This window comes from Mya arenaria, chromosome 7 (genome assembly GCF_026914265.1).
Source record: "Mya arenaria isolate MELC-2E11 chromosome 7, ASM2691426v1".
Classification (NCBI taxonomy): domain Eukaryota; kingdom Metazoa; phylum Mollusca; class Bivalvia; order Myida; family Myidae; genus Mya; species Mya arenaria.
This window is the reverse complement of record NC_069128.1, coordinates 57262440-57550797: the sequence shown is the minus strand read 5'-3', so window position 1 is coordinate 57550797 and position 288358 is coordinate 57262440. Positions and strand designations below refer to the sequence as shown.

The 288358-nt window shown below is 33.8% G+C and overlaps 8 protein-coding genes and 1 long non-coding RNA gene across 16 annotated transcripts; 5 read left to right on the top strand and 4 right to left on the bottom strand.

The window, feature by feature from the left end:
• The first annotated feature begins 5507 nt into the window (after nucleotides 1–5507).
• LOC128241512 (putative keratin-associated protein 4-16) lies at nucleotides 5508–9059 on the top strand. The gene is made up of 4 exons (XM_052958474.1): nucleotides 5508–5583; nucleotides 6112–6187; nucleotides 7073–7160; nucleotides 8323–9059. The coding sequence occupies exons 1-4, from the start codon at nucleotides 5575–5577 to the stop codon at nucleotides 8621–8623; spliced, it is 474 nt and encodes a 157-aa protein (XP_052814434.1). The 5' UTR covers nucleotides 5508–5574; the 3' UTR covers nucleotides 8624–9059.
• Nucleotides 9060–17560: 8501 nt separating this feature from the next.
• On the top strand, nucleotides 17561–35342 carry LOC128240201 (heat shock 70 kDa protein 12A-like). Of its 3 annotated transcripts, none has more exons than XM_052956717.1 (10): nucleotides 17561–17621; nucleotides 23744–23844; nucleotides 24693–24794; nucleotides 25340–25441; nucleotides 26121–26339; nucleotides 27255–27402; nucleotides 28408–28523; nucleotides 32143–32587; nucleotides 32791–32853; nucleotides 33980–35342. In XM_052956717.1, the coding sequence occupies exons 1-10, from the start codon at nucleotides 17582–17584 to the stop codon at nucleotides 34402–34404; spliced, it is 1761 nt and encodes a 586-aa protein (XP_052812677.1). In that variant the 5' UTR covers nucleotides 17561–17581; the 3' UTR covers nucleotides 34405–35342. The 3 variants fall into 3 exon arrangements, with proteins under 3 accessions (XP_052812677.1, XP_052812679.1, XP_052812678.1); XM_052956719.1 differs by lacking the exon at nucleotides 17561–17621 and adding an exon at nucleotides 23288–23465 and having other exon boundaries at nucleotides 23747–23844; nucleotides 33980–35339; XM_052956718.1 differs by lacking the exon at nucleotides 17561–17621 and adding an exon at nucleotides 23288–23465 and having other exon boundaries at nucleotides 33980–35334.
• A 13092-nt stretch (nucleotides 35343–48434) lies between these two features.
• LOC128240066 (uncharacterized) lies at nucleotides 48435–57669 on the top strand. 2 transcript variants are annotated; one of them, XR_008262036.1, is made up of 3 exons: nucleotides 48435–48507; nucleotides 57257–57337; nucleotides 57571–57669. It is a non-coding gene; the product is annotated as an uncharacterized LOC128240066 (long non-coding RNA). The 2 variants fall into 2 exon arrangements; XR_008262035.1 differs by lacking the exon at nucleotides 48435–48507 and adding an exon at nucleotides 56785–56964.
• A 10167-nt stretch (nucleotides 57670–67836) lies between these two features.
• LOC128240079 (heat shock 70 kDa protein 12B-like) lies at nucleotides 67837–76945 on the bottom strand. Its single transcript, XM_052956573.1, has 8 exons — nucleotides 76566–76945; nucleotides 74447–74551; nucleotides 72746–72835; nucleotides 71982–72200; nucleotides 71261–71414; nucleotides 70407–70997; nucleotides 70031–70093; nucleotides 67837–69225 (listed from the first exon to the last, which is right to left on the bottom strand). Exons 1-8 carry the CDS (start codon nucleotides 76668–76670, stop codon nucleotides 68810–68812), a joined length of 1743 nt encoding a protein of 580 aa, XP_052812533.1. The 5' UTR covers nucleotides 76671–76945; the 3' UTR covers nucleotides 67837–68809.
• A 6187-nt stretch (nucleotides 76946–83132) lies between these two features.
• On the top strand, nucleotides 83133–99040 carry LOC128241625 (uncharacterized). Of its 2 annotated transcripts, XR_008262415.1 has the most exons (15): nucleotides 83133–84274; nucleotides 84558–84620; nucleotides 84724–84786; nucleotides 84881–84943; nucleotides 85038–85100; nucleotides 86153–86214; nucleotides 87612–87674; nucleotides 87775–87837; nucleotides 87932–87994; nucleotides 90163–90225; nucleotides 90436–90487; nucleotides 90850–90962; nucleotides 92856–93052; nucleotides 96757–96881; nucleotides 97345–99040. XR_008262415.1 is itself a non-coding variant. In XM_052958640.1 (13 exons), exons 7-13 carry the CDS (start codon nucleotides 87624–87626, stop codon nucleotides 92997–92999), a joined length of 549 nt encoding a protein of 182 aa, XP_052814600.1. In that variant the 5' UTR covers nucleotides 83133–84274; nucleotides 84558–84620; nucleotides 84724–84786; nucleotides 84881–84943; nucleotides 85038–85100; nucleotides 86153–86214; nucleotides 87612–87623; the 3' UTR covers nucleotides 93000–93116. The 2 variants fall into 2 exon arrangements, 1 of the variants encoding a protein (XP_052814600.1); XM_052958640.1 differs by lacking the exons at nucleotides 96757–96881; nucleotides 97345–99040 and having other exon boundaries at nucleotides 92856–93116.
• Nucleotides 99041–125234: 26194 nt separating this feature from the next.
• On the bottom strand, nucleotides 125235–192443 carry LOC128241442 (myosin-16-like). 3 transcript variants are annotated; one of them, XM_052958370.1, is made up of 27 exons: nucleotides 192264–192443; nucleotides 190548–190588; nucleotides 176011–176100; nucleotides 175414–175509; nucleotides 174107–174223; nucleotides 173760–173801; nucleotides 166256–166381; nucleotides 165909–165950; nucleotides 164600–164722; nucleotides 162190–162252; nucleotides 161814–161909; nucleotides 155950–156081; nucleotides 154939–155070; nucleotides 153937–154071; nucleotides 151505–151567; nucleotides 151128–151223; nucleotides 145267–145398; nucleotides 144265–144399; nucleotides 141828–141890; nucleotides 141452–141547; nucleotides 134869–134910; nucleotides 134528–134569; nucleotides 134189–134233; nucleotides 129412–129453; nucleotides 127766–127807; nucleotides 126635–126676; nucleotides 125235–126218 (listed from the first exon to the last, which is right to left on the bottom strand). In XM_052958370.1, the coding sequence occupies exons 4-27, from the start codon at nucleotides 175455–175457 to the stop codon at nucleotides 125828–125830; spliced, it is 2283 nt and encodes a 760-aa protein (XP_052814330.1). In that variant the 5' UTR covers nucleotides 175458–175509; nucleotides 176011–176100; nucleotides 190548–190588; nucleotides 192264–192443; the 3' UTR covers nucleotides 125235–125827. The 3 variants fall into 3 exon arrangements, with proteins under 3 accessions (XP_052814330.1, XP_052814331.1, XP_052814332.1); XM_052958371.1 differs by having other exon boundaries at nucleotides 166256–166372; XM_052958372.1 differs by lacking the exon at nucleotides 127766–127807.
• Nucleotides 192444–197243: 4800 nt separating this feature from the next.
• Nucleotides 197244–244892, bottom strand: LOC128239962 (uncharacterized). The gene is made up of 10 exons (XM_052956428.1): nucleotides 244773–244892; nucleotides 210586–210696; nucleotides 207955–207999; nucleotides 207134–207178; nucleotides 206694–206732; nucleotides 205626–205670; nucleotides 204689–204727; nucleotides 199657–199798; nucleotides 197887–197927; nucleotides 197244–197369 (listed from the first exon to the last, which is right to left on the bottom strand). Exons 2-10 carry the CDS (start codon nucleotides 210624–210626, stop codon nucleotides 197327–197329), a joined length of 480 nt encoding a protein of 159 aa, XP_052812388.1. The 5' UTR covers nucleotides 210627–210696; nucleotides 244773–244892; the 3' UTR covers nucleotides 197244–197326.
• Nucleotides 244893–250259: 5367 nt separating this feature from the next.
• On the bottom strand, nucleotides 250260–270762 carry LOC128240216 (heat shock 70 kDa protein 12A-like). 2 transcript variants are annotated; one of them, XM_052956732.1, is made up of 10 exons: nucleotides 270628–270762; nucleotides 270242–270342; nucleotides 269619–269720; nucleotides 268782–268883; nucleotides 260008–260229; nucleotides 259215–259362; nucleotides 258265–258380; nucleotides 254169–254613; nucleotides 253898–253960; nucleotides 250260–252933 (listed from the first exon to the last, which is right to left on the bottom strand). In XM_052956732.1, exons 2-10 carry the CDS (start codon nucleotides 270329–270331, stop codon nucleotides 252506–252508), a joined length of 1716 nt encoding a protein of 571 aa, XP_052812692.1. In that variant the 5' UTR covers nucleotides 270332–270342; nucleotides 270628–270762; the 3' UTR covers nucleotides 250260–252505. The 2 variants fall into 2 exon arrangements, with proteins under 2 accessions (XP_052812692.1, XP_052812691.1); XM_052956731.1 differs by lacking the exon at nucleotides 270628–270762 and having other exon boundaries at nucleotides 270242–270441.
• A 7355-nt stretch (nucleotides 270763–278117) lies between these two features.
• On the top strand, nucleotides 278118–280325 carry LOC128241286 (heat shock 70 kDa protein 12A-like). Its single transcript, XM_052958227.1, has 5 exons — nucleotides 278118–278243; nucleotides 278376–278529; nucleotides 278796–279122; nucleotides 279670–279732; nucleotides 280102–280325. Exons 1-5 carry the CDS (start codon nucleotides 278118–278120, stop codon nucleotides 280323–280325), a joined length of 894 nt encoding a protein of 297 aa, XP_052814187.1.
• The last annotated feature ends 8033 nt before the right edge of the window (nucleotides 280326–288358 follow it).

The window sequence follows — 288358 nt, the reverse complement described above, 5'->3', positions numbered from 1 at the left end:
CACTTAACGTACAAAAGATGCACCCCTCTTCTAAAAGAATGTAAAGTATACTCAGAGGCTCCATATACAGACTTGAGTTTCATGATGCATTTAAAATTTCTGTCAAGCTTACTTGCATCAAGCAGAACTAAAGAATGGGACAATTCGACACTAAACCGAGGATCTAATGAGTTTGCTTGATTAGATTATTCATATTACTATATGCGACAACTGGACATAGCGGAGATGTGTCATTCTTATACATCGGTAAAACAACATTATTGTCTCCAAATTGATTTGTCTAAGCGTATTTAAGGTTAACAAAACTAAAATCGGACACGGTCACATCATTACGATATAAATATTTAGTGTCATAAGAAAAAAATCGTAAGAGGCACAATAGTCGATTTTCTACATATCATATAAAAAGCAAATACAAGAACACACCAAACAATGGCGTTAAAAGGAATGTCTATATCAATAACGTCTCTGATATTTAGCAATATACCAGGCGTAATCGGAGGTTCCTGGTGAGAAGAATGACACAAAAACCTTAGCTAGACCTCTAAAAGTCATCTGTAAAGAAATATTAGACATTTCGGGAAAAACAAATCCCTTGAAAATGTGATATAAACGTACACCATTGATATAATTATTAATAGATTGAACGGACTTCATACTTCTGATTAAAAACTAAGCGTACAAACACAATGTTTCTTCAGATACAGTACAGTCTTTTTGGTCGTAATATTCACAAAACAATAAAAAGGAACGAATTTGCGTCTCAAGATTTTTGTAAGTAACAAGAGCAAAAGCTGATTTCTGAGTAAATTATAACTGACGACGGAGACAATAAAGACCACTAGAATCTTCGTTAGCAACATCTCATAATGAAAAGAAAACACACAAAAATACTTTTAATGAAACTGTGTGGTATTCACACGGAATAAAATAAAACAAACAAATTAGTTAAATATACGAAGAAAACTAGAAGCTAGATAAGAATTAAGTCTTTCAAATGAAATGTAGCTGATTTTGACAAATATAAGTTTTCAAATAAAAATAAGCATAACGGATAATGTAAACAGACTAAAATCCATAGTTGCCTCAAACACCTGTACAAGTGAAAAGTGTCTAAAGATGCAATACGCGCATCACCATCTATTCTAAATTATGAACAATGATTCATCCACGTTAATCTCCTGTGTATTCAATGTTGAAGTTTCTTTAAGAAACTGACTCTTATAGTGTGCATCACTGTGCCAACGGGTTAGTTGATCCGCGAGTCTGTTGTCCGTGAAAGTCAAGTGGATGGCGCGAATCTTGAACTCTCGAGTACACGCGGGAAAAACCACCTCTCGCAAACTTTGAAGTAACACTACCTCTTTGGTTTTAGCAGAAGTTAGCAAACAACACACTGTTTCATTATCACAAAAGATAGAAATCTTTCTACCTATCAATTTACTCGACCACAATTTTAAAGCAATTTACCCAACACACTATTTCCTTTTTGAATTCCGAATTTAATCTCTCTTTATGAGTTTTCAAGTTGAGACCACGTAAAAGCATAAGTATGCGTGAAATAAACACACGACTAGGCTTAACACATTTACCGACGAATTGCAATTTCCCTAACAAAGATTGCATTTGGCACTTGGAGGCGTATTTCAGATGCATCCGAACCGGAAGTAGGTTGCGGATCTCGTATAACCTTTCCTTGGTGTTGCAAAGCTCCATGAGCTCAGAATCCAGCAGGATTCCAAGAAATACCATGATTGTGGAAGGGAAACATGCCTTCTTGATGTTCTCCTGGGCGCCGACGCGTTCCAATGTCTCGGACAAATCATCAAATGACCGAGCGGCACGTTTAGGAGTATCAGCGCCACCGAAATCGTCCAGATAGTTGACCGTAGTGACTTGCTGTAACGTCAAGATGTAACGTATCATGTTGGTTACACGTTGTCAAATATACGCTGCCGAACGCAATCCAAAAGGTAATGCACAGTCAATATATATCTTATCACGCCAATGTACTGCTAGAAAATAAATATCTCCAGGGTCAACAAATATTTGCCTATATGCACGAGATAAGTCTGACTTGAACATAAGAGCACCGCGTCCACAATCTTGCACAATGTTAGCGAATCCACAGTCGGGTACGTTAACGTAACCTCTTCACCGAGATAAAAGTCTTTAAAAATTCCACTATTGACAGATGTCAATTCTGGCCAGCTTAAGTCCACAATAACTCTTCTAGAAAGTTCATCTTTCTCCACAGTGTTAAGAGGAGAAACGCACAGATCACAGCACAATGGATTCTCCTTAAATGGTCCTATCATAGGCCCATGCTGCATTTCCGTGAAAATATGTTTATCGACGTGATCAGAAAAACGAAACGCACCTTTATGATTGATAGGGTCAGAAACCGTTAGATCAGTTTTGCAATAGCCAATAGGGAATCGTATTCCAGCAAATAACATATTTCATAATTAGTCATACTCAAATAAAACTTCACGTCAATCAGCAATATTCCAACCAGTTTTTAAAGAAATCCTTGCACCTTTAAAATTTGGCACACCTGATATGTACACTATGTCATGTATTTGCACGATCTTTAATGCCTTAGCATCACATGTGAACGACGTGACATCACACAAGGTAGAATCCTCCGATTCAGGACAACGATCAACGGAATCAGAGACGTCAAAAGTCTTGGATACACTGTTTTCCATGATATTTACTACAGCCGACTTCTTAAAACGATGAAAAAGTTCGGCGACGAACTAGAGACCTTGGAATGGTAAACATAAGACGCTAGCAAATGATTAATAGACGAATCAGACGAAAATGCACTGGAAAACTCAGACGTAAGACACAAGTTATCTAGTCAGTCCTGCTTGTGCGGACAGCAACTGGAACATTCCGGGTGTTCCCGCAGTTCACGATCCTTCATGTAGCAAATAGCACACACATGTTTTACCGTTCGTAAATCCGACCCAATACGAGCTGCGTGAGGTGAATATTTCTTGCACTCACCCTTCTGATACAAGGAGCAGAACCACGATCGCTTTCCTGACGATCCAAGTGACGAACCAGACTGACCGGAGGCGCGCGTCGCGGGAACAGAAGGTCCCCGGTCAAGTAGCAGATTCAGGCTTTCAACATCTGCAAAACTATCCTGCCATGTACGATTGCCTCTTTCAATGTCCAGCAATATTTCTTGATGAATGTTTAAAATGCACTTCCATTGATAAACATGTGCAAAATGCAAAGCACATCATAGATCGTAAGTGTGTAATCCTGCGGTCTATTTCATCCAAAGAAATCCTCGAGCCTTCATGAAATAAATGGATTTAAATTGAACAATACCCCGCAATAAATTGAGTCATGGATAAGTCATTGTACTCAATCTCGGACTGGCTATGTACAAATGCGTGAGGCCACAATTGGGGTCGTTTAACTTGTATATCAGTACATTTCGAAGATTTTCCTGATTTAATTTTCTTTGGTTTAACATTACCTTCCACACTGTTCAATACCTCAAGCGGCATGTTTGAATCCACCTTGCGGTTGAACGATTCTGAAGCACGCAGCAGCTGAATATTTTCTGCAACTCTATGTCTAAACATGGGACGGGATGGGGAGATGGCGTCATGTATATCTGAAATTTCCAACACTGAAAGTTGACCTTTTAGTTCTTCAATGTCACGCCTTAATCGCCGGGCCTCAGAAGATTTACGACGCTCCTCAACCAAACGTTGGAGGGTAGCCCTTTCTTCCTTCAGAGCTTCAACGTCCTGCGGAATAGGCTTCTGTCTGGGGCTCAACAATACCAAGTCTCTTTTTAAAATATCCTCCCTACGTTCCAACTCCGAAATGTGTTCGACGATGGCCTCTTCGGACGCGAAGTAAGATAGATAATCAATTAGACGAAAATATTCGACGACCGTCCCCGCAACTTAAATTCTAACAATGAAATTGAGCGCCAAATGAAGGAAATCAAGCGAAAAATTATCGAAAAGGAATTAAAGGTAGTTGAGGTACAAGAGTTATCTTCCTTATAATTAAGATTTTTGAAGCAAAAATTGCATATTATAACTGCTGGTAAAAGAAGATTAGGAAACTAGGTAATGTAAATACTTGAAATGTTCCATGATTTGTTCCGTTAATTTTTAAGCAATGAAAAGGAAAGAAATCATGTATAATTCAGTTTGATTTAAAGTATTAGATATTATTGATTGTTCAATGTATGACATTGTCTTATACGTTAACGAACAGCTATTTAATAGATAGATAGGCCCCAAGAATAATTGTTATTATGTCAAGAATTAACGAAGTAACTTTAATGTATTACTCAGAGTTAAAAACTTATAACGCTTGAATTACCAATACGTGTATATGAAAAACAGCACTACCGTCTTAAGGCCACTGGTTTAATAGCATAATGATTTGTTTTAGTCTTTAATTCCATTCAAAACCTTTCCAAAACGACGAATTGATAATGCGTTTCAACATGTAATGTTTTGGATTTTGAATACGTTTAAACGCATTTACAAATTGTTATGTGCATCTGTTTGTTCTAGAGAATGAGGTGCTGTAAGTACCTAAACTAGGAAGAGGAGGAGAAGAAGAAGAAGAAAATTTTAAGTGCACTTTTCACTAAACTTCACAATTACTTTCCGATTAACTAGTTTAAAATCGGAAGTGAAAGTACGTTCAAACAGTATCTTTATAATACCCGAATACTAATATTTCACTTAGTAGCTAAGTGAAAAAACCGCATTGTATTTGATTTAAACACATGATTAATTCAAACGACATCTAAGCAATTGATATTGAGAATCTATCGTGTAGATGTTATTAGCCTAACTTACCGCCATTAGAATATGTACGTGTTTTGAAATACAAGTCGAATCAGGTTTACGTCTCAAATGTTAAACGAGGTTAATACAATTGGTTGTGTCAACATAAATCATAAATACAGTTGAAAGCTAGTTTAAACACTCTCTTAATTTTACAAGTTTTCAACAATCATGGCTAAAACTAAATACAGATTTATATAGGGATGAAATCCCATTATTTTAGTCTTATCAATGCAAACAGTCTCCTAACTGACTATTATATATTATGAGTATACTTTTATATTATTGTAAGGTAAACGAGTCATTTTTTCATTTATCAGCAACATATTTCAGTTATATGTATGACTCAGTTGTACCAAGTTTAGGTTGATAGAAAACAGTGTTTTTCTTCCATTAATTTAAGTGGTATACAGCGAAACGTTTGGTTATATGCTTAACTGAACTACTGATATAATTAAATCACGCAATATAATTAACATAGGTAATCAAGCTTAAACGCATCATGTGTACTTTAAAATGTTTTGTTTTGTTAATTAGAGGAGTGATTAGTATTGTATGTGGGGAAGTTTTGGTTATTTTTCTTAGAAGAATAGAATGTAAATAGGATTTCAAAACATTTCAAATGCGTCATACATTCACGCTATATAAATAAAATGAAATGATAATTTATCTTATTAATTTAATCAAACTATAGCTTGTGTTGGTGATAACAGCCTTGGTATTTAATATAGATATGGATAAGGTATTACACAATTTATCATACGTTGTATTTAATTGATATGCATTCTCTACGTTTAAATGATTTTGGTTTTAAACTGGGGTTACATGAGTTCTAAAGCGTCTAACTTTAGATAATTACACAGTTGTAAACGTTTGTTTTTTTGCGTGGAAATTTGCATTTAAAAATATAAATTACCTTGAAATGAATGTAAATGACTGGAAACCATTTCAAAAAGGGTCTTAGCTTCTTTACCTTGTTTTACGCATAAAAAACAACAAAAACACCGAAACTGAAAATGTTTTATTTTATTTTATAGTCACTTTTTAATAATGCTCACTTTCAATCTACTTCAGCTACTATTGTGTGTTCATGATTTACACTGTAGAACCAAGCATTTGGTGATACAATGTTTTGTTTCCTGTTTAGTTGTATTAACATTTAACATTTATACCAACGTGGGATAAATTTGTCCAAGTAGGGGCAAATCTCATCATCTCTCAGTAAGCATATTCTAATACTATCAGCTTTGTCGTTATATTTTATCTTTAGGTACAGTTGGCCGGGTTGATCGTTGTAGCATGTTTCACATTCGGATCTTTTGCGCAACGGAACATATTCCAGACTTGTAAGTAATTTAAACTAAAGAACTAATTAATCATTTATCTAAAGATATACGATACAATATTAGTTAAAGGCGGGTATATGTTAACAAGAAACATTAGCTCAATGAGCTATTTTCCGACATGAAACAAACAAAACACATGTTTGAAAGAAATTAATGTTTGCTATTCGAAAAACATTTCAATCTAATATTTTATAATCAATGGACATGGCTTAAACTCCTTGAAACTGTTGTCTGATACTTTGTTATTATAATCTAAAAAATTGCAGATATAGAAAAAATGAACAAATTCCAAGTATACAATTAACGAATAGAATATATTTTACCCACAAGAAAACTCGGAAGAGTTGATTAAGTAAAGAGGGCGGAGAAAATATAAAAGTGGTATATATTAAAAGAAATGTTAACCGCCAATTCAGACCTCCAAGCATTATACAACAAAGATTGAACGGAACGAAGACTTCTGAATTAATATGTATGCATTCCTTTCTGTATTACTGTGTGACTGAGATAATACTGGTTTCTTTCAATACTGGGATGTTCCATTAGTATGTCCTCCGTATCTGATTATGGCTATCCCGAACTATTTAGAGACGACCTTGGAAAGAGATACTTCTAATGTTGTTAGCTTAGAGGTATATACTTGTACCACAATTGCATCATACAGACCTCACTCTATGAACAATAATTCCATTACCATATTTCTCTAATGTCATAATAATTCATATTTATCATTAACCACAGTTTGTTTGATTTATGTTCCTAATCTCCATACAATCATCGACAGAATGCCAAATCGATTGTCTGCCAATCAGTGTGTTAATATTTAAAGTTAATAAGCATGTTCGAATATCGGTACATATATGCTTTGATACCTTTCCTTTCCAGCATGTCCCATGGGATGCCTGTCGAGTACATGTTACATATCGACGGGATGCACCGGAAGTTGCATGGCTGGATGGTGCAAATTTTATGGGTATGGGTCGGCTTATTATATATAACGCTTGTCTAAGAAATTGAATTCTTATCGTTAACCAATTAATGAGTTTAAGACAACGGTCAATGTTTGTTTGTTTAAAACTACTGTAACTATATCTTTTATGACTAATAGTTTCAAATATATGTTTTTTTAATTTTTTTATGCGATTTGATAGATTCATAAAAAAAACATGTGAAAACCCTTTTTACCACTACTTATATTACATTATTGATAGTGTAAAATACAAGTTTACACAGTGATTTCCTTTGGTATACCACAAAACAGAACAAACGCACTTGATTATTTCAAAGAGCGCACCATTAAACTCCACTCTCACCTCCAACCCCTCATTATGATGTTTCCCCAACCCCGATTATCACCCCCTCTCCATCTCTTTTTCTCTCTCGCACTCTCTATTCTATTGTATGTGTTACATTTAGCTTATTTGAAATTATTTCTATTATTACTAATTATATTACAAGTCCTGTAAAATTTTAAGTTGGTTAGAAACCATTAATCTCATAGCTATAGAACACGTTATACTCACTTCTTTGCATATGCTTAAATGATATATGGCATTTGTTCTCATAGCTCATTAAGCTTGTTATGAAAAAGAATTTACTTACGTGAACTTAAACGATGTTACATCGCACTGTTTATGTCTTTCTGTTGTTGTTTTATTATAATTGACTGTAAATGTAACGTTATCCAAATATATCAAATACATTAAAGCTATCTTAAAATGTCTTACGGGTTAGAGTTTAAGTATTATATTTCGCTTAAACTTAAACATGTTTCATCATGATTATCTTTGAGATATGTTATAAGGTCTTTACAATTGTTTTTATTTTTAAAAGGATAGTATTAATTTGTCATATGGAATTAATCACATAGTCAATATAATAGTTTCAAATTTAGTATATCTAGTTTGTTTATTATTGGTATATACGAGTGAGACCCTTTAAACCAAGGTTACATTATTCCATTAAATATTTGGCAATAACACCATTGCTACCAAAGCAAAAACAGTAAGCTAAGATTAATCCTGTTACAAGGGTCAATATATAATAATTGAGAGAAATTTCGGTCTAATTAATTAAATGTATGTAATCTGCCATACATGCGTTACATTAATGCAAAAGCCATTTTCTTATTCTAGTGGTAGAAACGTGGGTATGGTTTGTACTCCACGCTGTAGCAGAGGACAGATCTGCCAGAACGGCTTCTGTACGCGGGATAGAACGTCTACGTGTACACCACGGTGTAGGATAGGACAGGTCTGCAAGAACGGCATCTGTACACGGGACAAAACGTCAACATGTATACCACGATGTAGGATAGGGCAGGTCTGCAAACACGGCATCTGTACGCGGGACAGAACGACATGTTTTCCACGCTGCAGAAGTTGGCAGGTCTGCCAGAGAGGATTTTGCCGGAGCGCCACCAGGACAAGATCGTAAAACTCCATTTCTCGCAGTTGAAACTCGATATTCGCCAAAATCACGATCAACGGTTTCACGAAATCACAAATTTAAACCCGGGACATTCGACTAAACTGGAAACGGATGTGTCTTTTCATTTTGATAATGGCAATACAATTCACCGTTCACGTTTTGTTATTCGATTTTCATATCTAGTCACTTTAGAAACTTACATAATCTATAGAATCTTAAAACAAAAACTAATACAAATGGTAACGTAACGAAAGGCATCTGCTTCTGTAGATCGTGAACAAATGAGATCTTAGGCTACATTTGTAGATATGAAAATCGTCACATTATATGTACAGTCTTATGTCCACTGTTTTAATTACATTATGCTTTATTTATAGGTAGTCCATTCCATACAATTTGGATTGGAGTATAGGTAATGAATCTAATAAACAAATACAATATGCGATCGTTTGTTTTTCTTTCTAACAGTTTATAAAGGTCTACCCGCGCCTGTTGGTTGCAATGTATTGGCCCCGTCGTAAAGTTATCACAACTTAAATTGCTTTTAGTGCAATGCAAATGAAATGTGATAATGAATTCAGCGAAGTTAAAACCTCCTTTTTCACTCCAAATCTTACCGACCTGTAATTGAAATCGCTGGACGCTCTCCGAGCACAATGTCGTCTTGCCAATCAAATGCTGGCAGTAAATCATGTTTACAGCGCCCCCCAAATACAACTGTAAACACTGTGTCACGGACGTTTGAAAGTGTGTTATAACGCCTATAAATGCATTGAGTAGTGGTTGTAGAAATCGATTTAAAGCAGAATTAGGGTTGACATTTCATCGACTTCCGTGTAGAGATTTATACCTTTGCAACGAATGGCTGTTACGTAATGGATTGTCAGAAAACGTAGTATAACATTTGACGTTAAAACAATGTCGAGGAAGGCGAACTTAATGCACATTTTGAGAGAAAAAGAACTTCATCTACATGGCTTATCCAAACCGGCCATTTCGAAATAAGCTTGATTTGTATTCGAAATTCGTTTAACGTGAGTGTACATGCCATCACTAATGACCAGTGAAATATTAAGATAGGACCTTTCTATGTTTATGTATTTGTATGTTAATCAATAGTTTAATAATCACGAATATTGTGTTCATTTAAAAAGAAATTCACATTTTAAATTACGTTTACATCATATGAAGATATCAAAGGTATGAATTGATGAACATATATAACCTCTAAAAGTGTTTATCATATTGAATCCTAAACCAACTTGAAAATATTGCAAAGTATGTCTATTGTAAAAAGTCGCACGTTAAATTTGTTGAAGACAGCGCCTTCTTAAATTAAAGAGCATGACCGTTCTTAGACAGACACTTACAGAGATATACCAAAACATGTATTACTTCATTTTTTAAAGAAACCGGATTGTGTACATGCTACTTTGTGGCATTTATCGCCATAAGCTGGATTTTCCGCAGCAATTTTGGGTTTGCTCTCGTCTGGATGTGTGTGGGCAAGCTATTCATGCCTCTTACATGGTTAACTTAGTATAAAAGAGCGTTGTTAATTTTTTATGTCGACAATGCTGAAACAGTGTTCATTTTAATATGCAAAGTAAAAAACAAAACAAGCGCCTTTCTGATTTATATGCAATACTTTATCCTAAAAAGGCGTCATAGTTTATTGTGTAACAGTAACATCTATCACGACGTATATACTTTTTAACATTGCACACTAAAGGGTCGTTTACAGCCATAAAGATACAGTTTCAACTGAACCACCTCTGTTCCAAACTCTTTAGCATTAAATTTAATCCTCGTACCACCAAAACACATCAGGACGATTACCGTAGCTTTCTTGTCATTTTGTTTATGATTTAGGTTAGGAGTGCATATTATTTTACAGTCTAAAGTGTACGCGACACTTATTCCGGGTTTCATATCTTGTTGACTTTTGAATATGTCAACTGCCTGCCACATGTTCCATTCCTGGCAATGGGGAGTAGGGGGTTTGCCTTAATATTTGGCAACTGTGTTACTCGATGAAGTTTTCACTATATAATTAGAATGTATATGATCTTAAATGTTATCGGTTTACCATTCAAAACACATGGAGCTGCCGCTGTAGACCTATACGGGAAGTATCCAGGAAAACGTACCTGTAACCACCAACTAGAATCAATGTCTTTACTTCCTTCAATTCTGTCCGTGAAAGTTCCCTTAGTACATGAGCTGTTATTTTTTTGATACCGAATCACAGTATGCGTCCTCGGGCAATTCGTTTAGGATCTCAAAACATCATTTCATTTTTTTCTGAAAAGACACATTAATATGTTCTTCTCAACAAACATATGAAATAAAGATGATGGCCATTTCACTTTCATAAATCCTAACTCAGAAGGTCGAATAGCTCTTTTCTTATGTTCAATAGCACGATTCAAATCGAATTTTACACATATCGTCTAGAGTGTGACCTTAGCCGTAGCTGCCATTCTTTTGTTTTGTAAACGTATGAAATAAATAAATCAAAGGAAGGTTGATGTACGAATTTAGTTCATAATAGGTATGAAGGTTAGCATATGTATTATCTCCTAAGTCTATGATCATAAATTTTGATCCTGAAACAAAAACACAGCTAGAAAGTTGTACACGCAAACTGGCAATGGAAAACCAGAAAGAATAACATATAGTATTACTTTATCCAGGTATGTGTATAATTTACGAGTTTAAAATATAAAGCATCTAGATAACGTAGAGGACGCATTTGGTATTTACGACATACGGCGTTTTGGCTAGACTAATCATATTGACCAATTATAACAACTGTAATGCAGATTGCCACCTTTCGTCTTCTGTCAAACGTGCTTCATGTGAATAGCCAGTTAGACCTAATGTATTCAAGATACCCCCGAAATGAATTTCTATCCTTGATCAACTAGTTCGGGTAGCTACTCGTACTAAAATGAGTTAGGATTTTAATTTGAAATTTTGATAATCACTGATGTTTAAACGATTTACAACTTTGAGATGTGATGTACTAAATATATTTTGTCCAGCCATTGCGATGAATGTCTTGGTGTTGTCATCCCAAATGGCTGGAACAGTTAACACCCAAATAATGTTTCCCAAAGTAATTTCCGTTATTAACTGCACTGTAGTCGAAAGTTTAATCATAAACCCCGTTTAATGGCCCAGGGTAAACGCCAAAGAAATTTAACACAACAGCAATTGTTTCCAAAACGGCTCGTACAAGTGCACCGATATATTCAAGGTTTTCATTGAACTAAGGAAAGAAATTCAACCCAATTTGGAGTCCGCAGAGCATGAGTTTCGTGCTCCAAATTCAGAAGAAATTTTTATAGAACTTTATAAGTCAGATAGAGATGATCCCGTGATTTAAGACATTTGAACTTGCATTTGCATTTATTATTTTATTGGGTGTTTCTTACAAATGACATTCCAAGAAGTAACACTGAAAATAACATGACAATATCTCTAATGTTGCATAAGATAGGTATTTACAAGTTAGTCCATGCAATGCGCATTTTTATGCTTAATTTGACTTTCCACACTTTAGTTCATACAATAGGTAGTACCTTTTTAAAATACACGCATACTTAACGTTATCAATATTCCAACTAGCTTATGATTTAAGTTTGTATCCTAACAAAAGTCCTTTACGGAATATGAATAAAGATGATTCCTTTTCGAATTTGTAAACAATCGGGCCGCATGAAATGCTGTCGTAATACGTTGAGACAAAATAAGTAGTTGCTTTGAAAATATGATCATTTGAAGTATTTTTCATTATTGGTACAGACAAAAATACGCAAAGGACAATCCTTTTAAAAAAGAAGTTCGGAAGAAAACATTTATTATAATTGACAGTTTTATTAAAGACATAATGATTATTTCCGAATGTCAAACTCGAGTGGTGCAGCGTGTTTACCAAAGAGCGTTCACGATTAACCGATAATCTCGTTGTTAGAGTTGTCATGTGTACAGAAGCCGTTCATGCAGATTTGTCCCTTGCCGCACTGCATGGTACAAAATACTCCATAGTTCAAACCACTGAAAAAAGATAACAATCATGTCCTCTATATAATGGTCACATTTGCATTTCAAATGAGTCTAAATATTTAAAATTGTTTCCTTTAAATGTCATGTACACATTTTGTTAAAAGGTTAAACGAAGAGTATACGTTAAGCGTAAAAGCATTTACTACTTTAAAATTGGTTTATCTATTAATTGAGATTATTGTATTATGTTGATTATTATATAGTTTATGTTTTGTTACCCTAGGTCCAAATGAACTTTGAATATAAAGTGTAAAAATGACCAAAATCATTACGCGTAGGACTTGCACCATCCAGGCATGCAACTTCCGGTGCATCCTAACGACGCATAACACACGCTGTCTTGACACCCCATGGGACATGCTGGAAAGGGAGATAAAAAAGCATAATTATGTTTGTAATTTATTGCTCACCGGATAGGCATTTACAATAAAATTGGTCGGGCAAGAAAATTCGATCTGGCAAGCACATATCATGTGCTTTTCGGTAAAATTTATATAATGCGTACAAATGTGTGAACAAATGTATGCAAGAAAAATATCAATGATGTGTTTAGGGTCCGGATCGAAACATTTTAACCCCATGTGGACACATTCAGGACCGGAAACACATAACTCAATATGTTATTTTAATTAACATTTTACACAGTAACATAAGAATCTTGTGTCAGAGATGCATGTATACTGTCTCAGATTCTTTCACAACCTTGTTTACGAAACAAATATTTCAAACTTTTATGCTAAACTATTTTTGGCGAATTTAGATACAATTTCAACTTTCTTAGAAGAGTTATTGCTATACAATTGTGTGATGAAAAACAACAGAAACAAGTCTTTTAGTCGAAAGTTTAAACATAAACCCACTCAATGGCACAGAGTCAACGCTAATTGACACAGAACAGACAAAAACAAACATTCACAAACCAGAAACATGGAACAACAACAAAAAACTCTACAAACAACACACATTTATAATATATAAAACTTCTGAATCCGATGATCATTAAGGATTGTAAGGTACCGTCTAGGAACGGTCAGTAAGATGAAATTTTTCTAGGGGGGTTAAACTAGTGTGTGTGTGTGTGTGTGTGTGTGCGCGCGCGTGCGTGTGTGCGTGCGTGCGTGCGTGCGTGTGTGTATATGTACAACCTCACATCCTAACGATCCAAAATAAAGTAAAAACGTTAATGGTAAATGTAATCAAAGTTTGCAGTAACTTAAGTAAATTTAAGAAAAAAAAAATAATAATAACGAAACAAAAGTCCCAGGTAAATCAGCAGTCGAAGAAATCTATTTCAGATTACCTAATTTACAAAAGATTTCAAAGATTTGATGCAGTTATTGTTTGAAACTTTACAAATCCAATACCGTCTGCCTAAGAAAATATATATTAAAAGGTTTAAAAATGTGTGATCATAGAGATTCATAATGAAAAGCATCACTTTGCTAACACTAAGAATACAGTCCGAAAACATAATAAAATTTAAAATTACAATATGATATATTTGCTAAATTGATAAACCTAAGTATCTGTATCTAAGTATCTAAGTATCTAGTATCTAAGTATCATTGTGTCTGTCCAACCTGCTGATAGAATCACGTTCATTTTACGAATCTTTTCTTTTAAAAATCGCCATAAAATCGAGATGAGCTATACTGTTAGCAATTAGCGATTTAAGACTACTATTGTACTTAGATAAAACATTACCATAACCAATTATACATTTTGTACATAGAGTATTTTCATTAAATTATGGTATCTGAAACCCTGTCTTAGTAGTTATCCGCCATAAAATTACTACGAGAGCTATTTGTTTTACATATGTGCATTATTCTAGCGAATCTTATCAAATTTGCAATAAAAACACCATATGGACGAGGAGTGGTGTGCTATAATTATACTGACTGGCCAGGTACAAATGTTGACTCTTTCGGCCATTTTATGTTCTCGACTTTTTGCAACACAATGGCAAAAATGCTAAAACCCTCGTGTCAAAAATGCAAAAATGCGCAGGACCTGCTTTACCGAGGAGCGTGTTTTGTTTGTGTAACTGCAATTTCAGCGCTAAAATGACGAACCACAAAATGGCAGATACCAGCTAAATTACGAACGGGCATTATTTTCAGACATTTTCTGGCGGAAGGTACATTAACACATCAAGTCAAGCCAAGTCAATATTTGATTATTGTCGGATATAATGTAACATCATGTCAGGTTTAAAAACATAACCTGCAACGAATACTTATAAATAAGTAATTAACAAAAAGTTACGAAGAATTTACTTTGGGTATTTGGATGCTTGGAATTATGATAAAGAGTTATTCGTCTGGTTATATAATAAACAAAGACACCGTTTAATGACACTTACACACAGTTAATTGCCCAAAGGATCCCAGTGTGCAGCATCCAATAACGACCAAAACAACCAACTGTACCTGAGGACAGAAATGATGGTAAAGAAATGTCCAAAATGACTTAATATTGCATCGATAAATTGTAGAAGCAGCAGCGGCAGCAACACTTATAACAATACCAATTAGGCTTCCTGTTTTAAAGGGTCTGTTTAGAAACATTTTTCTAAGTGGCCTAAATCAAATACAAGCTATTGAATTGAAGGAATGCATCAATTGTTTAGTACTCTGTGAATGTTTCAGAAATGTGTTTCATCTGTATGAAACAACAATAAACAGTTTAGGTCTCAAATTACTTGAAGCTCTTTCATCTAATCAGAAAATGAAAGTCACCCTCAATAAATTGTGGTGTAAAAACATGGTTCATTATTTTGCAGTCTATTTTGAGCTTACTTTCTACTTTCAATAATTATGCTGTATGCTGATTGACGAAATAAGTAAGTATTTCCCATTTATCTTGTTATGTTAACTATTCGGCCAAAATGCATGTGCTATGCATATTCAAGAATAGAACATTCTGTTTCTCTCTGTTGGTTATATCAGCACTGATGAATATGTTGTAGTACATGTTATGTATCATTCCGAATAATGAATACCATTTCAAATGATCCAATACCTACCTTGTCCATTATTCAACTTTATCCAAAACAATTTTGTTTTAAATCACAGTAGAAAAATTTAAAATGAATTCGGTAGCGAACCGATTTATAAGTGATACGAAACGTTTTGAAATTGTAACCGCCTACTTTGCTTCTTCAAAAAATAACCGAAATCCTTTATCACTATCATAAGCAAGAATTTATCATTTACAAAACAAAACGAATTAAAGGGTGCATTAGGTATGAAACATTCATAGATGTTTTGAAAAAAACTAAACGATAGGATGGTTAGACATGGAAATAAATGCATGAATATTCAAATACAATTTGCGACCAAAAATATAAAAAAAATCATGATATAATCGAATTCGGGTCCTTTAGGCAACGGGATATGATCCATCGCGCAACAAGCGGAAGATTTACGTAATGTGGTTTCATGCATTTACACATAATTCATTATTGCGGCACTGAAATGATAGTTGTAAACGTTTAAAATAGGTGAGTCGAACCTACTAAAAGCATACTTTTGGGTCGATACTGTTCACTAGAAGGTAGAATCGTATAGGCATAAATTTATTGATCATTTCTTCCCTTATGTATGATATAAGCAATAATTTTGCTCAACAGAGACCGTCCCTTTAAATTACGCGTACTAAGATAGGGCTCGATTACATGTGTTAACAACTTCAGTAGTGCAGTTAAAAACATGTTGTATTTGTCTTCCCTTTACCTTCGAAGCAAAGTATTTAATATCAACCTTCATTTTATAAACTTGAATAACGCGGAGCATCTTGAATATTTGAATCCGATTATTTACATGTCTTACAGTGAAATATAACTCTGCTTTAAGCCTTTTTGGTGACGCTTAATCAATTATTTCACCTTTATTACAAATCGTAAATTAAACTGGGACAAAGGGGGAAGTGAACTACAATTTCGATAAAGACATCTGGTCCATCAATAGATAAGCACATTTATCGGTACAATCCAACCCATGTTTCATAAGACAATATTAGACGAAGAATTCAAAAGGTGAATACCAGAATCTCCAACATCACATTTGAACTTGTTGATCACAATTGTATAAAAACAAAGTCATGTTAAGATACATTTTCCTTGTTTACCATAACGAGCATTATTAAACATAAATTTCCTGCATAATATATGGATTGATTAACTAAATATCCTCATTTTCTGTGTATTTTAGCGCAACAATAATGATGTAATTGAATGGATTATGGTTCTTTAACCTCTTCATCACTTCCAAAACATGTATATCTCACAAAAAAACATGACAAATGCGGTGACATTGTGAACAAAAGAACATTACCTTTGAAACATTCAGTTGGTCCGGTTGGTTGAGCGGGCGATCTGCTGAAAAAGAAATATTTAGAGATAAAAGTGCACAGTTTTAGAAGGATTGATCTGAAAATGAGGAAATGTCCCATATTGTTTGAATACAAGCATGTTTGTTAAAATTGACGCATACGTACCGATTAGGGATGGTTCATTAATATAGAAAAACTACAAAAACAAGTCCGGCAGTCGAAAGCTTACCCATAAACCCCGTTTAAATGCACACGACTAAAGTCAGAAGTGCAGAACAACAACACAAACAAACAACACAGGTCTAATAGAATAAATTAAACAAGGGGTGAATATCAGGGAATGTAAGGTACCGCCTTGGAACGGTCTGCTAGACATTAATTTAATATGGGTTTAAACTAGTGCATGTGATCAACCTCACACATATTTTAAAATAATATGGCCCGTTAAACTTACAAAAAAAAGTTTCCCTTTTAAGTTCATGGCTTTCTCAATAAACATCAAGTATTTCCTTTTTAGTGGATATTGCATCTCGACTTCCGCCGAGGGACCTCAGAAGCATGGATGAAACCAAAAGTAGTCATCGCCGCGATAAGAAGGGTAAAACACTTCCCAGATACTAGTGTTTCCGTTTAAAATTTTTACACAAACTTGCAACCCGGTTTTTTTTTGTCTCATAGGTAGTTTGTGATTTATTTCTTTTTTGTGACATGTCAGAGGGATACCATCTTTGAGAGAGTATATCAATTGATTTGGATGAATAAATTACATTTAAAGTGGCCCCGTGCTCACTGTTGAGTTTAGAGTTGTAGCCATTTTAAATTTGTCTATCAACAAGACGGACTCGAGAGTGACTTGCTAATGTTTCGAAACAATCCGTCTAAAATGAATTCGTATAGACATAATAATAATTAATAATTACATAATTACTGTAAGCATCTATTCTGAGTAAGACTAAGGTAGTTAGGACAACTAGTTGTTTATAAAGACATAATATATCCTTTCATCGTAAAATGGGCAGTATATAGTGAGCAGATATCTCGTTCAATGTTTGTTTCAGCATATACATATTGAACTGAACTGATTAAACGCTCATTGAATGTTTAAGAATATCTGACTACCTGACTTGTTATCGTAGATTCAAAAGTATTATCAGGGGCGAACGTAGGCTTTAACCCTTTACCAATACCTGTATCTCCGAGTTAATACACAGTTAAAGGGACTTCAAACTTAATAAAATAGATATTAATTAACAATCTTAAAATTCAGATTAACGTAGACATTTCTTAGATTTTATCAATTCTTTATAATGTAAAAAAATATAATTGAAAAAAGACAAAAAAGGTAATTTTAACATTAAAACTTCGTTTGCTTAATAAATACAATTAATAAACCTATAATTGTTTGTTTGCTATATTATTAGGTTATTAAATGGTATGACTAGTTAGTAACTAAGGAAAAAAATAATTAGGAATGAACTTAAGATGCTTTATGAATATCAGCACAGGTTTCTTTCTTTATATATTTAGCTTTTCATTTTCTTTTTATGCGACCACCGGGACAATCATGTCGGCTTTAAAAAGGCACAATTTATATCGAGAGGATATATTTATCGATATATATTAGAGGTGCAAACGAATGGCAAAATTGATATTCGAATATTCGGTAATTCTTTCGATCGAATATTTGATTACCAAAATACGTATTTTAGAAGATGTAGTAAACTACTATTGGACTCAGGTATTGTACAACCAGAGAGGCAATATATCCTAAAATCCATTTCAAAGCACAAAATTGTATCTAAACATGAAAACAGTTTAAATCACATATATGCAACAATATTATTGTAGCACATGGCAATCAAGTCATCACATCGATTTGCGTTATGTTGCACAGTTTTTGCAGCGAAGACAACATATTTGTGTTAAAGCCGATCCCTAGCTAGTTATTGTAAAAGTAGGGGGACTTTTTATAATACCCGGCGATATGTCCCTAAATGACACATAACGCGTGCCTAGTCATCACATTCACACCTCTGGCATTAGGGGCCAATCGTTGTAAAAACAAGACAAACGTACTTTATTAACAACTACAGTGATGTAGGCAAAATGTGTTTGTATTCTCTTTGTTGATTTTTTTTCTAATATTCGAATACCGATTTTGACATTCGAATACCAAACGTTTGATCGAATATTCGAATATTCGTTTGCATGCCTGAATTATATATTTATATATACACTTGTATATTTTTATTTGTTACGTTCCGTATCAAAACGCAGTGCTAATTACCCTTTCATTGTAGTATAACTGGTTAAAGCACTTAAAATGCACATGTTTTATAATAAATACCATTTAATTGATACACTGTTTGTTTTATGGTATCATTTTAACATCGCGCAATGATAACAGTGATGTGACGTAAGCAGAATGGAAAACGGCAGTATTGCATTGGAGTAGAATACGGACAGCCGTATTTTGCGATAGGCTTTGCGTATGGATTTATGATAGGTTTCCTAATTAAACAGAAATAAGCCTGTAAAAATAATTTGTTTTAAGTATGGTGCCCCAGTTGAAAAGGCGCCAGTTGAAAAATACTATTTTATTTGTACAAACATGACATGTATTTTTCCTTTGATTATTAAAATCATTTAGCATAAACGTATAGTGTGCCGCTTTAAATCTACCTGGTGTACCTGATAAATATATACGATACCTTCCTGTGCCCCTTTAAATCTACCTGGTGTACCTGATAAAGATGTACGATACCTTCCTGTGCCCCTTTAAATCTACCTGGTGTACCTGATAAAGATGTACGATACCTTCCTGTGCCCCTTTAAATCTACCTGGTGTACCTGATAAACATATACGATACCTTTCTGTGCCCCTTTAAATCTACCTGGTGTACCTGATAAATATGAACGATACCTTCCTGTGCCCCTTTAAATATACCTGGTGTACCTGATTAATATGAACGATACCTTCCTGTGCCCCTTTAAATATACCTGGTGTACCTGATAAAGATGTACGATACCTTCCTGTGCCCCTTTAAATCTACCTGGTGTACCTGATAAATATATACGATACCTTCCTGTGCCCCTTTAAATCTACCTGGTGTACCTGATAAATATATACGATACCTTCCTGTGCCCCTTTAAATCTACCTGGTGTACCTAATAAATATATACGATACCTTCCTGTGCCCCTTTAAATCTACCTGGTGTACCTGATAAATATATACGATACCTTCCTGTGCCCCTTTAAATCTACCTGGTGTACCCAATAAAGATATACGATACCTTCCTGTGCCCCTTTAAATCTACCTGGTGTACCTAATAAATATATACGATACCTTCCTGTGCCCCTTTAAATCTACCTGGTGTACCTGATAAAGATGTACGATACCTTCCTGTGCCCCTTTAAATCTACCTGGTGTACCTAATAAATATATACGATACCTTCCTGTGCCCCTTTAAATCTACCTGGTGTACCTAATAAATATATACGATACCTTCCTGTGCCCCTTTAAATATACCTGGCGTACCTAATAAATATATACGATACCTTCCTGTGCCCCTTTAAATCTACCTGGTGTACCTAATAAAGATATACGATACCTTCCCGTGCCCCTTTAAATCTACCTGGTGGACCTAATAAAGATATACGATACCTTCCTGTGCCCCTTTAAATCTACCTGGTGTACCTGATAAAGATGTAAGATACCTTCCTGTGCCCCTTTAAATCTACCTGGTGTATCTGATAAAGATGTACGATACCTTCCTGTGCCCCTTTAAATCTACCTGGTGTACCTGATAAATATATACGATACCTTCCTGGGCCCCTTTAAATCTACCTGGTGTACCTAATAAATATATACGATACCTTCCTGTGCCCCTTTAAATCTACCTGGTGTACCTGATAAAGATGTACGATACCTCCTTCCTGTGCCCCTTTAAATCTACCTGGTGTACCTGATAAAGATGTACGATACCTTCCTGTGCCCCTTTAAATCTACCTGGTGTACCTGATAAATATATACGATACCTTCCTGGGCCCCTTTAAATCTACCTGGTGTACCTTATAAAGTTGTACGATACCTTCCTGTGCCCCTTTAATCTACCTGGTGTACCTGATAAATATATACGATACCTTCCTGTGCCCCTTTAAATCTACCTGGTGTACCTGATAAAGATGTACGATACCTCCTTCCTGTGCCCCTTTAAATCTACCTGGTGTACCTGATAAAGATGTACGATACCTTCCTGTGCCCCTTTAAATCTACCTGGTGTACCTGATAAATATATACGATACCTTCCTGGGCCCCTTTAAATCTACCTGATGTACCTGATCAATATATACGATACCTTCTTGGGCCCCTTTGAATCTACCTGGTGTACCTGATAAATATATACGATACCTTCCTGGGCCTCTTTAAATCTACCTGGTGTACCTGATAAATATATACGATACCTTCCTGGGCCCCTTTAAATCTACCTGATGTACCTGATAAATATATACGATACCTTCCTGGGCCCCTTTAAATCTACCTGATGTACCTGATAAATATATACGATACCTTCCTGGGCCCCTTTAAATCTACCTGATGTACCTGATCAATATATACGATACCTTCTTGGGCCCCTTTGAATCTACCTGGTGTACCTGATAAATATATACGATACCTTCCTGTGCCCCTTTAAATCTACCTGGTGTACCTAATAAATATATACGATACCTTCCTGGGCCCCTTTAAATCTACCTGGTGTACCTGATAAATATATACGATACCTTCCTGTGCCCCTTTAAATCTACCTGGTGTACCTGATAAATATATAAGATACCTTTCTGTGCCCCTTTAAATCTACCTGGTGTACCTAATAAATATATACGATACCTTCCTGTGCCCCTTTAAATCTACCTGGTGTACCTAATAAATATATACGATACCTTCCTGTGCCCCTTTAAATCTACCTGGTGTACCTGATAAAGATGTACGATACCTTCCTGTGCCCCTTTAAATCTACCTGGTGTACCTGATAAAGATGTACGATACCTCCTTCCTGTGCCCCTTTAAATATACCTGGTGTACCTGATAAATATATACGATACCTTCCTGTGCCCCTTTAAATCTACCTGGTGTACCTGATAAATATATACGATACCTTCCTGTGCCCCTTTAAATCTACCTGGTGTACCTAATAAATATATACGATACCTTCCTGGGCCCCTTTAAATCTACCTGGTGTACCTAATAAATATATACGATACCTTCCTGTGCCCCTTTAAATCTACCTGGTGTACCTAATAAATATATACGATACCTTCCTGGGCCCCTTTAAATCTACCTGGTGTACCTAATAAATATATACGGTACCTTCCTGGGCCCCTTTAAATCTACCTGGTGTACCTAATAAATATATACGATACCTTCCTGTGCCCCTTTAAATCTACCTGGTGTACCTGATAAATATATACGATACCTTCCTGTGCCCCTTTAAATCTACCTGGTGTACCTAATAAAGATGTACGATACCTTCCTGTGCCCCTTTAAATCTACCTGGTGTACCTAATAAATATATACGATACCTTCCTGTGCCCCTTTAAATCTACCTGGTTTACCTGATAAATATATACGATACCTTTCTGTGCCCCTTTAAATCAACCTGGTGTACCTAATAAATATATACGATACCTTCCTGTGCCCCTTTAAATCTACCTGGTGTACCTGATAAATATATACGATACCTTCCTGTGCCCCTTTAAATATACCTGGTGTACCTGATAAATATATACGATACCTTCCTGTGCCCCTTTAAATCTACCTGGTGTGCCTAATAAAGATGTACGATACCTTCCTGTGCCCCTTTAAATCTACCTGGTGTACCTAATAAATATATACGATACCTTCCTGTGCCCCTTTAAATCTACCTGGTGTACCTAATAAATATATACGATACCTTCCTGTGCCCCTTTAAATCTACCTGGTGTACCTAATAAAGATATACGATACCTTTCTGTGCCCCTTTAAATCTACCTGGTGTACCTAATAAAGATATACGATACCTTTCTGTGCCCCTTTAAATATACCTGGTGTACCTGATAAAGATATACGATACCTTTCTGTGCCCCTTTAAATCTACCTGGTGTACCTAATAAAGATATACGATACCTTTCAGTGCCCCTTTAAATCTACCTGGTGTACCTGATAAATATATACGATACATTCATGTTTATCAAATACTGGGACAGTGATTTAACTTCCTCTTTCGTTTTCATAAAAAGTTCATTTAACATGTCCATACGTCTGATAGAATATTTTCACTTATAAAGTTGTATAAGTATTATAAATAAATTAAGTTAAGAAAGATGATATAAAGTTTTTGTTTTATTGGTATTTGTGAGGATGTAGGAATACTTACAAACCATTCTATCGACGTTGTGCTCTTTGTAAGTATTTAGATCGGCTAGATTGCGATCAATAGTTTTCCTTTTGTAAATCAATGTGAATAACATTTGCGATTGTTTTATTTGCATATTCACTTTGTTTGCATGATTGAGTTACATAAAAAGTGTCTATTCTCCAGTAATGAAGTGATTGATGTCATGAAATCATTCTTATTATGTTTAGCCCATTCTACATATTTACAAGCTAAGTACGATATGCGTTAACATAAATGTGATGACATTTAATATCAATATTTTATCAGATTGTTTTATTTTCACAGCAGGAAGTGGAATGTCGCGTGACAAGCACATGGTTGTTGCAGCCATAGACTTTGGTTCAACGTATTCTGGGTACGCTTTTCAATTCCGGGGATCCGATAAGGTAAGTACGCATCAATGAAATGCATCTGGCAATGGTGAAAAAATTAAAAATATTTGAATTGCTTTTATTATTTAAAATGTAACTTTGTAGCTTTTAAATAACAGAACATTGGTTGTTTTTAGACTGAAGTTTTGAATTGTTAAGCGTTGTTTAAAATGACATTCCTATTCATAATTAATATATACACATGTATAACAAACATATGTTTTGACTGATAAACCTCCAACTACTTTAATGCATTAATCGAAAATAGTGATTACTGATATTGTAACCGTGAATTTGATAGCAGAAAGCACAAAAATATTAAATGATTGGCGAATGCTAAAATATCGTTGTCTAGTATAGTCTCATAAGATAGAATTACCGTGTTTATGCTCATTTCTTTCAAAATCAACTCCTTCATAAGAACCACTGTATTTGACATTTATTCATCATTTTGGGGATATTTAAACAATATTATTAATTGTGGTAATCTTATTTGGGAGTAATAAGCAATGTTATTTGTGAACATCAATTTCTTTTATTTAATACAGTGAATCAGTTATGCGTTTATGGATATTAGACTACTGATAACACTTTTTGGCGAATCACAATAATTATTTATGCAAAATTTACTTCATATTCAACTTTCAATGACGACTTAGACTTTATTACAACCTTTCATTCATTTATATGCAATCACCAATCCATACTAGTTGGGTTTCAGGTCCCCCCCCCTAACAACACCTGAGCACGTTCTGGCGCATCCAGAATGACAGCAATAGTTTACGTAAAGTTATTCACAGTCGATGTGAAATAATTATAGTTTAGCCTCAACGAACCCTTAAAAGCCGAAATCATAATTTCAGATATGTACAGTTTCAAATTTTCATGGGTCCACAGTTACATACAAAACCCCGACCGTCATCCTCTTTGACAAGGATAAGAACTTCAACTCATTCGGATATCAGGTAGTTATTTGTTGAGTATTATTAAAAACAAATTAGAGTTGATGTGGTTTAGTATATATTATATTTTTCCATTTTTGTTTAAATGCAATTCATTTCATTGCAATTTCATTGTTCGTGAAACAGTTCTAGTAAGAGCATTTAAATTGAATTTCATATCTTCCAAAATTGATACTTCCTGAATTCGTTTGTGTTTATAGTTTAAAAAGGCAAACGTGTGGCAAGACCATGTTGTGCCAGGAGAATCAATTCCACTAAAAGAAATACGTAATTTGAGCTTTAATGTCGCCAGTTGTGTCGTCCCTTGCCAGTAACACGCATCAACAACCTGACATTTTTAGGTTAAATGATATTGTAGCAGCGTCGAATGACATAAGCCAATTGCTTTTGAAAACATATACCTGATCCTTTTCATTTTAACTGTCTTGCAGTTACGAAGAAAAAACAACAACGCGTTATCTACATCAGCATTATGATACATACCATTTACAATATGTTGCCTTGCAGACAATGATTTCAAGCTGTTCTTGCTTATTTATGCACTATAGGCAGAAAACAAGTATGCAGAACTTGCTGAAGAGGAAAAAAACGTTGGGTGGCGAAATTTCCGTTGCTTTAAAATGGAACTGTATAGAAGTAAAGAACAGAGGGTATGTTTATGATATTAGAAAGAACATATGCCAACAAATAGATATGACGTCGCACCCGCGGTGTAATACAAATGCATTTTATCTGAACTATATCGAATGAAGCTTAAATATCGTTTAAGGATGTTGAAGTTGAATTATGGTTCACTATATACTCGTCATTACAGGGTGGTTTATCTCAATTGTACTTTTGTAAAATGCAAATATAGTGTCAGTTTATGACATTTCTACCCCTCCGAACATATTATTTGTGAATAGGAAAAGTATTGAATTAAATGATCTTCAATGTAAAATTAGAACATTCATAGTTTTGAGGTAAAACACTATTATCTATAATGGTAAGAATTTTTCCTTGAAAGGCATGTCTCTTTCATGGTAAAGTAACGCACATCAATATTGCGTGTATTATCAGAGTGTTGCTAAACCTGTCATGTACTGTTTATGTTTAAGCGGACATTAAATGTTGTTCCAAAATTGAGATATTTTTTCAGTGTTTTTGGCTATTAAATAACAAAAATTATACTTTAAAAGTTTAGCAGAGAACATTGTTAGTTTGTATTACTAATTTATGGTACTCAGTGAGATATAATGGTTACATTATTTGTAGCTAGGGCTTCACTCTCGCATGATATGAAACAAAAGGGATTCATTAGTTATATAAATATAAAATATCAACTTGCAGAAGCTGCGTGTAACATCAAAGTTGAAGGATGACCAGGGACAGACAATGGACATAATTGATGTGTTTGGAGGCGCCATCAAATTCCTAAGAGAGGAGCTTTTGAAAACTCTCAAAGCAAATGCCCCACGCTTTGAAGAAAATGACGTCAAATGGTTGATAACTGTTCCCGCAATCTGGGAAGATGCAGCGAAACAAATAATGGTACTTGCAGCTGAAAAGGTTTGTGGCCAAAGCATTTAGTTCAAAACGATACAGATAATAACACATTGCAGCATCATCACATAATCAATAAATTCAAGAAAACCTGTAAGTATGGGTGAGCAAAATATGCCTTTAAATGGTATAGTGAAATTCGGTTAAAACATATTACAAACTGAATGCGGGATAGAAAAGTCATGGCATAGGCCTTACCATTATTCTTGCTTCTTTCATAATCATTCAAAATACGTAACTGTATCAAATTGATATTAGTTAATTCTTATGTTTCTATACTGTTTCCATGTAATAATATTTAACGTGTCGGCTCTTGTGTTACATATGGAAATACATGTTGTCTTAAAAAATATATTGAACTAAAGATTGTGTCCTGTAAATATGTAACAAGTATCAATATTAAAATACATTCTTTACAATTTCTTATATCGATACCAACATTCAATGCAGTATAAACATGTCTGTATATAAAGTTTAATATATACTTAACGATAGACACTTCAAAAAAAACCACAAGCAAATCACACACGCATCAAAAAGCTCATACAATGAACGAATTACCACCTTGAAACGGTAAATGAAACACGAGTTATTGAACACGAGTTTATGCCATGCGCTATTATAATTGAGTGTTATAGTCGTTAGTAATAGTTAGATGACATAAAGTGAATTCCTAATGATCAAGAGAGACTAGTGAGCGTAGAGTTCATGTTATCTTACTGACTTAGAGTTCAACCTCATGGGCTGATAAATTGCCGACGCAAAATTGGACTCAGGGAGTGTAAATCGGATGATTCGCAGTACCTTCAAACACGCGCGAAAGTTTAAATTCTTAATGATTAAGTATTCACCTTATTGGTTGCCTATCTGCTATCTTATTACTAAAAAGTTGTATTTTAAGACATTATAAACATATTTAAGGCTGGGATAGCACGTGAACACCTTCAGCTTGTCTATGAACCAGAGGCGGCCGCTATCTTTTGCAAGAACGAGTATTCGACAGCAGTTGATTCTCGACAAAAGGACATCTTTAAACCTGGCAGCAACTTTATTCTCGTAGATCTTGGAGGTATGCTTAACTTACACAGTCAGAAGAGACCAACTGTAGAATTTAATAGTCATATTCCATTTTAAGTTATTTGCATCTGTTTAATTTGCTACATAATTTATCTGAAGCAGTCTTATTACCTTCACACAGCTGTTACTTCTTTTTCAGTTATTAAATAAAGTTAAGTAATCGAATTTTAACACAATATTGCATAAATACGTGTTTTATTAACAAGAAAAGTTCATAAAGATGAAATCCAGTTATTTTCATACGCGGCTGCCGAGATCTTCTCTGTCCGTCAAAAGAGATCACAGTGTAGACGATGGACCTATACATCGTTATTCTCTTTATTCGGTCACACATTTGATTTATTCCTGATACCATAATATGGCAGTTCGGCCATTTGTTTTTAAGTGCGTTCCATTGTAATTACAATTAACTACAGCTTTGATGAATTGATCTCGTGAGTATATGTAGATCACTGGATGCAGTTAACCGCTAGAACGCTTTATAGTAATATGCTTCCTGAAAACAACGTGTCCTTGTGACTAAAGCTTGGTGCGAGTGTCTTTTTCATTAATATGATAAACAAAAACAGTTGTTTGAATGATGACAACTTTAGCTGTACTGATGGCAAAATCCATTTTACGAGAGTTTAATGAATTTTCTATATTTCTTTATATATCGCCAATATCTGATGGTAACATCCGTCAAATTTATTGCCCGAATTTCCTGATATATCTTGAGCGTAACAGGTATAAATATTGAACTTTATTAAGCCAAATTTCTTGCGTAAGCTATTTGTTATACCATAAACATGAAATATTGTTATTTCAAAAGATTTAAAACTCTTTAAAAGGTGAAAATTACTAACTGTAAACCGAAACCAACAAAGCCACCACAGCTGGATCCTATTATAAATGGCTTTAGATTGTTGGAGTGACTCTATGATAGAAACTATATTAACTTTTAACATTTAAAAGGTTCGTAATTGTCTGACCAGTGTTTTGTTTCGTATTGCTTAAGGAGGCACAGTTGACATCACTGCACACAAGGTAAATGATGATGGGACTTTGGATGCCCTTGTTCCGCCATCAGGAGGCCCTTGGGGAGGACACAACGTCAATAAAAAGTTATTTGAGGTACAATATACCGCCCTATTCGATTTGTATATGAAGCAGTATGGCTTTCCCTGACAATTTATTTTATTCAACTGATACCGAACCTTTACATTACATGCTACCTGTTTTATTGTTAGGCTCTAGGCTGCTAGGCCTGCAGACTATTATAACCGTTTATCGGAATCTACCTTCGGCAAAGAGTCATAACATTTTAACAATTGATGAATTAATGCGCGCACGGGCGTTTCAACCCAAGCGCTGTTAGAACTGCCATGGTCAACAACTTTAGTTACATATCAATCTGCTCTTATAATTACGTAGCGCGTTTTTCATGAGTAGCCTGCTAAGGTAGCGCTATAATGAGTATATGTAATATGAAGTGTACGAATATGCTGCATAACGTAGTTACGCTGTTAAAATCATGGAAATAATTTCAGAATAGTTTCAAAATGAACGTGCACTGAATCAAAATAAATCCAATCAATAAATAATATCGGTGTTTACATTCTGAAATACTCGCGGGGATCTAAAACTATCGGTTAAAGAACAAATCTAGGTCGTCGGTTTCGGACAATTTTATTCCCCGGAAACTTATCCTGAAACTCAGAAGAAAATGGGAGGGGGGAAATTGATCGAATTGAAGATTTGAACATTTTTCAAAATTAAATCAAAGCAAAACCTTTTAAATGAAAATAAATTATTTGATTTTTTTCCAATAGTCAGGTTTTTTATGATTGCTTTACATTCATAAGTACAGTTTTACCACTTGATTTATTTGTGTAAGTAAATACTAACAATCTTTACTAAATGCAAGTTAAACTTATTTACACATTTACAATTAAAATAAAAGCACTTAAAACGTTGACGTGCTTTCAGCCTGCTACGTTATTTGAGTATATTTACACCTCAACTTCCGTTCCTTAAATGAACTGCCTTTCGGCAATTGCGTTCATCAATCGATGAACGCAATATCTTCGGATATGTTCGGATCGTAATTCATTGCATAACAATATAAATGAATGCTATTGATCTTGTTATTGGTTGTACTGTGTCTGCAGGTCCCGTAAAATATAGATCAACATTTTAAAAAGTGTTAGTTTATTACATTTATATCGGTACCAGAAGTGTTTCAATTTTACGTTTTAAAGTGATTTCAAGTGGTTGATCTTTTCCCGCGTTATTGTGACTTCATTTGAAAAAAAAGTTTCCGGTTATAGTCGGGTCGTTCTATTTACAGAATGGGTAAGAACGGATTAATGAAAGGTTTTCTTAAATGAAATGAAGTATTTTTTTAACAATTCTTGAATGAAATAATGAACTAGTGGTGTAAATATAAGGAATGAATTGCGGGGTTGATGTCATTATCGGGGATATGAACGCAATTGGGTTGGTCAAAGTACGCGTGGAGTCCTTCGAGCTCCACACACATTGACCAACCCGATTGCGTTCATACCCCGATAATGACATCAACCCCGCAATTCATTCCTTAAATAGTCATGTTATGAACAACACGAATGGAAAGTATTTGAAAATGTATGTTTGTCTCAGTAATTTCAAATCAGAGTCTTGAGCATGATGCATATGTATATTAATAAACACATGATATAAATCTGTTCATTTTGAGTGACAAAGGTTGGGAACTATATTAATATACATCATTACTTAAAGGGAATACACAGTATGTGGGTGATACTATCAAAGTAAGTTTGTGGCAGGATTCTGTCATTGTAGAAAGAGACCTTAAACAAAGACTTTATCAACATGTCAATTTGTTGGATGCACATGGTGAAGCGAGCATACCCTGGTAATAAATCAAATACGATTCATCTTTGTAGACGCTTTATCCATGGCAGTGCATTGTTTATGCAATCAAGGTTCTAGATAAGGTTTAATATTAATTTGGTTCCACTCTATACTTGTGTCATGTTTTGGGGTATTCCACAAAATTAACAGAATTTGTGAAGAATTTATGAGCACTGTCTTTAGATGTTGGTGTTAATTTGTTTTACAAACTTTATGACTATACTCACGAAATATAGCAGGCCGAAAGACTTTCAACCATTTGACATTTGATTTTATTGCTATAATTTGGATATGGCAAACTGAGTAACTTGACCTGAACGTACAGTGGTTTGCCCGTTTTGAGTATATCTTTTTATAACAATTGATGTTCTTCATCTCCTATTGATATCATTTTAAATTTTTAAATATTCATGTAAAACTTTAGAAACAAGCTCTGTAGCCGAAAGTTTAAATTAACCCCGTTTAATGGTACAGGACAAAGACATAGAACACACAAAAAACACAAACAAGAAGCATGGGGCATGTTAAAGCAGCATGGATATGTATACACTGCTTTTACATTGACCCCTGACCTTTTCGAAAGTCGTAGTATAGTTCTAATATAATGAGATTTGGTGAAGCCGAACGAGATTTGTTCTAGCCTGCACAATAACTAGTCGACTTCCGTACATAATCCAATACCTAAAACCAAAGTATGATTCAGATAATCAATATCTAAATCAGCACACGGAAATATACATTCTGAAAAAAGCAACATCACATTTAGTTGTTTTATTACATGCTATAGAATAGGTTTATCTTAAAGAGTGCATTCAAGTGCTGAGAGGCCGGTATGAACAAACGTCTTGTATGATAAATGCCATCGCTGAATAAAGTTAAACATATGACAACAACAATAAAACATAATCACAAGCACGGCTTTGTTTACCCACACAAGTCTATGGGTCTTCGGGTCCGTAAGGGATTTGGACGTTGGTCTGCGCTCACTGCTTTTGTGTCTAGAAAGAATGTAAAACACATCCAAATGGTATACCCAAAAGTTGCCGCTAGCTTGAAATACTGTAGAAATGCAATAACTCCATCTAGAAACATCCACCCTAAAACTTGTAAAACGTTTGGTTTCCTCCGGTGTGAATATAAATATTGATGTGAAAAAAAACCCAGTCCAAAACAGTTATCTTAAAAGTCCAGCAAATAATACCCAACATGGCTTTGGTATAATATCGGTCTTTACGATTTCTTATTGGTTTGCAGCAAGTCATAATATGTTTTTGTTATCAAGACTGAGGTGTTCTTTGCCCTTAGCAAACGATCTTTGACTGATAAGTAGCCAATAAAATACAATTATAGGTTATACATCGAGCCGATTATATTTTAATGTTAATATCTAGGAATCAATTATATTATAATTCTGAGTAAAAGATAAATTTGCGAATATGAATACAAGACGTTCAGGCTTCGTGCGTTTCGCTGATGATCTGAATTATATATAATGCATGCTGGCTTGAATACAGAGAATGAAGTCAAGAACATATTACAATAAAAATTGAATGCCACCTTAGATTAAAAACAAATGGAAATTGAAAGCCAACACCTTTAATTCAAATAACTATTTTAACGTTTTTTAGACCTTTAGAGGCGTGTCATGAAATACTCCTACGCTGTGGTAGTATTTATTGTTTTATAATAGCTTTGTGCTATATTTGAAAATAAACGATCCGTTTTTGTTTATTAAACGACAATCATCACTAGTGTTTTTTTATCAATTATTTTTAAATTAAATTTAAATCAATTTTATATTCGATACATTAATAATTGTGTCTGTATATTTCTTTAGCTTTTGGAAGACCTTTTTGGAGCCGATGTATTTCGGAAATTTTCTGCTGAAGAAAAGGACGAACAACTTGAGCTTGAAAGATCGTTTGAAGTAAAGAAAAGACAGGATGGTCAGTTCAGTATCAAACTACCGGCACGACTAATCGAACTAGCTGGTGAAACAAAAATGAAAGAAATCAAACATTCCCAGAAAGTCTCATTCAGAAAAGACAAACTGTTTGTCGATGCTACAGCAGTGCTGGACATATTCAAAGAAACGATTGAACACACCATTGTTCATGTTAGCGAAATATTGCAAAAGACAGATTTACAGAATGTATCAACTATTGTTTTAGTTGGGGGGTTTGCAGAGTCAAAAGTACTTCAACAGGAGGTTAAAAGTCGTTTCAATCCAAAGAAGTATTTGCTTGTGATTCCTCAGGCTCCTGAACTTGCTGTTTTAAAAGGTAGACACTTACCTAATTGTATAAGACTGATTGAAATTTGTGTCTTGTCCATTTTGAAGAAACAATACGTAATATTTCTCATTGTAAATTACACGTGTGTTTCTGGTCTATAGTCTCAAGTAGAATACATTCGTATTTATGTTTTAAAGTACTGTTTGTTGTGGTAATATTTCGAACACTCTCCATTTAAACATTATATCCAGGTGCAGCTTTGTACGGACTTGACGAGTCTCTCATCCGCTCACACAGAATGCCGTATACTGTAGGTAAGCCACTTATTTTAGTTTTACATCAGTGACAGGCTCAGCTATGTATGTGGCCATTCTAGGGATTGAGTCGGAGTCTCCTGCTTTTGAGTCCCAGTCTTTGAACTCAGGACTTCCTGATTGCCAATCCAGCTGAGTCATCCGACCTTTATAACTAACAAACTCTCTTGCCTGTGCGGGAAAGTTCATTGACCTTATCCCGCGCGCACTCAAATTCATCCTCGAAACACCAGTGCTTAGGAATGTACAATAAAAAGTGTTATTGGCACGGTCTCATTTTTAACGCCAAATATCACAGTCTCCGGTAAGTAAATTGCTAATCCGTATATTAAAACCGGGACCCAATGCTTGCAAGTCCGCTGCTATACTACTCACATACCCATTGACCTTAAGGACTAGTACCGTGATATCATAGATATTATGTTTATCAATATCGATATTCTGGTAACTATTGATATTTTGGTAATTATGTGTTAGAATTATTAATTTTCTGGCAGTTATGTATAAACTGATCGTAATTATGGCAATTCTATTGAGAACATCCGATATTCTGACAATGACATATATTCTTATCGATAATCTGGTAACTTCACATACACGTTACGGCTTCCATGTAAGGTATTTTATCAGCATTATGTATATATATATATAAGGTATTATGCAAATTCATTCGTAGCATCTGAGTAATTAAAGACCCCATTGTTTTGTAGATTAATTACCTGTATGTGCTTCAAATATACCCGCTATACCCGCTATAACATCAAGCGATATCTCATTGAATGGGCTTGTCCCTGAAGTTTGCATTGTATTATTAATGCTCAGTTGAAACCCCTATGGTAAGTAGATTGCTTGAATTGTCGCAATAATACAAAGAAAAGTAAAGCGACGAGCCAGTCAGTCAAACATTTAATCAAAATCAGGTGTCAAGGTCATAAGGCAAGGGCGCAAAAGCCATGAAACAGGGGACACATAACTCGTCATGAAAACCAGAGCATTGCGCTGCGAAATGTGAAGCATTGCCGGTCCATTAAAATTTAAATACATAATTGTTATGCGCAGAACGCTTTGCGATTATGTTAATTCTATTTTACCATAGAAGGCTTTATTTATATACTTTTACACACAGGGATCGACGCAGCTGTTGAGTTCGACGAAGGGCAACACCCTGCAAAGCTAAGGCATTTCCAAAACGGCTCCTTCAAGTGCACCGGTATATTCAAAGTCTTCATTGAAAGAGGAACACAAATTCAACCGAACACGGCGTCCGCGGAACACAAATTTCGTGCCCCAAATCCAGAAGAAGCCGTTATAGAACTCTATAAATCAGATAGGGATGATATACCTACTTACACAGAAGATTGCAGACGTCTCGGGAAAGTTAAGCTCATCTTAATCGCTCCAACACAAGCCGACCAAACTAAAAAGGATGTTAGTACAACAGAGAATCCAATGATAAATGTTCAAATGTATTTTGGTGATACGTTGGTCACTGTAAAAGCCGAAGAGGTTGGAACGAATAACTCAATTGTCGCAGAAATTAACTTTCTGTAATGAGGTAGCTACTGATGATTTGCAAATTACCATATGCAAAGAATAGAGGATTTCTAGCTTTAAATAAACGCGCTAAAGGATATGTATAGCCGTCCCGTGACCATTACTGTATATAAATGTACTTTTCATTATCATGGCACACTCGTTCGGCGGATCACACACACGCACGCACGCACGCACGCACGCACGCACGCACGCACGCACGCACGAACGCAAGCATGCACGCACGCACACACGCACGCACACACGCACACACACACACACACACACACACGCACAAACACTCATCGTAATGAATAAGATTGTTTAAAGTCGTTTGCGCTCAGAATGTTATTTGGTGTAAGAGCGGTAGAAGGAGAGATTTTAGAAAAATGTAATACTGAATGACATTATTGAGTAGCATTACAAAAAACAAAACTAAACCAGTATAACATTTGATTGCATACAGACCCGCAGGCCCTTCATTTGAATTCATTGTATCAATATTTATGCACTTTCTATTTTGTTGGACCCAAAATGTATCTGTACACATTCGGCTACAAATCCTTGTTATCACCCAATCATCTGCAAATTTGTCTATTGTTTGTTACATAACGTTAAAAAATGTTCCTTTCTTTTGTATCATTACGCCCTGTGATATCTGCTTATAATGCAAATAAACTATATAAGTATTACATAAAGCTCATCCTGTTTCCATAAAATTATGTTTGCCCTGTTTGCGTACTTGATATATCACTTTGTTAGTTGTACAATCCTTTAGAACTGTGTAACTTCACACCTTTAAGTTCAGTCATACGTTAAACTCTAAAAACTGTTATTACGAGTTTTCTAACAACATTCCTCATAGTTATCCGAAGATCACCAATATGAACATTTGACTTTATCACATTCGAGTTTTACGTTTATAAAATAACTATTCAAATATCCTGCATTAAGAATTACACTATTACAAGCTAGTAAATGAAACTATGTATATACAATATAAAGTATGTCTTATATTATATAATTCAAAAGATATATAGTTTGCATTATATAATCAGTGAAATATTTGCATTAGGACCTCATTTCATTTCATAGCATTGATAACACAACAGTGTTTTAGACAGTGTCTTTTTATGAATAAGGGATGTTGGCAGTATAATGTTCTTAATATGTGTGCTCATAACTAACATGATACTGCCAACATCCCCTATTCATAAAAAGTTAATGCCCGTTGATATATAATTTACGATTAACAACGTAAAGTATTGCCTGTTACTAAAATCTTCCAGCCAAGGTACAAACAAAACCAATCAATAAAAACATTCTCGCATTAAATGTATAACTCATTTTAAGGGGTTTCTACTCTAATCAAACTCAAGATGATTAAGAAGATGCCCACTGTTTCTGATTTGAGAAATATTTTTAAATTGGTTTGATCAGCATTTTAATTTTAACCAGGAAGTATATAGAGCACGGTGTACAAGAGCCATAACTTTATTTCAACTTATAACATAGTAATTCCCCTTTGTTACCTTTCCTTGTCCGGAGCATTACTTCAAAACTATTGGATAGAATTCAATATAAATACATACAATGATAGGAGATAACGATTGGAAAGTATTAACGCTCTCTCTTACGTTTTCTTATCAGAATCATAACTTGAAAACTACTAAATTGAATTTATCTACGCTGTGTAAAGCACGATGAGCGGAAGTGCAGAGTACAAGAATCATAAATTTATTCTCCCTTATTACACAGTCATTACCCTTTGTCACTTTTCCTTGTCCGGAACATAACTTTAAAATTTCTGGGTGGATTATAAATCATTATACTTAAATAAGGCGCAATAAGAGGAATTGTAGTGTGCAAGAACCATAACTCTATTTTAGCTTACTACAAGGTAAAAGCCCTTCGGCTCTTTTTCTTGTAGGGAACATAACTTGAAAACTACTGAATTGAATATAATCTAACTTCACATTTTCCCAGATAACAGTATTAGCCCTTTGTTACTTTCCAATGTCCGACGCATAACTTTTAAATTAAAAAAGGATGTAATTTGATTTAACTTCTTTAAAGCGCATTGAGAGGCAGTGCCATATAAGAACAATAACTCTATTTCTGCTAACTACAACATTATGGACCTTTGTTACGTTTTCTTCCTAGAAGCGTTACTTATACACACATTGGTATGATAAGTGAAAATCTAAATGAGTGTACAATAACATCAGAGTAAATGCCTGTTTTAAAGAAACTTGTCACTCCAGGGTCCAGACGGAATTCGGGGGTAATTCGTCATTCCTGTGACAACTCGAGAAACTGAAAAAAACGTATTTTTAAAAACGAAGTTCAATACAAGAGGGGGACATTCTAAATCATAAGCAAACTGCTGCAACAGACATATTATGATCCGATATCAAGTGTCACAGCTCAACGGCAGCTGCCATGGTCAAAATGGATGGTTGTAAAGAATTTGATCAGAAAACAGATTTTAATAAGTTAAACGAATTGTCATATTCCTTTAGTAAGTAATCACATGATTGTTTACTATGTTTTAATTTCATTTTTAATTCATCGCATTCTCATTAATCTTTCAGATAAAATGTTTGTAAATATTATTAAAATAGTGCTTTATATGCGTCTCACATATTCTTTGTTATGATATTATTTTTAATATATAAAATATAAGTTTACTATCATAAATATTGAACTATAGTTACAAGAGTATTCAGATGATGTGCTTGTATACATGTAATCGGCGTCAAACTCTAAAGAGTATTGCAGTTTACGTTGTTTGGATACCAATGTACAGGAATTGCCTTTTTTCCAATCTTTATTTATTTGAGATATAACCAAGATTTTCGAAAGAAATTTGGTTGGGGAAGATAAATGTGTAGGTGTGGAGCTCAAGCGGCGGTTGGAATGTCTTCAACAACTTGTGTCCGTGCAGGTTTGTAATGTGATAGTTAAACATGTTTACTTGAACTGTGCTTATGTTCCAAGTACTTGAATCGTTCGAAATTCAATTCTGTTGAAGCGAAGTTAATAAGGCAAGATTTAAGTGATCGTAGACGTTTAAACGCTTATTCCATTTACAAACAGTTGTTTGGTCTCTAAAAATAGTTGAGCATAGAACTTCTGACAGCAGGAAAACGTTTTGATTACAAAAGCTAGCGGTGGTGCGTTGGGCATGGAGGTGTTTCAAATTTTATTGAAATATGTGGGCGTACTTTCAAACCTACCCGTGGGAGAGACGTTGGCAAAACGTAGCGGTGATATTTTGTGCCCGGGAGGCCAACCACATGCTGAAGCTAACGGGGATAGGAGGATGTTTTATCTGACTTATTGAAAGTACCATATAACCTTTCGGAAACTCATGTTACATTTGAAAGCTCTCATTGATGGGCTTATACATCTGTTTTCTCAAATTTATTACAGGTATTGTAACGTCTCCCAAAAAAGTATCATGGGGAAGCTAGGTGTGATGGGAGGAGGTCTCTGGTTTAGTCGGTATCCTCAGACCTCCCCGGGGGCGAGCCGCATACGGAAGCTAGGTGTGATAAGAGGAGGCCTCAATGGTCGTGAATTGATCGATCTTCTTGGCAAAAACGATGCAAATGTCTCTCTGAAAAGAACAGACTTTTTTTATTTATGAACTTTCATCACATAAAATTTGATCTTTTGTCCTATCATTTGTCATTTTTGTAGTAAGAAATATTTTGAAATATTAGAATAAAACTCAATTATGGGCCCTTCAAATATTCTATAACGATTTAACTCATATTATGAAGATCTCCTGTGTCGCTGTAACGTATCTACCCTTCGTGCTGGAAGGACTAAAACAATCGCTATTGAAACTTTTAAGTGCTTACATGGTATTTCACCAGAATATTACATGATCTTGTTAAATTAGATAAAACACCTACATACAGTTTAACATTTGCAAACACAGTTGCCATTCCTCGGGTATGAACTTCCATGTATGGAAATGATTCATTTCGTTTTGAGGCTGCCCAGGTGTGGAACAATCTTTCAAAGGAATTTAGGCAAGTAGACAATTTGAAAGAATTCGAAAGACTTATAAGCACCTGGACATATCTAAAATGCAAGTGTTCGAGTTGTCGTGTTCAATAACACTGTTCATAGTTTTAAAACCTACTAGTGATTTACACTGATGCTAAAATTGATATCGTTTATGTTACCTGTTATAACTATATCAGTTTGAGCAATATGTATCTTCATTTTCAGTTCATTTATTTGTTTTAGACTTCTCAAAATTTGATGTTGTTTTGTTTTGGTAGTATTGTTTACTAATATGTATATATGTCTACGTTTTAACATATGCTTAAAGGTCACTTAACCCTTTGCCTCTAATCTTTGTTTTTGTAGTTTGTTTTAGCATGCTCAACATCCTATAAGTCAATACATCTCAATGCCTTCAGAGGTTTTATAAATGCTTCTAAATGTTCTAGTTTAGACGGCTCAACAAACCGAGGCTTTGGTGCAAACATGCACTGCTTTGTGGCATGATTAGCTTAGTCTATACAGGACGTACCAGGAGTGTTTTCAAATGTACGCCGATATACTTCGGTTAACTGTTAAAATATGCAACTCTTTCATAACTTTGGGCAAATAATGTCATATGAGAAAAGAGCGTGTATGGGACATGTTTAAAAAAGACACATTATATAGAAAGTATATTGAACGCCAACATTTAGTTAAAATACACCTTAACCAGTAATATGTTGATTGCATAAACACTCATAAGCCTTTGATTTAGTTTTCTGATTTCGAGATTTAGCACATGCCATTTCGTAGAAACCAAAATGAATTTGTACACCCGAGCGAACAGAAGTACGTCATGTCACGCATCATCGCGTTTCATATTTTCATTCCATCATTTGCGTGTTTTTTCTGTAATTGCTGTTTATTGCAAAAAACTACATTAATTGCGTTTGAATTGTAAACATATGTTTTATAGTGCAGGAAATTCCCCGTGATTTCCGTTTATAATGCAACTAAATAATGTAATTATTAAACATATCAACTTATTAACAAATGATCGTGTTTGCTTCCTTGGCTAAGAAAAACTTTTTTCTTACTATATCACTTTGTTAGTGGTAGTACCTTTTAGCAATATTCTACTTAAAATTTAGTTAAATACTCAAATCTTAAATCTGTTTAAACGAGTTTCTTCCTAATAACGACAATGATAGTATATCTGTATATACTCCTTAAAATAATTTAAGGACCACATAATTAAAGGGCTATAATTTGATCAATTTATTTATTACAAACAAAACAATTTATTATATGAACTACATGATATCTGTATATTTACACTTTATAACTCGATCGCATGCGAGCTTGAAGGTAGTTTGAAATGTGATATTTTGATTTTGTCAATATTCCGTATTAAGAATTTCATTATCAAAGGCTGATTTTAAAAGTATTAAGATTTAAAGAATTTGAGATTTCTATAACATGAATGTTAGCTATATCAGAAGACAAAATCGAAAAATGGAGAAAACATGAAGATCTCATACCAATTCGTTCCATTCATAACAAAACAGTGTTATCATATCAATTTTGAATACGAACGGAAATGTAATTTGAGTTGCTATATACTTTGGAACTTCTTTTTTTAGCTAACGCTTATTTTACGACGGATATTTTATACATGATCTTGCCAAGGTAACATTGATATAAAAATGTTTTTTTTCGTTGAATGAAAACTTATTATAATGAATATCAACTTACATACATGTGTAATTGGATAAGAAAATGCTCACAGTTTCCGAATTGAGAAAAATATATTAATATTTTACTCTTTGTGTTTATTTTAACCATGAAACAACTATTAGTGACATTTCCTACATATATTTTATTCGCCAGCAAGTTTTTAAAACAACACAATATATTTATTTAATGCTTGTTTTAAGTATAAGTGTGCATACCAATATAGTTAGGGTAGCTATGCGCTATTTCATTGTAAATCACACGAACGTAGATATGGTACGCTTGGCCATGTTTACATGTACATGGAATGTAAACGATTGAACAAACATATATAGACTTCTCATCTTAAGGAACTTACGACATAGTGTGACGACAATGTGTTTCATAATAACAGGACAAGCAACAGAGTGAATAACACCGTGTCTTAAATACACACTAAGAAGGGTACCTGTGACAATCTAAAAATGATGCACAACTTAAAATCTTAAGTTGAACATAATTACGTTTAAGACTATAGCAGTCCTCGCTAGTCTTTTCTGTACATGGTGCTTTAAGTAGCTTGACCCAATATAAATGAAAAAAAGTATAAAAAAGGTCAATGTATCAAAATAAATATCGCATATAAAGAACTGATGCTCTGATAAGTATCATGAAATAAGTAATTTGATTAAATTCCGCTAAGTAAAATATGCAAGTAAAAAGCATAAAAAATAGAGGACAGAGGACTGGGTAGAGGACAATAACATCGGAACCGACCACATTGGCGACCATTTTCTGCATAAGGTACCATTCAATTACCTCCAGTTTCCTCATGTGACCAACCTGTCGGGAAGGTATGAGGGTATCACAAAAACGTAAAATAAATTATGAAGCATTCCCCATCACCAGTAGCATTTGCCTGTGACTCGCCTCCCGGGGAAAAAAGGGAATAGAAAACTGAAATAATATAACAATGACTAATAATAGTTATGGAGTGTATTAATTGATCAAACAAATTTCTGTCATTGGCGTCAAATGCACTACTTACACTCGTACTTCAAAAACATTGGAAGTGGGGTTGGGTATCAATTCATTGTTAAAACCCCAAGTAAAATCCACTTTCACTTACCGAGTCAAGACGGCTACTCCAATATATTAAAGCAAAATGAGTTGATACACGTGTTTTTTGTGTCGCTGTGTGTCTCTGTTTTAGTGTCTATAACGCCTTAGCTCTGTCTATCATGGTAAATGGGGAAAACGAAAGCGTTAAAAGTGTTCATGTCCCTGTATATTAGGTTGCTTAATTAACTAATTTAACCAAGCATATTTCTTTAGGTTGCAACGATTATCAGTTAAACAGATAGCTATGTGTTTTCATCGCATTTGATCATTGAGATACACCTGTTGGCTCATTTTAAATGTACGTGATAAAGCTAGTTTACATTAACCTGTTTAAAATACACTTCTTATTTCTTTTTATTAGCAAGTCCTTTTAAACATGTATATGTTATAATGTTTTATTGAATAAATTTTGCGATATTGTGCGTTGCGTAAATATTTAGGTCGGCCCGGTTTCGATCAATATTTATTATTATCTTATAACAGGTTTTGTAAATTCATAGGAAGAACATTTGCGAGTGTGTTCTTTGCGTGTACATTAGTTTAAACTACTGACAGTGTATATTAGCCTTTAATTAAGTTACTTATCATGTTAATCTGTTTTGTTACATATTTACAATATGAATACAATATGCGTATGAATAATTGTCAGGACATCTATTGTTAGCTTGAATCTGTTTCTTTTTTGTTCTAAAAGCAGGAAGTGAAATGTCGCGTGACGAACACATGGTTGTTGCAGCCTTAGACTTTGCTTCAACGTATTCTTGGTACGCTTTTAAATTTCGACGATCCGACAAGTACGCATAAGTATCAGTTATTTAGTAACATTTCATGTTAACGTTTAAAGGTTTTAGATGTCAATCATAAGAAAGCAGAAAAAGGACGGTTTTTCGTTACTGTTTATTGTAGTTAAAAACCTGGTTTAAACCTTCATTTAGACAAAATAGAATATTCATGTTACTACTTTTTAACATTGAATCAATCGTTGTTTATACAGGCAAAGTCTAGGAAAAACATATAACACAAAAAAATGATCAAGTTTTTCTGCGAATCTAGGTTTTTAGTATAATTTACGAATGTTATTATTCTTATGTATCTCCCTTGAACGATTGATTACTTTTTACGAGCCTTTGGCAAATTTAAGTACGCCAGACAAGTCCATTTCCCTCCCAAATAACACCAGCCCACGTCCTCTCACAGCATCGCACCAGCAGAGTTACAGAGCATTAGATTACATCATGTGCTATACATTCTTGGAAAAAAATCTTTCAACGCCGCATTTATAATTTCTTTCAGATCTGTTCCTTTTCTACCTTTAGTGGGTCTACAATCACGAACAAAGCTCTGACCGTCATCCTATTTGACAAGGATGGGAATTTCAACTCATTTGGATACCAGGCATTTCATTTTCACTGTTATAACTAAACCCTACCTGCTATGGTTCGTCAACAATACATTTCATCGTTATATCAGATAGAAAGATGATTCACTAATAAGGATAGTTAGATTAATCATCTTACATGTAAAACCGTTATTGATAACGTACCAGATTTTTTGAGAACAATTTAGTTCATTACATTATGAAATATTTTTTAATTTTATGATTTTTTACAATTTCAAGGTTGAAATCCAAACCCTTTAAGAAGTCATGTTGATTAATATCTACTACGTTTACACGCATAAGATTGTAAACAATTTGGGCCATTGTAATGATATATTGGTCGCTAAAATCATTCATGGAAGAGCATTAGAAAACAGTAAGGAATTTCCACATCGAAAAATAGGGTTTGAAGGACCGAGACAAATTTTCAATTGAAATGTGCTGATATAGGTTTTATTTTCTGCAACCATACTACACTAAAAGTCTTTTTATACATGCGCGTTAGAAGCTATGCATATTTCCGATCGAAACATGTGTAAGATTATGAGCATATTTGCATTTGCATCTTATTACACTAGGAAACACTATGGATTTTGGTACTTACACGGACGTGATAATGTATAACTTTAAATGTTTTATGTCAAGAAAACATATTTCACCAAGTGTAACATTTCTTTGGGTGTAACATTGCCTTTTATGACGTCCCGTGACTAGAAATAACGTTCAGGCATCAACTACCTGACATTATAAGACAAAATGGCATTCGTTTAAGTATATGTAAATTACAGGCGGAAAAGATTTATGCAGAACTTGCGAAAGAAACCAAACACATTGGGTGGAGGTATTACCGTTGGTTTAAAATGGATCTGCATTGAGGACCGGAATAAAGGGTAGTTAAAAAAACTAGAACTCGTTTATGAAACTCCAAATTCGTCACATAAAGGTTTACATAACATCCCGGATCGTCATAAAGTAGATGTTAAAAAGTGATAAAGTTGTCTTACTACCCAGATTATAACTTGGAACTGATTATGTTATGAAACGTTGCAATAATCCTACCCTATTCATGATCAAACATCTGCTACATATCCTTTCATTTGTTTTATGCTATACAAATCAGGGAAACATATAAAATGCATTATGGGTAAACTGTATTCATTTAAGAATCGGCACGCTCTATTATTAATGTTCTACCTGTTTTTCCATATGATTGTGATAATTATAAACTGAAATTTCTTGTTAATGTATGTGAATGTGTATGTTTGTATGAAGTATATGTATGTCTTTAAACAAAAGTCTTTAAACTTGCAGAAGTTGCGTGTTACATCAACAATGAAGGATAATCAGGATCAGACAACGAATATTCAGTCGAAACACGTTATGTCGACTTTGTCGTGACCTAGGGAAAAAAGTCGAGATAACGAACATTCGACACATCCGAATTACAAAAAAAGTATCCCCAATCCCAACACCTTAGAGTTTGTTTTATGTCCGACATCCGACATATGCAATTTAACGGTCTTGTTATTATTGAAAAATAAAGTTGTAAAAAATGAATTATTTGAGTCAAATTCATTTAGTTCACGTTGACGGATTACACAAATCAGATATAAAACTATATATTGTAAGAAAACGTTAAGGCACATATGACACCAACTTTAAAAGAGCACATTTGTTATGCCCGTTTGTTTTCTACATACGGTATAGATAAATTTCTTCGTCACGTTACTTTCAATGTTGTCGAATTTTCCGATTATGTCATCGGCGATCTTAATTGTGCGTTTCAGTTTATAGCTTGTGCAATAAATGTCGCCTTTTTCAAACATAAACAAACAACTTTAATTATTCACACTTACCAATTTACCTCCAATTATGACAGTTTGTTATTCTGACACGCACGGTAATTTAGCGACTTGCCGCAAACCGTCATGAAAATTTTCGCACCTACAACTCGATCTACAGTTCGACATAAGAAACAAGGACAATGTGTGAAATTCGACCACAGGGACTGAAATAGGAGGTCGACATAACGAAAAAAACGAGATAGAAAAATCGACTCAAGCAGATTTATTTTATATAGAATAAGAAGGAATGAATTCGGGACCGCAGAAAAAAGTCGACATATCCGGAATGTCGAGATATCAGACGTCGACATAGCGAGTTTGGACTGTAATAGATGTTTTTGGAGGCACAATCAAATACCTCAAAGACGAGCTGCGGGAACTCTCTTAGGACATGCCCCACGTACTGAGGAAAATGACATTAAATGGTTGATAACTGTTCCCGCCATCTGGGATGATGCCGCGAAACAAATTATGGTCCTTGCGCTGAGAAGGTTAGTTACTTCCCAAACATCCGGTAGCCCTCAAAAAACAAAACCAATTAACTTTGAAACAAGAAACACCATAGTTTAAATAATGAAGCTAATGTTACACAGTCACATAAACTGTAGTATGCAAAATGCAACTATGGCTTCATATGGTAACGAGACAAACGTTCATCTCATGATCTTTACTAAACATATTCATAAGCAGTTGATTGTCATCGCATAATCCATGGGATTTCTTGTCGATTCTATCAAACTCATAATCAAAGTGCATTATTTTGACAAATTACTTCATTGGAATGTTCCTATATACTAAAAAATAATTGTATTCCCTGTGATAATGTTTATTATTTTTATGTTTTCTTTTGTATCATATTTTGAAATGTATGCGATCAAATTAAACCTGAATTTCGGTCAGATAATAATACATCCTGTTAGTATATCACCTTTGTTTCTTTGCCTTCTAGAAAAACGTTTTCAATATTAAAATAATATCTGAACTTGTTCAAAGATGCATGCTTTTATGCACTTTTACGTAAAATTGCTATCATAGGAAGAGTCGCAAAACATGAGACACTGGAGTTTAAATTGGCTTATGTATTTCTTATACAATTTAAACTAGAGGCTAAAGGCTAATATTCAAACAATATAAAGCTATTTAGAGGCAAAATATCAGTGACTAAACCCGAGCCTATGTCATGTGTAAATAACATTATGTTCTTACGTGTTAAGATAGCATTTAACATAGTTAAGGCTGGGATAACATTCGAACACCTTCAGCTTGTTTACGAACCAGAAGCGGCCGCTATATACTGCATGAATTCAACCGCTTATGATCCTCGACAGAAGGACATCTTTAAAACTGACAGCAACTTTATTATCATAGACCTTGGCGGTAAGATATCATTGTCAAGAGTGTATTGATAGGGTTAAATAACATGCTTTATTTCAAGTTATGCAATCTTTTGTCACTACATTGTATCTTTTTAATTTGCTATAAAAATTTGTCTGAAGCCCTCCTATTGTTAATCTCCTAAAAGCGGTTTATTCACTTTGGTGCAAAGTGAAATAGCTCTCGTGACTGATTCATAAATGCTTGTAAAAAGCTCGAAGATGACCTTTAATTTAGTTTAAACTCTGCCATTTTATACGTGGTCGCAGAGATCTTCTCTGCTCGTCAAGGCAGATAACAGCGTAGGGTATTGACCAGTGATATGTTATTCTGCTTATTTGGCAACATGTTTGTTTTATATATAACACCTCATGTCAGTTCGCTTTTCCAGACATATATCCTTATTAATTTGTTCAGTTTAATGTAATTTAATTACAGCTTTGATTGATCAGGTTATTACATGCGGACAACTAGATGCAGCAAGCTTTTAGAACGTTTCCTAAATAATTTACTACCTGCTTCATTGTTTTCATTGATATGGCTAATGAAAGGCTAACATATGTTCAAAAGTATGTTTTAATAACATTGTGACACTAAACCATAACTTGTTTCTGTGATTTTGATATAATTGCTTATACGACAGTGTAATAAATTCTTTTTGCGTAACATATACATGTGTGACTCAGAGGTAGTGGGAAGTATAGCGACAGAAATAATTAAAAAGAATAAAGGGCCCTTGAGGTATTAAGTCAATTTCGATGATTGAAAATGTCGAACTAACACGGGAGTTTTATCATTTCATCCATCTGTTGTTCTAAAAGGGGGCACCGTTGACATTACTGCACACATGGTCAATAGTGATGGATGTGTGGATGCACTAATGCCGCCGTCAGGAGGACTACGAAAATAAGAAGTTATTTCAGGTAGTAGATAATAAATAATTCGGATTCTAAATAATATTTTATGGCCGTAACCTTTTCAAACTTATATCGTTATCATTTAATGCATGTTATAACATATATATTTAGAATTGACTTAGATTACTTACTTGTAGCACATTTAACCATAATAATACATTTTGAAATTTGATGTGTTGAGGCTATATTTATTGTAGTTTTGGTTGGTATTACATCTTGTCCTAACTAAGATCTAAGAACGATGTGTGACAGGGTCATTATTTACGACATACTGGTTTACGCTAGAGGGACGACTTTCTTTACTTTCGTTTTAATATATTTATAGTTTGACCTTTATTGAACTCCAGGGCTTGGTATGCTTGCAAATGCAAGATTTGATTGGTCAGTTGTTTTAACCGCTTTCCTTTAATTTTCGTTCGTCATAAGGTTGACACAACTTTTTCACCTGTCAAACAATATAGACATATATATTTTACTATAAATAATAAAGGATCAGGGTTCTAAGGAATATAGGATTTTGGTAAGTCTTGCTGTTTTATTTGTTTGTGGTTGTCATTTCGTTGCTATTGTTGTTAAATCAGTTCGATGTGGTTTCCGATTGAAATTGGGTAATTGCTAATTGCAGTGTTGTACTCATTCTCGTTCACTAGAGCGATTAAGTAAATACTCGTTGATTTATCATTGTCAACCTCTGATAGATGAAAATGTGTTTTAATAATAACTTCTTAAATGGCAGTATTGGTTATTTCTTCTTATATATATATATGTTATCACTTTTCCATACTTCTGGGCACATGTTAATTTAACATTGCAGATACCGTTTAAACATAAACCCCACACGAGTGCTTGAGATCGAGTGTTAGAGACATATAGTGGAGCTCAGTACCACATACTGGTAAGACTGTCATAATGTTATGTCATGTATGTTTGTAATGTTGTAATTATGTTTGTAACATGTCTGTACTGTTTTATGTTGTTTACATGTATGTTATTGTGTATTCATCCATGGTCATTACTGTAATACTTATATTCATGTGATTATATTATTTTATATTATAACATGTAATTATAATATGTAACATGATTAATATTCAGATGTCATATATTTTGTATTTTGTATGCTTTCAGGGTTCACGCTCATATATTTCTATGAAGAAATAATAAACAATAAAACGAACCTATTACCTGCTTATCAAGTGATCATTTAACCCCAACGATAAGCGCCCGGTAACATTTGGCGCCCAACGAGGGACATGAGCATAAACACTATAATATACTAAATACTGTGACAATTTGGATTTTACACATTGGATTTTAATCAGCACTGGATTTTTGGAACATTACTTTTTATTCCTACATCGGATTTAATATCTACTGCGCGCATGCTGTCAGGAGGCAGTATCGGGAGGACGTTTCGACTCAGGACGCAGGAGGACGTTTCGGGATGGCAGTAACGTTTTCACCACAGGAGACGTTGGGACGTTAGGACGTGTGGACCCCAGAGGACGTTTGGAGTTCCCGGAGGAGATTTGGTGGAACATTATTTACATTGTGTCACTGGAACCACGGAATTTTAAGACATTTTTAAAAGCTTTTAACACTAGGAGGTGCTACAGTGAAGATTAGGACTTCCATATACATTGTGTTTAACCACAGAATATTATAAATATACATTTGTACAGTTATCATTGTGACTATGACACTTTTTGAGTGCTAGTGACCAAGAACATTCCATGTTGCAGTACTAATATCATTACCAGTCTACCAGTGAGTGAGTACATTTATTTTTGACTTGACAGATATTGCAGTGAAAGTTTAATATACAGTATATAAGTAATATTGTAATTTCCAGTCAAGGTTGTAATTACAATTTGCTGCAATTTTTGTTCTGTCATACAGTATACTGTGAGATATTTTGTAAAGGAGAGAAAAGAAATCACTTGCATGATTACACTTAACTTTCTGGTTTAGGGTTACTCAGTCTTTCTCTAAACTTATCTCTTTTAATATAAATCCTAACAAATTCTTTAAATATTTTGTGTCTACTGTATATCTTATTAATTAATCAAGAATAACATCATATTTCAAGGTATAATACTGCTATTTCTGAGGTTTATTTTGATTTATTTCTGATACTGCAATTAGCCTTGACCAATTTTACACTGTATTTGGATTTCACCTGATTTGTTTATATTTGTCATTTACATGTAGATTCTGATTCGAAATTGAGAAATTCAGTTGGTACTATTGTTCATTCGATTCAGCGAAATATTGCATTTATTTTGGGTTTTTCGGATTGGTTTTGGATTGATTTCCCTCCAAATTACTGTGATCTTTGTTTTGACAGTTGGGAACTATTTTCTTAGATTTGACAGGCCTGTTTACCTACGTACATGTCGTGACCTTGAATATTTTCCTACGCATCTGCTCGCCTGACATTACGGACATTTTCATTGGTTCTTGGACTAAAAACGAGATTATGCAAATTAGCTTTCTAATTTATTATTAGTTAACCTAGTTTATAAAAAAAAAACAGGGTCTAACGAGACTAAAAACGAGATTATGCAAATTAGCTTTCTAATTTATTATTAGTTAACCTAGTTTATAAAAAAAACACAGAAACCCAGTAGTTTGTTTACAAATTGTGTGTGGCATGTAAAGTAGTTTATAGATTGATCTTAGTTAAATAACTACATACACACAGGCATATTTCAGTGATTAGTAACCGTAGTTTAGATTACAGTACACCAATACTAATTTAGTTGTGCAGTTAAAATCTTATTTGTGTTTGAACACATGTAATGAACTATTGTGCACTTCATAATTAAGTGACCTCATTTCAGTTTATAGATTATGTACATGTTGATAGTACAATTCTTTGTTTACATGCACTGTTAGGATCAGCTGATTTATTTCAGTGAAATAGTTTACTGCTTTGATACTTGCATTTATTAATGTAAACCTGCCAATTATTTATTCAAAGTACAGTTTTCTGGTGATCAGCTTTATTGACTTGTTGCATTTGACATTTATTAGAAATAGTGTATTGAATATATTGTAATAATTGTAGCTGATAGTGATTGGAAATTTATTGAATGATACTTTGATTTAAAGTTGCTCTTATTCTGTCACTAGGTGATAATATTATACATACAGGCAATTATTTGATACATAGAACTGTAATAAAATCATAGTAATATATTTAAAACAATTGCCATTGGATAAGATATACTGTACACTTGGTATTTTCAATTTTACTTGGTATTCAATGTTGATAGGAGACTTGACTTGAAATATTTTTGGTTTACAATTGTGATTTGACATTGAGAATTTGATTGCGGGTTTTGATGCCGTTGAAAGTTAGGTTTTGATTTTTTGATGATGTACATGTAGTTATTGAAAATAGACTTGAAGGTTTAGAGTTTAGAATCAAGTGATTTGATTGATTATGATATTGATTGGTGTCAGTTGAAGCAAATGAGATGTTTGATGATTTAAGGATGATTGAAGTACAGTGATATATTATGTGGACAAATAGAAACTGATGAATGAGAATTACACTGGTATGGTAAGTAACTATTGTGTGTACATGAAGAAATAGACTGGTACTGTGTGTACATGAGAAACTATAAATTGACTTAGTGATATTGGAGATTGTATATGATGATCATTGAAAATTTATTTCATTGATGAACTTAAGGGTGTCACTTCTGAATTGGTTGATTTAAATTTGAATTGATATTGTATTAGTGAACATAGACATTATGGCACAGTCATTAGAGTTGTTGGAAGATGAGATGGAAGAGAAAGAGGGAAAGGAAGATGTTAGTCATATTACAAATGAGGATGAGAAGTTGTTAAAAGCCTTTCATGCATTACCGGTTCAGCCGAAGGTTGAAAATCCAGGGGATTTGATGAAGTTTATGGAAATGTGTGGTAAACTCTGTATGAAGGATGAAACTGAACATGCAATGCCGGTACATGATAATAGTCAACACTCTTACCATTTTCCAAAGTTGCCAGCATTTTTTGGGGAATCAAGTAAAGGAGATGTCACTTGGTTAGCATTTAAGTATGAAATAGATAGCCTGCTCATAGACAATAAGTTTACTGAAGATCAGATTTTATATGGGATTAGGAGAGCACTTAGGGGTAAAGCTAGTGACCATTTGAGGAGAGCGGGTACTGGTTTGACATTAGATACAGCAATCAGAAAGTTAGAAAGTGAATTTGGGAGTATTGAAACGCCTGAGAGTGTGATGGAGAAGTTTTTTTCTGTGGAACAGAAATCTAAGGAAGATGTGTCAACTTACGCAGCAAGGGTAGAAGACTTGTTTGAATTAGCAGTGAAATTAGGCAGTATTCCTCAAGGCAATAAGGACACGCTTAGAAGAGTACTATACAAGGGCTTAAATAAAGAATTAAAGCAAAGGGCTGGGTATAAATTCGATATCATTCAAGATTATGATTCTTTCAAAATAGAGCTTAGGAAGATGGAAGTAGACATTAAACCCACAGAAGCTGGTAAAGGTTGTGGTGCCACCAATGTTGAAAAGAAACCAGAGTTTAGTGAGGTGAAAGACATGTTTCAGCAGTTAAGTCAAAGAATTGAACGGTTAGAAAGACAAAAAAATGAGACAGATAGTAGTAATGGTGGTAGAAGTTATGCAACCTATAGGGGATACAGGGGAGCTTTTAGAGGTAATGGAGGATTTTCCAGAGGGTTTGATGGGAATAGAGGTAGTGTAGGTGGATTTTACAGAGGGTTTGATGGGAGTAGTGGTAGTGTAGGTGGATATTCCAGAGGGTTTGATGGGAATAGAGGTAGTAGAGGTGGATTTGATAGAAGTGTTAGAGGTAGAGGTGAATTTAGAGGCAGAGGTAGTTATGGACCAAGAGGTCCGAGGGGGATGAACAATTTCAGACCAACATGCTACAATTGTGGGGAGGAAGGACACATCCAGACTAACTGCCCAAACGCGTAAGTGCCTCTGTAGTAGGGTCAGCTGAAGGCACAAAGGGAAGAATAGACCCTAAATTGGTAGGTGAAACCACAGATGTTAGAGTAAATTTAGATAGTCATGAAACTGTAGCATTACTAGACACAGGTAGTTGTGTTAGTGTCATATGTGAGTCATACTACAACAACAACTTGAATTATAAGCAAATCAAGCCTCTTAGTGATATCATTAAAATAGAATGTGCGGATGGACAAGAACTTCCATACTTAGGGTACATGGAAGCTGAACTTGAAATTAAAAATGGACTTCCAAAGTCTTCAGTTCATACATGTCTATTTCTTATTACTCCTGATACAAAATTTTCTGAAAGCACACCTATTATTATTGGAACAAACATTCTGAATGAATTATTGATTGAATGTAAGAAGAATTTTGGAGAACAGTACTTACAAAGAGCTAGTTTACACAATCCATGGTATTTGGCATTCAGGATGTTACACATTAGGGAGAAGGAGTTACGGAAGAATAAGAATAGGATCGCTTTAGTTAAGAGTGCAGAGGCAGACAAAATCATCTTAGGTCCAAATGAAAGTAGAAATATTATGGGTCACACAGATAAGGAAATTAACTGTGCTCAAACATATGCAATTGTTCATGAAACAGAAGATTCTATTCTACCAGATTATATAGATATTACACCAACTGTCTTCACATATAAATCAGGAGAACACCCACACGTCATGGTCAATGTTTCGAATTTAACAACCAATTCTGTAGTAATTGCACCAAAGGCAATACTTTGTGAACTTCAGCCAGTTGTTATTGAAGGGAATTTAGATGAAATGATTAAAGAAGATCAAACACAAGAAGCTATGAAGAAGATACATGTAGATAGAAGTAACAAGCTGAATTTGGAACAGAAAGAACAAATTAATGAATTATTAGACACACACAAGGACATCTTTTCAGTCTCAGATATTGATATTGGACTCTGTACAAGAATAAAACATAGAGTAGATTTATTACCAGAAGGACAAGTACCATTTAAACAACCACATCGACGCATTCCCCCAGGTATGGTAGAAGAGGTTCGACAACATTTACAACAACTTTTAGATGCAGGCATTATTAGAAGATCTAGTTCACCTTGGACAAGCAACGTTGTATTAGTTACAAAGAAAACTGGAAAATTACGCATGTGCGTGGATTATAGGATGTTGAACCAACGTAGTACAAAAGATGCATACGCTTTACCTAGGATAGAGGAGATTTTTGATTGTTTAGCTGGTAGTAAATACTTTTCAACAATAGACATGAAGGCCGGGTATCACCAGATTGAAGTAGAAGACTCTCACAAGGAAAGGACTGCGTTTACAGTAGGAAATCTCGGGTTCTACGAATTTGTTCGAATGCCTTTCGGTTTATCAAATTGTCCGGCCACCTATCAGCGATTAATCGAAGATTGCTTAGGGGATTATAATATGACCATATGTGTAGCCTATTTGGATGATTTAATAATATTTGCTGATACATTTGAAGAACACTTAGAAAGATTGGACAAAGTTTTAACAAGGTTAAAGGAGAACAATTTGAAACTATCACCGGAGAAATGTTTTTTCATTGAAGAGAAATTGAGCTTCTTAGGGCATGTTGTTAGTGAGGAAGGAATAGAAACAGATCCCAGTAAAATTGAGAAAATTGAGAAATGGCCAACTCCACAGAATGCTGACGAATTAAGATCTTTTATAGCCTTTGCAGGATATTACCGACGTTTTATTAAGGACTTTTCTAAAATAACCAAACCACTGCAAGGTTTATTACCAGGACAGAGCACGAAGAAGAAGGGAAAGCAGAAGGAACAGAAGGACTGGATATGGACAGAGAATGAAGATAAGGTATTTGAGAGTTTGAAGAAGATTTTAACACAACCACCAGTTTTGAGCTATCCAGATTTTACCAGAGAGTTTGAATTGCATACAGATGTATCTGGAAAGGGTTTAGGAGCTGTTTTATATCAAGACAAGAGACCAGTCGCATTTGCCAGCAGAGCATTGTCTAAATCTGAGAAGAATTATTCAGCATTTAAATGGGAATATTTAGCATTGAAATGGGCTGTTACGGAGAAATTTAAAGATTATTTGGCATACAATCACTTCGTAGTCTATACGGACAACAATCCACTGACATATGTTTTATCATCTGCTAAATTGGATGCCACAGGACAGAGATGGGCTTCAGCTTTAGGGGAATTTGATTTCGACATATTTTACAGACAGGGATTTAAGAATACTGATGCTGATGCCATGAGTAGATACCCATTTGAGAGGATTACAGAAGAAGACAAAGATTTCATTAAGATTGAAGATAGTACTGTTAAAACCACTTGTAGAAGCATTGATGCCAATCCATATATAGAAGTAATACCTACAGCAAGCATAAAAATTGTAGAAGCTACTGAAACTCCTGGAGCACCATTAGCTCAGATAGAATATAGGGAAATCAGAAGAAAACAAAGAGAAGACCCATTGATAGAGAGATGGAGGAGGACAGTCATAGATCAGGTTTTACCAAGTAGGGAAGAATGTGACACAAAGGATGATATGACGATGAGGAGAAATTTTGACAATTTTAGGGTGATACGGGGAGTTTTGTATAGAGTGTGGAAGGAGAATGGAGATAGTAAGCAGGTCTTTCAATAAGTTTTACCAGTGGTTTATAGGAATGATGTATTGAAGGGACTTCATGATGAGATTGGACATCCCGGACGGGAGAGAACGACGTCACTGCTAAGGGAAAGATATTTTTTGCCTGGAATGACGAATGATGTTGAGAGATGGGTTCAGAAATGTAAAAGATGTATTCAGAGAAAGTCAACAACAACAACGAGATCAGAACTGGTTAACATAGTAACAACATACCCATTAGAATAAGTATCCATGGATTATTTGAGTTTAGAATCTTCAAAAGGGTTTGGGAACATTTTAGTTATCACTGATCATTTTACAAAGTATGCGTTTGCTATACCTACCAAGAATCAGACGGCAAAGACAACAGCCACAGCATTTTACGACAACTTCATAACACAGTATGGGATTCCGGACAAGATTCACACAGATCAAGGTACAAACTTTGAATCGGGGTTGATTAAAGAGTTATGTGAAACTATGGGTATGAAGAAAAGCAGGACAACACCATATCACCCGATGGGGAATGGTTGTACAGAAAGATGGAATAGAACTTTACTAGGTATGCTTGGAACACTACAGCCAGATCAGAAGCCAAACTGGAAGGATTATATTAAGCCTTTAGTTTATGCTTACAACTGTACAAAACATGAAAGTACTAAATTGTCACCATTTGAACTTATGTTCGGCAGGACACCGAAGTTACCTATAGATTCTGTATTTGAAGAAGTAAGAGTGGAAACAGAAAGGACAACTCAATCTGATTACATAAGAGATCTGAAACAGAGAATGAAAGAAGCACAGGAAATAGCACAAAGACATAATGAGAAAGCTAGACTGAAACAGAAAGCAGTTTATGATAAGAAAGCTAAAGCTTCAAAGGTGTCAGTAGGAGATACTGTGTTGGTAAAAATACTTTCACATGGGGAAGGTAAACACAAATTAGCAGACAAGTATGAATTCAATGTTTACACAGTGATTGAACAGAAGAGACCAGAAATACCGGTGTTTAAAGTAAGATCAGAAACAGGAGTTGAAAAGACGATACATAGGAACCATCTGTTGCCAATAGAATCGGGTGTTGAAGAGACGGAAAAGAAGTTGGACAAGCCGATACCGAAACCCAGACTTCGGAAAAGAGGACACGTACCAACAGAAGATACAGTCTTAGAAAACAACAAAACGGTAGAGAGAAGTGAAGAAATTAGACAGACAATAGAAGATGAAGAATCAGATGATGATTGTGTAGCATGTACACATGGACTCGGGGACGCCCGCAGGTGATCTGAAAAGACTACAGAAGTAGTAGAAGAAAAGAATAAAAATGCGCATAAGAGTAAAGAGAATACAGAGAATATTGAGAAAGTAGAGACAGAAGTTAAAGGTACTCAGGAAGAGAACCAGACTGATTTTGAAGTGGAGAATGATGAGGGAGCTGAAGTCGGTGAAGAAGTAGCCGAGATAAATATTCAGCAAGAAACTCACAAAGAGGTAGTAGAATTACCGAGAGCAACAGATGTGAATGGCAGGGAAGAAACACAGATAGAACAGAATGAGAGAAACATTGGACCAAAACCTATTCAGAGAAGATCAACGAGACAGAAGAAACCGCCAGATAAATACGGTGATTACCACATGTACCAGATGGTAACAAGACCAAGAGATACGAAAGTAGATGCATAAAATACATTGATGTCGTCTGGAGTATTCAGCCAACTAGATAGTGAGGTTGTTCATAAGATTATTTAGACTATAATGAAATAAAGTGATTAAGGTGAGCAATCACAAGAGTATGTTTTATTTTTTGTCATGTATTAAAAATGTGTATGTTATAGTATGTAATTGACAAGACATGATTTAACACATTTTTATTTGTGAATTATTGTGATAATTGTATAATATTGTTTAGTATAGTATGGAAAGGAGAGTATTTAATATATTGAGTATTCGAGCTAAAGAAGTGGGATTAATGTTGAGTTTATTGTATTACTGTGTACAATTTTGAAATACTTGATATGCACGGTTTTGTATTTTATTGTATTTTTTTTTAAATATTCATTTTTTTTTTTGTTTGATTGTGAGGGCACAATATTTTCAAAGTAGGGGAGTAGTAGTCAGGTTATAGTCAGTAAAAGTAGCTATGTGTTAAGAGATGCATAGAGGTAGAAAGTATTTAAAGCTGATAAGCGTGTAGGCTTTTCATGATAGTTTTGTATTGTTAAGTACATATGTATTAGTAGAGAAATATATACAACTATATATATTGACAGACGATGACGAGACGTCATTTCTCAAAGTGGCGGAGTATGTGACAGGGTCATTATTTACGACATACTGGTTTACGCTAGAGGGACTACTTTCTTTACTTTCGTTTTAATATATTTATAGTTTGACCTTTATTGAACTCCAGGGCTTGGTATGCTTGCAAATGCAAGATTTGATTGGTCAGTTGTTTTAACCGCTTTCCTTTAATTTTCGTTCGTCATAAGGTTGACACAACTTTTTCACCTGTCAAACAATATAGACATATATATTTTACTATAAATAATAAAGGATCAGGGTTCTAAGGAATATAGGATTTTGGTAAGTCTTGTTGTTTTATTTGTTTGTGGTTGTCATTTCGTTGCTATTGTTTCTAAATCAGTTCGATGTGGTTTCCGATTGAAATTGGGTAATTGCTAATTGCAGTGTTGTACTCATTCTCGTTCACTAGAGCGATTAAGTAAATACTCGTTGATTTATCATTGTCAACCTCTGATAGATGAAAATGTGTTTTAATAATAACTTCTTAAATGGCAGTATTGGTTATTTCTTCTTATATATATATGTTATCACTTTTCCATACTTCTGGGCACATGTTAATTTAACATTGCAGATACCGTTTAAACATAAACCCCACACGAGTGCTTGAGATCGAGTGTTAGAGACATATAGTGGAGCTCAGTACCACATACTGGTAAGACTGTCATAATGTTATGTCATGTATGTTTGTAATGTTGTAATTATGTTTGTAACATGTCTGTACTGTTTTATGTTGTTTACATGTATGTTATTGTGTATTCATCCATGGTCATTACTGTAATACTTATATTCATGTGATTATATTATATTATATTATAACATGTAATTATAATATGTAACATGATTAATATTCAGATGTCATATATTTTGTATTTTGTATGCTTTCAGGGCTCACGCTCATATATTTCTATGAAGAAATAATAAACAATAAAACGAACCTATTACCTGCTTATCAAGTGATCATTTAACCCCAACGATAAGCGCCCGGTAACAGATGTAGGCAGTATTAAAACTAGGCTTTAAAATTGGATTTTCCCAAGCCAGCATGGATTTATCGGTCCCATATAAAATAAATTTTGCCATAAATATCGACCCGATATCTGTTAAAAATATGTTTGATATCGGTCCGCGTTAATTTGCAATATTGCGCGACATAAGTCAAGCATGGGTAAACAACATCAACAGGTCATCAACATCAGTTGGACCGAAAACCTTTATCGGTATATCTGCAACAACTAATGAATAACCCTATCAATATCGGTCCAACATCGGACGGAACATCAACCGGTCATCAACATAAATTGGAGCGACATGAGTTATCTATATCCGTTCGATATCATGTCAGGCATAAATCTTTTACTATATCGGTTATATCTATTGAAGTTTATAGCTCTTTCAAAACCGGTTTTAATATGACTCTCTGTTTGGCTTGCTTTTGTAAGAAATTTCCCGAAGTGTCAATAAACGCACATCAGTATCCAAATCAGTTAAAACACACAATTGATTTAGGCATATGCATTCTAAATTATTGGAAGTGAGATATATGATCATAGACATGATTACACACGATGACCATAAGAACGTTCTCATTGTTACCAGATTGTAACCTTTATAATTTATTACATTTTAAAATGTTGTATAAATCTGCCGCCTAAAACGTGCTGCTGCAAATATACGTAAATCAGTTTGATCGCTTAATGTATTGCATGCTTCAAGAAAGTCATTCTCGCAGTAAATAAGTATCTACCACCAAAACGCAATATAAAAAGATAAGACTCTCAGAAAAGTTTTTATACTACTTTTTGCAAACTCACATTGCAAAGTCTACTCGTCAATTATAGAATAAAGATCAAGCACCATTAAATGTTTTGATATAGTTTGCGGTGCATGTAAAGCTTTGGACTTAGCTTGTGTATGAACCCACCCTGAAGTTGTAAGTTCCACGTTTATACTCAAAAGAATACTCTCAATTGCTGATTGTGGTGGTCCGCTTTTTTCATTTGTGAGGTTGTTTAACCGGCTATAGATGATGCATTTGGCGTATATGGGCGGAGCCAGAGGCATGAGTATTCAGTGATCCAAAACCTCCAAACATCATATAAGGGATAACTAAACGAACATGAATTATTTATGGCAACATACATGTAATTGTCTGTCTGTGGTGTTTGTACCGCTGTGTCGCTAGTTCAGTGACGTTTTGGCCCTTACTGTGTGCTTCTTAACATGTGTGTATGTGCTTTGTTACCACGGGGCTTGTACCATTAGTTTCCTTTGTTTTTTATGCTATTCAAACGTATTTGGATAATATGTGACCGAAATACTTTCAATATTGGTTATATTATTGATCCTTTTTTTTTTAATGTAAAGCTCTAGACACTGTTTGTTCACGAATCACTTGCATTTTGCTGAGTAACAGATGAAATACATTGATGCAAAAAATGTAGTTGACATCAATTAACTTGTACCGATATTTTGCATTGTAACTGACGTCAGCCCAATATTGATATTATTAGTGGAATACAGTAGGTCAATAACGTATGGCTTTTAAAATGATTTAAGTTGCATATCGAATTCCATCCTAGATTAAGAAATGTAAGTTAATACGCTATCATCTACATTAAAGAAACAACTACTTAAACGTTTCGCAAGGACTTGAACCTTTGTATTGTAAAAGGTTTATCTTTAAATACTCGCTACTCTATCGAAGTCTCTGAAGTTTCCATTAAATTATGGTAGCTTAAGACTGCTATATTTTGACTTACACCAAGTCAATTTTGTTTTAGAGGTAATTAATCTTAAGGCTTATAAAAGTTTGAAGGTATCTTTATTCTCGATAATACTTTTGTTTTTACATTTCTATAGCTTTTGGATGAGTTTTTTGGAGCACAAGTGCTGGGGACGTTTTCCACCGAAGAAATTGACGAACAACTTGAGCTTGAAAGATCGTTTGAAGTAAAGAAGAGAGATGATGATCATTTCAGTATAAAACTACCGTCAAAGCTCATTGAACTAGCTGGTGTAACACAAATCGAAGAAAACCAACATGCTTCTAAAGTATCATATATAAGAGAGAAACTGTTTATCAATGCTAAACATTTGTTAGACATCTTTAATGAAACAATTGAACATACCATTGTTCATGAAAGCAAACTATTGCAAATGGCACATTTACAGAACGTATCAACTGTAGTATTAGTTGGGAGTTTTGCAGAGTCAACAATACTTCAATTGAAGATGAGAAGACATTTCGATCAAAATAGATATATTCTTGTTATTCTACTGGCTCCTGAACTCGCTGTTTTAAAGGTAATAAATAATTATAAATAAAGATTGTACCTACGTTTGAAAGGAAACAAATTATTATGAAATTATTTTATATAAAAAATAATAATTGCCTAACGAGAACGAATACAGAAATGAGACGAAATAAAACCGTGTTCATTCTAAAAAATATCAACACTTGCATTCGTATTCTGTTTTAGAGAATAGTATGGTGTGGTAAAATGTCTCATATTTAATATGCCAGCCCCTTATTCAGGTGCAGATTTATACGGAATGGACGATTCACTAATCCGCTCACGCAGAATGCGGTAACCCGTAGCTACGTGTCTTATTTTGTGTTTTTATTCTGTCACAAGCTCAGAAATTTATGTCGCCATTCCGAAGATTGAACCTGAGATCCCCTACTTGCAACTCAGGCGCTTTGCCGGCAAAACAAATTGGCCTCGAATTACAGCGCACCAGAGCTGGGGTTACACAGTTATTGACTGTGTGAGCGTCACACCATGGGCGCAAAATATCACATTCTTAGCAAGGTATATGGCTAGTCCGGGGATTAAAACCGGGAAGCCCTACTTGCAGGTCAGGTGTTGTACCAGCTAAATTAGCCGGCCCGGATTACTCATATGCTCTCATATCGATATGTTAACACATATGTTTAAATAAATATTTATGTCCTGATAAATATGTATTGATTGATCGAATTATATATATACCTAGTAGTATATATAGACGTTATAATAATAAGGCAAATATATATTGTCTGACTGATATTGTAACATTATATATATAGACTTGATATTCTGACAAAAATTTATTACGTCTATCTTATATAGATTTATCAATCTAAATTGTTAATATGATATCTGCATAATGAATCAGTAAATAAAATTCAGCAATCTTTCATGAGTAGCGGAGCAAACAATAACAATTTAAGATGGTGTGCTTGAATATATAGTATGTATGTACTGTGCTTTTTTTGAATTTTGTGCTGTTCTTCCATGTTCTTGTTTGTGTATTTTTTTGTTTGTGTGTTTTGTATGTCTTTGGCGTTCACGAGTGTCATTAAACCTAGTTTATGTTGATCGGAATCAATTAGCCAGGTGTTGAATGAAGCAAATTCTGTTTTATACGAGGAGATTAGCGTACCAATCAGCAACTTATTCGAACCTCTTAATCATTTGTGTGACAAAGCCCAGGAAAATATGGAAGACCATTCGGGCAACAATAGCTTAGGACCAACGAACTCTGATATTATAGCAATGTTGGGGAGAATGGATTTAAAATTGAGTGATATAGATATAAGGCTTAAGACACTTGACGGGCTTGACAAAAAGGTGGATAATTTCGACAGAGATTTAAAAAAGTTATGGCTATACATATACAATTTTACGAAGAAAAACAGTGCGAAACTTGATCGAGTTGAAAACAAGGTTGACTCCGTGGATGTTGAGTTGGAGGGGGCCAGGAGAAGGATCGCGGATCTGGAACGTGACAAAGATAAGTTGAAGGAGGATATGAACTATGTACAATCTCAGAGCATGAGGAACAACTTAATCTTTGGAAATATTCCGGAAGAAACAGGCGAGACCCCAGCGAGGTCTGAACGGATTGTGAGGGAGTTTATCATCGATAAGTTAAAATTAGCTAAAGAGGTAGTAGATAGTATGCGTTTCGAGAGGGTGCACAGGATGGGCCAGAAGCAGAGCCAGCCGGACGGAAGGGGAGCCACGGGAAACGGAAACGATAGGAAACACCGCAGCATCGTCGGCAAATTTTGTTTTTACGGTGAACGCGAACAAGTGCGCAGTAACAGTAGGAATTTGAGAGGCACTGACTTTTACGTCTCAGAGCAATTCCCACCGGAAGTAGCAGCGAAGAGGAGGCGTCTCTTCAACCGGGTTAAAGAAGAAAAACAGGCCGGAAGGAGGGCATGGGTGTCGTACGACACGCTGTACATAGACGGTAGACCCGTGAAAGAAGCATAGGACGGGCCGGATGGGCTGAAGTGCTTAATTTGGAACTGTAATGGGCTGTGTGCAGCAAAGCGTGAAGACACTAACTTTGTTTCTTTTATTGTAATTCATGATTTAATAGTTTTAACTGAGTCTTGGACCGGTAAATCAAGCAATGTTGATATTCCAGGGTACCATTGTTATAATTATTATAGGAAGTATAGGCATAGACGGGCAAAACGAAATAGCGGTGGTATTGTTATTTTTGTTCGCAACACTATTAAGGAAGGTATTTCGATAGTTAAAAATAGGCATGATACAATTATTTGGTTAAAAATTGACAAACACTTTTTTAACATTGATACTGATATATATATCTTGCAGCAGTATACATGTGGGGGTATTCATCACCTATTGCTAGATTGATAGACACTGATCTTTTTGCGAGTTTAGAGGATGATATAAACCAATATCAAACATTAGGCACAGTTATGATTGCTGGTGATTTTAATGCCAGAACGTCATGTAAAACAGATAGCATTATTTGTGACATGTATGTCCTAGATATTGATGGTGATAATTATGTATGTGACAATCCCTTACCTAGATACTCAATGGACAGGGGCAGTAACTCTCATCGAAATAAGTTATTAGACTTATGTAAGGCCACTGCACTAAGAATTGTTAACGGCCGTTTGGGAGCGGACTTTGGCGTCGGCAATTATACATGTTTCAATACAAATGGCTCAACTTTTATCGATTACTTAATACTTAATGAACATAATTTTAATCTTGTTGATAAGTTTGAGGTTGGTCATTTCAATGATTTCAGTGATCATGCCCCATTGTCTTTTGATATTGCGTGCAATACACATGAAATTAAAGAAATACCACGCATAAGTGAATATCTAAAATGGAGTGATGAAGAAAAGGACGCATTCAGAAATGGATTAATTGCTAGAACTGTCGATTTTAACAATTTAGTTCAAAATTGTGATGTACAAAATGTTATTAATGTTGACTTTATGGTGAATACTTTTACAGATATTGTTCGTGAGGTTGCCGAACCATTATTTGTTAGGCATGTAATAGAATACCCAAGTTTTTAAAAATGCTTTATCACTGATTCTGCTAAATGATTCGATCAAAAATGCAGAAATGCTAAGAACTTATATGAAAACGCCTTGAATGTTTATAATAATTCGCATAGTGATCGAGACAGAGTTGAATTGTGTAGATTGAAAAGTTTGTATAAAACTACTGTGTCAAAGAAACGTAGAGCGTTTAAATTTAAACGTTTGAAAGAGTTTGAAAATTTGAAACGTAATAGGCCTAAAGAATTCTGGAGATATTTTCGTTCACAGATCGCAAATAAAAGTGTTAATGTACCTCTGGAGGATTTTAAAAATCATTTCGAGCAAATGTTCGCTGATATTAATCATGATAATAATGAGGAAGCTGAAAACTTTAACAGGAACTATGATTTTAATGAACTTGATATTATTTTGGGAGACCTAGATAACCCGATAACATACTATGAAGTTCGTAAAGCTGTTGCCTTGCTTAAGAAGAATAAATCTCCGGGTGAAGATAAATTGCTAAATGAGTATTTTATTGAAGCATGTGATATCTTAGGTGGATATATTACAGAGATTTTCAATAGCATTTTAAACTGCGGAAATTTTCCGATAGCTTGGACTAAGGGAATTATCATACCATTACACAAAAAAGGCGATAAGACTGACGTTAAAAATTATAGAGGAATAACTCTGTTAAGCAATATTTCGAAACTGTTTACATGTGTACTTAACCAGCGAATATCAAAATGGTGTGACGAAAATAATGTTACTTCTGACGCTCAGTTTGGTTTAAGAAGAGGTCGGTCTACAGTTGATGCAGTTTTTATTCTTCACTCAATTGTTCAAAAATATGTAAACTTGAACAAACGATAATATTGCTGTTCTATTGATATGAAAGGTTGTTTTGATTCCATATATTTGAATCCGTTATGGTTGAAGTTGTATAAATCCAATTTAGATGGTAAAATGTTACGTATTATACGCAGTATGTACCAGTCAGTTAAGTCCTGTGTAAAACACTGTAATAGTTTTTCAGATTACTTTGATATCGCAGTAGGCTTAAGGCAAGAGGAGATAATGTCCCCAATAATGTTTTCTCTGTTCGTTGAAGACTTGGAATTATATTTACATAATAGAAATGATTGTGGGTTAGCTTTGCAGGATATATGTTTAATTTTATTACTATTTGCCGATAATATGGTCGTACTTGGTGAAACCCCAGAAGATTTACAAATGTCACTAGATAGATTACATAATTACTGTACTACTTGGGGTTTAGAGGTAAACATTGCTAAGACAAAAATTGTGGTATTTCGCAAAAGGGGTGGTACAAAACGAAATGAGACTTGGATATATGGAAATGAAAACGTGGAGATTGTTAACGATTTTAACTATTTAGGCGTTACGTTGAATTATACTGGTAATTTTAATCTTAATACCCAAACCCTGTACGGTAAAGGTTTAAAAGCAATGAACACGTTGTTGTCTAATTTAAAAAGGTATGAATGTAAACCAAGGCTAGCACTACAGTTATTTGATGCCTTCGTTTCATCTATTATTACATATGGTTGTGAAATATGGGGATTTACAAAATCTGCACAGTTGGAGAGGATACATTTGAAGTTTTGCAAAACTATACTTGGGGTTAGACAAACAACATCCAACGCTGCTATATATGGTGAATTGGGTAGATACCCGTTATATATTAATAGATATATACGGATTTTAAAATACTGGTTTAAACTTAAGAAAAGCGATAATATAGTTATTCAATCGGTCATTGACGAATATTTACAGCAATGGCAACGAAATGTCAACGAAAATGGTATTTTAACTTTGTATAGAGAACTAAAAACCTCATTTGAATTTGAATATTATTCAGAAAATATCGCGTCAAGAAGCCTGAGAATTGCTATTACAAAATTACGTATCTGTTCCCATAATTTAAGAATACATACTGGTAGATATGATAGACTGGAAAGAAACTTGCATCATTGTCAATTATGTGATTCTAATGAATTAGAAGATGAGTATCACTTTATGTTTAAGTGTTCATTATATGTTATGTTAAGACAAAATTATATTAAACGTTATTACAAAGTTAGACCTAGTATGTTTAAACTTGTTCAGCTGTTAAATACACAAAATAAATCTGAAGCATTTATGTTAGGTAAATATATATCGGAAGCATTTAAGATTCGTAATACATTATTAATGAATATATAAACCATATCATTAATTGTTCATCGTAATAAGCAGCTTTTTTTATTTTTTACATTATCATTTAGAATATTTAAATCACGTTTTACCTTTAAGTTATGATATTTAATTCTATTGTCGTCTGTATTCAATTATATATTGAAAATGATTGTTCCAACATGTATTCATATACAAATGTCAAATAAAAATCTTGTACTAACTTTGATGATTGCAATAATACTTTTTTCAGTTCATCCTTTGTATGTCAATAATACCAGTCGCTATCAGCTTAGTTTAGTTGTAATGCTGATATGTTTATATGTAACCATAACACACATTCTGTTAAATTTACGTGCTATAGAATATGTTTTGTTCTGTATACTTTTTAGTTTGGTAGATTTGAAATTTACAATTTCAGTTCATCCTTCAAAAAATTTGTTTATAATATCTATTTAATATTTCACACTACACTGTATAATTGTAATTGTAATATATTTATTATGTATATGAAACACAAAAAACTGTATAGTTTACGTGTAATAAATTCTGTTCTGTTCTGTTCTATGTTTAAACGTTTTGCTATTGAGCGTGTTTCTGTAATTTTTCAGGTAAGTATTAAAAATCACCCGCCTTGTTTTTTAATATTTGTCCTATTGTATGGATTTGTCATAGTAGTATTCATTGTAGTATCATACTCAGTAGCACAAGGACATGCCAAGTAGTCAGGACATTAAGTAAGACCCCCTTTTAGAGGCAAAAAACTAGGGCTTTATCTACTAGTATGATTTTTGTCACAAACAGCCAGATTTGATTAATAAATAAAAGTTCATCTCAATACAACATATTAAAGCAATATTCATTTCCAACACGGTTTAAAACTGTTTTGTTAGGAACTGCTTGTGTAAGTTAAGTACTAGTTTGTCATCAATCTATATATTTTTAATGTTTTTACACAAAGGAATCAGCACAGCAGATGAATTTGAACAAGAAAGACACCAATGAAGAAGTGAACCACTTATACCGATGGATGACAGCTTATGAATAAGGCCATGATGCCAAACTCGGTCGAACGCTTTTAAAACGTCACAAAAGACAGCCCTTACTTCTTTCCCTTCATCTAAGGCTTTGCTGACGTCGTTGTAAAAGAAAGCTAACTGGTTGACGCTAAAATCGCCTTTGATGAAACCAGATTGGAAGGATGTAAGTATTTTATTCGAGATGACGTAGTTGTAGAGGTATTTGTGGATACAGCGCTCCATGAGTTTGCCAATACAACTTAGAAGTGATATTGGTCTATAATTGCAGGGGCTAGATGGATCAGACTTTTTGAAAATGGGGCAGACGTTCGCCAACTTCCATGGAGAAGGGAAGGTAGAGTTTGCCAACAATCTGTTAAAATATTTCGAGAGAGGTACAGCAAGTTTGTCTTTGCCCTCTTTAATAAGTTTAGGACTAATCGAGTCAGGACCACTGACTTTACTAGGATCAATACAGGAAATTGCATCTCTTACGTCCTGGCTTGTCAATAATACTTCTGAGAAGAAAGTGGATGGAACGTTCTCAACTGTAAAAAGGAGATCTTGCTGAGTTTCTATGGCTGATTGTTTGCTAGAGGTATGTGTTTAGAAGGTCTGCCTTTTCTTCATCGGACTCGGCCTTAATTGTTCCATCAATAAGAGTTGGAATGGGTGAAGATGTTTGTTTTTAGTTAGTTGTTAAGCTAGTTTGAATCATACTTAAGTTGTCATGTTATCAGAGTTAATTTTGTTTATTAATGTATATTCGTATTCCTTTTTAATTTTTCGATTGATATTTTTTGTTTAGTTGCGATAGTTTCTGAATTATTCTCTAGCCAGTGCATTATTTGAAAGTTTAGCTTTTCGATGTAATTTGTTACGTTTTCTGATTCGTTATTTTACCTCTTTGTTTATCCAAGGGACGTCGCCTGGACGAATAGTTACGTTTTTATTTGGAATACTCTCAGGGGCTGATTTTAAGATTGAGCTAGCGATTGTGTCTGCGGTAGCATCTAGATTTTAAATGTTACATGTGCCACGTTAAATGAATATGTTCCTTAACTTGTTAGCTTTTATGTGTATCGGTGTCTTGCAATGACCGGAATGCTTACAATTCATAAATCTGAATTGGCTGGAGTGATTCGTTCAATACATTGTCCTGGTTAATGATTACTCAGCTACAGGGCTTGCATCTGTAGATTGCAGCGATATAATCGACTATAAGCTTAGTTATCGGAAATAAATTTAGCAGTGCGTTGGAATGTATTCTGTTTTTGTTTGGTGTTGACATATACAATGTTTTTGTTTTGAAATATTCTTAGCGGACTTCTTGGAGGTAGGAATACATTCTTGTTTTAGTATTTCGGTTAGTATGTAACGTGTCCGATTGCAGACGAAAGCTGGTCGCGGCAGTGTTACAGACATAATACTTTGCCATAAAAACATCTGTGTCAGGTAAAATCTTATTTAATACCATTGGTAAGTTTGACGCCGCCCTTCCGGTGGCCCGCCCTAACAACGGCGAAAACCATTATAATAACCGGGTTCCACTATTGCATTTTCTCAAATCCTGATTTATAATACGTACTGTGCCTGTCAAAAGCAAAACAAAAAAGTTAAATTTATTCTGTTTATCGTGCACGTGTGAAGAGAAATATAGCTTTTACACATATACAAATATATACAATACAAAAAATAGACATAAATATAAAAATAACAACAAAAACATTCGTTATGGACACACATGAAGCAAACTGTGATTTACAATATACACAAACAATACGTTGGCTCTGGCATTTGACAGGAATTGATACTTATCATCTGTTTAAATGTAAGTCTGTTTACAATTGTTTTGGGGTAACAATGCCATACATTGTCCACGATTTTGTCACATTTTCATCAATGGCTGTTATGCAAAAAAATCCAAGCGAATTTATTTGGAAAAGTTAAGTTAAGAATTAGGAAATTCTGTTTAGTATGATGGAAGTTCGTATTTACCTACAATACTATATTTATCAGGGATAAATCCCCTAAATCTGACATTTATCAATACTTTCCTTATTTAAAGCTGCACTCTCACAGATTGAACGTTTTAACAGCTTTTTTATTTTTTGTCTTGGAACGAGCCAATTTTGCGAAAACCCATGGAAACCAGTAACATAAGATAGCTGACAAAAGATCAGATCGCAGATTTTTATATTTACGTGCAGAAATTGATGTTGTATGCAATATTTCTTAACCGTTAGTAACGGTTTAATCCATAAGACATTAATTTACGAACGGAAATATGAAAATCTACGATCTGATTTTTTTCAGCAATCTTATATCATTGGTTTGCAGATATTTACCCAAATATTTGCTCCTTCCAAGACAAAAGAAAAGTTGTTAAAAGGTCAATATGTGAGAGTGCAACTTTAATACGCAAACTCAAATTGATTTATTTTGATAAATCTGATTTAATATGCCTATTTGCTAATTGTAGACTGTGGTAAAAAAGTGACAGCAATGCACATTAAATCTGACACTTATAGTTTTTAAAATTGCACAGCAAACAGTTTTCGACAGCAATAACGATACATTTTATTTATGATAAAATCGCTCAAGGGAACCACCTCGGCTTACAGCTCACTGAATTCTCTGTTCCGAATTCGTTTGCAGTAAATTCAATCCTCGTACCACCAAAATGCATCTGGACGCTAACCGTAGCTTTCTCATCATTTTGTACGTTTTGAACATCAAGGTTAAGTGTGCATACTCGTTTACAGTCTATTGTGTAAAGCACACTTCCAGGTTCAATATCTTGTGGAATTTTGTATATTTCAACCTCTATATGACGCATTCCTGGCCTAGGGGAGTGGAATAATTTCTTGCGTGTTGTTTCTTCCACAACTATCGTTTCGCCTTTTCTGACCAAGGGATGAATGACGTCGGAGCACATAATTCTCCCGTCACTCTGTTGAATCTTCAAAAATTCCCTATGGATATTCACGTCAAAAGGAACATTGGTACAGACACCTGAACAAAAGAAAAACAAAATATTGTATGACTTTATTAGAGATGTGTGACCTCAAGCTTCTGTATCACAATGAAAACGAAGATTGCGTGCGGTGTGACTTTATGCTAGCTATGAGAGAAATAAAACACCACAGTTTAACCGAACTTAAGATAGTGTTTCTTTACCAGTGCAATACGTATATGAATTGTAGTCCTCAAGGTAACAATGGTCAATATCTGGCCCGATTCTTTTGCGTAATGAATTTATTTGTGTTTTGAGCGATGCATTTATTTCATTACACGCCTTTACTACTACTACTACTACTACTACTACTACTACTACTACTACTACTACTACTACTACTACTACTACTACTACTACTACTACTACTACTACTACTACCTACTACTACTACTACTACTACTACTACTACTACTACTACTACTACTACTACTACTACTACTACTACTACTACTACTACTACTACTACTACTACTACTACTACTACTACTACTACTACTACCACAACTACTACTACTACTACTACTATTACTACTACTACTACTACTACTACTACTACTACTACTACCACTACCACTACCACTACCACTACCACTACTACTACTACTACTACTACTACTACTACTACTACTACTACTACTATTTGTACTTCTCTTACTACTTCTACGAAAAAAATAATGCCCGATATTTTGGGTCACATCGGCTCCATTTGGTTGAACCATTCACTATAAGTAGGTCGATAATACAACTACTACTACCTGTTTTGAGTACGCTAAAACTATAAAAAATAATGTGTTTACCTACCATACGAATACGGCAATTTATGGGACTTGATAAAAGCTTTGGAGTGGCCAAATATGACAGCTCCTGAAATGGACACCAAACAGCCAAAATGATGTATACAACAGCAAGATTTATCTAACTTTTTTCAGTCGGTGTTGTTGATATACAAATGTATATAAATACAGTGGGCTAAATATCATATGGTTGAACACAGCGCATAAAAAATGGATTTAAATGACAATTAACAAACATTTATTGGTAAAGCATGTATATTGTGTCCTTGTCGTGTGTTTTTAAATACTAGTTTTGCCTTTATGTGTGACTATAATGCGTCAGGATGTTGTTTTCATTGTAATATCATAATGTATCTGATCGTATACCTATGGTATCGGTTTACCTTTCAAAACGGATACAGCTGCCTCTTCGGGCATAAGTAGGGTGTATCCTGGGAATCTAGCCTGTAGCTCAGCTCTTATGATTTTGGAATCTGAAAGGCCACCAACTAAGATCAAGGTCTTTACATCCTTCAATTCTCGCCGTGACAGTTCCCTTTGTAAATGAGCCGTGACATTGGATACTGGATCAATATATGTTTCCAGGAGGAATTTGTTCAGTATTTCCAAGCTTCCTCTCCTGTATTCAACTTTGTCTTCAAACTTACTTCCTTTCAGTCTCTCCTTAAAAGGCACATTCTCGTTCTTCTCAGTAAAAATAGACATTACACAGGGCGGTAATTTCAGTCTGGCGATTTCTAACTCAGAAAGTTTGATTGCTCTTTTCTTAACTTCAATATCGCGATCCAAGTCTAGTTTGTCTGTAAAGTCGTTACACAATTCGTTTACTACATCAGCTCCAAAAAGCTCTTCCAACAGGTTCTGCCACCTTGCGTCAACTAACACTCCTCCCCATGGACCACCTGAAGGCTCAGCTAAGGCATCTAGTCTTCCGTCGCTGTTAACTTCATGCGATGTTATATCTACTGTTCCATCTAAAAATTAAAAATGAGTTTATGGTTTGTTCATGGCGATGAATTGATTCATGAGCTATATGTCTGGGTTGTTATGTATGTTGTGTTGTTTTCGTTAAATGTTCTTTAGACCTAAACCTTGTGCCTTTAACGAGTGTATTCCTTGACGTTTTGGCAACTGGGTTTACCATTGTCATTTCATTGTGATGCTATTTATAGTAAGAAATAAATGAAAAACGTCAAATTTTATTCTTAATTGTTTCTAAGGTTAACCTGATTATTACCTCCTAAGTCAATAATCATAAACTTTGATCCTCTGGTGAAAATACTTTCTTTTTTCCCTGACAACGCTTCTGATGAGAAACTTGTGTGCTTGCAAAACAGAGCTGCCGCCTCCGGTTCATACACCAATCGCAAACTCTTCTCTGGTATACCCGCCTATGTTTGCATAAAACAACAAATATACAAGAATATTGTTGCATATACAAACTGGCAATTGACAGCCAGACATAAACTCATATAGCATTACTTGATCTAGGTACATACAAGTTGAATTGGCAAGTTTAAAGCGTTAGACCAATAATAAGGGCACACGGTCTATAACGAAATAAAGATGTTTTATTTAAAATACCGTATTTACAAATAAAATGATCGTATTTACTCATTGTAACAACGGTTATAAAATGTATAAAAATGATTAGGAAATCGCTTTGCAGAGTTAGCAAAGTGGGAAAATTCACATACATGATGAGATTCAAAACGAATTTTCATAATACTATCAAAACTTCAGGGTCAAGCCCAGTAGTAAAACAAATAAAACTATAGAACCAGGAAATCATTCTTAGGAGTCATACTGCAACTTACAATGCACGGGTAGCCTACGTACTAGAACAAACCATTATAACTTTTGCAGTTTCTCTAATCTTCATTATCATTAAAGTTTAAACGTTAAACAGTTCTACAAAACTGTTTCGTAAAATTATGAGATGATGATTTTTGTAAAACCTGTTCTGCAGCCATGGCCATGAATTCCTTGGCGTTGTCATCCCAAATGGCGGGAACGGTCAAAACCCATATAATGCGTTCCAACGATAAATTTGTTACTTTATCTCTCATTTCGTTCAGAAATTTGTCTTTAAAATATCTGATAACAGCTGAAAAGATGTCCAACGCTTTCATAGAGCTTCCATTTTCGGCACGTAATCGTGTTCTAGTAGTAACATTCTATATTTAAAATAGAGAGAATGGTTTATAACCAGAACTATAAAATGCCAACTGAAAGTAAAACTTTATGCCTCAACGCAATATAAAAATATTTAAAACAATTTTGGGAAAAAGAGAAAGAATACGAATAAGAACGTTTCAGCCTTGGTAACTTTAATACTGTGTAAGGTTTTTTTCTTATTCCGAGAATTATTATGAGTGTCATTATACCATATCATTTTGATCTAAAATTAAATTTAGCGGGCAGCCTAAGAGAAAACGCGCACATTTGAGAGCTACAGGCAAACTAAGAGTTCTATAATACGTTTAATATCGTGCAGAAAAACATGAGCTATAAAAAAGAGAAAGGGGGTCTTATTTTTATGTTTTTTTCATCACTTCAAAATGTCATTCGTGACTTAAAATAAATATTAAGCCTTAAAACTACGTCATAGCATACGCATCGCAATTCATTTTTGAACTGGAACTATAACGTTACGATTCCCGATAACATGAAATTAAATAGAAGACGTTTTGCTGCATGTCGCGGTCCACATGTAGATTACCTGGTGAAACAGCAACATTTTGAAACGACTGAAATACAACCAGTCTGCTTGAGCTTTTCTCTCAACAAGCGCAGCATACTCTATTTGGGCCTAAAATAAAGGCATAGATATACAGAATTTTTAATGTTTAAATACAGTTCAATCGCGAAAAACACAAATTGTGAAGACAGTATGGTTTTTAAGGTATTGATGAAAATACCGACAGACTTACAATCACAATTATTTAACCATACAATATTGCCAATACTAGTATAATCTGCTGAAGTATGGGGCTATGAAAACCTAAAACATATTGAATAAATTAATCTTAGTCTTCTCAGAAAAATAACAAAAACTAAAATTTTGGATTTCATTCTTCGAGGTAAACAAACTAAATTATCACTTTTTTCCTATAAGTACATGCAATATGACAATTCCAGATCTTTTAAATGGACAGATCATATACGTCGAATAAAGATAATACGGTTTATTCTAATATATGGTTAGAACAATCTACAAATATAAATCCTAGTTTACACAAATGTGTAAAACAAGTCCCAATCGACCAGTTCCTACAAGATTGGCATTCTGTTATAAATAACTCTTCTACGGCAAACATTACTCATCGTTCAAGGAAACTCCCGAATAAAAAATATACTGTTTAAACCTTTCGCCTTAGTTGAAACATTTTATGAGTAAACTCCGTATATTAAACAACAAATTCCCGATGGAATTAGGAAGATATAATAAAAAATATACTGTTTTATTTGTATGTCAGACTCTTGTGATGAATACCACTACTTACTAGTTTGCCCATTCTTTTCAAATGTCAAAAGAATATATAAACCAATCAATAGGGCCAAATACAATTATATACAACGAACTGTTTACTTGCACAAATGTTAAATTATTGACAAGAGTAGTTTTATTTGTAACACATTTAATACGCAACGTATGTCAACCAGGGTACTTTCTCCCGTTTTTTGTTAAATTAAAGATATTATATTGAGTTTCCTAATTTCGTTTGTAGCTTATTTATACGATATGCTTATACGAGGCACATCCTTTGAAATCTGGCACTAGATTGTATATACTTTTATCTCTCTTATTTTGTATAGATATTTAAAATAAATGTCTTCCCCATGATATGAGACATTTTTCATACATGTACGACCATAAAATATACACCACCATTTCCGCCACTCAATACAAAGTCAACCTTCTTCGTATTAGTATTATTAAGCCCTTATTGGCACAGGTGACTAATCTAATTTGTCCTCATGTTGTAATGTATGTATAACTTGAGTGCAATAAGGATCTTATTTGTTGTTTTGTTGTTGTTGTTGATATTAGGTAAATAACTGATATCGAATATAAGTATTATATCGTGTAATATAATATAAACGGTACTTTCGTATTGTCTTTGAAATTTGACCTATGGTTTTGTATTAAATGCAATAATACTAATTTTATATACACATGTACAATTGAAATTATTCATCTAGTTTTGGCACTGGTTTTAAGCCGTTGCAAATACTTTGTTTTGGAAATAGCATTTGTTTCGAAGGAATCAAGGTTCTAATTTCTAGAACGGGTTCAGTTTACCGTATTGGCTTATTTTTCTGTATTTGACCATTTTCTAACAGTTCTTATGCAGGATATGCCCAATACAGTTTCTCATTTTACGAAAGTTTATTAACTTAATACTCAATTTGTACATACATCGTATCCGAACTCAAACAGTGTACCATCAGGTTTAAAGAGGACAGCTGTTGGTGCCTTTGTTGTTATCATTCCCTGTCCATCATTCCAGGTAGTTGTAAATACCTAGAAATAGAGATAACGAACATACCCAAAAATCAGAACTACTAAATAAGTACCATGATTATGTCGTAGATGTCGTATATCGCGTATAAGATTTTGAGCTAATATTTAACGTAAAAATAACTGAAAAAAATATTGAGGCTAACCATGAGACAGGAAAGAAAATGCTTGTGATGAACCAATATAAAGTCCATTTAATGCAAATTATCTTTCTAAAGCCAATGAAAACAGCAGACCGTAAGAACTATCTTTGTGTTGTTTTTGCAAACCAATCATAACTAAAATCTCAACAGATTATCAGACTGATGCAAGCGTTTGGGTAATAATTTTTAATAGCAAAATCTTGAACGCCAAATAGTCGGAACGCGTTTTGTATTGCCTTAGAAAGGGAACTCACAAATTCATACTTCATAAGGGCATACTTCCGTCAGACAATGGTCTCTTATTTCTGGTCGTATTTTCCAGTCTGGTTGTACAACCGATCTGTTTTAGGTCAAATGATAATGTTTGACCAGCTATTGTAGACATTGGATGCATCTTTGCAGGTTTTTGCAGAACCGTTGGCTGTCGGTCGTATTTCTACCTTGACTGAGCATGATGCAACTAGACATAATTTGCTACACTAACATATTTGGTTAATTAATAAATCAGTTGTGTTTTTTAAATACCGTTCGAATTCAAGTAGAATCTTTTAACACATGAATGGGATCTATTCAACAATTAATCGTCTCAAAAGCTAATGGAATTGAGAAGACGTGATAATTATAACGCATACTTTTAACGTTTTATCAACATCTACAGTGATTATTGCATAAGTCGGTGGCATTTTCGCAATCGGAAATATAGTAAATGATGTACCCTATAAAACTTAAGTAAAGTTGATTTGTTTCTAGCATTGTATCTTCATGATAAATGATTATAATGCAGTGGTCAAATTTAATATTGCAACATGTATATTTCATGTTAGACAAATGTCTATTCAGATTTTTAAATCTAAACGATCGGTGAACGATGTTCCTTTAAATTTTTAAAAGTCAAGACTGCAATAAAAGTTTCAGGGACAATCGCATAAGTCATAAAATCGAATATAAATTATATTAAGAGGACCCAATAAACATTGAAGGACATTGAAGGAGAGACACAAACATCCAAATACCACACACAGTCCGCACACGCATAAAAAAACTTAAATAAAAAAAAAATAATAATAATTGGTTAACCGCCTTTTAACGGTCAGCGAAAAACGAGTTCACTAAAAACAAGAATAATTAAAACCACTTTCCGCTTAGCCTCACTCTTGTCCCAACATTTATGAACGATTATGGGGGCCTTATCTGAGTGTCGGAGAAAGATTACGGGGGCCTTATCTGAGTGTCGGAGAAAGCATCAAGCCCGACATATACATTTTTATAGTTCATATAGTCATTGTGTTGTACTTGTATGTCTCTACTCGTTGTCACGGCAACAGAAAATTATCGCTTATACAGTGATTTTAGAACAAAACAAATAGAAGTGGTTGAGTAGGTGATGTTTTTTACATTCCATTAGACACATAGAGTATAATTGTTTGTCCCAGTGTAAATCCTCAACAGATTTAACCGAGAGAGCACCAAAAGCTATATTTCACCACTCTTGTCAAAGGGTAAGATAATCTAATTCTTGTGGTAGGCCTTTAGATATTTCGAATGAAGGGTTCATTTTATTTGTGATGAAGCCAATATGTAATTTATTGATATGTACCATAATACTTCAACCTACCCTGACAGGAATATAGTGTGTCCTTCATGTTTGATACATGTATTTAAACAAGTCCCTTCTATTACTTCCTGGTTAGAATGAACTTGACGAATAAAAATAATAAATCTTGTTTTAAATCAATAACATTGAGCGATTTCTTATCCATCTTGGATATATTTCAATTATAGTTTTTTTATATAAATATTGTTTTTTATGTGAGTGAAAATTCGTTATAACAAATGATGTATTCGACGAGGAAAAATACTGATGTAAGTGTTACCTTTGCCGGATTCTGTTTAAAATCATCCAACGTAGAATAAGCGAAGCCAGAAAAAGTAGTTCCAAAGTCTATAGCAACTGAAATCAGTTTACCTTTCGAACTCATAACGGACACGGTGGTCTCAATTTCCCTTTTCGTAAAATAAACAGCAGTCTCACACTGTTTAGTTATTGAAAGTATGAAATGGTATGAGATCCTCCATTTTGCAGTTATTTTACCTTAAACAGCATGTATGACACACACACATATATTTAATATAACACAAAGACAAGTATTCACTAAGCTTGTAATAATGGCATTTCTATTGCGGAATATTGCCAAAATCCATATATAACATTTTAAACTTCCTTCGAGCTCGCCTGCGATCGAGAAGATGATGAGTAAACATAAAGATTCATGGTCAATCGATATCGTTATAAAATCAAAGTACTGAAAGCGTTGAAAGGCTGTTTGCGCGACAAGCTTGATCTAACTCTTTTAACATTTCTGGTCACAGGTAATAAAATTCGAATCCAAAAGAATATTTTGAACGACTCTCATAGTAGCCGATAAGTGCCCGTCATTAGCCAAGAATAGGTTATACTAATTGATGAACTTTCAATAAAATCAGATAATTTCATAACAGTATCTGATAAACCTTTATGTAGTAGAATATATGAAGATTGCTTTAATCTCGCATGTTTATTGCTAGAGTAATGTTAATAAAATGAAACCCGATATTGGTTGAGGACGTTTTGACTGTTTGACTAGGTTATGTAAGGCAGGGTCTTTTAGTGAGCACGTTTTCATTTTCTGCGTAATTATCTGTAACTATATATTTACTTCGGGTCCTCTCCAAGATCAATCAAGGATTCTAAGGAGTTCATTTAGATTCACATCAACATTGCCATCGACGCATTGATTGTTTTGACTTGACCACCGGCTTACAGACTAAATATCGTTATACAAGCTTTTAAATTTTAAAGTATAACTCAACTTAAAGTAGATGTTTTTTAATGGAGACTTCAACGTACATTGTGACTTATAAAAAACAGTTCCAGTTAGCCAAGAAATCCAAAATGAGTATTCGAAAATAGGCTGATTTTGTTGTAATACAATGATAATACAATTTATTTGCATTATAAGCGGAAATCACGAGGCATTTCCTGCACTATTATACTTTTGTGTACAATTCAAATGAAATATATGATTATTATATCGCAATATGAAAACAAAACAATAGAAAAAATGTGGAAATGTTTGTGGAACAATATGGATTTGGAACGCGATATGACGTACTTCCGTACGCATGGGCGTACAAATACATGTTGTTACCAACAAAATGAAAAGTGCTTAAATCTCGAAATGAAGAATAATCGAAGGCTTACGGGGTTATACAATTAACATACTGTTGTAATGTAACTGAACTTTGGCGTTCAATAAACCTTGTATATAATATTGTACTGTTTAAGCTTGTCAAACACCCGCTATTTTCCCATATAACATTATGTATGTATGAAAGAGTTGCATATGCTGACAGTTAACCCAAGTATATGGGTTTACATTTGAAAATACTCCTGGTACGCCCCTGTATCAACCCAGATAATTATGACACAAGGCAGTGCACCAAAGCCGCTGTTTGTTGAGCCTAAAAGTCGACTCATCCGAATTACAAAAAAATATCATCAACCCCAACACGTTTGAGTTGGATTGTCCGATGTTTACATCCACAATTGTTCGGTCTTGTTACATATTTTCGTCGTGAAAACAGCAAAATTATTACTGAAAATTAAAGTGAAACAAAAGCAGAATTATTTGTGTCAAATTTATTTCCTTTACGTTTATGGATCACACAAAACACATTCATTGTCTTGATACCCTTCTCGACTTCGATGATGGCTTGGTACTTCTCGGTGAAAGATTTCGATGACAATTTTCTTTTAGAACCCTTTGTCCCTATGGCCGATCCAGATATCCCCCCGGATTTTATACCGGGTCTTTCTCTGAATTGGTCGACCAGAGCAGTGGAACTAACATTTGACATTTTGAAGTTATTCTTTCTGTTCCCATTTGGGATTGATATCTAATCAATAAAATGTTCATGATTTATACAATGCCAAAAACAACTTGAGCAATAAATGTCCCCTTAATTAATTACACAAACAAACAACTTTAATTACTCTCACTTACCAATTACATTTTTGTATCCCCTAATTATGACGGTTTGTTATATTGACACGCAAGGTATTTTGAGACATGCCGCAAACCGTCATGAATATTTTAACACCTACGTCTCGATCTACAGTTGGACATAAAGAACATAGGAAACGAGTGAAATTCGACAACTGGGACTGAAAAACGAGGTCGACATAGCGAAAAAGTCGTGATAAAAAAATCGATACAAACATATTTATTTTATATAGAATAAGAAGGAATAAATTCGGGACCAGAAAAAAGTCGACATAACCGAAAAGTCGTCTTATCCGATGTCGACATAGCGAGGTTCAACTGTAGTTGTGTCACTCTACACGAATACTTCCTAATTATTTGCAATCTATTGTTTCGAGTCAACATTGATAGTCAGCCGATCGCTTGTATCGCATTCACCTTTAAACACTGCCATTAATATGTTTAATGTCTCAAAACTTCGATATTTGAAATCTTCATGTACACCGGAGCAAGGTGATATTAAGTTTCAAACTTGTGTTAGCATGTTAAAGATACACTCTTACTCCCAAATACGATTTATCACAATTGATAATATTGTTTAAATATTCCAAAAAGGATGAATAAATATCGAAAACAGATATGTTTATGAAGAAAACCGAGTTAAATTTGAAAGAAATGAACATAAAACACTGTATTTCTACCTTATGAGACTATAGTAGACCACCGTAAATCGTTTAGCAATCACCAATAATTTTGTATTTTTTACGCTTTCTGCTAGTATATACACGGTTACAATCTTGTTATCTGTAAGTAATATTTTCTATAAATGCATTATTTAGTAAATTGTTAAAGGTTTATCATTTAAAATTGATGTTTGTTATACATGTGTATGCAGTGATTTTGAATAAGAGGGTCACTTTAAGTATCTTAGGGCAAAAGAGGTAGAGCTTTCTGAGCTAGAGTTGTCTAAGTTTGAGCTTTCTAAGCTTGAGCTTTGAGACTAAGCTTTCTGACTTAAAGCTGTATGAGTTTGAGATTACTGAGTTAGTGGCATTTTAATTTTCCAGTCTGCATTATATACTCACTTAAAGCGTTGACATAACAACCAATACATACACATTTAAGGGTGAATGGGTATACAAATCAAGCCCTCGTTAAATAGCTTCCACAGTACCAATGTGCCAACAAAGAACATTTTTACTTGAATAATTGGATTCAGTGGTTAAGGGGGCTGTGTTTGAGCAATTAAGGTAATCCATAATTCGCTAAACCGTCTTCGATCTTCTATGTAACTGGATATTTCATGCCTATCTGTCTTATAAAGTTCTGTAACAGCTTTCTCTGGTTTGGAGCACAAACACTCGTGCGCTGCAGACTTTATATTCAGTTGAATTTGTCTTCTTTTTTCAGTGAATATACCGTTGCACTTAAACGAGCCGTTTTTAAGTTTTTTAGGGTGTCGTCCTTCTTCGAACTCAACAAAAGTGTCGACTCCTGTGTATTAAAATATACATCGATCTCATATAAAGTCCTCAATGACCGACTAGAACTTGAACTAGAATTATGACAGGACGTTGTTTCACGTCATTTAACTCGTCAAATAGTGGTCGATATTGATTCATCGTTTCAAACCGAACGACCCATGACACGGCCGTCAGGAAATCGTCAAGTATTAAATTCTTCTTTGACAATACAAATAATGATAAATTAAGGGCCGGCCACAATGCAAAAGTGGGTGGGGAAGGTAAAAAACTAAACCATTTAAAAACTTCATGTTTATTTAGTTTTGAGAAACGATCATTTTTAGGAGTGAAACATAAATTCTTGGTGACACGTTCTAGGGTAGTAAGGGGTTTAAGAAATTTTACAAAATCTCAGTTCTAGGTGTTTTTATCCCTAACTTACTTCCTACTTTACATTATGACACCTCATTTCTGTATTGCAGAATAAAGCCACATTGATGTATGATGTACATTGTATAAGTTTACGCATATTTTTGTAAAGTGTTACAATTATATAAGACAGTGGGGGCTGTAAAATGATTAAATTCAAGACACTAGTATATCTTTTTAAAGTTCATTGGTTTGAAGTCGACTCTTGATGGTGCGTGCTTCGCTGTAGACGCCAGTATCTACAGATTAAGCGCGTGATATGATTTCTTCAAGATCTTCTATGTACAGAATAATGTTTCTGTTTAGCGTTCTGCAGAAAAATGAAGAGCCCAAATTGAGGGAATATACTATTTAAGAAGTAAAAAGAAGTAACAATTATTCCTGCAGTTTTCATTGTACTAGTATTAAAGGAAGCTCAATAAACTACATCCCTGAGCCAATGTATTAGGCTAAAATGTATATTATCGACTTTCAGAAAATACGTCTACTTTCGGTTAACATATTTGGATTTTTGCTGTATGAAAGTTACACTTTCGATAAACCGGTAACAAATTCGTGAACAATTCATCAAAAAGATCTGACTTAAACAAGGAAGTAATTTACTTCTGAATAAATGTATTATGCACGTTGGTTTTCCCCGGTTTTCCCCGGAGATTAAAGGATTATAATAATTTGAAAATCCACTCCATTCATTTGATTATTAATATTTTGTTCACATTTTACTTTTTAACTTAAATGTATTATAATAAGCTATGACGAATAAAGCGACTTGTGCTAACGTTGGGATTTTAGTGATAGTATTTTAATATTTACTGAGATCGATGCAGAAGTATTGGTTTCATTAAAGTATTTTTAAATTGATGTTGTTGTTTTTGTTTTAACCGTAATTATTATTGCCGACATTTTAAAAAAGGAGACTATCAATGAATGTGTTCAATATTTAGATATATGTGTTTTAAAGGATGAAATATATTAAGTGTTTAAAGCCTCGAAAACAGACAGTAGATTTTTCTTAAACAGGGAAGTTATTTCATTCTGAATATAATGCAGGTTGGTTAGTTTATATCATTTTAAGCTCGGTTGTGCAGAAATATAATATTTTTTTTAAACAATCTCGTATCCGCGAGCCTTCCCGAATGCAGGTTGGATGTACCCGGTCTGATTATACGGTATTTAACTTTTAAATGATAAAAAAGCTTGATATATTCAAATTTATTTGATATATTTTCAAAATGTAGGTATATATTTCACTTATTTGTAACGACTTAAGTATGTTGTGCGGTGACAGTACAGATTCCTGTTTGTATAGTACATCGAGTTGCTCGTGTATTTACAGTACTTTTTTGTATGATCTTTCTTAAATTATTGTAATTCGTTTATTATTCTAGTCAAAATGCATCTTTGTTTTCTTATTTAAATTGATGTTTTTCTATATTTACTATTGTGGTAAGATATCATTGACATTGATTGGATAGTAAATGTTTACTTTTACTCAGAATGAACCTATTATATCTAAACTCGAAATAGCCCTAACCAACAGCATATACACACACTTAATTCATATATTGTAATAGTGTTTTACACTACTGAGAACTTAAGACGCGTTACTTTAGGACTAAAATAATTTTAGTGCAATAATTTGTGTTCTCCGCCGTATATGTATGAATGAGATTGAATTTAGGACGTTTCTGTTCGCTTCTAGGTTCATATCATTTCTAATCGAACTGGGACATAACAAGGTTATTGCACTTAACGCCCAAAAGTTGCTTTATGATTGCCCCGTAAGCGCTTTTAAATATTTTAAATAATTTATGATTGAAATAATCGTGTAGTAGGTGAAGCAAATATTACTTTTAAAAGCATTTACTTTATAAAACATGCAATACATATTCCAATACATACGCGCAATGATTTAAATCACAAACTAAGTTGAACGGTAAGCGTGTATGCTTCTCATCTGGACGACCCGATTGCGTTTTCTGGCCGGAGCTTATGTGAGTCTTGTTTGTGGCCACCAATCCTAACAATTGGGTTTTCTTCTGGTACTCCGGATTTCAACATGAAACAAAACAACTATCGCGTAACATCGTGCCAACGAACGAGATTAATAAAATGTCGTAGAATATGTGCGAGTTTCACTACATAAATCGTTGGTTCAAGCCTCAGTAGCGGTACGTTCTCTATGCATCTCATAAATACATGTAACTGGTTTCTGCGGAGGAAATGAACGAATTCATATTGGCGTAAATCTGGGAAAGCTAAAATATAGAAGTATAAGTATGATTACTGTTCCTGTTAAGTTAATGTGGTTACTATCATGTTATAGATTTTCTGTCTCTAATGAGATATAATGGCGTTGGCTAAAGCTTGCTGATGTTAATTACGTTGTATGTTTACTGTTGTTTTTCTGAACTTCTCAGTCTGAAATATAAATTTTCTTTACTTTTTTCTTTATATGTCCTTTACAAAACACTCGCTATTATCTTGTTTAGGAACAGGAATGACATTAGGCCTAAGTGGCTCGCGATTTTAAAAATGATTGATACTGAGTCAAGTGGTTAACAACCTCTTTAAACGTGATTCTTTTGCCAGCGTCACTTGCCCTTAGCTTTATTATACACTCGTAATTATGATGTCGTACTCGTGATCTTGATTATCATAAATGTGTCTATAAGTTCAGTGATACATGCACTCATATGAAGATATAGCGATGAAAGTGATATAGTAATTGACAAATAATCGTCACTTTATTCCTCAAATCAAACTTGCGCAGTAAAAACCGTTTTGACTTCAATTCTTGTATCTTAAACTGCATAAGCAAGTACCATGGCATCAGATCAGATTCGGTGTGAAATGTGCTATAACGAAAATGCAGTTGGATATTGCAAAACCGGTGGTAACGTTGGAAAAACCTGTATAGGTGTTCACAAGACTGAAAAGGTGTTTCAAACTCGCAATGTCAGTTTGAATGAGGACAGTATTGATACCCCAACGGTCACTATGCGTGACATCACCGCAGCATCCGACAGAGAGAACGATATTTATATGTGAAATTAATGATTCAATGATTTGTGGTAGATGCTTTCATTCAGAACATCCTTCTTGCGTTGAAGACGTTGTTGACTTGTTGCATGGAGATATACACATTGACTGCAATACAATCAACTCAATGAAGTCACTGTTCACTGAGTTGAAAGCTGAAATTCGGTTTTTGAAAGACGATGTGTGGACGAGTGTATGGAATTAGGAAATAAAATAAAACAAAGGGTAGATGAATTGACAAGAAACAATTAAGACGGAATAAGAGAGAAATATGAAGAAAATGTGAACACCTATTCCCATATTACTAAGACGTGTGGTGCGAAAACCAAGTGATGTGACAATGAGGAAAGTAACATTGATGATTTTGTTGACAATAAAATGGCTGGGCGCTTGTACCTCGTGAGCAGACGATTTGAGAGAGAGGTTTCGAACGCTTGATCTCAACTCATAGAAATCATACACAAACACACGTTTAAAGGGATTGACTTTAAAGAAAACAAAGTACATGTAATTCTAAAATGTGTGTTTGAGGACTTGGAGGAAGTTTGTGAACAACAAGAAGAAGTTACTGGAAGCGACGATGCACAAGCCAACGACGTTGTCGCATTCACCACAGGAATAAACAAGGTATCGCTTTCTGTGTTTGTTGCTTGGACGCTCGATAGCATAATTTCAACTCAGTTACGAGTTCACCATCAACAACATTGTCGACTGTTCAATCAATGCGTTACTCTGCACTTTATCTTTTACTAATTCGTACATGAAATTTAATTCATGATATGTTTTGACGAAGGAAATATGATTGCGTTGTTTTTATTTATAAGATTATTAAATTTGACCACATCTGACCGATGTTATAATTATTGTTAAAAACGTGTATTATATAATGTTCTATGTTTGCATTTTTTAGACACGGCACGAGTTCAGTGCATTGTTACAAAAGGCAAGAAATGAATTAGACGAATCAGAAAAGGTATGTACACGTTGGAACGTTCGATTTAATGGAAATATGAATAATATGCATTATCTTAATTTGTACTGAGCACGTATGTAACAAACTCCATATATGTTTACAGACAAGACAGTCACTGCGTAATGAGCTGAAACAAGTACAACAAGACCTGGATTATTCAGAAAAGGTGTGATATTGTACATAAAGGATTTTAACATATAATATGTATTATCGTAATTTATACTGATTACTATTGTAACAAACTCCATACATGTTTACAGACAAGACAGTAACTTCGTGATGAGCTGAAACAAGTACAACAATCCTTGGATAATTCAGAAAAGGTGAGATATTGTACAAAAAGGATTTTAACATATGATATGTATCATCGTAATTTATACTGATTATTATTGTAACAAACTCCATACATGTTTACAGACAAGACAGTCATTGCGTGATGAGGAACAACGAAAGAAACACGACCTGGATAATTCAGAAAAGGTAAGTTGTTGCACAAAAATGATGTTTTCATACGAAGGAAAATTGCACATACTATCATAACGACCACATTTGGTCATGTTTCATCTAAAAATAGTTTTTTTTTATTGTTTCTTTTAAACATTTTGCTGAGCCATAAATGATTCTTTTTTTAATTTTCGGCGTTAAGAACGCAAATAAGTGTGGGACATGAGAAGCTAATGAAGATCCGTACAGTACACCCCCATATTTAAGTTGATCAATAAATGAAAGGTTTTGCACAATTCACTTAAACAGATGCACATTTATAGTTCACAGGGCCGTGACTGTACCTTAACACTTGACATATTCCTTGTTTTAGGGTATCAAATCTTCCTCCACTCCAACATACTTAATCCGATCATTTGTATTAAGATTAATAACGAATACTTATTATAATTATTTTGACAAATGGGCATGAAAGCAAGCTTACTGGATATTTAGGTAAGGTAAACGAATGTTGTTTGTTCGATTTTCGGAGTATAAACATGATTAGCGAAAACAAGTCTTCTTACAAACTAATTGATACATTATTTCTTCCAATAATGAATGAAAATCTCGTTTATCATTTTGCTCGAGACTTTTCGGTAATCAAAATATATATTGATATGCATCCAACCTATGTTATTAATGTTCTAATTTGCAATGATATTTGTTGTAAAAATGTAGTGTGTTGACATGTTATCCAACCTTAGGCTAGTATAATTAACATTTAAATGTTTATACATCATTTACCCGGTATCCAAATTTTAATCGACTGGATAAATGGTAACGCTTTTTAAAATGTCCCATCCGGTGAAAAAGTTGATGAAAGAAGTTAAAGGATTTATTTCTTTTAGTTTTAAATTTGGCTTCCGTTAACGAACAAATATTGTCCGTCGTGTTTGCCCCAAAACCCCGTTCTAGTACTGTAGATCGAACTTATGGTGAAACCACCACTTATTTATAAGAATATCAAATTTGACCACATCTGACCGATGCTATAATCATTTTTAAAAAACGGGTAACATATTTTATTCTATGTTTGCATATTTTAGACACGGCGGGAGTTCACTGCATTGTTGATAAAGGCAAAAAATGAATTAGACGAATCAGAAAGGTTTGTAAAAGGTTGAACTTTCGACTAAATGTAAATATAAACCCTCCGGAAAGTAATCTTAAACAGTGTTTGTCTGTCTGTGTTGTTTGGTACGGTGGTTATCTCTAGTTAAATATCTGTTTCATATTAGCCCTGTATCTTTATACAGGGTATTGGTGCGAATGTGTTGTAATATAAAACATAAAGATATAACACAGTTTTCCCTTGCCTTGAAACATGAAAACCTGTGATAAAATAAATCAAACACAATTTGGGAAATCCAACGATTTGTTCCTTCTGGTAAACAGGGGGAACAGTTGTAAACTATGGCTTAAGGGCGCAATCGTCCGGGCATAGGCATTATATTGTATTAATTTAGTCGTAATCATACAGTCTGGTTAACCAAACAGGTATTTTTTAAATGATAATGTTCAGACCCTTTGTCATCGTTGCAATCATATATTTAGAATACTGTGTGTATACAGGGCTGGTGGCATACTTGTGCATATGTACACTGTTTATGATTCAATTAGGCTGATATTTTAACCTGTTGTTTTTAATAAGAGTGTGTTATTTATGTCAGTATTTTCTTTGGATCTTTCTTTGATAAATTCATGATTATGTTGCATGAATATCAATAATTTTACTTTATGTAAAACAGCACCATTGATATACGCTGCAAGTTTTGCCTCTTGTGTCTCAGACGCGAATGGTATTCAAAAACGAGTAGTTTTGAAGAATCCGAAACAGTAAAAGCAATGCTTTATGGCAATTGTATGAAAATAAAAGCAGATGGTTTTCCTTGGTAAAGTTATTCATAATTTTTCATTTCACTTGATATAATTTTGATCCAAAATGTGCTATGTTGAATTTTGCATGCAGTAGTACATGCTATTTTTTTTTAGTTTCATTGTACCACATATAATTAAGTATTTGGCATAAATGGCGGAAAAATCAATTGCTTAATAAAAGCAAACTGCAAAAGCAAATAATGTTCAATAAAGTTTGGCATGTGCCGCATTTGTATTTAACACTTAAACATTAGCATTGACTTTCTAGAAAATTAATGTATGCAAAATGTGTGGTACTATATCGTTATATATATTATCTACATTGTGCAGAGTTAAGTTGATATTTTGTTATTTACAAAACCTTTAAACGTAAGTAGAACCAAAGTAGAATGTTTTAAATAAGACAACATCTAAGTGTTTCTGGGCCTACTTCCTCAAATTCAAACAATTTAAATCCAAGCAAAGACGTTTTGGAACGCTAGTGGCACAGTTCATCTGATAAGATGATTTCAAGAGGAAAAACAACTTTTCGTATTATTCGTAGGTGTTCAGTGTTATTTGTATATTCCACGTATAATCGTAATTTATACTGATTACTAATGTTACAAATTTCATTCATGTTTACAGACAATTAAATCAATGTGTGATGACCTGAATCAAGTGAAACAATACCTGGATAATTTAGAAAAGGTAAGATGACGCACGAAAATGATGTTTTCATATAGTATGTAATATTGTACTACTAATTCCAACTGATAACTAATGTAACAAACTCCATACATGTTTACAGATGAGAAAGTCGCTGTGTGATGAGCTACACCAAGTGAAGCAAGACCTGGATAATTCAGAAAATGTAAGAGGCAGCGCGAAAAGGATGTTTTCATATAATATGTTTTATTTTAATTCATATTGAATACTAATGTAACAAATTCCATATATGTTTACAGACAAGACAGTCATGGCATGATGAGCTGAAACAAGTGCAATACTACCTGGCTAAATCAGAAATGGTGAGATGCTGCACAAAAAACGATGTGTTCATACGCACTTACTATCATAGCTCCTACATTTTGTCAGGGACATAGGAATAATACGAGGATCTGTACAGAACATCCCAAATATTTGAGGTTATTGAAGAATGAACAACTCTGCATAGTAAACTCAAACATATGAATACTTTTAAGTCACAGAGTCGAGACTGCACCTTAAAACTTAATATAGTCTTGGTGTCCTCTACTCCAACATAATTATTCCGATCTTTTGCATTTAGGGCTATGATCATACTAATTGTTATCAGTTTGACAGATCGGCATGATACCCAGCCTAATGGATATTTTGGCAAGGTAAACGAATATTGTTAGTTTTGCTTCTCCTTGGGTAGACATGATTTCCGAAAACACGATTTATTACATACGTCTTGATACACTTCTTTCAGTAATGACAAACACACTCAGTTATTATTCTGCTCGAGATTTGACATTTTCAGTACCCAAACACATATCATCCAAATAATAATGTTTATTTACTAATATGACATGATAGTTATTATCGAAAAGTTGTTGTTGACATGACGTTTAATTCAACCTAGTACGATAGGACATCGTGCACTAAGTACATATACATCATTTACCCGTTCTCTATATTATCACTTACTGTAAAAACTTTGATAAAAGTAGTTAAATGAATCAGTGTTATTGTTGAACTTGGAAAATACACTCCCGTGAACAAACGGGTGCTGTTTGGTCACACACCCCGTTGATGTACATACTGTAGGTAATGTTTATTGAGGAATCACCGCTTTGCATGCAAGTATAATACTTGACTCTGTATGAAAAAGATAATTACAGCTATTTTTCAATTGTAAATTCAACGGTTAACTTCCAACGGCAAATACTGTCAAAATTAATTTCGATTTTAAAATGTTTACAAAACGGCGAAGAAAGATATTTTCGACCAAAACAAAAAGAACAATGTTTGTCACAAATACGTAAAACAACACATAACGGATGGTAATATCAAATAGGAAAAGAGTTATGGCAAGATAATTATTTTTATAATTTATTATGTTTTTATATATTTATACTTGACAAACAAGATTTGCAAAAAGTGTATTTAACTGAAAAATATATGTAGATTTACTGTCCGATTCATCTCATATGAAGAGTGACTGCGAAAACGAACTTCTTTTCTATATTCTGCAATGTCAGAGAAAAAGCACAGTGTTTCAGTTTCCTATCAATAGACCGCCACCAACCGAACTCAACAATCACTCGCACATAAACTCCCATCACTCTGCATAATAATCACACTGGCAAAACAATCGACCTGAAAATCAACATGTGGTGTGAAAATCTTATCCCACCCGCAAATGCTGGAAACTGTGAAACAGTATTCAACGATACTCGTCGAGAGTTTATTCCATTTCTGTGGTGATTGATAAAATCTACTTACAACTGAAATGAATTATCCCTTTGCCGGTGTAGTTCTGAACATCCAACACTATCAACATGAATTAAATCCATTTAACATGTGGCGATTGTTTATAAACACTCGTGATCTTGAAGCATGATCTGTGTACTGTACTCTGTGACTTGCGGAATAATTGTTACATCATCAGATAATGTTTGGAGACTGATCCATGTTTATGCACTTTTAAAAGGGTTTTTTATGTTTTGAATTGATATTTACGAATTATAATGCAATGACTTTAAATATAAACGTATTGAAAGAAGTTGAACAGTTTTGAGAACTATTTTGGGGGCGATTTAAACATGGAAACCGAGTGAGGGCGTCAACAGTGAAAAAATGTTACCCCCTTACTTTTTAAGATACTTAATAATTTTAAGGTTATTTATAGTGTTTAATTAAATAAAGTAACAGGATAAATAGAATACTAGGTTAGTGCCGTAGATGGAGAAAGTTTATCTGGCTCGGCTGCAGATTTTATCGGGTTCTCCTTCGGCTCACCCGATAAATTCCTCCGCCTTGTCAGATAAACTTCCTCCCTCCACGGCACTAACCTAGTATTCTATATTTATATCATTGCAATGTGTTTATATCTCATTGAAGCAAAGTTAAAATTATCGAATCAAAATTGGTATAATATCAAAGCTCTTTATGTACTTTGCTAAATGCTTACCTGTTTGACATGGCTGACGTTGTTTTTTGTTTTGCTTAGGACCGAATGGATATCGAAGAGGAGTTGAGAGGAACTAACGAAGCCTTGAATCGAGTTCTAAGGGTAAGCAGTGATAGCTGAAATACAACGTAAGGACGGAAAAGAACAGTGTTTGTTAACGATTGATCAATGTAATAACATACGAAACAGCGATGGCTTTAGCGTCTATTGGTAAAATATACTATGTTTGTTACGTTGTGTATATGTTACTCGAAATGCGTTGATAAACCAACCATAAATAATAAAAGCCATTGATTAGTTATATATTTTAAGGAAAGAGCAATGATCCTGTCGAAGTTTCCACAAATTAGAGAACACTTGTACTGTAAGTTACCCGTAAATGACTACGTACTAGTCTATACATGTACTTAAACATCAGTAATTAACAAGGAAGGAATTGTCAATCTTGATTATTGTAAATTGTATTTTATTACATTGCTTTATTATGCTTGAAGTGGTTTTAAATGTTTTCTCTGATTCTCTAAATTAGGGAAATGTAAGCTGGTACGTGTAGTTATTTAATTGAGTATTGATAACATTGTTTAAAGCAATAACAGATGGATTGCCTTCTGGTCAATCAGGTATGTTGTTGATAGGATTGTGTTGCTATTATCACAGCAGTTTCGAAATCACAATGCGTGTTTTAATCTTTTAGAGCGGAGAGTTATTGATACAATTGTTTTTAAGGGACTCAACCCACAGTTGGGACAGTTAGGGTCGAGGCCAGCAGAGAAACATCGGATTATGGCGAACCATCTACAATCTTTTTGGTTTTCACCTTCCCGGATGGCATTCAGATGGTAATCATTATTTATTTTGTAATTTCTATATTTTATCTGTTTCTTTGTTTCAAGCTAACAAATACTTGAAAAAAAAACCAGATTGACATTCGTACAATATATTATCATATAAGTGTGCATGTTAAGCTATGTTTTGTGAATTGTTACGGCACTTTTCAGACTGATTCGCGTCTCATAGAACGTGCCATGATGTGCTTTTTTATATACTTTTCCTAATGAAAATAAAAGATATTTATTTTAGAAAAAGAAAATTAAAAGATTAGAATCATAGTCACGTTAATATACATGGAATATTTTGAGCCACAAATGGCATTATTACAAATGATCTGGAAAGTTGTGTTGTTTTAAAATGTTATTGACAATGCATAAAAGAAACCTTCCCTAAGAGTTGCCCTCAGTTCATTGAAACTTTTTAAGTTATTAGGTCACAACAGTCCCTTTGAAACCACAAAAATTGTGCATTAACTTCAAGATGTGACCAACGGATAATCACGACAAGATAAGATTATATGAATTATAAAAAATGAAATATCTTATTTGCAAAAATGGCCAAACTTATGTTTCCCCGTATAAGCAGAAATGTTATCAACAGTTATACTATTCCCACCACGAACACTAAAACCTTAGATATAATTGTATGAAAGACAAAACGGATATTTACAGTACCGAATAATGCTATTACAAGTGTTGCTGATATTTACAGTTGTAGTCACACAACACATCTTGTATATATGCATTCATGATTTTTTTATATGTACGACTGTTGAACAATATATATCAAACACGAGAATAGTTTGCAGTTTTATACTGTGATTATTTATATAGCGTGAATTAAGAAAAGTACACTGAATGTACAATATCAGTAACATAATTTATATTGAGTGATTAAATCACCTTTGAAAACTACTTTAAAATACAATTGTAGTTACATCATTTCGAATTAAACAGAACATTCTCATACCTCAGATAAGTAGATCTAAAAGTTTAACCATGCTAGAAATTCTTATCTTGCCCACGGACAAAGATAAAACGCCCGTATGGAACTCCTATTTAATGGTCATCACATTGTAATTACCTCCCTTGTTGAAGACTGTCGTCTATAGCAGCATAGAAACCTTGTCTTGGTGCAATATCTAAAAAGCTTATTAATTATTTCTCGCTTCAAATGTCACCAAGAAAGGTTTTCGCACACCTTTCGAGAAATAATGCTTCATTCTCCTCAGAACTATTTAAAGACCGAGTTCACTATAAACATAATCTGAATCACTGCGCGCATAGCAATGACAACCACGAATTATCACATATCCATACGCATTTATTTTCACTACGCACAAAAGAGTTCAAGCAAAAAAAAAATACAGTTTTACTTAATTTTGTTTGACTGAGTTTGGAGAAAAAGCATCTACCATAGCCGCTCGTGTAAGATGTGTTCATCCCAACCCTCGCGCAAACCTCGTTTCCGAGAAACACCCTACGCTCGGGTCGGGATGAATCAATCTTACAGTCTCGGCCATGGAAGATACTTATACACCAGCATACTTTGCTTTATTTTTGGTAATTGAATTCAACCAATATAACCTAAATGCATTAACGTTATATGATTATTTTTGCCTGAACGTTTTCTTAAAATACTTAAACCTATTTCAATGCCCGTACTTTTGCTTTTAATGTCATTTATTAAATCAATCATATTCTTCCTTTTATCCTCCCGCCTTAATTGTACAGTATAGAGACAATAATATGCCGAAAAACATACTTTCAGAACAGAAATATCATGGATGCTTAATTTAAAATCCAAATGTTTCGATTATGTCTGGCAATCAATTCTTCTGTTAATTTTCATGTTCAATATATTGTATGGTCTAATACAACGTTTGTCTTCCCTATTTGCAGAGGCACTTTTTGGCCTCGGGAAAACAATATACAGGCGGCAGGTTCAGAGGACGCTTGAGTAGCGACCATGAGGGCCAGCTGCTATGTAGGATGTTAAAGGCGGCGTTCAGAAGAGGGCTGATGTTCATCTTGGGGAAGAAATGAGAAATTGACCTGCATGGCGTCTCATTGTTTAATGATTCAGTGTATAATTGCCGGTAAGAATATTCTTATAGGTATAATAAGAGTCAGCTAAGGGTGTTCAGGTGGGGATAAGTGTAAACTGTTGTGAAATAAGAGACTATGTTCTGAATGCCGTTTCGTTAAAGGGGCCTATGTATGAACGTTTAGGGTAGTGGTCGTCAGGGTAAGCCATTTTGATAGCATATAACGTTTTTATAGGTCAGTGGTGAAGTTCAATATAGGTAAAATTAGTTAGGTTTACGAGTGGCGTATGAATGTTTCTTTCACTGCGTATGAATATTCTTGAATGTTTTTCAGTAAAATAAGGAGTTTAATCAGTGAAATACCAGCATTTCAAATATAAATTTTATATCTAACTTCAAACTAAAGATTGAAAATATCAATTTCAGAAAAAAACTACTTTTAAGGCAATAGTATTAACTTGCCACTTACCCAAATGAATACTAATATTAATTGATCGTAAAGAAAGATTGCATATGTTCAATAAAAAGATTTTAGAAACAAACACAACTGATCGCTCATTACAGAAATGACAATCTGAATTTTCGAACGTTTTTGCTTAAAAACGTTTCATTCCGTACAATACATCAGGCAGAAAATGCATTATTTATATTTGTCTTACATTGTAATACGAACTTCCCGGGAAATGCACAAAGCAATTCGCTAATAAACTTTTATTTCAAAGTTGTTTATGTTCAATAAATTGGACAAATGTTCGAAAATTAATTCATTGTTAATGTATATATTCAATATTTTTTCTTCTTTTTTATCTTTGTCTGACTTTGAAATACGAATGTCCCGAGAAATGCACAAAACAATTAACTGATAAATTAAAATACTCAAGTCAACGTCAATCGTCATCTCACTGACGGAGCGTGGTGAAAAAGGTAAAATCAGAATTTCTGAAACACGCAGTGTAGATCTTCGGAAGACAAAGCGTTCAATAGTCTTAATATCATTTTGCTCATTACAGGAATACTTACGATTTGGTTTATACTAAATGATACTAGCTACGGCTCTAAAAATGTCGGCCTGAAAGACTACTCGTATAATAAAATTTTATTATACATAAAACTTTTATGTCGATAGTTATGCGGATGATAACAAACTAACTTAATGATTAGACTTATCATATAATTACATATACAATATAACTCTTATTACTCAAAAATAAAACGCAAATAATCTAGTACATAAATGCGATGTATCATCAATATATTTTGTTTATAATATAATTTAAAGTATATAAACAACCACCTCGCCATCGATGGGTTCGTTTAAAATGATATCCATATTCGAAACGTAATATCCAATGTAACGTCAGTCGAATCATTTACTGATTTTCCTGCATTACCAATCTTGGCGTGTTTCGGCCCGTTTCAAAGTATTAACAAGATACTAATCAGTGAGAAAAGCATACCCATTTCATCAAATGACTTTATAGATTGTTTTTTATGTATTGTTTCAGTCAATGAACTCACATTTTCATCATATATTATACAAAGGCGCACGTTAAGCACGGCAGTAATGTCGCCGTACATTTGACACCATAGTTTCTAGGATCAGGATCAGGTGCACGATCTGATTATACAAGATATGTGCCAATATTGAAAAAAACTTTTTTAAGAAAGAAAAACCATTGACGAAACAAAACAAAAACAATATCACTTGTTATATCCTGTTGGTTTAATTCTATAATCATATGTGAAACATAAAACATGTGTGTGAGTGTATGCTAAATATCAAGATTGAGTGCAATGCAGCGTTCACACTATTTCTTTCTTAATCATGTTTGTACTAAATGTCCTTATACTTGTACCATAATTCATTTATAACTATTTGACAGGCACATTTAATTGTTAGTCAAAACCTCAGAAATTTTGAGCACGAATACACTACACAAACTGATATACACATTAAGAACATTATTTTATTTGAACAGTGCATATAAAGGCAATATTGTAAAGAGCACTTGCCTTCTAGTTTTTTGAAAATGAATACCTGAAACAAAATATAGGATTGAATATAGCATCCTTAAATAACTAAGCTTTCAGTCCTTTGATTTTATGAAGATTTTGCAAATTTATGTTCTCTTTAAAACCTTTTTTGGCGAACACGTTTTTGGCTGACTCGGAGTGTTTTGGCATGTGACTTCATTTTCTTCAAATATTTTACATTTTCAAATCATTTGGAAGGATGAATAGCTAATACATGTCGCTTTTATTATTAATAATGTTTTCTTTATTTGTTCCCAGTCTTAGTACAATGATGCTTATATTATGAAACTCTATGATCACACAGTTTTAAACCTTTTATTTTATAAGGCTGACTGTGTGTGATGTTTATAGTTTCAAACAATGACTGCATCGTATCTTTGAAAAGTTTTTGCATTAGTTGCTCTGAATTGTATTCCTTCGTCTGCAGATAGAGTTGGGATCTCTCATCATATCGCTCTTGGGATTTACCTATAAGTTAATGCATACTTTGATAAGATTTACCTTTTTGCAATTATATTCATTATGGATTGTTGGGATAATTATGAGGTTTGTGCACATGAATTAGTTTAAACCCCCAGTAAATTTACATTTTACTGACCGTCCCAAGGCGGTACCTAACAGTCCTTGATAAACATACCTAGTATTTTATATATAGTATGTATGCACGGTGTTGTTTGTGGAGTTTTGTGCTGTTCTTCCATGTTTCTTGTTTGTGATTTTGTGTTATATGTCTTTGTCTCTTACATTTTACTACTGAGCTTATTTCTGTAGCTCTTCGCATAAATATTGTGTAAGATGTCCCATCACCACATAGTGTTTAGGTTATTGCCTCTGCTACATTGATTACAAACGGACGAGCGTTGAGCATCCTTTTACAGTACTCCTGTAGAATAATTATGTTGCTTGTATACCGTCCGTAAGTTTTGGTATTATATGAATTGTGTTGAATAATAAAGACATGTTTTGGAAAGTTCTAAAATTGGGCAATTGCATCTATAAACACAAATAACATTTGAATTATGGATTTGTCTTCACGAAAATATTTTTATACAGTGAAAATAGTATCATGGAACTTTTCCCATATATGTTAATCTTAGTTAATGTTAGTGTGGATAAACAAATTTCCCTTTCGCAATTGCTGTGACAGTTAAAATTGTTGTGCACTGCAGCATCCAATTAAAACACTTTCCTAAATAAATTAATCGCAACGTTGATCTCATTAAATAAACCGTAAAGTCGTCTCCAAAACTTCCAATTTGCCTTAAAATAAAGTTTCTCTGTATTTAAATAGGCTCAACTTGTTTAACACTTATTTTAACTGTAATAGCTTTTTACGTAGTTAAGATTTTGATTAAAATAATAATTACACTATGTAGTATTCGTATACTGCATAGAATGTATACACATATAAAGGGTAAGAAAAAAACTGTATTTAAATAAGAATCAGTTTGCTTTTGTTTTTATTTAAATATTGCATTTGAAACAAAGTTTTGGTTCTCAAAGAACATGTCGTGAGTATGAGCAATATGTAGTTGTATATTTTTAATGAATCTATCCAACAATTATGGCCAGCGAGTTCTTCCTCAATTAGGCAGACTCGATGAGATGACCTCAGAAGTTTAATAATCAACCGTGTGTATATAGTTATAGTGTATCTTATTTGCGGATCACGTTCGCCTTACGTTGAATACATGTACAGTTTAGTAAATTTCTATTTTTAGCTATAGTTTAAGTCCGGATTACTATGACTACGTACAGACATTGCAAGTGGAACTGGCAGTCAAAGGCATCACAATGGCGGACATAGATCTGACGGAGAAGCTGGAAGAGATTTTCATTGTCGATGGTAGGTACCTTTAATCAGTCTTATGATAACGATGGTCTTCCTCCGAATGATAATGTCCTTTTTCATATATGTTTTTGTGCTGTATATAGCATGGTTTGCCACTCTGGAGTCTTTCTTTCTACCATCTATTTCGCCATTGTGTCTTTATCGAGTTTAGTTTTGAAATGATTGTCTACCAAGGAGTAGGAATGGTTTCTTGAACTTCACCTAACGGCATGAATTTGTTTCAATATAAACGAGTATTTGTTTTTTTATAGATTACATGGGATAAATTCAACATCGTGAAATATATGTATGGTTTGAATATATATCGTCCACAACGTGTTAAACACGAAACAGTATTTCATGACTGATAAAGTCCTTTGTTTTAATATCGGTTGACAGTTTAAAAAGATACAATATGATGATCAGTAAGCAGACAAGACATTGTCCATGTTTATGCTTTTCATTTTTATGATTGCAGTTCATTTACAATGTTTAATTACTTCATGTCCGATGTCCCGCTGAGTTCTGTAATGATATGATAGCGAAGTTGACAGACAAGGGAAAACAGAGGCGCATGTGAAACCTGACGGAATCTTGAAACCAGTCGTTCTCGGTCGATTTTCCGTATACTGTCTAAGGTCAACTGTTGTGAATATTATATCTTCCAATGAACTCGCGATGAAAATGAAATTTGCGGGTTGTATACACAGTATAGTATTATCAGATTGGTATACTAAATTAAGATACAGTTATTGTCTTATGATTTGTCCATTTGTTTAATAATTTAATTGATTTTATTTACGAACAGTTTAATATCGATCATGGGCCATTTGCGCTTAATTGAATATGTATTAACAAGCGGAAGTAATACCTATAATAGTTATAAAACAGAGAAAAATTTCAAAGCTGATGTATTTAGAAAAGTATATTGAATTATACAGATACAGTTGTTAACATTGTGAAATAGATAAACCTATTTATAATTATGCTCCGCCATACATGTATTTATAAGCTATTGTATTATGTTAATTTGATCAAGGGTCATATTGGCCTATTTCAAATATGTAGTGTGTTGTATATTGCTTTTGAATAAACTTTCTTCTTCTTTTTCTATACGATGTCTGACGTAGTTGTTTTAAACAATCTAAGGATATAATTTGAAATGTTATCTACCTACTATTTTAATTTGTTGGGATATATATATATATATATAAACGCTTAGATACGGGTACTGTTACGTTGAAAGAGAAATTGGAAGCCATAATTTGCTTTAGAAAACACAGTAAGCATGAATGTGCATACAATTTTAATAATAACAGCAAGTTAGATTACAGTTTTTGTACAATAGTTGTATAAATGTTACGTACTGTCAATTATTATTTTTTAACCAAAACGTGTATTTATCTAGACCAGCAAATTTTTCAAGATAATTATTTTGATTCGTGCGAAGCTCTGTGTGTAGTGTAATATGATGTTGTTTGCATCGGTCAGACTCAGTTAGGCTTCATCCTTTTGATTCTTAAAGCGTAATTCGTCCTTTTGGTGTCAGCTTAAATTCCGCTGTAGTTTTCCTATGCATTGTTATGTGATTATATAGTGCGTTATGCTATTATTCTTTATAACTAATACTATTTGGCTATAACCGTGTTTCCTTGAGTGTTTTGTTACTAATATTTTGTCTTTTACAAATAATTAAATCTAATCATATCTTTTTAGAATGTTATAATTGTCCATGCGGTATGTGTGCGTGTTCATTTCATTTAAATATGTTTTAATGTTATCAAATATGAATAAATATAACATTCCTGCGAAGAAGACGTAAATACACACAAACATATCGGAAATGCTTAGATTGTCCTGCGTAGTATGCTCATATTTAAAAAAAATATAACGTTTCGTGACAGGGATACAATGGAATCTACAGTCACGTGAGAAGCAGTCAATACCTCAACTATGACATTGTTCGAAGATAGAATATAAATAAACATAGCACTACAAAACAGCACATACATTTGTTTACAAAAATATTTTTATATCAATACATGATGGGTTCACATCTGTTTAAAATGTCAGTAAAAACGAGTTTACCTTTGAGCTCAGGCCAAATTTTGAATGCTTGACCAGAACGATCCATAACGTAAAGTGTCAGTATGAATAATTTATTACCGGACGTATTCGGGTGCGGAAATTCCAGGTTACATGCCCGACCGAGTCATACAAACTTTTTGAACGTGTATGGAACTATAACCCCCTTGCATGGCGCTTGGAATTCATATGATTATATTATGATTGATGTTATTGCAAATTTGAGGTTGTGCGCTTAAAAAATCTTAAATCCCCAGTCAACTTGCCTTTTACTGACAGTTCCAGGGCGGTAATTCGAACATGTATCAATAATGTGTTCAAGTGCATAATTGGTCGACTGTGATGTTCGTACGATTTGTGTGCCTCGTTTGGTGTGTTTTTGGCCCTAGCCGTTTGTTTGCCATTTCGTTTTCGCTCATTTGTTTGATTAAAAGGCCTCAGCCTGTACTTTCAATTTTCAAAGTACAATTTGATGAAAAGGCATTTCGTGTTAAGAGCAACCTGCAGTAATGAGTTGTAGATGGGTTACATTACAAAAGAGCTTAGAGCAATATAAGTTTGTATAATTTCAGAGATTATTGTTAAACAATATGTGTTTATGTATAAAAGGTATCTTTAACACTTAATGCAATGTATGTATTATCGTGTATATCGCTTTTAATTGTGATTGCATACGTCAATTCTCTAGGAACAACTCTTTTTAACATGTGCAAACATACATTGTTTAAATTTAGCTTGACTATATCATTACTTTCTACGTCCAATCATTGTACTGTAATAAACAGTGTAATATGCACTCTTACTCCCAAAGAAGAATTACCACAATTAAACAATCGTTTGAGTATACTTGAAAAGATAAGTAATTGTCCGTATGAAGAAGACCGAGTTAAATTTGAAAGAAAGGTGCAAATAACACACTGTTTATACCTTATGATACGATAGTAGATCACAGTAAATACTTTAGCAATCACCAATAATTTAATATGTTTGCGTTTTTAGCTCTGAAATAAACCATCACTATCTTGTTATCAGTAATAAATATTTTCCATTAATGTATTTTTTTAGTAAGTAGTTAAAGTAGTTGAAGTAGTTAAAGGTTTACCATTCAAAATGTATGTTCGTAATACATGTGTATGTATTGATTTTGAATAAGAGTGTCACTTTAAATTAGAAAGTAGTACTAGTAAATGATTACGAGGTAAATGTTAATGAAACGTACTGCCATACAGTTTAATACGATATAAATCACTCGTACTGAGGCTCAATCTTATGTTGTTTTATCCTATCTTAAATTATACAATTTTGTTTTGGAGGCTCTTCAAGTATCCATTTTTTGTCTTATATTATCATAATAGGGTTTGCAATGTGTGTAGCTTGTTCGTAATATAATCCCTTGTAATGTTATCATTGCCATACGTTTGCTAAGAATTGATTAGACTTATGAAATGCTTTGTATTACTCAATATCATAGCTGTTGAAAAAAACATATAATTCCAACCTGACCTTGAATTTTGATAACACCTACTTGTTTTTAAGATATGTGACCAATGTCTTACTTGGTAGATATGTATCTGAACGGCTTGGCATGTCCCCCGCCTGTTTCCAGTATACACTTGTACATGCAATCGCCCGTGTACCTCCGTTATAAGACGTTTAATACCAAAGGTAAAGGTATTAATTCCCAATAAAACAGGTCGTATCAACTACAATATCAAATTGGATGTAAAGGTAACATTCTAAAATTGGGCGAATTCGGTTCTGGTAAAAACTAGAACAACTTTCATCGCTTTTTCGGTGCATTATTATAGGAATGTACGAACAATAGTAAGGTTATATAACTCGGGGTAATACTCAATAGCCGGTGCAATAACCGGCTATATCAGAACTATATCAGAACAGCTCCATACGGGGCTTAAGCATTGGACATGAAAGGACGTGAAAGAAGGCGAAAACCCTAACAACTTGAACACGAACGCTATAATTACACTCTATTTGACCGGTATTGAATACGCACCAAGTTTGGTTAGTTTAGGAGTCGGTTCCTTAAGAAAGCTTAGTCATATATTTTGTTATCTGTTTAAGTTAAAATACGTGCTTCATAACTGTAATGAAAATGTTGTAATAGAAACGTTTTTAAAGGAATAAATTCACAGCTCATCATAAATTGAAAAAAAAGACTTTTGTCATTTATTTTAATTAGATAAAACAATGTTTTCCTTACATTACAGGTATTTTTATTATTTATTTTTTGCTGATGGATTAATTACAGAAGAAAAGAAAAATCTTGATACTTAATACATCAACTGTTTTCGCTTTCGAGTGTTTTTCATTGTCCTTCGCTTTAAATAACAATTAATTCATGCACTGTATTCCTTTAAATTGCCATCACAACTAATTCGTGACGTCACTCATAATACATTTTTAGTCTCAATATATGACGTCACTTATAGTTCATGTACTTTAAAAAGTATTTCTGCGTCCGCTTTGCCCCCAACTTTGATTATATTCTGTAAATGATTTAAACATTTTCGGAATCATTCCATTTCGTATCAATATATCATTTAAATGATAATGAATGTAACACTTTGTATACCTTTTTGTTTATTTAATAATAAGTGTGTCTTGTGTACCAATATTACATAAACATATATTTGTGATATAGGGTAAATACTAGGATCTAACTCGTAGCAAGACAAAATAAATATTTTTCAAATGTATCAAACGAAATCATTTATATGTTGTTGTTGTCCTTTGATATTGCCGTTATAGGTTGGTTACAAGGTTTTCAAATAGGACATCGAAGATTGATCAAGATTGATGGCCGTGGTCAACCTTCAAGCTTTTAAGTTAGTAATACTAATGTCAACGAAAAGGTTAAATGGAATATATACAGTATATTTCAAAAGTTATGTATCAATCGTACTTTCGTCTAGCGTCTTGACAGGTTTATCTTTTCGAAAAAGCAAATTCCCGAGACCGTTTATATTCCACATTGAAGTGCCTAGTTGAATTCACAGTTTGAAAAGAATGTTACATTGGAATACTTTGTATAATTATATATTATATTATTAATTCAATGTTTGTATGGGCACAAGTAATATTGCTTAGTGATCACTAAGCTGGACAAATTGGTTTTCTCCGGGCACAATAGTTTCCCCGACAACACGATACCACACCCTCGCGCAACATCTTGCCAACAATAGTGACTTAATATAAGTTATAATAATTTCACAATTTATGTAAGATAAATAATGTTTGGTTTAAACAATATTTATTTCGATATAATATTTACAAATAGTTTAGTTTTACAAATTTGAGCAAAACAAAATTAACAAAGACCAAATACGTAACGCATTGAAACAAAAAAACATGTAAATTATGCACAAAACAGTAGTGTACACAGATTTGAGAAGAAAGCCTCGGGGCTTATACTATGTCTCTCTTCTGTAAGTCATTCACGCTGCTAGGCTGGTGCGCAAGTTGCAGTGACTCGAATAAATATAATCATATAGTCGTATGGTGTTAACTATGTTATGTAAAAAACAAGTTGTTTTAGTTTGTAATCAATTAGTTAGAAGGAAGAAAGGATAAAGGTTGAAGAAAAGGAAGGTGTAATAAGGAAGGTGGTACAGGGACTGGTCTGATCGGGATCGGGATAAGGTTTGTTGGAATTTGTACTCAAAAACGTTTAAATTCGCGTATATAGTTCTGGACGTGGTCAAAGATAAGTTTGTTCGTTTGATATGAAGCTTCCTTCGATCCAAAGAGTAATAGTGGAAGCGACAAATGACCATCGGTTGATAACTGACCAATGAGATGATTTCGTTGGAGGTTATATAGTGGAAAGGTGAAGAAAAAGTGTAAAGTGTCCTCAAGATCACCGCATTGACACTTAGGACTGTTGACAATATTTTTTTGAGAATAGATGCTCATTAAGGTTGCTACAGTGCATACGCAACCTCGCGTGATTGACACAAAATGTGCAGTCACCTTTGTAGTAGAAGTCAGGAACTTGTTTTATGTTCTTATTAAGTTTGTATTTGAAAGAGGGCACGGATGGCGATGAACGAATTTCTTCCGGGATTGCGTTCCATGCGGATATAGTTGATGGCAGAAATGAACTCGTCAGCAACTGTGATTTGCATGAAGGTTATACGAAGTAGTATCGCCAACTCTTGTTGGAATCAGACTAGTTAGATATGCTGGTGCAAGAGAGTGAAACATCTTGAAAAATAGGATAAGTTTATGTTTGTGTCGCCTTACTTTGAGTGGTTCGATTCCAGTTTCAACATAAAGATTTGTCAACGATACCAAACGAGTTGCAACGGATATAATTATGGCCGCCTCATGTTGAACATTTTTAAGTCATCCTCGTCAGCTTGGGTCAGATTATTCCAGACAACATCGGCATATCCCAATAGACATAATGAATGTGAAATAAAGAATCTCAAGCGATTTACGATCAAGAACGTATTTGAATGATCGCATGAAGTGAATTCGCTGCCAGGCCTTCTGTTTGACGGATTGAATATGATGGTGCCAGGAGGGGGTGCTAGAGAGCCTGACGCCCAAGTGTTTATGAGTTGTAACTTCAGATATTTCAGTATTATTCATGAATATTGAGGGGTGCACATGCCTATTAGACTTTCTAGTGAAAAGTAGCGATTTGGTTTTTGCATGATTGAATGTAACAAGCCATCTCTCAGCCCACATATGAATTTTGTGTAGGTCATTAGTAAGTTGCTGTGCAGCAAATACGGGGTCTTCGACAATATATATAAGGTTGTATCATCTGCGAAGAGTCGAATATGTGATTGTATATCACATACAATATCGTTAATGTAGATAAGAAATAGCAGAGGTCCATGAATTGAGCCTTGAGTAACTTCAGCTGATATTGTAACTGTTTCAGACATAGAACCAGAAAGAACAACACGTGGTTTACGTTCACTGAATTATCACGAAGCCATAACAATAAAGAACCGGTAATGCTTTCACGAAGTTTATTGATTAGACCGTCATGCCATACTCGATCAAAGGCTTTCGAAATGTCACAAAATACTGCTCTTACTTCTTTACCTTCATCTAGAGCGAGCCAAAAAGAATGATAGATCGATACGAGCTGGTTGACAGTGGAATCTTTAGGAACAAAACCAGATTGAAATAATGATAGATAATTTCCAACATTTTGAGGGTCAGACTTATTATAAATAGCACATACATGCGCCAGCTTCCTCTTACATGGTACTTAACGAGACGAACTGAGGTATTTAAAAGACCACGGAGTGGGAATATATAATGTTTAATATCCATTAGTCAATACTTATTTGGCTTTGAAAGACACATGTACAAATAATTTTCTGGTTAGACTTATATGCGACTTATAATGAACATAGGGATAGAAACGATTCACTTCTAAAGAGGAAATAATTATTTCTTGCTTATCTTCTCAGACGCTGTGTTTCGCAGCAGGCCCATAAAATAGGACAACGTAATCCCCTAGAGTGAGCGCTTAAATTAGGTCGAACTTGCTGAATGTGCTTTACCCCTCAAACAAAATAAAGTACATAAATAAAGCAAAGCCCTCCATGCATGTTTATTGTTGCACAATGTAACAATAGCGGCCGTGCTGTATGTAGGAAACACTATCGTAGTTTTTTAGTCTTTATTGTCTCTCATAATTACACAACAGTGTTAAGGAACGTATGGCGACCTGACTGACGTCCTAAAATTAGGAATGCTCATTCAGACTCTCTCAGTGGTTCTCTCACGGTGATATGTGTAGAGCTGCTTAATTACTCAGTACCTGGGTGGAACTGGTAATGTCGTTATAGGTTTGATACTAATAGATATCTCGACGTCTCTACTTTTTATGAACTTACCACAACCAAAGAAAACCGGAATCGGAAGTACATAACTACTGTAAAACGCTACCTTACTGCTTAAAATTACAACCGTACTGTACAAGTACAGGTTACACATAACCATAAAATATACGACCGGTTACAACAATAACATTATCGACATGTGTGTTTCATTCCTAAATGGTTTTGTTTCATGCCGTTTGCCAAACATTTTTTTGCGCGTCTTTCAAATTGTATCATTTTATAATGAAACGAAGACCTCTAAGTGTTGGTTATTGGTCTGTGTTGTGAAAAAGATGAAATACTTCCAAGTTGCAAGAACATACCTGTTCATGAAAATATCCCCTTTCACCTCTAGTTTGTTTAATTTAGTCATTAAGTAAACTTATACTATGTCCGACAATTTTGTTCAAGCCTGTACTGTAGAGGCAGCGCCTTAGTTCAAATAACGTTCATCATTAATTAAGACATTGCCATCATTATTCAACGCAACATGTAAATCCGATGATTTGGTAATTGTACAATAATTTGTACAATCATCTTAAGCTTAGCGTATTTTTCGCGTCCCCCTGATTTAACATAATCTATTCTGCAGCTCGGGAATATAGATTTAGGCTTATGATATAACACTTTTTCTTGAAGAATTATATCGTTAAACATTGGTATATATATATATATATATATATATATATATATATATATATATATATATATATATATACACACACATTCATTAAATATCTTTGCCATCATACTTATACGTTTTATTCGTCTTTAAACCCGATATTAAATGTATGGGAAGTTTCCTGATATTTGCGTTTCATTAATAGTTACATAAAGAAAAGTCTGAATTTCCCTGTGAACAGAAATGGCAATCATCCAAAATGGGTTTTATCAAACTAACACTTGTGAGAATAACAATACAATATATCTATGTTCCCGTCTGAATTAACTGTTTTTTCATTGTTCTCATATTGATATGTTTGTCTAAAAATATATCGCTTAGTTATATTTATATATATATCCGTTTAAAAATATAACTATTTCAAACCATTATTGTTTATATTGGTTTTGTGACAGGAATAACATCATAGGATTCCTAAGCACACTTGTTTGATAACCAATAACTTAAACATACATATTTAAGTTATTGGTTATCAAACAAGTGTAAAAAAAATAATTACTAAATACCAATACAACTTTACGACCACAAAATTGTTTTGCCTCCACGCATCCTGTCTCTGATACACGAAGTTGGAAATAAATCCTTGTTTTAGGTTGTGTGCGCCTATCTGTATTGTAGAAATGCCATTAGCACGGCTAATGTATCATACGCCCGTGTCATTTTGGTTCGAATGCATTGTCATGCTTTCCTCATCATTGATATTGACCAGAGCAATCGACCTCTACTGCATCCTAATGTTATTAGTAATAGGATATAAGGATAACCTCATTTCAGTATAATTTAACTTGAACGTACATATGCAATCCAATTTAGAGTGAAATCGTAATATAAAATACGAACTGCATTTGATAAGGACGAGAAGGTGTTCATGGTGCAAAAGTATATCAACAATTATATGTTTATTCACTTTAGAGTTCATAACTGATCGTATTTTTCTCTAAAACATTCATACTTTTTTATAATCTCTTGATTGAATAATATCAGAAAAAATGGATATATAAAATAAATATAATGTTTTTGATGAACAGTCCCTTTGAATGAAATAAACCATTGCGTCTTCAGAACTCATTCTGAAAATTGGAAAAAAACAACTGCAGACGATTGCAAAGTGATAATATTTTGTCTTAGACACCCCCCCCCCTCACACACACACCCCTTCACCAAAATATATTTGATAATTATAATAATAATAATAAAAATAATAATAAAAATAATAATAATAATAATAAAAACACACGTTAAGTCTTGGCATTATTTTAATTTTGAGGGATTTAAAATTATGTGAACATGCTATTGTGAGGCATACGACCTACACAGTAATATACTTTCGGCAATCTCCATATTAGGTCCATTAGGATCTAAGAAGTAACAAGATTCCGGATATATTGAGTTAAGACTGTAAACAAGCTAGTACCTGTAAAATGTATGTTCATGTCCTGATAAACAATAATTTTCTTTTAACCTATATACTTAAAAAGCTTACATACTAGTCGGAGTTTTACAAGTGTTTTTTTTAGTTAAATTACATACTTGCTGTGGTACCTCAAGTATGTCTTGTAAGATTTAACTTTTGCGTTTTTACTATATTCAAGATTGTTGGGATAAGAGTGAAGTTCTGCACGCACACTGGTTTAAACCCCCAGTAATTTATTTTACTGACGTTCCATGGCGGTACCTGACCTTACCCATTAGTTGGGTCTCACAGGTGTCTTTTGTATATGCTAGTTGGAATCGCTTAAATAACACTTGGGGTATCGTGCTTACGGTATAAGCCATGTAATACATACTTTTATAAAAGCTTTAACCATCAACATAGTTATAAATATGGTACACTTTGGGACTTTTATCCAAATTTTAAAGATTTTTTACCGTGAATTAAAAAAGTTATTTATGTTTCATTACACCCATCCCCAAACTTCAAGTGATACAAAGATCGACAAGTAGATATTCTGTCTATATTCATTTGTTTTTCGCATTTTCAGAGATTTAGAAATAAACACAAAAGTTTCTGGTAAAATTAACTTAAGTTAACAGAAAAATAAAAGTTCAATCGAGCACAATATTTATAGAACAGGAAAAACAATTCATTTTCTTTCATGCTTTACGATGAAATATGGGGTTTTAACAGTGAAATAACAACAGTGAAAATATCAATTTGATATTTTCACTGCAAAATAAGGAGTGAAAATATCATTTTTCAGAACTACTTTTAAAATCCTTTGTTGTTACATGTACTTGCCTTGGTCAAAACAGAACACTGGACTTCAGTAAATTATGTCAGCAAAGGTTAAAAAAAAATAAAGAAATATTTTATAAATTTAAATAAATATATAATTGGAAATTAACAACTTACCGTTTATTACCGGTTATCCCGTTTATCAAACATTTTACTGATCTTTGAAGCTGAATGTTCGAACATTTGCTTTCATTCCAAACAAATTACAGACAAAAACAACTGTTCGAACATAAATAAAATTTTATAGCATCGATCAAATGTATTTTGAACTGTTAACCGTTGTAGTACGTAAAATGAGCTTCCTGGAGAATTCACACAACAATTTACAGATAGATCCGATATTTTTTACCCCACCCACATCTCAAAATGTGTCAACAAACTAGCGTGGCATTTACTCTTCTGGAAAACAAACATTTTAAAGCGAAACAGACTAGTCTCTGACAGTAAGATGACTGTATATTAACTTACTATAAAAACACGCGTATATGCAGTCTTAAAACTAAGAAGAATGGTTAAAATCCAATGAGTATCCACATTTGTTTTGCTAACACATTTGACCTTCCAAGTTTTCATTCTATAAATAGCGGCTTAGTAATTTGGTCAAATAAAAAGTGTTTTCATTATTTTTTGGAACATTTGTGCACTAATAATACTTCATTTTTTACTGTTCATAAAGCTTTGCAATAAAAAACGAGCGAATATTAAGCTATAAGAATGAATAGCAGAGAACTATTTCTCAGCAAACCGAAAGTAAAAAAGTTGACAGCTATAATTATGCATGAGGGGCGCCCCACGGGTAGCGGCGTAAAGCCCACCCTTTTCAAAAAAGGGGGTAATTCAGAAATAAATAAAAAACAAATAAAACTCCGAAAATAAGCATAAAAGAAACAGAAAATTTGTTTATTTCAGTGTAAGATCGTATTTAATTTCACTCGTGATCATAAAAAAACTACATTTTCACTCGTGGCTTCGCCACTCGTGAAAATATGTTTTTCTATGACACTCGTGAAATAAAATACGATCTTACACTGAAATAAACAAATATCCTCTATTTCATTGATCTTGTCACTCTTTGGAACAGAGCAGTTTTTCGATGTTTGAAAATATATAGCAGCTTTATAAAATTCACAAGAAATAGTTAAACATAAGGCAAGCTGGTGAAATCATTTAAGATATTTTGTATGATGTCTGTTGAACAAGTTTAAAGACAATTTATGATAGTTTACCGTCCATTTTTACAGAAAATGTACCATAATGTCATGTAACCATGCGGTTTTATAGCTAAAACAATGCTTAAAAATCAACATTTTTCTTGTAAAAGCTTAATTGGACTTATGCATAAAATGTAATCTTTCAAATAAATATATTTTACTTATTATATTAACTCAGAATGCAGGGTTTAAAATAATGAGTATACTTTTAAAGTAAAATATGTGAAGAAAGAAGAACTCTATGCGGGCGGAAATGACCCTACAAAAATGTCAAAGTGAAAGTTCTCAACTAATGTTATTATAACATGTAAAAATCCTCTGTTTGTAATTTTATGTCTATCTGTTTGAACATCTGTTTTATTTTGTTATTCGTATTCTAATATTAAGATTTTTTCAAAATAATTATTCCCTCATCAACATTTGAAGTTTTGTCTGTTCCTATGGTTTGTACTTGTAGAGTTTGCACAGATGATAACTAATCAATGCTGAGTCAAAGCTGATTTGGTTTGTATGCCCCTTCAGGTACTTTACCCATCAATAATGTTTAGTGCTGTTAAGGAAAAAAGTTGTACTTTATAGCCTTTCTTACTTAGTATAGATAAATGAACGGACATACAAATACAAAATAAAATATAAACATTTGAATATTTTTCGACTATATTTTGAAAAAACAAGCTGATACATATAGTGAAAACTATGAAATTTATCAATGAAATTTATCATAATCACCATCATCACCACCACCACCACCACCACCACCACCACCACCACCACCACTTGATTACTGAATACAATGTGTTTATTAAAACAAAAACCAAGTCAAATATGTTTTATATAAAAAAACTCACATCATCTCTATCATTGTGGATAGACATGGCTGTCAAATTCGCTTTAAAGGATCCAACATAATATTTAATGCAGGCTGGAATTCTTCGTAACCTGTTGTTGACTTTGTTATAATCAGTCATTTTCCTGCCTGAAAGAAATTAGACTTCTGATTGTCAACCATCAATCTAACACCGTAAAAATTCAAATGCACATGTAATATTCATTCTACACTAATATCCGTATTAGCCAAGGGTAAGGGGTGACAAATATGTAGTTGTTGTGCATATGGTTGATATTGATTTCAGACAGTCTGGGGTTTTGACGAGACCTACACCAAGCAAATGAGTTATGCTAGTGTCCAAGCAGTCGTGCGATCGAGCCCCAAACCACGCACTACTTTTCCTAACAGGTCAACTTTGAAAATATGCATTTTGTTAATAATGGATATATGTACATGTATGATGGTATGTTAGAAGTAAGTCACGTATTAAAACACATAAAATGATTTTTTATTTTTTATTTTAAGTCTAATATTTGTCTATGAAAAAAACAAACAAACATAGATTACATACTCATATACATAAATAATGTACATAATTACATGTAAAATATGTGACATGTACATAAGTACATGACAAAATATAATAGAAACATGTTGTTTAAACATTTAGCTAATAAAATTATTTAAGAATTCTAAAGATAATTTAAACACAAAAGTTTTTGAACACATAAACATACAAAACTGCTAAAGATCTACTTATATTCATTACCCTTTGACACAAATATCTGAATATTCCAGTTCCATGATGATTGTTGACAGTTTGTTTTTTACAGAAAATCTTTTACGCGTATAATCCACTAATAATCCATGCTTTACTCAGAGTTCCCACTTACTATTTTTTTCAAGGGTAAACTTACCCCTGGGTACAAAAATTACGGGTAAAATGCAGATTTTTTAGGTATGAAATAAATAAAAAAAACGTTTGTGGAAAGTAACATTTAATATAACAAATTGATAGTTTTATATTAAAATTACAACTTAACAACTATTTCAATCCCTGTCAATCAAAGTCTATTGTCTACAAGTTACATTTCTGAACTGCCCTTTGGATGAATTCATCCACGTCTGTCCCAGGTTGTTTCATGGAGCAACCAGTTATTAAATAACATTTGCTGTACTTTTCGTTTTCTGTTTTAAGCATGTCACACATTGAATCTATACATTATACTTTTTCCGAGTCAAATTTGAGCCACGAAAATTCAGCAAAACACTTATTCTGAAACATGTTTGGATACGTTTTCTTAATATATGCACTCGTTGTTTCATCGCCCGAAGCTTGCACAGGTTCATTGTTCGGATAACTTGATGATTTGGATTTGTATTCTCTTAAACCAAACGCTGTCAGCTTCGATTCAATCGACATTTTGGATGCAGACGTAATTCCGGCGTGTAGATTGGTTACAATGTTTCATTGCTTATCATTCATTTCGCCAGGCTTAAGTAGTTATAACCCGTCTACATTGTAATGACGCCACCGAGCAGAACCTGCGATTTAGCCAATCGATGGGACTAGATAGTATTTGTCATGTCTATTATCATAACGCGGAGTAGGATTACAACAAAAATAATGTTCGCCTTAATGATTTTCGGACGCGCGCGATCTCGTACCGGGTATAACATGTATGCTTGATTTTTATTTTTTTGGCGTGATTTACGTAATAATTTACTTGAGGGGAAACTCTGTTTACTGTAATGACTCAAATTGTTAGAAGTAGTGTAATCAACTGTCGGCGTGCTCTTTTAGTGATTATTTATTTTAAACGTATATTCATGAAAAAAAACATCACCGTGTTTCCAAATACTACGATTTAGAAATTCCATTATTGACCTATGAATAGCTGGGAAATACCTTCTGTTTCTAAAAATAGCAACATCCGGTATAGGCCGAATACGTCCGATGTTCGTCGCGATCTGTTATGGCGAGTGGCGATATATGTCGATGGTTCCCGATGTTACCCGAGTTGTATTACATGGCTAATACCTTAAAAATGCTATTATACAAGACCGTCTGTATTTGAATGTTAACAACTATTGCTATCAAATAATAAATAAAGCTTTTCAAATAATGTTTGTTTTTTAAAAAATCGCTTAAAGTATGATCCACAATAATTAATGTTAGAACTTAATATTGTAACATTTGTTCATCGTCTGATTTAGATAGATGATTGTTTGTATTCATATTTGTTTGCATATATACAAGTCGAAATAAACTGTCTGTCTGTCTGTCTGCTAAAATATATTCAGATAAGCAAATAATACCTGCTTCGTCGTTTGCGACGTTTATTCCCTTCCATTTCCGCATCAATGAAAATTTGTTTCTGAAACCATACAGAACAAACTAGAAAACCGATGCATTAAATAATTGCATAAGGCCAAAAAGTGTAAAGAAGGAAATATACATGTCTGCTTAAGTGGATATAATCTACTGCGACAGTTTTTTGGTATTCATTTGAAATTCATGCAATAATTTTACAGAGCAATGAGCTTTCAATTGTTTGCCGTCTTTTTCGTAACTACTTTCATAACCTATTTAATAAACATAATTTTGAATTATGTATCGATGCTTTAAATTGTCAGAGTCATGTAGAGGAGGTAATGCTTCCACAGAGCCAACAATTGTGACTCACCATGAGATTTTGTGCCCAAATGAGGTATCTGAGCAAAATTGAGTTTTTATCATATTCACAAAGCTTATTTTATGCCCAACACAATCATTTGTTTTAAGAAATTTAATTTTTTGACTGAGAAATTAAAGTTACCGTATAATAGGTATAACGACAAAAAGTGGGTTTCTTGAAAATATTTACCGCGTAATGATTACTGATTGGATCCATAGGCACGAATGTAAACTCTGCTGTAGATTTTATTACTTCCTTATATCCGGAAGCGGGCAGCTGCATGTTGCAGAAGTTTCGATATGTTTTTTCTCAGCCCGCATGGTGGGATGATGAGTGTGATCGATAAAAATTAATAAATAATGCTGCTCTACGTTAATTCAGAGTTACTAACTTAGCATCAGATCTCCGGTTTTATAAAGACAGGCGAAATTATTTTAAGAATTATTGTGACAGAAAACTATACGAGTATCAACGTTCGAATAGATGATAGGCGTTAGTTAATAGTAGTGATAATCCCAGTTGGTTTTGGAGAGTTCTAAAGAAGAGTAAGCCCATTAAAGCTATTGACTCAAGTATTTCTAGTGAGGAATGGTTCAAGTATTTTCGTGGTCTGTTATTGGTTAAAGACTCTCATGTTGGTGGTCCTTATATCGGAAATGATCATGCATATGGCGATTAATTGGCGAGCTCGCATAACGACCCGTTAACATAACATGAGATTAATCTGTCCATATCAAAACTGATAACTGATAAAAGTTGTGGACTTGATGGTATTCCGGCGGAATTTTATAAATACACACTTGCTGATATTGCACAAGATCTTTTGCTTTTGTTTAATAAAATACTAGAAACATGTCATTTTACTGTTTCGTGGGGCAGTAGTATTATTACGCCAATACATAAGTCTGGTCCTTGCAATATACCTGGAAATTATAGAGGCATTTTTATAACGAAAACACGTTATATAAAGTTTTCTCCGGTGTAATTAATAAACGATTGTATGACTTGACCGAAGAAAATCAGAAAATTGATGAATCTCAGGCTGGTTTTCGTCGGGGATATTCAGCTGTTAACAATGTGTTGTGTCTACAAGCGATGACTCAAAAATACCTTTCCAAGAAAGGTGGCCGTTTATATTGTTTGTATGTCGATTTCCGTAAAGCATTTGATAAAGTTAACAATGTTAAGTTGCTTTCATCTTTAGAAAGAAAATGTGTGTTTTGAAAATTCTTAGGAGTTCTGAAATCAATGTATTCTTGTCTAACCTCCTGTGTCAAAGTCTCAAATAGTGTCACGGAGTCCTTTGCCTGTAATATTGGTACTAGATAAGGGGATAAGTCAAGTTCAACAATATTCGCTCTATTTATAGACGAGTTATCGTCTATTTTAAGACCAAATTGTAGTCCATGCATTTTTATAACTAATGATATTCCAGACATTATATGTTTAATGTTTGCCGATGATGTTGCCAATTGCGCTGAAACTGCAATTAAGTTACAACAACAGGTAAACGCAGTCGATCAATTTTGTTTTAATACTCGAATGGAAATAAATCTTCATAAAACTGAAATCTTTGTATTCCGAAATGGTGGTCCTCTACGAGCATATGAAAAATGGTCATATCGTGGACAGTCAATTAAAACTACTTCTGTTTACAAATATATGGGATTGTTGTTTACTCCACAGTTGTCCTGGAGCTCAGCCCATGTTAGACTAGTTTCTCAGGCACAAAAGGCTATTTTTGCTTTGAAAAACTATCAAAAACCGTTTGTTTACTTTCCAGCTGAAGGTCTTTTCAAGATTTTTGACACTATGATTAAGCCAATACTATGTTATGGCTCCCACAAATAGGGATATGAATATAGCCAAACCATTGAAACAATTCAAAATAAATTTTGTAGAAATTTTTTATAAGTTATTGGTGTAAATTATTATCTATGCCATCTGGAAGGTATCCAAGGCAATGTTACACAATGTTAAAGTCCCTATATGATGCGGGAAGGATCTGTTGGGCTACCAAAGTTACTTATGGCTTTGGATATGCTTGGATGTCACAAGATATTGGTGAGTGTAATGTTTTTGTTAAAATGTTTAGAGACAGGATAAGTGACTGTTTTACACAAACATGGCACGATAATGTAAGTAATGCCAACCGATGTTACCACTACAGCCACTTTAAGAGTTTACTTAACATCGAACGATATTTGTTGATAGAGATGCCACTAAAACATAAAATTGCATATGCTAAATTTAGATGTTCTAATTATGATTTGCATATTGAACTTGGAAGGCAATTAAGTATTGCACTGCATGATCGATTATGCAATTTCTGTCTACTGAACTATTATATATCTGAAATTGATTGTGAATATCATGCTTTTTTTGTTGTAACAAATGTACACATATAAGGAATCAATATTTGTTAAATTGGTATGAATCTGGTGAGTATCTGAATAGCTCTTATGCCCTACTATCTACAAATGATTTAACACAATAAGAAAATTAGCAGTGTACATATTTCATCTTATGAACTGTATCAAGGAATGAGAACAATTATACTGTTCGTACACTTTTTTATCTCGTGTATTAATGTACTATGACACAATTTTAATCATTACGTATGATGTTTACTATTTTGAAATGTATTTTGGGCCGGAGGCTTTAATTTACAAAATAAACTCTTGACTTGACTTATAAAAGGCATTACAATTGTAACCCTCTGGTGACAATATAATTATGGTTGCTATGGCAACGGTTTTCGTAAACAAATAACAAAAACTGCATTTTTTTTTAATAAATCAGTTCTTTAGTTATTCATTATTCATTATATAATTGCCTGTTCCTTGGGTAGAAACAGTGATTGACATTCTCGGGGACCAGGGTATTAAACTTGAGAGCCATCAGTTTGTTGCTATCCACCGAGTTCCGGGCGGACGTGGGCATGCCAAACCTGTTTTGATGAAGCTCCGTAACAACAATGACAAGGCCATGGTGATGAGGAAGAGACGGGAAATGAAGACTGCGGGTCATCGCCTCGTTGACGACGTGACCAAGATGAACACGGGTCTGATAAGCAGACTAACCCTCCATCCAGCCATTGACAGTGCCTGGTATTTTAATGGTGCAGTTTACGGACTTACTGGCAGGAAGGAAAGAATAAAGTTTGATGTGTATGGCAATATTGATGCCGTTATGAGAGCTCACCGAGAACGGAAAACAGTGACATCATAAACTATTTACATTCAATGTGACTGGATAAATTACCTAATATGTGCATGGATTTAAAATTTAACCAGTAAGCAATTAGCATTTGCATTTTCCTTTGAAACCTGTTTTTAAACTAAATTGACTTCAATTCATGTTAAAGTCATATATTTATATATTTTTTTATTTTATTTGCATAGTATTTGAAACAAGTTTACATGTGCATAAAGAGTAACCATGTGCTCCTTATGTTTGTATTTTCACAAGAGCGCCACCTATAAGTCACTGTTATATAGTATGTACTCATTGGACTGTATACTACATAATTATGGGTTTTTACTAGTGATAAAAATAGATCGGCAGAGGTCATTGGTCATGTCAAGTTACAATTATTATGTGCTCACTGATCAATATGATTATATCAATAGGTCATTCACTGTTATATAAATGCTTCATTGATCAATAATTGTAGTCATACAGGTACTACTAAACCTTTGCTGTTAAGCTTTACTTAATATCTATTCAGGTTATTTCGCTGATAAGAGAGTTTTATCTTATCAATTATTGCAATAAGATTTTATTAAACTTGGGATTGTGTTTTTGGAAAAATTGCATTTTTTCTGTCTTTTCTACATGTTCATTTTCACTTTGCACTTATTTTTATGTTCTTGTATATTGAGGTATAAGTTGTTCATGCATTTTTGTCTATACTCAGTATTTACCTTTTACTCTGATGTATGTAACATTAAACTGTGGTCATTCACTGTTAGGAAAATGATAAGTAATAAAGTTTCTGTGGGCGATATTTGTAATGACTGATTTAAAAATTATTACTTACAACTGTCGAGGTCTAAAAGACAACAATAAAAGAAATGATGTTTTTAATTTTCTAAAAGCCCAAAAGGCACATATTTATTGCTTACAAGACTGTCATTTTATACCGAATATGAAAAAACAAATTTACTCACAGTGGGATGGTCAATCCTGTTATCATAGTTTTGGTACGTCAAACTCCAGAGGAGTTTCTATTTTATTTACAAAAAATATTGACTGTAAAGTACATAGGATTGAATGTGATCCACATGGAAATTATGTAGTGCTTGATTTGACCTATGGATTAAAAAGCTTTACATTGTGTGCGCTTTATGGCCCAAATTCAGATAGGCCAAGTTTTTATACAGATATTTTCAAATTAATTGACAAATTTGAAAATGATTCTTATATTGTTTGTGGTGATTTTAACCTAGTACTTGATGTTCAGGTAGATTACAAAAATTATAAAACTTATGATAATAATAAACATGCACGTCAGACACTACAAACAATTATTTCGGATAGGCGTCTTACTGATTGTTTTAGAGCATTGAAAGGAGATATTAGTCAGTTTACATGGAGACGACCTACCCCTCTACAGCAGGCCAGACTGGATTTGTTTTCTTGTTTCTGATGCTTTATTGCCAAATATTAGAAATTGTGATATACATATAAGTTACAGATCTGATCATTCTATAGTTAGTCTTGATTTAAAACTACAAGAAGTTAAGCATGGGAAGGGCCTCTGGAAATTTAATAATTCGTTGTTAAGTGATATAGAATATTTAAATAGTATTAACCAAAAGATTGAAGAAATCAAACAACAGTACTGTTTACCTGTATATTGCTTGGATAAATTGTCCGAAATCAATAATAATGAAATTCAATTTGTGATAAATGATCAGCTTTTTTTAGAAACATTGTTAATGGAAATTAGGGGTAAAAGTATTTCCTACTCAAGTTATAAAGCTAAAAGTAAAAATACTCAGGAAAATGATATTTTAACAAAAATTGGAAATATAGAAAAAAAATTAAATGATGAAAATAAGGATAGATTAGAGGCTTTACAGAATGAATTAAGTACATTAAGAACAGAGAAAATAAGAGGACATATTATCCGATCAAGAGCAGAATTTATTGATAATGGTGAAACGCCAACAGGTTTTTTTTTGTCGGCTTGAAAAGAATTATTCTATCAGTAAATGCATTCCTTTTATTGAGAAGGAAGATGGCTGTTTTGCATATGAGCAAAATGATATTTTAAAAGAAACATCCTTGTTTTATGAAAAATTATACTCTAAGAGTACTTCAGAAGTTGACTATAATATTGAAAATGACTTGAATGAATGTTCTGTTCCTAAACTGTCAATTGATCAGGCACAGTCTTTAGAAGGTCTTATAACTTTTGAAGAAGCCTCTTCTTCCTTAAAAAATATGAAAAATGATAAAAGCCCGGGTTCGGATGGATTCACTGCAAAAAAATTTAAGGCTTTTTGGTCTCGTATTGGATATTTTGTAGTTAGAGCTGTAAATTTTGCTTTAGAAAATGGATCAATGTCTATTACACAAAAACAAGGTATCATTACATGTATCCCAAAAGATAAAAAACCAAGGAAGTTTCTTAAAAACCTTAGACCTATTACCTTGCTCAATACAGTTTATAAAATTGCATCTGGTTCCATTGCAAACAGATAAAAGACTGTATTAGATTTTTTAGTTGCAAAAGACCAAACTGGTTTTATAAAAGGAAGACACATTGGTGAAAATACTAGGCTACTATATGACTTGATGAAATTCACTGAGGATAATAATATACCTGGTCTGTTAATGATGATAGATTTTGAGAAAGCGTTCGATACTTTGTCTTTAAGTTTTATTAAAAAACTTTTTCTTTCTTTAATTTTGGACAAATGTTTATACAGTGGATTTCTTTGTTTCTGAATAATACTGAAACTGCTGTTCAAATGAATGGTTTTCTGTCAAATTTCTTTAAAATTGGGAGAGGGTGAAGACAGGGAGACCCGATAAGCCCTTATATTTTTATTTTGTGTGCTGAAATTTTATCAATAAAAATAAGAAATTGTAAATCTATCAAGGGCATTTCAGTGGACGGTGTTGAATACAAAATATCTCAATTTGCAGATGATACATCTCTGTTACTTGATGGATCAGATTTATCATTGAATGCTACCTTAAAATTATTACATGATTTTTCTTTATATTCTGGCTTGAAAATTAACTTTGATAAGACACATTTAATATGGATTGGTTCCCTAAAATATAGCACAAGGTCAATTAAAACAAAATATAAATTGATCTGGGGAGCTACACAGTTTAAATTATTAGGTTTAATTTTTGATGTAGATCTTAAATGATAGAATTAAATTTTACTAGCAAACTAGAAAAGGTGAAGATATGTATCAGTTATTGGAAAAGAAGGAAGTTACCTCCAATTGGAAAGATCACTGTTGTAAAATCATTGTTATAACCCATTTTACACATCTTTTTATGTCATTGCCAAACCCAATGTACACATGTGTTCAATAAAATCATAAATATGTTCTATTATTTCATTTGGGATGGACCCCATAAGATAAAAAACTCTGTTTTAGTAAAAGAGTACAGTAATGGAGGTCTAAAAATGATAGATGTTGTAGCATATTGTAATAGCTTAAAACTCTCTTGGCTTAGAAAATTTGTGAATAGTGAAGGAAAATGTTATGTGTTAATGAACTCATTGTTTGATGTCTGTAAAGTATTTAATACAGGAAAATTGTTTGCTGAAAGTATAATAAAGAAATTAAAAAATAATTTTTGGATTGATTTACTAAACATATTTAATAGCTACATTGATAAATTATCCACTGATACTGTTGAGAGTATACTAGATACACCTTTGTTTTACAACCATCATTTGAAGATTGGTAATAAAGGTATTTTTGTCAAAAGTCTTTATAATAGAGGAATACGTTTTATTAAAGATATTGTTGATGATACAGGCACATTTGTAACAAAGAGATACTTAAAGAATTGTACAGGGACAAATATAAATTTCATATTGTTTGAAGGTTTAATTAGAGTTGTTAAGAACTACATTAAAACATGTAAAATTACATTTAGTAATAATGATAGAACTCAAAACCCATCAATGTCATGTTATGTTAAGGATATTTTGCTTGAAACCAAAGGAAGTAAAAAAGTTTATAATGAATTGATAAAAAATAAGGATACTCCAACATGTCAGGCTAAATGGGATATTGTTTTCCAGGATGTAAATTGGAAAAAGATCTATGGATTGGTATTTAGTATTACAAGAGATACATATATTCAATGGTTTCAAACAAGAATCATACATAGGATTTTAGCTACAAACTCACTTTTGTTTGAAATGAATATTGTTAATGATAGATTATGTACATTTTGTTTGTCTGAAGAGGAAACCTTGATTCATATATTCTGGAATTGTGAGATTATTCAAACCTTAATAAACTGTGTTAAAGAGTTTTTATCAGCCATAAATGTTTTTTCCCATTAAATTGCCAGACATTTTTGTTGGGAACCACTTGTAAAAATTCAATTAAATATAATATACTTAGTTATGAAATTAAAAAATACATATATCTCTGTAAAAGGAGAAAAATAAGACCATCCTTTATTGGTTTAAAGAGTAGTTTAAAATTTGCTTGGAATATTTATGAAAAATCAAATATTAATGAAACAGAACTTAAAAATTGGTCAGTTGTAAAATTGTTTATCTAGACCACATACGTTTTAAAAACAGTAAAAACTTATATACTTTGTACAAGAACATAGTGTTTATATTTTCTTTACTTTTTTCACCTCTTTGCTTTGTTTATATATATAGATATATGTATATGTGTGTGTATGTGTATATATGTGTGTGTATATATATATATATATATATGTATGTATGTATATATATGTATATGTATGTGTATATATGTATATATGTGTATGTGTATGTATGTGTATGTATATGTATGTATATACTACTTAGATGTGTGTTCACCCTTTTAGTTATGTCATACTTGTTTTAACATCTGAAATAGAAAAAAAAAAGAAATAGTGTTTCAAGCATCCCATTATTGTACTGGTTAATAAAAGAATGAAGGAGACGTCAAACATGTTAAACACAAACTAAGGAAAAAATAGAGCATTCAACTTTTCATTTCCAAGTTTGAACCAAGGCAACATTTCTGAAAAAGGCAATATTTACTTTGAATAAGATGTAAGTATATTAAACTTAAAATGATAAGTTACAATTGTTAGCCTCTTGTGACAACAGAATACAAAAATGGTTGCCATGACAATGGTATTCCTTATAGTTCGTAGAAAACAATGTTGTTTTTTCATAAAAATCAGTTTTTAATTATAAATTATTTATTATATATAGGGCAAATGCACAAAAGTTCATGTCCCTGAAATAACAAATTTGGTTCAAGGATCCCAATAATAAATGAAAAAATGAAGGAAACTTCAAACATGTGAAACATGTAATAATATTAAATAAATCATTTAACTTTGCAGCTTCAAGTTTGGAACGAGGCATTATTTTTTTGTTAAAGGCAAACTTTCACTCCGATGAGATGTTAAGTTTTTTTTTAATTTAAAATAAGAAGTTGACATTTATCATAATATCTATGAAGCTAGAATCATTATGTGGACAACAATGAAACCGAAGCAACATCAATAACCTATAACTAACTCTTCTGACAATGTATGATTTACACCGGTGCCCCCTCCCCCCTCCCGTTTTCATAACCCCCCAAAAAGGTTGGTTATTATTATGAACTATATTCGAATAATTATATGACAGTGCCAAATGCGATAAAACCAATATTAATAAATATAAGTATTTACTTTATCCTCTCTATTAGGTTTCCAGTGGTGAGTATATATTTATTTTTACTCAAAGCATTTACAAAACAAAAATTTCATTAGTAATTAAGTTGTTTTAAAAGCCCTACAAAATAATTTAGTTTGGTTTCTTAAAAAAATTGCTCACAACTTATCATTATTTTATTTCTTGTTTTTTATAAATATATTACTTCTAACATTATGTAAACTACATACTGTCAACTTTATTGAATATTTCATACATCATTTAAACAACGAACAAATAAAAACGAAGACTTGTTTACATCATGTGCTCATGTAAACTTACATTTTATCACATCAAAACAGCAGCATCTGCCCAAATAGGGACTGAATTGGTTTATCAGTGCAAAAAGATGTGAAAATATGTCAGAACACTATTTCTAACACCACTAGATGGTCTGGAAACGATTTGCTTAGAATATAACGGACTGTTGCTGTACAGAGGAGTGATCTCCTATTACAGATGCAAAGACCTTTTTGCATGAAGTTCCTTGATTTCTTTTTCACTGGCATTTCACCACTGCAGACAGGGAAACATCTGGATTGTCAACAAATTCCCAACAAACATTGTACCTTGATGGCTATTAGTGATCCTGAAAGACAAGTGACCCAAAATAAATGTATAATAATGTAAAAAAGAATATGTTCACATTTTTAAATATTACTAATTCAATTAGCATTTATTATGACTACACAGCCATTTAATAAAATTGTAATCAAAAGCAATTCTGATAATATATATCATCTATTACCTTAAATGATCAAAAATCATTCTGTTCTGTATAAACCCTTTAAGCTCATGACCTCTATAACAATGATTTTGTATCATCCAAACTTAAGATCATGAAGGTGTCTTGACCTAAAATGGTGGTGTTTGGTCAGTCCTGGTGTTTGATTCAATAGGTTCTTAAAGAAGTCCATCGAATTGGCTGGGTCACCGACTTGGCTGGGTTTTCAAAAAGCTGAGGGATATTGTGATGACATGGGATAACTTCTGATAGTGTCTGCCACTTCTTCCATTGCACGCATCTCTGCATTGTGGAATACTCTGCATTGGATGATCAACATTTGACCTGCATTAAGTTATATTAGGTTAAAACAAATTTTGAACAAAACAATCATATCAATATAATTTAAGTGTACATTCTGTCAAGTGCCGGTCGGGACTGAACTTTGTTGCCTTCTGTGTCAGAAAGGTCAACATTGGCAACATTTCCAAAAATAGAATCAATCAACAATTTGAAGATCATTAGCCAGATTAGCGTCATATAACAAATATATATTAGTAATGTTGTAAATAACGATACACTGCATGACTTAACATAAAACACGTCTGGACATCATTGTTGGCATTTTACAATCTCCGCCATTTTGACTTCCGGTTCAAATTTATTTTGCACTTCAGCAATGTAAAACTATCAGTGGATAATATAAGTATACCCCTGATGGGTTAAATTTATAAATATGAAAACATGTACTTACCGTCGTTTTATTCCATAAATTCTGCCAAATGTTTTTGTTTATGGTCAATAAACTCGCGTAAGCCTTTAAACATATTGTTTATCTTGCGAAAAATTGAGGTGATGAGCAATCGGAAACAAAGAGAGATAACAGCATTGAAATGCAGGTACATGGGAAATTATTTGATAAAACCTTGAAGAAAAAGGTCAAATAAAACTATTTGTAATATATAAACTATCTGACAAGTCAGCAAAATTGGAAATAAAATTTATTTGTGTGACGTAAGGTTTGAAGTTGATTTTCTCGAAAACGAGGTTACCTCATTTGGACCCAAAATCTCAGAGTGCGGCACAATTATTTATTTCGTAATGTCATCCTTTTATTGCATTAATATACACTTTTTTAAAACGGTATGAAAATGGAAAAAGGAACTTAACATAAAGGTACGTCAATTAGCAGTATGATAAACATGCATAATTGTAAATTACCTCAATATGTTTCATATTTCCTATAGTTTATGTAACTTCCACACGCAGGTCATCATATTTACTAATATACGAACGATTTTTATCTCAGTGTAACAAAGTTATCAGCGATAAAATTTGATAAAAGTGTGGTAGATAATTTTATCACAAATACATAAGTTGTAAACAACTCTAGGTCATGCTATCCTGATAACTAGGCGGAAAGAAAAAAGAAGTTCGTTTTTAAAAAATGTAAAACATACCTTGTATTATAAAAAGATAGATCAATCGAAACTCATGACCACATATATTCTTGTAATCAAATATTTCGCAACCCATTTCTTAACAATTACCACATTTGACAGTTGTCATATTAGCCGTTTGCCTTACACATAAAGTAGGGTAATCCTGTATTTCAACTTATATCACTAAATAAGGGTCTTAAGTTCTTATAATATAGTTTTCTTTGCTACGAGTCTTAAGATTTACAAATATCGTGGTAAGTCTTGACATACATTTGTTACGACATCTGCGGAAGAATATCTATTATACACACTAAGCTTTATCGATTTCGTTGAGGACAAGCGTCGCTTGCAAGATATCGATACTTGTTTTGCACAGACATTGCCAATCGTTAGCCGACTTTACTACCATGGAAAATTTGATCACAAATATACTGAAACTCAAAACAGAAACAGGGGTATATCTTGCTCTATTAATCAGCAATTCATAGTCCCCAAAATTATATATACTGAAGTGAAAGTCATAGCGACGACTGCAATAATTAAGAATACAAATATTGAGGCTATAAAACTTCCCTCTCACATATACCAAAGAAACTCGAACCATCCATTGGACGTTACCGCCACAGAATTTCAACTGTTAAACTCACCTCAACTCAAACCTAGGCACAACGACACTAAGTCAACACTCATTTGTAATTAACATGACGACTAATTCATAACTGTGCGTTTGTACAAAATAAATAAGCTGACAACCACATTCTCTTCAGTATGTATTCCTGATGATATTGTTACCCATAATTCACGAAATGTGCATACATGAACATAAACTATCAATCAAATATAACCTACAATACTTATCAAACGCATCAAGACAAATGATACATTGTTTGTTTCCTTCACATATGACAAAAATAGAATTAAACTCAGTGAACAAAAAGGCAAAATAAATCATAAAAGTAACAATAACTTACGTTAAATGAAATTGTTGATAAATGTTAACTGTTTTGCTGAAAAGCTTTTCCACAAGTTTTACACTTTATCGGACTATGTCTAAATCTTTGTCTAAACTAAGTTCAAAAACTAATGTGCTTAATTATTGAGGAAGATTAAGATATATCGAACAAACGCTATATGTTTTTATGAAATTGTGTTTTTTAAATGATTTTGATTTTGATTTAACTGATTATAAATGTTGTTTTATTTTTACTGTTTAGTGTTTTTGCGGGTAAAATGATTTTTGCTGAGGATATAACACGCATTTTCGATATTAATGTACTTTATTGTTTTTTTACATTGTTCTCACTTAATAATGAAATTATTATATTAATAACATTATATGTGTTGACATATATTAACCTGTTTTTTTTTGCTTTCGAACGTTAAAATATTTCGATCTGATGTACACTAGCGATATATGCAAGTCAACAACTCAGCAACATTTAATGTTCTTAAACTATTCATTAGAAATTGCTACATTAAATAACTAAACATGCATGTCTTCTGGGTTTTTTTTAATTAGATAAATTGTAACTGCTTATGCAAATTTGATAACGTTCACAACTTTCAAGTAGCCAGTGATTACCGCTTCAATGGTCATTATATTGAAGTGTCTATTTAAAAAAAAAAATTTAGGAACAAACTTTACCAAATGTGTTTATTTATGATGGTCAAAGTACAACAAACGAAAAAACCTATAAGTTCTGTGAACTTTTATTGTGAGCGTATCAATGTTATGACATCTATTTCAATGAGATTAAAAAATGATAAACTATGATTTGAATTACTATAACATAATCTTTATCATTACAGTTACCTTATTGCATACTTCCCAGATGTTGTTTTGATGATTTGCGAAAGCAAAAAATCATACATTGGATTATCAATCGGTGTAATTTAACACCAACCGATACGTGTAAAGGTACACGAAATATTCCTTTTATTATTTAACATCGTTGAATCAGTTAGTTATACCATTTCATACCATTGGTCGCTGTTGCTGTCCATCCGACTATCAAAATAACAAGTACCAAACAAACGTACAGTAAATCACAAACTAGCGCTCGGTGTCTGTAATACTTAATTTTACTTTAAAACACACTGCATCGGTTCAAACGATATAATAATAATTGTCTACTATAACATATATCCTAAATATTGCACATTTTCGTTCATTATTCAAACCCTTCATTTAACAGCTAATTTCAGTGAGTGAAAGCATTTATTAGTTGAACTACGAGATTGTTTTTGTTCTCGAAATATTTGCCTCATTTTTAGCCGTTTACAAAGGTTATCTTCTTTGCTTCTTTGTATACTCGCTAGCAGCTTTGTATATCAAGTGTCGATCAGTGGTATCTTTGCAACATGCAAAGTAACCTTCAAAGAAGTCTGATCCTTTGATTAATGCAGCTGCCACCAGACTGTAATCATTTGTCCTTTGTTCATTTCTGACTTCAATTGTGTTGTACCATTCATCGATAGCTTCCACATTGAGACCGAATAACGGTATAATCACATTTGGGTTTTCCCCTAGTCGCTCATTATCCCTCAGCAACGACGTATTACGATGCGGGTTAATACTTATATATGTTTCTGAAGGCGTTTCAAGGGAGATGTGTAATTCTCTCCAGCTATATAATCGACAATACTCGTCCTTTTGTTTAGCATTTCGTACCTTGTATCTGGAGTAAATCATTTGAAATAATGCATTTATTTACATTTATGGATTTAATGGGTACTAGGGAGGATTTGCGATTTGTCTTTAATTAATAATTGTTAATCATGATTTTTTCAAGTAACTCTCTATAATGTAGTAGGATTACATGTGTCTCATATTTAGTGTGAACAAATAGATTGAACAATAGTCATGTTCTGATCCAATTTCCAAACGATGGCGTGCACAGTGTTTAGATATTTGTATAATATAATGCATAGTTCTGTGTGTTCAGATCATTCAATAACTGATACAACTTTTTTTTTACATGTTTCATATTTGTAATTTTATCATGTTCATGTCCTAATTGCAGACAGGTCATTTTATCACAAATAATAAAGCAATTGATAAAATTGATATGTGTTGTCGTTAAACATAAATCACCTGGTATTCTCCTTCCTCAGCGTATGAATGGTTTCTTCTTGCCTGTAACAAACGAATTCACAACATGTTATTAACTATTAGTGATTCAATGATCTTCAACGAAATAACAGACATTTAGTATCTATTTCTTGCACAATCCCTAAGTATGCATACAGATGTAAACCAAGTGGTCACTAATTATAATTTTAACACATCGTTCGCAGCAGAACAATATCCATCTTCAGTTGCATTGATAAAGAATGTCCTTCGAAGTTTAGATACGTTGGAATCATATACCAATCTTAATTGTTCAAATAAAAAAATGCCATATCATTTAAAGCAATTTACACGATATTCATTGTGGAATTTCACATTTCAAAATATACGTTGAAACAGTCATTGTTTCGTTAACATATGCTTTTACAGTTTTTAATGTAGTGAAAGTTGCTTATTGAAATCACTCACGTGCTTTGAAGGAACGGATTGTAAATTGATTTTAACAAACAAAGTTGTTATCTTACAAAGAATATTTTGCATCATTTTGTTTAGATGTACTCATACACATTGACAGATAGATACTTTTGAAAGGCGAATATCGCGGAAACCTGACAGGAGATTATATTATCAAAAGAGAAAGGTTATTAAGTATTTAAGGTTTATCAGTGTGAATGAGTTGTGTCAAATGTTTTCTAGTGGGTGCTGGCTTCGATGAGGCGTATTTTTATTGTTTGTATTAAGACGCATTTAGGAACTGTTTTAATGTCGGGTGTTAGTAATAGTTAGATGACATGAAGTAAGGTCCTTATGATTAAAGAAATAAAGGCAGCGAATGATTAGACCTAATCTTTAAATCCATTGAAAATGAGGGATGCATTATAAGAGATATATATTTATATTTAGCTTCAAAACATCGTATGATGATATTTTTACAACATGTTTAATGGCAATATAAAGGGTTATAAACGTTGTTAATTGTGCACATCAATTTCTAAATGAAATAAAGTTCAAATAACATTTATGATCACATTTTAAGACGTATTCGGGTATATGCATAATACTGCGTTGTTAGTTTTCTAAACAGACAGGTAAATTTACCACAAATAATAAAGCAATTGATAAAATTGATATGTGTTGTCGTTAAACATTAATCACCTGGTGTTTTCATCCCTCAGCGTATGAATGGTTTCTTCTTGCCTGAAACAAACGAATTCACAACATATTATTAATTATAAGTCATTCAATGATCTTCAACAGTGCGTGTAGAAATAACAAACATTTAGTATCTATTTCTTGCTCAATCCCTAAATATTAATACAAATGTAAACCAAGTGGTCACTTATTATATTTTTAAGACATGTACTTCGTTCCGAAGAAGAAAATTAACCATCTTCAGTTGCAATGATAAGGAATGTCCTTTGTATTTTAGATAAGTTGGAATCATCAACCAATCTTTATTGTTCAAATGAAAACAAATGTCTTATTAATTTTAAGCAATTAATATGATATTCATTGTGGAAGTTAATATTTTAAAGTATACGTTGAAATAGTCATTGTTTCGATAACAGTTTTTAATGAAGTGAAAGTTACTTATTAAAAACGCTGACGTGCTTTAAAGGAACGAATTGTAAAATGATTTTAACAGACAAAGTTGCTATCTTATGAACTGTGTTTTGCATCATGTTGTGTAGATGTACTCATACACACTGACAAATAGATACAAAAGAAGAAAGTTTTGATTGCGAAACAGAATGCTCAAAACAAAAAATTAAGAATTAAAAATAGAAGTATCTTTACAGAGTATTGAACCTTTGCAAAAAATAAAACAAATGGACAAAAGGCAAAGAGAGCCATTGCATTCTGTTGCTTTACAGGTGCCTTTTTTACAAATCAAGGCCGTAATTACGTGGCGAAAACAAAAAGGCTATTTATGTGTATGTACAATTATTGGAAAGCTATTCAAATTGATATAGCAAAGGAACTAGACAAATATATATGCAAAAAGCTACAGAAACATGCTCAGTAGCAAAAAGTTTAAACATAAACCCGGTTTAGTGGCAATGGGCAATAATTGGTATGTTTATCAAGAATTGTTAAGTACCGCCTTGGAACGGTCAGTAAAATGTAAATTTACTGGGGGTTTAAACCAGTTTATGTGCACAAACCTCACTCTTATCCCAACAATTTTTAATAAAGATAAAACGCAAAAGATAAATCTTATCAAAGTATGCATTAACTTGAGGAAACTTATAAATAAAACAAATAATAATAATAAACGAAAAGGTAAACTCCAAGTACTTCAATGATTATCTGTAGACGGAGGGAAACAATTCTGAGCACCTAAAGCAAATACTTTTCAAACATACGATGCAGTCATCGTTAGAAACCAAAAGCTTCACACACAGTCTGCCTTAAAAGATTTAAAACTGTGTGATCATAGAGTTTCATATTAAAAAGCATCATTGTACTAAAACTGGAAACAAATTAAAAAAAAAAAACATTATTAAAAATAAAAGCGACTAGTATATGCTATTCTCTCCTTCCAAACTCTCCTTACAACAAATTAAAAAAGAAGAAACACTATTTAGTTTGGCTTAATCTTCTTTTTGCAATTAACATGAGATAAACTTTCGCGAATCTTTTAAAGACACTATTCATATTTAAATGATGACGCATCATTTATTATGAATGGATAAGTCAATAATATTGCGTTGTAAGTGTTCTAAACAGAAAGGTCATTTTATCATAAATAATAAAGCAATTGATAAAATTGATATGTGTTGTCGTTAAACATTAATCACCTGGTGTTTTCATCCCTCAGCGTATGAATGGTTTCTTCTTGCCTGAAACAAACGAATTCACAACATATTATTAATTATAAGTCATTCAATGATCTTCAACAGTGCGTGTAGAAATAACAAACATTTAGTATCTATTTCTTGCTCAATCCCTAAATATTAATACAAATGTAAACCAAGTGGTCACTTATTATATTTTTAAGACATGTTTTTCGTTCCGAAGAAGAAAATTAACCATCTTCAGTTGCATTGATAAGGAATGTTCTTTGTATTTTAGATAAGTTGGAATCATCAAATGAAAAAAATGGCTTATTAAGCAATTGATATGATATTCATTGTGGAAGTTTATATTTTAAAGTATACGTTGAAATAGTCATTGTTTCGATAACATATGATTTTACAGTTTTTAATGAAGTGAAAGTTACTTATTAAAAACGCTGACGTGCTTTAAAGGAACGAATTGTAAAATGATTTTAACAGACAAAGTTGCTATCTTACGAACTGTGTTTTGCATCATGTTGTGTAGATGTACTCATACACACTGACAAATAGATACAAAAGAAGAAAGTTTTAATTGTGAAACAGAATGCTCAAAACAAAAAATAAGAATTAAAAATAGAAGTATCTTTACAGAGTATTGAACCTTGGCAAAAAATAAAACAAATGGACAAAAGCCAAAGAGAGCCATTGCATTCTGTTGCTTTACAGGTGCCTTTTTTTACAAATCAAGGCCGTAATTACGTGGCGAAAACAAAAAGGCTATTTATGTGTATGTACAATTATTGGAAAGCTATTCAAATTGATATAGCAAAGGAACTAGACAAATATATATGCAAAAAGCTACAGAAACATGCTCAGTAGCAAAAAGTTTAAACATAAACCCGGTTTAGTGGCAATGGGCAATAATTGGTATGTTTATCAAGAATTGTTAGGTACCGCCTTGGAACGGTCAGTAACATGTAAATTTACTGGGGGTTTAAACCAGTTTGTGTGCACAAACCTCACTCTTATCCCAACAATCCTTAATAAAGATAAAACGAAAAAGTTAAATCTGATCAAAGTATGCATTTACTTGAGGAAACTTATAAATAAAACAAATAATAATAATAAACGAAAAGGTAAACTCCAAGTACTTCAATGATTATCTGTAGACGGAGGGAAACAATTCTGAGCACCTAAAGCAAATACTTTTCAAACATACGATGCAGTCATCGTTAGAAACCAAAAGCTTCACACACAGTCTGCCTTAAAAGGTTTAAAACTGTGTGATCATAGAGTTTCATATTAAAAAGCATCATTGTACTAAAACTGGAAACAAATTAAAAAAAATAACATTATTAAAAATAAAAGCGACTAGTATATGCTATTCTCTCTTTCCAAATGATTTGAAAACGTAAAATATTTGAAGGAATTTAAGTCACAGCCAAAACACTCGGAGTCAGTCAACACGTGTCCGCCAAAAACGGTTTTAAAGATAACATGAAATAGCAAATTCTTCATAAAAATCAAAGCACTGAAAATTTAGTTATGAAAGGATGCTATGTTCAACCCAATATTTTGTTTTAGATATTCATCTTCAAATACAAGAAGGCAAGTGCTCTTCAAATTATTGCCTTTATATCCACGGTTTGAATAAAATCCAAGTAATTCATTAAGTCTATCTGCCCAACTGCCTGCTGGAAACATTTTAATTTTACGAATTTTCTTTAAAACATCACCATAAAAATAGGGATGAGCAATACTATCAGCAATGAGCGATTTAAGACTACTATTTTACTTTGGTATCAGATTATAATGACCATTAACATATTTAGAGAAAGTTTTCCTTAATTTAAAATATCGGAAACCCTGTTTTAGAAGTTTTTGCGTCATAAGTTTACTGCGAGAGCTGATTTTTTTACATCTGTACATATTCTAGCAAATCGTATCAACTGTGCAAAAAAAAACACCATACGATAGTGAAATAGGAACATCACCATTTAAAGAAGGGTAATTAATTATTTTAAAATTAAAATCATTACGTTTATCATAAAGATTGATGCTCAATATATCTTCCTTTACTTCTAGTTGCAAATCTAAATAGGATGCTTTTAAAACGGATGTATTAGATTTATTAAGTTGCAATTGTGAAGGGTATATCGAATGAATGTTATCTGTAAACACAGGATTATTTAAACTTAGAATATCATCAATATATTTAAACGTGCTATAAAGACTGATTTTTAAACGCGTTTTATTGCATAGTGTCAAAACGTCGTTGCCTCATTTTGTATATCGAAGACTAGTTGGAGGTGCTTGCGCGCGTTTGTCGTTTAGGGCTTGTGTGATTGTGTTTTTGGGCTTATGCATATGCCTGTTTGGTTGCGTGTGCGCTTGTGTGATATAACGACCGCAGAAAAGTAGATCTGTGTAATCGTAGTGTATAGTTCATTCACAAACAAAGAAGAGGTATTTTAAACAAAACTGTCGACGAAGTAAGAACATATTTAAAAGAATAATATGTATTTTCTCTTAGGATAAAACTAGTTTGTAATGCCATTGCTAGTCAGAATTCATCAGCCTTCAATTTCGCTATAATATGTACATTTTGTATCTTCACACATTGAATTTCAACTATGCATGTAATAATGATGGCGTTGTCAACGTTAAATCTTTCACGACAATGTTTAAGAGAAAAGTCCTTGATTTGTTTTCAAAAACTATTGTCGAATATTCACACTTAGCGAAAGAGCGATTATATTAAGTATAATCAAAAGTAAACATACGCTTAAGTTTCTATACACTAACATTAGCTCTAAAGTGTTGTATGTAATTGCATAAACCTTACATTGACAAATTCTTTGTGTAGTTGTCGTGATTTCAAAATTGAGACTTGAAGACAATTCCAGGTTGGCTTAAGATTGTTTTTATTATGTCTTCGTCCTAGTGTTCATGTTGTTGAAATGAATTTCAATGTTCAATTCAATGAGCTAAGTTTACTTAATTAATAGAATGACACCTCAAATAAAATAAGCGGAATACTATTTTTTTTTTTAAAGTGATAACATATTAAGAAATATTACAACAAATTAAAAAAGAAGAAACATTATTTAGTTTGGCTTAATCTTCTTTTTGCAATTAACATGAGATAAACTTTCGCGAATCTTTTAAAGACACTATTCATATTTAAATGATTACGCATCATTTATTATAAATGGATAAGTCTATCTAACTACTTCACCAATCGTTGCCGATTGTAAATTAAATTTGTTTCCTTAGCGCAAATATTTCAGATGCGTATGTTGTGCCGAAAGCACAAACATCAATATATTTAACAGCTTAAATGTTACGCTTATCTTATATAAGAATGTATGCTATGTTTTAAACGTTATGCTACTCAAAATTTATGTTTTGTTCCGAGGATTTACCGCTTCTAATTTTTTGAAATTGTCAGAAAACAATTATTTTTTGTGCGCCCGCACTTATATTTTGATAGCTTACCGAGATTGTTTTTTTTTTATAAAAAGCTGAAAAATAAATTAAATCAAAATGGCGGCTTCCGGTATTAACAATGTGGCTCGAATTTTGGAAATTAAATCTTATTTTTGACAGTCAATGTGTTTTGGCCATGCTTGAAGTAACTGTTCGACGTCTTATGCACTAAAGGATCATTTATTGAATTAATAAGTATGCAGTAAAGCAAATGTACCTGACATTGGTAGCTATAATATTGCGTTGTTAGTGATTCTTTTTGGATGGAAATCGGGATTATGAGCAATGACTCAACTATGTAGTATTTGATTGAATACTTATTTGATAAACTACAGAAACAAGCTCAGTAGCCTAAACTTAATACAAGTAACCATATGTTTTCCTTACGTCGTTGCTGAAGATGACAGCTTTACTTCACAGAAAATAGTACATTGTTTGTTCCAAAAAGATATATTCAAGTCACGTTTGAACCAATTCTGCAAAAACAACTGTATCAAACAAATATTTGGTCACAAATAGCGATATAAATACTGGTCCGGATTAACACATACCATTTCATTAATTGTGATAATGAAAACGAAACTAAGTCAAGAAATTTAAATGTAAATGGAGTTTGATGATACCAGTGTAAAACATGCTTTCTAACACATCCGAAATCAATCCTTTGAATGTCTAAATACAATTGCAAATGATGTTGAAGTGATTTAGGTAGATTTAAATAAGTCGTTTCAAACTTTTTCTTGTAAGCAGGATTATTCTTTTTTTTGTGAAGGATCGGCATTCTTAAATTTGTTTTAATTATATAAGCAATTTGATTTATCCGTATAATGTGTGTACTGAAGACGGATGAATAAAGAAAATATGTTCCCACATTTTCCCAATGTCCATTAGAGGTTCATTTCAAGATTGCATTCAAATGCGCTTAAGGGCAATTCCATCGAACAATCTTACTTATCTATAGTGATTATAAGGAAAAATAATTGATCGCTTCAATTGTTTTGGCAAAAACATGAGAAACTAAATATAAATTTGGTTGGCTTTATATCGTACTGTACATCAAACCCTTTCAAATTAATCCGTACATGGTTACTAGGCAACCAATGTTCAAACCATCGTTCATGAACACCTTTAATCGTTATAAAATACACACAGACCATTTTTCTGACGAATTAACACTTCCATTATTGTAAATGTTAAAAGCATATTGCAAAACCCACGGAAAATTGATACGTTTATTTCAGTTTAATAAACAACCGAAAAACATGAATTCATATTCTATTGTTGAGAACTTCATGTTAAAAAAGCATACCTGTCGGCTCTTTGTACTTGCTTCCAGACCTCCTTTATTAGGTCGCTGTAATTATTTTGAAACAAAGCCTTAATCGTTATGATCACTAGTTCCATACGTTTAATTGTCAAATCTTTAATTTAAATCTAGAAGTAAAAAACAGCCGACTATTAAAACAAACATGTGGGCAGAATGTTAACTGTTTGTTGACTCAATGGATATTTTGTCCTTCTTATGAATAAATCAAGACAAAGAACAGATATGTAGAGACATTCTTAACGCATTGACCCACTTTGCAATTGTTTTAACATTATTTTTGAAATGAACAAATTGGTCGCAAAACAGGAAAAAATTACTCACGAATTTTCCCGTTCAAGTTCCTCTGTTCTATTTTTGGACTTTCTGTGAAATAGAGCACATCATATTAGTGACTAGAATAGACTAGAATAGTGAGGAGATGAGGTTATTATATTAGATTCCTAGTTTGGATTTAAACTCATTAAGTGTCAAGTTTTTAATTTGAAAATATATAAAAAGAAAGAACAGCCGACTCATTGACCCACTTCGTTATTTTTTATCATAATTTTTTAAACGAACATTTACACTTGTCAAATTATGTAGACACCTCTTCGTATTAGACTTTTATGAGATTCAGATTGTCAATGAACAAATTGGTCGTAAAACAACAATTATTTACTCACGATATTTCCCGTTCAAGTTCTTCTATGTTATTTTTGTACTTTCTGTGAAATAGAGCACATCAGATTAAGGGACAGAGTCATGCCGATGCAACATTTGACATGGAAAACAGCTGTGTTACTTTGAAATTTATAAAATTAAAAAGTGAGAAGATGAGGCAATTATTTTATTTTTCCAGATTGAACTTGAATTCATTCATTAAATATATAAATGCCGTCGGTCGTTGCAAAACCTTCCTCGTGTCTTTAAGTGTGCTCCGATTCAGCTTAAGTTTTTACTGCTAATGTTGATTCGTGTTTAATCCTGTTGATACCTGTGCCTTAACCATAAACAAATAAAACACTCATTTAACTCAAGTTCCGCATAAATGCTGAAAGGCCATGACATAACGATATAAACATTTTAAATAAAGTGTACTCTGTCTTTATTTATTGATGATCATAAATGTTTCTTGTTATGGGTCTGTAAAATTGTCTTTTCCCTGTGGTGTCTTATATCGTAAAATGTATGTTGAGACCCTAAGTTACTAATATTAAAGTTGTAAACAATGTTGAAGTAGTCCTACTTCACTCTTTTATGATTTATATCGATTATTCTAAATAAAGTAACATTAATGTGTATCGTGGAAATACATTTTTGATTAACATGAGACTGAGTCTAGTACACACATGGTCTCGACGGATACGTGTTTACACACCGAACTGGACGTGATACAGGTCACCAGAAAAGAGTCCTATCATAATACACCCTATGTACATGCATGGTGTACAGCGGCCAAAATATGGTTATAGCCAATAGCTTATATCTAGATATATTTATTTCTAAAAATTGCTTGGACTTATCGTATCGTGCAGATTCTATAAATAATGGAAAAAAGCCTGTTTATATCGGAATAAAATTATGTTTGTTAATTTGTACGGAAAATGTACATTCAAATGTACATTCGGCAAAATTACCCATTATTAATCACTATTACGTATTTGACGCGATACGCGGTGCCGATACCAGACAATTGAAGACAATATATTCCAAACCTCGGCCAATATCGAGCAAACTCGGCCAATATCAACAAAACTCTGCAAATAGGAGTTTTTTTGTTTTTTTTTGGATGGCTACAAAACTCGCCAAATATAGGATTTGAGAAATAGACCATTTTCATTGGTTGTTGAAACTCGCCTAATATGAGAATGTTGCTGGATTTATTTTAAAGTGAAGCCATTTTATCTTTCGTTTTCCGACTGTTTTGAAAAAACCAATTGTGCTTTGGTTAAACTATTTGGAATTACTATTAAATTCTTCAACCACTATGTACGGTTTGATATAACAGTTTTATCTTACTTGTTGGTGGTTTTTACGACTATAATACTTGTGTACACCGAAAAATGGACGACGAAGCTGAGCTTGTTATCGTTTTAGTTCACGTTTGACGAAATAAAGACGAAGAGACGAAATACATGCTTCCTTAGACTGTGCAGCACTTTATTCATAAGTATGTGCAATGTCACTAAAGGATGCATGTCAAAATCAGCAAAGTCAAGTCCAGGAAAGCAGACACAATGAATGAATCGGCGATAAACAGGCTTCAAATACTGTATAAAATTAAGGTAAGTTATTCGAAGTGTTTTTACCAAAATGTCGAACAATACGTAATAGATAATTAATACAATACTTTAATACACCTATGTATTATGTGATTGGTATTGACCGAGTAGTTTGTCATCCCCAAAATGAATTAACCCCGCTGTGACAAACACATTTCTTACTTCTAATTAAAATGATCTTACTAATCTCTTATTTAGAATTCCATTTTCTGTTATATTACAGGATATGTGGACGACCTAGAGGAAAAGTAAGTACTAAGTTGTACTATACAAGCGAATGATAAACACTTTTTATATGATTGTGTAGTTGTGGTTTCAAATAACTATTAAGAGATGCGCACGCCTCAAATGTCTCAACTTAATTGTCTATACCAGTTCTACCTTTAAAATACAAATACTTCAATAACATATTTTAAATAGAATACGAAACTATTAGCACAACTTTAAAAGTTATCAGCGGTTAAATTTGATGCTTTGATCCATTTTAATTTTTGTACCAGCTTTACCAGTTAATGTAGCAGCTGCTGGCTTCATTTCTGCAGCAATTTATGTTATGCTTAAAAGAAAATGGGCATTATTGAAAGACAAGGCAAATTTAGAACAACTTTATTAATTCCCCCAAAAAATCGAATGCAAAATTATTTAAACCAAAAAAAAAGTAAAAAATATAATGTCTTCATAAACAAATATATTAAATTTAGTTGTGCTACTTGATATATATATATACGGATATATAAACTAATAAGGTATGGAGAACCTTCATAATACGCTTTAATAAAAATCATAAATATAGAAGGGATAGCTAGTAAACTACTTGGATTTTAACTTAAGCTTCTCTTAAAGAAAATAATAAAGGTTACCATAAAAAGCGACGTTATGAAAAAAATGACGAAGAATAGAAGAGAAAAATACAAAATTTATCAGACGGAATATGAAAGGAATAAAAACTATTGCGACCTGGACAGTGAAATGCTTTAATACACAGATTTTGTTAATTCATTTATCATGAAAAATATATGTAATTTCAGTTACTGCATTTAAAGGAAGTAGGAAACACATCGGAAATTTTAAAGAAGTATGTATGCTGTTGGCAAGCATTTAGAAATAAATCCATGATTATTTAAAATGTGCTACACTGAGTAAAAACGGACTGTTTTTAGAAAATGACGTTGAAAATGGATGAAATTACTGCAAACGAATTTAATCGAAGACAAACTAGTATTAACAACGATACAAGTATCTATGGATTATAAATCTGTTCAAAGGTAAAAGGTGCCTTAATCAATTTTGGTCAAATGTGATATATGGTGATTTTTTCAAACTTAAAAGGTACCTTTTAATATGTGGTTAAGTTTTCAAGTTAAGGTCCAATCCTTACATGGAAGTATATTGAGTTAACTACATTTTGTTAAGGTAAAGGGGTTCAAGTTCATTTGGTACATTCATGCCAACAACATTGTAAATGTTTCCAACGGCAAAAGGAGCTAACTTTTACCAATAAAAAGGGGTGTATTCATTTTATTCATTTTACAGCAAAGGTGTCCAGTTATCTCGGTTTCCCAAGAACGTTTTAATTTCTTAATTGTTTATCTTACTTGTCACAACAGGGTTAAGTTCTAGAAATTGTATGATAATTATCATTTAATTTGTCTTTATGTTTATGAATCTCTAGTGTTTCACACACATTATGTCTAGATTCTTGATTTTACCAGATGGGTGTCTTTGGACTAGTAAGTTAATATTCTAACATCTATTTTCTCTAAGCTTTTCAGTAGGCTTATATTGTATAATCATATTGATAAATACCGCAATTTCATTAACAATATGATAGATGTAAGGACTTACTAATTCTATAATACAAATGCAAATCTAGTCTAAACATTTGATTAAATTATGTAAAAACATGAAGTTGTATTAAAGCGTTGAAGTTGTTTTTCACTAGCATTGATCGTTGATTATTTCAAAGTTTATTTATCATTTTCCACTAATATCCTAAAGTTATAATAATTAAATGATAAGACTTTTAAATGTGTTAACATCCATACTTCTTTTTTATAAGCATTTGATACTACTCTATATCAGGGTTAGGGTTTATTTTATAGGTATTGTTTTCATATAAATATCATTTGTTTAATACATGTTTACACGTACGACAAAAATCATCAAAAACTACAATGCTGTTTATTCAATATGGTTTTTCCAAAACACATATCGTATTAATTGTATGTTGTATGCAAACAAAGTATCGTAATATCAACGTTCTTCGTATAAAAGTTTATCAATAATAATAATAATGAGAGTATGACAGCTCTTATTGATAATGAAACAAACTATACAGTGTTTAATTATAAAACATTTACATTGATTTTTAAACGAGTGCCAAAGCTGACTCAGAAAATTATAGTGCCTCTAACCGAGTCTTTACTCTGATGATTATGATGACATTAAGAAATTGGTCGATTATGAGGCGTTCTTTACAAAATTTGACTGACGATTATTACTAAATCAATGAACAAGACCAAACGCAGACAGGGGTTGAGCTATAATCTAACAAAGATATGGACGAGGTTTCAGAACATAGTTTTGATGATCTTTCTAGCATATTTTCTGGACTTGGTGAATAAAATTGTATATATGGTCACTGGTGAAAGATCCTTTATCCGAGTTGCATTACACATTTTCCAGGGTTACATCAATTTCTTAATGAATTTCAGGAAAGCCAAGGATATCAGGATGGTTATGACTCATGTCAATAGTCAAGGTATTCCAATAATGCAGTCGTCCATGGTCCACTGAAATAGTTCTTTTATAGAAGACCCAAAAAGCTACCAATATGCAGTTCACTTATATATTTGTTGTGTTTGAAACAGCTGACTACAGAATGGTTGGGAATATGATATTATATAAGAGCAACTGCTGATTTCAGCATCAACCCTATGTTCAATGTTCCTGAAAGCCATTTGAGAAATGTAAATATTGCATGCATTTTGAAATTGAAAGCTTTTAATGCATGCCAATTGTTTTTTTGTGATTTAACATATTCATTTTCTATACATATCGTTTTCAAGAAACATGTGTACAAATTGTTTGATGCAACAATAGCCCTAATAATGGAAGTAAAGAACCATCCCCCACCGATGTAGATACATTATGATTTTTTTTCTGAGATTTTCTTTTTTCAAATTGAGTTATGATATTAAATTTATGAAGAATCCCCATAAAGCACTGACAAATATTCATTATAACAGAATTTTGTAAATCAAAGGCTGAAATAGTAAAATAGGTGTACTAACTATTATTTAGCCATTTCTTAAAATAAGCATTATCAACAGAGCTCTTTTTCAATTTATGATAATGTTTTATTGTTAATATAGAATAACAAAACATAAATGAACAAATCCAATTTAAATCACGCTATTATATTATTCTTATCTTTATTTGAAAATTAGTTTCAACCATTTAGATATACACATATATTACTTGGTACAGTTAATCAAATGTGTAGTAAGGCTCATAATATTTCATTGAAATGTTGTGGGGTCACTTCGTCTGAATGTTTGCACCTCACAAGTAGAACATTTTCGTTCAAGGTATTGAAAAAAAAACATCGTTATTATGTTACCAGTGTCTTATTTGAGTTGGAGTTGTGACCAGTATGAATTAAAATAACGAGCAATTGAAACTAGGAAAGATATGTACACATTCAGATGAAATACTGCTAGAGCACGTCTAAGAACGTCTAAGAACGTGACTTATTTCATATTACTATTTATATTATTTTCATAATCTATTCATTCGATTTCTATATATATATATTTGCTCTGATTTTATCATCCTTTTGAGCCCAGAACCTATCCTTTTTAATAAAATGTTTCTTTTTAACATGCCTGTCCAAAATATAATTATTTATGTCGTTTTGAATTATTCCACTATAGTAAAATATGTTTGATTTTTGTTGCTCACAATCCATTTTCGTTACACGTAACAAATCATTGCTTGCAGTGTGTAATATGTCTTCCAAATAAAGTTAAATTGTTCTGCGACTTTGTCCAATTTTTCTTAACTTAAGTGTTGATATATTGACTCCTCCATATTATTGGCAAACAAATAGATTGTATCATAATAAATCAATGGTTTATATTTCATATGAAGAAATGTGATAATCTCCTTAGAACCACTGTTTCCGTTACTCAAAATTATTAATCCATAGTGTGCCATTCTTGCTGCGAAAATATGTTTTTCAATTAGTGCCATAATTTGTAATTTTCATTATATAAATCTTTGAAATTAAAAAAAGGAAATATTTAAAAGAAAAGCACCTAATTCACATATTAACACATAATAAATTAAACCTTGAATCATGCTTAACTGTTTGTTTAAGCAAGTTTTTGCTTAGAAACTACAATTGCGCAATTTCTTCCATTATTATTTGGAAACCGTAATAACCGCAATCATATGAAATGTGTTTATGTTCACCATTATCAGGAAATCACAATTGTGCAATCACATAAAAGTGTTAATCACTCGTATGTAAAGTGCAAAAATTCTTAACGAACTAAATTTCAACTAGATCGCGTAAGTTACTTTTCTTTTAAGACAACATTCGTCAACTATTACGACTAAAAAAACCCTTTTCATTTATCTTTTCGCTTCTTTTTCGCATGGGTCATAATAGTTAATTGTTAAGAAAAATCGATGTCATTTTATGTAATTATGTGATGTAGTAAGTAATGTGGTCGTCATCGCGAGATCAATTCATTCGGAGGACCTGATTTTAAGCGGGTCTCAAAATAAGTTAAACTGCACTGTGACAAATACATTACTAAATAGGTAGACAAACGCTTAAAAATGTAACAAGTTGAAGAAATAATAAAGAACAATTGTAACTGTTGTGCTTTCGAATCAATCAAAAGGAGGACAAAATACCATCAATTCTGAAGCTTTCATGTTTAGATAAGATAATGATATTGCTAGGTATACTCACTCAATTAATGCTTCCATATATTTCAACTGCATTCGTGTTTCCATCAATTTTTTTACTTTTTCTGCTAAAGCTTCACTCCATCTAGCGCCACTTTCTCTGAAAATGAAAATTATATCATTGATTTTCTAAATTAAAATCATCTCCTAAGAGGGTAAGTCAGTGTTTTTGTTCCTGGTTTGAAAATTGATCGCATTGAGGGCAACAAAAGCTGTTTTTCATTTAATGTTATTAAGTCGACTTCATGTTCTAGACTTTCAATACAGGTTCTCATTGTCCTTTAAAATGTATTTTGTATATGACTGAAACATAAGCACATTACGTAAAAAAAACGTAAAAAAATAATTAAAAAACACACAGTTCCTAAAAAGAGCTATACCTGAGTTCTGCACATTCTCTCTCTAATTCCACGATTCTCTTCCTATGGTTTGCTACCAAATCCCTAAACAAAACATGCATTACTATTATTTTGTTGTTATTAATTATGTCGCATTCAAACACTAGTTCAGATTTTACGAATTGTTTGAGTGGATATCATGTAATTTAAATTTAAATCCATTGAGAGGGTTCTCAGCTTGCTTGTTCCTTATTTGAAAATCAAGCGCATTCATTTTATAACGAGATATGTTTATTTCAATGATATTAAAGCGTGTGTACGTTGTATACTTGCAATATAGGATCTAATTGTTAGAATATATGTACATATGAATGATTAAAACTCTGTAAAAAAGATTAATAAAACTGATTACCACATATATTAATTAAAAAATCTACATTATACTAAGTAAAAACTGTTTTGTAAGAGACATATTTGAGTTCAACACATTCATTCTCGAGTTCTTCAATTGTTCTCTTCAGGTTTGTTTTGATTCCTATACGACACATGCATTCGTATAAGAAAGCTGTTACTAATAATTTCAGATTAAAACACGTATTCAGAATTTACTGAAAAAATACCTGCGAAATCAGAATGACTTTAATTGTATCAATTGTACTTTGAATTTCCTTAGATTATAAGTATCTTCCATAGCCGAGAGTGTAAGATAGGTTCATTCCGAGCCGAGCGTAGGGTGTTTTGCAGAAACGAGGTTTACAGAGTAATTACAATGTGGTGACCATTAAAAAGGAGTTCCATACGGGCATTTTATCTTCGCCCGTGGACAAGAGAAGAATCTCTAGCATGGTAAAATTATTGGATCTACTTATCTGAGGTTGGAGAAAATCATTTCTTTTTCACCCGCTTTCCTACTTTTGATATAGTTGAGCTTTCGAATCAATACATTTACGACCTGTATGTAGCATAAGCACTATGATAATAACTCATTTATCTCTGATGTGACATATGTAATGCAATTAACATTTTCCAGGGAATAGTTGGTCTAAGTAAAGCACAATAACCTTTAATATTTGAAATACAGTTTAACACCGTTTTTTCCGATATCGTGGGGACCCAAAACATTATTTAGAAATAGCGATTTTTCGGATTAAAATTTTCAGAAAATGACAGCGTTCGCGAATAGATGGAGTGAAATATTAATTCGTGAAGATAGCAATGTCGGTTATACGTGAACACTACAATACATTCGCGTTGAGCAATATTTCGTATACATGATTGTTAATTTATTGTTGTTAATAAATGACAAGTAATTCGTTATTATAATTCTATATCAAAACAATATTAAACATATAAAACAAAATGACAGCACATATATGCATTCGGAACATATCGAAAATCAAAAAGGTATGCTCATCGATATGCCATATGCTCCGGCGATTTTTATTGCGTCATACTTCTCCTGGTAGCTTTTCGAAATATGTGGCGTTTAACACCTTTCCCTGTTATAATCGATCCAGATATCCTCCCGAATTACTTACCGGGACATCTCCGGATTGTTCGATAGCGGGTCGAGTGAACAATGCGACGATCGAATCTGATGATATAGACGAGTGCTTTCGCAGTATGGTGTGAAAGGCTATGAGATTATCGAATCCGAAATAAGGATTGATAAGTTGGTGTGAAATACCAGATCGGGGCGTCTTTACTTCGAAATAGCGACTTTTTTGAAATAGCGATTTCGGATTATATATTAAGAATTTATTAAACAGACAAGGAATAAAACCGGAAACGACATTTAACTTCGACATAGCGGTACTTTTGAATAAACGGTGTTCGAAATAGCTGTGTTGAACTGTATAACAGGCCATTGAACAATTGTAAACGAAAACATTAAACAAAGTAAAACCAAAATGAAAAAAATAAAAATAAAAAATAAAAAAGAAGCCTGCTTGAGATCATCACATTTTCATGAGAAACTTAAATGGGGGGGGGGGATTAATTTTAAAACCTCTGTAACTAGATTCCTTATGACGTTAATTAAACACACCTTACGAAGAATATCGTTTCTAGTGCTCTACTCGGTGAATATAATGGGTATATAACATAATCGAATTCGGAGTTAACCTAGCTCTTTTTATTTCTTAATTTTGACCAGGTATTTCTTCTTGCCTGGCAGAATTCGTAAGCATTTACATAACGTTGTACACGAATTCGTTTAAATACATTTCATGGTAACTTCTATTTAACTAGCAAAGTAGGTAAGAATTGAATCGTATGTTAAGTCACAATAAATTTCAAGTAGTTGGTCTAAAAGCGAGACCGTATGCATTAAAAACTTTCATGTTTTATCATATAATGACAAATGTAGAGATTTTGCATGGATTTGACTATCATAAATCAAGTTATTAACTTAATTCATGTTACATTTCATATTAAATATATTGTATTGTTTGGACAATGAAAAAACAATAAATCCAACCAAACGTTCACATTGGAGTATGCTGTATAATTTGCTACGTCTTGTTGTATCTGCTGCTCGTCATCTGTTATGTCCGAATACACATCGAATACACATCGGGAGTAAACTCGAGTGATATGAGTAGGTTGACTATTCCTGCAATGTGTATAAGTACAAATGTATGTAAATCAATCACATTTCGTCGCTCACTATTGTCTGGTATCTTGCACTTGTGCTTTTTCGTCAAAGGCATTGGTTGCGAACAACACCGCAATTACAAGTGTAACGTTTAAGCATATATTTAAAGATTGGTCTTACATTATACATATACAGTAATGTACGTGATATATGTAGTGTAGAATGATTACTTGTACACTAAAGTGTAGTGTCTTTTGGCAATTTAATCATATTCATCTCAACATGACGATTGTTGATTGTTACGAATTAAGGATTTTCATCGAAGTTTTTATTGCATCAATCTTTTAATTATAATAATCATCTTTCCTAACGGTCTCTAATCATATAAATTGTACATTGAATTGACGTCGATGAACAGTTTCATTGAAATCCAAACTGTTGATATAATTTAACTTCCGCTTCAACAGCTTTGCAGCATGTATGTATAATCAGCATTATGACTTATTAAATTAATATCTGGTTCTCTTCTAAAGTCATCAGAAATCTTTACAATGACTTTAAGAAAATATTTTACTGGGAATATCTGGCCTTGGTTATGCACAAAAATCTTAAATATTTGAAATGTTACACGCCATTGAAATATTGTAAACGAAAACATTTAATTACGTAAAAAGTATTGTGTCAGAAAAAAGAACCTGCTTGAGTTCAACACATTTTCATGAGTAACTAATCGAGTGCCCAGAGTTGTGCGTCAATTATTTGAAAATCATTTCAGCTAGTTTCCTTATGAAGTAAATAAAATAAACACACCTTACGATAAAATCTTTCTAATGCTCTACTCAGTGAATATAATGGATATGTAATACAATCAAATTCGAAGTTTACCTAGATCTTTCTTTTTCTTCATATTGGCAACGTATTTTGTCAAATAACTTGATTAATTGCAGCTGCCTCTGTTGTATTATGTACATTAGCACATCAGGAGTAAACTCGAATGGAACGGTAAGTTGACTATTCCTGCAATGTGTATAAGTACAATTGTATGTTAATCAATCACATTTTGTCGTTTTCTGTTGCCAGGTATCTTTCACTTGTGCTTTGCCGACAAAGGAATAGGAGGTACAACACCGCAATTACAAGTGTAACGTTTAAGCATATATTTAAAGATTGGTGTAACATTATACATATACAGTAATATACGTGATATCTGTAGTGTAAAACGATAACGCTTGTTCAATAAAGTTTAGGGTCTTTGGTAATTTAATCATATTTAACTCACATGACGATTTATGATTGTCACGCTTGAAGGATTCTCACTGAAGTTTTTATTGTATCATTCTTTAAATTATAATAATCATCTTTCCTAACGGTCTCTAATCATATAAATTGTACATTGAATTGACGTCGATGAACAGTTTCATTGCAATCGAAACTGGTTCTTCCAAACTGTTTATATAATATAGCTTCCGAATCAACAGCTTTGCAGCATGTATGTATAATCAGCATTATGACTTATTAAATTAATATCTGGTTTTCTCTTCTAATGTCATCAGAAATCTTCACAATGATTAAATAAATATTTTACTGGGAATTTTGGGCTTTAGTAATGCACAAAAATCTTTAATATTTTAAATGTTCACGCCATTAAAATATTGTAAACGAAAACATTTAACAGCGTAAAAAATATTGTTTAAGAACAAGAGCCTGCTTGAGTTCAACACATGTTCATGAGTAACTCATCGAGTGCCCAGAGCTGCGCGTCAATTATTTTGAAAATCTTTTCAGCTAGTTTCCTTATGAAGTAAATAAAAATAAACACACGGGTCTTTGGCAATTTAATCATATTCAACTCATCATGACGATTGATGATTGTCACGCTTGAAGGATTCTCACTGAAGTTTTTATTGTATCATTCTTTAAATTATAATAATTATCTTTCCTAACGGTCTCTAATCATATATTGTACATTGAATTGACGTCGATGAACTGGTTCTCTTCTAAAGTCTTCAGAAAACAACTTCACAACGATTTACGATAAAAGTTACAAAAATCCAAACTCAAATTAACTAAGGACTTATGTAAATTTAAAAGGTCCGTCTTTAGGAATTACAAATATAGAAACCTCTCGATGTGACAAATGTCATGCAAATAACATTTTACGGGAAATACTGTTTCTTTGTTATGCACAACAATTTTTAAAATTTGAAATGTAACATGCTATTGAAAAGTGTGAATAATTCGAAAATTCGAAACTAGTTTTAGACATGGCGTCACATTTTTGACACTTTTCGGTTAACACTCAACCTCTAAGACTAATGACGTACAAAAATGGTTGTTCTAAAATAGTTTTAGTTGGATAGTGTAACCATAAACTGCATTAAAGTTTCATTGAAGAACTGACTCCTGTCTGTTCAAAGGCGGTTACCCAGATACTGATTAACGAATAGGAATTAATGCATTTGGACAAAAGCAGCTGGTATTAACATGTTTGATGACTGAAAATGTTTTTTTTTTCTTGGGAATTTACCGATTGGATAATGTCTTTGATTAAATGCAGATTTGAACATAAACCGTTATAATTAACGATCGCCAGCACCAACTGTGTTTTTGTCAACAGTTGTAAACATTTTAGTTCTAGCAAACAAAACAGCCGGCTATTTATACAACTATTTAAAAAAATGTACAAATATGACATGTTCGTTTTCTTTCTTAATTGTAACCATTGGGCTTTGTAAAATTAATACGTAGTGTATATTTTTTGTAGCTAGACGTTGAGCTATTTCGACTTAGTTTTTTAGCGATACTACTTTATGACACAATCACACAATTAAGCCGACAGTTAATTACATCACACCACTAACTAGTTAAAGGTCGTATAGTAGTTATTTGTGACGACGCCTGTAAAAAGGGGTACAAAGGTGCAAAATGACATTTGAAGTGTTTGAGAGGACTTCATTAGAAACATTTTCGTTTTTATGCCGATTTTAAGAAGCACAGGGGTCGATATTTTTTCAGCATATTTCGGCATATTTATTTAGAGATGGTAATACAACAAAACGTGTTTTTTTCTCATGTCTTTTGTATAATTTGTATTTATATATCATACACAAGATAACAAATTATTTAACTGGTAGCAAAATACTAGTACAATCATGTTAATATTTTAAATAGCTTTTAAATTGTTACCATGACAATCACAATATAATGCAATTCATTATGTATTATATTAGGGGTCCAACATACAGCTCTTAGAAAATTACTCAACTACCTAAGTATAGGCAGTCACTTTACAAATAAACTTTCGTTGCTATGGTAATTTAAGTCCCAAGTGGATAAGTCTTATGCAAAGAAATTTTAAAATTATCGAAACATTCAATAAAATTACAATTAACAGGTATTAGTTTCAGACAGTTACACAATTTAGTAAAATTACGAATATTAATAAAAATGTTGGCAACGAAAAATACAAACTAGTGTATTTATTTGCTCTATGTTTTCTGGAACAGTATTACTTAACACAATAACATAATAAAAATAAATATATATATATATAATAAAAAATGTCAACAGTAACAAAACCTTGTTACCATAGCAACAACAAGTGCCAATTTCAATACAAGGGGAATTGGACAAAAAATTCACAGTTGAATGATTTCTTATAGTTAGCTACAAAAGACAACAGTAGTTTTTTTTCACTTTACCATATATAAATTGTATCATTTGTTAATAGGATATAAAATTGTAATTCGGTGATTAAACAGTGACATTCTTTAAGCTTAAGAGTAATAGAAAGGGCTGAATCATGTGCGTCTTTAGAAACACTACTCACATAAAAACCAAGATTGGCAACCGTCACCTTTCATAGAATTAAATTTTTCAAACTGTCAAGTATTATATTTTTTTGTGTGATAACAACATATACTATTTACATGATTAGATATACACACAAACTTAACATATTTGGCACTTGAAACCTGACATTTGTGCAATCTTCAAGTAAATATAATTCCTAATCTTTTCTGTAACACCCTGTCCGTTTTTAAAAGTTTATCAATAATAATAATAACGAGAGTATGACAGCTCTTATTGATAATGAAACAAACTATACAGTGTTTAATTATAAATCATTTACATTGATTTTTAAACGAGTGCCAAAGCTGACTCAGAAAATTATAGTGCCTCTAACCGAGTCTTTACTCTGATGATTATGATGACATTAAGAAATTGGTCGATTATGAGGCGTTCTTTACAAAATTTGACTGAAGATTGTTACCAAATCAATGAACAAGACCAAACGCAGACAGGGGTTGAGCTATAATCTAACAAAGATATGGACGAGGTTTCAGAACATAGTTTTGATGATCTTTCTAGCATATTTTCTGGACTTGGTGAATAAAATTGTATATATGGTCACTGGTGAAAGTTCCTTTATCCGAGTTGCATTACACATTTTCCAGGGTTACATCAATTTCTTGATGAATTTCAGGAAAGCCAAGGATATCAGGATGGTTATGACTCATGTCAATAGTCAAGGTATTCCAATAATGCAGTCGTCCATGGTCCATTGAAAGAGTTCTTTTATAGAAGACCCAAAAAGCTACCAATATGCAGTTCACTTATATATTTGTTGTGTTTGAAACAGCTGACTACAGAATGGTTGGGAATATGATACTATATAAGAGCAGCTGCTGATTTCAGCATCAACCCTATGTTCAATGTTCCTGAAAGCCATTTGAGAAATGAAAATATTGCATGCATTTTGAAATTGAAAGCTTTTAATGCATGCCAATTGTTTTTTTGTGATTTAACATATTCATTTTCTATACATTTTGTTTTCAAGAAACATGTGTACAAATTGTTTGATGCAACAATAGCCCTACTAATGGAAGTAAAGAACCATCCCCCACCGATGTAGATACATTATGGTTTTTTTTGAGATTTTCTTTTTCAAATTGAGTTATGATATTAAATTTATGAAGAATCCCCATAAAGCACTGACAAATATTCATTATAACAGAATTTTGTAAATCAAAGGCTGAAATAGTAAAATAGGTGTACTAACTATTATTTAGCCATTTCTTAAAATAAGCATTATCAACAGAGCTCTTTTTCAATTTATGATAATGTTTTATTGTTAATATAGAATAACAAAACATAAATGAACAAATCCAATTTAAATCACGCTATTATTTTATTCTTATCTTTATTTGAAAATTAGTTTCAACCATTTAGATATACACATATATTACTTGGTACAGTTAATCAAATGTGTAGTAAGGCTCATAATATTTCATTGAAATGTTGTGGGGTCACTTCGTCTGAATGTTTGCACCTCACAAGTAGAACATTTTCGTTCAAGGTATTGAAAAAAAACATCGTTATTAAGTTACCAGTGTCCAAACTTATTTGAGTTGGAGTTGTGACCAGTATGAATTAAAATAACGAACAATTGAAACTAGGAAAGATATGTACACATTCAGATGAAATACTGCTAGAGCACGTCTAAGAACGTGACTTATTTCATATTACTATTTATATTATTTTCATAATCTATTCATTCGATTTCTATATATATATATTTGCTCTGATTTTATCATCCTTTTGAGCCCAGAACCTATCCTTTTTAATAAAATGTTTCTTTTTAACATGCCTGTCCAAAATATAATTATTTATGTCGTTTTGAATTATTCCACTATAGTAAAATATGTTTGATATTTGTTGCTCATAATCCATTTTCGTTACACGTAACAAATCATTGCTTGCAGTGTGTAATATGTCTTCCAAATAAAGTTAAATTGTTCTGCGACTTTGTCCAATTTTTCTTAACTTAAGTGTTGATATATTGACTCCTCCATATTATTGGCAAACAAATAGATTGTATCATAATAAATCAATGGTTTATATTTCATATGAAGAAATGTGATAATCTCCCTAGAACCACTGTTTCCGTTACTCAAAATTATTAATCCATAGTGTGTCATTCTTGCTGCCAAAATATGTTTTTCAATTAGTGCCATAATTTGTAATTTTCATTATATAAATCTTTGAAATTAAAAAAAGGAAATATTTAAAGAAAAGCACCTAATTCACATATTAACACATAATAAATTAAACCTTGAATCATGCTTAACTGTTTGTTTAAGCAAGTTTTTGCTTAGAAACTACAATTGCGCAATTTCTTCCATTATTATTTGGAAACCGTAATAACCGCAATCATATGAAATGTGTTTATGTTCACCATTATCAGGAAATCACAATTGTGCAATCACATAAAAGTGTTAATCACTCGTATGTAAAGTGCAAAAATTCTTAACGAACTAAATTTCAACTAGATCGCGTAAGTTACTTTTCTTTTAAGACAACATTCGTCAACTATTACGACTAAAAAAACCCTTTTCATTTATCTTTTCGCTTCTTTTTCGCATGGGTCATAATAGTTAATTGTTAAGAAAAATCGATGTCATTTTATGTAATTATGTGATGTAGTAAGTAATGTGGTCGTCATCGCGAGATCAATTCATTCGGAGGACCTGATTTTAAGCGGGTCTCAAAATAAGTTAAACTGCACTGTGACAAATACATTACTAAATAGGTAGACAAACGCTTAAAAATGTAACAAGTTGAAGAAATAATAAAGAACAATTGTAACTGTTGTGCTTTCGAATCAATCAAAAGGAGGACAAAATACCATCAATTCTGAAGCTTTCATGTTTAGATAAGATAATGATATTGCTAGGTATACTCACTCAATTAATGCTTCCATATATTTCAACTGCATTCGTGTTTCCATCAATTTTTTTACTTTTTCTGCTAAAGCTTCACTCCATCTAGCGCCACTTTCTCTGAAAATGAAAATTATATCATTGATTTTCTAAATTAAAATCATCTCCTAAGAGGGTAAGTCAGTGTTTTTGTTCCTGGTTTGAAAATTGATCGCATTGAGGGCAACAAAAGCTGTTTTTCATTTAATGTTATTAAGTCGACTTCATGTTCTAGACTTTCAATACAGGTTCTCATTGTCCTTTAAAATGTATTTTGTATATGACTGAAACATAAGCACATTACGTAAAAAAAAACGTAAAAAAATAATTAAAAAACACACAGTTCCTAAAAAGAGCTATACCTGAGTTCTGCACATTCTCTCTCTAATTCCACGATTCTCTTCCTATGGTTTGCTACCAAATCCCTAAACAAAACATGCATTACTATTAGTTTGTTGTTATTAATTATGTCGCATTCAAACACTAGTTCAGATTTTACGAATTGTTTGAGTGGATATCATGTAATTTAAATTTAAATCCATTGAGAGGGTTCTCAGCTTGCTTGTTCCTTATTTGAAAATCAAGCGCATTCATTTTATAACGAGATATGTTTATTTCAATGATATTAAAGCGTTTGTACGTTGTATACTTGCAATATAGGATCTAATTGTTAGAATATATGTACATATGAATGATTAAAACTCTGTAAAAAAGATTAATAAAACTGATTACCACATATATTAATTAAAAAATCTACATTATACTAAGTAAAAACTGTTTTGTAAGAGACATATTTGAGTTCAACACATTCATTCTCGAGTTCTTCAATTGTTCTCTTCAGGTTTGTTTTGATTCCTATACGACACATGCATACGTATAAGAAAGCTGTTACTAATAATTTCAGATTAAAACACGTATTCAGAATTTACTGAAAAAATACCTGCGAAATCAGAATGACTTTAATTGTATCAATTGTACTTTGAATTTCCTTAGATTATAAGTATCTTCCATAGCCGAGAGTGTAAGATAGGTTCATTCCGAGCCGAGCGTAGGGTGTTTTGCAGAAACGAGGTTTACAGAGTAATTACAATGTGGTGACCATTAAAAAGGAGTTCCATACGGGCATTTTATCTTCGCCCGTGGACAAGAGAAGAATCTCTAGCATGGTAAAATTATTGGATCTACTTATCTGAGGTTGGAGAAAATCATTTCTTTTTCACCCGCTTTCCTACTTTTGATATAGTTGAGCTTTCGAATCAATACATTTACGACCTGTATGTAGCATAAGCACTATGATAATAACTCATTTATCTCTGATGTGACATATGTAATGCAATTAACATTTTCCAGGGAATAGTTGGTCTAAGTAAAGCACAATAACCTTTAATATTTGAAATACAGTTTAACACCGTTTTTTCCGATATCGTGGGGACCCAAAACATTATTTAGAAATAGCGATTTTTCGGATTAAAATTTTCAGAAAATGACAGCGTTCGCGAATAGATGGAGTGAAATATTAATTCGTGAAGATAGCAATGTCGGTTATACGTGAACACTACAATACATTCGCGTTGAGCAATATTTCGTATACATGATTGTTAATTTATTGTTGTTAATAAATGACAAGTAATTCGTTCTTATAATTCTATATCAAAACAATATTGAACATATAAAACAAAATGACAGCACATATATGCATTCGGAACATATCGAAAATCAAAAAGGTATGCTCATCGATATGCCATATGCTCCGGCGATTTTTATTGCGTCATACTTCTCCTGGTAGCTTTTCGAAATATGTGGCGTTTAACACCTTTCCCTGTTATAATCGATCCAGATATCCTCCCGAATTACTTACCGGGACATCTCCGGATTGTTCGATAGCGGGTCGAGTGAACAATGCGACGATCGAATCTGATGATATAGACGAGTGCTTTCGCAGTATGGTGTGAAAGGCTATGAGATTATCGAATCCGAAATAAGGATTGATAAGTTGAAATACCAGATCGGGGCGTCTTTACTTCGAAATAGCGACTTTTTTGAAATAGCGATTTCGGATTATATATTAAGAATTTATTAAACAGACAAGGAATAAAACCGGAAACGACATTTAACTTCGACATAGCGGTACTTTTGAATAAACGGTGTTCGAAATAGCTGTGTTGAACTGTATAACAGGCCATTGAACAATTGTAAACGAAAACATTAAACAAAGTAAAACCAAAATGAAAAAAATAAAAATAAAAAATAAAAAAGAAGCCTGCTTGAGATCATCACATTTTCATGAGAAACTTAAATGGGGGGGGGGGATTAATTTTAAAACCTCTGTAACTAGATTCCTTATGACGTTAATTAAACACACCTTACGAAGAATATCGTTTCTAGTGCTCTACTCGGTGAATATAATGGGTATATAACATAATCGAATTCGGAGTTAACCTAGCTCTTTTTATTTCTTAATTTTGACCAGGTATTTCTTCTTGCCTGGCAGAATTCGTATGCATTTACATAACGTTGTACACGAATTCGTTTAAATACATTTCATGGTAACTTCTATTTAACTAGCAAAGTAGGTAAGAATTGAATCGTATGTTAAGTCACAATAAATTTCAAGTAGTTGGTCTAAAAGCGAGACCGTATGCATTAAAAACTTTCATGTTTTATCATATAATGACAAATGTAGAGATTTTGCATGGATTTGACTATCATAAATCAAGTTATTAACTTAATTCATGTTACATTTCATATTAAATATATTGTATTGTTTGGACAATGAAAAAACAATAAATCCAACCAAACGTTCACATTGGAGTATGCTGTATAATTTGCTACGTCTTGTTGTATCTGCTGCTCGTCATCTGTTATGTCCGAATACACATCGAATACACATCGGGAGTAAACTCGAGTGATATGAGTAGGTTGACTATTCCTGCAATGTGTATAAGTACAAATGTATGTAAATCAATCACATTTCGTCGCTCACTATTGTCTGGTATCTTGCACTTGTGCTTTTTCGTCAAAGGCATTGGTTGCGAACAACACCGCAATTACAAGTGTAACGTTTAAGCATATATTTAAAGATTGGTCTTACATTATACATATACAGTAATGTACGTGATATATGTAGTGTAGAATGATTACTTGTACACTAAAGTGTAGTGTCTTTTGGCAATTTAATCATATTCATCTCAACATGACGATTGTTGATTGTTACGAATTAAGGATTTTCATCGAAGTTTTTATTGCATCAATCTTTTAATTATAATAATCATCTTTCCTAACGGTCTCTAATCATATAAATTGTACATTGAATTGACGTTGATGAACAGTTTCATTGAAATCCAAACTGTTGATATAATTTAACTTCCGCTTCAACAGCTTTGCAGCATGTATGTATAATCAGCATTATGACTTATTAAATTAATATCTGGTTCTCTTCTAAAGTCATCAGAAATCTTTACAATGACTTTAAGAAAATATTTTACTGGGAATATCTGGCCTTGGTTATGCACAAAAATCTTAAATATTTGAAATGTTACACGCCATTGAAATATTGTAAACGAAAACATTTAATTACGTAAAAAGTATTGTGTCAGAAAAAAGAACCTGCTTGAGTTCAACACATTTTCATGAGTAACTAATCGAGTGCCCAGAGTTGTGCGTCAATTATTTGAAAATCATTTCAGCTAGTTTCCTTATGAAGTAAATAAAATAAACACACCTTACGATAAAATCTTTCTAATGCTCTACTCAGTGAATATAATGGATATGTAATACAATCAAATTCGAAGTTTACCTAGATCTTTCTTTTTCTTCATATTGGCAACGTATTTTGTCAAATAACTTGATTAATTGCAGCTGCCTCTGTTGTATTATGTACATTAGCACATCAGGAGTAAACTCGAATGGAATGGTAAGTTGACTATTCCTGCAATGTGTATAAGTACAATTGTATGTTAATCAATCACATTTTGTCGTTTTCTGTTGCCAGGTATCTTTCACTTGTGCTTTGCCGACAAAGGAATAGGAGGTACAACACCGCAATTACAAGTGTAACGTTTAAGCATATATTTAAAGATTGGTGTAACATTATACATATACAGTAATATACGTGATATCTGTAGTGTAAAACGATAACGCTTGTTCAATAAAGTTTAGGGTCTTTGGTAATTTAATCATATTTAACTCACATGACGATTTATGATTGTCACGCTTGAAGGATTCTCACTGAAGTTTTTATTGTATCATTCTTTAAATTATAATAATCATCTTTCCTAACGGTCTCTAATCATATAAATTGTACATTGAATTGACGTCGATGAACAGTTTCATTGCAATCGAAACTGGTTCTTCCAAACTGTTTATATAATATAGCTTCCGAATCAACAGCTTTGCAGCATGTATGTATAATCAGCATTATGACTTATTAAATTAATATCTGGTTCTCTTCTAAAGTCATCAGAAATCTTTACAATGACTTTAAGAAAATATTTTACTGGGAATATCTGGCCTTTTTAATGCACAAAAATCTTTAATATTTGAAATGTTACACGCCATTGAAATATTGTAAACGAAAACATTTAATTACGTAAAAAGTATTGTGTCAGAAAAAAGAACCTGCTTGAGTTCAACACATTTTCATGAGTAACTAATCGAGTGCCCAGAGTTGTGCGTCAATTATTTGAAAATCATTTCAGCTAGTTTCCTTATGAAGTAAATAAAATAAACACACCTTACGATAAAATCTTTCTAATGCTCTACTCAGTGAATATAATGGATATGTAATACAATCAAATTCGAAGTTTACCTAGATCTTTCTTTTTCTTCATATTGGCAACGTATTTTGTCAAATAACTTGATTAATTGCAGCTGCCTCTGTTGTATTATGTACATTAGCACATCAGGAGTAAACTCGAATGGAATGGTAAGTTGACTATTCCTGCAATGTGTATAAGTACAATTGTATGTTAATCAATCACATTTTGTCGTTTTCTGTTGCCAGGTATCTTTCACTTGTGCTTTGCCGACAAAGGAATAGGAGGTACAACACCGCAATTACAAGTGTAACGTTTAAGCATATATTTAAAGATTGGTGTAACATTATACATATACAGTAATATACGTGATATCTGTAGTGTAAAACGATAACGCTTGTTCAATAAAGTTTAGGGTCTTTGGTAATTTAATCATATTTAACTCACATGACGATTTATGATTGTCACGCTTGAAGGATTCTCACTGAAGTTTTTATTGTATCATTCTTTAAATTATAATAATCATCTTTCCTAACGGTCTCTAATCATATAAATTGTACATTGAATTGACGTCGATGAACAGTTTCATTGCAATCGAAACTGGTTCTTCCAAACTGTTTATATAATATAGCTTCCGAATCAACAGCTTTGCAGCATGTATGTATAATCAGCATTATGACTTATTAAATTAATATCTGGTTTTCTCTTCTAATGTCATCAGAAATCTTCACAATGATTAAATAAATATTTTACTGGGAATTTTGGGCTTTAGTAATGCACAAAAATCTTTAATATTTTAAATGTTCACGCCATTAAAATATTGTAAACGAAAACATTTAACAGCGTAAAAAATATTGTTTAAGAACAAGAGCCTGCTTGAGTTCAACACATGTTCATGAGTAACTCATCGAGTGCCCAGAGCTGCGCGTCAATTATTTTGAAAATCTTTTCAGCTAGTTTCCTTATGAAGTAAATAAAAATAAACACACGGGTCTTTGGCAATTTAATCATATTCAACTCATCATGACGATTGATGATTGTCACGCTTGAAGGATTCTCACTGAAGTTTTTATTGTATCATTCTTTAAATTATAATAATTATCTTTCCTAACGGTCTCTAATCATATATTGTACATTGAATTGACGTCGATGAACTGGTTCTCTTCTAAAGTCTTCAGAAAACAACTTCACAACGATTTACGATAAAAGTTACAAAAATCCAAACTCAAATTAACTAAGGACTTATGTAAATTTAAAAGGTCCGTCTTTAGGAATTACAAATTTAGAAACCTCTCGATGTGACAAATGTCATGCAAATAACATTTTACGGGAAATACTGTTTCTTTGTTATGCACAACAATTTTTAAAATTTGAAATGTAACATGCTATTGAAAAGTGTGAATAATTCGAAAATTCGAAACTAGTTTTAGACATGGCGTCACATTTTTGACACTTTTCGGTTAACACTCAACCTCTAAGACTAATGACGTACAAAAATGGTTGTTCTAAAATAGTTTTAGTTGGATAGTGTAACCATAAACTGCATTAAAGTTTCATTGAAGAACTGACTCCTGTCTGTTCAAAGGCGGTTACCCAGATACTGATTAACGAATAGGAATTAATGCATTTGGACAAAAGCAGCTGGTATTAACATGTTTGATGACTGAAAATGTTTTTTTTTTCTTGGGAATTTACCGATTGGATAATGTCTTTGATTAAATGCAGATTTGAACATAAACCGTTATAATTAACGATCGCCAGCACCAACTGTGTTTTTGTCAACAGTTGTAAACATTTTAGTTCTAGCAAACAAAACAGCCGGCTATTTATACAACTATTTAAAAAAATGTACAAATATGACATGTTCGTTTTCTTTCTTAATTGTAACCATTGGGCTTTGTAAAATTAATACGTAGTGTATATTTTTTGTAGCTAGACGTTGAGCTATTTCGACTTAGTTTTTTAGCGATACTACTTTATGACACAATCACACAATTAAGCCGACCGTTAATTACATCACACCACTAACTAGTTAAAGGTCGTATAGTAGTTATTTGTGACGACGCCTGTAAAAAGGGGTACAAAGGTGCAAAATGACATTTGAAGTGTTTGAGAGGACTTCATTAGAAACATTTTCGTTTTTATGCCGATTTTAAGAAGCACAGGGGTCGATATTTTTTCAGCATATTTCGGCATATTTATTTAGAGATGGTAATACAACAAAACGTGTTTTTTTCTCATGTCTTTTGTATAATTTGTATTTATATATCATACACAAGATAACAAATTATTTAACTGGTAGCAAAATACTAGTACAATCATGTTAATATTTTAAATAGCTTTTAAATTGTTACCATGACAATCACAATATAATGCAATTCATTATGTATTATATTAGGGGTCCAACATACAGCTCTTAGAAAATTACTCAACTACCTAAGTATAGGCAGTCACTTTACAAATAAACTTTCGTTGCTATGGTAATTTAAGTCCCAAGTGGATAAGTCTTATGCAAAGAAATTTTAAAATTATCGAAACATTCAATAAAATTACAATTAACAGGTATTAGTTTCAGACAGTTACACAATTTAGTAAAATTACGAATATTAATAAAAATGTTGGCAACGAAAAATACAAACTAGTGTATTTATTTGCTCTATGTTTTCTGGAACAGTATTACTTAACACAATAACATAATAAAAATAAATATATATATATATAATAAAAAATGTCAACAGTAACAAAACCTTGTTACCATAGCAACAACAAGTGCCAATTTCAATACAAGGGGAATTGGACAAAAAATTCACAGTTGAATGATTTCTTATAGTTAGCTACAAAAGACAACAGTAGTTTTTTTTCACTTTACCATATATAAATTGTATCATTTGTTAATAGGATATAAAATTGTAATTCGGTGATTAAACAGTGACATTCTTTAAGCTTAAGAGTAATAGAAAGGGCTGAATCATGTGCGTCTTTAGAAACACTACTCACATAAAAACCAAGATTGGCAACCGTCACCTTTCATAGAATTAAATTTTTCAAACTGTCAAGTATTATATTTTTTTGTGTGATAACAACATATACTATTTACATGATTAGATATACACACAAACTTAACATATTTGGCACTTGAAACCTGACATTTGTGCAATCTTCAAGTAAATATAATTCCTAATCTTTTCTGTAACACCCTGTCCGTTTTTAAAAGTTTATCAATAATAATAATAACGAGAGTATGACAGCTCTTATTGATAATGAAACAAACTATACAGTGTTTAATTATAAATCATTTACATTGATTTTTAAACGAGTGCCAAAGCTGACTCAGAAAATTATAGTGCCTCTAACCGAGTCTTTACTCTGATGATTATGATGACATTAAGAAATTGGTCGATTATGAGGCGTTCTTTACAAAATTTGACTGAAGATTGTTACCAAATCAATGAACAAGACCAAACGCAGACAGGGGTTGAGCTATAATCTAACAAAGATATGGACGAGGTTTCAGAACATAGTTTTGATGATCTTTCTAGCATATTTTCTGGACTTGGTGAATAAAATTGTATATATGGTCACTGGTGAAAGATCCTTTATCCGAGTTGCATTACACATTTTCCAGGGTTACATCAATTTCTTGATGAATCTCAGGAAAGCCAAGGATATCAGGATGGTTATGACTCATGTCAATAGTCAAGGTATTCCAATAATGCAGTCGTCCATGGTCCATTGAAAGAGTTCTTTTATAGAAGACCCAAAAAGCTACCAATATGCAGTTCACTTATATATTTGTTGTGTTTGAAACAGCTGACTACAGAATGGTTGGGAATATGATACTATATAAGAGCAGCTGCTGATTTCAGCATCAACCCTATGTTCAATGTTCCTGAAAGCCATTTGAGAAATGAAAATATTGCATGCATTTTGAAATTGAAAGCTTTTAATGCATGCCAATTGTTTTTTTGTGATTTAACATATTCATTTTCTATACATTTTGTTTTCAAGAAACATGTGTACAAATTGTTTGATGCAACAATAGCCCTACTAATGGAAGTAAAGAACCATCCCCCACCGATGTAGATACATTATGTTTTTTTTTGAGATTTTCTTTTTCAAATTGAGTTATGATATTAAATTTATGAAGAATCCCCATAAAGCACTGACAAATATTCATTATAACAGAATTTTGTAAATCAAAGGCTGAAATAGTAAAATAGGTGTACTAACTATTATTTAGCCATTTCTTAAAATAAGCATTATCAACAGAGCTCTTTTTCAATTTATGATAATGTTTTATTGTTAATATAGAATAACAAAACATAAATGAACAAATCCAATTTAAATCACGCTATTATTTTATTCTTATCTTTATTTGAAAATTAGTTTCAACCATTTAGATATACACATATATTACTTGGTACAGTTAATCAAATGTGTAGTAAGGCTCATAATATTTCATTGAAATGTTGTGGGGTCACTTCGTCTGAATGTTTGCACCTCACAAGTAGAACATTTTCGTTCAAGGTATTGAAAAAAAACATCGTTATTAAGTTACCAGTGTCCAAACTTATTTGAGTTGGAGTTGTGACCAGTATGAATTAAAATAACGAACAATTGAAACTAGGAAAGATATGTACACATTCAGATGAAATACTGCTAGAGCACGTCTAAGAACGTGACTTATTTCATATTACTATTTATATTATTTTCATAATCTATTCATTCGATTTCTATATATATATATTTGCTCTGATTTTATCATCCTTTTGAGCCCAGAACCTATCCTTTTTAATAAAATGTTTCTTTTTAACATGCCTGTCCAAAATATAATTATTTATGTCGTTTTGAATTATTCCACTATAGTAAAATATGTTTGATATTTGTTGCTCATAATCCATTTTCGTTACACGTAACAAATCATTGCTTGCAGTGTGTAATATGTCTTCCAAATAAAGTTAAATTGTTCTGCGACTTTGTCCAATTTTTCTTAACTTAAGTGTTGATATATTGACTCCTCCATATTATTGGCAAACAAATAGATTGTATCATAATAAATCAATGGTTTATATTTCATATGAAGAAATGTGATAATCTCCCTAGAACCACTGTTTCCGTTACTCAAAATTATTAATCCATAGTGTGTCATTCTTGCTGCCAAAATATGTTTTTCAATTAGTGCCATAATTTGTAATTTTCATTATATAAATCTTTGAAATTAAAAAAAGGAAATATTTAAAGAAAAGCACCTAATTCACATATTAACACATAATAAATTAAACCTTGAATCATGCTTAACTGTTTGTTTAAGCAAGTTTTTGCTTAGAAACTACAATTGCAAAATTTCTTCCATTATTATTTGGAAACCGTAATAACCGCAATCATATGAAATGTGTTTATGTTCACCATTATTATCGGGAAATCACAATTGTGCAATCACATAAAAGTGTTAATCACTCGTATGTTAAGTGCAAAAATTCTTAACGAACTAAATTTCAACTAGATCGCGTAAGTTACTTTTCTTTTAAGACAACATTCGTCAACTTTTACGACTAAACAAACCCTTTTCATTTATCTTTTCGCTTCTTTTTCGCATGGGTCATAATAGTCAATTGTTAAGAAAAATCGATGTCATTTTATGTAATTATGTGATGTAGTAAGTAATGTGGTCGTCATCGCGAGATCAATTCATTCGGAGGACCTGATTTTAAGCGGGTCTCAAAATAAGTTAAACTGCACTGTGACAAATACATTACTAAATAGTTAGACAAACGCTTAAAAATGTAACAAGTTGAAGAAATAATAAAGAACAATTGTAACTGTTGTGCTTTCGAATCAATCAAAAGGAGGACCATATACCATCAATTCTGAAGCTTTCATGTTTAGATAAGATAATGATATTGCTAGGTTTACTCACTCAATTAATGCTTCCATATATTTCAACTGCATTCGTGTTTCCATCAATTTTTTTACTTTTTCTGCTAAAGCTTCACTCCATCTAGCGCCACTTTCTCTGAAAATGAAAATTATATCATTGATTTTCTAAATTAAAATCATCTCCTAAGAGGGTAAGTCAGTGTTTTTGTTCCTGGTTTGAAAATTGATCGCATTGAGGGCAACAAAAGCTGTTTTTCATTTAATGTTATTAAGTCGACTTCATGTTCTAGACTTTCAATACAGGTTCTCATTGTCCTTTAAAATGTATTTTGTATATGACTGAAACATAAGCACATTACGTAAAAAAAACGTAAAAAAATAATTAAAAAACACACAGTTCCTAAAAAGAGCTATACCTGAGTTCTGCACATTCTCTCTCTAATTCCACGATTCTCTTCCTATGGTTTGCTACCAAATCCCTAAACAAAACATGCATTACTATTAGTTTGTTGTTATTAATTATGTCGCATTCAAACACTAGTTCAGATTTTACGAATTGTTTGAGTGGATATCATGTAATTTAAATTTAAATCCATTGAGAGGGTTCTCAGCTTGCTTGTTCCTTATTTGAAAATCAAGCGCATTCATTTTATAACGAGATATGTTTATTTCAATGATATTAAAGCGTGTGTACGTTGTATACTTGCAATATAGGATCTAATTGTTAGAATATATGTATATATGAATGATTAAAACTCTGTAAAAAAGATAAATAAAACTGATTACCACATATATTAATTAAAAAATCTACATTATACTAAGTAAGAACTGTTTTGTAAGAGACATATTTGAGTTCAACACATTCATTCTCGAGTTCTTCAATTGTTCTCTTCAGGTTTGTTTTGATTCCTATACGACACATGCATACGTATAAGAAAGCTGTTACTAATAATTTCGGATTAAAACACGTATTCAGAATTTACTGAAAAAATACCTGCGAAATCAGAATGACTTTAATTGTATCAATTGTACTTTGAATTGCCTTAGATTATAAGTATCTTCCATAGCCGAGAGTGTAAGATAGGTTCATTCCGAGCCGAGCGTAGGGTGTTTTGCAGAAACGAGGTTTACAGAGTAATTACAATGTGGTGACCATTAGAAAGGAGTTCCATACGGGCATTTTATCTTCGCCCGTGGACAAGATAAGAATCTCCAGCATGGTAAAATTATTGGATCTACTTATCTGAGGTTGGAGAAAATCATTTCTTTTTCACCCGCTTTCCTACTTTTGATATAGTTGAGCTTTCGAATCAATACATTTACGACCTGTATGTAGCATAAGCACTATGATAATAACTCATTTATCTCTGATGTGACATATGTAATGCAATTAACATTTTCCAGGGAATAGTTGGCCTAAGTAAAGCATAACGTTTTTCCGATATCGTGGGGACCCAAAACATTATTTAGAAATAGCGATTTTTCGGATTAAAATTTTCAGAAAATGACAGCGTTCGCGAATAGATGGAGTGAAATATTAATTCGTGAAGATAGCAATGTCGGTTATACGTGAACACTACAATACATTCGGGTTGAGCAATATTTCGTATACATGATTGTTAATTTATTGTTGTTAATAAATGACAAGTAATTCGTTATTATAATTCTATATAAAAACAATATTAAACATATAAAACAAAATGACAGCACATATATGCATTCGGAAAATATCGAAAATCAAAAAGGTATGCTCATCGATATGCCATATGCTCCGGCGATTTTTATTGCGTCATACTTCTCCTGGTAACTTTTCGAAATATGTGGCGTTTAACACCTGTTATAACCGATCCAGATATCCTCCCGAATTACTTACCGGGACATCTCCGGATTGTTCGATAGCGGGTCGAGTGAACAATGCGACGATCGAATCTGATGATATAGACGAGTGCTTTCGCAGTATGGTTTGAAAGGCTATGAGATTATCGAATCCGAAATAAGGATTGATAAGTTGGTGTGAAATACCAGATCGGGGCGTTAATCTTTACAAAAAATAGCGACTTTTTTAAAATAGCGATTTCGGATTATATATTAAGAATTTATTAAACAGACAAGGAATAAAACCGGAAACGACATTTAACTTCGACATAGCGGTACTTTTGAATAAACGGTGTTCGAAATAGCTGTGTTGAACTGTATAACAGGCCATTGAACAATTGTAAACGAAAACATTAAACAAAGTAAAACCAAAATGAAAAAAAAAATAAAAAATAAAAAAGAAGCCTGCTTGAGATCATCACATTTTCATGAGAAACTTAAATGGGGGGGGGGGGGGGGGGGGGGTGATTAATTTTAAAACCCCTGTAACTAGTTTCCTTATGACGTTAATTAAACACACCTTACGAAGAATATCGTTTCTAGTGCTCTACTCGGTGAATATAATGGGTATATAACATAATCGAATTCGGAGTTTACCTAGCTCTTTTTATTTCTTAATTTTGACCAGGTATTTCTTCTTGCCTGGCAGAATTCGTAAGCATTTACATAACGTTGAACACGAATTCGTTTAAATACATTTCATGGTAACTTCTATTTAACTAGCAAAGTAGGTAAGAATTGAATCGTATGTCAAGTCACAATAAATTTCAAGTATTTGGTCTAAAAGCGAGACCGTATGCATTAAAAACTTTCATGTTTATCATATAATGACAAATGTAGAGATTTTGCATGGATTTGACTATCATAAATCAAGTTATCAACTTAATTCATGTTACATTTCATATTAAATATATTGTATTGTTTGGACAATGAAAGAACAATAAATCCAACCAAACGTTCACATTGGAGTATGCTGTATAATTTGCTACGTCTTGTTGTATCTGCTGCTCCACTTCTCTTATGTCCGAAAACACATCGGGAATACCCTCGAATGGAATGGTAAGTTGACTATTTCTGCAATGTGTATAAGTACAAATGTATGTAAATCAATCACATTTCGTCGCTCACTATTGTCTGGTATCTTGCACTTGTACTTTTTCGTCAAAGGCATAGGTTGCGAACAAAACCGCAATTACAAGTGTAACGTTTAAACATATATCTGTAGTGCACAGTGATTACTTGTTCACTAAAGTTAAGTGTCTTTTGGCAGTTAAATCATATTCAACGCAACATGACGATTGATGATTTTCACGCTTGAAGGATTCTCACTAAAGTTTTTATTGTATCATTCTATAAATTATAATAATTATCTTTCCTAACGGTCTCTAATCAATTCGTCGCTTAATGTTGCCAGGTATCTTTCACTTGTGCTTTTTCGTCAAAGGCATAGGAGGTACAACACCGCACATTCAAGTGTAACGTTTAAACATATATTAAAAGATTGATCTAACATTATACATATACAGTAATGTACGTGGTATATGTAGTGTAAAACGATTACGCTAGTTCAATAAAGTTTAGGGTCTTTGGCAAATAAATCATATTTAACTCAACATGACGATTGATGATTGTCACGCTTGAAGGATTCTCACTAAAGTTTTTATTGTATCATTCTATAAATTATAATAATTATCTTTCCTAACGGTCTCTAATCATATAAATTCTACATTGAATTGACGTCGATGAACAGTTTCATTGCAATCAAAACTGTTTCTTCCAAACTGTTGATATAGTATAGCTTCCGAATAAACAGCTTTGCAGCATGTATGTATAATCAGTATTATGACTTATTAAATTAATAACTGGTTTATAACAATATGTTACTGGGAATATTGGGCCTTAGTAACTCACAAAAATCTTTATTATTTGAAATGTTACACGCCATTGAAATATTGTAGACGAAAACATTTAACTGCGTAAAAAATATTGTGTAAGAGAAAAAAAAGCCTACTTGAGTTCAACACATTTTCATGAGTAACTAATAGAGTGTCTATAGTTGTGCGACAATTATTTTGAAAACCGTTTCAGCTAGTTTCCTTATGAAGTAAATAAAAATAAACACACCTTACGACTTAATCGTTTCCAATGCTCTACTCAGTGAATATAATGGATACGTGATAAAATCAAATTCTGTGTTTACCAAGATCTTTCTTGTTCTTTATTTTGGCAACGTATTTTGTCAGATAACTTGTTTAATTACCTTATAAGATCCACAGTGCCTTTATCCTTGTGCTGGTTTTGCCTGCCAAAATTGTTAGCATTAGCACAGCATAAACGAGGTCGTTTAAATACATTTCATGGTAACTTATTTTTAACTAGAAAAGAAGATAAGTGTTAAATCGTATGTTAAGTCACAATAACTTTCAAATAGTTAGTTTAAAATGGACAAAGTATGTATCTAGAAAACTTTCATGATTCATATAATGACAAATGTATATATTTTGCAGAACTGAGTTAGTAAAAATCACGGTATTAACTTTATAAATTGTACATTTCATATAAAGTTATTTTATGATTTAAACAATGAAAAAGCAAAATATATCAAACCGAATTATCTCTTTGAAGAATGTTGTTTGATGATTTGGATTGTCTTGTAGTATCTGCAGCAGCCTCTCTTGTGTTATGTCCATAAACACATCGGGATGGATAATAAGTTGACTAATCCTGCAATAGCTATAAGTACAATTGTATGTTAATCAATCACATTTCGTCGCTTACTGTTGCCAGGTATCTTTCACTTGTGCTTTTTCGTCAAAGGCATAGGAGGTACAACACCGCACATACAAGTGTAACGTTTAAGCATATATTTAAAGATTGATCTAACATTATACATATACAGTAATGTACGTGGTATATGTAGTGTAAAACGATTACGCTAGTTCAATGAAGTTTAGGGTCTTTGGCAAGTAAATCATATTCAACTCAACATGACGATTGATGATTGATTTAAACATATTTTATTCAAGATATACAAACAAACTACACAGAATATACACACACACACAAGTTGTCTATAATATTGAAATGGATTGGAACGAAAGCAAAGCTTATAGTTCTTCTCCAAAGGAATTAAATTACTCATTTCCAGAAAAATGCGTATGATTGACGATCAGACGATATATATCATTTATGCGAGAAAGGTTGTTTCTAATGCTAAAAAATAGGAATAAGTTTGTTTTATTTTTTAGATATGGATTCAATAGTTCAAACATGATACATACTAGATACAAAATAAGCACAAGTGACAGTATAAAGGATATATAAGTAGGTTGGGTACATACCATATTGGGGAAACACTGTAAGTCAGGTTATGATCAGGTTATGATCAGAAACGTTTCGAGTCTTGTATGAATTTATGAACAGTATCAAATATTTTGGAGTTGTTCTCGTTGTTTAGGGTTGGATTGTCATAGACAATGAAACCAATGTTAATTTCTGTGATAATTGACATATCACGAAAGAAAGTTTGTCGAGAGTCGGTATATAAAGGACAATGCATAAAATAGTGAGTACTACTTTCAACTTCACCACACTCGCAAAGAGGAGAGCTGATAATATTTTTACAATAAAGGTGATAGTTAAGACCACTGCAAATAGTACGCAGTCGAGTTAGAAGTGCTTGTAATCGGCGGTTACCGTAATAATAGTAAGGCGGGCAGACTGGCAATCGACTACGACGTGCATATTTAAAGGATGCAATTGAACGACAATCCCGCATATTCTGTGGAAGTTCATTCCATGCACGTATAGTTGAAGGTAAGAATGAGGAAAAGTAAGAATCTGTGCGTGACATAACCGTTCTTGTGTTAGATGCATTCCGTAGTGGATAATTCTGTGTACTGATATTTAAAGGTGCAAGGGATGATAGATATTCTGGGGCAAGGCCGTTTTTCATTTTATAGAAGAGGCATAGTTTGTGATTAATGCGTCTTTCTGATAGAGTAGGCCAACATAGCTCCGTATGGGAAAATCAATCGAAATAAACTTAGTAGACCCACAAACTATTCTACCGGCTTCATTTTGTATCTTTTGCAGTTCGTTTTTTTCGTAGTCCGTACAATTATCCCAGACAATATCCGCATATTCAAGAATCGGACGGATGTACGAAAAAAATAGTATCTAGACATTTTCTGTTCAGACGGAACTTAAGCCTTCGCATGATGCATATTCTTTTAAGTGCTTTACTTCTGATGTACTCAAAGTGTTCATGCCATGTACAGTCACTGGAAAGAACCAAACCAAGATGTTTATGCGAATTGATTTCTGAGATTTGTTGACCATACATAGACAAATCCGGATAAGTACGCGGTAGGCGTTTCCTGGAGAACAGGATTGACTTAGTTTTTGCAGGATTAAAGGTGACTAGCCAATTATCAGCCCATGTACTTATGCTATCAATATCTCTCTGGATTATTTCAGTGGCCCTTAAGGGCTCGTCAACGAGAATATAAAGACTAGTATCGTCTGCAAATAGCCTAACATTACTTTCAATGTTGACAACAATGTCATTTATAAATATCAAAAATAAGAGGGGACCTAGAATAGAACCTTGGGGTACACCAGCCTTAAGAAATACCCAACTAGATATGGAGCCAGGGAGAACTACACGTTGCCTACGTTTGCTAAGATAGTCACTAAACCACGAAAGTAAATTGCCATCGACACCAGTTTCTTGTAGCCTCACAATCAAGCCCCTGTGCCAAACTTTATCAAATGCCTTACTGATATCAAAGAATACTGCTCTAACCTCTAGGCCATCATCTAATGCCTTACAAAATGTGTTGTAAAGGTATGCAAGCTGATTAACAGTAGAATTGCCTGGCCGAAAGCCTGACTGGAATGGGGTAAAATAGTTTATGTCACGAAGGTGGTTAAAGAAGTGTTTATATATTGCCCTTTCAAACACCTTTTCCATTGTATTAAGTAGGGAGATAGGAAGATAGTTAACAGGAAGTATGGAATCACCCTTTTTGAAAACTGCACACACATTAGCATCTTTCCATGATTTTGGAAATCTACCGATTGAGAGAGACATATTAAATAGGGAGCACAACGGGCGAGCTAACGCGTTAGAACATTCTTTTAGGATTCGATGGCGTATGCCATCTGGTCCTGAAGCTTTATTAACAGGCAATGATGATACAATGTCAGTTATCTCATTTGGTAGCACTGTGATATTGTCAATTTTGCGGTTACTGTTATGATTACTGGCTGGCGGAACAATGTGGCCGGTATCATCTAATAAAGATTGATTTTTATAGTGGGTATTGAGTATTTCAGCTTTACTAGCATCATCTAGGCAGAGTTCGCCATCAGAGGGATCTTGGATTGCATTAATGTTTGGCCTTGGTTGAGGATTAACAAACGACTTCAAAACTGTCCACCATCCTTTAGACTGAGAAGACCCTGAGCAATTTTTTTCTGAGAGATTAGAATAATATGTTTATTTTGCGTCACGAATAGCCGAAGTTGTTTCGTTCCGAAGTTTACGAAATTTACCCCATAGTTGGGTTGAGTTTGTATTTTTAGCCTTACTATAGTAACGTTTACGTTTGCGAATAAGATTTTTTACATGTAAAGTCATCCAGGGTACATCATCTGGTCGAATAACGACTGTTTTAGTCAAGATACATCTTTTTTGCGTTTATCAAAATGGCATTGGTAATATTGTCAGTGTATATATTGATATTCAAATTAGAAAGAGAGTCCCAATCAGTTCCCTCGAGAAGATCACGCAACTCATCGTAATTACCCCTATCGTAATACCATATTTCTCTCGAGAAAGGGGAAGACTTACATTTTGCAAACTTAAGAATGCCAAAGATGGAAGAAAAGGATCTCCGACACCCGTTGTTATTAAACTATTAGAGTTAGCAATGAAAATCAGATCTAGTGTTGATGAGGTACTTTCAGTAAAGTGAGTTGGCTCTATTATCACCTGCGATAGACCATATAGTGAACATAAAGTTTGAACACGTCTAGAGTAACTTATATTGCTGGTGTTGTAGTTAAATTCACCTGTGATGATTATATCACTTATTCCTGTATCAAAGGCAAGTCCCACAGAATCCTCTATAGAATCGCAAAATGCGCTAGAGGACTTTGGGGGTCTGTAAAATGTACCAAATAATAACCTTTTACGGTTCTTTAGTGTAATCTCGACCCATACGCATTCGAGACATTGGAGCTCTAAATCAGGACGACGCGAGAAATGAATAGAATCTTTGACGAAGACACAAACACCACCATGACTGTCTCCTTGTCTATCGCGTCTCTCAACCGTGTGATAACCATTAAATGATATATCTTCGCAGGAAATTGAATCATTAAGCCATGTTTCTGTAAAAGCTATTATACCAAACCCACTCAGTTCCGAGAAAAGTATATCTAATTTGCTTTGTAAGCTTTGTACATTGTAATGGATGAATGGAACATGGTGTTGTGACAAGAGAAGTTTGGATAACTCTGAGCTTGACTCTGATGCTAGTGAAACTGAATCAGGGCCAGGATTGGGGTGAATATCACCAGCTAATAAGATAAGCTCAACAGTCCAACATTCAACTACAATTGAAGCAAATATTGAAAAGACGAGCACAAACCATAACCCATTACAGCGGCGTTTAGTTGCGTTGGAACGGATTTTTTTACCAGTGATTGGTATTGGGTGCGGAGCATGGTATGATTTAAGGGAAATCACAACTAACACACTGCACATAATTGGAATTAAAAATATAAAAATGATACTGTTTTTCCAACTTCCCCTGACGTTTAATTGTGTCAAACCAGCGGCCGGGGTCATATTACAATATGTTTTCATGAAATAGAGTGTATAAGAAACAAGAATAAAATGACAGCCGGTAACCTGCGATTGACGACAATAAATGTCACTGGTATGTACCCACAAACTTTCATGAAGCGAATAGCATGCAAATTTGAGAACAATAAGAATAGAAAGAAGAAAAAAGAAATCTTGATTAGAATATGAAACATGATATTGTTTTCAAAACAATGTCAAGAGAGAATGTGTAGGAAATGGAGATGGAAGGTTACAATAAAATCAATTTCAATATGTGATGTAGTAATACAATCTGGTATTAAATTGCCTTTTCAAAATATTCATACATAAGTATTAAATAATAATTTCAGTAGAACTATGCAACTTTCCATAAAATAAATTGATCCAATTAAAATACAGACAGGTAATGTTAATATTGTTCATATTTACACACTACCAGTAAAGCCATTTTAACTTCAAAGTTTGTTAACTATTACCCAAGCATTCTATGCCTAAATTTAACATTGATATATGCATAGCCTAATATAATTATCTTCTGTAGTCCGTTGAACTATACAGTTGAGTACACAACTCAATTAAGCAAATAAGTAATGCAATAATCTTAATAAATATTAAACAGCACTAATATATATTTTTGGTAACTTCTAAGACTGGTAATTATTATACAAGCAATGAAAATAATAAATTAACAATGATAAAGATATTAACGCATCAATAGTATCATATGTATGCAGTGATGACAAAACACTTTTAGACGAATAATAATGCAGTCAGCTATCATTATATTAAAAAGTAAGTACTACTGGTGTAAACTTTTAATTTTAAAAAGAAATAACTTTTACACGAGCAATGAATGTACATTATTACCATTAAGTAGGTTTAACTTCAACTAAATTGATCATATGCATACCGAATTTTCTATTATGAGAACAATTATGTTTCGGACCAGAAATAGAGGTACAAGAAAGGAAAAACCTGAAAAAGCCGGACAATTAGCCAGTTGAATATCAGTATAATTAATGAACAATAAGTTATCTTTTAGCTATTAGTAACACAATAATTATTTCTTAATTCAAATTAAAAAAAGAAAAATCTTTTTAAGAAACATTATGATTTAGATTGCGGTAGTCAAACAATCACAAAATAAAATAACCTGTGATTATCAGTTTTATATAGTACAGTCAATGGGGGGATTAAGTGCGGTATTAAATACAGTAAATGGTGAATAAACACATGTGTGGTATTAATAAAGGACAATGATAAATAGCTTTAATTCCTAGGTAATAGATTGGCAGGTGTAAAACATCAATACAGTTTTAGGTGAGAGTAATCTACAATGATCAACAAAGATTGCGTACCACGAAAGTTTACTGGACATTGCTATTAAGCACATATGCGTATGACCTCTGAGAAGTCGGCGATGCCCGTGGTACTGTTACCGACTGGAAGTTGTCAAGTTCGCGTGCCTTTGTAACCCCGTGCAGGTGCATGTCATTATCTCTGATCAAGATGACTCCATCAGAGGTCCAAGCACTGTTTATATTGCCCTTTCGCACTAAAGATCGGGCAAGGTAGAACACGTCACTCCGCGCCTTGCAAAGGTCTTCATTTACAAACACCTTCTTAAGATTTGGGCAATGCTTGGCCTGTGAACGTACTGAGTACAGTTTCAGTCTCGCACGGAACGACGTAAATTTTACAATGATATCACGAGGTTTGGCCGGATCATTGCGCCGTGGACGTCCAACACGATGGGAACGGTCGATTTCATCTAGCGATACTGAACTTCCCAAGTCAGACACAAGTTTAGTAAAGATATCGTCTGTACTTTCGCCTTCCCGCTCATGAACACCAGAGATTCGTAGGCTATTACGTCTACTGTATTGTTCGAGGTGTTCTAGGCGATCTTCAGATTTTTCAAGAACACTGATGCGAGCTTTAAGATGAAAATTTTCAGTCATCAGCGAGTCAATCTCGTCTGATAATCTCAAATTTATTCCCTCGATAACTTTAGGGATCAGTGCATCGACAGCATTGTTGATAGAGCTTTTAATCTCAACAGTGAATAGTGACTTTAGTTGTAGCGATATCGCCGTAACATCGTCCTTCGACAACTGTACGTTTGTTACGCATGCAGTATCAGGATGCTTTTCGGTAATTGAAGACAATTCAATCGGGTCATCAGGTCTAGATTTTTTGCTTTCAGCAGCCAAGTACTCATCAGATGGGGTGAGAGAAAGATCGCGCTTATTGCCCATTGGGGCTATAGGCGTTGAAGTTGTTGGAGATGATTTATCCATCTTCACAAAATTTCACAAAATTTCAAATATTTACCGAGATTGACTTTTAATGTTCAGCAGTGTAGAGACGAAATTTCAAAATACAATACCTTGCTAGAAATATTCATCAAAGTCATCCATATGCGTTAATTTCCTACCACAATATTTGAGAACTGTACATCACAAACACTGAAATATCCTTTATCTCCATTTCCATGACACAAATTTTTTAAACAGCATATTTGAAGATTTTCACTAACACTAGAAATAACACGTCCGTCATCGCCGATACGCCTGACTCGATTGATGATTGTCACGCTTGAAGGATTCTCACTAAAGTTTTTATTGTATCATTCTATAAATTATAATAATTATCTTTCCTAACGGTCTCTAATCATATAAATTGTACATTGAATTGACGTCGATGAACAGTTTCATTGCAATCAAAACTGTTTCTTCCAAACTGTTGATATAGTATAGCTTCCGAATAAACAGCTTTGCAGCATGTATGTATAATCAGTATTATGACTTATTAAATTAATAACTGGTTCTCTTCTAAAGTCATCAGAAATCTTCACAATGATTTATAACAATATGTTACTGGGAATATTGGGCCTTAGTAACTCACAAAAATCTTTATTATTTGAAATGTTGCATGCCATTGAAATATTGTGAACGAAAACATTTAACTGCGTAAAAAATATTGTGTAAGAGAAAAACAGCCTACTTGAGTTCAACACATTTTCATGAGTAACTAATAGAGTGTCTATAGTTGTGCGACAATTATATTGAAAACCGTTTCAGCTAGTTTCCTTATGAAGCAAATAAAAATAAACACACCTTACGACTTAATCGTTTCCAATGCTCTACTCAGTGAATATAATGGATACGTGATAAAATCAAATTCTGTGTTTACCAAGATCTTTCTTGTTCTTTATTTTGGCAACGTATTTTGTCAGATAACTTGTTTAATTACCTTATAAGATCCACAGTGCCTTTATCCTTGTGCTGGTTTTGCCTGCCAAAATTGTTAGCATTAACACAGCATAAACGAGGTCGTTTAAATACATTTCATGGTAACTTACTTTTAACTAGAAAAGAAGATAAGTGTTAAATCGTATGTTAAGTCACAATAACTTTCAAATAGTTTGTTTAAAATGGACAAAGTATGTATTTAGAAAACTTTCATGATTCATATAATGACAAATGTATATATTTTGCAGAACTGAGTAAGTAAAAATCACGGTATTAACTTTATAAATTGTACATTTCATATAAAGTTATTTTATGATTTAAACAATGAAAAAGGAAAATATATCAAACCGAATTATCTCTTTGAAGAATGTTATTTGATGATTTGGATTGTCTTGTAATATCTGCAGCAGCCTCTCTTGTGTTATGTCCATAAACACATCGGGATGGATAATAAGTTGACTATTCCTGCAATAGGTATAAGTACAATTGTATCTTAATCAATCACATTTCGTCGCCTAATGTTGCCAGGTATCTTCCACTTGTGTTTTTTCGTCAAAAGCATAGGAGGTACAACACCGCACATACAAGTGTAAAGTTTAAGCATACATTACTTTAATAGCGGTATTTAATTGTACGGCTCTCACAAAATTGTATTTAAGCAATATGAATTAATTATACCGATTAAAATTTCGACAAATTATTCTAGATAATTAAGACATGGTTTAAACATAAAACTCCTTATTATGAAAATTATTCACATTGTTTATACCCTACCGCTTAATAATGTAGAAATTTTACATAACTTACATTCGTTTAATATTATTAAATTGACTTGATGTTCTAGACATTTTATACAGATTCCACTAGTCATGTTTACTCTTTTTGATTTTTGGTCGAAAACATGTTATTTTAAGGTATCAGATATAAAGCGACTTCACGTAGACATTTAACAAACTTAACGTTTTTGTTAGGAAACAAAAAACTATATAAAATACTCTTCTTCTTAAGCTTTTGTCATAACTTTAAACTAAAAATGAGGTTAACTATATTGTTACCAGGAAGTTCATATTGAAACATGGGTTTAGGTATCATGAGTTAGTGTTTGTACGATACGAGATAGTTTTCATAAGGATTTAAACATCTGCTCTGAATGAGCAACTTCTCCTTAGAAGTTCATAAAAACAATTTACACTATTGGTAATGCTTGCATATCATTAAACTGCTGTAGTAGTTTCAGTAATTTAGTTTCTTTATATGTTAGAGCTTCATTATGGATAGCGTCACATTTTCTGAAAGTAAAGTTTATAAAGATGATCTATGAACTCAAGATTATGCCAAGAGAGGGTTATCGAGTTATTTTATATTCCTTGTTAGAAGATGTATTAAATTGATTTAACAAAACCAACTTTCCACTTATTGTTGTTACATTGACTTTATGTTCTAGACTTTCAAAAAATGTTCTCATTTTCGGTCAATGTTAAATTCAAACGGCATGTGGTTAAAAATCTGTAAAATCATTTTAAATAAAACACTTAAACTTAATAATGAAGACAATAACGTTAATTCCAGATCTAGACATTAAAAGAAAAACAATTTTCCAGCAATAAAGATAACATATGTTTAGGACATGAACGGACAGTGATAGTTATACTTACTTATTCAAAACGTCCCAATCTTTTAAATGCAGTCGATTCTTCATTAATTTGATTTCTTTATATGTAAGAGCTTCTTCCCTTTTAACGCCACTTTTTCTGAAAGTAAATGTTTCTATATATCATCTCAGATAATGCCAAGAGAGTGTTACCGAGTTATTCTTGGCCCTTGTTAGAAGAACAAAAACAATTAACAAAGCATATTTTCAAATATTGTTATTACAATGATTTTATGGTCTAGACTTTCATTAAATGTTCTACTAACCAGCCAAGAAAAAATCTATATATGAGCTCAAACCAAGCTTTCACCGGATCCTAAATGTTCTTTTTTATGCTGTGTACCCTTAAGTATCATTATGTTGTGCGTATGACTTTCGCATTTAAACACGAGTTCTCTGTTTATAGCTTATGATTGGTTAGATGTGATATTGATTTTATATTGATTTTATAAAGATTGAAACGCCAGTCATCATTTATTACGATACCTTTGGAATTTACATAAAGATGGTAATAAAAAACACGTCTAACATTGCTGATCGTTTTCATTGCTTTATTCATGCAGTATAATACAATTATGAAAGAAACATATTTAGAATTTACCTTCTACTTTTTAAGACTTTATATTCATCCAAAATCTCATTTTTGCCTGTTTTGTGATGCTCAATCAATGTGTTTTTCTTCTGGTTTTGCCTGTTTAAATTTAGAACAAAATACAATTTGCCAAGTACATTTCATGGTAGCTTCATTGGTAGCTTGCAGAATAAGAGTTACTCATTAAAATATGTGAAATGACATGTTGTGTTATAAACCATAAATCTTCTTACTCATAATTCCAGATTAACATTTTATCTTCAATTGTTGTTATCATGAATGTTTAATCAGCAATACGATTCAAAATGATAATGTAAAGTTTGAATAATAATGTAATCTAAACATATTATACAAATTTTAACTTATGAAATACTTTGTTTACATTTCTTAATTGAAACATTATTTCCAGGTATATCTATGCTGGTGTGACTTCACTGACAGCAGAAACAACAATTTTATATAAGACCGCCTATTACCTACTAAGCTCCTTCACATGTGGACAAATCTCGCGAGAACAACGTTTGCAAACAAACTGGTCCTTATATGAGCATATGCTGCTACGAATGCAGCAAACGATCAGAAAGAGTCAACTGTTTTCGAAGCAGAAGTTGTTTTCCATGTATCATAAAGAAGTCTAGAAACCGTGTTGAAAGGAAATGCATTGAACATTAAGGAACATGTATTTTGTCTGCTTTAATTAGATTGGGACAAGCAAATCGAAGAAGTATATAGTCTAAAATGCAAAACTCGACGATCGATAAGAACAATTCGATAATACCATTAAAGATGCTAGAAAATCACTCGAGAATGCATTTCAATTAAATAAATTTTGTGTCCACACGAATAGATTGTCGAACAGGTCGAACAGGGAGTTGGGAAAAAACGGAAGTGAAAATAGGGATGACGATACTGGTGAAGAAAATGAAACTTACATTGACTCATCTGACGATGAAGTAGTAGCTTCAATCATAATTTCAATATAAGTATGGATGGATCTTTTTGGACAATGCACAAGAGTGCGTTACATGTACACATATTTGGCCTCTCTTTAAAAAGGATAATTGTAACGTTGTTCACAGATAGTGAAATGACGTCAATCCTATCAAATCGCAATTCTGATAAAACAATGACGAAGATTAAACATTTTATATATAACCTGTACTCATAAGCTATTGAACTTAAGTGCGTGTATAGCAAGGCCAATTATTTTTGGCCTTTCAAAAGTTTATTAACGTATCCACTTGAAATAATTTGGTAAGGCCTCATATACCAAATTATTTCAAGTGGTTACGTTCCTCAAAGAAGTGTATTATTCTCTATTAATCAGCAGTCATATATACACGGCTTACGACATCTGCAGTTAAATATTCAGGACATCTTGTTTTGTTCTAAATACTTGTTGATATTGTAAATATATGAAATAAGATACAAAGTCATATTCCATATAACTAAAATAGCTTCAAGATATGATTTTGATTTAACCGTTTGATAGAAAGAGCCATGGTTTAATCATGGGTAAAAATACGTTTACTACTAAAACAAAGACAACTACAGGAATGATTCATTTAGCGTACACTTTAGCAGCGATTAACAAAAGCACTGATCAATGGCAAACAAACACCAAACACGTGAGCAATACTGTTAACACAATCCAGATATCACCATTGCTAAATGTTCGAGTGAAATACTATTTGTTTCTACCATTATTCTGCTTATTATGTGTCAAAGTGCTAAGAAAAAAACACATTGTGTAGGATTTCATCAACATATGTTTTATCAAATGAATTATATTTTTTTATTTACCTATTAGGGTCTTGTTACTAGTTGTTTATGGGCTGGATTTGTTATTTTGTGTTAAAAGAAAATGTGAGAAAATGATAGTGAAATATAATAAAAAATGTAAATGTTTAAATATGCACTCTTTTAAAAAAAGTTCTGCAAGTTTCACTCCTTATATCGCAGTGAATATATCAAATTGATATTTTCACTGTTGTTTTTTGTTCACTGATAAAACCCCATATTTCATCGAAAACCATGGAAGAAAATTGCTTTTATATACAAAAAATAATTAATTATTTTATGAAGGATACTGTGTTTATTTAGAAAGAAAGATGCAAAGAACACGGTATTTCTATCTTATGAGAAGGTAGTAGATCACAGTTAATCTTTTAGTTCTCACCAACATTTTAATATTATTTTGAGTTTTCAGCAATTAAATACACGCTTACAATCTTGTTATCAGTACTTCATATTTTTCATGAATGCATTATTAAGTAAGTATATGAAAAAAATCCTTTAAATGATTAAAAATTGTAAATCTTATCGTATTGTGCCATTCACTACTCCCAATAAGGCTTCACATCTACCTGTAATTACATAACTACATTGTTGTTGTCGAAAGCAATAAAAATGTTTATTTTATTTCATTGTTGATGTGATTCAAAACATTCCCAGTATAAATGTGTAATACGTTATGTTTAACACCTGAATTTCAAACTGTACATAAGCTACAATTGACAATTTTAACATTAAAAAGCAATTTGTTGACTGATAATATTTCTAAGAAAGAAATGTGTAGTCAAAACCGACGTAATGTAGTATGTGTGATTGCCAGGGTTTTAGGAAACTTTTTTGTGTAGCTGGTATTGTAGTTGTTGTTGTTTTGAACTTCAATGCTACCTATTTTCTTGATGAGACGTGTCGTGTGTCTCGTTATTGCAATCTTGAAATAATTGTATTTTTGTTTCTGTCGATAAAGATATTATTAGATTCTGATATCTTATTAAATCAATGCTCGATACGCTATCTAAATATTCTATGAGATTATTAACCATTGGCACCGGATTTTCAAACTCAATTATAACAACAACTTATAAGTCCTTACTAAAAATTATACTACAAAAAGTGTGCAAAAATATTGTTTTGTTATTAATATACATTTAGCACTGTTCATTATACTAACATTGTATTGAACGTTTCGTTTATCGGGTCACGTACTTATATAATAACTGCATTCAATTGAATTTCTGCAGGTAAACAACCGTCGGAATTTAAGGACATGAAACCCATCTTCCAAACACTCCACCTTATGAAACCTGAAAGTGGCTTGACCTGTTTCCTTTACAGCGATTTCAACTCAAAACTGTTCACAGGTAAGAAGTACGAAATGTATTACATAAAAAAAGTTGTTTACCAATACGTCGAGTTAGATAATAACCTAAAGTATTATATACGCGCGTTTGGTTTTTGTACCAGTACACAAGTTGATTCGTTAAGTAACATAATGTTATACATTCTGTAGTTAATGCTTTGTTTTTTATAAGGGATGGCAACGAGTAGTAAAATTAATACTCGATTACTCGGACGATCGTTCGATCGAGTACTCGGAAATTGTGTTCGAAAATACAAGATTGTGTGTACATGTATCGTTAATGACGTAAATTGTGCGTTGGATGTATTATTGGTCATTTTCACCTTTAAAGTAAACTTCAATTACGTATTTTAACAAAATAAATGATATAAAAAGAAAACAAATATTGTTTCAGGCGTTTAATTTGTCTTATTCGTTTCATTTTATGCAAGTATGTACTGCAGAAATGAACAACAGTCAGAATTACAATGAACGAAAATTAATAGCATACATAAAAATAGTGAACGAAATTTAATACGAAGTTCAGTTGTTCAATTGTTAACTCTACATTTTTTTTTTAAATGATAGTTTTTCGTACTGTGTAATTGTTGTTAACCTCATTAATATTCATAATTCTTGATTTAAATTATCAACCAATCAAATGTGATAATCATTGCAAAAATAGATAAAATATGCCCATTAAGAAATCAATTATTGTAACGGTCGATACTCTTTCGCTCGTGAGCTCCTATTGTTTGGTGAAAGGTCTCTTATGGGTATACAATAGAATTGTGTAGGTGAATGTACCGCTATCAAAACTTCGCTAATTGACATCAGTGCTTATTTGAAATAGGGGTTCTTTGTTGACAGTTTGCAACTATCACAACAACTAATTGATTGAGGTCAATTGTGTACACAGCGGGGATTAGAGGGACCGTAAATTGTCCTCTTGGCAACTAACCAGATCTGATCTTTTATCTGTAAATCGTGTATTTGGTGATTTTTATAGATTTTTTGATTTTTTTTTCGAGAACTCGAGTAGTGATTTGGTACTTGAGTACTCGGACGTTCGAACGAGTACTCGAGTACTCGGGTACTGGTTGCCATCCCTATTTTTATGCATGCTCACAGGAATTAGTGCCATCTCAATTTTCGTTTGCAATTGCCAAAATACTCTTAAGGGACTGGGCCATGTTTTGATACCGTGAATTTTAAAATAAAAATGTTTACATTAACCTGTATTACATAAATATTTCAATGGTAATATCAAAGTTGAAGAACAAATTGGGAAAACATAGGGAATAAGTATCAAAAGAGATGGATCGCCAGTCTGATTTGAGTCTACACAAGTAGTCCAGTAAATTATTAGAAAATGGGCAGATCAGGCACATAGATGTACAGTTGTGGCTAGGCTGAAATAAACCTTTAAAATCAGTTTTTTTATATCTTTGCAGGGAAATGATGGATGGAAACACCAACATCCACGACGGTCACATATTGGAGCTTAGACTTGAGGGCTGTTGTTCCACAGAGTGAGATACACTGGCACTATCTTCTATCCCACCACCTTGATCTGGGGTTCCTTATAATGTTCAGTGCATATGTTGCATTGCGCCAATATCTTTAACATGATATCGCTACAGCCGGGCATGTGGGATTTTGTTCAGGTTGTGATACAGGTGTTTCTGTTGAATTCATACAGTGAATATTTGTTGCAAAGGCTTAAAAGGAAACAGAACATTCCCACGAAGACAATCTGTGTTCTAAACTAATTTTTCACCACTTATCATCCAGTGTTGCGACAGACTATTTTAGGCACTCGATTTTTGAGCTTCTTTAACTGTGTTGAAGACTATATTTACATATTTAGGACATGTGGGATCATGATAATCAATACCTATATAGAACCTTGTTATTTGATACTGCCAGAGTGTGTATATGTTTTTGTGTGTTGACTATGTAGCTAGATAAGCATTTGAAAAAAATTGGCATTCTTCCTCAGATACTATGAAAAACTTATGGTTGAAGGTATTTTCTGTAAAACAGATTTGTACCTATTTCAGAAGAGGTAAAGTTTGGTCACAGCCCCATGTATTTGCTTGAAACTTTTTCATGAACAACGTTTACTTTTCTTAATACTATTTGACAAATTTATTTCATAAACTGTTTATGATGGCATTGGTCTGGACTTTCAAATATTGCTTGGACCTAAAACATTACATATTGTTCGGGTTATACGAAAAGCGGCCGACCCTACTATTTTTATAGTCAGGTTTCTTAAACTAAAGAGCCTACATACCCTCCCTTTAATGAAATGGAAGTAACTCTTACCAAACCATTTTTAATTTGGACTTATGAGCTGAAACAATCTGTATATGGCACATTTATGTTTTGTCTCAGAATACCCTCATGTTGGCATTAAAGTCTTAAATTTAGTAATCTATATAATGGAAACTTACAAATCTCACTTAGAAAGAATGCCGAAATTTTCGTTTTCTTTAAGCGTAAATATAGTTTTCAGCCATAAAATAATATTTTGGAAAAAATGAACTGAATACATTCAAATCTTTTGTCAGCAGTCTTATATCACTTACTTCCAGACACTCTGTCAGAGTGCAGCTTTAAGTCATAACACTTCATAAGTATGTATTCAAGAATCTAATGGAACATTATTTGTAAAGTTTGTTTGTTTTACTTGATGGTAGGAAAGTCTCATTAATCACATTAAATCAAGCAACTCTTGAAGGAAAACTATATTTAAGATTTAAAGTGGTATTGCTTGAGAACTTTTAGTGATTTGTTACCCTTTGTTACCCTTTTCACTAACTTTTATCAATAAGGAAATCAATTGTTTTGCTGTCTCTATAAAGTGACCAAGTCAAGTTTAAGTCACTATAACCATTTCATGTTTGTTGTGAATGATTTGTGTTGTATTATTTCTTAAACTTATATAGCAAGACTTTTCTAATTAAGCATTTGAAGTAATTCGCTTGAGTCTGTTTCGTAGGTCGAAATCAGTAATGTTTACATTCAAGACGTTACCAGATTGGATATAACCAATAATGTCTTAGATTGGAAGCAGACACCTTAACCCACCAAACCACTCACACCCTCTTTGACTAGAACATTGGAAAGAAGAAATCAGAAGGCACATGCCCAAATTGAAACATTGCATTTCACCCAATAATGATTCTCTCGCATTTTAACATGATATAAGATGTATTTATTTTTACTTAATTTTTATTTATTTCCTTTACATGTTTTTTGTCTATTTGTACTTTATTAATATTTTAATAAAGTCCTCCCTATGACTGTTAGTGTTTAGTGACTTATATACCAAGAACAACAGCGTTTCTTCATTTATATTTATCGATGTTACTTCTTTGGAACAGTAAGGCTGACACAATATATCAGAAAGATATTGTTTTGTTGAATGCAAAAGGAGCGTTGTTTTCTGTTATAAATGCACCATGACCAGTATTACCATTGCTTTAAGCCATTGCAACCTCAAAGTTCATGTGGACTTTCATTACTAATTTGCTTGTTAACGGAGTACAAGGCCCAAAATTTTAGAATTTCAATTTGTTAACGATTTGAGATTTTAAGTACGCCGCCAAGGAGGACTTTTCAATCGACCAATCATATCGCCTGTGTCAAACTAGGCATAAAACAATAATAAAACCGGAATCAACACGTTGGAGAACCCACGTGACTTATTTGGTAAAGTGCACGGCAACAATTGTCAACAAGTCTCGGTAAGGTTTTTAAAGATAACTTTCTTAATATTTGGAGAATTTGTGAAATAAAGACCATAAACCCCGCATTTAATGAGAAAGTTCTTTATTACCGTGGATAGAGCTCTAAAATGCGGGGTTTATGGTCTTTATTTCACAAAACAATTCCAAATATTAAGAAAGTTATCTTTAAAAACCTTACCGAGACTTGTTGACAATTGTTGCCGTGCACTTTACCAAATAAGTCACGGAAAACCAAAAAATGGGAATAAAGTAAAAAAATAAAGTATGATCGGCGAATTTCTTCGCGGGCTAAGGTGGAGTGTTGGAAGTTGGATATCATGTCCTTAAATTCCGATGGTTGTGAATCTTTAGAAATTTATTGGAATTGAGTGATAACATTATTATATGACCCGGGTAAAGAAAAATTTAATATCATGTTAGTATAATATGCAGTACAAAATGCATGTTTATAAAACTATAGTTTTAAATATGTTTTTAACATTTTTTGTATAATAATTATATGTTGGGAATAAGATTGTTTTTTCATTAAAAAAATGATTGAGTTTGAAAATCCGGTGCCAGTGTTATAAACGTGAACAATATGGAATCTTTAATCGAAAATATGTTTAAAATAGTGCATGCCTTTTCATACCTATATATGTAGAATAGCATATTCCTTAAATTATAGCCGTTTTTGTTATTCCATAAAAAAGTTTGTCAAAGGCAAATCAAGTCATTAACATATTTATCTTAATGCTTAAAATGTAGAAATGCACAATGTCTTGCCTCTTTTTAAATGTTGATATATCCATTTAAAATTCAAATATAATTTGGTTGCCATATGCTTTCAGTTATTTTAAAGATTTGTTTTGACCAGTTGCTTATAATGATGTTAAGTATCGTTTAACCCAAAATACCTCTATTGAGGCAAAGAAAATATTCAATGTTTTATTTTGTTTTAATCCTCCATTTTCGTAAGTTTGTTACAATATTTGTCTTTTTATTTTATCTGGACTTCCATCCTAGATATACAAAATACCAACACATGGACCACGGAATATGCGAAAGCATTATGAATTACCTGTTACAATGATAAAAAAACAACCGACAAAAATACCAATTAGAAGACTAGACGAATAAAATTAAAAGACTTTGCTTGGCAAATATTTATAGTAGGATTTAGAAGTATAATAGCTTACCCACTCTTAGGATTATACATTTATTAATGTTGAGGTTCAGGCCCGAACATTTTTAAAAGGACTCTAACGATTCGATCAAAAATTCGAAAAATCTTTCAGAACCATCAATAACGTAAGTCTCATCTTCAGCAAAAAGAGATTGTTTGATTTCTGTATAACAATCTTTCATTTTATTAATATCGGGGTTTCATTTCATGAAGCTAGACAATATTTATAGACAAATGATAAATACAATCAAAGAAAGTGGAAAGCCTTGTCGTACTCCATTTCTTCCGATTAATATTATAGTATTTGAAATCGCCTTTGTGGTCATTGTATAGTCAGTATTAAATAAGCTGATCGGTCTTGAATAAGAAAGGTTTTTTCTGTATCCAGTCTAGGAATAAGAAAGATTATTCCTAAATTTTGATGTGGTACTTAATGGAATGTTTTGATATTTAAAGAGTGACTTAAAGCATTTAATTCACCGTTCAATTTTGTTCAATAAAATTCCGCTGTGAGGGCATACCTATTAGGGCTTTCATAAGGAAAGCACTTCTACATTCATGTATTTTAAGTAAACGTTTGCATAAAATTATATAAGTTTCGGAAAGCTAATTAGTATCATTTAGGGAAAAGGCTCTCATATATTCATTTAAGTTTGTGTCCTTGCTATAAAGTTTTTGTTTGTTATATTTTTGCATTTTTCTATAAGCTTATTTTTACGCATGTTATTATTTCATTGTTAACCCTTACTTTGTATACCGTCTGTCCGCATTGTTTTCAAAGCTTGTGAAGATTTATTGTAGTTTTTTTTTTAGTTTTTTAACGTGTATTGATTTCGCTCTTAAAATATTTATTTTCATAAGAATGCTGCGGAGTGCATTCAGGCTGTTGTTTTTTGCATCATTTTTTGCGTAATGTGGTTCAGTAAATGCTTTATAGATTAGTATTTGTTTTAGTATGTACTATTGATTTTTTATGTAACGCCTAATTTAACTTTTAAAAGGCATATCGTTAAAAGTATAATTGAGAAGTCCGTTCTATATCCCGGTTTTCTATAACTGTTTATAACAGTTTCAGTTTTTATTTACTCTCATCACATAATACAAATATTTTTTTTGAGGTTATCAACATGAATAATAAAAAAATGTTGTATATAAGCATGTAAAAGAATAATAAATATTAACCAGGCTGTATGGTTAGTAATGTGGTACTAAGTAGGTTTGAGTACATAAACAGATAGAACTAATTATAAGGACAGTGGATGATAAAATTAGAGAAATAAGGTAATGTTGGTTAAGGGTTGCCAGGTGGGGTTTTAAAAGCTTGACATATAATTTTGACAAATTTGCTCAGGTTATTCAGCTTCAAAAGATCATTTTCACACATTTTTAAAAGTAAATATTTTAGAATTATGCATGTTTAAATAAGGTAAGTATATTTTCCTATCATTAACAAAATATGGGCACAGTAAAAATTAGTGGAATTCATCACCAGTTCAGTTCAATATTTATTTGCTAAAGGCCACCGGCCCAAGCAAACAAACAAGTATATTACAAATATGCAAAAGCAACAATGGTGACATCGGTTGAACCATGTACAATACAAAACACAATTACAAAACAAACAAACGAGAGAAAACCCCCCACAAGAAGCCAACAAGAGAATGGAAAAAAAGAACAAAAGAAAAAACAACAACAACAAAAAACACGAAAGCTAAAGAGTTAAGAAATAAAGAAGTGCAAGTCGGAATACAGATTCGAATGTGTAGCATGCATTAAATACCTTTTCGAATCAAAATAAAAGGGATCTAAAGAGTACACATTGTAATCAAATACTATACACAATACTCTAGCACAGGAAACATCCCTGCAATAACTTGCATCCCGTCTAAGTCATCGAGACGTCACCCACGTAGGTGTGGTTGATCTAGTGGTACCCACCGATACGTCAGGCACTCATCTCAACGGCCCCCGAGATCACAAGTAATTACAGATGTTACACAATTAATATCACTACCGAACAGACTTAAGTAAGTATTAATATTACTTATAACATTTTACAACGCTTGTAGTAAAGTATTTCTATGTTGCATAGCAAAGTATATATACATAGCAATATCCCTTAACAAATTTTCATTTTTTGTACACATCAAGATGATACAATTGTTTAAAGTGGCATTTTCATAATATTTCTTTGGTATTTTTTTTATTAGAATAAAAAGGACATTTGAGCAAAAAATGGTATTCTGTTTCAACAACATTTTTACATAATTTATAAAACCTTTGATCACGATGAATATTAGAGTATCGACCATATTCAATTTCATTTAGAGTACATAAGTCTAAAATTAATTAAAGATTGGACAAGGTATTCATTTACATTAAGATAACATTTTCAAATTTTTCAATTCAATTTTATAAATTCTGTAATTAGTACATTTGGAGGAGTTAAAGACATCACTATTCCAGGCTTGTTTGAACTGGTCTTTTTAACAAGTTTCGACTATATCTAACAAAGATTGTTTTGAAGCAGTATAATCTTGTTTCTGCCATATATAGCTCAAACCACATTCATCAAGAATAGCTGTGACATTACTCAACCATCCATAATAATGTTCATGAGCAGTAAAATATTTCAATAAAAATTTATACAAAATTGATGACATACTGTAATGGTTGTGGGTCAGTTTATTACAACATCTTACTATGCGTTTTTTAATCATAATACTTAAAGGGTATCGGCCAAGATCACCATATATCATTATATGAGGAGTGCTTTTTTAACATTCAGAATATGCTTCATAAAATCAGTGTGCACCTTTTCTATTAAATAAAGGTCTTCGTGGCCCCAAACTTCATAATCATAGAGTAAAATAGGTGCAACAGTATTTTCAAATAACTTAATTTGGCAATCTTATGGTAGACATAGGTTTCTAATTTTCACATAAAGGCAAAATAAAGCTTTTCTAGCCTGCTCCACAACATGTTTTTTTACAGTTTGTTAGCCTTCTATTTTTTGAAAAAGTTACTCCAAGATATTTGAAAGCGTCTACAACTTCAAATTGTTTGTTATCAACAAAGATATATCTATTGCGTCTTGGTCTATCACCAAATACTAAACCTTTTGTCTTTTCAACATTAATATCAAGCTTCCATTTATCGCAGTAATCACCAAAATTATTCATTAAAAAAATTAGCTCATTTTCTGATTTAGCAAACGGTACTGTATACATCTGCATACAATTACACTACTATTTTCAAGTATATATCAAGGTCAACATCAGCTATATCAATACATGAGTTGCTTTTACTTAGCATATAATGCTCTTAATCATTTAAAAAAAAGTAAACGGTATAGGAGATAAATTTTCGCCTTGTCTGACACCGCTGCAACATTGAAAATATTATGTTGTGTTATTATTCAACAGTAAAATGATGTAATGTTGTTATACATATATGTTATGACATTAAACAATTTCCCATTTATATTATATAATTAACTAGTTTTGCCCAGAGGCCCGCTCTCCATACAGAATCGAACGCCTTAAGTCAATAAATGCACATAATAGTTTCTTATGCTTGCAATATTCTGACAATACATGCAAAATAAATATATTGTAAAAAGTGTTTTGGTTTTTTCGAAAGCCAGCTTAATTTTTTAACAATAAGTCATTTTCTTCAATGAAATATGTAAGCCTAGCATTTAATACTGCTGTAAATAGTTTACTAAGGCAGCTTAAGATTGTAATTGGTCTGCAATTTTCCGGGGACATCATGTCTCCTTTATTTTTATTAGGGTTAGAAATGTTTTTTTTACAAATAACCAATGTTTGATACAGTGAAGCATCAGTTTAACTAGTATAGACATGTCCAGGTCTATAGATATTAACACAACTTTGGTTCTTGTCTTCCAAACATTAGTAAACCGGTGGTAAAAAAGATAGCCCACGGGCAAAGGCAGGGCTTTAACATAGCTATTTTGATTATTTAGCTTTTGAACGTCAAAAAACATAAAATCTGAATCGATGAGTTTCTTTTTTGGACATTCAATTTCATCTATTTCAAAGCATTTTAAAAACTCTATGTAATATCTGAGATTTTCTTGTTTAATTTCACAGTCATCATGAACTTGGTATATATAATTAAACGCAGATACTGTATGGAGTATAGCTTTTCTATGTACTGGGGAAAGTTGTAGCATTGACAGCCGATCTATGACCGTCCTGGATACTTTGATGATTTTAGTCATTCTTATTAAAAACAACGAGTTACAGAAAGTATATGTACCAAATGTTTTGATTTTAGTTGTTTTTCCCCATATATACAGTGTTTCTTGATGCGGTATTGATAGTCCTGCGTGTGCTGTACGTACAAGTAAAGGAGTCCTGCTCTGTCAAGTTCTCGCCACCATTTGCACTGATTGGATGATACAATATAAGTATACACTGTATGAAAATTTTATTTAAAAACAACTAAATATTCTCCAAATTCATATAATTTACCCCACTTATTAGGCACGAACTATAAATTTAATGAATACTGTCGTTGTGACGACATTTTTTTCCAAATAAGCTGTTAACATTTAACGTTATCTAACGATGCGATTATTGACTTGCTCATGTCGTTATCAGGCGTTCTTTTACGTACAACATATAATCATTCTATTTCAATTGCTGGTTTAAATGCAACCCTATATTGGAATAGAACGTTTGTTTGTAGAACGTACAGAAAGGCATGGTGTTTTGTCAGCATATTTTCATTGTAAGGGGCTAGTGGCCTGCAGCCCTAAACAACAAAGCAATAACTGTTTGCCCCTGTTTAAGGCATAACATACTTGAGATTAATAAAAAAAAAACAAATTTAAAACGGTTCGTTAACATGTTAACCAATCTGATTAGCTTAGATAAACCTTCATTAACATTGATATTTGGTATCAACACATCCCTTCCAAAACCAAGCAACTCCGTTTGCACTGAAGAGACGAGTTTATTTGTGGCAACAACAGATACAATGGGGTGACAACAGACACAACACCCAAACACAAAAGTGTTCTATAAATATTAACTTATTTGCTTGTATATACTGCCATACCATACGTATTTTCATACATAATGGTAATTTCTTATAACATGTACATACTCATAAATATATCACCCCCTAAACTGAGCATGTCACAATCCTATCAAAACATATGTTTCTGAATATGAATCAGTAACGCATGTAAACAGATAAGATCGAATACTTCATTCTGGGATACTGGCCGTCCGAGAAAAAAATAAAACATAGTCCTAATAAATAATACATATTTCTTGATTTTGCTTCGAGTAAAGTTTGTAGAATTCACTAACTTGTAAAATCTTATCTTTTTTGTACCAGAACATGTATAGTATGTGTATTAAAGCTGTTTTCGAAAATGCTCAATATCAATTTAGAATAAGAATGGATCGAAATACGTCATACAATATTTACGAGAAAAGCTAAACTTAACAAACGACAAACTTTAAACAATTTATGCTAAAAAACATATATCGTCCTCCAGATTATACACATAAGTTGATTATTTTAAAACAGTTTAGTCATTTTGACGTAAAAGAAAGGAGTACCACTTTATCGGCTAGTTACATACAATACATCCCAAATTAAATCACATTCCTAAATAAGAAACGGTCCTCAGCTTTAAAATTATGACCTTAACCAGACTAGCAATTCCGTTCCATGAGTTTCGAAATCATATTATTTTAATGATCGTGTATACATAGCATAGACGTATGCATAACAGCAACACACCTAACAAGCAGGCAAACTTAACCTTTGATATCAGAGAAAACGTTATCAATTGTGGATTACAAAACAAATATACAAAGTATTTTTTTAAAGGTTTATACTCCCTGAGCAAACTCATACATTACTTATACCACAGAGGAAAACTTATAAGTCGCACCGATGGAAAATCGAATGCATTTGGTGACAATTCCATCAACGTTTTTTTATCAAAAATAGTCCAAAAGACGCAATTTGATCCTTTTTAAAGAAATCTTTAGATCTCCGCTTGATAACAAATTATGGCCATTATATTTTGAGGAAAAATGATATTAACATATAAAGTTAGGAGCATCATTCACAATATCATCTTTCGTAAATCTTTACTTAGTCCAATAAATTTAATCGCATGGATTGTGTAAATATGTAGGGTATGTTTCTGAACTGTACCTCCCAGTTTTTCATGGTATCACGGTTTAATAGAGTGAGTCTATATCGTTTCATCTGAGTAGGGCATTTGCATCGTCATAGTTTAGAATAATCTTATAACATGGTCGTATTTGAAAATAAGTTGGTGTACCAGACAATGTTCATTCAAATAAACACCCTAGGGTATTAAATGAAGTAGTTGCGCATTAACCAAGTGTCAGTCAGCGTTGAGCGTGATATACAATCTTGACGTTCACTTACAAGTGCATCTATTTGGAAAGCACAAATACAAAGTTTAACAACTTACGAGCTTCCATTTTGTTTGTGTTCGTCTTCCTTACATTCGGCCTGAAGGTAGATAAATGTTATGAACTAATTATAAAACATAACAGGTTTTGATACATGTCTTATTTCAGTTTGATGCTATACATTTGTTATACAAATGCAGCAATTTTTATTTTAATTTAGACTGTAAAGACAATCACAAAAAGTCCTTAAAATTATTACTCTTTGCGCTTGATTATGCAATTGCAAAGTTGTTTTAGTAACCCGAATGACTGGCTATTTTAAAGGCGTAAAGCCAGAACTGAAAAGAGAGGTTTTCCTAAGGTCCATCGAAAAGGCCGTTGACATTTGTCTTGGACACATCAAGCCTTCTCAAGTTGAACATTCGTTAAATCAAAGTTATTTGAACTAAATGCCTAACCAAGTTTTTACCCCGGACTATTTTGAAAGGACGGATGCAAGCACATATATAGAAACGCAATTGTGACATTTACGTCAAGCTAACCGGAAGCGAACTAGATAAGTAACCGTGGGGATGTTTGCACTACTTATTTACAACTTCTTATACATTTATAAGTGAATTGAGATATTGATTTATGTTTAAGAGTATATCCGTTTCAATAGGCCAAATTTTACTGAGCCCGTGACATTCAGCGATTTGTTAATTTGATTTAGACTTTTATGCTTGAAGATAGTAATAAATCAATAGCACTATGTGTATTTCACCATAACGTTAAAATGCTGACCGAAATAAAGTGCGGAACTGAACCAAGCGTATACCGATAAATGTACAAAAAGAAGTTTGGCCATAATTGATTAAAGGTGTTTGAATACTTCACAAATCACTTAAAAACATGTACCCTTTTCTGCCTACATCGTATTAGAACAATGTTGGCAATGAAATAGAATAAACATCAGCTAACAGCAGTATCTTAAATATCAAGGATAGGCTTTAAACGTAAAGACATTTCTATTTTTCAACGGTAACTTATCACTTTGTAAAAGGTAACTTGTTCAAATTATCTACCCTTACCTGCACAAATTGTACTCAGATTATCATAAGATTGGCAAAACGAATTCCATTTTTCATGAAATCATGCAATACATATTTTTTTCACCATTAAGATGTGACATATGCTGTTCATTAATATGGACCGCAATTTTGACATTTCCGACCATTTACAACCATTTGCCTTGCTTTTTTATATTCAAAATGTAAATCGGATCTTTTCAGTTTGGCTGTATCACTTTAATAAGAGTTGGCATCAAGACGGCTTTTATGTAACTAGGTGCATGTGCAAATCATCATAATATAAAAAGTAGTTTGCGGAGTGATTTTAGTTTTATAATTGTATTATACTCAGAGCTAGTATGAAATATCTATGAATGAGTTCCCATCGGTTCGATTAGACTTATAGCTTTACTAAACATTGAGAATCGGCAGAATAGGTACAGTTCCCATACTGTTTCGCAATTTACTCGTAATCTTTCCGTGTTTCTGGGAGTTTTTATGTTCATACCTAAAACAAGAACCACACGGCAAACGTGTCTACTAGTTGTATCTTTAAACACATCGTAAGCATACCGGTATGGCAGTCACACACGTTTGAACTCCAAGGGGTTATATCACCAATGCAGGTGGTCAACTAAACAGTTGATGTAAAGTTTCTACCGAACTGATGTATTTGAATAGGCTGGACAGTTTAAATTAATGAAAGCTTTAAAACACTATACGTACGTTTGACCGTCGCACATTTTTATTCTTGTTCTTTCCCAGCCCTTTCTTTTCATTCGCTTTCTCTTTAGCCAAAAGTCTTAACAGCTTTTCACGCCAGCCCCCATCTATTTTTCGTAGGGCGATTTCATCAGGATGGAATTTTCTATAATGTCAAATAATACAAGAAAAATAACTGCACAAGTCATAACGAAACTAAAATTGTTTATCACTGCAGATCACTACAGATTTATTATCTGCTTAACCATCCATTATGAAATAAGCCACTTCCTTCGATGGTCTGTCGCAGTAATACAACCAAAAGTGTATGTACTTACAACACGTTTAACTTGTTCGTTCTTTTTAGATGAGTCACACTGGTCAAAATTCCAGATCATACATGACTATTGCCAATGTAACAAAATAACATTATTTCAGTAACATAAGCACGCCTTTACTGTTTGTGAGGTTTGGCGAAATAGCAGTCTTTTGCAAAAACATAAATTGCGTTACACCACAATTAAACCAATTATTAAGAGGCTTGCAACACATCGGAAAAACTGTCGTGGTTACCTGTTAAACAATTAATTACTTAATTTAGTAACAGTTTTCGAGAGTCAATGATTACGTTTTACATGACAAAACCAAGACTATGACAAACCAGTTTACCATGCTGTTTATTTGACAAAAAAGTTATATTGATTTGGAGCAGTGCAGCGCCAAAGCATTAGGAGGTTTCAGTTATATTTCATTGTTTTTGCAAAACATTTTGATGACAAAGTGAAAGTCTATATGTAATACTTATTCGATTATGGTTTAATAATGTTACAAACATGTTTATAGCAAAGTGAAATTATATATCCAATACTTATGAGCATTAGAAGAATAAATTGTTTATCTGTGACAGTGTTAAATGTGTATATTCATAATATGCTAATATTTTGTTCAAGCATTTCTTTGTTTAATAAGTAACACAGAATGTAGTTACAATAACACTAATTTAGTTACATTGTATGCTTGAAAGTTCAACCAAGGTCAAAAATACATACAACACTTTTTACAACAAAGTTATTGTTGTTGTTGTTATTTTAAAATAATAGCGTTACAAGTTGGTTTTAAGAGTTCGATGAGTCTTGTTTTTATATGTCTGACTAATTCAATTGGAACTCTGTCGTTAAAGATAGTTGTAAATGTGACATTCTTAGCTCCTTTTTGCTGAAGAGTAAGAAACACTATGTACATTTCAACAATCCTTGGCTTAGATTAACCAAATTTTGTTGGGTTTTATTTATAGATTTAGAAACATAACTCAATCTAAACACAGTTGTAAACAATGAGGTATGTGAATTAGTCTCGTTAATGAACAACTTTTGAAACACTGTATCTCCATCGGTAGGGAAACATGTCTTAATCTGCATCATAGAGGGACTAGTCGTGTAGCATACAACACCTCGTTTACATGTTACCTGTAATAGATATATATTTAAGATAAAAACTAAAAACAAACACAGCTTAATGCATTCAATGCTTCAAAATACATAAAAAACGTACAAATTATGTTAAGGATACCCCTTTCTCAAATATATCATATGACCTAAGATTATCCATTTCTTCCACCTCAGATAAGTAGATCCATAAATTTAGCAATGCTAGAAATTCTTATCTTGCACACGGGCAAAGATAAACAAGTACCCGTATGGAACTCCCTTTTTATTGGTATCACACAGTTACCTCACTTTGTTGAAGACTGACATCTTGTGGCAATATTTAGAATCCTAATTTATTATTTCTCGCTTCAAATGACACCATACAAAAGTATTCATGCACCATTAAAGAAATAATGCTGAACCCTCCTCAGACCGATTTGACTACTTACATAATCTGAATCACTGCGCGTATATCCATGACAACCACGTATAATAACATATCCATACGCATTTATTTTCACTACGAACAAAATAGTTCCGGCAAAAAATACATTTTTACTTAATTTTGTTTAACTGAGGTGGGAAAAAAAGCATTTTCTATATCCGCTTTTGACAGTTATGTTCATCACAACCCTACGCTCTTGTTGGGATGAACTTTTCTTACACTCTCGGCCATGGAAGATACTTATATTCTAAAATATTTGAAACGACTTGAATATTCATAGCAATTTCTCAAACATTTAAAATTACATGAAAAATATCCACAGTACTTTTCGTACTTAAATTTACCCCAAAATACTTTGCAGCTGAAATTGTACCATCTTTGAGAGTGTCATCACTGTACTCCATGTTAACTCTGTATCCGAACGGTAACGAGAAGAATGGGCACAATCTTTCTTTTGTATTGTGCGGATAAATGATAATTATATTAATTACAGCGTGACGTCGTGTTTTACGCTACCCTATTATCACAGTGGATGAACCAGGTAAGTTTCTTGTCAATATTTTTGTTATACGCGAGAGTTCGTTAAAGTGACATAGCGCAAAAAAGAATGCATTGTTTTGTCTTTCAAACGGTTTATTGGTCACCATCCATGTTGTACTCCGACTCTATGTATTAAACGCGTGGTTCCTGCAATGTGACATTACAACAGCTGTTTTAAATGTTGGAGATGAACATTTAACAAGCACTGTTTAGTTGCATGGTTATTTGACTCTCTGTTTACCACCATAGTTTACGCTGCTTCTCCTTTAAATAAATTAATTGTTTTTATTTAATTTCTAATGAATGTATTTTTATATAGAAACTGCATGGATTGTGTTTTCATTCCATCATAACCTCTTTTTGTATTCTAATACACTGGACCAAGCATTCTCCTTAAGGCCAAAGAATCAGCTGCCTTTTTTAAAACTGGTATGGTACCATGTCTGGGCGTTTTTACTTTTCCGACTACACATACACTTTATATTGGAACATAAACAAGTAAATGAGGCTTAACCGTGAGGATAAAACCTCCCTTTAGTTATAGCACTCTTAATTACTCGACAATTTTACAGTTGGTGCCGTACGTTCTGTAAAGTTTATAGGTGTGAACCCAAATTATGATAGTTTGTATGTGGATAAAAGTATAAATTACTGCTTTGTTATTTTCGTACTGAAATTTACCCCAATATATTTGTTAAAAATCATACCTGTAAATGGAATGGGGAAAAAATATTTATAGTTAAGTCTTCAGTATTACACCTATAAAACTCTATACTTTTTCATTAATTTTAGCTATTTTCCGATATCATCGATGATGGTGATTTTTGCTAATCTATAAAGTGCATAAGCGTGTTTAGGAAATTTTGCATAAACGTTTAAACAGAACTTGTTAATTCTAATCTATGTCTGTGTATAAACATTCATTTGTCATGAGGCAAAATGTTTAATTGTTCAAAGTAATTTGCCGGATAAAAATCAAAAATAAGCAAAATTTAGTTTGTTTTCTGCAATTTGAAGGAATCTTATTAATTAAGAGCGCAAACGAACGAGTGTAAAGTGTATAATGTATAAGCAAAAGAGACTTTGACCCAAACGATATGGCACAAACTGTTTGAACACCTCCCGTCAATCATTGTAAATGCATTCTCTTTACCATGCTGTTGTTTAACAATCGCTACCATAACTCCACGTCAATTTCGTAGGCCATTTTCTCCCACCCTGCCAAGGTAGTGTTCGCAGGAGTGAACACGGCTCCCATACCCTCCAAGTCCTTATTTATAGTTTTGCACTATTTCTGTACATCTTTTAAATTTACATATACGAGTATCAATATTTCCCGTATTTACAAGTGTTGACATACTTTGCTGTCCTTCCTTCATAAGTCATAATTACTGACACAACAATGATGTTGGCCTGCTACAGCCTCATTCATCTCTGTTTACCACCATAGTTTACGTTGCTTCTCCTTTGAATAAATTAATTGTTTTTATTTAATTTCTTCGGATACCTTCCCTGTCTATTTTAGTTACAATCTTTACACAGAAGCTTGGGAAGAAGGCACATCCCTTACCGTCAAAATATTCTCTAAATAAGAAGCAGAGTGGCATGGCAGAAGGGGAATCCCGCTAGACCATTTCAGTATTAATTTTTAGTTTCAATATCTCAGTCAGTCAGGCTGATTTTTGACAGGTGTTTCCAACTTTTTACGTTATACGGCAAACACTGTCACTAAGACATGATGACGGCCCGCATATATATGTTCGCCACAATAAGAGAATATCTCGCTCACTGACTCAGACATTAAGATGGAAAAAACAAATATCATAAGTTTCGATCAAACTAAGAAATTTACTCAAAGAATTGTTTGCAAAATAAATATACCTGTAAAATGACCAGCTCTGCTATGTGTACGTAATCGTTGAAACGAAATCGGTAATCAATGATGAATGCATTTTTTGCAAATAATGTCCGAATGTATTCTAAAATACGCCGAGACAACAAATTACGAATTAACTGAAAAGTAACTTTCATTTTCAATTGAAAACAATGCCTTAGTAAATATGGATATCATTGGGAGTAAGTGAATACAAAATATACATCACCAAAACATATATAAATATGTTTTTTTTGGTTTGTTAGTTTCCAGAGGTTATTCGAATTATTTGTTGATTAGCATACTTTTAAACAGTTTGAGAATTTCTTGAACACTATTTTGCATCACGCAGTAAATTTTAAGGTAACAATTTGTTTTGCAATGAAGATAACTACCGATCGCATTGACGCTTGTTAAACGAAATCTACTGGTTCCATTACATTTACGTCTTAGGCTCATTGTGGTTGCACATTTGAAAGAAAGTAGTGTTGACTGTTAACGTGAACTAATAAAGCTTTTATATGGTTCTGCCGAGCTTCGCTCGGTTCAGAGCCTGTATAATGTGATCATAACAATCTTTTACAAATACATTTATATACATAAAAACTTAAACATATTTTTTAAAATAGTCATGCATTATTTAAACTTGGAAACTTGCAAAAGAAGGTTTGATAATCAACTATAGATAAAATAAAATAAATAGATATAAAAAAAAATAATGTAATAATTCAAATAATAATGATGAAAGTAATTAGTTGTGTGCGTAAATATTATTACTATTGTTAGAATACATTATTAATGTTTACCTAACTTCTGCCTCTTTTACGAGGATCTTTTGAAGCTGACTGAAACATCAACATAACTATAAGTAAGAATGCGAAAAGATCCTTTTTAAAGAAATCTTTAGATCTCCGCTTGATAACAAATTATGGCCATTATATTTTGAGGAAAAATGATATTAACATATAAAGTTAGGAGCATCATTCACAATATCATCTTTCGTAAATCTTTACTAAGTCCAATAAATTTAATCGCATGGATTGTGTAAATATGTAGGGTATGTTTCTGAACTGTACCTCCCAGTTTTTCATGGTATCACGGTTTAATAGAGTGAGTCTATATCGTTTCATCTGAGTAGGGCATTTGCATCGTCATAGTTTAGAATAATCTTATAACATGGTCGTATTTGAAAATAAGTTGGTGTACCAGACAATGTTCATTCAAATAAACACCCTAGGGTATTAAATGAAGTAGTTGCGCATTAACCAAGTGTCAGTCAGCGTTGAGCGTGATATACAATCTTGACGTTCACTTACAAGTGCATCTATTTGGAAAGCACAAATACAAAATTTAACAACTTACGAGCTTCCATTTTGTTTGTGTTCGTCTTCCTTACATTCGGCCTGAAGGTAGATAAATGTTATGAACTAATTATAAAACATAACAGGTTTTGATACATGTCTTATTTCAGTTTGATGCTATACATTTGCTATACAAATGCAGCAATTTTTATTTTAATTTAGACTGTAAATTTTGTTTTAGATCTTTGTCGGCCAAACGCCAACACTGTTACGCCCGCTAATATAACAATCACAAAAAGTCCTTAAAATTATTACTCTTTGCGCTTGATTATGCAATTGCAAAGTTGTTTTAGTAACACGAATGACTGGCTATTTTAAAGGCGTAAAGCCAGAACTGAAAAGAGAGGTTTTCCTAAGGTCCATCGAAAAGGCCGTTGACATTTGTCTTGGACACATCAAGCCTTCTCAAGTTGAACATTCGTTAAATCAAAGTTATTTGAACTAAATGCCTAACCAAGTTTTTACCCCGGACTATTTTGAAAGGACGGATGCAAGCACATATATAGAAACGCAATTGTGACATTTACGTCAAGCTAACCGGAAGCGAACTAGATAAGTAACCGTGGGGATGTTTGCACTACTTATTTACAACTTCTTATACATTTATAAGTGAATTGAGATATTGATTTATGTTTAAGAGTATATCCGTTTCAATAGGCCAAATTTTACTGAGCCCGTGACATTCAGCGATTTGTTAATTTGATTTAGACTTTTATGCTTGAAGATAGTAATAAATCAATAGCACTATGTGTATTTCACCATAACGTTAAAATGCTGACCGAAATAAAGTGCGGAACTGAACCAAGCGTATACCGATAAATGTACAAAAAGAAGTTTGGCCATAATTGATTAAAGGTGTTTGAATACTTCACAAATCACTTAAAAACATGTACCCTTTTCTGCCTACATCGTATTAGAACAATGTTGGCAATGACATAGAATAAACATCAGCTAACAGCAGTATCTTAAATATCAAGGATAGGCTTTAAACGTAAAGACATTTCTATTTTTTAACGGTAACTTATCACTTTGTAAAAGGTAACTTGTTCAAATTATCTACCCTTACCTGCACAAATTGTACTCAGATTATCATAAGATTGGCAAAACGAATTCCATTTTTCATGAAATCATGCAATACATATTTTTTTCACCATTAAGATGTGACATATGCTGTTCATTAATATGGACCGCAATTTTGACATTTCCGACCATTTACAACCATTTGCCTTGCTTTTTTATATTCAAAATGTAAATCGGATCTTTTCAGTTTGGCTGTATCACTTTAATAAGAGTTGGCATCAAGACGGCTTTTATGTAACTAGGTGCATGTGCAAATCATCATAATATAAAAAGTAGTTTGCGGAGTGATTTTAGTTTTATAATTGTATTATACTCAGAGCTAGTATGAAATATCTATGAATGAGTTCCCATCGGTTCGATTAGACTTATAGCTTTACTAAACATTGAGAATCGGCAGAATAGGTACAGTTCCCATACTGTTTCGCAATTTACTCGTAATCTTTCCGTGTTTCTGGGAGTTTTTATGTTCATACCTAAAACAAGAACCACACGGCAAACGTGTCTACTAGTTGTATCTTTAAACACATCGTAAGCATACCGGTATGGCAGTCACACACGTTTGAACTCCAAGGGGTTATATCACCAATGCAGGTGGTCAACTAAACAGTTGATGTAAAGTTTCTACCGAACTGATGTATTTGAATAGGCTGGACAGTTTAAATTAATGAAAGCTTTAAAACACTATACGTACGTTTGACCGTCGCACATTTTTATTCTTGTTCTTTCCCAGCCCTTTCTTTTCATTCGCTTTCTCTTTAGCCAAAAGTCTTAACAGCTTTTCACGCCAGCCCCCATCTATTTTTCGTAGGGCGATTTCATCAGGATGGAATTTTCTATAATGTCAAATAATACAAGAAAAATAACTGCACAAGTCATAACGAAACTAAAATTGTTTATCACTGCAGATCACTACAGATTTATTATCTGCTTAACCATCCATTATGAAATAAGCCACTTCCTTCGATGGTCTGTCGCAGTAATACAACCAAAAGTGTATGTACTTACAACACGTTTAACTTGTTCGTTCTTTTTAGATGAGTCACACTGGTCAAAATTCCAGATCATACATGACTATTGCCAATGTAACAAAATAACATTATTTCAGTAACATAAGCACGCCTTTACTGTTTGTGAGGTTTGGCGAAATAGCAGTCTTTTGCAAAAGCATAAATTGCGTTACACCACAATTAAACCAATTATTAAGAGGCTTGCAACACATCGGAAAAACTGTCGTGGTTACCTGTTAAACAATTAATTACTTAATTTAGTAACAGTTTTCGAGAGTCAATGATTACGTTTTACATGACAAAACCAAGACTATGACAAACCAGTTTACCATGCTGTTTATTTGACAAAAAAGTTATATTGATTTGGAGCAGTGCAGCGCCAAAGCATTAGGAGGTTTCAGTTATATTTCATTGTTTTTGCAAAAAAATTTGATGACAAAGTGAAAGTCTATATGTAATACTTATTCGATTATGGTTTAATAATGTTACAAACATGTTTATAGCAAAGTGAAATTATATATCCAATACTTATGAGCATTAGAAGAATAAATTGTTTATCTGTGACAGTGTTAAATGTGTATATTCATAATATGCTAATATTTTGTTCAAGCATTTCTTTGTTTAATAAGTAACACAGAATGTAGTTACAATAACACTAATTTAGTTACATTGTATGCTTGAAAGTTCAACCAAGGTCAAAAATACATACAACACTTTTTACAACAAAGTTATTGTTGTTGTTGTTATTTTAAAATAATAGCGTTACAAGTTGGTTTTAAGAGTTCGATGAGTCTTGTTTTTATATGTCTGACTAATTCAATTGGAACTCTGTCGTTAAAGATAGTTGTAAATGTGACATTCTTAGCTCCTTTTTGCTGAAGAGTAAGAAACACTATGTACATTTCAACAATCCTTGGCTTAGATTAACCAAATTTTGTTGGGTTTTATTTATAGATTTAGAAACATAACTCAATCTAAACACAGTTGTAAACAATGAGGTATGTGAATTAGTCTCGTTAATGAACAACTTTTGAAACACTGTATCTCCATCGGTAGGGAAACATGTCTTAATCTGCATCATAGAGGGACTAGTCGTGTAGCATACAACACCTCGTTTACATGTTACCTGTAATAGATATATATTTAAGATAAAAACTAAAAACAAACACAGCTTAATGCATTCAATGCTTCAAAATACATAAAAAACGTACAAATTATGTTAAGGATACCCCTTTCTCAAATATATCATATGACCTAAGATTATCCATTTCTTCCACCTCATATAAGTAGATCCATAAATTTAGCAATGCTAGAAATTCTTATCTTGCACACGGGCAAAGATAAACAAGTACCCGTATGGAACTCCCTTTTTATTGGTATCACACAGTTACCTCACTTTGTTGAAGACTGACATCTTGTGGCAATATTTAGAATCCTAATTTATTATTTCTCGCTTCAAATGACACCATACAAAAGTATTCATGCACCATTAAAGAAATAATGCTGAACCCTCCTCAGACCGATTTGACTACTAACATAATCTGAATCACTGCGCGTATATCCATGACAACCACGTATAATAACATATCCATACGCATTTATTTTCACTACGAACAAAATAGTTCCGGCAAAAAATACATTTTTACTTAATTTTGCTTAACTGAGGTGGGAAAAAAAGCATTTTCTATATCCGCTTTTGACAGTTATGTTCATCACAACCCTACGCTCTTGTTGGGATGAACTTTTCTTACACTCTCGGCCATGGACGATACTTATATTCTAAAATATTTGAAACGACTTGAATATTCATAGCAATTTCTCAAACATTTAAAATTACATGAAAAATACCCACAGTACTTTTCGTACTTAAATTTACCCCAAAATACTTTGCAGCTGAAATTGTACCATCTTTGAGAGTGTCATCACTGTACTCCATGTTAACTCTGTATCCGAACGGTAACGAGAAGAATGGGCACAATCTTTCTTTTGTATTGTGCGGATAAATGATAATTATATTAATTACAGCGTGACGTCGTGTTTTACGCTACCCTATTATCACAGTGGATGAACCAGGTAAGTTTCTTGTCAATATTTTTGTTATACGCGAGAGTTCGTTAAAGTGACATAGCGCAAAAAAGAATGCATTGTTTTGTCTTTCAAACGGTTTATTGGTCACCATCCATGTTGTACTCCGACTCTATGTATTAAACGCGTGGTTCCTGCAATGTGACATTACAACAGCTGTTTTAAATGTTGGAGATGAACATTTAACAAGCACTGTTTAGTTGCATGGTTATTTGACTCTCTGTTTACCACCATAGTTTACGCTGCTTCTCCTTTAAATAAATTAATTGTTTTTATTTAATTTCTAATGAATGTATTTTTATATAGAAACTGCATGGATTGTGTTTTCATTCCATCATAACCTCTTTTTGTATTCTAATACACTGGACCAAGCATTCTCCTTAAGGCCAAAGAATCAGCTGCCTTTTTTAAAACTGGTATGGTACCATGTCTGGGCGTTTTTACTTTTCCGACTACACATACACTTTATATTGGAACATAAACAAGTAAATGAGGCTTAACCGTGAGGATAAAACCTCCCTTTAGTTATAGCACTCTTAATTACTCGACAATTTTACAGTTGGTGCCGTACGTTCTGTAAAGTTTATAGGTGTGAACCCAAATTATGATAGTTTGTATGTGGATAAAAGTATAAATAACTGCTTTGTTATTTTCGTACTGAAATTTACCCCAAAATATTTGTTAAAAATCATACCTGTAAATGGAATGGGGAAAAAATATTTATAGTTAAGTCTTCAGTATTACACCTATAAAACTCTATACTTTTTCATTAATTTTAGCTATTTTCCGATATCATCGATGATGGTGATTTTTGCTAATCTATAAAGTGCATAAGCGTGTTTAGGAAATTTTGCATAAACGTTTAAACAGAACTTGTTAATTCTAATCTATGTCTGTGTATAAACATTCATTTGTCATGAGGCAAAATGTTTAATTGTTCAAAGTAATTTGCCGGGTAAAAATCAAAAATAAGCAAAATTTAGTTTGTTTTCTGCAATTTGAAGGAATCTTATTAATTAAGAGCGCAAACGAACGAGTGTAAAGTGTATAATGTATAAGCAAAAGAGACTTTGACCCAAACGATATGGCACAAACTGTTTGAACACCTCCCGTCAATCATTGTAAATGCATTCTCTTTACCATGCTGTTGTTTAACAATCGCTACCATAACTCCACGTCAATTTCGTAGGCCATTTTCTCCCACCCTGCCAAGGTAGTGTTCGCAGGAGTGAACACGGCTCCCATACCCTCCAAGTCCTTATTTATAGTTTTGCACTATTTCTGTACATCTTTTAAATTTACATATACGAGTATCAATATTTCCCGTATTTACAAGTGTTGACATACTTTGCTGTCCTTCCTTCATAAGTCATAATTACTGACACAACAATGATGTTGGCCTGCTACAGCCTCATTCATCTCTGTTTACCACCATAGTTTACGTTGCTTCTCCTTTGAATAAATTAATTGTTTTTATTTAATTTCTTCGGATACCTTCCCTGTCTATTTTAGTTACAATCTTTACACAGAAGCTTGGGAAGAAGGCACATCCCTTACCGTCAAAATATTCTCTAAATAAGAAGCAGAGTGGCATGGCAGAAGGGGAATCCCGCTAGACCATTTCAGTATTAATTTTTAGTTTCAATATCTCAGTCAGTCAGGCTGATTTTTGACAGGTGTTTCCAACTTTTTACGTTATACGGCAAACACTGTCACTAAGACATGATGACGGCCCGCATATATATGTTCGCCACAATAAGAGAATATCTCGCTCACTGACTCAGACATTAAGATGGAAAAAACAAAAATCATAAGTTTCGATCAAACTAAGAAATTTACTCAAAGAATTGTTTGCAAAATAAATATACCTGTAAAATGACCAGCTCTGCTATGTGTACGTAATCGTTGAAACGAAATCGGTAATCAATGATGAATGCATTTTTGGCAAATAATGTCCGAATGTATTCTAAAATACGCCGTGACAACAAATTACGAATTAACTGAAAAGTAACTTTCATTTTCAATTGAAAACAATGCCTTAGTAAATATGGACATCACCAAAACATATATAAATATGTTTTTTGGTTTGTTAGTTTCCAGAGGTTATTCGAATTATTTGTTGATTAGCATACTTTTAAACAGTTTGAAAATTTCTTGAACACTATTTTGCATCAAGCAGTAAATTTTAAGGTAACAATTTGTTTTGCAATGAAGATAACTACCGATCGCATTGACGCTTGTTAAACGAAATCTACTGGTTCCATTACATTTACGTCTTAGGCTCATTGTGGTTGCACATTTGAAAGAAAGTAGTGTTGACTGTTAACGTGAACTAATAAAGCTTTTATATGGTTCTGCCGAGCTTCGCTCGGTTCAGAGCCTGTATAATGTGATCATAACAATCTTTTACAAATACATTTATATACATAAAAACTTAAACATATTTTTTAAAATAGTCATGCATTATTTAAACTTGGAAACTTGCAAAAGAAGGTTTGATAATCAACTATAGATAAAATAAAATAAATAGATATAAAATAATAATGTAATAATTCAAATAATAATGATGAAAGTAATTAGTTGTGTGCGTAAATATTATTACTATTGTTAGAATACATTATTAATGTTTACCTAACTTCTGCCTCTTTTACCAGGATCTTTTGAAGCTGACTGAAACATCAACATAACTATAAGTAAGAATGCGAAAAGATCACTATATATAATAATTAACATGATGGCTTATTATTATACAAGTGAATTGATGGTCTTGAAACAGTGGTACTTCATGATATTATTTTTATTATATCTTATTCGCTATTACCTGACATGGTTCTCTTTGTCCCGTACAACACATTTCGGGTCACGTTCATACCAAGAAACTTATGTCATTATTGAAAATGAAGTAGTCTTGGGAAAATCATTCAAACTAGGTGCAAAGGTGGTGGAATATTAATTGAAAGTATATCATCCCGAATTCTTGCCTTGAATATTTTTGTCCCGGTTTTGGAATATAATTGTTTACAACAGATGGCATAACTCCTGATCAACCCAAACAAAGGCGTGTAAAAGCAATCACAATTAAGTTGTGGTTTACAAACGGTATTTTGATTTTGTTAAGCATTTCGACACTGCTTTAAAATTAACATTTATTCAGGTCAAATTTATATATGTTTATTAACGTCTCATCCATCTATATACAGTTCAAAGTTTATACAATTTGCATGTACACAGCCATTCTATTTAAGAATTATAAGAAACGCACTTTCAACCAGTCTGGTATATAATCATAAAATCACATGTACATAGTTACAAACACTAAAACTATAAAACAATTGCTAATTTCTTAAAAACAGCAATATTTAAGATCATAATACATTCACGAATTAGTGCACGTCATTAGCAATAAATATCATGAGCTAAAACTTAAAAGGCATTGACTAAGAGCAAAATAAAAGGCTAAAATTAAAGTTTTGTTTAACACTTACCTATTACTTCAAATGTGTTGTTTAAACTAAAGCATTAAAATTAGTGCGATGCCTAAACAATGATAACACGTAAGTATACTCACAGTTCGACAAGTAAGTCATCGTCATCAAAGCTTCTCTGTTTGTTACTGTAATCGAAACGAAATTACTCTATGTGATAGACATTCAAAGTGAAATGTATGAACAACAATTACTATATTGTGAATTTAACGGCATTATACGATTTTATCATTCTTCATAAAGCAAAGCTGTCATCAAATACAACTGAGTAATATATTTCATGACATCAATGCAAAATTGTTTAATGGCCATTAAAATAGCAAAAAGTCATTCTTGAATATGTTAAGCTATTTCTGTTTTGTTTTATATTTTTTGAACGTGTAAGTCTATTATAACATTATTTGATCTAAATTCAGATATTGTTTTAAGACATTTAAGTAATTCGTACCTTTTAAAAAGAACCAACAAATCGTTGTTGTTCAAAAACAAATTGAATGCATATTGTTAAAGGAAATTTTAAAGCTTACTGAAAGACAAGAATTACCATGCAAGGTTTAATTACAATACTTAAAGTTTACTTTAAGCTATTGTAAATTGTAACTAAATGCACATCTGTTAAATAATTTAGCTGTTTTCTCTCAGATATTTTGCAGTTTTGATTAGTAGCATGTACTAAATAATTGACAAATAGAATAACCCGTGTAATAAAACTTAAATTCAAACACATTAAGCATTCTTTTTTACAGATTTTATAAAAGTAAATCAAGAAAAGGTTTGTTTGGTGTACATTTCTTACAATTGATATTGAAAATGCATAAGTGTATGTGTGTTTAATATTTGTTTTTTTTTCGGGTGGTTAACTTGTAAGGAGAGAACGCAGATCTGTGGACAAGTAAATTTTGCTTATTCAATATAATAAACAGATAGAAAAAAATGTAAACAAAAATAATAAAATAAAAAATGAAATAATTCGATTTTTAAAAATGAAAGTAATTGATTGAGCGCATATATATAATTAACTAATAAAGAAATATTATTACTATTGATTGCAAATCGAGATGATGATGACGATAATAGTATGGTATAATTTAAAGGTATCGCTATATTGAATTGTAGTACTAGCAACATACAAACACATTATTAATGTTTACCTATCTTCTGCCTCTTGTACCAGGATCTTTTGAAGCTGACTGAAACATTAACATTACTATGAGTAATAATGCGAAACGTTCACTATATATAATAATTAACATGATGGCTTATTATTATACAAGTGAATTGATGGTTTTAAAACAGTGGTAATTCATGATATTATTTTTATTATATCTTATTCGCTATTACCTGACATGGTTCTTTTTGTCCCGTACAACACATATCGGGTCACGTTCATACCAAGTAACTTATGTCATTATTGAAAATAAAGGAGTCTTGGAAAATCATTTTGTAGATGCGTGTTAATGAATCACAATTAAATTGTGGTTTACAAACGGTATTTTGATTTTGTTAAGCCTTTCGGCACTGCTTTAAAATTAACAATTAAAGCATTAAAATTAGCGCGATGCCTAAATAATGATCACGTAGGTATACTCACAGTTCCACAAATAAGTCATCTTCATCAAAGCTTCTCTGTTTGTTACTGTAATCAGAACGAAATCACTCTATGTGATAGATATTCAAAGTGAAATGTATGAACAACAGTTACTATATTGTGAATTTAACGGCATTATACGATTTTATCATTCTTCATAAAGCAAAGCTGTCATCAAATACAACTGAGTAATATATTTCATGACATCAATGCAAAATTGTTTAATGGCCATTAAAATAGCAAAAAGTCATTCTTGAATATGTTAAGCTATTTCTGTTTTTTTTTTTATATTTTCTGAACGTGTTAGTCTATTTTAACATCATTCGTTTTAAATGCAGATATTGTTTTAAGACATTTAAGTAATTCGTACCTTTTAAAAAGAACCAACAAATCGTTGTTGTTCGAAAACAAATTGAATGCATATTGCTAATTTTTGAAGCTTACTGAAAGATAAGAATTACCATGCAAGGTTTAATTTCAATACTTAAAGTTTAATTATAGTTAATAATATTATTAATTGTAACTACATGCACATCTTTTAAGTATTTTAGCTGTTTTCTCTGAGATAATATTGCTTTAACATGTACTATTCAGTTTGAATTATTTGTAAAGTTTACAACATCATCAAGTATTAAAATGCAAATGATTCGTAGAGATTTACCATTCGGAATACATAAGACTTCCAGACTTACGAATGGTATTTTAGTTTTGTTTAGAATTTCGATATTAGCACAATAATTTACAATTATTCAGGTGAAATGTGTTGTCCAAATAACATCTATAAATTACAATGCTTTAGCAGTGATAACACATTTAATACTTACAGTTCTTCATATAAGTCGTCTTCATCAGAACTTCTCTGATTTTCACTGAAAACGAAACGAAATCACTCGATGTGATAGACATTCAAAGTGAAATGTGTGAACAACTATACTGTTAATTTATACGCTAAGTAAATAACATTCAAAAGGAAACGTGTTGAAACTATACTGAGGACTAAACAATACTGCACGATTGTATCATTATGTAATTAATCGAAACTCTCGTCAAATACGTCAGTTTTATATTTTTTTTCATCAGAACAGAACATTTTTTTTAACTTAAGCATATTTATCTCATCGTTATAAACACAAAAATTAATACACATATTAAATATTGCATGCATGAAAGAACAAAAGGAATACTTTTGCGTTCTGATATTTACAATCAAGTTATACAATACCGCGAGAGGAAAAAAAGCAATCTTAAAAATACTAATTTAGCAGTAGCGTATGTGAGGAGGTCTTTTGAGGTGATTCATACTATAAGTACCTTCCATGGCCGAGAGTGTAAGATAGGTTCATTCCGACCCGAGTGTAGGGTGTTATACGCAAAACACCCTGCGCGAGGGTCGGGATGAACCTATCTTACACGAGCGGCTATGTTAGATGCCTTTTCTTCCCACCTCAGTTAAAAAAAAAAGCAAAAATGTTTTTTTTTGCTGGAACTCTTTTGTGTTTGTGAACATATTTGCGTATGGATATGCGATAATTCGTGGTTATCATGGGTATGCGCGCAGTGATTAAGATTATGTTAATTGTCAAATCGGTCTTTAAATACTTCTTAGGTGAGTGAAGCATTATTTCTTGAAGGGTGCTTGAAAACTGTTTTATGGTGACATTTAAAGCGATAAATAATTAATTAGCGTTCTTAATATTGCCACACGACAGGGTTTCCATGATGCTACAGACGGCAGTCTTCAACAAGAGAGGTAATTACAATGTGGTGACCATTTAAAAGGAGTTCCATACGGGGATTTTAGCTTGGCCCGTGTGCAAGATAAGAATTTCTAGCATGGTTAAATTATTGGATCTACTTATCTGAGGTGGAAGAAATTCAAGTCTCTTATTGTAAAAGCTTTGGTACAAAAAATAGCTAATCTTACCAACATAGATTTATTGTCAGAATTGAGTCATGATATAAATTTTACCATAATAGGATGTCTAACATAATATCTAGGAATGTAATATTGACTTATATCATTATACATTGAACAAACTAATACAAAATGAAATTCATCTTCAATATAGTTTGAATTACACAGTGTACATTTCCTATCTTGTCTATGAATATTGTTATGTCTCCCAAGTTCAGTGTTTAGATTATAGGAGGATAATCGGTGCTTAGCTAAAATATTTCTATATTTGAAATTTTCCAGTAAAACAATGTAAGTTGATATTTTAAACGTTTCCTTGATTTCCTTAAACAAACACCAGAATGAATGTGTTTCCATAGAAGCACGCCAACCGGTTATATACATATCTCGTAATTTGTCTCTTCATCAACTGCTGGATTGTATTGTGGCCATTTTAAATGGCTATTTGTCATGATGCTTATGTTTGTGTTCATTTTATATTCCAATAACGTGTCGGTCAATTGGATCTTTTTTTTTAAATGCGCACACTGATTTAACCCATAAAGGAAACATTTTTTTATTAGAACCAACAGATCCTTGGTGTTCGAAAATAATTGAATGACATTGCACAAGGATTTTTTAATGTTACCGAAAAACAAGCATTAATATACAAACATTTAACAAGAGTACACATAATTTTTTTAAATCATTTAATCTTGTATCACTTGAACATGTTAATTTATGATAATGGTTTTCTCTGAGATTTTAGCCGTTTTGATTAGTAGCTTGCCTAATTTATTGAGACATTAAATAACATGTGAGGTAAAAGTAACAATCAAACATATTAAACATATTTCTATAAAGAATTACATAAATGAATTGAGATTTTTAGCATGCAAACAAAGTGTTTTGTTAAAATATATGGGAGGCATCCTGTACAAATGGTGAAATAAAGCAAGCCCTGTTTGAAGTTAATTACTTACAATTGATTTTAAAATGCAGAAGTGTATAAGTGTGTCCTATATTTTTTCTTTGACAGGTGGTAATTTTTTCTGGAGAACGGATATATATATAAATATATTTCTTAGGTTGAAATCTTGACTTTTACATAATAGAGCTTGATATGTATATAAACGATTTCCTAACCAAATTATCTTTTAAAATTTACAAGGTTAAATGACAAAAAATAGAGTATAGGATGATTTCAGTGTCAGATTGAGTATGTGTTTCACTTGTGTAATGAAAAATCAGATTTTGAAGAGTTGCGAAGCTCCTTGAAGAGTGAAACAAAATTCTCACTGATCTTCTTATAAACTTTTATAATTGCATTCATGTTCATAACAATGAGTACATTGAGCATATTACATCAATTGTCATTTACTGAATGAATATTTGAAAGATTGGAAGGTTACCTTATTCAAAATTGGAATAACATCGGAAAAAAACACAGTTTCCTACAGTTTGCTGCTTTCGAAAAAACTTACTGTTCAATTATTTTTATTTAACGTAGAATTATCTCCAAACATAATGTTGGAAGACAGTGTTAAGATACTTATCTTACCTGGACAGTAATATTTGCCTCTCATTCGAGCACCATCCCATAATGGTATTTGGCTAGGTTTTGTCTGGACATTACTTCCGTGCACATAGTTCTAATGAATATTGCTTTTACCTAAAAAGATAAAAAATGAACTAAAAATAGAAGAACAAAACACTTCCATATAATGTGTACAATTTAGTATAACAATAATCAAGGGCTTGTCTGTATTTTCTTGGGCCTGAATTATTAACATTGACAGGAAAAGTAAGAACTGGAACTGGAACATGTACAATCATTAACTATGTTTAATATGGACATTGTGAACACTTTCAAATAATGGTTCAAGTGTGTTCAACAGCAATGACGACAACAATTAAACTATTCGAAAAAAAACGGCGTTAACATTACCACAATGAAGCCAAAATATTTTAATACACCTGCCAATCAAACGGTAAACCAAATGTCAAGTGCAGCTCAATTGATATGTAAATGACAAATTCAAATCATTCAAATCAATAACTGGCGATAAATAATTTCAAGTCAACTTTGTAAAGAAAACGAATTCTGTTTAACAGGTTAACTTTATTAAGTCATATCATTCAAAAAGGGTAAGGTGTTATCATGAAAAATTCGTTTACGCCAGATTTTGAAAGAAACAAAAAATCAATGAAATATTGTTATCGACGTAATTTGCCCATGAGCATTTCACTTACACCTTCTTTCGTTAAACTAAATGTTATTAACAGTGTAAACCTATAGTGTACACGTGCAGTCTCTCACGTATCTCTCATATCAATGCTTACTTGTCCGATACAAATTAGGACGTTTTGACTGACTGGTCAAGTGACAGGAGAGTTCGGGATCCCCAGATGGTTGTTTAAAGTAGGCGTTTTCCCGATTCTGGAGCTGGTTGCATTCTTAGGGGATTACAAGAACGTTCCAGACTTTTTGCTATGCTTATAAAAGCGAACGTTTACCAAAATGGTGGCAGTAATTTTCTTACGAACCGTTGCAGAACTTTGTCTCGCACGGACCACCTGTTTAGCTGTTCCGACGTTCAGGTGTTGGGCTTGTTTAAAGTTTGAATCTCCATAAAACTCTTTTTCTCAGTCTATGTAATCCAAGAGCTAGGATTGCATTGCTGTTAAAGTCTTATTAAAACTTAGGTAGTAGTGGTCAACAGATTGAGGAGGTGGTTCCGCGCCAGGTATCTAAGCCTGGTCTTCCTAATGGTCCCAGCCTCACAGTTCATCATGACTGTACCGGTTGGTTATACATTGTAGTTGCTACTGCTGCTCAGGTCACCATTACAGTAGATAAGGTATTTCAAACCATAACTCACAAGCCTCCGATATTATGGTAAATAGCATAAATGGCAGCTGGTAGAAATATGGCTATGAAGTATTACATAACAGTTTTCCTGGTTTTGGCAGCACGGGGTTGCGAAAAGGTATGTGTCATGGCTGTGAATTATGTTATCAGATTTTAAAAGGGCATTAGAGGAAGAATATTTTATTTGACGTTACATCAAGCCGGGATTTTTCAGGACATTATCCGAAAACAACCAAGGGCAATGAGAACACATAACGATGGTAGATCAATTGACAAAGTGATGAAAAGAATCCCTCTACTTACAGACTCCGTTTTTCGTGGCTAACGCTAGAACAGAGAATGACCATTTCTTTTCGATTTAAGGCGTCCTTTTTCAGATTTTTTTAGAATAAGGGTCGCAACTTTTAATCGAAACTTCTTGCGCAGGTTTACAAGGTGTTCGAAATACATAATAGCACATTGGATGGATGTTGTCAAGTGTTATATAGGCAGGTCCAAATACTCACAAATGCTGATGTAAGGCCGATATGTAAACTCATCGGCTAGTATCAAGTTCATTATCATGTAAAAAGATGTTAACTCTGACACTCACGCTAATGAGCTGACTATTATTATACAAAAAGTTCATAAGGTGGCTCACAATGTCGTTTAAACTACATTCAAACAGATCAAGCGAAACTACGACCTTCGAGTACTTGGTAGAAGCTACTCAGTTGTTGATGTGGTCTTTCTACTTGTCAAAGATATGCTAAAAGGTATATATCACAAACATTGCCAACTTTGGAAAGACCCCGCTGTTATAGTAGAGCAGCTGTCAGATTATCTGTTTCATATCAAATGCCGAAATTCGGTGTTTGAGGTATATCATGACAGCATTAAGGACAGAAAAATTCCAAGCGGATTTGATACTGGCAAAATATTTCCAGTCAACCTGGCCAACATTGCAAGAGGAGATAGCTGTGTACTGTTTTTGCCGAAACAATTAGCCGGTTAAAATGCAATGTGATCATTGCAAAAAGTGAGCCATGTTTCAATGTGTATAAATGGCTTGATTTCAAAACCAGCGGAAAGAATTTGGCATTATAACTCTTATTTTGCAGGTAGCATGCTGACAAAGGGAAGGGGCAATAAAATGGGAAAGAAACCCCTGAACAAGGCCCCAGTCACGAATGATACTGGCATTCTTTGTCAAGTATGTTCGCGCACCCATAAAAGCAAGAATCTTAAGCCTAAGGATGTTGTTGTACGTCCAGAGACTCTGGGAGTACCATATTAGCCCTTCAGGCTCTAATTGAGTGGCCCGGGGCTTCGAAAAGGTTCAAGTTTCTAAATATCCCTTTCCGGGTTGTATAAGGGAATTTCAACGAAGTCGTGCACTTAACAGAGAGGATATATTTTCCGGAGACATGCACCTCATCAATTAATAACTTGACATGTACATCATCAGTCAGAAACTGTACATGTAACTCTTTGGTCACTCACTGTACATATATCTCATCAGTCAATGACTGTATATGTACCTCATCAGTCTATGACTTTACATGTACCTCAGCAAGAAAAAGAATTGATCATAAATCTCATCAGTCAATGACCGGATATGTACCTCATCAGTTAATAACTGCACAAGTATTTCTCCAGTCAATGACTAGACTTGCATCTCATCATTCAATAACTTGAAATGAACCTCCTTAGTCAATAACTGTACATTTCCCTCATCAGTTGATAACTGCACAAATTCCTCATCAGTCAATAACTGTACATTTACCTCATCAGGTAATAACTGTACATGAATCTCAGCAGTCAATAACTGCACATGTACCTCATCATTCAATGCTTGGAGATAAAGCTTATCAGTCAATATCAGGGTAAGACTGTTCATGTATATTATCAGTTAATATTTTGACATATACTTTATCAGTCAATTATTGCACATATAACTTATCGGCCAATAACTGTACATATACCTTACCAATCATTGACTGCACATGTACACCATTAATCAATAACGGAGTTAGCCTTGTGGTCACAAAGCCGGACATGTGGGTTTCCACATAGTACTCAAGTTTCCCTCACTATGTTAGACCATATTATCGCGTAACATTGTGCCAATAAGAGAGTTCAATAAAATATTATTACTACTTGTTTCACGATCTTGTAAAAGAGTAAATATGTAACTAATCAATCAATGAAAACATATCTCATCAGTTAATGACTGCAAATATACCTCATCAGTAATTGATTGGAAATGTACCTCATCAGTCAATGGCTGTACATATACATATACTTCATAAGCCAATGATTTAACATGTACCTCGCCAGTAATTAACATTTATATCATCATTAAATACCTGTTCATGTCCCTTTAACGTAAATTACTGGACTTGAATTTCATGTGTCAATAACTGTGCATGTTACTCATCAATCAATAACTGAACTTATATCTCTTAAGTCAATAAGCTGCCAGGTCCAATGACTGAATATTTACCGCATCAGTTAGTAACTGGACATGTACCTCATAAATCAATCAATGGACATGTACTATATCAGTCAATGAATGGACAGGTACCTTTTCAGTCAGTAACAAGACATGTACCTCTTCGGTAAATCACTTTACATCTATCACATCGGTCAATTACTGAACATGTACCTCGTCAGTCAATAAGTGCACGTGTACTTCTTTAGTCAATAACTGCACATGTAACTCGTTATTGAATACGTGCGTTTGTAATTCGTTGTTCAATAACAGTACTTGTACCTCGTAAGTCAATAAATGCACATGTACCTCTTTTACTTGTACCTCGTTGTTTTCAATATATGCACCTGTACCTCGTTAGTCAATAACTGCTTTTGTATCTTGTTGTTCAATAAATGCACCCGTACCTCGTAAGTCAATAACTGTACATGAACCTCGTTAATCAAAAACTGTACATGTACCTCGTTAGTAGATAACTGTACATGTACTTCTTTGTCAATTAATGCACATGTACCTCGTTAGTCAATAACTGCATTTGTACATCGTTAGTCAATAACTGTACATGTATCTCGTAAGTCAAAAACTGCATCTGTACCTCGTTAGTCAATAACTGCATCTATACCTCGTTATTCAATTACTGCACATGTTCCTCGTTATTCAATAACTGTACATGTACCTCGTAAGTCAATTATAACTGTATCTGTACGTCGTAAGTCAACAACTGCACAGGTTCCTCGTTAGTCAATAACTGTACATGTACCTCGTTAGTCAATAACTGCATCTGTAACACGTTATTCAAATACTGTACATGTACCTCGTCATTCAATAATTACACATGTACCTCGTTAGTCAATAATCGCACGTGTACTTCTTTAGTCAATAACTGTACTTGCACCTCGTTAGTCAATAACTGTACGTGTACCTCGTTAGTCAATATCTGCACTTGTACCATATTAGTAAGTAACTGCAAATATACCTTGTTAGTCAATAACTGCATTTGTACCTCTTTAGTCAATAACTACATTTGTACCTCGTTCGTCAATAACTGTACATGTACCTCGTAAGTCTATAACTGCACTTGTTACTCGTTAGTCAATAACTGCACTTGTACTTCGTTAGTCAATAACTGCACATGTACCTCGTTAGTCAATAACTGCACATGTACCTCGTTAGTCAATAACTGCACTTGTACCTCGTTAGTCAATAACTGCAATGGTACCTCGTTATTCAACACCCACACTTCTACCTCATTAGTCAATAACTGCAACTGTTCCTCGTTACTCAATACTTACACGTGTACCTCGTTAGTCAATAACTGCACTTGTACCTGGTTTGTCAAAAATGCACATGTACCTCGTAAGTCAATAACTGTACATATACCTCGTTAGTCAATAACTGCACTTTTACGTCGTTAGTCAGTAACTGAATATGTACCTCGTTAGTCAATAACTGCATCTGTACCTCGTAATTCAACAACTGTATCTGTACCTCGTTAGTCAGTAACTGCGCTTGTACCTCGTTAGTCAATATCTGCACTTGTACCTCGGAAGTAAATAACTTTACATGTACCTCGTTAGTCAATGACTGCATCTGTACATCGTAAGTCATCAACTGCATCTGTACCTCGTTTGTCAGTTACTGCATATGAACCTCGTTATTCAATAGCTGCACTTATACCTCGTAGGTCAATAACTGTACATATACCTCGTTAGTCAAAAACTGCATTTGTACCTCGTTTGTCAATAACTGCACTTGTACCTCGTTAGTCAATTACTGTACATATACTGTACATAGACATCGTTAGTCAAAAACTGCACATGTACCTCGTTAATCAATAACTGCACTTGTACCTCGTTAGTCAATAACTGCACTTGTACCTCGTTAATCAATGACTGCACTTATACCTCGTAAGTCAATAACTTCATTTTAACCTCATTAGTCAATAACTGCACTTGTACCTCCTTAATCAATAACAGTACATCAACTTGGTTACTTAATAACTGTACAAGTACCTCGTTAGTCAATTACTGTATCTGTAACTCGTTAGTCAATAACTGCACTTGAACCTCGTTAGTCAATTACTGCACTTGTACCTCGTTAGTCAGTAACTGTCCATGTACCTCGTTAATCAATAACTGTACATGTACATCGTTAGTCAATAACTGTACATGTACCTTGTTAGTCAATTACTGCATCTGTACCTCGTTAGTCAATAAATGCACTTGAACATCGTTAGTCAATTACTGCACTTGTACTTCGTTAGTCAATAACTGTACATGTACCTCGTTGGTCAATAGATGCATCTATACCTCGTTAGTCAATACCTGCGTTTGTACCTTGTTAGTAAATAAATGCATCTGTACATCGAAAGTCATCAGCTGCATCTGTACCTCGTTAGTCAATAACTGTACATGTACCTCGTTAGTTAATAATTGCTACTGGATCTCGTAAGTTAACAACTTCATCTGTACATCGTTAGTCAATAATCGCACTTGTGTCTCGTTTGTCAATAACTGCACTTATACCTCGTAAGTCAATAACTGCACTTATACCGCTTAAGTTAATGACTGCACATGAACTTCGTTAGTCAATAACTGCATATGTACCTTGTTTGTCAATAACTGCACATGTACCTCATTAGTCAATACTCACACTTTTATATCGTTTGTCAATAACTGCACATTTACCTCGTTAGTTAATAACTGCACTTGTACCTCGTTAGTCAGTAAGTGCACTAGTATCTTGTTAGTCAATAACTGCATCTGTACCTCGTTAGTCAATAACTGTACTTGTACCTCGTTAGTCAATAACTGCATCTGTACCTCGTTAATCAATAACTGCACTTATACCTCGTTAGTCAATAACTGCATTTTAACCTCATTAGTCAATAACTGCACTTGTACCTCCTTAATCAATAACAGTACATCAACTTGGTTACTTAATAACTGTACCAGTACCTCGTTACTCAATTACTGTATCTGTAACTCGTTAGTCAATAACTGCACTTGAACCTCGTTAGTCAATTACTGCACTTGTACCTCGTTAGTCAATAACTGTCCATGTACCTCGTTAGTCAGTAACTGCACTAGTATCTTGTTAGTCAATAACTGCATCTGTACCTCGTTAGTCAGTAACTGCACTTGTACCTCGTTAATCAATAACTATACATATACCCCGTTAGTCAGTAACTGCATATGTACCTTGTAAGTCAATAACTGCATCTGTACCTCGTTTGTCATCAACTGCACTTGTACCTCGTTAAACATTAATTGTACATGTACCTCGTTAGTCAGTAAATGCACTTGTACCTCATTAGTCAATATCTGGACTTGAACCTCGTTAGTCAGTAATTGCATTTATACCTCTTTAGTCAATAACTGTACATGTACCTCATGAGTCAATAACTACATTTCAACCTCGTTAGTCAATAACTGCATTTGTACCTCGTTAGTAAAAATTTATACAAATACCTCGTAAGACAATAACTGCATCCGTACCTCGTTATTCAATAACTGTACATCTTCCTCGTGAGTCAATAACTTCACTTGTACCTCGTTAGTCAATAACAGCACATATATCTCGTTAATCAATAACTGTACATGTACCTCGTTAGTCAAAAACTGCATCTGTACCTCGTAAGTGAACAACTGCATCTGTAAGTCAATATTTACGCTTATAACTCGTTAGTCAATTACTGCACATGTACCTCGTTAGTCAATAAGTGCACAGGTACCTTGCTAGTCAATAACTGTCCATGTACCTCGTTAGTCAATAACTATACATATTTGTTGTTAGTTAATAACTGTACATGTACCTCGTTAGTTAATAACTGTACACGTACCTTGGTAGTCAATAACTGCATATGTACCTCGTTAGTCAATAACTGCACTTGTACCTCGTAAGTCAATAACTGTACATATACCTCGTTATTCAATAACTGCAACTGTACCTCGTAAGTGAACAACTGCATCTGTATCTCGTAAGTGAATACTTACGCTTATAACTCGTTAGTCAATAACTGCACTTGTACCTCGATAGTCAATAACTGCACTTGTACCTCTTCAGTCAGTAACTGCACTTGTACCTCGGAAGTCAATAACTGCATCTGCACCTCGTTAGTCAATAACTGTACTTGTTCTTCATTAGTCAATAACTGCACTTGTACCTCGATAGTCAATTACTGCATCTGCACCTCTTTAGTGAATAACTGCATCTGTACTTCGTTAGTGAACACCTACATATGTACCTCGTTAGTCAATAACTGTACATGTAATTCGTTAGTCAATAACTGTACATGTACCCCGTTAATATATGATTGTATTTTTACTTCGTTACTCAAGAACTGTACATGTACCTCGTTAGTCATTAACTGTACATGAACCTCGTAAGTCAATAACTGTACATGTACCTTGTTAGTCAATAATTACATCTGTACCTCATTAGCCAATAATTGCACTTGTACCTCGTTAGTCAATAACTGAATATACACCTCGTTAATCAATAACTGTACTTGTTCTTCATAAGTCAATACTCACACTTGAATATCATTAGTCAATAACTGCACTTGGACCTCTTTAGTCAATTACTGCACTTGTACCTCATTATTCAATAACTGTACATGTACCTCGTTAGACAATAGCTGCATCTATACCTCGTTAGTCAATAACTGCATTTGTTTCTTGTTAGTAAATAACTGCATCTGTACATCGTAAGTCATCAGCTGCATCTGTTCCTCGTTAGTCAATAACTGTACATGTACCTCGTTAGTTATTACCTGCAACTGACTCTCGTAAGTTAACAACTTCATCTCTTCCTCGTTACTCCATACTTACACTTGTACCTCGTTAGTCAATAATTGCAATTATACCTCATTAGTCAATAACTGCACATTACCTCTTAAGTTAATAACTGCACATGAACATAGTTAGTCAATAACTGCATATATACCTTGTTTGTCAATAACTGCACTTGTACCTCGATAGTCAATAACTGTACATGTACCTCATTAGTCAATACTCACACTTTTATATCGTTTGTCAATAACTGCACATTTACCTTGTTAGTTAATAACTGCACTTGTACCTCGTTAGTCAATAACTGCACTAGTATCTTGTTAGTCAATAAATGCATCTGTACCTCGTTAGTCAGTAACTGCACTTGTACCTCGTAAGTCAATAACTATACATATACATCGTTAGTCAGTAACTACACATGTACCTTGTAAGTCAATAACTGCATATGTACCTCGTTTGTCGACACTTGTACCCCGTTAGACAATAATTGTACATGTACCTCGTTAGTCAGTAACTGCACTTGTACCTCACTAGTCAATATCTGCAATTAAACCTCGTTAGTCAGTAACTGCATTTGTACCTCTTTAGTTAATAACTGTACATGTACCTCGTTAGTCAATAACTTCATTTGTACCTCGTTAGTAAATATTTGTACATATATCTCGTGAGTCAATAACTGCATCCGTACCTCGTTATTCAATAACTGCACATCTTCCTCGTGACTCAATAACTTCACTAGTACCTCGTTAGTCAATAACAGCAAATAAACCTCGTTAGTCAATAACTGTACATGTACCTCGTTAGTCAATAACTGCATCTGTACCTAGTAAGTCATCAACTGAATCTGTTCCTCGTTAGTCAATAACTGCTCCTGTAACTCGTTAGTCAATAACGGTACTTGTTCTTCAATAGTCAATACCTGCACCTGCACTTCGTAAGTCAACAACTGCATCTGTTACTCGTTAGTAAATAACTGCACTGTACCTCGTTAGTCAATAACTGCATCTGAAAATCGTAAGTCAATAACTGCATTTGTACCTCGTTAGTCAATAACTGCACTTGTACCTCTTTAGTCAATAACTGCATCTAAACCTAGTTACTCAAAAACTGTAACTGTACCTCGTTAGTCAATAACTGCATCTGTACCTCTTTAATCAATAACTGCATCTGTACTTCGTTAGTCAATAACTGTACATGTACCTCGTTAGTCGATAACTGTATATGTACCTCGTTAGTCAATAACTGTACATGTACCCCGTTAATATATAATTGTATTTTTACTTCGTTACTCAAGAACTGTACATGTACCTCGTTAGTCATTAACTGTAAATGAACCTTGTAAGTCAATAACTGTACATGTACCTTGTTAGTCAATAATTACATCTGTACCTCATTAGCCAATAATTGCACTTGTACCTCGTTAGTCAATAACTGCATATACACCTCGTTAATCAATAACTGTACTTGTTCTTCATAAGTCAATACTCACACTTGAATATCATTAGTCAATAACTGCACTTGGACCTCTTTAGTCAATTACTGCACTTGTACCTCATTATTCAATAACTGTACATGTACCTCGTTAGAAAATAGCTGTATCTATACCTCGTTAGTCAATAACTGCATTTGTTTCTTGTTAGTAAATAACTGCATCTGTACATCGTAAGTCATCAGCTGCATCTGTTCCTCGTTAGTCAATAACTGTACATGTACCTCGTTAGTTATTACCTGCAACTGACTCTCGTAAGTTAACAACTTCATCTCTTCCTCGTTACTCCATACTTACACTTGTACCTCGTTAGTCAATAATTGCAATTATACCTCATTAGTCAATAACTGCACATTACCTCTTAAGTTAATAACTGCACATGAACATAGTTAGTCAATAACTGCATATATACCTTGTTTGTCAATAACTGCACTTGTACCTCGATAGTCAATAACTGTACATGTACCTCATTAGTCAATACTCACACTTTTATATCGTTTGTCAATAACTGCACATTTACCTTGTTAGTTAATAACTGCACTTGTACCTCGTTAGTCAATAACTGCACTAGTATCTTGTTAGTCAATAAATGCATCTGTACCTCGTTAGTCAGTAACTGCACTTGTACCTCGTAAGTCAATAACTATACATATACATCGTTAGTCAGTAACTACACATGTACCTTGTAAGTCAATAACTGCATATGTACCTCGTTTGTCGACACTTGTACCTCGTTAGACAATAATTGTACATGTACCTCGTTAGTCAGTAACTGCACTTGTACCTCACTAGTCAATATCTGCAATTAAACCTCGTTAGTCAGTAACTGCATTTGTACCTCTTTAGTCAATAACTGTACATGTACCTCGTTAGTCAATAACTTCATTTGTACCTCGTTAGTAAATATTTGTACATATACCTCGTGAGTCAATAACTGCATCCGTACCTCGTTATTCAATAACTGCACATCTTCCTCGTGACTCAATAACTTCACTAGTACCTCGTTAGTCAATAACAGCAAATAAACCTCGTTAGTCAATAACTGTACATGTACCTCGTTAGTCAATAACTGCATCTGTACCTAGTAAGTCATCAACTGAATCTGTTCCTCGTTAGTCAATAACTGCTCCTGTAACTCGTTAGTCAATAACGGTACTTGTTCTTCAATAGTCAATACCTGCACCTGCACTTCGTAAGTCAACAACTGCATCTGTTACTCGTTAGTAAATAACTGCACTGTACCTCGTTAGTCAATAACTGCATCTGAAAATCGTAAGTCAATAACTGCATTTGTATCTCGTTAGTCAATAACTGCACTTGTACCTCTTTAGTCAATAACTGCATCTAAACCTAGTTACTCAAAAACTGTAACTGTACCTCGTTAGTCAATAACTGCATCTGTACCTCTTTAATCAATAACTGCATCTGTACTTCGTTAGTCAATAACTGTACATGTACCTCGTTAGTCAATAACTGCACATGTACCTCGTTAGTCTATAAGTGTACATGTACATCGTTAGTCATTTACTGCACGTGTTCCTCGTTAGTCAATAAGTGTACATGTACCTCATTAGTCAATAAGTGTACATGTACCCTGTTAGTCAATAAGTGTATATGTACCTCATAAGTCAATAACTGCATCTGTACCTCGATGGTCAATACCTACATTTGTACTTGTTCTTCATTAGCCAATAACTGCACCTGCACCTGGTTAGTCAACAACTGCACCTCTACCTCGTTAAGCAAAAACTGCACTTGTACCTCGTTATTCAATAACTGTACATCTACCTTGTTAGTCAACAACTGTACATGTCCCTCGTTAGTCAATAACTGCACTTGTACCTCGTTAGTCAATGAGTGTACTTGTACATAGTTAGTCCATAACTGCGCTTGTACCTCGTTATTCAATAACTGTACAAGTACCTTGTTAGTCAACAACTGCACATGTCCCTCGTTAGTCAATAACTCCACTTGTACCTCGTTTGTCAATAACTGCATATGTACCTCGTTAGTCAATAACAGTACATGTTCCTCGTTAGTCAATTACTGCACATGTACCTCGTTAGTTAATAACTGTCCATGTAGCTAGTGAGTCAATAACTGCATCTGTACCCCGTTAGTCAATAACTCTACATTTACCTCGTTAGTCAGCAACTGTACATGAGCCTCGTTAGTCAATAACTGCACATGTACCTCGTTAGTCAATAAGTGCATCTGTACCTCGTTAGTCAATAACTGAACATGTACCTCGTTAGTCAATAACTGAACATGTTCCTCGTTAGTCAATTACTGCACATGTACCTCGTTAGTTCATGAATGTACTTGTTCCTAGTGAGTCAATTACTGCATTTGAACCTCGGTAGTCAATAACTGCACATGTACCTTTTTAGACAGTAACTGCACCTGAACAGCGTTAATCAATAACTGTGCATGTACCTCGTTAGTCAATAACTATACATGTATGTCGTTAGTCAATAACTGTACATGAACCTCGTTAGTTAATAACTGTACACGCACCTTGGTAGTCAATAACTGCATATGTACCTCGTTAGTCAATAATTGCACTTGTACATCGTAAGTCAATAACTGTACATGTACCTCTTTATTCAATAACTGCATCTGTATCTCGTAAGTGAACAACTGCATCTGTATCTCGTAAGTCAATACTTACGCTTATAACTCGTTAGTCAATAAGTGCACAGGTACCTTGTTAGTCAATAACTGTCCATGTACCTCGTTAGTCAATAACTGCATCTGTACCTCGAAACCCAGCACATGAATCTGTATATCGTTAATTAATACTTACACTTGTACCTCAGTAATCAATAACTTCACATGTACCTCGTTAGTCAATAACTGCATTTGTACCTCGTTACTCAATAACGGCACTTGAACCTCGTTAGTAAATAACTGCACTTGTACCTCGATAGTCAATAACTGCACTTGTACCTCTTCAGTCAGTAACTGCTCTTGTACATCGGAACTCAATAACTGCATCTGCACCTCGTTAGTCAATAACTGTACTTGTTCTTTATTAGCCAATAACTGCACTTGTACCTCGATAGTCAATTACTGTATCTGCACCTCTTTAGTGAATAACTGCATCTGTACTTCGTTAGTGAACACCTACATTTGTACCTCGTTAGTCAATAACTGTACATGTACCCCGTTAATATATAATTGCACTTTTACTTCGTTAGTCAAGAACTTTACATGTACCTCATTAGTCGATTATGGTACATGTATCTTATTAGTTAACAACTGCAGTTGTACCTTGTTAGTCAATAACTGTACATGTATATCGTTAGTCATTAACTGTACATGAACCTTATAAGTCAATAACTGCATCTGTACCTCGTTAGCCAATAACTGCACTTGTACCTCGTTAGTCAATAACTGCATATGCACCTCGTTCATCAATAACTGTAATTGTTCTTCATAAGACAATACTCACACTTGCATATCGTTTGTCAATAACTGCAATTTTACCTCGTTAGTTAATAACTGCACTTGTACCTCATTAGTCAGTAACTGCATCTGTACCTCGTGAGCCAATAACTTTACATATACCTCGTTAGTCAATAACTATACATATATCTCGTTAGTCAATAACTGCATCTGAACCTCGTAAGTCAACAACTGCATCTTTTACTCGTAAGTCGATATTTACGCTTGTAACTCGTGTGTCAATAACTGCACAGGTACCTCGTTAGTCAATAACTGCACATGTACCTTGTTAGTCAATAACTGTCCATGTACCTCGTTAGTCATTAACTGCACTTGTACCTCTTCAGTCAGTAACTGCATTTGTACCTCTTTAGTCAATATTTGTACATGTACCTCGTCAGTCAATAACTTTACTTGTACCTCGTTAGTTATTAACTGCATTTGTACCTGGTTAGTCAATAACTAGATCTGTACATTGTTAGTCAATAACTGCATCTGTACCTTGTTAGTTAATAACTGCACTTGTACCTCGTTATTTAATAACTGAACTTGTACCTCGTTAGTCAATAACTACATATGTACCTCGTTAGTCAATAACTTCACTTTAATCTCGATAGTCAATAACTTTACATGTACCTTGTCAGTCAATAACTGCACTTCTACCTCGTTAGTCAATAACTGCACATTTACATCGATGGTCAATAATTGCATTTGTACCTCGTTATTCAATAATTGTACTTGTTATTCATTAGTCAATAACTTCGTCTGTACCTCGTTAGTCAAGAACTGCATCCGTACCACGTTAGTCAAAACTTGTACTTCGTAAGTCAATAACTGCACATGTACCTCGTTAGTCAATCATTGTATATGTACCTCGTTAGCAAATAACTGCATCTGTACCCCGTAATTCAACAACTGCATTTGTACCTCGTTTGTCAATAACTATACATGTACCTCGTTAGTCAATAACTGTACATGTGCCTCGTAATTCAATACCTGCACATGTACCTCGTTAGTCAATAATTGCATCTGTACCTCGTTAGTCAATAACTGCAGATGTACCTCGTAAGTTAATAATTGCATCTGTTCCTCGTTAGTCAATAACTTTATATTTATCTCATTAGTCAATAACTGCACTTGAACCTCGTTAGTCAATAAATGTACTTGAACCTCGTTAGTCAATAATTGCATCAAATCTCGTTAGTCAATAACTTCACATGTACTTCGTTGGTCAAAAACTGCACTTGAACCTTGTTAGTCAATAACTGCACATGTTTTTCGTTAGTCGATAAATGCACTTGAACCTCGTTAGTCAATAAATGTACTTGAACCTCGTTTGTGAATAATTGCATCTTTACCTCGTTAGTCAATAATTGCACTTACACCTCGAAAGTCAATAATTGCATCTGTACCTCGTTAGTCAATAACTGTACATGTTCCTCGTTGGTCAATAGTTGCATCTGTACCTCGTTCGTCAGTAACTGCATCTGTACCTCGTTAGTCAATACCTGCACTAGTACCTCGTTTGTCAATAACTGTACATATGTACCTCGTTTATCAATTAATGCACATGTACCTCGTTAGTCAATAATTGCACATGTACCTCGTTAGTCAATAACTGCACTTGTACCTCGTAAGTCAATAACTGCACTTGTACCTCGTAAGTCAATAACTGTCCATGTACCTCGTTTGTCAATAACTGTACATATGTACCTCGTTTATCAATTAATGCACGTGTACCTCGTTAGTCAATAATTGCACATGTACCTCGTTAGTCAATAACTGCACTTGTACCTCGTAAGTCAATAACTGCACTTGTACCTCGTAAGTCAATAACTGTCCATGTACCTCGTTTGACAATATCTGCATCTGTACTCGTTAGTCAATACCTATACAAATTCAAATTCAAATATTTATTGTATGAAGGCCTCCGCCCCATATACAGATATGCATACAAAAATACATATAAACAACGTGGAGTTGACCAAGCATAGAATTCACAAAATATTAGTTGTTAATATGGCATCATACATGTTAATCAACTATTGATACACTGTCTTTAATTTTGTCTGCATAATACAAATACATAGCTAATTTTTGCAAAATTTCTTCATTTTTTGTAGCTATTAATAGAAAGAACTTGTGAAGACTAGGGTAAACGTAATACTTAGATGGTATATACACTTCTCTTATATCTCTATACAATGGACATTTGATAACAAAATGATATTCATCCTCAACAACATTTTAACAATATAAACAAAATCTATGGTCCCTATCAATTCCGGTATGCCTGCCAGTTTCGATAGCAAGGCGATGCGATGAACATCTAAAATTTGCTAAACATTTACGAAAACTATCAACTGTAACACAGTTTACATATAATTCTGCTTTTAGACACGATTTTATATGTATGTAAAATTTATTAAGTTTCATATTCTCAGAACAAGTTTGACTCCATAATTGTAGATGTTGATCTTTTAATCTCGTTACATATCCTTTAAGAAAGACACTTTCATTTTCTACTTGCTGTGACTCCCAAATATATTCAAAACCATTCCTAAACAGATTCATACGCAATACACTAACCCAATTTTCATGACCTAGACTATCATACAGTTTTAACATATTGTAACACAACTTTAAATATCTATCATCAGGAAGTTTCAAATTTTTAACCAATATTTAAGACAACGTTTCGAAGCATATATATGTAAAGGTAAACGACCTAGATCACCTAAAACAGCATCATTACACGCTTTAGAAGATACATTTAAATACCTTTTACATGCAAATAATTGGACATTTTCTATAACATTCATTGAAGTCATTACCCAAATTTCAGCACCATATAACATTATAGGTCATATTTTTGTATCAAACATTTTAAAAAAGACAGAAGACTTAACAAAAGATAACGATGCAATGCCTTTTAAAAGACAATGTAAAGCTTCCTTAGCTTTTAGAGCAGAATTCTCTGCCATCTTATACCATGACAGCTAAAATATAAACCAACATAAGTAAACCCTGATACAACATCTATATTTTCATTATTATATTTCCATTTTTCTCTACTTGCCAGCTGCCCACCTCTTCTAAAACAACATTTTTTGTTTTACTAGTATTAACTTGCAACTTAGTATCAGCACAAAATAAGTTTAGCGCATTTAGTTGTTTTTGTAGACCTACAACTGTATCAGATAACAGAGCAACATCATCTGCAAACATAAGAAGAAACACTTCAATATCAGAAGGGGACAGCTGAACACCATGCACACCACTTTGTTCAATATAACTATACAACTCATTAATAAAAAGTGAGAACAATACTGGACTTAAATTACACCCCTGTCTTAAACCGCTTGGACAGTCAAAACACTCCTGTTTTTTTCATCCTTGCATCTAATACACATTTTGACATTTTTATAAATTGATTGAATAGCATCCAATAGCCTTCCTTTAACATTTTGTCTAAATAAGCTTGTATATAATTTTGACCTATCCACAGAATCAAACGCTTTTTTAAAATCTATAAAAGCAACATATAAATTCTTACCCTTTGTACTTAAATACTTGCTTATAACAAAATATAAAACAAAAGCATTATCAGTTGTATTATAACCGTATCTTAATCCTGCTTGCGACTCCGAGATGAAGTTACAAATTTGAGTATAATAGGTAAGTCTTCTATCTAAAATGCTTATATATATTTTGCTAAATACATCAACAAGGGCTATACCCCTGTAATTATCAGGATTATTACAACTTCCCTTTTTGTGCACTGGTAAAATAATAGATAGCGTCCAGCTTCTCGGGAACTGACCTGATGTAAATATTTGGTTATAAATACGTAACATATATGGCAATAAATAGAAAAGACCATATTTAAAATGTGCAGGCAATAGCTCTCCGGCTGAAGCTTTATTTAACTTTAAGTCATTCACTGCCTTTATTACCTCATCATATTCAATCCTGGAGTTTAAGATGACATTATTTGAACCATCCACTTCATTAAAGAAGTTGTCAATTATAGGGGTTATATTTTCAGTGTCAGTATCAGATTGGAATAAAGTCCTAAAATGCTGCAGCCATTCCTCGCCACTTATATCATGATCAGTTCTTTGTCTGCAAGTTAAACGCTTTATTTTACTCCAAAACTGTTTAGGATTTGGCATGGAGTTCTCTAAATCTAAACCAACGCGCTTCAGGCATTGTAATTTCTTAGATTTACAAACACACTTATATTTAGACCTTGTTACCTTATAATCAAACAGATCTGCCATACTTTTTGTTGATCTATACAATCTAAGACCACGTAAAGCGTTTCGTTTAAGTTCTTTACATTCATTGTCAAACCAGTTCAAACCCACTTTACGTTTACTCGTTTTCCTTATTTGCTTTACAAAATCTTTCGATACATTTAAAATACATTTTTGGAATTCTTCGACTAAAGTACTAGTATCAAAATCCTCTAATTCTAACATATCATCAACAGCTTTGAATTCACCATTAAGTATACTTTGGCTTAACAAATCTTGGTAATGTTCATAACTACTTTCATCTATACAAATTTTGCTACTATAAATAATTTTGGCTTTATCATTACCATCTGGTTTTAACATACTATCAAGACACAAAACTAATGGCATATGATCATTTTCAGGGTTAGCGTCTACTTTGAAATTATTACAAATCTCATACAAGCTATGACTACATATAAAATAATCCAAAACGCTTGACCCAATACCTCCATAGTACGTAAACTCACCAACACCTTTATCACTCTCAACTCGTTCATTTACAATGCATAATGAGTAAGTTATACAAAACTGTAAGATAAATTTTCCAAAAGCATTAACAGTACTGTCTTTCGAAATTCTCATTGTAATAACATCGCTCTCAAAAATACATTCCAGCTGAGCAAACACTGGTATATTTAGATTTATGTTAATAAAACCGTTTAAAGCACCAGTTCTTGCATTTAGATCCCCACATATCAACAACTCATATCCCTGCAAATTATATTCGCTATTACACAAAAAAAAATCAAATTCAGATAAACCACTGACCGTATAAATATTTATCCGTATAAAATGGTGACACTTGTGGTGGATTATATAATGACACTAAAAGAATCTGTTTATCAGGACAAAATATACATGCACCTCGTTAGTCAAAAATTGCATCTGTACCTCGTTAGTCAATAAATGCATTTGTACATCGATAGTCAATAACTGCATTTGTACGTCGTTAGTCAATAACTGCCCCTGTACCTCGTTATTCAATAACTGTTCATGTACCTCGTTAGTCAATAACTGAATCTGTACCTCGTAAGTCAACAACTGCATCTGTACCTCGTATGTCAATACTTACGCTTGTAACTCGTTAGTCAATAACTGCACTTGTACCTCGTTAGTCAATAACTTCACATGTACCTTGTAAGTCAATAACTGTCCATGTACCTCGTTAGTCAATATCTGCATATGTACCTCGAAACCCAGCAACTGAATCTGTACATCGTTAGTTAATACTTACACTTGTACTTCGTTAGTCAATAACTGCACATTTACCTCGTTAGACAATAACTGCACTTGTACCTCGTTAGTCAATAACGGCACTTGAACCTCGTTAGTCAATAACTCCACGTGTACCTCGTTAGTCAATAACTGCACTTGTAACTCTTCAGTCAATAACTGCATCTGCACCTCGTTAGTCAATAACTGTACTTGTTCGTCATTAGTCAATAACTGCACTTGTACCTCGTTTGTCAATTACTGCATCTGCACCTCGTTAGTGAATAACTGTACTTGTTCTTCTTTAGTCAATAACTGCATATGTACCTCATTAGTCAATAGCTGAATCTGTACCTCGTTAAAAAATAAATGCACTAGTACCTCGTTAGTTGATAACTGCATTCGTACCTCGTTAGTCAATAACTGCACTTGTACCTCGTCAGTTAATAATTGCACTTGCACCTCGTTATTCAACTACTGAACATGTACCTCGTTAGTCAAAAACTGCATATGTACTTCGTTAGTCATTAATTGTACATGTGTACCTCGTTAGTCAATATCTGCACTTGTACCTCGTTAGTCAATAATTGCATCTGTACCTCGTTAGTGAATACATACATTTGTACCTTGTTAGGCAATGACTGTACATGTAATTCGTTAGTCAATAACTGTACATGTTCCCCATTAGTCTATAATTGCACTTGTACTTCGTTAGTCAAGAACTGTACATGTACCTCGTTAGTCAATCACGGTACATGTATCTCGTTAGTTAATAACTGCACTTCTACCTCGTTAGTCAATAACTACATTTGTACCTCGTTAGTCAGTAATTGTACTTGTACCTCGTTTGTCAATAACTACACTTGTATCTCTTTAGTCAAATAATGTATATGTACCTCGTAAGTCAACAACTACATGTGTACCTCGTTGGTCAATAACTATACAAGTACCTCGTTTGTCAATAACTGCTTCTGTACCTCGTAAGTCAATATCTGCATTTGTACCTCGTAAATCAATAACTGCACATGTACCTCGATGGTCAATATCTGTATATATACCTCGTTAGTCAATAACTACATCTGTACCTCGTAAGTAAACAAATGTATCTGTACCTCGTTTTTCTATAACTGCACTTCTACCTCGTTAGTCAATATCTGCATATGTACCTCGTTATTCAATATCTGCACTTGAACCTCGTTTGTCAATAACTGTACATGTACCTCGTTAGTCAATCACGGTACATGTATCTCGAAAGTTAACAGCTGCACTTGTACCTTGTTAGTCAATAACTGTACATGTATCTTGTTAGTTAATAACTGCACTTTTACCTCGTTAGTCAATAACTACACTTGTATCTCGTTAGTCAATAAAATTACACGTACCTCTAAAGTCAACAACTGCATTTGTACCTCGTTGGTCAGTAATTGTACTTGTACCTCGTTTGTCAATAACTACACTTGTATCTCGTTAGTCAAATAATGTATATGTACCTCGTAAGTCAACAACTGCATGTGTACCTCGTTGTTCAATAACTATACAAGTACCTCATTTGTCAATAACTGCTTCTGTACCTCGTAAGTCAACATCTACATTTGTACCTCGTTAGTCAATAACTGCACATGTACCTCGATGGTCAATATCTGTACATGTACCTCGTTAGTCAATAACTACATCTGTACCTCGTAAGTAAACACATGTATCTGTTCCTCGTTTGTCTATAACTGCACTTCTACCTCGTAAGTCAATAACTGCACATGTACCTCGTTATTCAATATCTGCACTTGTACCTCGTTTGTCAATAACTGCACATGTACCTCGTTAGTCAATAACTGCATCTGTACTTTGTAAGTCAACAACTGCAAATGTACCTCGTTAGTCAATAACTGTACATGTACCTCGTTAATCAATAACTACATCTGTACCTCGTAAATAAACAACCGCTTCTGTACCTCGTTTGTCAATAACTGCACTTGTACCTCGTAAGTCAATAACTGCATCTGTACCTCGTAAGTCCATAACAGCATTTGTACCTGGTTAGTCAATAACTGCACTTGTACCTCTTAAGTCAATAACTGCACTTGTGCCTCGTTAGTCAATAACTGCACTTGTTCCTCGTAGTCAATAACTGCATTTGTACCTCATTAGTCAATAACTATCGATGTACCTCGTTTGTCAATAACTGCATCTGTACCTCGTAAGGTAATAACTGTACATGTACCTCGTTAGTCAATAACTGCATCTGTACCTCGTCAGTCAAAAACTGCATGTATACGTCGTTAGTCAATACTTACACTTGTACCTCGTTAGTCAATAACTTTACATGTACCTCGTTAGTCAATAACTGCACTTGTACATCGTTAGTTAATAATTTTACTTGTTCTTCATTTGTCAATAACTGCGTGTGTACCTCGTCATTCAATATCTGTACTTGTTCTTCATTAGTCAATAATTGCGTTTGTACCTCGTAAGTCAACAACTGCATCTGTACCTCGTTAGTCCAAACTAACACTTTTTCCTCGTTTGTTAATAACTGCACTTGTTTCTCGTTATTCAATAACTGCACTTGTACCTCGTGAGTCAAAAACTGCACTTGTACCGCGTTAGTTAATAAATTTACATGTACCTCGTTAGTAAATAACTGCACTTGTACCGCGTTAGTAAATAACTTTACATGTACCTCGTTAGTAAATAACTGCCCTTGTACCGCGTTAGTCAATAACTGTACATGTACGTCGTAAGTCAATAACTGTACATGTTTCTTAATAGTCAATAACTGTAAATGTTTCTCGTTAGTCAATAATTGCATCTGTACCTCGTTAATAAATTACTGCACATGTACCTCGTTAGTCAATAACTGTACATGTACCTTGTTAGTTAATGACTGCATCTCTAACTCCTAAGTCAACAACTGCATCTGTACCTCGTTAGTCAATACTTACTCTGGTATCTCGTTAGTCAATAACTGCACCTGTACCTCGTTTGTTAATAACTGCGCTTGTACTTCGTTATTCAATAACTGCATCTGTACCTCGTAAGTTAATAACTGTACATGTACAATAACTGTATGTTAGTCACTAACTGCATCTGTACCTCGTTAGTCAATAATTGTACTTGTTCCTCATTAGTCAATAATTGCACTTGTACCTCGTTAGTCAATAACTGCACTTGTACCTCGTTAGTCAATAACTGCACTTGTACCTCGTTAGTTAAGAACTGCACTTGTACCTCATCAGTCAATAACTGTACATGTACCTCATTAATCAATTACCACACTTGTACCTTATTAGTCAATAACTGCACTTATACCTCTTTAGTCAATAATTCTGTATGTACCTCATTTGCCAATTACTGCGCTTGTGGTTCCTAAAGCAAATACCGCACATGTAACAGCTCATGTACCTCGTCAGTACATTACTGCACTTTTTACCTCGTTAGAGAATAATTGCACACGTACATAGGCAATAACTACACAAAAACATCATCGGTCTATAACTGTTCTTGTACCTCAAAAGTCAATTAATGTATATGAAACTAATCAACTAATAACTGCAAATGTATATTATCAGATAATAACTGTACAGGTACCTCATCATCAATAACTGAGCATGTATCTCATCAATCAATTACTGTACATGTACCTCATTTTTCAATAACTGTGCATGTACCACATCAAACTATAACTGCGCTTGTACCGCATCATTCATTTACTGTATATTGACCTCACCAGTCAATAACTGTTCATGTACCACATTAGCAAATACCTGTGCTAGAAACCTAAGCGGTCAGTATCAGTAAATGAAACTAATAAGTCAATACAGTCAATAACAGTTACATTACCATATCAGTCAATAACTGTACATGTACGTCATAAGTCAATAACTGTGCGTATACCTCATTAGTCATAAACATTGTATGAAGAACATCATTCAATAACTGTGTATAAATCTCATCAGTCAATAGCTGTGTATGAACTCAACAGGTCAATCACTTGAACCTCATCAGCAATAACTGTATATGAACCTCATCAGTCGATTACTGTGTATGAACCTCACCAGTCAATAACTGTGCGCGGTCCTCATCAGTGATTAAATGTGCATGAACCCCACCATTCAATAACTGTACCTGAACCTTACCAGTCAATAACTGTGCATAAATCTAATCAGAAAATATATGGGTATGAACCTCATCAGTCAATAACTGTGCATAAACCTCATCAGTCAATAACTGTACATAAACCTCTTCAGTCAATACATGTGTATGAACCTCATCATTCAAAACGTTTGCATGAACAAAATCAGTCAAAGATTGTACATGAACCTCATCAGTCAATAACTGTGCATGAACCTTATCAATACAAACGTTTGCATGAACAAAATCAGTCAAAGATTGTACATGAACCTCACCAGTCAATAACTGTGTATGAACTTCATCAGTCAATAACTGTGTATGAACCTCACCACTCTATAACTGTACATGAAACTTACCAGTCAATAACTGTGTATGGACCTCACCAGTCAATAACTGTGCATGAACCCCACCAGTCATTAATTGTGTATGGACCCCAACAGTCAATAACTGTGTATGAACCTCAACAGTCAATAACTGTGTATGAACCCCACTAGTCAATAACTGTACATGAACCTCACCATTCATTTACTGTTTATGGACCTCACTAGTCAAAAACTGTGTATGCACCTCAACAGTCAATAACTATACATGAAACTCACTTGTCAATAACTGTACATGAACCTCACCATTCATTAACTGTTTATGAACTCCACCAATCAATAATTGTGTATGGACCTTAACAGTCAGTAACTGTGCATGACCCTGACCTGTCAATAACTGTGCATGAAAACCATCAGTCATTAACTGTACATTAATCTTATAATTCTATAAAACTGCATGAACCTCATCAGTTAAAATGTTTTCATGAACCTGATCAGTCAATAACTGTACATGAACCTCATCAGTCAATAACTGTGTATGAACATCATCAGTTAATAACTGAGTATGAACCTTATCAGTCCATAACTGGACATGACCATCATCAGTAGATCATGTTACATGAAGTGACAAGTCACCTGCATTTTTGTATTAAAGCTACCTTACAATAACTATTAGCAGACGCGATAACGGATAAGTATCTTAAAACCTCAGATGTTAATATATGAATTAGAAAATATTTTAACGTGAAGGAAACTTGTAGGTTTAACTGTGATGAAATCAATAAACAGGTTTACCCAAATGTTTAAACTATATAACAGATTAAACAGTGTATCGGTTACGGTTCAGAGCGTTTTTATCATTTGGTAAAATAGACTGAAATAACTCTCTATACATATGTACGATGTCTACGGTGTAATGGTTTATTCACTGTCTTACTATACCAGAGGTCCCGGGTTCGATCCTGGGAGTGGGTGAGGGTAAAAATGTAAAACTTGTTCAATGCGTTCTTTCTTCAATGTTTAACAGCAAAATGCGATTATCTGATCTAAAAAATACGATGTATCAAGATATATCAAAAATCATCATCAAGAAGTGGGCACGTCAATTGTCAGACAGGAAGAAGTAATCACAAGTTCGAATCTATAAGGTGAGTAAATTTACAGAAAAAAATATGTAGCTTAAAATACATGCGAGGGTCGGGACTGAATGAGTCGTTGCTTGAGGTAAGGACAGCTAGAAGTATGGAGTGGTCGTTAGACCGACTTAATGATAAGATGATGCACGTTGTAGCATTATGAACCGCTTCTAGCCATCACGAGACATTAAACAGGACCTGGCGAAGATTACCAGCTCTGAATATTGTATGTGCATACTTATGACTAGCTTCAGAACAAAATTCTTGTTCTCGCATTGATTAAAGATAGTGCATTCAATTGAATTCCTAGTGATCGTAAAATTCAGAACAACACAATACTTTTTACCTATTTTATTTATACATATATGTACAACTATATACACATCCTTTTTAAAATAAATGTCTACTGAAAATCCTGGGCCTTTACACCAGCTACTACATTTCTTTGGGTAACATTTCTATTGTACATAGAACTGTTTATTTTTACCCTTTCCTTTTGTTTTTAATATTTTGTCATTTTTCCATAATATATCAGGACCAACGTTTTTTTGTAGTAAGCTCTCATAAAATGTTCCTTTAATGTCTTCTTCTTGTAAATCTCCTAGTCTGTAGATGGCCAAAGTTCTCCTATGGTACCGTGTTTGCACCCCATTTTAAATTTAAACGGCTTTAGATTCGGCGATGATTGTTTCCTTTTGGGGTTTTGTGCAAAGTATGTAGCTAGTCTCACTTCTTCCTGGTTTTAGCCTTTGAAGTTGGCGGATCGCATAGCAAGTGTTCTATGATAGGTATTGTTGTAACTATCAGCGATGTCTTGCAATACGAGTCGATAACTGTAATTGTCTTTGTGGGTAAAGTATGTACAGTTTCTGTTTGATGGTCTAAATAGCTCGCTCCGACGTAGATGCCTTGGTTTCGTTCTGTGTTGGAAAGTAATGCACGTCTAATTTGCGCATGAGGTCCTGAACAAGTTCTGCTTTAAACTCTTGTCCTGAAAATGCATGAAGCGAAGTATTAGTATTGTAATAAACACATTTAAGTGTGAACAATTTAAACAATGTTGAAACATAAACATTTTGTGTTAACCTTCATATACATAGATATTTGATTTATGTACCTTTATCCGTTATCAACTCTGTTGGATCTCGGCCTGACTGTTGAAATATGTCTTTAAACGCATCTGCGACTTCCCGACCCGTTTTCCGTCGTAGAGGGCGCACCCACACATACTTGGAGAATGTGTATATGACCAGCAATATGTACTTGAAGCCGTCGTTCCAATTTTCAAACTTGACCATATATATCGATGAGGTCGGCCATCCATACATCGTCTTTCCCAGCGTTTATAACATGATTTCGCTGAAAGCGCAATCGTATGGATTTGTGAAGACTGTACGATTCTTGGTCATGTAAACATTTCCGAATTCTGTGCAATTCAACTTTGTATTTTCCCTCTCGTTGCAACACTGTACAGTTTCTGCGGTCCCACAAAAGTGGCAGCCTGTGACGGATCGTAGTAGATAGTCTTTTAATAGTCATGCCAAGGAGCCATGTCTGCACCTGTCTATAGCATATGAATATAGCATATAACAAATGAACTTATATGTTTCTAGTTCATAAGTTCAAATGAACTTATATGTTTCTAGTTCATATCTGTATTGTTCACTACTTTCATCGTCACTCTCGTCTCCGCTGTCATCCGATTGCTCGAATAAGTCTTCAAACTCGTGCTTATATTTCCTAAGGACTCTTTTTACTTCAGAAGGTAAACTAATGCCGCTTTGTCGTAGTTTATCGATTTGCTCAACTATAAGCCGATGTGACATTTTTGTCAGCAACGGCAGCCACTACATTTTCAAAAGACTCTGATATTTTTCAAAGACAAGTTTCTCTTTACATGGCCATGTACGCTCCGTAGCCATTTCATGCGAATCGTCTTCATTATATTCTTCATCGTTAACTGGTCGTATAACTTGTTTAATTTATTTTTGTTTTGTTTTTAGCGATTTCCCAAAGATGTATAAAACCATCATTTTCTTCTATATCCTCTTCCGGATTGTTTTCTCTATGTTCTTCAGTTCTGGGCTTTTTTGGCGGCGGTTCCCTGCTTTCTGGTCACCAATCACTCTTAACGTGCCTTTGCACATCGTGTGTAGTATCAAATAGTGTTCCACAATAAACACAATGTTCCTCTTTTTTATCCATCGTATTTTCGTTATCCGATGTTTCTGCGACGTGATCTGTCTGAACTCCGATTGAAGAATGAAAGAGTACGGGTGTTCCATTCACATTTATATCCTCTTGTGAGGTCACGTGACTCACTTTATTTCCTGTTCAGTCAAGAAAACATCATACTTTAATCTCTGGTCCTCGTGGGTAAATGACATTTAAATAATCTACCAAAAGGAATCCATACAGAAATTATGTTGCTTTCGCAAACGCTTTCATGAAATTTTCCGTTTGCCCGGGGTACATTTGGCGAGCCAAAGTCATCACCGACTGGCGTTCTAAAGGATTATTAGATAGTACCAACTAATGACAATTGCGTCTTTGTGTCAGGTCTTTGTTGCTAAATAAGTTCTGATTGATAGAAACAACGGATAACAATCTATGATGGGACCCCTCCGTGAACAAATCGGTAATCCGTTTATCTTTGCCAGCTTCAGAAAACAGATCGTCTAAAATGAGTTAATTGTTGATTCTGCGATTAAAAGAGTCGTCATATTCCATGTCTGCAGGGAGTGATTCCTTGTACTAATTCTACTCTCGGTAGCACAGTCCTTTTGATGATTGAATCCAGCGGCTGCCATCTCTTGTAAAGCCAAACTATTATCTGCACACTAGGTAGGATTCTAGTACTTTGACGTTGCAGTAAGTTCGTCACAAATGTTTCTTCCCGCATGCTTAAAAAAATGTATTTGCGGCGTCGGCGGTGGCGGAGTTCCTTGCGGCGGCGGCGCTCTCGGCGCTCCCTGTGGCGCTCTCGGCGCTCCCTGTGGCGCTCTCGGCGCTCCCTGCGGCGCTTTCTGTATTCCCTGCGGCGCTCTTGGCGCTCCCTGCGGCGCTCTCGGCGCTCCCTGTGGCGCTCTCGGCGCTCCCTGTGGCGTTTTCTGCACTCCCTGCGGCGCTCTCGGGGCTCCCGACGGCGCTCTCGGCGCGCCCTGCGGCGCTTTCTGTATTCCCTGCGGCGCTCCCTGCGGCGCTCTCGGCGCTCCCTGCGGCGCTCTTGGCGCTCCCTGCGGCGCTCTCGGCGCTCCCTGTGGCGCTTTCTGCACTCCCTGCGGCGCTCTCGGCGTTCCCTGTAGCGGAGCTCCCTGCGGCGGCAGCTGCGTTCCCGGCTCTCCCGGTGAAACAGGAGAAGCTCCTTACACATTTGACATACTTTTAAACTGGGCTTCTTTTTGGTGCTTATTTGTATTATGTCGTATTAAATTGAATCTACTGCAGAATGTTAGTCCACACTCTGAACAACTGATTTTGTCAATCTTCACGCTTTGACTATCGCAAGCAACCTGATACTCGCCTTTGAAGTTGAACATTAAAGTAATATTAATGTGATTTCACTCTATGTCTTAAAAACATCTATCAACTAATCAGAATGCCTTATTTTCTCAACAACCAATCGAAATCATTTGCTATAATTTTGTAGCGTAGTTAAGCATAAAGCTTACAATAAAACTCCACTTTCAGACCGCTACTGAAGAGTTAGCAATCGTTATAGTGTGACAACAAAATAAATAGAAAACAATATATATTTTGTAGCATTATTACTTTGTGTGTGATGTCTCGCCTGACTTTTATTAGTCTCGCCTAGCTCAATTGTAGTCTCGCCTGGTGAGTGTTTCGAATTCTTAAATTATGCAAGTTAGAATAAATATAGTATTAACACCGAATGTATTCATTTTATTTCCAGGGGTCAAGCAGTCAACATGGTGTATTCCTGCGCACAGTGTGGGGCTAGTTTCTATAAGCTGAGTTAGTTGAAGCAGCATCGGAGAACTGAAAACCACTGGCCTAGCTTCATGTGCACTGAATGCAAGAAATTATTTACGAGGCCAGATAATCTGGAAATGCACATGAGGTAGCATAATGACGAAAATAGTCATCATCACTGTCCGGAGTGCTTGATGGTGTTTAAAAGAGAAGATGCCCTCAATGAACATTTATATCAAGAACATAGCTGACGAAGTGTCAAACGACCTTCGGACAATCAGGAAGGGGGTGGGACATTGAAAATTGGTTCAAAGTGAAGATCCAGCAAACTTTTATAACATTGAAAAAACTGGTGAAAGAAGGATTGAGAAATTCAAAACCACGGCTAGCTACTTCACGGTCAGAATAAAAGACCTAGAAAAACAATTACTATCAACTATTTTGAAGACACTGAATACAATTTTTCAGTCTATTCTCGAACACATCACAGAGATGATACTTTCGACATATTTGGTGCGGCTTCTTTCGAAAATCCCGAATTGGATTGGCCTATAGCGTTATAATTCATGCCACGTCACTCTTTGACTGTTGAAAGAATATTATCTGAAATTCAGCTTGGTGAACAATCCTACAAATAGTTTGTTACTGATGAAACCTTTCGTAGATATTTGTGCATGTTCAGGCGTCTTGCGGGGGAGGATATAAACGGAAACCTCAATTATGTGGATATTCCAAGAATGTTGGAAAGCAAAATGAGTGTAATCCAAATAGGAAACACGAACGAACTGAGTGACAACTATTGCACTACTGGAAAAAACATCCATGGTGGGATAGCATACGCAAAGGGACACAACTTCAAAGGAGTATGGCTGTTGAATTACACGAGAAAGCTGAAGTGCCCATGCAAAAATGCGGGATTAAAGAAGTAAATTATTTCAAGTCGTACTGTCAAAGTACCAGATACATCATTTACTTAGGCCCAGATGGTGGTTTCCCAAATTATTTGAACTACCATGACGAATAGTTTGACGGGATTCCTTAACCGAAGCTTCTTTAGTAAAACCTGTAAAAGTGGTAATTCAAACAAGGACAAGCATCTTTGCAACCACCCTTGTGTACTGCCATCAGTTGCATACTGATGAAGAAGAAAAATAGAAGTTCTGTGACAAATGCAACAGACATTTTAAGAACGATACCGGTTTTCAAATGCATTTGAAGAATAGCGAAGGTGGTAAATCTGTATGTGAAGTTTATTTCATTATGAAAAAACATAAGAAGAAACATGTATGTCTTGAACAATATTGTAAAACGTGTAAATACTACTTCAGTGAAGACCATTTATGTTACATGCAGCCAGTTGTTACTGAAAAGAAACCGAAAGAAAACCGTAAAAAGAATGAACATGCAGCATACATATATTTTGACTTCGAATGTACACATGATGATCTATTACCGTGTACACATGGCTATGTTGTTGGAGAAAATAACAAATGTAGAAATTGTGAAAGGTTATGGTGTGGAAAATTTCAACATAAGCCTTATGTTTGCAGGGTACAGAAAGTATGCGAATTGTGTTTGCACAGTCAATGTACATAATGTGGCATGAGCGAAAGAGTCAAGGTCAAGGGGCGAAGACTACGTACGCTCTTTGTAGATGACTACATTCTAAAGAAAACACCGGAGTCAGGGTCATATGTCATAATTTCAAGGGCTATGATTCATACCCCATTTTCCGGTATCTACACGGAAACGCTGTTCTTCCTAAAGTGATCACCACAGGATCCAAGTTCATGTCAATCAGTGTAGCTGCGTGTAACATTGGCATGATCGATTCACTTAACTTTATCCCGATGTCATTGGCTGATATGTCAGCTGCTTTTGGTAAAACAAAATTAGCCAAAGGCTAATTTCCTCATATTTCAATCAAAAGGAAAATCAATCTACAATGATGCAATGTCTTCCAGACCTCTATTATTACGCGCCTAATGGAATGAAACCAGAGGGAAAGACATAGTGTTTGAAGTGGTATAAGCAGAACAAGAATAATTTATTTAATTTTCAAGAAGAACTTGTTCAGTACTGCCGATCAGATGTTGATATTTTACAAAAGTGCGCCTGAAATTCAGGGAGCTGTTTATGAACCTAATGAACTAGATGACCGTCATGGGATTCTTCTTTTTGAAAAGTGTATCACCATTGCTTCTGCTTGCAATCTGGTACACAGGACGATTTTTTTATCCAACGAAAGCATTGCAATCATATCACCTCATGGTTACCGTCCAGAGGAAAAGAAATTTATTGCGGCATTTCAGTGGTTTTCTTATTTGGCTCACAAAAACGGGTTATCCATTCAACATGGAAGAACATCGGGCCTTACAAAGTGGACGGCTATAACGAACATAATGGGGAAAGAATCGTGTTGGAGTGTCATGGTTGTTTTTGGCACGGTTGCCCAAAATGTTTCTCTAAGACCACGATCAACCCAGTCAGTGATATGAGCATGGGAGACTTGTATGCCAGAACCCTGGAGAAAAAAGGGTTAAAGAAGACAATGGTTATTTCTATACCTCCATCTGGGAATGTGAATATAAAAAAGAAATGGAGAAGAATATCGACAATTTCATTAAAAGTCTGGAGCTAGTCAGCCCATAAGAGCAACGGGATGCTTTCTTTGGTGGGCGTACGGAGGCATTCAAACTGTTTGAAGAAACAGCAAAAGAGAACAAATAAATAATTATGACTTCACCTCACTTTATCTTTTTGTAAAAAAGACAGGAAAAATTACCGATTGGACATCCTCAAGTTATTACGGAAAATTTCTAGGAAATCAGTCAGAACAAAGGTCTCATCAAGTGTAAAGTACTTGCATCTAGACGACTTTATATACCAGTTTTACCAGTGAAATGCAATGGTTAACTCATGTTTAGTCTGTGACGTTCGTGTACAGAAACATTTCAACAGGGCTCGTGTGAGCATATTGATAGCGAGAGAGCATTGGTTGGTACATGGGTCATTGGTAAATAAAGAAGCAGTGTCAAAGGGATACACTATTCAAAATATATATGAAGTTTGGCATTTCGAAGAAGTATTACAACAATATGACCAAGGGACGAAAACTGCTGGATTGTTAACGGAGGTCGTAAATACATTTTTAAAAGTGAAACAGGAATCGACTATTCATGTAATTGATGCATATGCCCATTGGCCGCTAAACGTGCATGGGTTAGGTTGTTATGCCAAAGCTTTTATTGAGTTTATTAAGGAGACTTGAACATTGAAAAAACTCTAACTCAGTATTGTTGAAGGAATTTATTACATGTTTTCCAGTGGTTTATTGAGATTTATCAGTCATATACATTTCTTTGACTTGAAACAGGAGTCAAGTGGGTGGCCTGAATGGTGTACAACGGAAGAGGACAAATTTTAATATAAGTACATACAGTAGAATCATGAAAAAGAGGGCATTTTGTTGGACTACATCATGATAGAGAAGAGCCCTCGCCTACGTTCTCTAGCCAAATTGATGTTTATCTCTTTCTGGGGGAAATTCAGACAACAAACAATTCTAACACAAGCAACATATATAGCTGATCCTGCTGATTTTTTTGAAATGATCACAAGTTATCAACGGCAAGTGAAAAATGTTCGGTATATTAACGACGAGTCGGTGCAATTAGACTGGTTTCACAAAGACGTTTAATTGAGGCATCTGTCATCATAGCGGCATGCACAACAGCTCAAGCTTGCTCAAACTATACAGTTATTTAAAACCATTAGGAAATCGCGTATTATACTGTGACACCGATTCCATCGTCTTCACCATTATTCCTGGGCAATGGAAACCGCAACTAGGAGACTATTTAGGAGATTTGACGGATGAAGTACCAAACAATGCTATCACAGCATTTGTCATAGAAGGTCCCAAAAACTATGAATATACCATACGTCAACCAAAAACAAAAAGAACTAACATCAATATGCCAGGTGCGAGGCATTACATTCAATTCTAAAAATTCTCTTCACATTAAGTTTAACAAAGTTAAGGATATGGTGACTGGAAAAAGCGCAGATGACCATATTGCAGTTGTAGATGAAAACAAGATTGTTAGGAATCCGACACTTGTAATCACCAAACGTGAAGTGAAAGACTACAAAATTGTTTTTGACAAACGCGTAATTACTGACAAAAACCGTACACAGCCTTATGCTTATTGAACTTGTTAGTGTGAGACGTATAAACCTGATTCATAACAAAATAAACACCTGTGTATCCTTAAGAGTTTATTACGTTAGTAACACAGCTAAGCTTAAGTATTAGTAATGCCCAAGCGGTTACTACAACAGGGTGGATGTATACATTATAACAGACACAAGGTTCTTGCCATGTTTTCAAAACATTTCATCATTAAATTGTAACAAAAACGATGTCCAATTAAGTATAATAATATTAATAATTAACCGTCCTCCCATATACAGACCACAAAAGAATGTTCAGGGGCGCCAATAAAATACATATGTCTCTGATAATAACAAGGAATCAACCGATTGTTATAATTGCTTAAAATAGCCCACTGGTTTAACGTGGTATTGGTTACGATTGCACAACGATCAAAATTACATAATTTAACCATGTGTTCTGTGTCTTTGGCGTTTACCCAGTGCCATTAAACCGGGTTTATGTTTAAACTTTTTGCTGCTGATTTTTTTTTTGTAGTTTTTCACATAAATATTAACCCGGTATTTGATGTAAACATTAGCTGATTATAGGCAGAAATTGAAATATCACCCATGCCGTACGTAATAACTCACTACTATTGCACACCGCTTTAAAACAATATCATACCGAGCGAGCCCGAAAATTTTATCATTTTCAAAATGGCCGATTTGTATAGAATAAGAAGGGGTCAACCGAGTGCATTTTTTCCTGAATAGGCATACCTGACTACTTATGCCTACTTTGATAAGATTTACCATTTACGTTTTTACTTCACTCGGGATTGTGAGGATAGGAGTGAGTTTGTGCGCACAAACTGGTTTAAATCCTCAGTAAATTTGCATTTTACTTACCGTTCCAAGGCGGTACCTTACAATTCAAAATAAATACACCTAGATTTTTTATAACGATGTTTATGCTTAAACTTTCGCGTACTGAGCTTGTTTCTGTAGTTTTTTTATATAAATATTGTAACTGGCATTGTATCTGCAAAATAAATAAATCTAATGCAATGGACACATTTTATAATGCAAAACGTGTTTTTCACTGTCGCTCATTAAGTGTCGCTCATTAAGTGATGCATGACACAAAAAGACATGGAAGAATAGGCTATATATTTTTGTTCAGGCGTTTACATTCCAGGTGCACGTACGAGTCAAAGCTTTTGTATGTACCCTCATACTTAAAACAAGCATTAAATAAATATATTGAGTCCTTAAAATAACTTCCTGCAAAGAATATATATGTTAGGACAGGTCAAATATAGTTGTGTCCTGGTTAAAATAAAAAAAGAAGATACAAATGATTTATAAGTATTTCTCAATTCAGAAACAGTAGGCGTTTTCTTATCCAGCTATAGAGGTATGTAAGTTGAAATTCACCATAATAAGTTACATGTTCAACGAGAGAAAACATTTTATATCGTTTTACCTCGGCAAGATCCTGTATAATAGTATCCGTAGTTAAACAAGCGTTAGCCAGAATAAGTAGTTCCAAAGTCTATAGCAACTGAAATTGATTGCCGTTCGTCTTCACAATTGACACAATAATATCAATTGTCCATTTTCGTAAACATGCAGGAGTCTTAAACACTGTTTTGTTATCAATGGTATGAATTAGTATAAGATCTTCTGAAACTTGGTTTACTCATTTCAAGTCATTAACCCGATATAGCATTCATTTTATATAAACCTCAAATACAATAGCTTAATACAAATTCACACTGAATAGCCTGTCATTATGAGATTCTTATTGCGGAACATTGACAAATCAATATACCGCATGTAAAAAACCCTTTAAGCTACCATGCGATATTGTAATAAAATGTAAATCAATCAATATCGTTATTTGAAAGAAAATCGTTTAACAGATTAAAGCGTTTAACTAAAGTTTAGGTAGAGTATAGTAAGGTACTTCAAATAACAGCGATATATTAAAAAAAGCCAAGAGAGCAAACACGATCATATTTTAATAAGTTCATTTTGTTTAATAATTTCATAATTTATTTGCATTATAAACGGAATCATGGAGCATTTCCTGCACTATAATACATATGTTTACAATTCAATTGAACTATATTTAGTTATTATCACAATATAAAAAAGCAATATAAAACACACATAAATGATTGTATAACAATATGGATTTGTAATGCGATGCGATGCGTAACTAGACGCTCACCTGTTCTGGTGTACAAATACATATTTGGTTCAAGCTTTTGCATAAATATTCAACAAAATGGCAAGTGCTTAAATCTCGAAATCAGAAAAAAATACATAAATCTTATGGAAGAGTTTATACAATCAACATAACACCGTTTAAGGTTGGTTGTAAAGAAACGTTGACATTCAATATACTTTGTATATAATTTTTATTGTTTAAACATGTCCTCCACCTGCTCTTTTTCCGTATAACTTTCTGTGCATAAGTGTATAAAAGAGTGGCGTATGTTAACAGTTAACCCAAGTATATGGGCATACATTTGAAAATACCCCTGTATCATATCAACTATTAATGCCACAAAGCAGTGCAATTTTGCACAAAGACAAACATTTTGTTGAGCTTTCTAAACTAGAACATTTTCGAAGGTGTGTTCTGTAAATCCTATTAGTGGCACACCAAAAATTGAAACACTGCGTTACACGAAGTCTTCCAGATCGAATGAAAAGATTGATCCGTACCGTCAGCCGATCGCTTGTACTGCATTCACCACTTTGGGTAAACACTGCGATTAACAAATTGAATGCATCAAAACCTTGATATTTGTAATCTTCTAACAATGCAATATGTCAACATAAGACATTTGTAAGCATGAAAAGTATCCTAGCGCAAAATGTTTTTTACACCCAACTTTCCCGATTATTTAAATACAATTAATAACTAATGATATTTTAATTTTATGAAATAAGAACTAATGGATAATTGTTTGATTTAGTGCAAGATCGTTTTCTATATATATATATTAACAAGTCAGCACCCAAAAGCTATATTTCAAGAGTGGCGTAGCCACTAGTGGAATTATTTACTTTTGGTGTTTACGAGTTGAAATATATTGCAATCTTACACTAATTTTTTTTTTTTTTTTAGTATTTTCATACAAAAGTTATAAAATGACAGTAAATCGTTGTTATTTTTTCCAGAAAAGCGCGCCAAATTGTATATGAACGTAACTTCATTTCGTAAATGAGGTCGTTTATTTTGTGTCCCAGGGTTAGACTTTTTAACTATAGATAAGTGCGGACTAACATTCAAAACAGTGAAACATATCAGTGAAACATATCAAAATGTAATGTCAGTGTTTAAAACAGTGAAACATATCAAAATGTAATGTCAGTGTTCAAAACAGTGAAACATATTAAAATGTAATGTCAGTGTTTGAAACAGTGAAACATATCAAAATGTAATGTCAGTGATTAAAACAGTGAAACATATCAAAATGTAATGTCAGTGTTTGAAACAGGGAAAAATATCAAAATGTAATGTCAGTGTTTGAAACAGTGAAAAATATCAAAATGTAATGTCAGTGTTTGAAACAGTGAAAAATATCAAAATGTAATGTTAGTATTTGAAACGGTGAAAAATATCAAAATGTATTGTTAGTATTTGAAACAGTGAAAAATATCAAAATGTAATGTTAGTATTTGAAACAGTGAAAAATATCAAAATGTAATGTTAGTATTTGAAACAGTGAAAAATATCAAAATGTAATGTCAGTGTTTTAAACAGTGAAATATCATTTTAATATCACTGATAAATCTCTATAAACCACTGGAAAACATGTAATAAATTCCTTCAACAATACTGAGTTAGAGATTTTTAAATTTTTCAATGTTCTAGTCAACTTAATAAATTCAATAAAAGCTTTGGCATAACAACCAACACGTTTAGCGGCCAATGGGCATACGGATCAAGTACATGTATAGCCGAATCCCGTTGGCTTGGATTTCTGGCGAATGACATCGAACCTCTGAAAATTCGAGCCAAGCGGGAATGCTTACCATCCGTATAATTGAATCAGTCCTTTACAGCCAGTTCTAGCCAACGAGAAATTAGAGCCAAGCGAGTTCGGCCCAACCGGGTTCGACTGAAGTTATAAGGGACAATTACTGAATTACGTTCATGCCTGGCCGTGTGTCTGATTTCAGAAAGCTGTGTCGGTACAAAACAATATCATTTCATCAATAACTTTATACCTGTATCGTTGATATATTGTTCATTCGCAATAAGTTGTCACTAGGTTTGTATTGCTGTTTAAAAAAACCCACACACAATAGTTTGTTTTCTGATTCCAGACACAGGACCCCGTTTAAATACAAGCGATTTTAGTCGTTTATTGAAATCTTAGAGTCGTTATTCGTTATTGAAGTTTGTTATTTTGCTACGTACTGGTGCCAATTGAACTTTAGCCCAAAAGCTATCAGCTATTGAAATAAACACAAAGTTGAGGTGAAATAAAAACAAACCTTTTTGCCATCTCTAATATTTATACAAATTAAAGGGTATCGAAGTTAGAGCTTAGATCTTATTATGAAACGTGCTATTGGAGCAGGAATGTTTAATAACATTTTTGGGATGGGAATATTCCGGGAAGCAACATTTTGCTTACAATCCACAACAACATATGTGCCCCGGGTTGCAAACTTTCCATGCTCGACAAAATAATTATAGCCTGGAATGCTAATGTTGTGTTTGTCGACTGACAAGCGGAGATGGCAAAATGTTTTTAATATTGGAAAATAAGTTAAGCTAAAATCAAAAATGCAAAAAAATATTGATAAAAAAGCAAATTTCAAAAATGATAATACAAAAACAGCTTAAAGCAATAAGTATTACGGGCATATCCAGGAGAAATGTGACAAATGAAAAGAAAGATGCACTTTTAGAAAAAAAAAACTTGTATAATGTTGAGCATGCTAAAAAACTACATAAACAGAGATTTAAGGCAAAGGATTAAATGACTTCTAAGTATATTCTATAAGTAAGACATTTACACATAGTAGTATACAACACTACCAAAACAAAACAACATTCATTTTAGAGCAGTCGGAAAACAAATAAATAAATTTAAAATGAAGATACATATTGCTCAAAGTGTATATTTTACTTAAAACACAACTGATATAGTTATAACAGGTTACATAAAAGAGATCAATATTAGCATAGTGTAATGCATTAGTAGCTTATAAAACTGTGTAAGGTATTATTTGAAACGACACCTGGTACACTTGCATTTTGGTCCTGTCCAGATTTCTTTAAGTCTGTCGAATTCTTTAAAATTGTCAACTTGACTAAATTCATTTGGAAGGTTGTTCCACACCTGGACAGCCTTACAACGAAATGAATTATTTCCATATATGAAAGTTCTTACCCTAGGAATGGCAACTGTTTTTCCAAGTCTGAAACTGTATGTAGGTGTTTTAACAAATTTAACAAGATCATGTAAGATTCTGGTAAAATACCATGTAAGCAGTTATAACTTTCAAAAGCGATTGCTTTAGTCCTTCCAGCTTGCAGGGTAGATACGCTACAGCGACTCCAAAGATCTTCATAAGATGAGTTAAAATCATTATCAGAAATTAGGACAATAGATCAAATTTGATCTGATAAATGTTTATGAATAACAAGTACGTTCTTTTCAGAGTGAAATTTGCTTAGTTGTAGCCAATTAGACCGATCATTTGGACCGATCATTTGACGACCATGTGCTGCATGAGGCATCCTCCTATCACTGCTAATTTTCGCTTTATAAATACTGTAATAAAGGTCGAATGGAGTTATGGTTATTGTGCTCTGCACTTCCGCTCATAGTGCTTTACCACTATACGTCGATTAATTAAATTCCATCAAGTTGTTTTCAATACTTATACAAAAAGCTACAGAAACAAGTTCAGTAGCAAAAGGTCTAAACATAAACCCGGTTTAATGGCCAGAAACATGGACGAACAGCACAATACTCCACAAGCAGCACAGTGCATATATACTATATATATAAACAAGACGCCAATGCGGCAACGCCGCATTAAAGCCGGATTTATATTTGACTATAAAATTTTGCAAACCAAGGATTTGAGCTAGTGACCTAGTATTTTTAAACAAAAAGACCCAAAGGCAGTAACTCTGTAATTAGCTGAAATATAATTGCGGTTCCTGTAAACTGCACTCCCTCTCATTATGATCTACCACTGTATGAAGTTTTATTAAATTCCATCTAATAGTTTTCAAGTTATGCTCCGGACAAGAAAAAGTAACAAAGGGCACTAACTATGTAATAAGCTGAAATAGAATTGCGGTTCCTGTACACTGCACTCCCTCCCATTATGATCTATCACTGTATGAAGTTTTAATAAATCCCATCCAATAGTTTTTAAGTTATGCTCCGGACAAGAATAAAGTAACGAAGGGCAGTTACTCTGTGATTAGCTGAAATAGAGTTACGGTTATATCCAGGTGCAGCTTTGTACGGATGACAGACTCGTTAACCTCACTCTTATCCCAACAATCCTAAATAAAGATAAAACGCAAAAGGTAAATCTTATTAAAGTATGCATTAACTTGAGGAAACTTAACAATAAAATAAATAATAATAAACTTATAGGTAAACCCTAAGTACTTAGATTAGAGATCCTAACTCTATCTGCAGACGGAGGAATACTATTCAGAGCACCTAATGCAAAAACTTTTCAAAGATACGATGCAGTCATTGTTTGGAACTATAAACATCACGCACAGTCTGCCTTATACAATAAAAGGCTTAAAACTATGTGATCATAGAGTTTCATAATAAAAAGCATCATTGTACTAAATCTGGAAACAAATTAAGAAAACATTACACAAAATAAAAGCGACATGTATTAGCTAATTTGAAAATGTAAAATATTTGAAGAAAAAGAAATCACATGCCAAAACACTCCGAGTCAGCCAAAAATGTTTTAGCCTAAAAAGGTTTTAAAGATAACATGAATGAGCAAAATTTCATAAAATCAAAGGACTGAAAGCTTAGTTATTGGAAGGATGCTATATACAACCCTATATTTTGTTCCAGGAATTCATCTTCAAAAACTAGAAGCCAAGTGCTCTTCAAAATATTACCTTTATATCCACGGTTTAAATAAAATACAACTAATTCATTGAGTCTCTCTGACCAACTACCTGCTGAAAACATTTTAATTTTACGAACTTTCTTTAAAACATCACCATAAAAATCGGGATGAGCAATACTATTAGCAATCATCGATTTAAGACTACTATAATTGTACTTTAAAATGAGATTATAATGACCATTAACAAATTTTGAGTTTTATTATATCTGAAACCCTGTTTTAGAGGTTTTTCCGTCATAAGTTTACTCCGAGAGCTGATTGTTTTTATATCTGTACATATTCTAGCAAATCTTATCAACTGTGAAATAAATACACGATATGATGGTGAACTAGGAACATCTTCATCTAAAGAAGGGTAATTAATTATTTCAAAATTAAAATCATCACGTTTATCATAAAAATTGGTACACAATATATCTTCCTTTACTTTAAATATGCTCCGGACAAGGGAACGTATGAGAGGCCAATAATACCGCATTTCCAATCGTTACCTTCCATCATTGTATGTAATTATGTTGAATTCCATCAAGTAGTTTTCAAGTTATGCTCCGGTCAAGCGAACGTAAGAGAGGCCAATAATACCACATTTATCCGGACAAGAAAAGGTAACAAAGGGCAATTACTCTGTAATAAGTTGAAATAAAATTATGGTTCTTGTACACCGTGCTTTATATACTTTCTGGTTAAAATAAAAATGCCGACCAGACCAATTTAAAAACCTTTCTCAAATCAGAAATAGTGGGTGTCATTTTATTCATCTTGTCTTTCATGTCAGTTGAAATTCATTAAAATGAGCTATGCATTTACTGCGGGAATGTTTTTTTATTTATTGTTTTTGTTTGTACCTTGGCAGGAAGTGTATAGTAACATGCACGATATTACGTTGTTTATCATATATAATATAGCAACTGGTATTAGTTTATGTTATGTACTCATAACCAACACGATACTGTCAATATCCCTATAACATAAAAAGACAAAATCTAAAACACTCAATGGTATGAAATTTAATGAGGTCCTAATGCAAATATTTCACCGGATATATCAATTTAACCATTAATACTATATAAATCTTAAATTCAATAATATAACACATATTCAATACTAAATATACATATTTTTCATTTACTAGCTTGAAACAAGTTGATGTTTAATCCGGAATATCTGAATAATCAATTAATAACGCTATAAACGTCAAACTCGAATGTGATCGAGTAAGACAATGTATCTATTGATGAACTACGGGTAACTACGGGTAACTACGTGTAATCTTGTTAGAAAACTCGTAGTAACAGCTTTTAGAGATCAAGGCATGACTAAATTTAAAGTGCAACAGTTCTAAAGGAGACTTTAACTAACAAAGTGACACATTAAAATAACCATTCAAGTAAGCAAACAAAGCACACATGAATTTATGGAAATAGGATGAGCTTTATGTAATAATTATATAGTTTATTCGCATTATAAACGGGGCACAGGGCATTCATTGCATAATAATACATATGTTCTCAAAAGAAAGGAAAAGTTATATCGTGATGTAACAAACAATGAACAAATGTGCAGATGATTGGGTTACAAGTAGGATTTGTAACCGAATACGTAACTAGACGTACATATACATTTTTAGTTTAAATGAAATAGAAAGTGCTTGAATATCGAACTGATGAAAACAAATCAAGGTCCTACGGGTGTGTATGCAATAAATATTATACTGGTTGAGTATTTTGTCATGTTACTGAATTCTGTCATTCACTATGCTTAAAAATGGTTCTATGAGTATTTGCAAATTTTCCAAAGTTTTTCTCCTCCCGCTTTATCCCAAATAACCTTTTGAGTGCAACGATTCCAGACAACCTTTTCATATGACGATGTGCGTGCGTGCGTGCGTGCGTGCGTGCGTGCGTGCGTGTGTGTCAACCTCCCAACGAGAGTTCCCAGATAATGAGAAGTACATTAATATAATGTTAACGGGGTGGCTACATATCCTTTTGCAAGTATATTGAAAGCTAGGAATCTTCTATTCTTTGTAATCATATAGTAATTTGCAATTTATCAGAAGCTACCTTATAACAGGAAGTTAATTTTTGCAACAATTGAGTTATTTGTTCCATCCTCAACGGCTTTCACAGTGACAAACGTGTCACCAAAATACATTTGAACATTAATCACTGGATTTTGATTTTCACTAACATCCTTTTTACTTTGGTCGGCTTGCGTTGGAGCGATTAAGGTAAGCCTTACTTCGCCGAGCCGTCTGCAATCTTCTGTGTAAGTAGGAATATCATCCCTATCTGACTTATAAAGTTCTATAACAGCTTCTTCTGGATTTGAAGCACGCAATTTGTGCTCTGCGGACGCCGTGTTTGGTTGAATTTGTATTCCTCTTTCAATGAAAACTTTGAATATACCAGTGCACTTGAACGAGCCGTTTTGGAAATACCTTAGCTTTACAGGGTGTCTTCCTTCAACAAACTCAACAGCTGAATCGATCCCTATGTGTAAAAGTATATAAATATAGACCTCTATGACATACTAACGTTAATATAATTCCAATACGTTCTGAGCAAAACAAATCTGTATTTTAATAAGAATGGCTCGGCAATGTTTCAGATTTCGCAGTGCGATGCTCTAGTTTTGATTTACGAAAATAATGCATTTTGTTACGAGCTATATATGTCCCCTGTTCCGAGGCTTTTGCGACCATGATACCTGATTTTGACTAAATGTTTGACTGACTGGCTTATCTCTATAGTTTTCATTTTATTATTGAGACAATTCAATAAATAGTTAATATTATAGGCGTATTAACCGAGTATTGATAATACAATGAAAACTTCAGAGACAAGCCAAGTAAATGAGACACCGCTTGATGCTAAAGCGGATATATTTAAAGGACATACTTTGCTCTGATATTATGCACAAAATTGCGGAATACTCTTTATAAATAAATAATTATGATACATACCTAACATGTATAACGTTACGTGTATGTTAAATTTACAAAATATCAATAAGAAGATATGTAATTGTCAGAATATCGGAAGTTCTCTATATAAATGGCATAATGCCGATCAGTGTATACATAATTGCCAGGACAGTATGTATGTGAGTAGTAAAGCGGTTTTAATATACGGATTAGCAATATACTTTCCTGAGACTGTGATATTTGGCGTTTAAAATGAGACATAACACTTTTTATTGTATATTCCTTAGCACTGGTGATAGGAAATTCGAGGATGAATTTCGAGATTGCGCGGGATAAGGTCAATCAACTGACCTGCACAGACATGAGAGTTTGTTAGTTATAAAGGTCGGTGAGCTCAGCTGGATTGGCAATCAGTGAGTTCTGAGTTCAAAGACTGGGACTCAAAAGCAGGAGTTTTTTACTCAATCCCTAGAATGGCCACATACATAGATGAGCCTGTCATAGATGTAAAACAATAATAAGTGGCTTACCTACAGTATACGGCATTCTGTGTGAGCGAATGACAGACTCGTTAAGTCCGTACAAAGCTGCACCTGGATATAAGGTCAAAATGTAACGTATTTGACATTTTACCACAACAAACCGTTCTTTAAAACATAAAAACGAGTGCAGTCATGATCTACTTGAGACTCAAAACCAGAAGAACGTCTGTATTTACAATGAGAAATATTACGTACTGTTTCTTTAAAATGGAAAAGATACAATTTGCAAACAGTCTAATACAATGAGGTTAGTATCTACCTTTTAAAACAGCAAGTTCAGGAGCCTGAGGAATTACAAGCAAATATTTCTTTGGATTAAAACGTCTTTTAACCTCCTGTTGAAGTATTTTCGACTCTGCAAAACCCCCAACTAAAACAATAGTTGACACATTCTGTAAGTCTGCCTTTTGCAATATTTCGCTAACATGAACAATGGTGTGTTCAATTGTTTCTTTGTACATGCCCAGCACTGCTGTAGCATTGACAAACAGTTTGTCTTTTCTGAATGAGACTTTCTGGGAATGTTGGATTTCTTTTATTTTTGTTACACCGGCTAGTTCAATGAGTCGTGCCGGTAGTTTGATGCTGAACTGACCATCTTGTTTTTTCTTTACTTCAAACGATCTGTCAAGCTCTAGTCGTTCGTCCATTTCTTCAGCAGAAAATCTTCGAAATACTTCGGTTCCAAATAAATCTTCCAAAAGCTTAAAAAATGTACAAACACAATATTAATTCATCGAATATAACATTACCCTAATAATTTATAAACACACACAAGTGATTATTGTCGCTTCAACAAAAACAGTTCAAATACAGCACAAAGCTTTTATAAAACAATAGCTACTACCACACAGTAGCAGTATTTAATGATATACCTATCATTTGCTTTAGGTTGCGAACGTTAAAGGTCTTTAAATGATTAAAATATTTATTTGAAATATAGATGGCGGATTATCAATTTAAAGTTGTTATGTAGTAGTAATATGTCCTTGATTGCATTCACTGTAATCCAGCCAGCATGCGTCAGGTATATATAATTCAGGTATAATTCAGAAGATCAGCAAAACGTTCGAAGCCTGAACGCATTGTATTTATTGTTACATTTACATATGTTACTCAGAAATATGATTGATATTATATTTGCTACGTATCAGCTTTAAGGACTGTACTGACGGTTACAAGGCGGTACCTAACAATCCTTGATAAGTATAATTAGTTTTGTTTATAAAGTATATATGTACTGTGTTGTTTGTGGAGTTTTGTGCTGTTGTTCCATGTTTCTTGTCTGTGATTTGTTTTGTTTTGTGGTATATGTCTTTGGCGTTTACCCTGTGCCGTTAAACGCGGTATATGTTTAAACGTTTGGTTACTGAGCTTTTTTCTGTAGTAGCTCACATAAATATTATTTTTTGGTAATTTAGGGTGGGTGTTTTTAGATGATGTTATTGCAGATTCAGTATTTCAAGATAGCGGCAACTATTGGGTATACCATTTAGATGTGTTTCACTTTCTTTCTAGACATCAAAGCAGTGTACTAAGACCGAAATCCATATACCTTACGGACCCGAAGACCCAAACACTTGTGTGTGTAAATAAAGCCGTGCGTGTGATTATGTTTTATTGTTGTTGTCATATGTTTAACTTGTTTAAGCAATGTCATTTATCGTACAAGACGTATGTTCATTCCGGCCTCTCAGCACTTAAATGTATTCTTTGAGAAAAAACATATTCTTTAACATATTACTTACAACTAAATGTGATGTTGCGTTTTTCAGAATGTTGTTCATATTATATTTTAGTGTGCTGATTTAGGTATAGATTATCTGAATCATACTTTGGTTATAGGTATTAGATTATGTTAACAGTACGGAAGTCGACTGGTTCTTGTGCACACTAGTACATGTACAAATCTCGACCGGCTTCTTCAAACCTCATTATTGACCTCGCTTGGAAACGCGACGTTAGTTTTGGATATATGTCAATGTTGAACCATGGAGGATATCATGATAAAAATGGACCAGCAAAATTATTATTGTAAAATATAACTATAATATGTGTTTGATAAAAAAACAACCTTCACCTCAAATTAACTGTATAAACTGATTATAGAAAAAGGGAACATCAAGATACAAAAAAACACGTATGTTTTGTACCGTTTTTACAAACCTTTGGGCACAATTAATAGATATTTAATAATTCGCCCCCCTAATTCGAAGGCCAAGGTTTTTTAAGTAGAATGTGCGTATTGTGAAATGGATGGGAATAAGTCATTCCGTACCCTAGCCATTTCGTACCCTCCAATTTTTGAAATTGTGAATATATGGCACATGCAGATTATGAGGTGACACATTGTAATACAAAAACTACAAATAGAGTTCGTTATTCGATAATCATGCATTCAGTCAATAGGCAATAAAAAGCGGATCATTTGATACCGTGATTTGTCCTCTGATAAACCCGGTATCACTGGAAAGTGATGGTATGCTACTTAACTGCATCTGCTTCCTTTTAGTCATGTTTCAACAACATTCGCGACGTCTTTGATTGTTTGCATCAAAATTGGTCTTGTATTAGAACTATAAAACGACCTTCGAAATTATCAGGGGTCAATGTCAAAACATTGTAGACATATTCGTGCTGGCTTAAAAAAACGTTTATTATCTATTCAAAATGATATCAATAGGGCATGACAAACATCAATTGTTATAAAAAAGCACATTCGAGACGGGTTCAAGACACTGTAAGTTCAAATCATTGTACTCAGTTTGATATGCCATAGCTAAATGATAGCAATATATATACATTCCAAATGAAGCTATATAGTCATGGAAAACAGTTTTAAGTTCATATCCGAAAGAGGAAATATTTAGAAACGTAACAGAAATCGAGGTGTTGCTGACATTATAAATAATCAAAATGACAATTATGTTAAAATTCGATATCAGTTGGCAAAAGTATGGCATGCATATGAAATTTTATCTGAAACTTTATCTGAAACTTTGATTTCATAAACAATGCACTAGCACGGATAAAGCATTTGTTTTGTTTTTAGTAAAATCTCTACAAACATGAGTCGTGTATGATTTATTACCAGGGCTGCTCACTAAACCAGGTGCATCCAACAAAATGCATTGAACATGTTATTAAAGTCTATATATAAGGTCTCTTTCTACAATGACAGGATCCTCGCACAAATATCCTCATAATCGAATAACCCACATACTATGTACGCCCATTATGTCTTGATGTATCTTAATATAGTCCCCAACCTTCGTCTCTTCCGGACAAAATTAACAGATTTTTTTCAGTGGTTTATGAATATGCATATGCATCATGCTTAAGACTCTGGCCTGAAATTACTGAGACAAAAAGAGGAATCTTCTCACACTTTCCGCTCAATTCTGCATACCATGATTATACACAACGTAGCAGGCTGAACGCTCGTCAACGTTTTAAGTTATTTTATCTTAATTGTAAATGTGTAAATATGTTTAACATGCATTTAGTAAATATTGTTATTATGTACTTACACAAATAAAAAAAACGTGATAAAACTGTTCGGAACGAGCCGATTTAAGGCTATTTTAATCATAGAAACTGTACTTATGAATGAATTATATCGTCAAAAAACTTATAATTGACTAAAATGAAAAGTTATAATTTTATTTTGGTTTGATATCTTACGCAAAATGAGCATCTAATTGCATCTTTAATACGATCCATTCCCCCACCCATTTTATTTCTGAGTTTCCTGAATTAATTTCCGGGGAAGAAAACTTTCCGAAACCGATAACCTAGATCCCCGCGAGTATTTCAAAATGTAAAAACCGATATTTTTTATTTATTGGATTTATTTTGATTCAGTACGCGTTCATTTTGAAACTATTTGCGTATTTTGCGTTGTCTTACGCGTCGATTTAAAAATGATTGCGTTTTCTATTATTTTAACTGCGTAGCTACGTAATTATGCAGCTTATTCACACAATTCAAACCGAACAACATATTACAGATACTTATTATAGCGCTACCTTAGCATGCTACTCATTAAAAAACGCGATACGTAATTATAAGAACAGATTGATATGTAAATAAGGTTGTTGACCACCGCAGTTCTAGCAGCACTGGGGTTGATACGCCCGTGCGCGCATGAATTCGTCACTTGTTAAAATTTTATGACTCTTTGCTGAAGGTTGATTCCGATAACGGTTATAAAAGTCTGCAGGCCTAGCAGCCTATATCCTAACAATAACACAGGTAGTGGGAAATGTAAAGGTTCGGTATCAGTTAAATAAAATGGATTGTCAGGGAAGGTCACACTGTTTCACATTTAGATCGAAAAGTGCGGTATATTTTACCTCAAAGAACTTTTTATTGACGTTGTGTCCTCCCCATGGCCCCCCTGACGGCGGAACAAGGGCGTCCAAAGTCCCATCATCATTTACCTTGTGTGCAGTGATGTCAACTGTGCCTCCTTAAGCAATACAAAACAAATCACTGGTCAGGCAATAACGAAGCATTTTAAATGTTTTGATCAAAGTTTATATAGTTTCGATATTTTATTTTTGATATGATTTTTCGGAACATCAAGTATAACCGAATATCTATAGGGACCTTCAATTACTCAAAGGAGATTTAATATTTCGAAGGTCCTTCGATGACTCGAAATATATCTGTCGCCAGGTTAGCCCACTACTGTTGACCGGCAGGCCCCAGTTACTTAACAATCTATATACATTTATAATAGGATCCAGCTTTGGTCACTTTTTTGGTTTTGGTTTAAAAACACGTTGTTACTAGGAAGTATATTACGAAGAATCGTCCAGTGATCTACATATACTCACGTGAGCAATCCATCTGAGATGTAGTTAATTGAATATATAATGGAACAATATAAAGACAAATGGCCAAATCGCTATATTAAGGTATCATGAATAAATCAAATGTGTGGCCGAATAAAGAGAATAACGAATTATAGGTCCATCTTCTACACTGTGATCTCTTTTTACAGACGGAAAAGATCTTCTCAGCTGCGTATGAAAATAACTGGATTTCATCTTAATGAGCTTTTCTTTTTTACAAACACGTGTTTATGCAATATTGTGTTAAAATTAAATTTAATAACTTTATTTAATAACTGAAAGAGAAGTAACAGCATTGTGTAGGTAAAAAGACTGCTTCAGATAAATGTCAATTATGTAGCAAATTAAAACGATGCAATGCAGTAACAACTGATTGCATAAATTAAAATGAAACATGCCATTAAGTTCTACAGTTGCTCTTCATTGACAATGTAAGATAATCGTACCGCCAAGATCTACGAGAATAAAGTTGCTGCCAGGTTTAAAGATGTCGTTCTGTCGAGGATCAACTGCTGTCGAATATTCGTTCTTACAAAAGATAGCGGCCGCCTCTGGTTCATAGACAAGCCGAAGGTGTGCACGTGCTATCCCAGCCTTAAACATGTTTATATTGAACTATTACACCTAATTATAGTAGTGCATGGCATAAACTCGTGTTCCATAACTCGTTTTTCAATGACCGTTTCAAGATGGTAATACTATCATATAACTATAAAGCTTCTTGAGGCGTGTGTGGTTTGTTTGTGGTGTTTGTATGTTTGTTGTTTAGTATAAAGTAAACAATGCATGCAAATATGTTTATGATGCATTGCATGTTGGTCTAGAAAAAGGAACTTGTAAACATAGTTGTTTGATATTGACACTTGTCACATATTTACAGGACGCAATCTTTATATCAAATGTCCTTTAAAAAAATGTTTTTATTTTTATTTTGTACGACATGTATTCACATATGTAACACACAGTAAATATTATTACAGGATTTTTTTTATAGAAATATAAGAAGTAACTAATATATTTGATATATTTTAAATGATTTCGAAAAAGGCAAGAAGAACGCTAAGGCCTATGCGATGCCTCTTCTATCACTTATTCAGGTTCATAATATGTTATTACCGAATTTCTCTATACCATTTGAAGTCATATGTCGTACAGTTTTCCTTTAGTTTATTAATTTTGTGGTTTTGCTGCAATGTGTTATTTTCTGTATCGTAATGAATAAATGCGTTGGCTACAAACCTTTTCAGCTGCAAGGATCATTATTTGTTTCGCTGCATCTTCCCAGATTGCGGGAACAGTTATCAACCATTTTACGTCATTTTCTTCAAAGCGTGGGGCATTTGCTAAGAGAGTTCCCAACAGCTCGTCTTTCAGGTATTTGATTGCGCCTCCAAACACATCTATTATGTCCATTGTCTGTCCCTGGTCATCCTTCAACTTTGATGTTACACGCAGCGGCTTCTGCAAGTTGAAATTCGAAATTGGTTATGACTTATGAATACCCTTGGTTTCATACCATGCGAGAGCGAAGCCCCAGCTGCGAAAAGTGTACCGCTTATATCCCACTTAGTACCTTTTAGTAGTAATACCTACTAACAGTGTTCTCTGCTAGACTAATAATGTACAATTTCTGTTCTCTAATAACAAAATACTGTAGTGGTTGTTCCTCAGCAGGAACTGTGGAGTGTTCCACCGGAGTGATAGGAGTGACGGTTCTCGAGCGGGAACTGTTGAGTTCACCGGTGTTAAGGTAGAAAGATCGGGTAAAGAGGAGCAGACGTGTTTTGCAACGACTGACTTTTGTTCATTTAATTAATATCTTAAGAACTTTAGAACACACTATCTAGGTAAGATACATTAATGGTATTAAAGGCAGCGGTGATTAAATTATTATTTGCAATAAATATTTCAGTTGTTTTAATCAGCAATTCTGATATTTTTCTGTTGAAATTTTTCCCGCGAGCGGGCCACGTGGTATTTTTACCGTACTTTTTTTAGCATTCTTAGTCATCCTTGGTGTTGTTTGGTATAAATAATTGTCTATTTGCATTTACAGTGTTATTATGGCTTGCTCGAATTATCCTATAAATTTTATGACAGAGGAAGAATTACAACAATTGCCAAATGTAGGCCCTAGTCTTGCAAAGACTATTGTCGTCATTCGCACGGAAATGGGCAACCTTACAGAGCAGTCTCCGCAGGTTCTTCTTCGTAATAAAATGTCAAGGGATGTTTTGGAGAAGTTAGATTTCAGGCCTAATAGGGACCTCCAGCGGGGTCCTTGTGACGTGTCAGTTCGAGAGGAGGACGTCAGAGGAATGTCGCACATGTATGTCATTGTGTTTGCAAGGGATTGCCCTTGATTATGGTGTTAGGCTGGTTAAAAGCAATCCAATGATTACCTATCGGTTGTTATTGAAGAACCTTGAGGACCGCTTTGGTCCAGAATCACCGGCTACGGCGCAGGCAAAGTTTTTACATGCCTGTCAGTCTAATAGTGAAGGCATCAAAGATTGGGCAGACAGGGTGCACATTTTATCTGTGGATGCTTACGCAGATTTTCCGGAAACATTTAGTAATCGCCAGGCTATTGATCGTTTTTGTCAGGGTCTTGTTGGGAGAATTGAAGCTGCCGTAAATCATTTGAGATTGTTTCAGCATAGCAGAAGTGTGATAAGGGAAAGGAAGGCTCGACAGATGCCTGCAGCTGTTAATTATGCCGAAAATGCTGCGCAAGTGCGGGCGATGCAGAAGACAGCGGAGTGCATGTCAGAGCAAAGTATATTACGTAAGCAAATTGAGGATTTGCAAGAGCAAATGAAAAATACGTTCAATGCTGGCGGGCGTAGACCCCAAGCTCGGAGGACACCTGTCAGCACAGGCTCTCGGATGTGTTTCATTTGCGATGAGACAACGCACATGGATGCTAAATGTCCTCATAAAGCAGAGGTACAGCAAGCTTTAAAAGACAAAGGGCTGAGTCTGGGAGCAAACACTCAGTCCGAGAGACAAGCAGCACCAAAACAAATGACAAGGTAGGTCATGTTGTATCTGAGGGTGCAAAGGTGCTTAACCATCCGTCTAGTTCTGCCAGTGTAGAGCAGGTATTGTATAGCCAAAGTGTTGACTTTGTAAGTTCAGAGGCACAGTTGCCTTTGGAACATATGCCTGTTCCTCCTAGTCGTGGAGGGGAGACTGTGGATAATGTTAAGGTATGTTTAATGAAATCATTGTCCACTTTCAGCATACCTCTACGGGTAGGTGATGTATCAGTAAGGGCAGTGGTAGATTCTGCAGCGGAAGTGACTATCATTTCAGATAAGGTTTATGAGAAATTGAAAAATCTTTCTTCAAAATTGCATGATGTAAGACTGGACACTGCTGGTAGGCAGATGTCAATAAATGGGTTTGTAGCAAAGAGTGTCAAATTAAAAATAGGAGATACTTATTATGTAGGCCCTATTTATGTGGCCCCTATTGATCAAGACATGCTTTTTGCTGCAGATCTATTACAACAGGGTATCCCTATCCTGAACATTGGGAAGGGTACGTTGATATACGACGGCCATTAGATCACTAAAGAAAGTACAAATCGGATTGGACAGCCAATTGTTGCACGTGTGACAGTAGCACAGAGAAGAGTTGTACCGCCAAACTCTCGGGAGTAGAGGTAAATTGTAATATTGATGCAAAAATGCCTGATAAATATATCGAACCATGTGAAAATTCAAAAGTGTTTGGAGCAAGAGTGGTTCGTAGTGAGGGTCAGCAGCCTTTTATGTGTATTGTTAACACCACTGATAGGTTTCAGCTTTTAAAAAATGGTAAAGAAATAGAAAGGGCATATCCGGTTGAGTCATTTGTAGATGTAGATAGTGATAAGGAAGATCTGAAAGAGCAGTTGGCTGACACTGACCAATTACAGCAAATGGTTAAGTCGTCTGTAGGAAATCTTGAGATAGGGCAAGCAGAGCAATTAGTGCATTTGCTAATTTCATATGAAGACGTTTTTGCTAAAAATGAGTTTAATTTTGGCACATTTTCTTCTATTGAACATTCTATAGATACAGGGGATGCAAGACCAGTTAAACAGCGTTTGCGTAGGACACCACCATGTTTTGTAGTGGAGGAAGAAGCGCATATGCAAAAGATGCTTCAGGCAGCGGTCATCCAGGCATCGACATCAGATTGGACATCGTCTCCAGTACTCATTCGTAAACGAGATGGAAGTGTAAGGTGGTGTATTGATTATCGAGCGGTAAACAATATCACTATAAAGGATGTATTCTCCTTCCCCTTGTAGATGATTGTCTTGACACTTTGTCTGGTAATATTTGGTTTTCTAAGTTGGACGCCAAATAAGGGTATTGGCAGGTCCCCATTAAGTAAGAGGACCAAAAGAAAACGGCTTTCATTACCAAATGGGGTTTGTACGAACATGTCAAAATGGGTTTTGGTTTATGTAATACCCCTGCGACATTTTCTAGAGTAATGAACCTTGTTCTACGCGGTTTAACCTGGAAAACCGTCCTCGCATTCTTGGACGACATTTTGGTTATGGGAAAGTCATTTGAGGAGCATATGGTAAACCTCGAAGAGTCCCTGGAACGTTTCAGGCTCCATGGTTTGAAGCTCAAACCAAAGAAATGCATTATCTTCCAAAAAGAGGATGAGTTCCTGGGAAGAAAGGTTAGTGGTAATTCACTTACAATGTCAGAGGCTGATACTGAGACTGTGTCCAATTGGCCGGTTCCTACATGCTCCAAAGAGGTAGAGCGCTTTATGGGATTGGCAAACTACCATCGTACATTTGTCAAAAACAATTCTAAGGTAGCAGAACCACTGTATGCTGTAGTGGGTAAGCAGAAGTTTCATTGGGGAGATGAACAGCAGATAGCATTTGAGACACTTAAAAGAGCACTGGTGCAGCCACCAGTATTATCTCTACCTAAGGTAGAAGGTGATTTCATCTTAGATACAGATTCGTCAGATATGGCTGTAGGTTCAGAGTTAGTTCAGGTGCAGGATGGTGCGGACAGAGTAGTAGCTTATGATAGTTATGCTCTGACTTAGGAGCAACGCCGTTATTGCACAACAAGAAAAGAGCTTCTTGCTGTCGTAAGATTTACAAGGCAATTTAAGCACTGTATGCTCGGTAAGCCTTTTAAGGTCAGAACCGACCACTCGAGTCTAACTTGGTTATTTAATTTCAAAGAACCACAAGGTCAACTTGCTAGATGGATGGAGGAGTTGACCCAGTACAACATGGTACTATGGCATCGTGCGGGTAAGAAACATGTGAATGCGGACGCGCTTTCGCGTAGACCTCATCCGGGCGTATGCCAAGTTATACCAAGTAGGGGTACAGGTGACTGACCTCCCTTGTGGTGGCTGTAAGTATTGTGTGAGAGTTGATAGCCAATGGGGTATTTTTTCACAGGATGTGGATTATGCGGTTTCTTTGGCAGCGCTGAGGGCTGATATGGGCGAAGGTAGCGCCTTCAAGCATCTGGAGCCCGTGAGCGATTGTCAAGGGGGAGCTGCAGCCCTGGATGGTATTGCGCCAACGGGGATGGCCCGCAGTAACAGGGTGATAGTGCGCACACTGAGTCAGAAAGAACACAGGTACAGTTTAGTAGGTGCCAAGTTTTGGGTAACAGTTGCAAGGCGGGAGACGAAGAAGGTTTACTGAGAGTTAAGAGTGACTTTACAGTATCAGCGGCGGCAATAGGGCCGGAGGAGGCTACAATTGCATATATGTGCATACAACAGAAGGAGAAACATGGGATTTGGAGGTATACATTAAGATAAATAGGTCAAAAAATTAATCCAATGTAAAAGTTTAAGGTATACAGGTGCCCAGTGGCATTCTTACTTGTTGGGGTTTCGAAATAGAAGACTTGCAAAAGTCCCAATCCCAGTACTCTGATCTTTCTATTTTATTAACTTTGTTAAAGGTCACAATAAGTCCTAGTGAGCGGGATCTATTTTTTAACAAGTTCATGTGCTAAGGCATATTGGCTCAATAACGAGCATTTTCTACTAATTGAAAATGTTCTTTATAGGTCTCGCAAGAAGGATGAGGATAAATATCTAGTGATCCCACGATCATTACGGGATGAAGTTATAATGCTGAACCATGACATACCATCTTCAGGCCACCAGGGAGTAGCCCGCTCAAAAGCGCGCCTGAAAGAGAAGTTTTACTGGTATCGTATGGGCGATGACATCGCTAACTATGTTGCTACATGTCCAGTGTGCAATCAGCACAAGAAAAACGACAGGTATGGTGTCATTTCTTTAAAAGAGTATCAGACTGAAGCTTCGATGGAAAGGGTGCATTTAGATTTTTGGGTCCTTTATCTGTCACTGCTAAGGGTAACCAGCATGTGTTGACGATGGTCGATCAATTTACTAAATGGGTCGAATGTGTTCCATTATTAAACCAGACAGCGGAGGTAACAGCTAAGGCGGCTGTTGATCAGTTTTTCTCTATATTTGGGTATCCATTTCAGGTCTTTTCAGACCAGGGTTCAAATTTTGAGTTTAAATTGTTCACAGCCATTTGTTAAGTACTTGAAAATCGTAAGGCAAGAACAACACCCTATCGCCCAGCGGCGAACGGGCAGGTCGAATGGTACAATCGTACAGCTGATGGATGCAGTGAGATGCTTAATGCGAGGTTCACAAGATCAGTGGGACCTACATTTACCTCAAATTGCAGGGGCTTTTAGGAGTGCTGTGAATCGTAGTACAGGATTCACTGCAAATAAACTCATGTTAGGCCGTGAGGTAAATACTCCGGTGTATCTCATGTTCCCGCAGTTAACGGGTACCCTGGTTTTAGCAGATAATTATGTTGCTACTCTAGTAAAGAATATTGAGGCAGCATATGAGGTGGCAAGGAAAAACTTGGACACGTCTCTTAAGCGCATGAAACGAGACTATGATGTGCTCCAGAGACCATACGCTGAAGGTGATGTGGTGTATCTCTTGAACCCTGCAGTAATCAAGGGCAGGTGTTGGAAGTTTTCGCCGCCCTGGAAGGGGCCAGGCGTGGTTGTGGAGAAACTTTCTTCTTCTCTTTTCAGAGTACAACTACACTCTGTTGGTGGTCAACCATGATCGTATCAAACCTTGCAGGGACAGACAGTTGCCTGGGTGGATCTTAGAGTTGCTGAAAAACCCAAAGAAAGAGTCAGGTAACAGGGTGGTGGATAATACCCGTTATTGCATTTGTAGACTGCCTTGGCAAGGTCGCTTTACAATTCAATGCGACGGTTGTGACAAATGGTTTCATAGGTCATTTGTACGGGCAACGGCATCGGACGCCCTTACTTATGATAGGTACTGGTGCTATTTGTGTAAGCAGTAAAATCTCAATGTGAACAATTTTCTACTTCCAGAAATGGCTGAAAACAAGGAGATTGTTATGCCGGCGTGAGATGTCCAGATACTTGATAATCCTGACATAGAACGGGTAGCCTACATGATGGAGAAGGAGAAAGAGGACAAGCTCCTTCGATGTCCTCTGCATCAGGACATGGAATTGGAAATGGCGCATCTGTCAGTGTCTCCAGGACGCTCGCCACAAAGGCTTCTAAGACAGACGCGGGGGTCTCCAAGTCGACTGCGGAGACAGTACCACCAGCTCCGAGGTCTTCTCAAAGGAAGGGGGAGTAAAGGGTCGGGTTCCCACACTCCCAATGTCACCTGTAAGGAGTGGCGGTAGAGGATCGGGATCCCGGACTCCTAGATCTCCAGTTCGGAATGTGAGAGGTAGAGGACGGGGGCAGTCAAGGAGTACTGCGGAGAGAAGGCCTGTGCCTTCTTCTCGTTATGGAAAGAGACGATATGAGAGCCGTTCTCCTTCAAGGTACAAACGTCCTGCGAAGAAAAGCCGGCAAGGACTTTGTGGTGTATCGAACTGTGATGTCCAGTTGGCTCGCGCTCATGCATTCCAGGATCATGTGCCGGTTATCTTTGATGAAAATCAGCACATGAATGAGGAGGTGTCGGCGATTCAAGTTACCGCGCTGAATGTGATAGCTCGTATGTTGATTGGGGTCAGTGACATGGAAAGAACCATGCGAATGGTTAACATGTCAATAGGACCGTGTTCATCCTTCATGTTTAGTCAGCGTCAACGCCAGTGCGTTGACGGGGTACAGAAGGTCCTGGGGGTATCTGCTCCGGATACATGTGATGTGATTCCGCTTACATCTCCGGCGGCTTTGGTTCATTGGAAAGCGCAGCTAGTGATCTCCTGGGTTGTGAGAAAACTGCGTCCTTAAGACAGGACAGGAATACAGGGGAGTGACGGAATTTGAGAAACCCTTTGGGTGGGACAGTCCATTTGGATAGTATGGCCAGTAGGGCGCGTCTTGCTGTGATGGACATTACCACCGTGCTAAAGTGTCAGCCCAGTGATAGTGACTTTGCCATTAAACTTGATGGGGGCGAGGCTGTATTTTGCGACCCGAAGTCGTATCCAAGTGCAGACTTAACAACTGCACTTATGAAAAGGGAGATCTGGACTGCCATAGAGATTCACCCTAAATCAATCTATGATATGTCGGAGGATGATTGGAACAATTTTGAAAAGTGTTTGGCTCTGCCAGGGGTACGCGCACCTGAAGAAAGAAATGGGGTTGGACTATACTGTGCCGCCGAAAAAATTGGAATACGCAACATCGAGTTCTTGACAGGGCACTATGTAAATTCAGGGGAGGTGGTCAAGTTCTGGTGTTGCATGCAAGGGCGAAGGAATAGGAGGACAACCTGTGGCAGCTGCTGTATATGCTGAAGGGAAGGGTGCAGCCAAGCCAACGTATTCATCTTCATTGTTTCATGGATAATCGTGAAACCGTGGATTTGTGGGTGACGGAGTTCGCCAATGTGTGCTTTGATTACACAAGTCTGATTGCTAGTTGCTCAGAAGCAGCTAAGGAGGCACAACGAGCATTGGATCCGTGTAGGCTGCTACTAGAGACCTACTCTCCATTCTTCAAAGCGAAGGGGGCTAAGTTAAAGAGTCCACTACACCTGGGAACCATGGCCAATGCCGTGGCGCGGTACAGGTCGGAGTCGTGGCAGGAAATATAACAGCTAGCTCGCTCCAATGGCCAGCGGCTGTATGCGCCCCACAGTAAGGAGTGGCGTTGCCTCTTCTCAAGCTGGGTCTGGGGAGGTGAGAAGATCATGGTGGTACAGTGACTATTATGATGGTCCAGCACTGAGTCTTTAAGTAGGCGGTTCTGAGATCGTCTGCTATGGAATACAAGGTAACACTTATTTTACCTTACCAGTGTAGTGGTTGTTCCTCAGCAGGAGTGACGGTTCCCGAGCGGGAACTGTTGAGTGCACCGGTGTTTAGGAAGAAAGATCGGTGTTACTGAGTTGAAGTCAAAGGAAGCAGACGTGTTTTGCAACGAACTTTTGTTCATTTTATTAATATCTTTAGAACTTCACGATATCTAGGTAAGATACATTAATACAAAGAAAAGTTAGTCTCAATTTTGGAACAACATTTAGTGTTCGTTTAACATAAACATGTTTAGTAACACTCTGGTAATACACAAAATATGTGCAGGACCGTTCAACGTTAATAGTTTTAGAGGGGTTCTGTATAATCTTACTTAAACATGAACGAGACATGCCTTTTAAGTTAAAATTCTTACCATTATAGATAATATTGTTTTACCTCAAAACTGTGTATGTTTAAATTTTACATTGAAGTTTACTTTATTCGATACCTACCCCATTCACAAATAATATGTTCGCAGGGGTAAAAATATCATAAACACTATATTTGCATTTTACAAAACTGCAATTGTTATTAACTTTAAACCACCCGGTAATGATGAGCATATAGTGAACCATAATTCAACTTCAACATGCTTAAACGAGATTTAAGCTTCATTCGATGTAATTGAGAGGAAATGCGTTTTTTCTTACACCGCGTTTGCGACGTCATATGTCTGGCATATGTTCTTCTAATATCTTAAACATACCTTCTGGTCTTTCATTCTATACAGTTCCATTTTAAAGCAACCAAAATTTCGCCACCCATAGTGGTTGTCCTCTTCAGCAAGTTCTGCATATTTGTTTTCGGCCTGTAGTGCATAAATAAGCATGAACAGCTTGTCTGTAAAGCAGCATTTTGTAAATGGTAAATAATATAATGTTCATCTACGTAGATATAGAGTTTACTGTTTTCTTTTTAACTGCAAGACAGTAAAAGTGAAATGGGTCAGGTATATGTTTGTTTATTAGCAATGTTTTATGTCATTCGACGCTGCTACAATGCCATTTAATCTAAAAATGTCAGCTAGTTGATGCGTGTTTTCTGGCAAGGGACGACACAAATGTCAACATTAAAGCTCAAACAACGTATTACTTTTACTCCTGTCACAATATATTGTGGATTGGTTAGTGACAAACATGTTCACAGCTCAAACTTATCATAGTCTTGTTACTCGTTTGACTTTTTGAACCATATAAATATATTTCAGAAAAATGCGTAGCTCTGAAATTATTTACACATGTATAATAGGACAAATGTACTGTATGCTTGCTAAATATTGAACCTTACAAAAAAATAAAATATAAAGAATTTTTCTTTTGGTGCGTCATTTATTTAATATGGAAATAAAACCCCTAAATATTGAAGTCAGGAATCATAAATTTGGAAGATATTAAATCAAATTTAAACACTTTTACTAGAACTGTTTTACGAACAACGATATTGCAATGCAATGAATTGCTTTTGAACTAAAATGGAAAAACATTATATATATTAAACCACATGAATTCTAATTGGGTTTGGATAATACCCAATAAATAACTACCTGATATCCAAATGAGTTGAAATTCTTATCCTTGTCAAAGAGGATGACGGTCGGAGTTTTGTATGTGACGGTGGACCCATGAAAACTTGAAACTGAGCAGATCTGAAATAATAATTTCTGCTTTTAATGGTTCTTTTAGTCTAAACTATATTTATATACATGAACATCGATTTTGAATAACTTTATGTTAACTTATGCTGTCATTATGGTTGCGCCAGATCGTGCTAAGGTGTTATTAGGGGGGAACCAGAAACCCAACTAGTATGGATTGGTGACTGCATACAAAATGTATTAAAAGGGCTGTAAAAAGTCATCATAAAATTGAAAAATAAGTATACAATGCATGAATAATTATTGAAACTGTGATTTGCCGAAAAGCGTTATCGCTATTCTTATATTCATATAATCATAACTGATTCTCTGTATTTAATAAAAGTAATTGGTATTCACACGTTACCCTGCTTAAACAACGCTTAATAACTTAAAACTTTGGAATGAAAAAATGATAAACCGATTTTTCTGTTATTTAATAGCTAAAAAGTTTAATTTTAAATATAATTAAGTAATTCAAATATGTTTCATTTTTCACCATTACCCGATGCATAACACTGATGCGTACTTACCTTGTCGGATCCTCGGAATTGAAAAGCGTACCCAGAATACGTTGAACCAAAATCTATAGCTGCAACAACCATGTGTTCGTCACGTGACATTTCACTTCCTGCTGTAAAAAAACAATGCGATAAAACAATTAACATTCAATGTCCTCACATTAATTTTAAGGCATATTGTACTTAGCTTGTAAATACGTAGAATGAGCTAAACATAATAATAACCATTCCATGATATCAATCACTTCATTACAGGATAATATACACTATTTATGTAACTCAATCATGCAAACGAAATGAATGCGCAAATATAACAATTGCAAATGTTATTCACATTGATTTACAAAAGAATAATAAGGAAAACCATTGGTGGCAATCTACCCGATCTAAATACATACCAAAAGCACCGAATCGATAGAATGGTTATGTTAGCATGCCTACATCCGCACAAATACTAATAAACCTAAATTTGGAATAATCTTTCTGAACTAAATTTATTTATAATACTAATAGTACAACTTTACTAATTGATAATTTACTATCAGAAGTATGGATACGTTAAATGAACTTTTTATGAAAACAAAAGAGGAAGTTAAATCACTGTCCCAGTATTTGATAAACATGAATGTATTGTATATCTTTATCAGGTTCACTAGGTACACTTAAAGTAGCACAATGTAAGTGGATCAATTGAACAAACAGAACAAACATGCATACCATATGTGTATAATTAAAATAGTATGTGGGCGTTTTTTCAACTGGGGCCACGTAGCTATTGATTGGAGCAAAAACAATTATATCTGTTTTTATTATAAACGCATCATAAATCAAAAAGCAAAACATATCGCAATATACGTTTGTCCGTGTTCTGCTCCAGTGCCATAAGGCCGTATTCCACTAAGCTGACGTCACGTCATAATTATCATTGCGCGATGTTATTTTTTTAATATGACGTCATAAAACAAAAAGAGTATGATATTTATAATGAAAACAGGTGCAATTTAAGTGATTTAACCAGTATTTTATAATAAAAACGGGAAAGTTTGCATTGTGTTTTGATACGGAACGTATACGGAATATATATATATATATATATATATGTAAAGGACTTAAGTTCCGTCTTCTTTCCAATCACTGAAGTCGGGTTCATATTTTGAATTGTCTTGACCTCAATGTCTGCTATGACTGAAAGCAAAAAAACTGAGTTACACTGCTGCCTTGATCTACGTATTATCTTGAAAACTAGAAAATTAGGCTAGTCTAACATGATCGCTAAACTAGGTATAGTATCTTGACAGGAATAAAAACAAACAAACAAGAGAGTCCATTGGGCCCTGAAACGCTTACCTGGTATATGTAACAATTCCAGACAATCATACTGATAAAATGATTAGATGTTTCTGTATAAATAAGGTTGTTTGTTTTGGGAACTCTTCGACCACAATCCAACTTGACCGGGATATGATAGTCATATACATTCTCTCTTAATATAGTTATGATTGGTGAATAGGTGATTGTATGTAAACACTGTTAAATATGGCATTTATTTATTAGTCAAGACCATATCAAGATCATTTTGCATGGCTCTTAATTGAATTTAACCGGGAACCTAAAGTCGTACATTTGTTATTATGATAAGGATTGGTTAGGCAATAAATGTGCTAAAATGTGAACAAATTTAAATTGGCATCTATTAAAAAGCAAGGAAAATTGCTCTTTAACTACTGGTCAGATTCGGTCATGACTCAAACTTGGCAATAATCGTAAATAATTGCTAGAGAGGTAACAAACTAAACTAATTGCGGACGATGTTCGACGGACGGACGACAAAAGGCTATTACCAAACTTCACCATTGTCCAAAACCGTATTCAGTAGTAGCAAAAAGAACAATTAGGGTGTGACAACATTTTCGTCCGTATCTACGTTCTTCATGTTTTAGAGTAAATTTCAAGATACAGCTAGACAGTATTTGAAATGGACAAAACATGTTATTGTTGTTGTTGTTTTTGAAAAATAAATGTAGAACTTGTAGGGTTTTACTGCCAGGTGTGTAAAGTTCGTTTATACTTATTTTAGTTTAATATGATTGACAATAATACAAAACACATGCACCTAGAGGGATACCAAACAATGGCAGGTTTCTGTAGCTTTCTAAAGCTGTCTAGCTTAAACCGTTCGCGAGCATATGCTGCTTTATCTCTATCTTAAGAGACCCCAGACTATTTATAAGTTTGTTGAGCATACTTCATATCCAGCAAGAGCCAGAGTTACATTTTAGTTGATGTTGTTGGCTTGTGTAAAATGAAATACCGACGATACTTTAAAATTCATTTGATTAAAATTGTGATCTAGTTTCTGGTTTTTAGAATCTGGTTTTGTAATGCAAGTCACATGCTTAACGTTTTAGCAATGTTAATGGGATATTTAACCTGAAAATACCTTTCACAGACATGCTGATTGTTCCTCCACTTAATTGCATCTGCCTCGTTTGAAGTTCACTCAATTTCCTGCAAGTTTGCATTCTCCCTTCAGAAGAAACGATTACCATCTTGCGTCTGAACAAACATTGCTTATAACCTATCTTTTGTGGACCTGGTGTTAGAATGTTTCATGAATTAAATCTGCTACAAACATGAAGATACTTAATTCGTTGACCAGTTTCCAGCAAGCCATATATTATTACACAAAGGTATCGACACATGAGTTTAAAGAAGGTTGACACCCTGCTAAACTAAGGCATTTTGAAAACAGCTCGTTAAAGTGCAGCGGTTTATTTAAGGTTTTCATTAAAAGAGGAAATGAAATTCAACCCATTTTGTAGTCCGCTGAGCACGAATTTCGTGCTTCAAAACCCAAGGAGACTGTTATAGAACTTTATAAGACAGAAAGGGTTGATATACCTACTTAAATAAAAGATTACAGACTGCTCGGTGAAGTAATGCTTACATTAATTGCTCCAACGCAACTAGCCGAAATTGAAATGGATGTGTGTAAACTACAGAACAATTGTACAAGTTAAAATGAATTTGGCGACACGTTGGTTAAAATTAAAGCCATCGAGCATTGGATTAATAAACCAGTTCTTACAGAAACTATCTTTCTGTTAGCAAGTAACTACCGATAAATCGTAATTGACCATAAGTGCAAGCAAATGAAGCTTTACAGCTTTTAAGAAACTTGCTAAAGTATATACATTGCCACCACATGACGTGTACTGTATACAAATGTACCAATCATTATTTTGCCCCACCTGTTGGGCTGTTTACACACACATCGTTTATATTCCAGACTATCAGAAACTCGACAGACATGGTGAGACTGCCAACCGTGATATATACTTGGTCGTGCATCTCGACTGAAGTTTTTGTTTTTCCTTGAGTATGATATAAAGCTTTACTGCTCCAAAGTCAAATTTAAATAATTTTTAACGTACATATTTCATGATTCGTTTCCCCCTCAACTACGTGTTTATTTTAATACTGGCTAAATGACTAACTCTACATGGTTACATTCATCTGCACATGTTCTATTTGTTCTGATATTGCGCTTTAAAATGCATTTATTTTTATCATATTGCAAACATGTCCAATAATTGTATACTTAATTCGTATAATTACGGAACTCTCGACACAAAATCGTCCTCTTTTCGTGTACGTTTGTTTTTACTAGATGTGTTGGTTAACAGGATAGGCATTTTGTTAAGATTGTCCCATGATACAGTTGCACTCCCCTTAAGGTATATTCTACTTCCTGTATTTGATTAATTAACTACCACTTTTAAGCTGTTATCCATTTTCCAAAAACGTTATCGAAAGATTATAAATCGGAACACTGTATTTATTCAGTCAAATGCAAACATGAAGTTTAAAACTTTATATTGTGTTTATATAATATTCCGCAATAAGAATTTCAATATAACGTGTGTTTGCTAAACGAAATGTGTGATATGTAATATGTGTTATGTTATTGGATGTGTTGATACTAAATTATTAAAATGAAGTACTGTATCCAGTCGATAAGGACAGTTACCCAACATTGGTGTTAAAAAGTGTTTGAGACCCTGCATTTAACGAACAAAGGTAGTTTGTGTCAATCATGAGTACGAGCAGTAAATTAATTTCAGTTGCTATAGATTTTGGAGCTGCGTTTTCTGGCTACGCTTATTCTACGAGGGCGAATTTTAAACAAGATCCGGGCAAGGTATTGCTGAAAGAAATAGTTGTATCGCGTTGAATATATAACAAATTTAAAATAATTTCCAAAAACATAAAACCCAACATGGATGTGAAACCACAAACTCTTTGTATAACTTAAATTTGATTTTCAATAACCAGGAAGTAAATAGAAGTGACTTTTCCCATCATATATCTTTTTTGCAAGCATATCATTTTCTATGATACAATAAATTTCAATAATGATTAGTTTAACTATCTTAGTATATATCAATATAACTTAGTTTACACTATCATATCATACGCTTTATGTTGCACTTTGAAATGAGTGCAATTTTTGGCCTACCAAACCACTTTCATATTGTTTTTGTTTATTAAATCACCGAAATAACGAAGGTTTTGTTTCAATAACAGCGAGAAGACACGTACATGTATGATGCACTAAAATGGGGATTAACCTTTCGACTACTAGCAGTTTTTCGTTTAAATATTGACAATAAGTTGAATAACGCGTTTGAACAAGGAATATATTTCAACGCTGATATTGATTCACAAATATGAATAGAAGCTTTATACCTAAACCTTCATATCTTTGTCTAAATAAGCTGATCTTGATCCACTATTCAGTCTTTGTATTGAAGTCCCATACAGCCGCAATTAAATATGCTAATTGAGATAAAGGGCAAACACATCTTGCCTTGCTAAAGTAATAGATACACCGATAAATAGACAATACGTACATATTCTACGCCGTACATTTGGCGGTTATTCAATGTTCTAAACGTAATATTTTAAGAAGTTTATTTGATGAATAGTTATTTTTTGTTTGTAAAAAGACGCTACTGAAATTCTCAAGTCATTTAAGAAAATTATAAACCGGTTTATCAAAGATAACTTCAAAATGACGATAGGTCAGTCATTGGCTTCAATATACTCAGTGTATAGACACGACCGACTGTCGACAGTCAGACACGGAAGTCAAGTTGTGGATCCTAAACCCAATTGTCGGACAACTCGCATTCGTCGGCATGCTGGCAATTGGTTGTGGTTGATGTTTGTTTGTCGTTGGACGATTGATAACACCTCTTTTAAATGTATGCTGCGAGCAGTCACTCGGTATCACATAAGAAACATAGTCTTAGCAGTATTCCGCTAAGACAGCTAGATATGCTTTTATTGATGTCGCAAAAGGATGAAGACCGACTTTGTCGGCAAAGTTTTTGATTCACCTCCGCCTTACGCCCTATCCGTCACAATAGCATTGCGTTTGTACGATAATATTTTGCGACTAAGGCCCCCATAACACAAGATCACATTCCAACTACGTCATTAAAAATCTGGCTGGACGCAGTCAGAACTTGGTCAGCGTAGAAGAAACGCAACAGACACCATTAAGGACTTGGTATGGCCTTTATGGACGAACAGGATGTGAGCGGACTTTGAACATGTTCTAAAAGACGTAGTGAGGACGTGGTCGAATCAGGACGTAGTGAGAACTTAATACGAACGTATTACCGACGGCATGGACAACGTGACGTCGTAACTAAAACCTACTTAGAACTTGATTGACGTAGTACAAGCGTGGTACTGGACGGGAAATATTGAATGGCGTTCTCATCGCGTTGTCTTAGGTTGGCCCGGCGTTCTTGCTACTTCAATGTTGTTCTCACACCGACCTGTCAATGCTTTTACTACGACTATGGTACGTTCGTGCCAGGTTTTTGAAGACCTCACTCGGCTGTCAATACGTTTTTTTGGTACTCAACAAGTTTAGGACACGTTTGTATCACGTTCTTACCACATCCTGTCAGGTTCAGAACAGTGATCATGTATAAATAAGGGATTCAACTCCCCTATAACTTCATTTTATACCAAGACTAATGTGAAAAACTACAGAAACAAGCTCGATAGCAGCTCTAGATATGACAAAAATAGACCAGTTATAAATAGAACACGATTATTCCATCTCGATTACATTTACAATTAAAGATAAGTTATGAGGACGTAATGACGACGTGGTAAGCACTTGGTAAGCGCGTGGTGCAATCTTTCGGGTCGTAGTCAGAACGTACAAAGAACGCATTGGACGTGGTGTGCGCGTATTAAAAAACGCATTCGACGTGGTGTGCACGGGAAGATGCGCGCAGTACGAACGTATTTGGAACGTGTGAGACGCAGTGATTGCCTGACAGGGACGCAGTAAGGACTAAGTCTGAACTTGAGTAAAGGATTTTTCAAGATTTCAACCGCTGCGTTCTTCGAAATTACCAGGACGTAGTGCGATCTTCATGGTTTTCGTCTAGTGTGATGGGAGTATAAAGATAATTTTATAACTGATAGCAATCGCATGCTAAGAAGTAAAATTAAAACGTCCGAGACGAATGTAGCAGTTTGGAGTCTTCATTATCTTTATTTTTAGGTATTCACTACTAACTGGAATGATGGACAGAGTATGATAACAACAAAGGCACCAACAGCTGTCCTCTTTAGGCCTGATGGAACTCTTTTTAAATTTAGATACGATGTATGTAAACTTACGATTGTTATTGGATTTTATAAACATTGAGAAACGTTTTATTATTCTTGTTTGCTATTCTCTCAACCTTCACACTGTTGAAGGTTAATAACGTTTTGTAATTGTTTTTATTGAATCCTTAATCTGGTATAATCTCAAAGTTGAGAATGTTAACAAGCTAGAATCATATTCAAAAACATCATAAAACATTGCTTATGCACAAAATAGTGATTACGTGAAGAATGTTTGCTTTATCATTTTATTTTAATAAAAAGTGTATGGTGGCAAATTAGAAATGTTATTGCCTCATAGCTTTAAAATTATTTTCATAGTACGTGTTCGTCACGACTATATTGCTCATCAATTGTAATGAAACATTAATAATAAGTTTTTATATATTCATGGCTTTATTTCAGGCCGAAACAAAGTATGCCTCGCTTGTGGGGGAAGATGCACATAAAGGCTGGTCATATTTTAGTCGTTTCAAAATGTTATTGTTCCATAAGGTAATCTTTGGAAAAAAACAATAGTGTGTTTCCTTCTAATGATGACAGGTTCGGTAGGTCAGAATTTGTTTAGGCAAGACTCCCTTAAAGTCGTCTATTAAAAGGTTCATTTACTCTTCTTATCGGTACATGGAACTGCCGAAAAGATGTACAAAAACACAGAGAAAAATAAGGGTTTAGTAGGGTGGTTCGGGAAACCTGAAACAGACATAGGTTGTTACACCTTACTACCTATATTACCGCAAATTAATAATGGTGCAAATAAACTAATCATATGCACATTTCTCAGAATGTATCATTTAAGCCTAGCTTATTTGTTTCAAGTTATAAAACCAACAGATGCGCTTAAATCAAAAAAAAAATGTTCACTCGTAACAAATGTTGATTAAAATGACAACAATACATGTAACACAAGAGTTTGAAGTTTCCATGTTTATAATTTAAGACAAAGAGGAATTTTAAGAACAACATCAAAACTTCCAAGGCCAAAAAGCTTTCATTCTTTTTCCTTTCCTTTCCTTAAATTTATGATTTCAAATGTGTACAATTGGTTTACCATAGCTCCAAGTTTAAAGCATTAGTTTGTTTATTTTTCATCTAGAAAGTTACAAAAAGAACAACATTACATGGCGAAAATTGATGCTCAATGAATGCGTTGAAAGTCATTTCGGCTGTCATCAGATATTTCAAAGACATGTTTCTAGATGAATTACCAGAAAAAATCAAGGAAATCACTTTGGATGACATTAATTGGGTATTGACAGTTCCCGCCATAAGGGATGACAAAGCAAAGGAATTTATGGCCATGGCTGCAGAAGAGGTATTTTATATCTGACTATACCGTTAACACATTTTCTACTGAACTCTTTTGCAACGTTGTTAAAGTATCAGTGACTATCAAGATTATTAAGATTGTGAAGCGCACTTTTAACTTGTTTTATTGAAACAAAAGGCAGGTAAACCAGAAAAAAGTTTGATTCTGGTGTATGAACCAGAGGCGGCAGCTCTGTTTTGCAAGCATACACCTTTCTCCAAAGAAGCGTTGTCAGGGAGAGACGAAAGTATCTTCTCCGAAGGATCAAAGTTTATGATCTTAGACTTAGGAGGTAAACGATATGTAAAGCTCCTTTAGAAATCATAATTGAATTAATACAGTAAGTGATGTTTTCATTACTAATTTAAAGGTTTAATTAATAATGCAACTGAAACAACAGCGACAAACCAAGTAGCCAAATTTATTTTCAATTTATTTGTATTCTGGTGCCTTAGAGACACCGAACGAGTGAAAAAAATGCGCAAAACACGCATAGGCGATAGTCTAAGCATCAAGCTATCGTTTTAAATGAATGAAGTTCTTTTCCTTCAATTGTAGGTGGAACGATAGATATTACTTCACACGAAGTTAACTGCGACGGAAGACTAGAAGCCTTAGTTGAGCCTTCGGGTGGTCCATGGGGAGGGGTATTAGTAGATGCAAACTGGTACAAACTATTTGAAGAGCTATTTGGGTCTGATGTAGTAATCGAGTTGTGCGAGGACTTTACAGAAAAACTTGACTTGGATCGTCTTATTGAATTAAAGAAAAGAGTCATTCAACCTTCTGATGCAGAACTTACCAGAATAAAACTTCCATCAGTTTTATTTGATATTTTTGCTGAGAAGAACGAACATGTTTCTTTTCATGAGAAACTGAAAGATAGTAAATTTGAAGACAAGGTTCAGTGCAAGAGGGGAAGTTTAGCAATTCCCAACACATTTCTCGAGGAAACATATTGGGATTCGGTATCAAAAATAACATCTCATGTACAAAGGGAACTTTACGAAAAGAATTGAAGGACGTAAAATCCTTGATCTAGGTCGGTGGCCTTTCAGAATCGGAAATAGTAAGAAGTTCCCTGAAGGCAAGTTTTCCAGAATACACCCTGTTTATGCCCCAGGAGGGCAGCTGCATCCGTTTTGAGAGGTAATCTAATAGAATATTAATACAGGCAGGTACAATACAGCGTTAAGACAAGTAGTCAAATATTCAGTCAAAACTTCTTTTTAGAGACTCTATGCTAGTTCCAAAATTACACTAAACGAAAAACTCAAAGCAAACGAACAACACGGAAAGACCACATCATCATAGCTTTCTCAATAAATGTAATCCGCTTTGGATCGTGCAGAGAAAAACGAGTAAACTAGGGGTTGGGGGTATTATTTAGGTCAGCAAGATTTTCTATTAGGATGTTCCATGTCTATTTCAGGAGCTGTCATATTTGGTCACTGCCAAAACTTTATCATGTCACATAAATTGCCGAATTCCTATGGTACGTAAACACATGATTTTGATTATATTAAGTTTTATTTTAACTCTCCAGTATTTAGATAGACTACACTTATTATGCAATGAGCATCAAATAAACTACGTCAAAACGGAGGGATTTTGGGTGATATTTATTTTTACTTTTTAAGGAAATTATTGTAGCTATCAAATATTGCATATACGTCTAATACAAATAGAAACACTGCATTACGTTCGATTATATTACTTCTCGTTGCTAACAAGACGTACGTTATCTGTGTTCTAGTGTGATATAGCATATGCAAGTCAACATGTCGAACAAATTAAATAATGCATCCTAAGTATTTGTTTGTGAAATGAACAAAAAACTAAATTTCTTTCCCCCTTGGTTTAGGTGTTAGCACCAATGTTCCTTTTGATGTGAATATCCAAAGGGAAGATTTTAAGGTTAAAGAGAGAGACGGGAGTTTGATGTGCTTTGATGTGTTCCATCCTTTGGTCAGAAAAGGCGAGAAGATAGTTGTGAAAGAAACAACAATCACGAAAGAGTTTCGCTCCCATAGGCCAGGAATGAGCCGTGTATCAGTTGACATATACAAAACTCTACAAGATATATAACCCGGAAGAGTCATTTACACTTTGGATTGTGAATGGGTATGCACGCTTGATATAGATGTTGAAAACATACAGTATGACAAGAAGACTACGGGTATCGTCCAGATGCGTTTTGGTGAAACGAGGATTAAATTTAAAGCAACGGAATTCGATACGAATAATTCAGTAAGCTTTAAGCCTTGGTGGTTCCCTTGAGCGATTTTATCACTAAAAAAATGTATCGTTATGGCTATTGAAAACCGCAATGTTAAAAACTATTGATTTAGAATTATACATTATAAAAGTAAGAATAAGGAGAAAGTCGGGTTTTGTCAAATCTGCGTCAAATTAACAACTTACCCCGACTATTCGTAGAATAAGGAGGCTTTACTATTCATCCGGCGTTGGCGTCCAGTTAAAGATTAAGGAAAACTTGGCATATTTACTTATAACTCCACTGCCCTTGATGCAATATACTCCGTACTTCACATAGCTGTCAGGGCCACCACACAATGATAGTATATATTCATACAAACTATGGTACCTGATTGACTTAGAAACTAAAATAAAGTTTTAGGGCACATTGTTTTAGATTTAAGTTTTAGGGGAAGTTGGCATTTTTACTAACAACTTCTATACCCTTCATTCAATTGGCTTTATACTTCAAACAATTATTTACGGTCATCTTACAGGTAACATTACACCGTTTCATCTTAAATAAAGAAAATGGCTCCTGATTGACTTAGGAACTTTTGACAAAATTTAAGGGCACATTGTGTCGAGTTAAGGTTTAAGGCAATACTTATATGAAAAAATACAGTAGAGATTACCTTCATTCAATTGGCTCGACACAAATGTTTATGACCATCACACAATTAGGTTATATAACTTCATATTAACCTTAATACAAATTATGGCCCTTGATAGACTAAAAAAGCTATGTTAATGTTTTTGGACTATTTTGGATTTAACTTAAACTTTTCACAGTAACCGTCGAACAAATAAGGTAACATAACTCCTTATTTATCCTAAATATAATTATGGCCCTTGATTGACTTTGTTCTTTTTGCCATTTTAGCTGTGTTTTGGCTTTTGATAGGCACATTAGAATATCATTAACCAGGTTTTCACAAAGTGTAAAAGTTAAACCCGGTTTTTAGAATGACGTACGTACGTCGTTGATCAGGCGGACAAGCGGGAGGGCGGCGTCAGACTCACTTATGGTATCGATTAATTTTAGTTTGGTTTTTAACGTTTTTACCAAACTTTAAATGTAGGATGAGTTTATGGAGACCTTTCATGTGATTGTGTTTGGTGCCCCTAGGGTCAAGGTCAAGGTTTCTGTTACTGAAAATAGAAAAATGGATGGTACCGAATAACTTCAGTTAAGTTTGACATATTGCAATTTAACTTAGTATATAAAAAAGTTGATAGAGACCTTTCATGGGATTGTGTGTTTGGTACCCGTGAGTCATGGTCAAGGTCACTATAAAAACATATATAAAAATGGTTAATACCATTTAACTTTACTTAGGGTTGACATATTGTGACCAAACTTGGTACATATAAAGAGGTGATTGAAAACATTTCATAGGATTGTGTTTGGGGATCAAGGTCAGGACACTGTTACTAAAAATAGATAATCGTTTGGTACTAAACGTCTAGGTGCAACTAAATCTCACAACGAAAGCACAAGTTCGTCTGTTAATTATTGAAAACCTGGTTGCGTCGCATTGCGGCTTGTGTGTTGTTTTTTTACTTTTTAAATTGACTTTTTATTGTTTTGGCAGGCACATATTACATCATTTGTATATTTATATCTAAAGAAAAAGCAACGTATACTCGAGCGCGCTGTCGTACGACAGCTATTTTATGTATTTTAAGAAAACGGCCGAAATAAGCTTTACAAAGACAAACAAAACATAACCCACCTTTTCAAGATGTTCCGGAACTGGCGTGGTAATATTTGATGATACCGCCAAAAATTATGAATTTAAGTTGGGATGCCATGTATATGCGTCATAATTATGCACAGTCATGTCCGTGTAATATATTTTATGTGCAGTAATTTTAAACATTCTAGTGTATTTAGTTTGGCAATAAATCATGTAAATATTAATAATACATGTGCACGTAAGATTTATCTTAAAAAGTGTTTTTCAATTCACTTTCGTATTTAAGAAGTCAAAAGCTGCTAATAATGCAAAAGACCCTTAGCAAAGCATAAACAGTGTCCGTCTATTTTTTTAATTGACGTGCATACTATCCTTACTTCCCTCAATTCAGAATCCAATTATATAATGAAAACTACAGGGAAAGCCCAGTAGTCTAACATTCAGAAATAAACCCTGTAAGGAATCACAAGGCAAGGGCTCAAACGACAAACACCTAAAACACAAATACAAACAACATTAACAGACCACACACTCATCAAAATAACTTCACCAATAAAGATAGGTTATCACCTAGGAACGGTCAATGAAACATGAGGTCGCTGGAACACGAGTCTGCTGTGGGCTAAAACTTTAATTGATATGGATGCGGTTTACAGACTGTCTGAGTTAAGCTAAAAAAGCTAGTGTAATAGTTTCGATTATTGTTTTTGACTTAGCAGTCATAATTTTTATTCGGTATCTTTTTAAATAATGTTTATTCTTTTTTATTACGAGACAAGTTTACACAAAGGCTCTATACGAGAGCATGGCATATTGACCATTTAAAAGGCATCAATAAAAACAATTAATAGACTACTTGTCTCTAAGATGGATTACCATCATCATGTTTACTCAAACAGATTATAAATGTGCATCTATAAATACGTATATTGCACTTGGCCCAACATCATATTAGTCTGAAGTCGCCTATATTGTACAGAAATGTCATTGTCCAACTTTGAATCTCCTTCCTCCTTCTTGATAAAGAAGGCCGCCAGATTCCGTTATATACCCTTGTGCCCACTGCAAGCCAGAACACGATATCGTATTGGCCGGTCGTGTCGCGGATGACCCTAGTGAAATACAACACAAATGTGATTCAACATCATTGGGTATATAATTAGTTAATGGGATAAAGAACCGATGTAGTATTTTGAAACTTAAATCAAGGACGACGACTTCCAATTAAAGTAAAAAGATAACCCAATCATTATGTCCGGTTAGCGCAGTGGTTAGCGCACTCGCTTCTTACCAAGGCGACCCGGGTTCGAATCCCGGGCTGGGCGCAAGTGAGTGGTCACCAAGCCGGACAAGTGAGTTTTCTTCGGGTACTCCGGATTCCCCCACAACACAAGACCACACTCCCGCGCAACATCGTGCCAACGAGAGTGACGAGAGTATAAGCTATCATAGCTTTCTTCACAATTTTTGTAAAATATATCATGTCTGAACTAATCCTTCAATACAAAAAACTACCCAACACATTTATAATAATTCGCCCTAACAAAAAAACACCTATATGCTGACCCAACACAAGAACACAATAGATACCGACGAAACACAAAAAAGAACACACAAGCGTATATAACGACCGATCACCCCAGCCAATTCAGATATATGAATAGTAAGCATACCGGTCATTGCAAGACACCGATACACATAAAAGCTAACAAGTTAAGGAAAATATTTATTTAACATGGTACATGTACTCTAATGGGGAGATGTTACGGCTGTTACCATGCCGCGACCATTTTTCTTCTACGATCGAATACTAAGCACAATACTGAAAACAAAAAATACTATTACCTCCAAGAAGTCCGCTAAGTGTATCTCCAATGCCATACATGGTGTTTACTAGCGCCATTCCTTGGGGATATCGGTCAAGGCCAGCTGTTTTAAACATAATTGTAGGCGCCTGGGCAAAAGTTATGCCAAAAAAACACCGTATGCAACGCATGCGCAGAATATCCCTGTGTAGTCATTGAAAATAGCAACTAGCGCGTGGGTCCCGGCCGTCAGCGGACAAAGGTAGATCCAGTGGTAAAGCGTCGGTGTGTTCCTTAAAACATGACATTAAAAATGAAAACAATGTCGAAGAAAAAAAATTAGATCATATTTCCATTAATAATATATAACAGATCGGTAAAAATCTAAAACATAACAGTGTACCCAATAATGTAGGTGCTTTTTTATATAATGTTCCTAGTACACATGACTAATATTTTGTTCAAGTTATTTTAAGTGCAAAAGTTGAGATAAAAATTGATGTACAGGCTCTTCTATTGAAAATGTATAATAGGTATGTACAATGATACATACACATATAAAATTCAGTTCTGATATGTGATTATATCAGAAATATGATAGGCAAAGTATTCAAAAGGAGATACAATCCCGTACCGATGGCTGAAGCAATCACCGATCCCGATTGTCTGGTGAACCCGCGCGTCACCATCATGTCCACTATAAACCAAGCCTCAGCGTTACCTTAAGAGAAATAACACAGACTATGAACCACGCATCAGCGTCGCCTTAATTGAAATAACTCGGTACTATTAACCACGCCGCAGGGTCGCCGTAACTGAAATAACACGGTACTGTTAACCACGCCTCAGTGTCGCCTTAATTGAAATAACACGGTACTATAAACCAAGCCTCGGTGGCGCCTTAATTGAAATAACACGGTACTATAAACCAAGCCTTGGCGTCGCCTTGATTGAAATAACACGGTACTATAAACCACGACTCAGTGGCATCTCAATTGAAATAATATGGTTCTATAAACCATGCCTCAGTGGCGCCATAATTGAAATAATACGGTACTATAAACCACGCCTCAATGGCGCCTTATTTGAAATAACACGGTACTATAAACTACGCCTCAGTGGCGCCTTAATTAAAATAATACGGTACTATAAACCACGCCCCAGTGTCGCCTTAATTGAAATAACACGGTAGTATAAACCACGCCTCAGTGGTGCCTTAATTGATATAACACGTTACTAAAAACCACGCCGCAGGGTCGCCGTAACTGAAATAACACGGTACTATAAACCACGCCTCAGTGTTGCCCTAATTGAAACAACACGGTACTAAACAAAGCTTTGGCGTAGCCTTGATTGAAATAACACGGACTATAAACCACGCCCTAGCGTCGCCTTAATGAAAATGGAAAAATGTAAAATGGACAGGCTTTGTAATATTTTCAAGTTGGTGTTTGGATTGATGTAATAAAGGTATTTATAGATGTATGTACTCAAATGGCAACTAATAATGCAAACGTTCAAATGGATTTCAAGATGTTCGTAGATTTTTGACTTCCAAATTAAATTGATGTAATAAATACCCTTTAACAGGATTTTCACCAAATAAAATTTTAATTATCTACCTTGCGCAAAACATTAAAAATTCATTAAACTTGCTATGAAGCCAATAAATAAAGCAATATGACGCCGTATAAATATGGATTAAACAAACAAACTCATATTTTAAATGATAAATGGATAAGTATTTCTCTTCAATATTTTGTCTCCTGATAACCTGGTGATGTAATATTCAATGAATTGTAGAAGGTCATTAATACCTGATGAAATATATATAGAAGAGCTTAGTTTAACAGGGGTTGAAGCTAATAAATAAATGACGTCAAATTGGCCTCAAAGTTCAGTTTTATCTACTTTCATAACAATGTTTAATGACTGTTAAGATTATGTTAAAAAGTATGCTTGAATATTAAGCCATTATCCCATGTTAATAAGGTCTATATACAATTATGTTTTGTGGTGAGTGACACAGCTCAGCGGAATATTACAGCGATGTATGTTCTGTGAAATTGGCTAACTTTCAATAAAAGCATTGTCATATAGTATTTAAAAATAAAAACATTAACTGTTTTTAATATGAAGACTTAAAAGTTGATTTTATATGTCTCATTTGACGTTATTTGGTGCTTAACCTAGGTTGATCCAGTCTAATTGAGAACATAATTATTCTATTGAAGGTCAGTGTACCAACCATTTACATTTGTTGTTTTAAACATATGTAGAATATCGGGACCGATAATTAAAAAAAAGAAGATGATAAGTTATTGGTTTGCAAGACCCTATCTTCTATGTTTGAACCATTCACATGATCAAGCCATCATATCTGTTTATTTTTTATAATTTATGTTACATGTGTCCGATGATTGTGCCTTAAAACAGCTCCCAGGAAAATGTTTGGCTGAGGTGGTCGTCACTGTATCCATTGTATTATATGAGTTGAATGGGTAATGTTTCACTACTTCTCTATCATTGGATAAGAATGTCCCTTTGAAAGAAATGTTTTACCTGCTACTACACCCGTTAGAATAATGACGGCGGGGAGATTTTTGGCAAAACTGCTACAAAACAGCCCGACTGTTCCAACAGCAGCCCCACCACTATACTTTGCCCAGGTCCAAACCGTCGTATTAAACTTGTGAAAAATGATCCCTGCAATGCGATTGCCGATTTTAAAAACTAAAATAAAGGGTGTGAAATTAAACATCGGGAAAACGAATGACTTCTTCAACCTGGTGTTGATAATTAAATAATTGGGTACTGGGGTTGACAGTTACTACATACCGCCACCTGTGCATATGCCCATGTATATGCCCTGAACGAGGGAGGCGTTGGTCCGAGAGCTTCCGAACACGACAATGAGTTCCGGGTACAGCACACTTAGACCGTAACCGATCCCACTGACATCCATTTGCTGCATGAGGCATCCTCCCATCACCGCGAACTTCCGCATGCGGCTCGCTTCCCGGGGAGGTCTGAGCGTACCATAAAAAGTTAGACACAACATGATGCACAACTCTATCACCGCTAGCTTGCGGATGTAGCTCACTTTCCAATGAGGCTTTCGGGTAAACACAATACAATATATTTTACATGATGCACCGACACATTTTTATACGGCTCTCCATATAGAATGGTCTGTAGAAACACACAATTGGTTGAATCAGAAATGACGCTACCCACATCACCACTTTCGTATACAATTTGCCTGATGGCTAGGTCTGATGGTACGCACAATTAGCTTAATAGAATATGAAGCATCCCCGTCTCCGCTAACGATCGCGCCACCAACAGCCATTACACCATATTCCATAAATTCAAACAAAAAACAAGTACGCACGGTAACAACTAACCAAGGTTTAGCTATGGCAACACCGAAATAACACGACGGTCAAAATATGATAGTAATGAGATTGAGTTAGAACTAAATACAAACATGTACTTACTCGCGCGGAACCAACGGAGTATTTTCATCACCCTTTTTAGATCTATTTAAATGCATCTTCTGTGGACACTCGGGGCAAAATCAGTTAATCATTATAATAACTGTATATATTCCATCGTATGATTGCCCACATTTATCACGATCTCCTGATGTGCAATATCATCTATATCAGTTTTGCTTATGCATACAGTCACCCTTAATAAAACAATGTAATTTCTAATATTCATTATTAGCAGTGTTATGAACCTCATCACAAATAGTTTGGCGTCTTATCAATCCAATTGGGTTGACACATGTTGAATTAAACCACCTTTTAGTTATAAGTTATTTTCAGTCTATTTTAAAACATGACGTATAATTTGATAAATAATTACAGTTCAAAACAAATGCATACTGGGACTGATTCCTCTGAATGGGTAGACAAAATTGATGAATGTTCAATGTTTTTTTACACATTGGATTAGTGTTTCTGCCTTTTGGTAATTTCCTGAATCAATGCCCATCACAGCCCTCAAGATAAACAAAGACACTGTTGTTTTAATAGTGTAACTGTAGTGCCATAGCATATGTAAACGCACTACCATAGTTAACCTTATAAATTCCGAAAATTGATAAATATACGAGGAGTTTCAATTCACCGAGGCTCCTGTTTTGGATACTTAAACTGTGAGTTCAAATGTTTTCTCTTCCAGAATACATGTCAAGCTGCTTTTAAGATACCGTTCTGTAATTGTTAATACCCTTTTACTTTTGGTGATATCCTACTACTATAGGTATATAACCCTGTTTATATTTCAACATTCGTTGAAAGTGTTGTCTTATGCATTTCTAATATTTTGTGTTATCTGCTTCCTTGAT

Excerpts from the sequence above, each read along its gene's own strand:
- LOC128241512 (XM_052958474.1), top strand. Across the intron at positions 6,188-7,072 it reads ACGGAACATATTCCAGACTT|CATGTCCCATGGGATGCCTG; the intron begins GTAAGTAATTTA and ends TTTCCTTTCCAG. Across the intron at positions 7,161-8,322 it reads GGATGGTGCAAATTTTATGG|TGGTAGAAACGTGGGTATGG; the intron begins GTATGGGTCGGC and ends TTCTTATTCTAG.
- LOC128240201 (XM_052956717.1), top strand. The coding sequence starts at position 17,582 with ATGGATGAAACCAAAAGTAGTCATCGCCGCGATAAGAAGG. Across the intron at positions 25,442-26,120 it reads ATAGAAGTAAAGAACAGAGG|AAGCTGCGTGTAACATCAAA; the intron begins GTATGTTTATGA and ends ATCAACTTGCAG. Across the intron at positions 28,524-32,142 it reads TCAATAAAAAGTTATTTGAG|CTTTTGGAAGACCTTTTTGG; the intron begins GTACAATATACC and ends ATATTTCTTTAG.
- LOC128240079 (XM_052956573.1), bottom strand. The coding sequence starts at position 76,670 with ATGAGTTCGAAAGGTAAACTGATTTCAGTTGCTATAGACTTTGGAACT. Across the intron at positions 72,836-74,446 it reads TGTTTGAGTTCGGATACGAT|GCCCAAATAGAGTATGCTGC; the intron begins GTATGTACAAAT and ends CCTTTATTTTAG. Across the intron at positions 70,998-71,260 it reads TATGATTATTGACTTAGGAG|ATGGAACAGTAGATATAACA; the intron begins GTAATAATCAGG and ends TTTAATTTTTAG.
- LOC128241625 (XM_052958640.1), top strand. The coding sequence starts at position 87,624 with ATGTGTGATGACCTGAATCAAGTGAAACAATACCTGGATAATTTAGAA. Across the intron at positions 87,675-87,774 it reads ACCTGGATAATTTAGAAAAG|ATGAGAAAGTCGCTGTGTGA; the intron begins GTAAGATGACGC and ends ACATGTTTACAG. Across the intron at positions 90,226-90,435 it reads CCTTGAATCGAGTTCTAAGG|GAAAGAGCAATGATCCTGTC; the intron begins GTAAGCAGTGAT and ends ATATATTTTAAG.
- LOC128241442 (XM_052958370.1), bottom strand. The coding sequence starts at position 175,457 with ATGAAGAATCGACTGCATTTAAAAGATTGGGACGTTTTGAATAA. Across the intron at positions 154,072-154,938 it reads GAAGAAAAAGAAAGATCTAG|GAATAGTCAACCTACTCATA; the intron begins GTAAACTTCGAA and ends TACACATTGCAG. Across the intron at positions 141,548-141,827 it reads AGAGAATGTGCAGAACTCAG|AGAAAGTGGCGCTAGATGGA; the intron begins GTATAGCTCTTT and ends TTTCATTTTCAG.
- LOC128239962 (XM_052956428.1), bottom strand. The coding sequence starts at position 210,626 with ATGGGATGGTGCTCGAATGAGAGGCAAATATTACTGTCCAG. Across the intron at positions 208,000-210,585 it reads AGGCAAATATTACTGTCCAG|TGAAAATCAGAGAAGTTCTG; the intron begins GTAAGATAAGTA and ends TTTCGTTTTCAG. Across the intron at positions 197,928-199,656 it reads AAAATGTGCGACGGTCAAAC|GCCGAATGTAAGGAAGACGA; the intron begins GTACGTATAGTG and ends ATCTACCTTCAG.
- LOC128240216 (XM_052956731.1), bottom strand. The coding sequence starts at position 270,376 with ATGTTAATTGTTTTATCGCATTGTTTTTTTACAGCAGGAAGTGAAATG. Across the intron at positions 269,721-270,241 it reads AATTCCGAGGATCCGACAAG|ATCTGCTCAGTTTCAAGTTT; the intron begins GTAAGTACGCAT and ends TTATTATTTCAG. Across the intron at positions 253,961-254,168 it reads TGAACTTGCTGTTTTAAAAG|GTGCAGCTTTGTACGGACTT; the intron begins GTAGATACTAAC and ends CCTTATATCCAG.
- LOC128241286 (XM_052958227.1), top strand. The coding sequence starts at position 278,118 with ATGTTTCTAGATGAATTACCAGAAAAAATCAAGGAAATCACTTTGGAT. Across the intron at positions 279,123-279,669 it reads TCATGAGAAACTGAAAGATA|GAGCTGTCATATTTGGTCAC; the intron begins GTAAATTTGAAG and ends TGTCTATTTCAG. Across the intron at positions 279,733-280,101 it reads TAAATTGCCGAATTCCTATG|GTGTTAGCACCAATGTTCCT; the intron begins GTACGTAAACAC and ends CCCTTGGTTTAG.